The 282120-nt window shown below is 55.5% G+C and overlaps 3 protein-coding genes across 6 annotated transcripts; 1 reads left to right on the top strand and 2 right to left on the bottom strand.

Annotated features, from left to right (window-relative positions):
• PHF21B (PHD finger protein 21B) lies at positions 10712 to 100333 on the top strand. 2 transcript variants are annotated; one of them, XM_018048892.1, is made up of 13 exons: positions 10712 to 11228; positions 12116 to 12181; positions 78863 to 78955; positions 80080 to 80430; positions 81620 to 81760; positions 86500 to 86551; positions 88797 to 88873; positions 91178 to 91232; positions 92355 to 92377; positions 93385 to 93543; positions 95017 to 95092; positions 95449 to 95552; positions 98275 to 100333. In XM_018048892.1, the coding sequence occupies exons 1-13, from the start codon at positions 11175 to 11177 to the stop codon at positions 98491 to 98493; spliced, it is 1470 nt and encodes a 489-aa protein (XP_017904381.1). In that variant the 5' UTR covers positions 10712 to 11174; the 3' UTR covers positions 98494 to 100333. The 2 variants fall into 2 exon arrangements, with proteins under 2 accessions (XP_017904381.1, XP_017904382.1); XM_018048893.1 differs by lacking the exon at positions 10712 to 11228 and adding an exon at positions 11754 to 11953.
• Positions 113213 to 166988, bottom strand: ARHGAP8 (Rho GTPase activating protein 8). Of its 2 annotated transcripts, XM_018048888.1 has the most exons (13): positions 166924 to 166988; positions 150837 to 150956; positions 149429 to 149584; positions 145263 to 145350; positions 139695 to 139826; positions 135569 to 135655; positions 130717 to 130815; positions 129319 to 129429; positions 121173 to 121246; positions 118363 to 118440; positions 117594 to 117722; positions 114246 to 114349; positions 113213 to 113611 (listed from the first exon to the last, which is right to left on the bottom strand). In XM_018048888.1, the coding sequence occupies exons 2-13, from the start codon at positions 150937 to 150939 to the stop codon at positions 113288 to 113290; spliced, it is 1485 nt and encodes a 494-aa protein (XP_017904377.1). In that variant the 5' UTR covers positions 150940 to 150956; positions 166924 to 166988; the 3' UTR covers positions 113213 to 113287. The 2 variants fall into 2 exon arrangements, with proteins under 2 accessions (XP_017904377.1, XP_017904378.1); XM_018048889.1 differs by lacking the exon at positions 139695 to 139826.
• Positions 178373 to 231843, bottom strand: PRR5 (proline rich 5). 2 transcript variants are annotated; one of them, XM_018048891.1, is made up of 9 exons: positions 231805 to 231843; positions 204545 to 204667; positions 195551 to 195631; positions 192126 to 192174; positions 190614 to 190671; positions 185921 to 186012; positions 185452 to 185592; positions 180828 to 180963; positions 178373 to 179314 (listed from the first exon to the last, which is right to left on the bottom strand). In XM_018048891.1, exons 2-9 carry the CDS (start codon positions 204655 to 204657, stop codon positions 178836 to 178838), a joined length of 1149 nt encoding a protein of 382 aa, XP_017904380.1. In that variant the 5' UTR covers positions 204658 to 204667; positions 231805 to 231843; the 3' UTR covers positions 178373 to 178835. The 2 variants fall into 2 exon arrangements, with proteins under 2 accessions (XP_017904380.1, XP_017904379.1); XM_018048890.1 differs by lacking the exon at positions 231805 to 231843 and having other exon boundaries at positions 204545 to 204815.

Raw genomic sequence — 282120 nt, 5'->3', positions numbered from 1 at the left:
TCAGTAAAGACTTTAAAAATGGTCCACAGCAAAAAAAAATTCTTCTTAAAAAAAAAAACATGAAAAAAAACAAAAAAACCAACCTCAGCCAGCTGCCCTTCCTGCTCAGGAAAGATAGGCAAGGGACCCCAGAGGGTCATCGTGGGGCCTCATCATCAGCCTCCAAGAGCCAGTGTCCGGGCAGACTTGGGGCAGCACTTCAGGGGCCATGGAGATGCATTGAGTTCTTCTCCACGTGTTCAGACCTGCAGCTGCTGCTCCAGGTCCCCCCCGGGTGCCCCCTTGCCTGCAGTCCCTCCCAGACCTGCTCCTTGGCCCATCAGCCCGGTTTGTCTCAGTCGCTGTTCGCCCGGGCTCACAGGTTGGATGCGCAAGAGTCTTGGGGAACCCTTTCTCTCCTAGCAGTCCGGCCTGGTGGCCTCCGCCCTAACCCCCACCCCATCCTCAGCCCACCTGCCGCCCCCCTCAGGCAGGGCCGGGACCGGCCCGTCCTCCTGGGGCAGCATCCTCGCCAGGGGCCCTGGCCCGCCTCTCCCCACATCTGGAGTCTGCAGACACCGACGACGTCGCCGCACGCGTGTCCACGGCTCCCCGTCGCTTGCCGGCCGCCCCAGCTGCTTGGGAAGCGCTTGGACTTTGCCTCTGCTCCTTGTGCATCTCTGATCCTCTCTGGATGGAGATGCCGCCCTGCTCTGTCCCTCCAGTGCACCCGGGGCTTCTGCGACCGCCTGGGAGGCCCCTGTCTCTGGACCTGTGGGCTCGCCCTGCTCTCTCACCATTGGGAGCCCCGGGGCCCTTCACGGTAACCTGTTCCTTAAGTCACCTTGTTTGAGATTCCTTCTCACGCCCCACAGGCACTTCCGGGGATCATCCCCAGGGGATCACCCCCCAGGGATCACCTCCTGGCTCAACTCCTTCATGGGAATCCTAGTTCAGGGTCAGCTTCTGGCTCAAACCCAAGCTAAGCTACCGCCTCTCCCCTCTCCCGGTGCACCCGTGTCCACACCTACCTGTGCACTCCTGCCTCCGCTCCAGGGCTCACTGGGGACCTTGCCCTGCAAGGCCCTGTCCCCAGAGTTACAACTGGAAAGTAACAGAGCTCAGACTCAAGGATCTCAATCCTCATTGACATCTACCAACTGGGTGACTTGTAAGTGATCCAGCTGCTTTGAGCCTCAGCTTCCCCACCATGTATTCCCCATGCTTTTGAGCTGTGGTGTTGGAGAAGACTCCTGAGAGTCCCTTGGACTGCAAGGAGATCCAACCAGTCCATCTTAAAGGAGATCAGTCCTGAATATTCATTGGAAGGACTGATGCTGCAGCTGAAACTCCAATACTTTGGCCACCTCTTGCAAAGAACTGACTCATTGGAAAAGACCCTGATGCTGGGAAAGATTGAAGGCGGGAGAAGAAGGGGACGATAGAGGATGAGATGGTTGGATGGCATCATCGACTCGATGCACATGAGTTTGGGTACACTCCAGGAGTTGCTGATGGACAGGGAGGCCTGGCGTGCTGCAGTCCATGGGGTAGCAAGAGTCAGACATGACCGAGTGACTGAACTGAACTGAACTTCACTGCTCTTCCCCATGTATAGTGGAGGTGATAGCAATCTCCCCACCCCCACCCCAGGGTCTTGTGGGGGCCAATGAGATGACAGAGTGTGAAGCCAGCAGTGGGGAGGGGGGCTCCCTCCTCGGTGCTCCCACCCTGGGTATGCCTCTTCCAGCGTCTCTTCCGGAACCTCCTGTGGGGTGGCGGGCTGGCGGTGTCGTTCCTCCCGCGCGACCTCCATCACGTGGAGCAGGGCCCAGCCCTTTCTCACTCTGTTCCCCAGTAATCACCCCTCACTCCCCTGGGTGCACTTCGGCTTGTGCACAGAAAGAGCAACCAGACTCGGGGTCAGACAAGTGAAAAATAACTTCCACTCTTGCTCTGCAGAAAGGTTCCAGGCTCAGAATCACTGCTGGCTTGGAAGTCTGGAAATAAACCATCACCAGGGACTTCCCCGGTGGTCCAGTGGTTAAGAATCCACCTGCCAGTCAGGGCACATGGGGCAACTAAGCCACAAGTACTGAGCCCCCGCTCTAGAGCCTGGGCTCCGCAACAAGACAAGGCGCTGCGATAGAAATGCTTGCATTGCAGCTAGAGAGTGTGCCCTGCTCTTTGCAACTGGGGAAAGACTGCGCGCAACCGTTAACAAATAATTTTCAAAAGCTGTCACCAAATGAGAGAGGAAACCAGAGAACAAATTCCACTCTTGGGTTTGTTGGGTCTCCCGGGTGCAAAGGTGAGAGAGACCACGGGCTTGCCCGCTTCCTGCCCACCCCCCACACTGTGTGTTCCCTTCCTCCTTATAAACGGCATCCTTCATGCGCGAGCAGTCTCCAACAGGAACCACAGCTGACTTAGAGCCTCTGAAGATGTGGGTGTCAAAGCACTAATTAGGCTGGACGCCAATGATAGAGGCTCTGGGACAGACGCACTCTCAGCTGGGGCTGAGACTCGACTCCTGCTGAGAGTGGAATTTGCCTTCGGGGCACCCACAGTGAGGCTTGGGCCATCGGGGACACACCCCGGGGGTGGGGGACTCTGTCCTTCCCCAGCCACTTTCTGATTTGATGCCACCTCAACCATTTTTACCAAGTAAAGTGTGACGTGAAAGTCATTCAGTCGTGTTCGACTTTGCGACCCCATGGACTGTAGCTCGCCAGGCTCCTCTGTCCATGGGATTCTCCAGGCAAGAGTAATGGAGTAAGTTGCCACTTCTTCCGCCAGGGGATCTTCCCAACCCAGAGATCAAACTCAGGTCTCCTGCATTGCAGGCAGATTCTTTACCATCTGAGCCAACAGAGAAGCCCCCCAAACTCCCAGAGGTGAAACCAGGAGCCTGCGGGTACCTGCCAGGCCTTGAAACTGGTTTCTTAGATGGCCAGTTATCACCTCTCCACTCTATCCTTCCCAGAGAACCTCATGCTGGGAGGTGGTGCAGAGATGCTCCACTGGGGACATGGAGACCGGGGCCACACCTCCCAGACTACTGCAGGCTTGCAGGTTCCCACTGCTCAGTGCCCTCTCCTCCCGTTGAGGGTCCTGAAAGTCTTCCTTCAGGGGTTCCTTATCTTGAGTTACTGAGAACTGGCATCTTGGGATCCAGCAGGCCGGATTCAAATACAGGGCTCCCAACACACAAGAGAGGTTACTGGGTGACTTCACATCATTGCACCTCAGTTTTCCCATCTGTAAATGGGGCATCACGTCCTGATTTCCCTGGGCTACTGTGAAAAGACAATCAAATAATGCAGCTAACACACCAAGTCAGGGCAGGCACTTGAGAGCCCTCTGCAAGCACTAAGTCTAGTCTCCTCTGCCACCCAGCCACCACCTTCCTGGTTCCAATACTCTACCGCAGCCCACTGGACATTCCTTTGAGTGAAACAGAGGTATTCGCTGGGGCTGAGACAGAGGAACCAACGTGAGCTCTGTGGCGGAACCTAGGACCTGTAGTCAGCAATGCTGCTTTGAAAACAAAGTTCTGCCAGTAGGGTAGATCTTGTGTCACGTGTCCTCACCATAAAAGCAAAAAGTAAATGAAAATACGCTTTTAATAAGGAGACAGGCGAGGGACTTCCCTGGTGGTCCAGTGGCTAAGACTCCATGCTCCCAGTGTTTGACCCCTGGTCAGGGGCTTCCCTTGTGGGGAAGCTCAGCTGGTAAAGAACCTGCCTGCAATGCAGGAGACCTGGTTCGATCCCTGGGTTGGGAAGATCCCCTGGAGAAGGGAAAGGCTACCCACTCTAGTATTCTGGCCTGGAGAATTCCATGGAGTGTATAGTCCATGGGGTCACAAAGAGTCAGACACGACTGAGCGACTTTCACTTTTCACTTTCAGGAAACTAGATCCCGCATGCTGGAACCAAGACTCATCGTAGCCAAATAAATGAAAGTGAAAGTAAAATTCAATCAGTCGTGTCCGACTCTTTGCGACCCCATGGGCTGTAGCCCACTAGGCTCCTCTGTCTGTGGGATTTCCCAGGCAAGAGTACTGGAGCGGGTTGCCATTTCCTCCTCCAGAGGATCTTCCCAACACAGGGATGGAACCTGGGTCTCCTGCATTGCGGGTGGATTCTTTACCATTTGAACCACCAGGGAAGCCCATCCTTCCTCTTCAGCCAACTTATCAATAAGTGTGTAGATTAGAAATGCGATGTGGGTCAGCAAAATTTCTGCAGGCAAAGCTTTGAGACTTCTTAGAATAACCATATTTGAAACAAAAATGTCAAACTGCAGTCAATCAATGTCTGGCTGATATCTGAGAGGGGAACCCAGGAGGACAGAGCTCCGGGCTAGCTCCCCTGACCTTGAGCGAGGGTTTCCTTTGAGAGTTGGTGCAAGAAGGACCCTTACAGGTCAGAAGATAATCACTCAAGGATCCCTAGAGACTTTGTGCAAGTCAGAGCCTTCAAGGTATCATCCTGGCCTCAGTGCCTAGGGGTCTCTGATGAGTATCTTCAGTCAGTTCAGTTGCTTGGTCGTGTCTGACTTTTTGCAACCCCATGGACTGCAGCACACCAGGCCCCCCGTCCATCATCAACTCCTGGAGCTTGCCAAACTCATGTCCATCGAGTTGGTTATGCCATCCAACCATCTCATCCTCTGTCGTCCTCTTCTCCTCCTGCCTTCAGTCTTTCCCAGCATCAGAGTCTTTTCCAATGAGTCAGTTCTTTGCATCAGCTGGCCAAAGTATTGGAGCTTCAGTTTCAGCATCAGTCCTTCCAGTGAATACTCAGGACTGATTTCCTTTAGGACTGACTGGTTTGATGTCCTTCCAGTCCAATCTAGATTGTCATTGGATTGATGTCTACCTTCACAAAATCAAAGCAGCACTATGTGGAAAAGTTTGAAACAGGATTTGAGAATAGTATGGGGGTTCAAATAGTTCTTCACTTTTTGAAAAATCTGATGCCAAGCAATAAGACTTTTCAAGTCTGAGTTGAAAATTTACAAGTACTGCCTTTCTGAGGTATTGAAAGAGATTAGAGAAAAAGATTTCTCTTTGATATAATTTTTCTCATTTTCACTGTGTGGAAAAAAAAGAACGTATTTCCCATAAATAGGAACTCTGCTCAGTGTCTCAAGAAACGTGTATTCCGGTGACAACTGTGAGGCCCTTTTGGAGATAAAGTCTAAAATTTACTCATACTTTTAGATTATACAACAAATAAAAGCTACCTTACTTTAATTACTGTTTTCTACACATGATAATATGGACATGTTTAGGAAGCCTTTTTTTAATAAGCCTATGGTGTTGTCTTGATTTCTGCAAAGCGTGATTGCCTTTTCTGTTCTCCTGTGTTCAGTGTATGACTTCTATTTTCCTTACCATGGGTTGCATTTTTCATTTTCCAGATTGGATCTTTTCCTGGAAATGTTTTCATGTTTTAACAAATTGTTTCAAACTGAAAAAAACAAAACAAAACAAAAGCCAGAAGAGGTGGGAGCTGCAGGGTCACCTGGGGTCCCCAGAGTTGGACCACATGGTGATGGAGACACTGCAGCTTGTCCTGTGGTCAGCATGGGATAGAGGAGGCTGTGCTGAAGGCCACCCCTCACTTTATTTTATTTTTTTGTTTTTTTTTAAAAATTTATTTGTTTTAGTTGGAGGCTAATTACTTTACAATATTGTAGTGGTTTTTGCCATATATTGATATGAATCAGCCACGGGTGTACATGTCTCCCCCATACTGGACCCCCCTCCCACCTCCCTCCCATCACATCCCTCTGGGTCATCCCAGTGCACCAGCCCTGAGCACCCTGTCTCATGCATCGAACCTGGACTGGCAATCTGTTTCATATATGATAATATACATGTTTCAATGCCATTCTCTCAGATCTTTCCACCCTCCCCTTCTCCCACAGAGTCTAAAAGTCTGTTCTATACATCTGTGTCTCTTTTGCTGTCTCACACACAGGGTTATCGTTACCATCTTTCTAAATTCCATATATATGCATTAGTATACTGTATTGGTGTTTTTCTTTCTGGCTTACTTCAGTCTGTATAATAGGCTCCAGTTTCATCCACCTCATTAGAATGGATTCAAATGTATTCTTTTTAATGGCTGAGTAATATTCCATTGTGTATATGTACCACAGCTTTCTTCTCCATTCGTCTGCTGATGGACATCTAAGCTGTTTCCATGTCCTGGCTATTATAAACAGTGCTGCGATGAACATTGGGGTACACGTGTCTCTTTCATTTCTGGTTTCCTAGGTGTGTGTGCCCAACAGTGGGATTGCTGGGTCATATGGCAGTTCTATTTCCAGTTTTTTAAGGAATCTCCACACCGTTCTCCATAGTGGCTATACTAGTTTGCATTCCCACCAACAGCGTAAGAGGGTTCCCTTTTCTCCACACCCTCTCCAGCATTTATTGTTTGTAGATTTTTGTATAGTAGCCATTCTGACTGGCATGAGATGGTACCTCATTGCGGTTTTGATTTGCATTTCTCTGATAATGAGTGATGATGAGCATCTTTTCATGTGTTTGTTAGCTATCTGTATGTCTTCTTTGGACAAATGTCTGTTTAGTTCTTTGGCCCATTTTTTGGTTGGGTCATTTATTTTTCTGGAATTGAGCTGCAGGAGTTGCTTGTATATTTTTGAGATTAATGATTTGGCAGTTGCCTCATTTGCTATTCTTTTCTCCCATTCTGAAGGCTGTCTTTTCACCTTGCTTATAGTTTCCTTCGTTGTGCAAAAGCTTTTAAGTTTAATTAGGTCCCATTTGTTTATTTTTGCTTTTATTTCCATTACTCTGGGAGGTGGGTCATAGAGGATCCTGCTGTGATTTATGTCGGAGAGTGTTTTGCCTATGTTTTCGTCTAGGAGTTTTATAGTTTCTGGTCTTACATTTAGACCTTTAATCCATTTTGAGTCTATTTTTGTGTGTGGTGTTAGGAAGTGTTCTAGTTTCATTCTTTTACAAGTAGTTGACCAGTTTTCCCAGCACCATTTGTTAAAGAGATTGTCCTTTCTCCATCGTATATTCTTGCCTCCTTTGTCAAAGATACGGTGTCCATAGGTGCGTGGATTTATCTCTGGGCTTTCTATTTTGTTCCATTGATCTATATTTCTGTTTTTGTGCCAGTACCATACTATCTTGATGAATGTAGCTTTGTAGGCAGGTTGATTCCTTCAGGTCCATTTTTCTTTCTCAAGATTGCTTTGGCTATTCGAGGTTTCTTGTATTTCCATACAAATTGTGAAATTACTTGTTCTAGCTCTGCTTGATAGGGATTGCATTGAGTCTATAGATTGCTTTGGGTAGTATACTCATTTTCTTTATATTGATTCTTCCAATCCATGAACATGGTATATTTCTCCATCTATTAGTGTCCTCTTTGAGTTCTTTCATCAGTGTTTTCTAGTTTTCTATATATAGGTCTTTTTTTTTCTTTCAGTAGATATATTCCTAAGTATTTTATTCTTTTTGTTGCAATGGTGAATGGAATTGTTGCCTTAATTTCTGTTTTCTCACTTTAAGACCAGTTAAGGGGTGGGGACTGTGATTGGGGCTCTCCAGTGAGCAAGCAGCCAACATCCAGGGCCAGGAGAAACTGAGTGGGTCTGGGGGTAAGCTGTGGTTACGAAGGCTAGGAGATGTTGAGAAACTTGCGCAAGATTGGAGCCTCTTAGAGTAGACCCAGGCTCAAACCCAGATATCCAAGCTCCTGTTCAGGTGCCCAGTACACTTGACCACAGTGCAAGTGAAGAGACATCTGGATGCCGGGTTGAACTACAAACACTGCTCACATCTGTGGTCATGGTTAATAGCCCACCTTTCCAAAAATGAAATGTATCTCCCTTTTGGAGAGGGAAATGGCAACCCACTCCAGTATTCTTGCCTGGAGAATCCCATGGACAGAGGAGCCTGGCAGGCTATAGTCCATGGGGTCGCAACAGTCAGACACGACTGAGCAACTAAGCACATCTCCCTTTTAGCATTCATTCATTCACTCATCGCCTTACTCACTTATTCATCAGGGAAGCATCTACTTGGCTCTAGCCCCTACTTTCTGTTCCTCTCTTCAATATCCATATATAGTTAGTCCCTTACACATAAATGAGTTATGTTCCAAGAGCACGTCTGTAAGTTCAATTTGTTAGTAAGTTGAACAAAGTTAGCCTAGGTACCCAACTAACACAATCGGCTACATAGTACTGTACTGTAATAGGTTGATAATACTTATCAAACAAATAATACATTAAAAAAAACAGAAAAAATAAAGACAGCATTTTTAATCTTTCAGTACAGTACCTTGAAAAGTACAGTGGTACAGTACAACAGCTGGCACACAGGGGCTAGCATTGAACAGTCAAGAAGAGTAAGATGGTGGAGCTGAACGATTTTCAGCAATAGGAGACAGAGACTTGTGTGCCTTCTCAGTTGTGTCCAAGTGTTTGAGAGCCCATGGACTGTTGCCCGCCAGGCTCTTCTGTCCATGGGATTTCCCAGGCAAGAACACTGGAATGGGTTGCCATTTCCTCCTCCAGGGAATCTTCCCGACCCAGGGATCGAACCCAAGTCTCTTGTGTCTCACATTAGCAGGTGGATTCTTTACCACTGAGCCACCTGGGAAAGGAGACAGAGGGCAAGCTGCAATTTTGCTCATTCTGATGTTGATGGAACGCATGTTCACCTCTTTGAAAGTTCATACCATGAAGGTTCTTAAGTAGGGGCTCATTGTACTGTGTTCTGCCCACACGCCAGGCTCAGGTTCAGCTCAGGCCACAGGAGGGAAGCCATGACCTCGGTTATGGGGCAGAAGTCCCCCTTGTACATAAGTTCTTCATGGTGAGAGGGAGGAGTAAAGAACTGATGTGTAGAAGTTAGAAGTTCCCAGAAAAGGCAGCATTTGAAGTCGATCTTGGAGAACCAAGAGGACTTTAAAAGGCGGGTTCTGAGAGAAAGGGCATTCTGATGGGGCGCGTAACATGGGCCCAGGGAGGATGGGCTCATGTGCTGGTCACTTCAGGATAAAGTGCGTATGCAGCAGCGGCCAAGGATTCTTGCCAAGTTTCTCTCCCTCCACGTAACCAATTCCCTTTCTCTCAGAGAGCACCCAGCCCCTGGCATTTGTTGCTGGCTCAGGACCTGGGTAACTCTGAAAACAACAGAGGGGCATGTACAGGATCATCACGGCAACTTGGATTAAACAATGTACACTTGTAAACAGGACCAGCATCTCCCGGAGTCTGTGCAGGTTATGGACAACTTGAACATCCTTTCTGTTGATTCAATTACATACATGCCCAACGAACTTATTATGAAATTTTACTAAAATCCAGTGACATTTACAGATTATAGTAGGAATCCTGTCACTCTGGCTCTTGGAACACAGGTGCCTGGGCAGTCCACTTTACCTGGCTGCCCAGGTAAAGCGCCAGGTAGAGGGGACCCCATCCAAGCTGGGCTGAACCTGGAATGGAAGGAGCCAGAGCCAGCCTTTTTGGATTGCATTTGGTGAGCCCTGCTCGACCAAACCCATGATGGTACTTAGGACAGGCCATAGTTTCGTGAGCCTTCAGCAAAGCTCACAAAGTAATCACAGCGATTCCTCACTTAAGGGCCTCCTAAAGGCTAGTACTGGGGTCGGGGAGAAGAAGCCCCCACACTTTCGAGGCCCAACAAACACAGAAGTCACCGCCAAATGCCCTGAATAGGAGGCCAGAAGGACCCTAGGGTCCTGAGTTGAAAAAAAATTCCAACAACTTCTGCTGACAATAGAAGCAAGGGAGCGGCATGTTGACATACGCTGAAAGGGCCATTTGTTGCCTCCGTTCGCTGGGGTATTTTGTGTGCTGCAGAGGAATATGAACCTACAGTAATTTATCAGTGTAAACGTTTAACAGTTTAGTTTGAGTAATATGGTTGCACCATTTCTCCCCAGCTTCTCTCAAACATAGTAGGATGCTACCAACACGGCACAAAGCTTTCCAACGTTAATTGATGAAGATGGTAACTCCACGATGCTATGTCCACTCATAGACGTCAACCACCTGGCTGCGGGGCTGGGAGTTCTAAAATGCGATCTCCGCAGCTGTGGTTATAATTGTTTCATGTCACATTGACCGGGCACGTCTACGATTTTTAACACCAGTCTTTAAAAATTTCAATGACATCTCTTGAGAGTTCAATTGTGAGTGTAAAAAAAAAAAAAAATCATTAAAGGTACAGTCAAGAGATCAATTTTCAGACTGTTTAAACAACACGGTAGCCATCAGGCAGTGGAGGAATCTGGAGACATGACTAAGTTAATCTCCTGAGTGGCCGCGCTTAGTGTACCGGGGGCAGGAAGAGAACTTAAATGAAGTACGAGAAGACGGGCAAAGAGGTATGAGGCGAGAGCCAGAGGAGACCAGGAATGGGAAAGTGGGCCATCTCCCGTCCCATTGGAAAGTGTCCCTAACCTCGGGCTGACGTGGTCCCGTTTCCCGCGGGTTTGGCTGGAGGTGGGGGCGGAGAAGAAGAGCGGCCGGGAGCGCCACCCGGAGCACCACCAGGAGCCACTTTTGTTCGGCGATCCCGGCGCCGGGTCGCGGCGGGGCGGCAGTGCGCAAGCGCGGGCGGGGCGGGGTAGGGGCGGCTGGGGGCGGGGCGAGGCCCGGGGGCGGGGCCGAGCAGGGGCGGGCTCGCGGTCGGGCTCCGCCTCCCGCCGCCCCGGCCCGCTGCATCCGGGCACTGCCCGAATTAGCATCGTGCCGAGGCACAACTTTGCCGAGGCCCCAGCGAGATCCAGGCGCGCGCCGGAGGAAATATAGTCCCTGCCGCCCCGCAGCTCGCGCAGGGGCTGCGCGGGGGCTCCCGGCGCCGGGGCCGGGAGTCGGGGGGGCCATGCGCCTGGCTGCGCCCGCAGCCCCGGAACTCGGCGCAACTTGCCGGGCTGCCTAAGGAGTTGAGGGGGCGCGCGGCCGCCTTTCTCTCCCCCCTCCGCTCTCCAGACGCCCCCCTCCCTTTTCGGCCGTGGGGGAGGGGGCTCGTGTCCACCCCCCGCGCTCCCCCTCACCATCCAGGGAGACCCGATCTGCCCGCGTCCGTCCCGACCCCGCGGAGCCGCGCAACTCCCCGGGAGCCGGGGCCAAAGTGAGCGCAAAGTGCTGCCCAAGTTGCCGAGATGGAGCTGCAGAGCCGGCCCGAGGCGCTCGCCGTGGAACTCGCGCGCCACCAGGTAGGCGGTCGGGGGCTGCTGGACTCGGGGTCCGGGGGTCCGGGGTCCGGGGTCCGGAGCCCGGCGTCCTTTTCGTCGCAGGGCGCGCAGAGCTGGAGAAGCCCCCTCCTTTAAGCCTGCTGCCCCAGGGATGGGGGGAGTGTGTACATGAACGGACTCCCTTTGGGGCTTCCTCTTTGCGCCGCCCCCCTCCGTTTCGTGCAGTCCTGCACAGTTTGAGGGATCGGGAGCACGTGGGACCCGAACCCAGTGTCTTCTCTTTCTCGGGCAGGATCTGCAGGACGAGGGTCCCGGGAGAGGGCCCCCTGCGTGCGCTTGCCGGGTATGTGTGTGTGTGAATGTGAGTGGGTACGCCCACCCCCTCCGCCCCCACCCCCCCGGTGCAATCCTGCACAGTTTGCAAAAGTAGTTTTGGCGATTGTTGTCTGGGCGAGCAGCGGTTCGGCGGCCGGAGCCCGGGCGGTGTTGCGGCGTGCGCGCGCGCGCGCGTGTGTGTGTATGTGTTGGGGAGATTAGGACGCGACTTGAATATTTATGAGCTTTGCTCGACACGGACTCGCCGTGTTTACTTGGCTCTTTGTTCCTCCCCCCTACCCCCGTCACACACTCACACTCCCTCGCACACGCACCCCGGCCTGCAAACTTGCACGGCTCGGGGCGCGCCGCCGGGTGGCCGCGGCCCCCGCCCCGCCCCGCGAGCTGCCCCGATGAGGCGGCAGCCACAGGTAAGCGGCCCCGCGCGGCACTGCCCGGCCACCTCGCGTGCGGGACGCGGCCGGGAGAACTCGGGCGGGGTGGGGGTGGCGGCCCCGCGGGGCCCCGGGCGCACTGGACGCCCCCCCACCCCGGGGCGGCCGGCCTGAGCCCGCGCCTCCGTGTTTCCGCAGAACGGCGACCTCAAGAAACAGCTGCACGAGCGGCAGCCGCGGATCGCCGCGCTCAGCGACAAACAAGTAAGCGAGCCAGAGCCTGTCCCCCGTCCAGGGTGGCGGGGTGGGGGGACTAGGAGGGGGTCACCGGGCACTTGGGTAGCACCCTAAAAAGTGCTGGCCTGGCGCCGCGCGCTCAGACTCCCAAAGGAGTCTCTGCGGTCTTCAAAGTTACCCGCCCATCCCCTGCTTCTGGGAAGAAGGGGCCAGGGTCTTGGAGGCCGAGGCGAGGGGCAGCGCGGCTCCTGCCGTGGCCGAAGGAGAGAAGCTGCCCTTAAAAGGCGGCGAGCAGCCCGGCGTCCATTTTGAGTTGGTGGACATGTTTTTGGAATGTGGACATTTCTCCCTCTCGGTGTCCCCCCCCCCAACCGCCCCCGTCCCCGGCCTCCCCCGGGCGTCAGGGGGCGGAGAGAGGGGGCGGTCATTCGGGCCTGGACACCAAACTCCTTGGAAGTGGATTTGGGCGGGGGGGTGGTTTACGGCGCAAATGTTAAAGAAATCGTTCTTCCTCCGGGCTCCCCCCTCCCCTCCCACTTCTCCGGCATCACTTTTATTCTCGGAACCTGACGCCAGCCAGCTCCCGGGGAACAAAAGAAAGGCGCCCCCGGGACCCCTCGGTTCTGCCCAACTTTGGGTCTTCGGGCCTCGGGTGTCCACTGGGGCCCGCGAGGAGCTGCTCGCCGTAGGGGTGGGGAGGGCGGGGGGCCCGGCCACCGACCCCTCCCGGCCCCCTCGGTGAGGAAAAGTTGTCCATTGTGACTTAGTTGCGCGGAGCTCAGCGCTAGAGGGGTTTCAGCACCGCGAACAGAGGCCGCCGCCGCCGGAGCGCGGCCAGCCGCGCGCCCCGCCCCCTCTCCCTCCCCGCCCCCGCCCCTCCCCCTCGGCGCCCCTCCCCCTCGGCGCCCCTCCCCCCACGCCCCCTCCCCACACTGGCACCCCCGCCCCTTTCCCAAGCCGAGAACTTTGAGCGGCGCAGCCAATGGCGCTCTCGGGGCTCCGAGGCTGGCGGGGGCGGGGGCGCCGGCTCCGTCCTCGCGGCCCCCTCCTCCCCTCCCTCCGCCCGCCCCGCTGGCCCGCTCCCCCCGCCCCGCCCCGCCTCGCCTCGCCGAGCCCCCCCTCCTGCCCCCCGGGCCTTCGATCGCGCTTCCTTCGGAATGCCGGCCGCCGGCGTCAGCTTCAAACTTGGACCGCCCCCGCCCCCGCCCCCCGATCTGGTCCCCTTCTCGCTCCCTCAACTCCGGGTCGGGGGCGGGCTAGATCCGAAGTACCCCCCTGCTCCCCGGAGGGATGGTCGGTGTAGGGGCGAGACGTGGACGTGGCTGGCGGGGGTTGGCGGCGACCCCGGCGAGGGAGAACTCGGAGGCCGGGTGTGCGTTTCGAATCTTTTTAAAGTTGCAAAGTGGTGGAAGGGGGGGCGTGCACAAGAGAAGGAGGGGGCCGGGGGCTGCGGAAAGAAAGACGGCTGCGGCCGCGGGTCGGCTCCTGGTCGGGGGCGTCGGGCTGGACGCGCTGGTGGGGACGAACGCGTTAACCCCTTTCCCGCGGTGCCGCGGCCCCCCTCCCCGGCCGCGCGCCCCCGCCCGGGAGTGGAAGCTTCCATTCCCGTCGGAGAAGGGGGGGCGCCCGGCGCGCGGCTCCGGCGAAGTCGGGGAGTTCGCGCTGGGGGGGGGGGCGGGGGAGGGGACCCAGGCCCGGCATTACCATTTTGATTGCTTTGATGCCATTTTTGGAGGGGGAGGGGTTGGGAGACCCTTCTGCGCTGAGCACAAAGATGTTTAATCACTGTGTGAAATCAAATCACATACTTAAAAATAAAAAATCCATCACCAAATCTGGTACCTTGTGATAGATGCGGGTTCCTAAGCTCCTTTTTTTCCCCCCACTGGGTAAGACGGCAAGTTGTTGACTCTTCTGCTCCGAGGAGAAGGTTTAAAAGAGAAAATTCCTCTAAGCCGGCAGCTCTCCTCGCAACAATGTCTCTTTATGTGTGTTTCTACAATACGTGGCAGTAGTTTCACTATTTGGAGTGGCTTTTCGGAGCTTAGGTTTGCTCCTTTCTGTATTGTAGCAACTATTTCCAGGCTGTTTAAATTTTTATGGTGATAGTAAATGAGTAGCTATTTATTATCTGTCATGCCTGAATTTAGATGAGGCCGGGGAGAGAAACATTTGAAAATCGTGTTTGAAGGTTGCGGGTGCCGCTGGTGGGGGCGGGGGGTGCGGGGAGGAGCCGTCCTACTCCGGTCTGCCTTTGCCTTTAAATCTGAACTCGGGGAAGGATGCTGCTGAACGGAATGTACCTCCATCTTTTTTGTGTGTGTGAGTGTGTGTTTAAAAAAAGGAAGAAAGAGAACAAGGAAAACTTTTGTTCCCTGACCTTTTAAAAATATTTCTGTCTGAGATGACTAAAAATAACGTCTGGGAAGCGGCCAGCGTTTGTCCTGGCCATAGGAACTTGTGTTTGTCACTATGAGCGGGTTGTTTTTCCTTTTTCCTTTGTGGCATTTTATATAGCAGGGGCTCATAAAAGAGGGAGGGAGGGAGCTGGGGCCGTGGTGTAGCATGCTAATAAAGCTGCCTCGGCTCTCCCGAGCTCCGCGGTGGAATCTTTCAGAGGTCACCTATGAAATGAGTTAGTAGACTTAACATTTACTCACCTCTGTCTCCTTGGGAGAGTTTGGTGGAGATTGGCAGCTTGGCTGGGGAAAGGGTCAGAGGAATGAGCCCTTGGAGGTGATTAAGTGCTGCACCGGGGGTCTCTCGAAGAGGGGTGATGGGCTCTGCTTGGTTATCCCAGCACCTGCCCAAGGAGCTGGAATGGACGATCAGAGCTGAAAAAGCCAGTAGTGTTTCAGAGTTTGCTTTCAACTCAACAGAAAAGTAAGGGTAGTGTTGCTTGAGAGGTTTGCTTGGGGGAAAAACTCACACCATCTTCCCCTCCGGAGATGTGTTTCTGTCCTGCTGCGGCTTGGGTGATGGCATATAAAGGTTAAGTTTCAATTAAAAGTGCACTGGTGAAAGTGATGAACTGGATAGTAAAATGGACGGATGACCTCATTATCCACATTTGTTAGAAATACAATAGCATTGAGTAATATCTTTTGGTGCCTAGCCATCAATTTCCCATGTGTGCCCTTGGCACTGGAATTTTTTTCAGTTACTTTTGGAAGCACGGTCGAGGGCTTGGAGACGTTTTTCCCCAGGACTTCCTAGGAGTAGACAGGTTGTTCCTTGGTCAGAAGTAGAGAGATACAAATTGTGTGTGAGTGTCCAGCGTTTCTTCCACCATTGCTGGACTAGAGGATAAATCGGAAACCAGCATCTGTAGGACCTTGCTGTTTGAAAACAGAGTTCACTTTAAAAAAAACAAAAAAGAGGAAGCTGTAGGAGTTGGTCAGTAGCCCTTGGTGGCCAGGCTAATTGAAAACAGAGTTCATGTTTTTTCTTTTTTTTAAAAAAAGCGGGAGCTGTGGGTAGTTGGTCAGCAGCCCTCGGTGGCCAGGCTGCGTTCCGGGGGTGGCCCCCCCCACCACTGGGCTGTGACCCCCATGGAGGAAGGACCTCTTGTCTTTAACAAGATATGATGTGTGAAGACTCCATTAGTTGCTCCAGTGGTTTTACGCCATGAATTTGCAGCACATGCAGAGAAGCAGTAACATTTTTATCTAAATTGTCAAGCAACAAGCACTTCCGCGTAAATAACAGGCCCATCATAAATACCGCAGGGTTTTTTTTTTTTTCCTTCTTTGGAGTTCTCAGCACAACACAAACGCCATGTGAAGCAGGCATCTTCACCCCAGTTCAGCTTCAGCTTGGAGGGAGAGGATCTCCGGTATGAACTGCAGGGCATGCTGGTCAGGCAGAGACCCTACTCCCCCCCTTCCCCCCCCCCCCACTGCACTGCCCAGTGAACTTGGGGCCTTGCATGCTGCCCGATGCATCGATTTGATGAACTCTGGATTCCGAGGGGCTGTCCTCAAGTGCAGCAATAAAAATATGTCTTCTTGAAAGGTATTATGTATGTGGCATTCGCTTAGGCGCTGAATCACGTCTTCACTGTGATTCACTAGCTCTGGTGGACACCCGAGGGGTCCCGCAGTGGAGGCGTTCACCGAACAGAACTGCAGGGTGGGTCTATTCTGAAGGCTTCCCAGTTGCTTTCAACCCTTCCATTAAAGGATGTTCCATTCTCCAGGCTCTGACCCCGAGTCTGTGCTAATCCAGGAGGCTAAATGTCAGTCTTCCTCACCTAGAGTTCAAGATGTCATTCTTCAAACAGCACCTTTACATGGGAAGAAGAAAACATATTCTCTCCATCTTTTATAGTCTGGAAACGAGCACAGGGTTGGGACAGAAGGGGCTCAGTCCTGGCTTTCCCCAAGTGCCCCCTACTTGACCGTGACCCCTTACTCCCCCCCAACCCCTGCCACAGCCAAGGGGACCCACACTTCTCTAGGACCCACACTTTTATCCAAGCCGCGTTTTCCCGGAGTCTCTCTTCCCCTCCATCTGTCCACCCCTCTGGTCCCTCCCCCATTATCTCTTAGCTGGAAGATTGCGGTAGCCTTCTCACTGCAACCACTTAAAAAACATTATTGAAATAGAATTCAGATATTGCATACTTAACCCATTTAAAGTGTACAGTCAGGTATTTTTTATACCTTCACAGATATTTGCAGCTGATCACCACCATCAGTTTTAGAATATTTTCAGAATATTGTTGTTCAGTCTCTCAGTTATGTTAGATTCTTTTCGACCACATGGGCTGCAGCACACCAGGCTCCTCTGTCCTTGACTGTCTCCCAGAGTTTGCTCAAATTCATGTCCATTGAGTTGGTGTTGCTATCTAACCATCTCATCCTCTGCCTCCCCCTTCTCCTTTTGCCTTCTGTCTTACACAGCATTAGGGTCTTTTCCAGTGAGTCAGCTCTTCGTATCAGGTGGCCAGAGTATTACTTCAGAGTATTACCCAGCCGTTGTTGTTCGGTTGCCAAGTCGTGTCTGATTCTCTGCGACCCCACGGACCGCAGCACACCAGGCTCCCCTGTCCATCCCTATCACCTGGAGCTTGCTCAAACTCATGTCCATTGAGTCAGTGGTACCATCCAACCATTTCATCCTCTGTTGCTACTTTCTCCTCCTGCCCTCAATCTTTTGCAGCATCATGGTCTTTTCCAGTGAATTGGCTCTTTGCATCAGGTGGCCAAAGTATTGGAGCTTTAGCCTCAGCATCAATCCTTCCAGTGAATTTTCAGGGTTGATTTCCTTTAGGTTTGACTGGTTTGATCTCTTTGCTCTCCAAGGGAGTCTTTTCCAGCACCGCAGTTCAAAAGCAGTGATTGTTTGGCACTCAGCCTTCTTCATAGTCCAACTCTCACATCCATACATGACTAGCTTTGACTAGACGGACCTTTGCTGGTAAAGTGATGTCTCTAAGAGCAAAATAATGCCTCTTGCAGCAACGCAGATGGACCTAGAGATCGTCATAGTGAAAAACCAGTAGAAAGACAAACGTGATATTGCTTGTATGTGGAATCTAAAAAATTGATGCAAATGAACTTCTTTTCAGAACAGAAATAGAGTCTCAGATGTAGAAAACAAACACGGTTACTAGAGAGGGAAGTGTATGTATAAAATGGATAGCTAATCAGGCCTGCTGTATAGCGCAGGGACCGCTACTCAGTGCTCTGTAGTGACCTGTGTGGGGAAAGAATCTAAAAAAAAGTGGAGGTATATATATATAAAACTGATGCCCGGGTGGCTCAGTTGGTAAAGAATCCGCCTGCCAATGCAGGAGACGCGAGTTCCATCCCTGTGTTGGGAAGATCCCCTGGAGAAGGAAATGGCAGCTCACTCCAGTATTCTAGCCTGGGAAATCCCATGGACAGAGGAGCCTGGCGGGCTACAGTCCACGGGTCACAAGAACTGGAGACAGCTTAGTGACGGCTAAACCACAAAAGCAGCATAACTGATTCACTTCACTGTACAGCAGAGGCTGGCAGAACATTGTAGATCGACCAACAAAAATCAAGAAAAAATGTTTAGAACGTTTTCATCCTCTCAGTGAGAAAGCCTTCGGGTCTCGCCCCTTGCATCCCCGCGCCAGGCCGCAGGCGTCCCCTCGTTCGCTTCCTGTCTGCAGGCCTGCTTTCCGTCGCTGCAGAGTCGCCTGTTCTGCACCCGCGCGCGAGTGGAGTCATACTGTGTGGTTTTGTCTGCTGGGCTGCTTTCACTGAGCAGAATGTTTCAAGGTCCACCCAAGTTGTAGTGTGTCGGACTTGGTTCCTTCTTAAGTCTGAATGACCTTCCGTCGTACGGGAGATCTCGTCCTGTGCCCGTTCACCAGCTGATGGGTGCTTGGGTGGTTTCCACCCCCAGGCTCTTGGGAACAGTGTACAATGGTTCCTTGTGCCTCTCTGGTTCATCTTCAGTTAGCGTCAGCATCTTGGAACTGGATCGAGATCACAGTGCTCCTTGAGGAAGCCCTTCTGGTGGTTTCCCGCTGCTCTGTGGGGGGCTGGCCCTGCGCCCCTGCTCGACCTCTGCACTGGGACCCTCACCTGCCCCCCACCCCCCCACAGTGCTGCTCCTGGGCTGCTCCACAGCAGGGGCCTCGGGTACCATGAGCATCTTCCGCTCTGGAGACCACTGGCCATTACCATCTTCATCTCTTCATGGAAGTCCACTGTCCCTGCTAGACCGGAAGCTCCCTGAGGGGCGGGGGCTGCGCTCTCCACCCTCTTCCCCAGGTTCCGAGAGCAGTGCCTTGTGGTGCTGGATGTGTGTTGGTGGAACGGGCAAATGACTAAGAAGATGGGTGTGTGGGTTGGCGGGGACCAGCAACCAGCCCCAGAGGAGTCCCAGGAGTTGTCCTCTGTAGGCGTGCAGGAAACAGGTTTTTAAAATCCTGCATTTGGAATGAGCAGCATAGAGGTGAGACCAGCAGCTCCTCTGGTCTCGGAAACCTCACAAGAGAGTGAGGTATAGATGACCATGTGTCAAGGGAATTCCAGAAAATCCTGTGAAAACCATGCTGTGCAGGCCCCTGGAGATGAGAGACAGTTTCCTGGGGGAGAAGGGGCTTCCAGGAAGCCTGGGGTCATGTTCGGGAGGAGCTGGTGTCCCAGCTAAGAGCTAATGGCCCAAGGAAACCTGCAGGTGTGGGCGAGTTTCCAGCAGTTGAAGCATGGAAGAGAGAGAGAGACAGGGAGACAGCAGAGAGGGCAAGGCTGGGGCTGGAGCCAGGAAGACACTGAATGCCGAGCAAAGGGCCTGGGTTGTGTGCCAGGTCTGGGAGACGACCTGGGGCTTTAGGGCAGCTTAAGAGGAGGGGGAGCGAGAAGGTGTGTTAGTCGCTGGGTTGTGTCCGACTCCTTGCGACCCTATGGACTATAGCCCGCTGGGCTCCTTGGTCCATGGGATTCTTCAGGCAAGAATACTGGAGTGTGTTGCCGATCACTTCTCCAGGGGATCTTCCTGATCGAACACAGGTCTCCTGCATTGTGGGCAGATACTTTTAACCTATATGCAGAGTACATCATGAGAAACGCTGGACTGGAAGAAACACAAGCTGGAATCAAGATTGCCGGGAGAAATATCAATAACCTCAGATATGCAGATGACACCACCCTTATGGCAGAAAGTGAAGAGGAACTAAAAAGCCTCTTGATGAAAGAGGAGAGTGAAAAGTTGGCTTAAAGCTCAACATTCAGAAAACGAAGATTGTGGCATCTGGTCCCATCACTTCATGGGAAATAGATGGGGAAACAGTGCAAATAGTGGCAGACTTTATATTTTTGGGCTCCAGAATCACTGCAGATGGTGACTGCAGCTATGAAATTAAAAGACGCTTACTCCTTGGAAGAAAAGTTATGACCAACCTAGATAGCATATTCGAAAGCAGAGACATTACTTTACCGACTAAAGTCCGTCTAGTCAAGGCTATGGTTTTTCCAGTAGTCATGTATGGATGTGCGAGTTGGACTGTGAAGAAGGCTGAGCGCTGAAGAATTGATGCTTTTGAACTGTGGTGTTGGAGAAGACTCTTGAGAGTTCCTTGGACTTGAAGGAGATCCAACTAGTCCATTCTGAAGGAGATCAACCCTGGGATTTCTTTGGAAGGAATGATGCTAAAGCTGAAGCTCCAGTACTTTGGCCACCTCCTGCGAAGAGTTGACTCGTTGGAAAAGACTGATGCTGGGAGGGATTGGGGGCAGGAGGAGAAGGGGACGACAGAGGATGAGACGGCTGGATGGCATCACTGAGTCGATGGACGTGAGTCTGAGTGAACTCTGGGAGTTGGTGATGGACAGGGAGGCCTGGTGTGCTGCGACTCATGGGGGTCTCAAAGAGTCGGACACGACTGAGCGACTGAACTGAACTGAACTTTACCATCTGGGCCACGAGGGAAGTCGGGAGGAGGGTGAAGGAGGGCTGAGTTCACTCCCTGTGTGGCCTGGCCGGCTGAACGCGCGCCCTAGTGTCTGTCACCTGTGTGGGAGGTTCTTGCAGGGACAGTGACACCCATGTGTGATGTGGAGAGGAGGCTGACAGGCTTGAGGGCAGGGGGCAGTGTGCGGACCCTTCTCCTCCTGCCTTCCACAGAGCTCCTTACAGCTGAGAAATGAGTGGGGGATGTTTCTAGAAGGTGACTTGGGGCAACTCTGCTCAGTTGGTTTAAGGAAGAAAAGTGCGTATGTGTGTACATAACACATGGTTGCACTTTTATTACTGATCTTATTTAGACTATTTATAAATTGTATAATAAGGAAAAGTATAGTTGACCCTTGAACAAGGGGGGTCAGCATATAGTCGGTCCTCCATATAAGATAGGGACTCAGTATCCTCGGGTTCAACCAGCCATCCACGTAGGACTGCAGTATTTACTACTGAAAAGGATATGTGTGCAAGTGGACCCAAGCCGTTCACACCCACAGTGTTCAGGGGCCATATTGATCTGCGCCAGTAAATATGCATGCTGTCTATGCAGTCTATATAAAATCAGTTGATCATTTGTCCAGGATTATATTACGAACATGATAGGAAGGATTTGTGGAGAAACTAATCTACCTTTCTCCCGCTACAGTAGACTCTTACTGAGGAAGGCAGCAGTTAACATCCTTCCTATCATCTCTGTAACATTAGGAGCTCAGGGAGAATTCTGTTTTTCACAAAGTTTTTAGTGTAAAAGCAACACCTGCTTGTTGGGGGGAAACTTCACAGAGCAGGTGTGAGGCTCGTAGACCATGACCCCTCTTCTGCCCGCTCCGGGCATATGGACCAGAGCAGCACTGGCTCCGGGGTGTTCGTAGGCTGCAGCCTGTGTAACACGGAGAAACATGCTTCGTGGGCACGCTCCTGAGCATACTACCGCTACGCTTGCTTGTTACCCTTGACATCGTGTGCTGGGCACCTCTTGGAAACAGCTCGGTTTAATTCCACAAGCATTTCACGAGTCCCTGCCTGGTGAGGGTGTGGGGGTGATGTTGTTAGTAACAGTGACATCTCATGGTATGAGGCTTCACCCTTCCAAAGTGGTTTCCCTGGGTCTCTGCTCACACCAAGTCTCACAGGTAGTTGGGAGACAGGTGTAACCCCCGTGACCTGTCCTGGGAGCTCTCTGCACTGGAGAGGCTTCACAGCAGGCTCAGCCGGTGGCGATGTGCTGTGATGAGGTGCCCGGGGTCGCCCTGAGAAGGTGACATCTGCGTCTGCGAGAAGCAAGAGTCTGATCGCACACCCAGCACCCGGCTGTGTCCAGCACCCGTGTTCTCCAGCGAGCCTTTCCGACACCACTTTGATACACATGTTGTGATTTGTCAGGGTCATCTCATGACTTGGCTCAGGCTGGGTGGGTGGGTCTTCCCTGTGGCACAGGTCAGAGAAGGGCAGCTCCCCAGGGTCAGATGGCTCGGGGCCCCGAGAGGGTGCCCTCTGTTTCAGCCCCTGCCCCGCCTCTAGTTGGCCCCCTGCCTCTGGAGTAGAGCACGGCGTGGCCGGAAGAGCAGAGGGCTGGAGGTGACACCATGGTTCCTCTCCCAGCCCCCTGCCTCTGGCGGAGTAGCTTCCAGCAAGTCCTTGTGTGTCCTCCATAAAGCGGGTGTAGTGGTTAAAACTGCCTCCCTGGGTTGTTGAAATGAATCCGGATCATAGGTGAGCAAGTGGATGTAAACGAACAAGCAGAGCGAAGGAGTTGATCGGAAGAGAATTGTGTTGGCTGCGGTGACGCTAGTGGTAAAGAACCCACCTGCTGATGCAGGGAGGCGTGAGAGACGTGGGTGCCATCTCTGGGTCTGGAAGATCCCCTGGAGAAGGAAATGACAACCCGCTCCAGTATTCTTGCCAGGAGACCTGGGTTTGATCTCCAGGTTGGGAAGATTCCCTGGAGAAGGGCATGGCAACCCACTCCAGTAGTCTTTCGTGGAGAATCACACGGACAGAGAAGCCTGTGGGGCTACAGTCCAAGGGGTTGCAGAGAGTCGGACACAACTGAAATGACTTAGGATGCGTTGGCGGCCTTGGTGCCCCTGGGACACGCCTGCCACACCCTACCCTGTGTCTGTGGGGCTGGAACCTTCGCTCTGTTGCTGGTCGCCCTTTGGAGCCGTGCTGCTTGTCACTCCTGGTAGAGGTGGACGATGGCGGTGCCATCTCTCCCAATCCAAGGAGCCGACTTTGTTTTGTGAGCCTCTTAAAACACCTGCTGTCGGAACGGTACCATTGATTTCAATTAACTTGGAATTTTTTTCACTGCGATGACTCTGATAATAACTTTGGTAATCCCACGATGCCTCATTAGAGCTGCTGGCTACGATGAGCAGCTCTGTGGTTTAGCAAGTTTTTTTCTCCAGCGCCTTTGTCTTTCCAGGACCGAATCGCGGGCTCACTGCAGGTTTTCACCCCATTTGTGTGAGTGATGCTGAACGTGGCCGCCACCTGGTCCGCCTTTTGAAACCCATCACGAGCCGTGCTCATGGTGGGGGCCCTTCCGTGGGGGCAGCGTCTCAGGTCACAGATGAGGAGCTTGAGGGTTGTGTTGGCTTGCGCTCTGAGACCCTTGCCCCAGACACAGAAGGACTTTGGGGAAACAGACAGCTTTCTGGGGAGGGGGGGCAGCTACTGTTCACCTCCCCCACCCTGTTTGGAATTTATAGCTTTGAAGGAAATAGGACCCTGGATTTGGTTTTCCTTGCAGCCTCTGAGTTTCTTTAGATCTTAGTTCCCTAACCAGGGATTGAACCTGTGCCCCCTGCATTGGAAGCGCAGGGTCTTAAGCACTGGACTGCCAGGGAAGTCCTCACAAGGCTTTCAGCTTTTGTCTCCAAGAGGCGTGTAAGAAACGGGTTGAGCGCAGGCTCTACAGTGGGGTGGGCTGGAGTTGTAAACCCAACTCTGTGCTTCCAGGGCTGTAAAATGAAATAACCAACAGCACAGCGTGGGAGGCAGCCACGTGCTGGTGTGTGGGGAGCGCTCCGGAAACCCAGACGCGGCACCTGCCAGGATTGAATGAGACGAGATGTGAAGCTCTGGCCACGGCGAGTCTTCAACAACTGGGACCTGGGCATCACAGGTCGCAGCTTTCCCATCCAATGCTGACCCTGGGCAAGACCCTGCCAGTGGTCTCCATGGACCAACTGGGTCCCTATTCGCCCCGCCCTTTGAAGGGGGGCCTGCCTTTTTGTTTGGGAGGTGGCGGAAGCCCAGAGAGGTTGAGTGGCCTGTCGAGGTCACACAGCTGGCAAGTGGAGGAGCCGCGGGCCAGCTCGGGGTCACTGTGGCCTCTCAGTCTTAGCCCCTATGCTGGACAGCCCTTCTGGCTCTGCATACGAAGAGTTCGAAGTCATGCCATGCCTGGGCGCAGGTCCTGGTAAAAGAAAACGGAGTTAGGACGTCAGAGGGAACAGCCCGCGAGTTCTCAGCCGTTGGTGATGATGAGTGGGAGCTTCACACTGCGGTGGAAAGTCATGGAACATTGGAGGGGCTGGGCATCTGGATGGGGAGCCTGGGGCAGGCTGGCTGCAGAGAGGGGTCTCCGCAGTGGAGAAGCTGAGTCCACGGTGGGAGGTTTGGACTTGACCCCTAGCGAGTGCACCTGCAGCCTCTCCCTCTTAGCCTGCTGTGGCCTGAGCCCCTCCCTGCTTGGCCGCTTCAGTTTTTCTTCTTAATATTATTGCTGTTGTTTTGTAAGGGGGAGGCATCTTCTCGTTTTGAAATGGCCTCTGTTCTCGAAGGGAACGGACGTGTTTCCTTGAGTTAGGTTCCCCGGCCCCCTCTGCCCCTGCCTCTTTGGGTTCATTACTTATTGTTTCCCGAGTGTTGCAGTTTCCTGAGTGTGGTGAGAAATTGCTGATACAGCTTCCTTCCCGTGATGACCTCTGAGTGCCACCAGCGGGCGTCCCTGAAGTCTCAGATGGGCTGCGTTTTTAGCGGGCGTCCCTGAAGTCTCAGATGGGCTGCGTTTTGCTTTTAGTTTTTTTTTTTTTTTTTGCTTGGCACCTGTGTTGGTCTTGTTAAAGCACAGCATAAAGAAGTACGTCCATGGGGGATATTTTTCTTTTTTTTGTTCAGGGTTGAGTGGTCGTCAGCCCCCAGTAGCCTAGGAGGAGTCGATTGTCTGGGTCCTTGGTTTAAAATGGGGGCGATGCTGCTTCCCGGGCAAGGCTGTCCTGAGGGTCTTGAGGGCACGTGTGTTGCGTGCTGGGTGCGATTCCCGCCTTTAGTGGGACAGCTGTTAGAGGGAGATGTTATCAACAGGATATTAACAGTCATATGAGAAGCAGGAATCTGGTGGTGTCCCCGAGACGCTACTGCCTGGGTAAGCAGCCGGGCACCTGTGGCTTTTTGTTGGCATAGAAGCCCCGAGTTGCGCCTTGTCTCCATGGACAAAAGCTGGGATTTGTGTGTGTCCGCAGCTGGGACTGGGACCGAAACTTGAAATTTGGCAGAGACTGAGGGCATGAGTCCCCCAGACGTGGTCTGACGGCATAAAGCGTAGGGTAGGCGAGACCAGGAGGACTTCGCAGAGTGCCTCCCCAAGCCCCCTTCTCCCAGCTGAAACTTGGGCCCCGAGTCAGGGGGGTGATGGCACTCAGGCACCCCCCATCGTCCTGACTGCAGCGCAGCCCCATGGGAAGTCCACTGTTTTTGTTTAAGCCTTGAATTCTGTTCGCTGCTGTTTCAGAGGCGGCTTGCCCACACGGGCGGCTGCTGGGTGAAACGTTCCGGGGTCCCACACGTGATGTCCTTGTGCCAACAGCTGGGCTGAGGGGAGCTCGACGCAGTGGTGTTCAGGCGGCGGTGTTCAAAAGGTGATCAGACTTCCAGAGCAGTTGCTCCGCAGGACACGGTGCATTCCGGAACTGTTTGTTTTATGGGACGTATTCTATCAGATTGACCTTTGATCTGTAGGTGGAGGTAAATTGCAGAAAGGTCCATGCCTGCACGTGACTCTGCTCTTGGAAGTAAAGAAGCATTCTCAGACAGGAAAGCGTCTGTCGGGATTTGCCAAGTCACCCTCCAACATAGAAAAGCCGATAAAAGACAGTAATTCGGAGAGGGGGACGTGTAGCTCAGTCTTCAGGGGAAATGATGGCTGCCTTTCGAGCTCTTGGGTGGAGGCCTCAGAAAGTTTCTTGAGATGGCAGATGTGGGGTGTCTCTTGGGGCCTCCCTGGGGGCCGCATACCTGCAGGCTGTCCGTGGGGGATGCCATCATCAACTTGGGGGGAAGCTTTTTGCTCCAGGAAAGAAAACAAGGCGGGGGTTGGGGGGTGGGGGGTGGGGGGGCTGGGGAGAGGAAGGGAGGGCGCTGCGTTTCCCTTTGATGTCACTCAGGCGGAAAGCCAATCTGCGCATGTAAATGAACTTGAAAATGCAATTAAAAATATATACATATTAGAGACTGTGATCCAGAATTTAATGTGAGATGCAGGTTACCCAGTGACAAGCCGCCTTCCCTGCAATCAGTGGTACCAACTCTCCTCTGTGATGAATGCGTCTCGGAGTGATAAATGCACCCAGATGAACGCAGGATTATTCCTTAAGCTAGTTTGACAGCCCTCACCGAGCCTTATCTGCTTATATCACCCAACCTCCTTCTCCCAGCTGTCGCTGTGAAGGGGACATGGGCTCAGGAAGGTCCTTCCCTGGGCTTGTCCTGGATGGACAAGAGATCGGGCAGAACAGTCGCCCGTGTTGCTGTGGACAGAAGTCAGGGGGGGCCCTGGACATTGTTACAGCTGCAGGCGCTGGGTGGTGGACACGTTGCGGGGAGCCCCTGCCTGGGGCTGAGAGTAGGAGCTGGACCTGGGGGCCAGGCAGGTGTGGCGTCTGGGGCTGGAAGGGGACAGGGAGGCAGGGCCCTGTGTCTTGGGCTCTTGGGTGTTTTCTCCCGGGGCGTGCCCACTGGCACGTGCAGAAGAGAACGCTCAGATGGTAAGGGCGGCAGCCTCCGCTGAGGGCTGAATGGTGACAATTTGGCACATGCCATGGGGCACCCACTCAGTGCTGGGCGCTGGGGACACGGCGGTGGAGAGAGCCGTGCTCACAGTCCTAGAAGGGAGACAGATAACAGGCAGGAAGCGTCACAGATGAGTCCCAGGGTCGGGGGAAGGTGATGGGTGCTCCAGCAGAGGGGGTGGGGGGAGGGAGGGGGGTCGAGAGGGCCCTCAGGCGTGGCTCAAGGCCTACAGAAGAAGCTGGAGGATGGACCCTCATGATTCTCTGCAAGAAGAGTGTCCTGGGCAGAGGGAACAGCCTCTGCAAAGGCCTTGAGACGGGTTGTGCCGGGCGTTTCTAGTCAAGGCCAGTGTGGCCAGGCGAATCAGTGACAGCTAAGCAAGGAGGTCCCAGAGTAGATGGAACAGGGCGGGGACCGACCTCTCCAGACAGCTTGTCCCTGCCTTTAAACCACCAACTGGTTGCCATGAAGAACAAAAAATGGTTCTTTCTTTCTTTCTTTTTAAAAATATTTGTTTTGTTTGGTTGCCCCAGGTCTTAGTTGCAACCTGTGGAATCTAGTTCCCTGACTAGGAATTGAACCTATGCTCCTTGTACTGGGATCGTGGAGTCTTAGCCACTGGACCACCGTAGAAGTCCCAAAGCTGCCCTTTCAAGGGGCAGAATGTAGAGTAGAACCTGGAAGGTACGTTTAGAAGGCGGATTTCAGCTCCCAGGCTGGAGAATTCTCTTCCTGAGGGCTCTGCCTGGGGATTGTTTGTTCTGAGACCTTCGACCACCCGTCCGGCACCTCACGGTAAAGTGAGGGGCGGGCACCAGCAGCGGCTGGATGGGAGGCTGGGCTGGTGCTGAGGTTCTGTGTTTCAGAGATGCCCAGGCTCATCTGGAGTCCGGTCCTGGCCCAGTTACCACCTGAGATGCCCTGACTCTTGCGGGAGCGAAGACCCCGACCCTGCGGGCGGGCTAGTGAGCGCCCTGGGCCCAGGGACAGCCAGGCCTGGCAGCACCCGTGTCATGGGGCATGGGCCCCAGGCAGCCTGCTTTTTAAATTTTTTTTTTTCAAGAGAGGCAGCTGCTGCTGCTAAGTTGCTTCAGTCATGTGCCACTCTGTGCGACCCCATGGACAGCAGCCCCCCAGGCTTCCCTTTCCACGGGATTCTCCAGGCAAGAATACTGAAGTGGGTTGCCATTTCCTTCTCCCCAAGAGAGGCAGAAACCCATGCTAAGAAGAAATCTGCAGTTTAGATGTGGGCGGAACATTCAGGCTTTTTCTAAATGGGCTGGCCCGAAGGACACTCCCACAGGCTGGACCACCTCTTCTGATTGCCCTTCTGCGGCCCCTCCCCAGGCCCTGGACACCTGGCTCCTCCCTCATCGTCCAGGCCCAGCCGAAGCAGGCACTTGTCCTAACCTCCCAACGGGATCTGGTGTCCATCCGCCAGCTCCATCAGGCTGGGGCATGACCTGGTCATTTCCTGTGTGATGCTGACGTTCAGCGCTCCAGGGTGAATCGGAGTCCTATGGTGAGTCCTGAGGTCCAGCGAGCCCGCCACCCTGGAGCCCCCCCACCCTGAGCCGCCTGTTCCCCGTAACACCCCCACCTTGGAACCCCCAGCGCTGTTAGAACAAAACAGTTGATAGTGGGGCTGGAGGGCCGTTGAGGTTCCTTAAGAGCCTTCATTTCTCATTTAGATAAAAAGGGGCCCTCAGATCTATTTCTGTAAATAAAAACAGTCCCACCCCCCTGCCCCTGCCCCCTCTCCCTGGCTTCCCAAGCCCTGGCCGAAGCCGGTGGCTTGTTGAAGTTAGTTTATTAATGAGTCTGCTGAGTGGGCCTGAATGGAGGCCGCGCTCTCATATTGCGGATCTAATTATAAACACGAGGGACGGTACCAAATAAGCAGCATTTAAAGGGAGAAGAGTCTGGCAGCTCGGTTTAAAGTGTCCTTTAATGAACTTCTTTGGCACTTGTATCTTAGCAACACATTTTATTACATCCTGGTGCAGCTGGACTCGGGCACAGTAATTTATCCACCCCCAGCTCTCCCCCACCCCCCACTCTGACTTTCTTTGGCGACTGGAGGGAGGAATGTGCTGACCCGATTTTCCAAGGCTGTGTTCGCATCTCTTCTGCTTTGTTTAGTTGATGGAAAAGGCAAACGGGGTGCCCGGTGCGCACACACGATGCTGGCCGGCAGGAGGGGGACGGTAGCTCCGGCCTGGAAGGTGGGCAGCTGCCCAGCTTGACTGGGTGCTACAGGCTGCCCTGGCGATGGGCTGAAGCTCTCCCTGGTGCTCCCTGGGTTTGGGTATTTTTATCTGGACTTCTTTCCTGTAATGATACTAATTTGGCTACTGCGGAACTGGGGACATTTACAGATCTTTCCTTGTAATCAGCAGGCCTGTAAGTGGAGATGGGAGGTGTTCTAGACGCGTGTGGCAGGGGCCGGCAAGGAGCAGAAGCAGGGCCAGGGTAGGGACCTTCTCCTGAGCCCAGGGACCTTGGCTGGCTACTTCCCTTCTCGAATCTTAACTCTCAGTGTCTGCTGGGTGAGGCTCCTGCAGCCGCTGTAACAGAGCGCCCTATGGCAGGCGGGTCAAATGCACTCCCTCACGATGTGGAGGCCAGAAGTCTGAAATCAAGGCACCAGCACGCTGTGCTCTCTCCAGAGTCCAGGGGAGGGCCCTTACCTGCCCCTTTTGGCTCCTGGGGGCTCCAGGGGTTCCTGGGCTTGCGACGGCATCCTCTGGTCTCTGCCTCTGTCTCCACATGGCCAAGCTCTCTTTGAGTCTGTGTCCTCCCTTCTTACAAGGGGGCTTCCCTGGTGGCTCAGCTGGTAAAGAATCCGCCTGCAATGTGGGAGACCTGGGTTCAATCCCTGGGTTGGGAAGATCCCCTGGAGAAGGGAAAGGCTACCCACTCTAGTATTCTGGCCTGGAGAATTCCATGGACTCAAAGTCCATGGGGTCTCAAAGAGTCAGACACGACTGAGCGACTCACTTTCTTGCAAGGACCCCACTCATTACATTTTGGGTCCCTCCATCCAGTATGACCTCAACTAATTATATGTGCAAAGACCTGATTCCCAAAGGTCACACTCTGAGGTTCTGGATGGACACTAACCCACTGCGTCTGCCAGTGGGAGCTAGTCACGCCTTCCTCAGATTACGGGTGGGGGTCCCACTGCCCATTTCCCTCCCCTCCCGCTGCCCCCCTCCCACCAGCTCGCAGAGTCTGGCTCAGGCCCTGGCTCGTTAGCATCGCTCTGCACCCATCACCACCATCCTCCTGAGCCTCTGCTCTGACTCGGCAGGCAGGGCAGCACTGTCCTGACCTGTCGCTCTAGGTGGCTCTGTCCAAACTCTTACAGAATCCTCCCGTGGAGTGGGTGCTTCCTTCCTAAGACCACAGAGAGCGTGGGGCTAGAGGGAGTTACATGGAGCTGAATTTTGGCTTAACCTCTAAGTAAAGTCACTCAGTCGTGTCCGACTCTTTGTGACCCCGTGGACTGCAGCCCACCAGGCTCCTCAGTCCATGGGATTCTCCAGGCAAGAATACTGGAGTGGGTTGCCATTTCCTTCTCCAGGGGATCTTCCTGACCCAGGGATCGAACCCGGGTCTCCCGCATTGGAGGCAGACGCTTTAACCTCTGAGCCACCAGGGAAGCGCACTTTTTAAGGATCAGGAGAGAGTGTGTGGAGAGAGCCCACTGCCCCAGGAGGTGACAAGCTCCCGTTGGGAGTGAGGGATGCTGGGGTGTTTGCATGTGGGGGGTTTCACCAGGCCAAGTGAGGTCCCCTCTGCCCAGGAGTCAGCCTCTCCGACTCGGCCCAGCAGTCTATCCTATGACCTGACCATGGCTCCCTCTTTTAGGTTGCTCACTGACACGTTTACGAAGGGCATTTTGGAAGGCAGGCCCCGAACTAGGTAAAGCTCAGGGTTCTGGCAGCCCCTTCCCACCCACCCCCTGGCCAGCTCAGAAAAACCCATGGGGCTGCCGTCCCATGTCCCCAGATGAGTCCTCCTGTGGTGGGCAAGCACAGAGGCCAGCAGAGCCAAGAGGCAGGCTGCAAGTCCTGCCTCTTGGAGGCAGGCGGGACCTGCAGCCTGCAGTCCATGGGGCCCAGCTGAGATGCGGGGAGGTGATGGAGGAGGGGGAGGTGATGGAGGTGGAGGAGGTCAGGGAGGTCGTGGAGGTGGGGGACATGGGGGAGTCGATAGAGGTGATGGAGGTGGGAGAAGTCACGGTGGAGGGGAGGTGGAGAAGGTGATGGAGGTAGAGGAGGTCAGGGAGGCTGTGGAGGTCGTGGAGGTGGGGGAGGTGATGAGCGGCACACGGAGCTGCCAGCCGGAACACGGACCCTGGATGGCTGTCTCCTCCTCTGGGGAAGTTCATTCATTTTCACTTCACCTCCGCGTTGCACAGAGGGGAAAAGCACCAGCATTCCCGACTGAATCGTGCCCCGGCTGCGGTGAAGCCCGGCTGCCTTGCCCTGGACAGTGGCCGAGGTCCCCTGTGACGGCCTGGCCTGGACGTAGGCGGGGAGCCTCTGTTGGCTTCACCATTGACTGCTGGAGCTTCCATTCGGGGGCACACAGAGCTCATCTTAGATGAACAGTTAGAGGACTTTTGCTTGTTCTGTTCTTAACAGCATAGATTTGTTAAGTAACACTGAATTTTCTATTGTGGTAAAGTACGTATTACATAAAATTTACCATCTCAGTCATTTTTAAGTGGGCGAGTCAGTGGCGCTCAGTATGTTCCCTATGTTGTACAGCCATCACCCTCTTCTCCAGAACTGAAACTCTGTCCCTACTAAACAGACACTAACTCCTAGTTTCCCTCCCCCAGCCCCTGCCGACCACCGCTCTACTTTCTGTCTCTGAAACTGATGGCCCTTGGCCCCTCATCTGAGTGGGCTCACCCAGTGCTTGTCCCCTTGTACCTGACTCCCCGCACTGAGCAGTGTCCTTGCGGCTCGTCCGTGTGGCAGCCTGTGCTGGGCTCCATTCCTCTCCGTGGCTGGATAACATTCCGACCTGTGACTACGCCGCCTCTCGCTTATCCATTCACCCTCTGATCAGCAGTGCAGTCATTTCCACTCGTATGAATAAAGCTGCTGTGAACGTGGGGTGACAGGTGTCTGTTCGGGTCTTTGTTGTCACTTATTTTGAACGCACATCCGGAAGTGGGGTTGCTGGGTTGCACGCTTGTTTTACACCCTAGACAGGCCTGTGGCAGAGAGAAGCCTGCGGGGTTTCCCAGGTCGTCCCCGAGTGGAGACAGTCTAGGGTTAGCCCCCTCCGTCAGACTGACATCTCGTGACCCTGGGATCCCCAATTTTGACACCATCACCTTCCAGGGAACTTGCGTCCCTGCTGGCTTCCCGGCTCCTGCCGGATCTCTGCCCTGTGGGCGTGGGCGTGAGTGGACGTGGGTGTGGGTCACGTGCATGCAGCAGAAGCAGCCACCAAGCCTGTTGCTGCTTCACAGACAGCTTGACAAAGGGGCGGGCGCAGCTGCAAGCGCTCCCGTAGAGTTCTGTGTTGACATTAAAAACACGGACACTAACAGTGTAACCTGCTCGTGGTAGTTTGTCCAGACCTTGTAGTGTCGTAGTGTGTGATTTATTTTCCGTTTTGTCTCTTATGGTGATCAGTCAATGCAGGTGTGGCACCGATTCCCCGGAGTCCTTTCACTCTTTAACAGCTCATGTTACATAGCAGCATGTTTGCGTATCTGGCATTGCCACGTACGTTAACCCACTGGAAGGTCACGTTTCATGGGTGAAAAAGCCATGTCCGTGGGCCCCACGGATGAGAACCCAGAGACAGGAGGTCCCGTGGGCTTGGGAGGCCGCTTCTTGGAGCCACTGTCACCCACCGCCCCCCACCATGTCCGAGTCTTCCTCATCCCCCGACCCGAAGGGTTCAGGGATGTCTGTTGAGAGGCTCCCCCAGTCCGCCAATCAAGCAGCTCTGTGAGCAGCCCCCGTTCTTTGCTGATCTGGGTTGGCCCTGGGCTGGACCAACCCAGGCTCCTCCCGAGGTGCAAGGAAGAGTAGTGATCCGTGGACTCTTCTCGGTGAGACTTCTTCTTCTGGCATTGGATTAATATTTCTTAAACTTTTGTTGTTTGGGCTCTCACAGAGGACAAAATGACATAAAGAGTAGTGGACAAAAATGTGCAGTTGGCTGTGACTATTTTGAAGATTTCGGAGGACGTCTGCCACTGTTGTGTGTGTGTGTGTGTGTGTGTGTGTGTGTGCGTGTGTGCGTGTGTGCGTGTGTGAAGATGACTGCAGTTCTGTTTTCTACAGTAACTCTGACCCTGAACATTTCTTTGTGGTTTCAGCTCTCAGATCCCTTCTCTGACTCTTGGTCATCCTATGATCTTGAGCAAGTCACTGACGATCCTTCAGCTTCCTTTTTACTCCCCTGAGAAGTGGAGGTGATCCCAGCACTTGCTTGTAGAACTTGAAGGATGAGGCAGAGTGAAGGGTGGCGGGTGCTTAGCGCAGAGCTTGCTGCATGGTGGGGGCTCCCGAGAGGCGAGTTCTCCCCCTGTGTCTTGAGGCCAGACCATTATCCTCCACTGTGAAGCTTCCAAGACACCCATCTCTGTGGGTGCCCCTGGCCTCAGCTCTCGTCCCCACCCCCAGCTCCCTACCATCATCTCACCCGTTTCACCTGCTACATATTCCCCTCACTTTTCTCCACCTCTGCGCCTCTGGTTCACTTGTCAGCAGCCTCCTAACTGCCGCTAGGGTCTGCCTTCCATACTATCACTAAGATTGTCTTTTTAAAGCAGAGCCCTTACATGACGTTTCTGTGCTTAAAAACCATCTCCCGGTCCCCACCGCCCACAGCAAGAGCTTCACGTCTGCCTTAGCCTCTTGCCCCAGTGAGTTGAGTCAGAGGAGCCGCTGTGCAGAAGCTGGGGCCAGGCCTGGAGCCCTACCCTACAGTCTGCCCTCTGGCCTCAACTCCAGGACCACTGGCAGGTGGGAGACACCCTGGGCACCAGGGAACACGGTCTGTAAGTCAGTGCCTTAAGGAAGAAGATTCAGAAAATCTTTGTAGTCAGTAGACCGGACCTTTCATGTTCTGGGTTCAGATCGCTTCTTCAGCCTCATCTCTTCACACAAGGCTGTTGACTATTTCCCAGACATACTAAATGCCTGTGGGTCGCTGGTCTTAGCCTAGGGCGTTGCTCCTGCCTGGACTAACCCTTTTCTTTTGAACAAGACACTGCTCATCCCCCAAAGCCCAGGTCAGATCCTTACCCTCTGGAAAGACACCTCTGGCTTCATTTAGGTTGGAGGTAATGATGGTCACAGTGGTGGTGGTGGTGGCGATGATGATGATGGGGAAAAAAGGGGTGACAAGTATAGAGATGGTGGCGAGGACGGAGCTGAAGGTGATGGTGATGAGGACGGAGATGAAGGTGATGGTGGCAAGGACGGAGATGAAGGTGATGGTGATGAAGGTGATGGTGGCGAGGACGGAGATGAAGGTGATGGTGATGAGGACGGAGATGAAGGTGATGGTGGCGAGGACGGAGATGAAGGTGATGGTGATGAAGGTGATGGTGGCGAGGACGGAGATGAAGGTGATGGTGATGAAGGTGATGGTGGCGAGGACGGAGATGAAGGTGATGGTGATGAGGACGGAGATGAAGGTGATGGTGATGAAGGTGATGGTGGCGAGGACGGAGATGAAGGTGATGGTGATGAAGGTGATGGTGGCGAGGACGGAGATGAAGGTGATGGTGACGAGGACGGAGATGAAGGTGATGGTGATGAAGGTGATGGTGGCGAGGACGGAGATGAAGGTGATGGTGATGAAGGTGATGGTGGCGAGGACGGAGATGAAGGTGATGGTGGCGAGGACGGAGATGAAGGTGATGGTGATGAGGACGGAGATGAAGGTGATGGTGATGAGGACGGAGCTGAAGGTGATGGTGATGAGGATGGTGATGAAGGTGATGGTGGCGAGGACGGAGATGAAGGTGATGGTGATGAAGGTGATGGTGATGAGGACGGTGATGAAGGTGATGGTGATGAGGACGGTGATGAAGGTGATGGTGGCGAGGACGGTGATGAAGGTGATGGTGGCGAGGACGGAGATGAAGGTGATGGTGGCGAGGACGGAGCTGAAGGTGATGGTGGCGAGGACGGAGCTGAAGGGAGCTGAAGGTGATGGTGGCGAGGACGGTGATGAAGGTGATGGTGATGAGGACGGTGATGAAGGTGATGGTGATGAGGACGGAGGTGAAGTTGATGGTGGCGAGGACGGAGATGAAGGTGATGGTGATGAAGGTGATGGTGGCGAGGACGGTGATGAAGGTGATGGTGGCGAGGACGGAGATGAAGGTGATGGTGGCGAGGACGGTGATGAAGGTGATGGTGATGAAGGTGATGGTGGCGAGGACGGAGATGAAGGTGAGGATGGTGATGAAGTGAGGATCGTGATGAAGGTGATGTCAAGATGGTGATGGTGGTGAGGATGGTGGTGCTGATGGTGATAAAGTGGTGGTGAGGATGCTGATGTGATGATGCTAGTGATGGTAAAGGTTGTGGTTGTGGTGGTAATAATGGTAACAATGATGACATCAGTGATGATCATGGTTTTCACCATCGGCCACTTCCTGTGGCAGGTCTGAGTGTCTCCAGTGTCACTTGCCATCACAGCACGTCTCTGTGAGGACGCGCCATGCCCACTACACCCTGGAGGAGCAGAGACGTGGCCCAGGGGCCGGTGCCGCTCGGTCGAGTCTGTGTCTCCACACAGGCTCGTGGCAGTGACGTTTGAATTGCTAGATAGCGGGTGTGCCTTAGAAACTGTGAATGGGATGGACATGCTCTTGGTGCTATTCCCTAAAGACAAGAAGTCAAGATGCTTGTGTAAAGAAGCAAAAAGCTGTCAAAGTCGTGAAGTTCCTGAAGTTGGTACCCAAACGGCAGAGCGCCTTGTGTCCCAGCTGGGAACCCATCCAGAGTCGATAACAAGATGGCGCAAAATGCTGCTGACACTACTTTTAAGCGCTGTGAGGCTTAGACACCACATTTCAGTACAAGTATGTCTTTCCAGGCAGTTATTTTTGTGACATCTGATGTCACTCCGTAGGTCTGAGCATCCTGGGTCAGCTCGTGGAAGCTGTCTGCTCCTCTTATGTTCTGTTGGCCTCCAGCAGCTACCACTGATGTTCGGGAAGGAAATCACAGGTGCCGGAAATGGTACGTGATTTTTCTTGAAATTTAAAACTTTAAATGAAAAACGACAAGATTAAGTCATCCTGCCACCTTAAAAATGTACGTGATAAACTGTGGAGCGAGTTTTGATACAGATAAGCGTATGTGTGAAGTGCTTCCACGGGTGTAATGGCCACGTAACATGCATTTTTTCAAAACCCTCGGGTGGCCCTTTCCTCTCCACTAATAATTTCAGACTTTGCAAAGACTCGGGCCCTGCTTCCACCTTCAATCAGGGTCCTCAGAGGCTGCCCCTTGACCGTCTGCATCTGCATCTCCCAGGAGCTCGTCTGCCAGCAGAAACCTGGCGTCACCCCGCACTTGTGGAACCAGGGCCCAGGGCACACTCCCCGCAAGATTCTGGGGCCCCTGGAGTTCGAGGACCAGGGCTCTGGGTGAGGGTCACCCTTTCCCTGGCCACCTGTCCAAGCGGAAAGGTATGGACGGCATGCTTCTTCAGCCTTATTGAATCTTTTCTTCTTTGTGGTGGTGGTGATGCTGGTGATGATGGTGGTGGAGATGATGGTGATGATGGTGGTGGTGGTGATGGTGACGACAGTGATTTTGTGATGCTGGAGGTGATGGTTGTCAGCCCTTGCCAACCTCAGGGAAAGATTAAGAATATTGGAGCCTGGAGGGAGAGACTTGGCCCCAATTACTCATCTCACACACTTGGATAAGACACGGAAACTTCTTGAACCTCATTTTCCTTGCCTGCAAAGTGGAAGCAAGCAAACACCTTTACTAGCTGTAAGGCCTCTGCAAATATCAGCGGTTTTATTATTTAAACTCAGAAGACGACACTGGATTCTCATCTTGTGACTTCTCTATGTCCAGGTGGCAGGAGGGCTAACGGTGAATAGTCTGGTGTCAGGCTGTTTTCACCTATTTTTGCTGTAGTTAGACATTTCTGTTCATCTGCATTGATCCTTTCAGGATGAATTTTAACGCATATTTCTTTTAAAACTTAAAAAAAAAAATATCCCAGAAAGGGCAGAAGATAATCTCAGAGTCCTCATCACCGGCCCTGTGGCCCGGGTCCCTGGTCCCCAGACCTGGCTCTTCCAGGCTTGCCACTGGCGTCCAGGGTCGCTGAGCTCCCCAGGCTGAGTGGCCCAGGTGGCTGCACCTGCCCGAGAATCACCAGCCGAGGCCACGGAGTAGAAGGAGCCTGGTTCTCTTTTCCCGTTAATGGGTTTCCTCCCACTTGGCCGCATCCGAATTGGGTTCTGTTTTGTCCCCCAGAACCTCATCTCCTGCTTCCCCTGGCTTTGATCTTGTCGTTGCTGTTGTGATGTCTTCCGTTGGCGGCTCCTCCTTCACCCCAGGTGCCTCCCTCCTGCCACCGAGCCTGCTGCTCCTGTAGTACATACTCACCCCTAATGAGCTGCTTAAAAAAATCAGCATTGATTTCTAGATAAAAATCACAATTAATTTTAAATGCCCTCCGTAAACCTTGTTACAAATAATTGCCAGAAACACACAAAGTCTGAAATTAATTAAAATCGACAGCCTCATTGGATGCAGGATGTGCTTCTCATGTTTTCAGTTATGTGTCTGAGCCCGTATGTGGATATTGCTCGGGCCGAAGCTGTGGCTCGGAGATTCCAGGTGGGAAGAGGAAGGGGGTTGCTGGAGGACGCTGTGCAGGAGCGGGGAGAACGTGGGTTGGAGCTGCCCTGACCTGCCTGGCAGCCCTGCCTCCTCTTTCGGTTGTTGGATGACCTTCTGAGCCTCGGGCCCCTCATGTGTGAAATGGGTTTAGTAACAGTGTGCCTCAGTAACCTCAGCTATGCAGATGACACCACCCTGATGGCAGAAAGCAAAGAGAAACTAAAGAACCTCTTGATGAAAGCGAAAGAGGAGAGTAAAAAAACTGGCTTAAAACTCAACATTCAGAAAACTGGGATCATGGCATCTAGTCCCGTCACTTCATGGCAAATAGATGGGGAAACAGTGGAAACAGTGACAGACTTTATTTTGGGGGGGCTCTAAAATTACTGTAGATGGTGACTGCAGCCATGAAATTAAAAGACGCTTGCTCTTTGGAAGAAAAGTTATGACCAACCTAGACAGCATATTAAAAAGCAGAGACATTACTTTGCCAGCAAAGGTCCATCTAGTCAAGGCTATGGTTTTTCCAGTAGTCATGTATGGATGTGAGAGTTGGACTATAGAGAAAGCTGAGTACCGAAGAATTGATGCTTTTGAACTGTGGTGTTGGAGAAGACTCTTGAGAGTCCCTTGGACTGCAAGGAGATCCAACCAGTCCATCCTAAAGGAGATCAGTCCTGAATATTCATTGGAAGGACTGATGCTGCAGTTGAAACTCCAATACTTTGGCCACCTGATGTGAAGAGCTGACTCATTGGAAAAAACCCTGATGCTGGGAAAGACTGAGGGCAGGAGGAGAAGGGGACAACAGAGGATGAGATGGTTGGATGGCATCACTGACTCAATAGACATAAGTTTGAGTAAACTCTGGGAGTTGGTGATGGACAGGGAGGCCTGGCGTGCTGCGGTTCATGGGGTCGCAGAGAGCTGGACATGACTGAGCGACTGGACTGAACTGAACTGAACAGTGTGCATATGTGTGCACTCAGTCAGATCTGACTCTTTGTGACCCTATGGACTGTAGCCCACCAGGCTCCCCTGTCCATGGAGTTTTCCAGGCAAAAATACTGGAGTGGTTGCCCTTTCCTTCTTCAGGGGATCTTCCTGACCCAGGGATCGAACCCACCTCTTTTGTGTCTCCTTCATTAGCAGGTGGGTTCTCTACCGGCAGAGCCACCGGGAAAGCCCTTTATTAGCAACAGCCACCTCCCGGAATCGCTGGTCATGATGGTGCGGATATGCTGGCTTGGAGTCGGCACTCAGGGTTTGTTACTCCCTCCGTCTTCCCCCTCGCTCTCCCTTCTGCAAACCGACCTTGCCAGAGTTGCTTCATTCATTCCCTGCCTCCCTCGCTGCTGCCACCAGATAAACAGAAGCAGACCGGAAGCAGAGAGGGCAGGGACACCAGGCAGTTGCTGTCATCTGGGCAAAAGCGCTGGCCTGGGGGTGGGGAGGTGTCTTGGTCCAGGCCTGCAGACCCGGATGAGGGTCTCCTCCACCTCCCCGCTCCCCCGCCCCTGTGTGTGAGGCCGGCAGGGCAATCAGGGTCAGTGTTTGCCAAGGTGAAGGGGGCTGGCAGAGCTTGCGATCGCCTGCCCTCCTGGAGCAAGCCCCTCTCTGAGCACTGGGGCAGTGTGAAGGGCGAGGAAATTCTTCTGCACGATTGCTATAGTAACTGGGCGCATTTATAAGTTGCATTCACGGTCAACTTTTTGTCAGTTTCCATTCCAGAATTCTCAGACTGAGTCCGGCGTGGCCTTGAGTGGAGCGCTCTGTGGCCTTCACATTTCCTCGTGGCTGCCCATGCGGCTCTTGTTTAGGCTCCTCCCCGGCCCGCTTGCTGGAGGGGCACAGGCCCAGGACTGACTCTTAGGTCGTGCTTTTCACTGGCCACAGGTGGCTCAGCGGGTGCTTAGCATCTGAGCCTCGGTTGCCTCTAGGAGAGTGGCACCTGTCTCCTCATGAGGCCGTGCGTTGGGTGCTTGGGAGTGTTTCCTGAGATGTGAGACGCTGGGAAAGCAGCCCCGCAGCACAGAGCCCCTGCCCTTGACAAACTTGTGGGCGGGCCTGGTGGCAGATCAGAGCACCCCAACTTGGTGAGTGGAAGTAGGGGGGCTTAGCCATCTGAGGGGGTCCTGCGAAGGAGCCAGCAGTCCAGCCAGGGATGGCAGGAGACTGCATCCCTGCGAGGGAGGAGGTGAATGGGAACAGACCTTGCCACTCCAGCGTGAGTTTCTCTCCTCCCGCTCTCCCCGTCTACTTTCCGCCTTCTCTTCCAAGTCCCCAGGCATGCCTTCCCCTGTCTCCCTCTCTCTTTGGAAGCTCTGGACAGTAAAGGCTGGCTCCACTTCCGATTCCTTCTGTGCCTTTGGTCTCAGAGATAAATAAATGACCCCCCCCCCACCCGCCATGTCTCTGCAGAGAGTGGCGACAGAGAGGAGAGAACAAAGCTTGGGAGTTATTTATTTCTTGCTTTGCAGAAATGTTTATTGGCAAGCAGCGCGGCAAGGTGGAATGGTTTGATTTGATTAGCAAGTCTAAATGTATTAGCAGTGAGACAGAAACGATATTACAATTAGTGGTAATTAGCTGTGCTGATGACTCTGGGTGGCAGTGTCAGGTGGCAGATGTTGCTTCCTGGTCCCAGGTTAGACAGAGAGGGCACTTTTACCCTTGTGAAGAGACTCAGCTCCAGGGTGAAGGTGGGGCGGGGGCGAGTGGTGCCTGAGACCTCAGCCCTATTGTCAGCAAGTCTTGAGTAATAGCTAATTAATTGGATCACAGAGAGGTGTGTGTGTGGGTCCTCCTGGTACTGTGTAAAGTGACTTTGTGATGTTGGGGGACAGTGGGCTTGACTTGCGGGGAGCCCGAGCGCCTCCCAGCCGGCCCTGAGTCGGCACCGCTAATGACAGCAGCAGTGGCTGGCTTTGTACACCTGCATCCCTCTACAGGTCCTTGATTTAGCACAGCCCCTCCCAGCCCTGTTCACTGAGGTTTTCTTGTGGCCTCGCTCCCCACGCCCAGCGCCTAGCCAGGGCTGCAGCAAGGACCCCGGGGGTACTTTGCTAATGAGTGGTGCATGCTGATAGTGCCTTACGGTGTTGGCATAGACTCAGGAGACACTCAGAACTCTGTGACCACGCGTTTGCAAGTTAGTTGACTTGAGCGTATGTTGTCAGTGACTTTGAACAAGGTTGGAGGATGGAATGGAAACGACTGACACTCTCCGTCCTCCAGGAATTTCCAGACTTCAGTGGGGACGCCAGACAAGCATCCATCCTGCAGACGTAGCCAAGGGCGCTGTGGTGAACGATGAGAATGTTTCAGAACTGGAGGGAGGTGGTGGCTGCCCAGCTCTGTGAATGGACTAAATGCCCCTGAACTGTTCACTTTAAAATGGTTATTTTTATGTCCTATCAATTTCACCTCAATTTTTTAAAAAAGCAAAGTGCTAAGAAAGAGTTTGGAAACCCAGACACTGTAAACTGGGTACATCTCAGAGAATTCAGTGGAATAAGTTATTCTGTAGTGAGACAAAGTTTCTGAAAACTCAAGAGCTGGTAAATGGAGATGATCCTGGATGCTGAGTCTGCCTCTGAGGCTGGAAAGAGCCAGAAGGGTGAGGAGGGGAGAGGCGTGTCTGTGATGCCTGGGGCGAGGTGAAGACCCAGGCTCAGGGGTGCAGCAGCCCTTGGGGGACGGTGAAGAGAGGTGAGACCACACTTCCTGTCTGCCTCTGGCTGCTCTCCAGGGACTGCAGGGCAGGGCAGTGTGTGCCATCTGTATGTCCAGGGGGAGGCTGCCCTGATGCCCCCAGGCTACCCAGGCATGATGGAGACCACGGCAGCCTCTTGAGTGGGGCCCCCTCTCCCTTGCATCACAGGTGGACTTGGCCTCAGCAGCAGCACCTACCCAGAGAGGCAGCCCCCAGTCCGCAGCTCCTCCCTGTCCCCCGTGGCTCCCAGGCCGTCAGTGATAACAGTGAACTAAGGAATGCGCGTGCTCAGTTGTGTCAGACTGTTTGCAACCCCATGGACTGTAGCGGGCTCCGCCAGGCTCCTCTGTCCATGGGATTCTCCAGGCAAGAATACATTTGTACTTGAGGTCGCATTTGTACTAGAGTCCAGAAAGGAAGTTGCAGAAAAATGCTTTGGTATGAGCCCATTTATAGAAAGTTCAAAACGTCCAAAACAATATAGGTATGTTTAAATAAATGTATTTGTTCAACTCAAAAGTCAGGGAAGGATAAATATGGAAGTTACTCAGATGTGAGAGGAAGTAGGGAAGGCAGGCAGGAGTATTTCAAAACCGGCGTTCCTTTTCTTAAGCTGGGATGTTGTACACAGATGATACTGTTATTCTTTAAATGCCGCACATTTAATTATTTCTAATATCTCTTCAGTGCTTAATAAAAACACACACGTGTTCAAAACGTGTACTGCCGTATGGGGCTTCCTACCTCAAACCCACTGTGAGATTGTGAACTTATGCAAACAAGGGTCAGGGCTGTCCTTGGCCATAAAACCTTGGGGAACAGGGCAGCTCTTGGTTACTAGAGGAAAAACATTGTGTAACTTTGGAGATAAGACAGAATGGTCAAAAGTGTACGAAGCCAGCTGTGGGGCACCTGCCCTGTGGGGGTACAGAAGTCATCAATTTGCTTATTTTCCTGAAGTAGCATCAAGTCCACAATTTAGACGTTTAACCAACAGGAATTCTGGAAATGAAGCAAAACTGATTAGCGCCCCCTCCTGGGCAAGGTGAGAAGGAACCTTTGCAAGCCCGGTAGGAGGGCGGCCGTGACTGCGCTGGTTCAGCACCGCGGACAGCGCTCGCGCAGCCGCTTTGGGTGGGGCCCCTTTGCCGGAGGAGGACGGCTGGAGCCTAGAGTCCGGGGTTGGAATCCTGCCTCTTGGAATTCTTAGCTGTGTGGGCTCGGGCATATTCTCAGGGCCCTGGAGCCTCAGTTCCCTCCTGCCTTCCTGGTAGGGGGCTGTGAGCAGGGAGGCTACTGCCGTGGTCCCCAGCATGTGCTCTGGGGGTGGGCAAGGGGGCTGGGGTGGGCAGGTCAGAGTGGGAGAGGCCAGATTCGTTCTGCTTGTGGGTTTCATGTCACATGGGGGAGCGGGTGCCATGAGTGGTGACTGGTGTCATCAAGCCTGTCACAGACTTCCTAGGTTGCTGGCACAGCGAGCTGGGCAAACAGGAACCCCACTATGGCCCATCCATCACCTGCACTTCCTGCTCAGGACCGGCTTCAGGGTGGCCAGAGGGGGGCAAAGCCAAGCAGGTGGCAGCATCGCTTCAGACTTGTCCCAGGTGTGGGGTAGGTACGGGGAGCAGAGGTGTCTCCGCCAGGAGCTCAGACCCTTGACCCTCAGACTCTGGAGAGGGTGGCTTGATGCGCGTGGCAATGGTGGCAGCGGCTTCTGAAAAACTCTATTTTTCCTTAGTGATGCGAGGAAGCAAGCTCTCTGTCCCCTATGTGGCTGGGAGGGGGCCTGAGGACAGAGGTGGGCATGGGGAGCCGTCCGTGCAGGAGAGGATTCTCTCCGTTTTAAATTCTGGGGCGTTCGGGACTCCCTGGCAGTCCAGCGGTTAAAACTCTGCGGTTCCACTGCAGGGGGTGCGGGTTCGATCCCTGGTCGGGGGATCCTGCATGCTGTGTGGTGTGGTCAGAAAGTTAAAATAAATTCTGGGGCACTTGCTTCTAGTCCCAGGCACACCCATTTGTTGACATGTTTCTTTTCTATTTGTTTAGCGTTTGGGTACTGGGAGTGTTATGTGATCTAAACTCTCGATAACAAGGAGCACATACCATTAATTGAAACAAGATGGGTTGGCAGCTACATCTCCATATCCACCCTGGCCTTATTAAGTCTCAGTCACATTCACACTGGGCAGCTCTGTTTCGCACTGTGAGCCCAGCGTGGGTGGAAGGATTCCCGCTGTTTGAAGAACTAGCTTTCTTTCTCCTTGATTTCTAGCCTGACATAACATACACTGGAGTCAGAGCTGGGGAGGTGGTGACAAGGGCTGGAAGCGACCAGCTCTGGGGACAGTGCATTTGTCTGGCGACAAAACTCAACCTGAGTCCAGGGCTGTGGGGGCCCGTCCTGCATGGCACCAGCGCATCTGGGTGTGCAGGTTGTGTCTGTGGGTCACATCAGGGCATGTTCATGAGACCCCGTGTCCTTACACACATCCGTGTTTACACCATTATACACCAACACTATGGAGCCAAGGATGGAGCTGATGTTTCATGCCTGTCTGTTCTCACACCTGGTGTGACCCCAACCCAATGCTTATGGTGCTTCTGGGCAAGAAGGGGTCAACTTAGGCCAGGGCTCCAGGAACACAACTCTTCCTGCCAAGCCGTAGCCTTGGACGGTCCATCAGTATCCAAAACATACGCACCTGGTCTTGTTTCTGCTCATTCTGCCTGTGTTGTCCTTTCCTTTCTCCTCCAACATTCCTGCTAACCCTTTAAAAGCTGGCTTTGGCACCTCCTCCGAGAAGGCTTCCCTGACTTCACCATGCTGGGCTAGGTCTTTGCCAGCTGGTTGCCTGGCTCTGGGAGCAGGGCCACACACCCTCCTCCCATGACACTCCGTCCCTCTCAAGATGCCTTGCCAAAGCTGGGAACGCAGTAGGTGCTCTACATATGTTGTGTCTCAGGATAGTTACTTCTTCCCTCCCCTCACCAGGCGTGAGAGGATTTTTCTTCAGGTTTGCTGTGAGAACCTGATGGGATTCCTGGAGGTAGAATCCCCAAATATGGGGCCTCCTTTTTTAGACTGGCCCCTAGGAGTTTTTCACTCTGAAGTTCTTCTCCACTGAGACTCCAGCAGTTTGTTGAAGTTACCATTTAAGCGTTCCTGCCAGTGACCAATTGCCCAGCTTCTGCTCCTGGTAAGCCATGAGTCTCTGGAGCTACCTGTATGTCTGTCCAGGCAGCCTCCTGCCTCCATCCCTTGCCCCCCATCCTTTGACTTGTCAGGGCCCAGCCTCTCCTGGGGCCCCAGTTGTCTGGCAGCAAAGACATCATCACTGCTGAGTAAGGAGCTTCCTGTCTGTCAGAGCAAACAAACACCCACACAACTCTGGTGTGCGCTGATGGAGAGGGAAAGGGCTGGGATCATGTTAGTCCCAGGGGGTCAGCTCCACCAGGGCCAGGCACCAAGGAAGTGCTCCTTCAGTGTTTGTTGAGTGACCGACTGAAGGCTGGCGCAGGCCAGCTCTGTACCGACTCGCTTGAGCAGTCCTGAGCTGAGCCATGTGGAGGGCCTCAAACCAGGTGGGCCTAGGAGCCCCCACCCATTTCCTGCCTCCACTCGGAAAGTCAGCTCAGCCAGGGCTAGGGTCCGGGGCTTCTTTGGCTTTTCAAGTTTCCTCCCAGCCCCCTGCCCTTAGCAAAATGATGAAATGCAGAATAGACCAAAATATGCCTGCATCCAGAACTCATTATACGTTTCCCCAAAGTTTGAAAAAAAAAGAGAGAGGGGGGAAAAAAAGAGTTCTTAATCACCTTTTCATATTTTCGTTAACAGCATCAAAGCGATTAGGTCTGGAAAAAGCAATCTGAATCATAATCATCTTGGAAGAAGTTGATGAAGAATGCCGAAGCATTTGAATTTCAAAGCCCAGCCTTTCTCTCTCGTTAATCTTTTCTGCTCTGAGGGCTCCCCTAAGACCCCACTGCCTGCCCCAGTCCTTCAGGGAGTGGGAGAACGTGAACGACATGGCATCGGGCTCCCAAGCGGTCGCTGCCACAGGGTGGGGGCCCCTTTGCGAGCTCACTGGACCCTCCCCCTCACCCCCCACCCCACCCTCACCTGGCAATGGCTTAGCATCGCAGATTCTGTGTGTCAGCAGCTGTGGGGCGCCTGTCCAGGGCCCAGGTGGGGCGCAAGGCGTGTAGGATGGAGCACCTCTTAGGGTGCCCTCGGTCCAGCCAGGGAGACAGACCCAGCCCCTGTGTGGGAAGGGTCAGTGCAGACGCAAGGGACAGTGCCCCAGGGAACAGACTGTCGACTGGGCGTATGGTGGCAGCGGGACGGGTTTCTTGAGACAGAGACCCAGGCAGGCCTGTGTTCTCCAGCAGCGGGGGAGCAGACTCCCCAAAGACACTGAGCATCCTGGAGGTGATTAGGGCTGTATTGGGTCCTGGAGGCCCCCAGGGGTTCCGGGGGGCAGTGGTGGACACACAGTGGACACGCCGCTCAGGGTGGTTCACCCCTTCTTTCCATCCTCCTGACTCCGGAGGGTCTGCCTTGGGCGTAGGGTACCTCAGGCACACTGCCTCCAGCGCCGCCCCCAGGCTGGCCAGCCCTCACTGGCCCCTGCAAGAGGCTGAAATCCTGAAACCAGCCGCAGTGTGGGGAGGGGGGCCATTTCCCAGGGACTTGAGAGGCACCCACAGTGAATGGGGCTTGGGGCACGGAGTGGGGCTGCTGAATGAGGGAACACAGTGAATGAAGGTCTCCCAGGGTGTGTTAGGAGTCCCTTCCATCCTGACTCGCCCCCGGGCAAGGCGGGGAACTCTGGAGGCAGAGCGCAGAGGTCGGGCACCGTCCCCAGAGCTGCTCTGAGAGTGGGTGTATCAGAGCGTCCGGAGGAGCCTTGACCACACAGGTGCCCAGCCCACGTCTACCTGTTGAGTCCACAGCTGCAGGTCGGGCAGCTGAGTCCGGCGGGGCAATTGCTGCTGTTGAGCGTGGCAGCGGTGCAGAGGTCGCTTGTCTGTGCAGTGAGAGGTGGCCTGCAGGTGCCATGCTGAGTTGACCCGAGGGGCCAGCGTTGGTGGGTCATTGGGTCATTGGTGGTTCTGCCCCGGGCGGCGGGGCGGCGGGTGGGGGGGGGGCTTCCCTGCACACCTGGCCCTGCTCAGCCCCACCCTCACCTGTCTCAGATGCTGACTCTGGAGTTGTACCAGCATCTTCCCAGTAGCCTTGCTGAGTGGACTGGGGACTGCTGGAGTCCATTCTGAGAAAATAGAGTGCAGGAAAGGAGTCCAGGGGCTCGAACATGGGGTGGGTCAGGATTTGCCAATTGTTTTGCCATTGAGTGAAGTTGCTCTTTGTGACCCCGTGGACTGTGTAGCCTACCCGGCTTCTCCGTCCATGGGATTCTTCGGGCAAGAGTACTGGAGTGGGTTGCCATTTCCTTCTCCAGGGGATCTTCCCAACCCAGGGACTGAACTCGGGTCTCCCGCACTGGAGGCAGACGCTTTAACCTCTGAGCCACCAGGGAAGCCCCTTTTTGCCGTTCAGTTCAGTTCAGTTCAGTTCAGTTGCTCAGTCGTGTCTGACTCTTTGTGACCCCATGAATCATATCACGCCAGGCCTCCCTGTCCATCACCAACTCCCGGAGTTCACTCAGACTCACGTCGAGTCAGTGATGCCATCCAGCCATCTCATCCTCTGTCGTCCCTTCTCCTCCTGCCCCCAATCCCTCTCAGCATCAGAGTCTTTTCCAATGAGTCATCTCTTCACATGAGGTGGCCAAAGTACTGGAGTTTCAGCTTTAGCATCATTCCTTCCAAAGAACGCCCAGTGCTGATCTCTTTAGAATGGACTGGTTGGATCTCCCTGCAGTCCAAGGGACTCTCAAGAGTCTTCTCCAACACCACAGTTCAAAAGCATCAATTCTTCGGCGCTCAGCCTTCTTTACAGTCCAACTCTCACATCCATACATGACCACTGGAAAAACCATAGCCTTGACTAGACGGACCTTAGTCGGCAAAGTAATGTCTCTGCTTTTGAATATGCTTTCTAGGTTGGTCATAACTTTCCTTCCAAGGAGTAAGCATCTTTTAATTTCATGGCTGCAGTCACCATCTGCAGTGATTTTGGAACCCCCCAAAATAAAGTCTGCCACTATTTCCACTGTTTCCCCATCTATTTCCCATGAAGTGATGGGACCAGATTGCCATTAGGACCCTTTTAATCTTCCCTCTTAGAGGTGAGCGTGCTGAGTGGTGAGGCAGGCGTGCCCTCCTAGCTTTCTGCTGTGCTGGCTGGGTGCCCTCGGGCTGGCCGCACAGTGTCTCTGGGCTCCTGAGTATCAGACACTGGTCTCTAGGCTTCTGCTCACTTCCTGTGATTCCTTGAGATGCTTGTGCTGCCAGGGTATGTGAGGGCCACAGAGTCGTGACCCCAGTGGTTTCCAGAGCTCACGGAGACACGAGGCAGGGTTCAGGTCTCAGCTCTGCCGTTGAGCAGCGGGATGTCCTTGGGCCAGCTGGTCAGCCTCTCTGTGCCCCTCCCTTGTCTGTGACTCGGCCTCTGCAGCGCTGGTCCGCAGCCGTTTTGGCCCCAGGGGCTGGTTTCGTGGAAGACAGCTTTCCCACGGACCGGGTATGGGGGAGCGTTGGTGTGGGGGTGATTCAAGTGCATTACACTTACTGTGCACTTTATTTCCGTTATTATTACAGCAGCTCTGCCTCAGATCATCAGATGTTAGACCCCAGATGTCGGGGACCCCTGCTCTGTGGGACTGTGGCAAGGAACAAAGGAGGCGGTGGAGATTTAGCCCATACAGGTGCACAAGGCAAGCAAACACTAGAGTTGATTATCGTCAAGCTCCTCCTGGCTTCCCGGCCGCCACACGCTGACCTCTTGTCAGCCTCAAGCAGCTCCGTTTGCTCCTGGTGAGCAGAGGTCCGGAGGTTGAAGCCTGGACCCTCTGACTCCATGGCTCATGTACCGTGTCCGGCCTATGACGGAACAGGCGCTGTGGGCAGTGGGGGATCCAAGGGGGCAGGAACCCCTCAGTTGTTAGCTGGTGCCACTGCCTGCCGGGGGTCCTTGGTGCTGGAGACACCCGGTGTCTAGAGGTCTCCTGCTACCTGATGGGAGCCGGGCCAGAGCACACAACCATCACGTGGAGCCCGTGTAGCTCGGACCCTTGTCCGTCGCCTCCACGAAGCCGGGGGTGACTGGGACCACAGCAAGTTTCCTCGACCTTCAGAACATCCAGCGATGGGTACCTGGCAGCTGAGCATCGTGCAGTCCCAGAAACAGTGTCATGATGGGGGTGTGTCCAGGGGATGCAGGAGCCGATTCAGAGCATCCCGGGGCTACTGCTGGGGCAGTTTGAGTAACAAAATACAGTTTTGGGATCATAAACCTCAGTGTAAAATAAATGTCAGTCCGTGCTAATGTTAATAAGTGACTAAATAAGGGAATGAAGGAGAGGGGCTTGCCTGGAGCTCCAGTGGTTAAGAATCCCCCTGCCAATGCAGGGGACGCAGGTTTGATCCCCATCTGGGAAGATCCCAGGTGGCGTGGGGCAACTAAGCCCGTGAGCCACAGCTTCTGGGCCCACTCTCTAGAGCCTGTGCCCACCCCGAAGACCCAATGCAGCCAAATAAAGAAAGATCAAAACAGTGAGCGAGAAAAGACAACTCTGCCCCAGGCAGAGGAACGCCAAGTAAATTACCTCAATACTCTGCCCTAGAGGAGGTGGGCCCCCCCACCCCTTAACAGTGTGAGCTCTGGGTGTCGTGACCCTTCCTGATTCTGCAGCGCTGGACGCTGGACAATCACGCCTCAGCCAGGTGAGTGAGGCCAGCGTCACAGAGCTGGGTCAGGTTGACGGCATGTGCCTGATGGGAGGGGATGCGAAGGGCACCTCATCTCTGTTCGTCCCCCAAATACCTGGGACCCCAATCTAAAGAGGTGAGAGAGAGCAGACAAACCCCAGACAAAGAGCCTCCTACGAAACACCTGCCCGGTTGTCCTCAAAGGCCGTGTGAAGTTATTTCTGGAATCGCCCAGCCCGGCCCCGTGCGGCTTGGCTCCATTGAAGACGGCGCTGCCATCCTGATGGACAGGTGAACGGGCCTGTTTAAGCGAGGCCCTTGGAAATTAGATTTCCAGCTGGGGCTCCCGCTCCTGTGGGAGGAAGTGATGTGTGCGGGGTGGGGGGCAGTTGGGGGTGGGGTGGGGGTGCATCCTTTCCCAGTCACTTTGTCTCCAGCACACGGATAGGAAACAGATCAGAGAGATGAAGGCGCTTGTCCAGGCTCACACAGCAGAAGGCAGTGAGTGCAGATGACAAGCTGTGCTGTGAGAACCATCCAGAGAGGTGGCTGCAAACTCAGCGATCAGTGCGGGTCCAAAAGGCCCAGCAGGGGGTCTCTCCCTGGGGGCCGCAGGTAACTCAGGCCCAAACCCGGAGATGCTGGCGGCTTTTATCCCCCCTTACTACTGCTAAGTCGCTTCTGTCCTGTCCGACCCTGTGCAACCCCATAGACGGCAGCCGACCAGGCTCCCCTGTCCCTGGGATTCTCTAGGCAAGAACGCTGGAGTGGGTTGCCATTTCCTTCTCCAGCGCATGAAAGTGAAAAGTCAAAGTGAAGTACCTCAGTCGTATCTGACTCTCAGCAACCCCATGGACTGCAGCCCACCCCCTCCGTCCATGGGATTTTCCAGGCAAGAGTACTGGAGTGGGGCGCCTTTGCCTTCTCCGTTATCCCCCCCCAACTCCCACACAAATGAATAAATCAAGAAGACACATTTCTTATCTAAAGCCACATTAGAACTTTGCCTGCAGGCAAGAACTGTCCCCCAAAGATCTCACCCTGGGAGGTATCTCCCTTTAAAATGTAGTTATTAATCATCAAGGCTGACATTAGCATAAAGGGTTCATTTAAATGTGGGCACAGGGAACGGGGCTCTTCTGTGGAGTGGGGCAGGGGCCGTTGTCTTCCTGCTGGAGAAGCGAGTATGGGAGGGACCCCCAGGGGTCAGGCCTGAGCCCCGGTGAGAAGGGCCGGGGTGGTGGGGAGGGTGGGCAGTTCATGGGGCCTGCAGGCGGGCCACACAGGGTCCTCGCCTTCTCTCGGGGAGGGAGCACTCTGTTAGAAGCGGGGCTTGACTGTGGAGCATGTCTCAGGGGGCGGTTGGGGGAGTGGTCTATGTTTTAAGGAAAATAACAGTAAACACCATGTAGGGAGGACAAGGGGCCGGGACCTCCGTCAGGAATCGTAGAATACGGCAGCAGTCTGGCCAGACGTCTCCTCGTTGACTTCCTGGTGCTAAAGAGAAGCCGGGGCCTCCGGGTTCTGACACACAGCTGGACACGGCGGGGCTCGAGGTGGGAGCCAGTGCCCTTTCAGGGAAGAACTGTGGTGCCCTCAGTCTGCCAGGCCTTTCTCCATCACCAGGGATCCAGAGAGTTGAGCTGAGGGCAGGTCACCCTTACAATCACAGAGTTAATCTCTAAAAATGCCTTGTGGGGCTGGTCCTCTGTCTCCTACTCCATGTGGAGAGAGAAGCCCCGAGCAGAGGGCTTGGGGGGCCCTCTTTGACCTTTGGGGGTGTTTACCCCGTACATGTTTCTGGGGCCTGGGCCTGGAGGGACATTAGTCAGAAACCCTCCTCTGTGCCTGCCCCCCACCCTGCCCCCTGCGATGGTCCTGATGTCAGGGAAGGGCCTTGGGCACTGAAATTAAAGTGAAGTCTGTGCTTCGTGAGCAGGTGGTGACTGAACTCTGCCTGGCTGCTTAGGAAGCACCTTGGTATCACTCTTTCCTTGAGCTGCCCTTTTGACCTGGGAGGACGGCGGCCGTGGTGGTGATGACTATGATTGCCGGGAAAGGCTTAGAGAAACCCCCATCAAGCCACCTCGGGGCCACCAGACCAGCTCTCTGCAGGCGCTTTCGTACCAGTTACTTTCCTGCTGGATGCAAACAAATCCGTCGGTGCTGGAACAGCGAGTCGCTGTATCCAGAGCGCCCTGCGTGGCCGTGTTCCCTTGTGACCTCCACCGTCTGCTCATCAGCAGCTGCCTCACTCCCTGGGCCACGTCCCGGCTGACATGACCCTTCCCTTCTCATCCTCAGATGAAGCAGGGGCTGGCAGAGGGTCCCCGAGGAGGGGGCGCTTGGCTTCGAGCAAAACCTCGATTCTGTGATGAGGTGAGGCCTGGAGTGAGCAACTTGCAACTAGAGAACTCAGTTTCCTCATCTTCAGGACATCTAAGTGCAGGAGAGGGGGGCCTCGTAAACTTGGGAGAAAGAAGCCCGTTTTGGTTGGAGCAGGAGACAGAAGCTTCCAGAAGGGGAAAAAAAAAAAAGGAACTGGCACCTGGTTGTACAGAGAAGGGTTTTCGAATTCGGTCAGGGAATTTAGGAAAAGGTAGCAAGAAGATCATAGAAAACCAAGGCAGTGAAAACTCAAGGCAGGGAAAAAGCAGTTGTGAGAGGGAGCGTTGACTTGATCATCAGTTCAGTTCAGTTCAGTCGCTCAGTCGTGTCCGACTCTTTGCGACCCCATGAATCGCAGCACGCCAGTCCTCCCTGTCCATCACCAACTCCCGGAGATCACTCAGACTCACGTCCATCGATACCATCCAGCCATCTCATCCTCTGTCGTCCCCTTCTCCTCCTGCCCCTAATCCCTCCCAGCATCAGAGTCTTTTCCACTGAGTCAAGTCTTCACATGAGGTGGCCAAAGTACTGGAGTTGCAGCTTCAGCTTTAGCATCATTCCCTCCAAAGAACACCCAGGGCTGATCTCCTTCAGATGGACTGGTTGGATCTCCTTGCAGTCCAAAGGACTCTCCGGGGACACGCGCTATTTAAATGCAAATACATCCTTATTTGGGGGACTTCCCAGGCGGCTCAGTGGTAGAGAATCCTCTTGCCAACGCAGGAGATGGGAAGGAAAAATGGCAACCCACTCCAGTACTCTTGTCTGGAAAGTCCCGTGGACAGAGGAGCTTGAGAGGCCACAGCTGATGGGGTGGCAAAGAGTTGGACATCACTTAGTGACCAGACCACAACAGAAGTTTATTTAGACACCCCTGGAGGCGGCATGGAGGCGGCATGGAGGAGCAGGAGCAAAGCGCCTGGGGCCTTGCACACCAGCCCGTCCCGGACTCCCACCACTCCCTGCGTGAACCTGCTTTTGGTTCATAAGGCTTTTCGTGCAAGTAATCAAGGGAAGGGCTTCCCAGGTGGCTCAGTAGTAAAGAATCCACCTGCCCGTGCAGAAGCCACGGGGGACTCGGGTTTGATCGCTGGGTTGGGAAGATCCTCTGGGGGAGGAAATGACAACCCACTCCAGTACTCTTGGCAGGATAATGCCATGGACAGAAGAGCCTGGTGGGCTACAGTCCGTGGGGTCACACGAGAGGTCAGACGCGACTGAAGCAACTGAGCATGCACGCGCGCAATCAGGGGGAGAAACTTTTTAAAGAGAGTTACTTCCCTGGTGGCTCAGACAGTAAAGTGCCTGCTGCAATGTGGGAGACCCGGGTTCGATCCCTCAGTCAGGAAGATCTCCTGGAGAAGACAATGGCAACCCACTCCAGTACTCTTGCCTGGAAAATCCCATGGATGGAGGAGCCTGGTAGGCCACAGTCCATGGGGTCGCAGAGAGTCGGACACGACTGAGCGACTTCCCTTTCACTTTAACCCTTGTAAAGAACTCAGTCCTGTGCTTGACCCACGAAAGCGCTGATGGGGGCTTGCTTGTGCTCGCAGCCCGGGGACCTGGGGTGTGGTCCCTCTGCGGAATGGCAGAGGTGGGCCTGGAGGTGACTGTAGGTCCAGGGAAGCGGCCTGGGTGGTGGGCAGGGCGGGAGGAAGCCCAGGGAGGCAGGGGGCAGGAAGGATGTAGGGAGGGTGCCGGGCGGCGGGGCAGCACCTCCAGGCATGGCTCCCACCTGGGGAAGCAGAGTGTGGGGTGATGAAGTGACGCTCCAAGCACCTGGGGTGCTGCCCTCAGGAGAGCACTTCCTGCCGTGCTCCCTGCTCAGGGGAGACCAGGCCAGGGGATGGGGGCGGGGGCTGAGATGATCAGGAGGGACCACCCACCCCTTAATTCTTGCCAAAAAAGGGCCCAGTGGATTCGGAAATGGGAAGCCCTGTCCTGGGAGGGTCCAGCAGTGGCCCTGTCTGGAGGGTCCTCCGGGGCTCCACACCCTGGGCGGCAGCCTCACTGAGAGAGCCTGGCAATTCCAAGTCCCGTAATGCGTGATAAATCCCAATATTTCTGCCATTAAACAATAGCGTTGCGAGGGCTGAATTGCCACCTGCAATGAGTAAATTAAATATTGACGATTTCATTGACTGTTAGATTTAATTTGGAGCCATCTTGCTGGGGCCGTAATGGGGCTGGAGATGACTTTGTATTGAATCCCAGCTGTCATCCCGTTAGGAGTTGAGTGATGAGGAAAAGATGCCCTCGCGATGCTGACACGTCCCGACTCTGGCCCTGGGTCAGGCCTCCGCCCCATCAATCTGGTGCCCAGGCTGGTTGGGGCAGCTCTCTGTCTTTCCTGCTCGGCTCCTCTCCAGGCAGACTTGCGAAGCCTGGTCCTCCTCCTCCCAGGAGACTGCATCTCAGTGTTCCCCCGAGAAGAGCCTGGATCTTCTGCCCTCGGAGCCAGCCTGTTGGGACATTGCTTCGGAACATACACGGAGCCTGTGCCCCCGTTTCCCATATCGCACTTCGTGGTCACAACCGCCCAGTGGTCACAGGTCGTGATTACCCAGATCTGAAGCTCGGACAGGTTTTGGACCTTCCCGTGGTCACACAGCCGAGGAGGAGTGAGCAGGACTCTGTGCCAGGCCGTCCAAGCCCAGAGCCACCCCTGCTCCTGAGCAGGGACCATGCCACCACCCTGTGCCCATGCAGGCCTGACCCCAGCTGGATTGCCCGTCTATTCAGGGGCTGCTCTGAGCTTAGTGTGACTGTGGTTGCCGGGCTGGAAGCCCCACCCCGGCTGCTTGCCCACCTCCCCTGTGACCTTGCTGTCCCCCGTGCCACTCACACCTCCTTGCCCTGGGCTTCCTCTGCCTATCCCTGGAGGGTAGCCCCCACACCTTCTGTCAAGATGGGCCCCTTCCTCAAAGCCCGACTGAAGTGCCCGATCCGGTGCCCCCCCTCCAGGAGGCTGGCTCTGCCACCGCCCGTTTGGTGGGGGTGGAAGGCCCCCTCCCCAGGGCACACGCGTGAATGGATCTGGTGTCAGAAGACCCAGGTCTGTTCAGGTCGGCTGCATTTTGCTGGATGGCCTCGGGCAGGTCACATCACCTCTCTGTGTCTATTTGAAAAGATGTTGATACTGTATAGTATATATGAAAGATACCGACCGAGTGGACCTTAAAAGTGGAAATGGGAGCAGAGGCTCCATGTATGTCCCGAAGCAACGTCCCAACAGGCTGGCCCCGAGGGCCGGAGATCCAGGCTCCTCTCGGGGAAACACTGAGGTGCCGTCTCCCGGGAGGAGGACCAGGCTTCGCAAGTCTGCCTGGAGAGGAGCCGAGTAGGAAAGACGGGAATGACTTTTGAGATACAAGAAAAGAAACTCTGACTGTGTAGTGGTAGATGTTCACTAGGCATTTTGGTGACCCCTCCACAATATAGACAAACATCAAGTCATTCTGTGTACACCTGAAAATAATGTAACGTTACATGTCAGTTATATTTCGGTAGCAAATAATTACCCAGCTCACAACGTCCTGAGCACGTGCCCCGCGTTGGAGTCGGTCCCGGCTGCTTCGTGAACCTTCTCTTTTCCTGACTGGAGCCCTCAAGAGTAGATGCTGGGGGAGATGAGGTCCAGAGAGTATGTGCCCCCTCCGAGCCTCCCAGGTATCAAAGGACAGAGCTGGGATTCAGACCTGGGCCCATGGGATGCTTAGCCCGGGCCCTGAGCCCCCCTCACCTCTTGGTCCCGGCCGCCCTTGTTGTGTGAAAAGACCACCACCCTCCTCTGCTCTGGAGCCGCCTCTGCTTCCAGCTTCATCAGCTGTGCTGGTGTTTGCCTTCAAAACGCGCCCCTCGTGTCCCTCCTTGACACCCAGTGCCCTGGGTTCCGAGTCAGCTGGCCTATGTGTAATTGCACCTGCGCTATAGGGGAGCTGTCCCTCTGGGTGCCCTTTCTGGGGCCCTTGGTCCAGTCAAGGCCCTTCCTCCTTCATGCGGTGGACAGTGGGCTCTAGTGACATGAGCTTTAGCTCCGTGCGACCTCCGAGTGTCCTCTGGGGACACCGGCAGGCCTAGGAAGAAACACAGCGTCCACACGTGTATATACACGCTTGGATACGGACACGGCCTTCGTCATCGCCTAGCTGGGGGCTCGACAGTCTTTCTGGAAAGGGCCAGACGGTGTGTCTTCTGAGCTTTGTGGCTCATAGAGTGTCTGCTGTAGCCACCCAGTGCTGCAGCTGTCGGGCAGCTGTGGACGGTGCAGAGGAAACGGACGCGGCCGTGTTCCAGTGCGACTTCGCTCCTGGACACTGACGTGTGACTGTCACGTGATTTCCACATGACACAAAATGTTATCCTCTATTTGATCTCCTCTCCTGGCAGGCTGTACCGAAATAGGGCAATAGGCTTGATTTGGCCAGTGAGCCGTAGAAGCCCGCTGGCTTTCTGAGGAGCTGGACCCTCTTGTTAAAGACGGAAGGAGCAGATCAGACTGAGGGTCTCTCGCTCTCCTGGGTGTGGTCCACAGGTGAACTGCGGGAGGGTTTGAACCTGACCAGCAATAAACTCAATGGAAAGGCATTGCTGTTGGTGCAGGGATGGTTTTGTGGGTCGTGGTTTTGCTGCTCAGGTCATGTGGAGACCTGAATGGCCCCAGAGAGGTCAGACAGGTGCCCGCAGGGACTCAGGTGTGACCCCAGAGAGGCCAGATGGGTGCTCGCAGGGACTCAGGTGTGACCGGATGAAAGCTGGTACCCAGCACAGAGATACAGCCCAAGTGGCTCAGGTTGGCTGGGTTGGTGCCAGAGACCTAGGCCCCAGAGACTCTGCTGGGGAGGGGGCATCTTCGTTCCCTGACACAGTATAACCGGAATCTTCCCAGGATGGGAGGAAAGAATTCAGCAAGAATCCAGTGTGTGGGGGGCTCAGAGCTAAAGATGAGTCGCTGGAACGCTCAGGCTCTGGAGAGGCTCAGGGAGTCAGTGGGGATCTCAAGATGAAGGTGTTCTGGCCCAGGGAAGGGGGGCTGATCGTGGCTGCGGATTCTTCCAGGGGCCGGAAAGTGCTGAATGAGCGCTGCCCTCTGTGTGTCTTCCAAGGGAATTTGAAAAGAGAGAAAGAAACTGTAGCCGTTCGGTGCGTTCAGAGAAGACCTTGACCCACTGCTTTAGCCTTGTCGGTTGTGCAGCAACTTGCACACCCCCTGCAAAAGCGTGGACCCTCCAGGGCTGAGCAAGCTGCGGCTCACGCCCACTGGGGTGGGGTCTTGAGCTGGGGGAGGCTCCTTCTAAAGATGGACTGAAGCTGGAGCACCCAGCCTGACTCCTGAGAGGAGGGCCAGTCCCCGGGAGGAGGCAGGGGGTGGCTCTGGTGGGAACCCCAGCTGATGGGGGAGGGGCACCCTTAGAGCCTTAGTTCCAAAACAGATACGATAAAGTCAGAGCTCAGAGGCGGTGTGACCCCTGGGACCAAACCTGCACACCTGGGAGCTGCGGGTCTCGGGTGTGGGGTGGGGCTCCCCTGGGGAGGCTCCATCGTAGCAGGAAGGCTCCCGTGCCACTCCCCCGCCCCCTCCAGCATGCACCGGAAGAGAACACATTGAGAGACCATGGCTGGGTTAGAAGATCCAGGGCTGAGACTGTGTTGTGAGCAGAGACTAATTAATAAATTGGAGCAGGAGAAATAAAGGGAGCATGGGAAAGCGAGACGTGATCGCAGCATGAGAGCCCAGTGGCGCCCGTGACTGGCCCGGTCTGCAGAACTTGGGGGTGACGGGATGAGCCCGTGGAGCTTCCAAGGTGGAGCCCGCTGCACTTTATAGTTTTCAGGGTCAAACTGGAAACGTCAAATGTCAAACTGGTTGAGCTTCTACTTAAAAAAAACTGGGAAACCACACCCAGACCAGCAAGTGCCTTCTGTTCGGTGTGGGGGAACAGTCTCTCCCTAGTGGGGATCCTCACGGTCCCTACGGAGGGCGAGGTGGGGCCTGTCTCCTCTGCTTCCAGAGATCAGAACCAGGCCTGGAAGGTGGGCTCCTGACACCCACCCCACCCACCCCCCAGCCTCCCTGAGCTGCTACAGAAGAAACCCCAGGATCTCCAGAATAGGGGGGCAGGGTCCAGGTCAGTGGGCTGGTCAGCTTTCCCAAGGACTGACCAAGGGGGCCCTGAGAGGTGCAGGGTCCCCAAGACCAAGCCCACCACCTCCTGGATTGAATAAATGGGTGACGTAGGCCGAGGGGAAGGATGGAGTGAAGGGGCAGAAGACGTCTGTGCCTCCAGAGGGGGCTACAGCATCTCCCCCCAAGCTTGCTGCTGGGACCCAGAGAGTCCTGGTCCCACCTGGACCGTCAGCCTCAGTGGAGGCCCTGGGTTCTGGTGCATCCTCCCGTGCCTGCCCACAGCTGCCTGCCACGGTCCAGTAAGCGAGAACTGGTTACCCACCCCCATCCTGCCATCGGTATTTGGGGGGAGCCTTGTCGGGTGGCAGGAGACAAGAGGTTGCCCGGAACCCCCATCACTGGCGGTGCCCCGGCTCCCGCCCTCCCAGGGGTTTGGCCTGAGCCGAGGTGAAGGAGCCTTGAGTACAGCAAAGATCGGGGGCCTGGGTCACGGGCAGGGGACAAACCCAAGCTGCCGGCTGCTGTCCTGGGACCCAGCCCATGTTCACTCACAGAGCAGGGGGTTCGTGGAAAGCAGAAGCTTTGTGAGCTCTGCGTTCCCTCTAGGGAGTGGAAAGGGTGCAGGTTTAGGCGTGTGTCTGCGTGATTTAGGTGAGTGTCTGTGTGATTTAGGCATGTGTCAGCATGGGACGCGCCAGATACGTTGTCTGGCTGGAATGAAGTTGCCCTGTGTCACGAGGTGGTGGGGTAAGAAGCCAGGTCAGACCCCTGTCTCTCTCACCCTCTGGCTCCTGCAAAAACAAGGTTGCCCGTTCTTCTCGGGGAAGCATGGAGCCCACGGGCCTCCAAAGATGCGGGAAAAATATGAAAGAATTTGCTTGTGAACTAGAGCTTGATAAAAGCCCTCCTCCCAGCCCCCTTTCCACGCACGGAGGGCGTGTGCACTTATGTCTATTCACGTGTTGTCACCAGGAATTTACAGGAATTAAGGCAGGAGGAGGGAGCAGGCCAGTAGTAAGCAGCTTCTGGACACACAGACAGCCCTTGATACAGAAATCTGTCATCCCGTGAGGTGAGCGTCTTGCTTCAGCTTACGGCAGAGGAAAACTGAGGCTCAGGGAGGTGGAAAGGGAGTGAGCGAGGGTCCTGCTCTGCCTGCCCCCGAGCCTGACGCACTCTTCCCCACACGCTTCTTTCCGGATCCACGGCCTTATTTCTGGCTTCAGAAGGCGTCATCCCCGAGTCACTGCTCTCAGGAGCCCTGCCCCGAGGACGCTCTCCCGATGTGGACATCCCCTGGCAGGCCGTGTCGCTACGCCCACGTCCCCGATGGGGAGCCAGGTGTGCCAGCCGAACCTGGTGCCGGGTCGGCTTGCTGGGTAGCAGGCTGGATGTGGAGCAGGCAGGGGCCGGGGTTGGCTGGGCCTCCTGGGTGGCGGTGAGTACGTCTTCCAGCTCTGCTGGTGCCTGTTGCGGGTCCCCAGGTTGTCCCCAAGCTGAGGCAAGAACACAAACGTTACTGATGGCCAGGCACATGTCAAGGCCTCCTGGTGGCCGTCACTAAGCCACAGCCACTCCCAGAATCCAAAGAGCCTTTTAAGTGACTGGGGAGGAGGAGGAACAGCTTCAAGCAGATTTCAGAGGCAAACACACGGGCTGGAGTCACAGCCCTCTCCCCGCCCCCCGCCACAGTAGGGGTGCCCCTGACGCCACCAAGGCCTGGAAGTGAGATGCGCGTGGAAATGAAGCCCATCTCTTCCCTGAACTTCCCTTGCCGAGATGTGGTTTCTGAGCACATTCGCTGGGCTTTTGCAGTCCAGTGGTGCAAGCGGTAGGTGGAAGCTTCCTGGGTACACAGCCCTTCACAGGCCGCAGAACATCCTCACCAACCCCATCTCCATGTGGTTCCTGCCAGTGGGTGGTGGTGTCGCTCATTCACAGATGGGGAAACTGGGGCTCGAAGGGTCTGAGCCTGTTACCTACCGAAGGTGAAATACTGGGGTTCAGAGGGTGGACGGGGAGCCTGGCACACCCCCCTCCTGTGGTGAGCCTTCAAGTTGGACCTCAAGCGTTGGCCCGTGGAGACATGAGCTGCGTGTTCTCTGGGCCCCACGCTCCTCACAGGAGTCGGAGCTCAGGCCCTGTGGCCAGGCACTGGCTCGGCCCCCGCCGCCTTCCCCTCCCAGCCTGGACAAGTGCCCCAGCCCAGTTTCCTGTGTGGTGCGTGGGGAGGAGTCTGTGAGACGGGGCTGTTGGCGTGAGACTAGCCGTGCCTGTCGTGGGCCCGAGTGTCCCCGTGGACGCTGTTGGGCCCGCTGTCCCTGTGGCTGTTCTGTGGTGCTGGGCCGAGGGCACCCGTGGGGGCGGCCCGCTGCCCCTTCTGGCTGGTGCTGGCTCTGTGCGATCAGGTCCCGTGGCCAGGTTTCAGGTGAGTGTCGGCCTCTTTCTGGAGTCCAGCTGGGAAAGGGGCGTGAACCCTCAGGCGGTGCCAGCACACATGTGGCCCTTCTGTCTCCGTCAGGCCCCGTCCCCAAAGCCCCTCCTCCTGGCCAAGCCTTTGCTCATCTGTGCTCTCTTCTTCAGGCTCAGGGGCACCTCCTCTAGAAGGTCACCTGCCCCCTCTGCATCACCGCCCCTCCACGAACAGGGCCGACGGTCTGTCCCCACTGAACTGTGAGCTCCCCAAGACAGGCCTCACAGATTCACGCCTGGAACAAAATGCTGAGTGGTGGAAGGGAGGAATGGATACAGCAGTGAGTGCAGCTCCAAAGGCTGGGTGGGCCTCCTCCCCGCCCCTGATACGGCCCCCAGCGCCCTGAACTTGGCCTGCCACCACCGAATGGACCAAAGACCCGCCTTCAGCCCCCGGGTCTGACACGTTAGGTGGGCAGTGCAGGTCTTTGATTGGGAGAAGGGTTCTGAGAGTCTAGGTTAGAAGGCACACTCCCACCCAACCGTTAGCCTGGATGGTGGACTTGGCTGCGTGTCACCATTTTACACTCTCACCTACCACAAGGTCAAAAAAACCAGGCCGTTCTCCGCTTCCGTGGGATCTGTAATTCTCAGGACCTTCTAGCCCCACTGCCTGGGTCTGCCGTTGTTCTGAGCAGTTATGAAAAGTAGGGCTGCAGGAGAGGGTGAGCCCGCAGGAGCAGGGCCTGAGTCACAAGGGGGCAGGCTGGCCTGGCTCACACGGGCGGACGGCCCCTGCCGGCTGAGGTCATTGCCCCTCCTGGCCCTTACTGTGAGCCCAGCGCTGTGCAGCTTGTGGGAAGGCCTGGGGCTGGGCACACGGGGAGGGGTCAGGAGGCAACCCCGCAGCCGGGACCTGGTGATCCACACCCTCCCCTGCTCCCCACCGAGGTCTCAGGGATTTCCCTCGCGTGAGTCACAGGCTCAAAGCTCACTGACCTTGGGCAGGTCACTCAGCCCTTCAGTCCTCCTGCCTGAAAGGGAATAGCAGCTGTGAGCTCTGTCCAGGGTGCTGAAGGAGTCAATTGAAGTCAGGCCTGTGTGGCACACAGCAAGGGCTCGATAATGCTGGAGTCATCATTCTCTAATCCCTCTGCTCATCCAACACATATTTGCTGAGCTTTTAAAAACTGGAGTGAGCTGGAGTGTTTAGAAGTTGACATGTGAAAGTGAAAAGTGTTAACAGCTCGGTCGTGTCCAACGCTTTGCGACCCCAGGGACTGTAGTCCCCCCAGGCTCCTCTGTCCATGGGATTTCCCAGGCAAGAATACTGGAGTGGGTTGCTGTTCCCTTCTCCAGGGAGGTCTTCCTGGTCCAAGGATTGAACCTGCTTCTCCTGCAGTGCAGACAGGTTCTTTACCCTCTGAGCCACCAGGGAAGGCATCTAATGCTGGAAATTAAATTCCATGAATGGCAGTAAGCCGGCCAGCCACCACTTCATAGCTCAGGTGGACACCTTCCACCCTCCCTCACCATGACACCCCTCTGTGCCTGTGGCCCTCGGGTGGCCCACGAGTCATCCTCCCTGGAGGATGCGGCCCCTGGTTTGCCCCACCCCACCCTCGGCCTGGCTGATGTGAGTGGGTGGAGGCCCATGACCCCTGAGGGCAGGGAGCCCCATGTGTCTGCGGCTGCCCCTGCCCAGCCAAGGCCTCCTCGGAAGGTGTCCAGGTGCTCGGAGGCCTCACATAGAAGTCTGTCTGTTCCACCCTGGTCTCCCTTCCGACATTTTCCTTCCTCAAGTGCGGCTTGTTGCTTGTTTTTATTCTCAGCACTCCAGGGGACTCCAGGGCGCCCGCCATCTGCACTGGGGACAGGTGTGGCCGCACTCAGAGGGGCTTCTGGCCGAGGGTGGGGGCTCGTGGCTGAAATCTGCCCTCCTTCTCCCTGCCGAGTGAGGGCCAATGAGATGGGCTCCCTGTGAGCCGTGCCTCCCTGGCAAGCCCGGGGCAGGAGTGGAGTGAGAGGCCCCCATGCCTGTGCAGCTTGAACAGAAAAGCCCCCCTACCCTGAGGGCCCTGCCCGCATCCCAGCCTGGTCTGCGCCATCCTCGGCAGCCTGACTGACCCGGACAGCGTCTCAGCCTCCTGCTCCAGCCCCCAGGGGTTGTCCTGCTCCTCCTCTGGTCTCCCTCATAAGTTGAGACCCCAAATCTGAAATTAAAATATCTCTCTCTCCTGTGGGCCCTGCTGCTCAGCGAGGCCTCATTGTCGTGGCTCACTAACCCAGGGATGCAGTCTGGACCATGCGGGCTGGGAAGTCACTCGCAGCAGGCAGGTATCAGCAGTGGTAACGCTGGTAGTTAGAACTGCACTGGGGACTCGGGCATCCCTGGTGGCTCAGACGGTAAAGAATCAAGGGTCTGCCTGCAATGAGGGAGACCTGGGTTTGATCCCTGGGTTGAGAAGATCCCCTGGAGGAGGGCATGGCAACCCACTCCGGTATTCTTGCTAGAGAATCCCCAGGGATCGGCGGCGACTGGGGGCTTCTCTCAGCTGTAGTGCACCGGCCTCTCACTGCAGCGGCTTCTCTTGTTGCGGAGCAGAGGCTCTAGGTACGCGGACTCGGTAGTTTTTGCACGGGCTTGGTTGCTCTGAGGCATGTGAGACCTTCCCGGGCCAGGGATCGAACACGTGTGCCCTGCACTGGCAGGCGGGCTCTTCACCGCCGGGTCACCGGGGAAGCCCCACTTTTAAGGTAGCTTTCCCCACCAGTGACCTCTGGGCTTTTCACGACTCGTGTCACGCCCTGATGAAACCACCGCCCCCCTCGTCCCGGTCTTCGTGCCTTGTCGCTCATATCCAGGGCCTCCCTGGAGCCCCCTGCGCTTCCTGCCTGGCCTCCCTGCCTCGGCTAGTGCAGCTTCCAGGCCCTCTCGAATCTCCAGGCTGTCTGCCCGTCGCTTACCACCGTTGACAGGTGCAGCTCTGTGCGTTTGCTGTGGGCACCGTGGCGCCGGGTCCAGGAGCCTGACTGAGGTTAGCAAATGTCCTCTGTCCCTCGTAGCCCGCAGCAGGCCACCCCTTCCCTGAAGTTCCAGGTGCTTTTCAGAGATGTGAGGACAGAAGGCTATAACAGGACAGCAACAAACCCTGTCCAGGTGGTGAGGCCTGTGCACGCTTTATTTCCATAGATGACCCTGTCCAGTCCGGACTTTGCTCAGCGCTACCCAGAGAGCGTACCGATTTCTCTCCCGACTCAGTCCTTCCCCCCAACCCCCAGCCCCCTGAAGCTGGGACACGCTCTTCAGGCCTTAACTGACCTAGATAGGACTGCGAATTCCTGTCCCAAAGCAGAACGCTGACTGTGAAGCTGCCGAAAGGTGGCAGGGGGATGGGTGTGGACCCAGGTTCCCCCCTCTGGGGGGTGGGTCTGGGCTCCTGCAGGTGCCCTTCCAGAGGCGCCCCTTTCCCTTCCTTCCCATAAGGGCTGGCGCTGCAGCCCTTGCCATTTTTTTAATATATAACTTTTTGCTTTGAGATATAATTTACATGCATTGACATTCACTGGTCTTCATTGTACTGTTTGATGAGTTTTGACAGTTTACACACGCAGGTAACTCACTTACACTGGGATGGAGCAGACCACCGCCCCTGGGGGCGTCGTGGAGCCTGGCCACAATGAATCAGGGTGTGCACGACACACGGAAGGTCCTGAAACGTCTGCTCAGCCGTCCCCATGGCGGTGGGGGAAGGAGCCATTCAGGAAAGTGCGTTGTGTCTGGGCGCATGTCTGTCTGCGCAGAGGTAGCCCTGGCCCCTCGTGCTGCCTGCTGGGCTGCAGGGTCATTGGCACTCCCAGGATGCCCTCTGGGCTGGGCTCTGTTAGGCAGCATCTCGAGGGAGCTTGGCAACAGGGCCTCTGGCCCCGGTGAAGCTCCCTGAGAGGCGTCTCCTCCCACCCTGTGCCTGTGGCCACAGGACAAACCTGCCCTGGGCAGACGGTCTTCCTGAGGACATGGAGGCTGGTTCTGCTGGGAGCCAGCCAGTGTCCGTTTGCGTGGCTCCACCATGGCTGGCCTCGCCTGCGTCCTCTCGTCTGTGCTCTGCGCGAATCACAGCCAGGCCAGGACGCTTCCCAGAGGCGAGCTCTCAGACCATCCTGCCCCGCAGCATAAGATGGATCTGGCACCCAGCAACCTCATGGGGAAGACTGAGCATCGCTGGGTTTCTCTCCTGTGGAATGAGCGGGTCTGCAAAGCACCTGTCACACAGGGTGCCCTGCGGCCAAGCCTCCCATGGCCTCCTCCACGCTCCCTGCCCTGGGCCTGGGTCATCTCAGCGTCAAGTTCAGAAGATACCTTCTAGGGACCTGCCTGACCATCTCCCCCTGCCCCGGGTGCTAGTGGCCCTGTCCTGGAAGTGGGGAAACTGAGTCTGGAGATGAAGGCTCTGGTCTAGAGTCTGGGTTGTTTCTCTGGCACGTGGGCGGGAGGGGGGCCGCCTGGTGCTGGGCCCCTCTCTTCTGGAGCTGAGTGTGGTTCCCCCGCACAGGACCACGTGCAGAAGAGGGATCCCTGGGACTCACCACGGCCACTGGCTCCCAGGTCCCAGGGCACTGCCAGGTGTTGCAGTCCCCTCTGCCCTGCTCCGGATGGGTTCTAAGCGCCTCCTGTGCCTGGGGGACGTGGGCCCCAGCAGGGCCCCACTCGCCGCGCCGAGCCCCGGGGACCCGGTGCGCCTCTCTGTGTCCTTCCCCTTCCCGTGGCCGCGTCTCATCCTGCGGGACAGGGCCGCCCTGGGGTCCCCTCCTGCTGGCGCCTCCCCAGCTGCTCCCTGGGGCAGGCCACTTGGCTTCCTGCCACTTTCCTTGTCCACACTGGGGTCCTGAGCTCAGCTCCCAGAAGCATGGAAGCCGCCTAGACACGATGGCGCTTTGTCGGTGACGGTAAGTACTCCACCCCCGGCCCTTCTGTGCTGGCGGGACCTGCGTCTCCACTGTCTGAGCAGCCTCAGATCCCAATTCACATCCTCACATCCTGGCCTGGCACTTGCTTGGAGCCTGACCCCAAAGATGGGGACAGCCACTTTGCCTTGCTCGCTTCTGTCCACACAGGGCCTGGCACAGAGCGGCTCTCGATAGATGGTGCTGCGCCCAGTTACTGCCCACAGGTCAGAAAGGAAGATGCCTGCTAAGTCGCTTCAGTCGTGTCCGACTCTTGGCGACCCCATGGACTGTAGCCCGCCAAGCTCCTCTGTCCATGGTATTCTCCAGGCAAGACTACTGCAGTGGGCTGCCATTTCCTTCTCCAGGGAATCTTCCCCACCCGGGGATCGAACCCGGGCCTCTTAATGTCTCCTGCATTGGCAGGTGGGCTCTTTACCACTAGGACTACCTGGTCAGAATGGTTCAGTCCAGTTCAGTTCAGTCCAGTTGCTCAGTCGTGTCCGACTCTTTGCAATGCCATGAATCACAGCACGCCAGGCCTCCCTGTCCATCACCAACTCCTGGAGTTCACTCAAACTCATGTCCATCGAGTCTGTGATGCCATCCAGCCATCTCATCCTCTGTCGTCCCCTTCTCCTCCTGCTCCCGATCCCTCCCAGCATCAGGGTCTTTTCCAATGAGTCAACTCTTCGCATGAGGTGGCCAAAGTGTTGGAGTTTCAGCTTCAGCATCAGTCCTTCCAATGAACACCCAGGACTGATCTCCTTTAGGATGGACTGGTTGGATCTCCTTGCAGTCCAAGGGACTCTCAAGAGTCTTCTCCAACACCACAGTTCAAAAGCATCAATTCTTCGGCGCTCAGCTTTCCTCACAGTCCAACTCTCACATCCATACATGACCACAGGGAAAACCATAGCCTTGACTAGACGGACCTTTGCTGGCAAAGTAATGTCTCTGCTTTTGAATATGCTATCTAGGTTGAGCAGAACTTTTCTTCCAAGGAGTAAGCGTCTTTTAATTTCATGGCTGCAGTCACCATCTGCAGTGATTTTGGAGCCCCCCAAAATAAAGTCTGCCACTGTTTCCACTATTTCCCCATCTGTTTCCCATGAAGTGATGAGACCAGATGCCATGATCTTCGTTTTCTGAATGTTGAGCTTTAAGCCAACTTTTTCATTCTCCTCTTTCACTTTCATCAAGAGGCTCTTTAGTTCTTCACTTTCTGCCATAAGGGTGGTGTCATCTGCATATCTGAGGTTATTGATATTTCTCCTGGCAATCTTGATTCCAGCTTGTGCTTCCTCCAGCCCAGCGTTTCTCATGATGTACTCTGCATAGAAGTTAAATAAGCAGGGTGACAATATACAGCCTTGACGTGAAAGGTAGTGGGGGGTTAATCCTGTTTTCCTATTGGCTGCAAGGTCGGGAAATCAAGCCGGGAGCCCATTGCCAAGAGCAGGAAACTGCTCCCCCAGGCAGACCGTCTTTGAGGCGCTCTTGGGAGCCTCTGGGGTCACTTTCTGTGTCTCCGCCTGGGTGTTGGTGACTTGAGTGTGGACATCTGTTGAAATCGTCAAGCCACACACTCAGGCCTCGTGCTCACTATCAGTCGACCGTTTCTCTGTCTTACTGGGGTGGGGCCTCTTTGGAGCGCCAGGCGCCTCTGGGGGCCCGGGGCCCGTCCCGCCCCACCACCGCCCATGAGAGGCTCACCGCAGGGGACCTCTCTCCCCATAGGGAGTGTGTCCTGGCCGCCAGCGGGCTCCCTGGGGTGCCGTGCAGACACGCTCCCCTTAAATTAGATTCCAGGGCGTCGGAGGTGGCAGGCTAATGAGGCCAGAGCCAGTGGGTGCGGGCACCCGCCAATCACACGTGGAAATTAGATTTCCTAAATGACCGTGTATTTCCCAGAGGCCTGGGGTCGGCGGCGGGAGGCAGTTAGGACATGCCTGTGGATGGCGTCTTCCGGTCACTGAGGTCGGGGTTGAAGGTGCACGGAGGTTGGGGGCGGCCTCTGGACCTGGGGGGCTGGGGAGCAGCTCTGGGGCCTCCTGTTAGGGGGACAGACACTACTGCACCCCAAGTCCAGGGGTAGCCAGGGAGCGTGAGGCGAGGGGGCCGGGGAAGGCAGGAGCCCAGCACGCTGCCCACTTCTCACCCAGGCCCCGGAGGCGGCCCCTTTGCGCTGGGAGGGAAGTGACCCCTGTGCCTGCCTCCTGCAGTGCTGGACACGGGCCCACGTCCTTCCCTACAGGATTTGCTCCATCATTCCAGGGGTGGTCAGGGGAAGGAGAGCTGGTGCAGGGTCTTCCCAGGGTGCCGGCGAGGCCGCAGCCGGAGCCCCTGGGTCCTCTGCACTGACGCCGCCTCACCCATCCGTCCTCGGGGCCGAAGGGCTGGCCTCCTCCCTAAGGCACCTCATTAGAAGAGGCGGCCCCTTCATTGGGGATGGTGGTGGCGGGGGGGAACTTCCAGTCAGGGGGCGGCCATCCAGGACCGCCTCCTCCCCGTGACTCTGGACGTGTCCACAGGCAGAGCTGGGCAGCACGGGGGTGCCTCCTCCTCAGGGTGCGGGTACCCAGAGCGCCTGAGTAGGGGAACAGGGGCCCTGACTGGCTCCAGCCTCCCCCACGTTTGGTTCTCAGACACAGCGCTGGTTTCCCAGTTGAGATGATGGGAGGTGGCCATTCTCGCTGGCCTTGTGGACACCCCCCAACCCCGGATCCCGTGTGGTTTCAGATGCTGCCGTCAGCGGGGACACGGCCGGCGTACCCCCGCCCCCGCACACCCACCGCACACCTGCGGTTGCCAGGGACTCGGGGCTGTTCTTTTCCTGCACTCTGAAGATCACAGCCCCCGATACTTAGTCCACAATGCCATTTAGTGTGTGTATTTCCTACTAAATAGCATAAAATTACACCCTTTCAAGTTAATTAAACCACTTTGCCACGCTGGGGGCTACTGAAAGGATGTTTTAAATGTCAGCGCGGAGTAGCCGCGTGTGTTCTCCGGGGCTCTCTGGTTAAGGATGGCCTCGCCTGTAAAGACCTCTGTGTTGGTTAAGTGGCCCTGGGCAGCCCGCCTCGGCCAGCCCCGTGCGGTCGGGGTCACCAGGACCCAGCCTGGCGAGAGCATCTGGGCCAGCAGCTGATCTCCCCGGAAGCACGCAGTCAACAGCTCTGCCTCGAGTTGGGCGTTTGCAGAGCCTCCTAACAGGGCTTTAGAAAATGACTCCCCTCGTGGGGCATGAGGACGCAGGTTTTAGAAGAGGTTTCTTGTTTTAAAGAACCAGTGTTCTGGTCTCCTGAGAGACCCCAGGGTGTAGCCTCCTCTCCCCCAGGAGCTGCAGTGCCCTGGGGATCAGCCCTTGAAGCCCAGGAAGGAGCAGGATGCTCAGGGCAGGGGAGCCAGTGGGTACCTGTGGGCAACAGCCTTGCAACTTTGGCCAGCCCCAGGAAGGGAGATCACCCCGGCCTCTGCGGCACATGGGCCACTTGGACACCCTGCCCCTCCAGGAGGAAGCTGGCACGTCCCAAGAGGCGAAAATCCACCCCCAGAGGGCTCCCCGCCTGACCCACAGTGGGCACTTCAGGTTCTGCCTGCACACAGCAGCTCCACTTGGCCGGCTACACCAGCCAAGAGCCCTCCCAGGCTCCCGGTCGGTCTCAGGGAACAGCCAGGCTCTGGGTGGGGATCCAAGGCCCTGTTTGCTCGTGGACATGTATGCGGTGGTTCACGCACTCGGGCGGCCGGGAGGTTTCCCGTCTTCTGAACATTCCCGTCCATCTGTCCCCTGCAGACCAACTGTCGGCTCTTCCTAGTCTTGCCCATTGAAGGCGCTGAATGGTGCCCATGCATGTGAGCCCAGTGGCCCCAGGCACGCCCAGACGGGGACGTGCTGATCCTCACTCCATCAGGAGCCCCCGCGGCCCTCCCGCCAGCCCTGTCCCCCTGCAATCCTTCCCTCCTCCTCCCTGTCACCACACCTGGTCCCCGATGTGCGTGAGTGAGCTGGAGGACCCACAGCATGAGTCACACTGGCGGCTCAGGACCAGATGCCTCCCAGTGTCTGACCCTCTGGTCCTGGGAACAGGGGAGGCGGTTCTTGATGCCCCAGCTTCGAGGGTGAGGATGGGTGCTTGACATGACCTAGGCCAGCAGGGGAGTGGAATTCGAGTGCAGGTTGGCTGCCTACCCCCACCCCACCCCCAGTAACCGGGGCTCCGGGTATGCATTGGGTCCCAGCTGTAGACACGGGACGCGGGCTGGGAGGAGACCGCAGAGGCGGGGGTGCCTTTCCCTGGGTTTTCACAGGCACCCCCAAAGGCCCCTTGATGGTCCTGTGTGGGTGAGCTCGGGGTTAGGGGAGGTGGGCCACGGGCTTGGGGGGCCGATTGGGGCTGGCAGAGTTCGCCTCAGCACAGGGAAGGACGTCTCCGGCATTCCTGAGCATGATGGAGGCGGCAGTCGGATTTCATCTGCGAATAACAAGCTGGTTTTGCACGACCGTAAAAGTGGTGCTTAGGTTACGTTAATGTTTATTGGCACTTACGGATGTTGGAGCTCCATTGTTATGGAACTGTCACAGCGGTTCCATAAAGATGTGAGGAAAATTGCAAGTTGGGAAGCCTCTTGGCTGCTGCAGAGCGGGCAGTTGGCCACCTTCTCTGGGGAGCCCTTCATGCTTCTCGGGGGCCTGGGGCTGCTGCACCCCTTTCAGATGGGAGCTTCATGGGGTGCAGAAAGCAGGGGCCCCCACTCTGGTCAGCTCAGCACACACCTTCCTGGCTGGGAAGAGGGGCTGGGGAAGTGGATTCTCCCTTCCACGCAGTTCTCAAAGCCGCCGCAGAGCTGATGGTGAGCGTCCGGGGAGCGTCTGGGGCCACAGCTGCCCTGCCCCGACCCCAGGGACCCCACGAGCCTCCCAGACAAGGCTTGTCGAGGTCACGGGGACTGTGCCCAGACACAGGGGGCTTCTTCCTCTTGCCGGGAGCCTGGCTGTCAGGTGGCTCCTCTTCTGTGTCCACGGCGCTGGCCGGAGCCCAGCCACCCGGGTCAGATGGAGGGGACGGACGGACGGACGTGTGCTATCAACAGGGTAGCCTCCTTCCTCGGGGACCACCACTGCAGTGCTGGGGTCTGAGCTCCGTAAGGTTGAGCCCTCCCCGCCCAGCCTGGAGACGCTCCAGCACCTGCCGGTCAGGCCATGGGCACCTGGCTCCCAGGCCGTGCTCCCTGGCCCCTCCTACATCCTGAATTCCGAGTCCCAAACCCTCCCCTCTGGCTGAGGGTCTCAGCTCAGGACTCAGCTCGCATCACAAGGGTGTGGGTGGGCATCTGAGCAGGGTGATGCGAGGGAGGGGCGGCAGCCCCCAGGATGAAGCCAGCAGACGGGTCTATGGGGACGTTTAGGGGCTCAGGACATGGTGGCCCCAGAAACCCACCCACCCCGGCCAGACGTCTGGCTTCGCACGTTGCGGCCAAGGGCTCAGGCCGTGGCGAGAGCCGGGTCCCGCCGTAGGCTGGCCGTGTAACACCAGCCCCCATCTCATGCCTCGGTGTGGGGGTGGGGGAGGCCCAGCGGAATGTTCTGGCACCTAGGAGGGGAACTGGCAACACCTGCACGGCTCCCTATAGCCAAAGTGAGCTTCTGCTTCTCTTTCCTGGTGAGTGGCGAGGACACAGAAGCCCCGGCCCAGCGCCTGCCCGAGTCAAGCTTGGACAAAAATGCTGCTGCTTGGACCCGGCGACAAGCCGCTCCTAGGCACAAGACCGTATCCCCAGCCGCTCAGCATGCACACCTCTCACGGGCGCCGATTTGGGGCTGAGCTTCTGGAAGTTTAGGTGGGGGGTTACTGAAGGTGGCCAGCCGGGCAGCTGCTTTCCTTCACCTGGAGTGCGGGCTTTCCCGGAGGGACCGGGAGCCGCATCCTGGGGTGATCCTGGGGACACAGAGGACCTCCTCTTAACTCCTCAGCGAAGGGCAAATGCTCTGGGTCAGCAGTGGGGCCACGGCGCCCTGTCCAGTCCTGGGGCCTCGGTGGATAGAGATGCGCTGTGGGCTGCCCCGGCGTGACAGCGGTGGCGTGAGCCACCTAAGGAGCCGCGTCCACCTTGTTCTTAACAAGAAACGTGCCGTGTGGGTGTCATGTCGTTAAGAGGGCTCCCTGTCAGTGTTTCTAGAGTTCCATCCGTGTATCTGTGTGGATGTCAACATGGTCTTCATACAGACCCAGAGAAACCCAGCTGTCCTGAGTGTCCCAGGCGGCAGCCCAGGGTGGGGCGCTCTGGAGACCAGGGGCACTGAGCTGTGGTCGCCTGACCAGTCCGTTCCCTCCCCAGGACCTGGGGGCCAGTTTCTGTGGCTTCATCACCACGCCCGTGGTGGTACTGCCCCTGCACGGAGGAGCCCTGGGACCCACGTGTGTGTTAGTCGCTCAGTCGTGTCCGACTCTTTGCAGTCCTGTGAGCTGCCGCCCTCCAGGCTCCTCCGTCCATGGGATTCTCCAGGCAAGGGTACACTGGAGTGGGTGGCCATTCCTTCTCCAGGGGATCTTCCTGACCCTGAGATCGAACCCGGGTCTCCCGCATTCCAGGCAGGTTCTTTACTGCCTGAGCCACCGCGGAAGCCTGGGACCCACTCTGAACACCGACAGCTATCACTCCCAAGTCCTCAGAAGCCTGATGAGAGGGAAGGCCATGCTCCCATTTCTATGATGGGGAAACTGAGTCCCAGGTCACCAGGGCAGCCCTTGGGGGTGGGGGACTGGAGTGCAGGCTGCACCCTCTCCGCAGGAGTCCTTTAGAAGGGACCTGGCCTAGCTGGACACTCGTGTCCAGGACCTGGCAGCGTCCTGCGGGAGCGGGCCTTTTTCAGCCTTCCTTGGCTCCTCCCATCCCCACCCGAGCATCTCCTTGGCTGGGTGATCGCTTGAGGCCTGAGTCATCCACTGCTTGGCCAATCATCGTAGCCTCCTGATGGCCTTGCTTCCCGGGTCTGCAGGCGCTCGGGTCTGAGTGGGGTCGGAGGGCAAGGAGCCGGCGTGGCTCCCTGTGTGCCCTGCACCCTGGCGTGGCCCGTTCGGGGCAGGGCAGGGCCCGGCCTTACTGCAGAGGCGCAATCCTTCTCTCCTTGTGGCACCACCTGCTCCGGGCCAGCAAAACCCAGAAGAGACGCGAGCTTTCAGCTGAGAGTCACATGGCCTTGGGGGAGAACGCCTTCAGCCTCTGGGCCCGCGTGGCTCCGTTGGGAAACCGAGGGGACGCTGCGCGGTGCCCAGGTTCAGACACGTGCTTCACATCGTCCAGTTCTCTCAAGGGAGAGCGGAGCTCCCTTTGCAAGCCCCCTGAGCACCGACTTGGAAAGGGTCTCTCCTCCGGGTTCAGACTTTTTAAGATAGAAAAGCTCCATGGACCCTGATCCCGCAGCCTCTGAGTGGCGGCCTGTGGTCCTTTGTGCCCAGGGGCTGGTTCCTGACGTGCAGGTGGGGGGTCAGAGGGCAGGAGTGTCTCTCTGGTGACCATGGGGAAGGTCGGTCACTTCCTTCACAAGGTTGGAGCTTGTGGGGTCACTGAGCTCCGCCCCCTCCAGGTGTGGACAGGACCCCAGGGCCCCCCAGGAAGCAGAAGGGTCGAGTGTCCGGCAGAAGGCAGTGCAAGACCACACGTGTACTCACACAGCCATCTGCCCCACATAGCACTCCCAGGAGCCGTTGCCATGGCAACCCCTCTCTGGTGCTGTCACGTGAGAAGGCCCCTCTGTGAGGCCGGCCCTGCCGGTCCCGAGTGGGAACAAGAGGAGTTTCGAAAAATAGCTTCTGATGTCCTGAGTGCAACCGGAGGCAGGGTTGGGTCATCTCTGGGGCACCTGTCTGAGGGTTGGTGGTTTGGGTTTGGGGGCTCAGGCTGGGGAAAAGCGTGTGGAAGCCCTGGAGTCTGTAGGAACCTCCCACACACCCACCCACCATCCTCTGGCCTCCCAAACTCACACTCCAGGGAAGCCCTCTGTGCGGCAGGCATTGAATTGGAAACCTGTGAACGTTTCCAGTTCTGGGGTGGACGCTCACTGCAGGCCTCGGGAGAGGCCATGCGTGGCGTGCTCGACCCAGGGCTAAGCTGGATCTACCCGGTGCCTTCCCGCTCGCTGTGACACGCCGACAGCTGTCCTGGGAGAGGGTGTGTGGGGTTGTCTTTGGTTGGCAGTTGTGGAAACTGAGGCACAGAGGGGCTTCGGAGCCCCCACAGTGCTCAGGGTTGGAGGTTGAGTTCAGGGGCAAGATCAGCCCTGAGTTGAGTCCTGTGAGTGGAGAAAGTTCTGGAAAAGGGCGTCCGGGTGGGGTCTTAGAGGTGCACGCTCCTCTCTGCCTCAGCTCCACCCCGTGCACTCTGTCCCCCCACGCGGCTCGCGATGACCCCCACCCTGCTCTTGCCCTCCTGCCGCCAGGAAAGAGGACTGAGTGCCCCGACCTGCTGCGCATGCCCTCCGGTCCTGCTGCTTCCTGTCCCGCTGGCTGGGACTGCCAGTCTCCTGATCCATCTGGTCAGAGTCTGGGTGAGAGCTTCCCATCCTGCCCAGCACCCCAGTTTCCAGGCCGTGCAGGGTGCTGGGGGTTCAGTGTGAGCTCCGGATGCAGACTGTCCCCAGACACTCCGGGGTCTGTCCCCTGACGCGGAGGAAGAGCCGTTGAAATGAACACAGCGGGACGCGCGGGACACAAGGCTCTGGTCTCCTTTTCTGCATCCTCACACTTCCTCACGTTCCTGTACTTCCCTCTCGTCATTGTGGGGAGACGAACACATGTGCCCCACGTGCGAGATGGAGAGACCGATGCTGGAGAGCAGAGCGGACTTCCGCAGGTCGGCCCAACCAGAGGGGCCTCTGCAGGACTGGCTGCTGGACAGGCTGACCCCAAGGCCGTCCCTGCTGGAGTGCCAGGCTGCACCTCCCTCCCACGCTCGGTGTCCCGCTTCCAGGCGCCAGCCCGGCCAGGTGTGACCCACTCCCTCTACGTGGCGCTCACAGAGCCAACGTGCACCAGGCTCTGTACGGATCCTGGGTGCCCACTCCCGTTAGCCCGCTGCCACAGAGACGCTCCCCGTCGTGGACAAGAAGACAGCGCAGAGAGCTGGGGGCCACAAGCACCTGGTACCAGAACCCGAGCCCAGCCCGTCCGTGCCCAGGCACCGTCAGACACACCTGTCTGCTGGGCGCCTCCCACCCACCTCGGCCGGGACTGAGCCTGGCCAAGGTTTCCCAGGCTGCCCCGGGGATGCCACCGATGCAGGAAAACACATGAAGTTATCTTTGACTTTTATGGCCCCTTTTTCCCTATTAAAATGCTTAAAGCTGTAACTGTCGTCATAAGGAGCTCATTTATCTTGACCAGAGTGCGGTCATAAACTATCCGGGGCTGGTGGAATAGCCCCTGAGATGATTGTTTCTGCTGCTATCGATAAATTCCAACACGGAGCAGAAAGGTCAGCCCCTGCCAGATAAACTGTCTCTTCAGCCTGTTAATTAAAGGTTTATAAGGACGTGGAAGAACGTGCTCTGGGCTAAGCCTTGGAGCGAAGGGGAACAGATACCTGGCGATGGGGGGATGGACAGGGGAGGAAGGGGTCTCTGGTGTTCCTGGAGGAAACCCGCAGTTCCCGGAAACCTGCTCAGCAGCCTGTTTGATAAACTCCTTCCCAAAGGCTAGGACTTCGGGCTTTGAGTTAGGGAGTCAAAGCCTCCCTCCCTACCTCTCCTGCTCCCCTGGCACCCAGGACACCCTGCAGAGTGCTCCCTGAAGAGTCAGCGGGCACCCCGAGTCCCAGGCAGTGGCATAAACGTGGAGTCAGCGAGTGGATGACCTTTATTCTGTGATCGTCCCACAGGTGTTCACTGTTTCCCCCGTGGCAGCTCAGGTTTCTTTTTTGCTCACCGAGTATTCGAGAGTGAGGTCAAAGTAAAGTTCCCCCTGTCTCCTTCATCCTCTGACTCACCCCAGCCTCGGGGGCTCTGCCCTTCCAGCCGCCTCTGCCCATGCCTCCCCATCGTGGTCCCCTCCCCCAAGTCCCCTCCCTGGTTGTGAATTTCTCAGTGCGTGGACAGAAGTCACAAGTGTGTCTCAGGTCAGGAGAGAGGGCTGAGCATCGACCTACAATGAAGGCGTAGATGGACGGTGGCGCGTGTGAGACACATGGACACAGAGTAAAAGAGGAACTCAGAGAGGAATTAATATAGAAACACAGGACGCATGTGCCCAAGTGGACGCCAGAGAATCAAATAGCTGGTGCAGTAACACACTCAGAATCGGATGCACGGCAACCCTCACGCCTTTCCGTGCAGATATACATGGACTGGAAAAACACACAGATGGCGTGCAGCACTCGCCTGGATGGCCTGTTCGGGGATCTTAGCCAGAAAGGAGTCCCCAGGGAAGGCAGCTTCATGCCTGTTCTCTGGCTTCTGTGGGCGTTGGGCGTGGATTTGCCTTTGTGGTCCTGAGGCCCTGGGGTCTTTGTGCAGGAACTCCTGCTTCCAGGGGGCAGCACGGCCCCACCCGTGGATGGAGCCGAGTGCCCATGTGGGCCTTTTACGGCAGAACCTGCTGGAGGGACAGGCTGGTTTCTTCTCAGCCCACAGTCCCCAGGTTGGCAGAATCACCTGGGAGTTTATTTAATCAAATGGTGCTCCCTTTGTGCCTGCCGCTCACCTGTGCAGCTCTGGGCTGGGGCCCAGGGGTTGACAGCAGACAGACTCCACAGGTGATGCTGGATGCAATGGCGGGTCCAGGGGCTGAGGGCACCGCCTTCTATGTGCATCCCTCTGCGAGAGGCGGGCAGAATCTTTAAGATACGGGCATTGGACAGGTCTTGCTACACCGTGCTGGAGAGGGAAAAATGGCACGGTGGATTGAGACGCTCCCTCATAGAGTGACCGTGTTTGCTTGGATGCTCTCTGCATTGCGTATAAAGCTCTATTCCAGCAAATGTCCACGGTGAATTTCCAGTTAAATGTGGATAATTTGGCTCCATGCAGAGAGGCAGGCAGCTGGCTGGAAGGACATGAACCTCAGAGCTTGTCCACTTGGGGCAGGTGGGAAATTCCAGAGGAGGGAGGGACCACCCCATCGTGACCAGGAGAAGCAGCTCTGTGGGTTGTGGGGCCTCTGTCGTCTCATCTGGGGAAGGATGATACTCCTTCCAGGGACAGAGAGCTTTAAGGGGGGAAATTGGGAGGGATTTTATTTTTAGCAGCTATATTGTATATATTAGAATAATATATATTAGAATAATATATACACTAAAGTGTTATATTTAAAAAGTGCAAGGTGTTTGGCATAGGCATCCATCTGTGAAACCACCACTAGAATCAAGATGTTTGACATAGACGTCCATCTGTGAGACCATCACTAGAATCAAGATAGAAAACACACCCTTGACCCTCAAAAGTTTCCCTAGGCCCATGTAGTCCCTTCCGTTCATCCCCTATCTTGATACAGTCTCTAATCCCTTTAGATGAGTTTGCATTTCCTGGAATCTCATGTAAATGACATCATACAATAATATGTGCTCCCTTTTTTGACTGGCTCCTTTCGTTCAGCAAAACCACTTTGAGACGCATCCATGCTGTGCATATCAGTTGCTCAGTCCTCATTCCTTTCTCATTGCTGAGTAGTATTCCTTTGGGTGGATATGCCACAGTTTGCTCATCTGTGGACCTGTTGTGGACCTGTTGATGAACATCTGGGCTGTTTCCAGTAGAGCTGCTGGGAATACTCCTGAACAAGCCTCTGTATGGACATGTGCTTTCATTTCACTTGAGTAATGTCTAGAGGCAGCATGTTTTAGTTGGGACTGCTGCAAGAAAAGCACCATCAACTTGGGGGCTTAAACAGCACACACGTATTTCTCAGAGTTCTGGAGGCTGCAAAGTCCAAGATCAAGGTGCTGGTTGATCTGGTTTGCAGTGCAAACCCTCTTCCTGATTTGCAGATGGATGTTACCTTTGTCCATTTCAGCTGCGAGAACAAACTGCCACAGACTGGGTGGTTATTGTACATAGAAACTTACTGGGACTTCCTTGGCAGTCCGGTGGTTAAGACTCTGCCCTTCCAGTGTGGGAGGCTTGTGTTCCATCCCTGGTCAGGGAAGTAAGATCCCACATGCTACACAGTGCAGCCAAAACTGAAAAAAAAAAAAAAAAAAAAGTGTTTCTTTGAATGAGTATTAAACTTCACCAAGTGTCTTTGAGACATCCAGCGGAGATGATATTAAAAAAAAAAAAAAAAGGAAACGCTTAGTGCTCACAGTTCCAGACGTTGGTAGTTGGAGAGCAGAGTGCCAACTTGGCCAGGTGAGGGCTTTTTCCGGCTGCAGACTTCTTGCCTGGAGGAAGGGGCTAGAGTTGCTGCAGCCTCTTTTATAGGCAGGAATCTCATTCATTTCATCAGGATTCCACCCTCCTGGCTGAAGCACCTCCCAAAGGCCTTGCCTTCTAATACCATCACTTCAAGCATTAGAATTCGAACAAATGAATTTTAAGGGGACGCTAATATTCAAAAGTCTTCCCTGGTGTCTCAGACGGTAAAGAATCCACCTGCAATTCAGGAGACAAAGATTCGATCCCTGGGTTGAGAGGATCCCTGGAGAAGGGAATGGCTACCCACTCCCATATTCTTGCCTGGAGAATCCCATGAACAGAGGAGCCTGCCAGGCTTCAGTCCATGGGGTCACAAATAGTCAGATACGACTGAGTGACTAACACTTTCACTTTCAACATTCAAACCACGGCAGACTCCTTGCTCCTCACGTGGCAGAGACGGGAAGGAAACCCTCTCAAATCTCTCCTTACGAGGGCACTAATTCTGGAGTGCTTATCTAGACCATCTCTAATTCCTGATACTGAGGGGAGGGAAAGGGAACGAAGCCTTTTAAAATGTTCTTATTTCAATTGTTATTTACAATTAGTTTTATGTTGTGACATCTGATTCAAGACTAGGTTTAGAAAAGAAGCTAGACCTCTTGCTGTGTCTGTCTGAAGGGCTTCCCAGTGGCTCAGAGGTAAAGAATCCGCCTGCCAATGCAGGAGATGCAGGGGGTGTGGGTTTGATCCCCGAGCTGGAAAGATCCCCTGGAGGAGGTGATCACGACCCTCTCCAGCATTTTTGCCTGGAGAATCCCATGGACAGAGGAGCCTGGAGGGCTGCAGTCCACGAGGTCTCATGACTCAGACATGACTAAGTGAGCACGCACAATCCCATCAAGAGGCCTCCACCTTCATGACCTGGTCACTCTCAAAGGCTGCATCCGTGAAAGCATCACACTGAGGATTACTGTTTTGACACGCACGTTCCGGGGGACACTGACATTCAGTCCATAGCAATACACATATATTTAACTTTTTACAAAACTGTCAAACTGTTCCTTATACCAGTTTATGCTCCCAAGAGTGGCGGTCGGACTGCGTCCCGTCCTCACCAGCCCTGGGCTCGGCCAGCTCTTCTTATCGTCACCCTCTGAATGGGTGTGTAGTGGTATCTTACTATCGTTTAATTTGCATTTCTCTAATAACTCATGATATTTAGTATCTTTTCAGTAGCTTATTTGCCATCAGCGTATCTTCTTTAGTGAACTGTTCAGTTCGAATCAATTTTTAATTGGGTTGTTTTCTGATTAGTGCCTCTTGGCAGTTCTTTTATATATTCTGGGTACAAGTCTTTTTATAAGATAGGTGATTGGCAAAGTGTTTTCTTCCCTTTGGCCGTGACTCATTTTTCATTCTCTTAAAAACTGTCTTTCCAACTTCAGTTGTTTCTGAAGTTCAGTTGATTAATTTCTTCTTATGTGGAGTGTATCTTTGGTGTTGTATCCAAGACTCTGTGCCTGAACCACAGCCCCCAGATTTCCCCCCGTGTCGCGTCCCCGCGCCCCGTCCCATCTGAGTGCTGCCCTCCGTTGTCTTCCAGGCTTTGGGAACCATCACTGCAGTGCCTGTCACTGGTCCTCAGGTCAGCTCCTTGCAGAGGTTGGCCGGGCAAGGAGCAGCAGTGCTACCTCAGGTAAGCAGCCTGCGGCGGGCCCTGGGGTGTCTGTCTGTCCACAGCCCCTCAGCACTGAGGTTTTAGGTGCAACCACAAGGGAGTCCCTTTCCTCTCTTGCCTCCTCTGCCCACCTTCCAGAGGAGATGTTTGGACTAGACCCCATTTTTCACACACTGAAGAACTGAGAAATCAGTTCAGTGGGTCATGACCAGGATTTTTTTTTTTAATGGAATAAACTGTGCTTGACTAGACTAGAGCAGATGCATCGGAAACACTTTTGTGGGCAGAGTTTGTTTCCGGACTGGATCATGATGTAATGAAGACTTTCGAGTATGGGCCACGGTTGAGAAAAGCGTGAGAAACTCCGGACGAGCAGGTGCCTTTGGGAGACGCTGGGCCAGGTGCCCCCGGCTCAGTCTGGGGCCCCTGAGGCTGGGCTCAGCACTCTGGACCAGTCGACTGACCTCTAACCTTCCTGGGCGGAGTCTCCTCTTCTGCAGAGGGGGTGTTGCCAGTGCCTCCCTGGCCTTGAGGGCTGAATCGGGACACACGAGCCTTTGTAGCTGGGCCAGGTCTGGAGCAGAAGCCTGCCGGTGGGGTCTCAGCTTAGTGGGGTACCTGCTGCTGAGCTGCCGGCTGCCCAGGTGATGCCGGCTCCTGCCTGTCCTGGGACTGCAGGCTGCACAGATGCCCTCAGCTCGAACCCAGTGAGGGGCAGGGGCCCAGGGCCCTCTTGTCCTCGTGGCAGCCCCTCTGAATGCCCATCTGTGCTGAATTCACCAGGATGCTGTCCCCAGCAGGCTCAGATTCCAGGAGGGGGACAAACGAGGAATCAAGACGCTGTGAATCCAGAGTGACTGGCCTGAGTTAGAAGGATTCCCGCGGTGCTGTGGGAATAGCACCTCATAGCCTGCCTGAGGATCAGGGAGGGCTTCCTGGAGGAGGTGGTACCGGAAGCAGGTCCCCAGTCTCTACACCGCCATCCCCTCTCCTCTAACACGGGGGTCTCTGAGCCAGGTCACGTCCCTGCCCCTGCTCTGGAGTCTTCCCCAAGTCCTGGCTCTGCTCAGGACTGCTCTTCGGCCGGGCCTGTCAGCAACCCCCTGTGTGTCTGATCATGTCCCCGACCCTCCCTTCCCCAGGTTAGGCCAAAGACTCTGATCCCAGACAGCCTCCCCGTCACCCCGGGCCGGGACCGGCCACCCAAGCAGCCCCCAACATTCCAGAAGGCCACTGTGGTCAGTATCAAGAACCCCAGCCCCGCGCTCCCCACCGCCAACAACACCGTGAGCCATGTGCCAGCGCCCGGCAGCCAGCCGCGGGCCCTGCCTGAGCCCGCCGCCGTCAGCTCTCCTCTGAGCGGCGCCGGGGTGGCCTACGCCATCATCTCCACCGCCCCCAGCAATGCCGCCGCCCTGGCCCCCAGCACCGCCGTGTCCGTGGTCAGCGACAGCGTCAAAGTCCAGCCCCTCCTCATCAGCGCCGACAACAAGGTGAGGGAGGGCAGGCTCCCCGCGGGCCAGGTGGAGGGCGGCTGGGCAGCGTGAGCGACCGGCTGGCGGAACGATCGAGTGGCCGAGTGAATGGAGGGAGAGCAGAGGAGTGAATGGACAGCGAGGCTGGACGAGTCGGTGAGGGAACGATGGGGTGGGGCTATAAGTGAGTGGGTGAGCCGGTGGGAGGATAAATGGTGTATGAAAGAGGAGTCAAACGAGTGAACCGGTGTGGGAAGAAGGTGGGGTGCAAAGGGAGTGAGTACGTGAGTGGAAGACTATGTGGCCAGGGACTTGCCAGGTGGTCAGGGGTTGAGACTCCTTGACTCCACCGCAGGGGACACAGGTTCGATCCCTGGTCAGAATCTAAGATCCCGTATGCCTTGCGGTGTGCACCCCCTCCCCCCAAAAGGAAAAAAAAGACCGTGTGGCTGAATAAATCAATACTCGTGGGAAAAGAACAATGCCTCGACGGATGAAGTATTTCATTCGTTGGAATAATTAACTAGCTAATAAAATGTGTGGCCGAGTGGGTGGCTGGAAGAGTCCCTGCTGATGGAGGGAGGGAGTCGAGGACTTTATAGGCCCCGGTTGCCTCCTCTGTGATTCCCCCCTCCTCATTCCTCTACGATCGTGCAATTCCAGGCCCTGTGCCTGAAGGGGGTGGACACACCTGGCCCCCAGTTCTGCAGCCCTGCCCGTGGGGGCCCCTCCAGCTCCCCCTCACCCCTTCACCCCGTAGTCCCTGCCTGTGGGGCCCCTCCAGCCCCCCTCACCCCTCCACCCCATAGTCCCTGCCTGTGGGGTCCCTCCAGTCCCCCCTCACCCCTCCACCTGTAATCTGCCTGTGGGGCCCCTCCAGCTCCCCTCTCCCCATCCACCCCATAGTCCCTGCCTGCGGGGCCCCTCCAGCCTCCCCCTCACCCTCCACCCTGTATCCCTGCCTGTGGGGCCCCTCCAGCCTCCCCCTCCCCCTCCCCCCTGTAGTCCCTGCCCGCGGGGCCCCTCCAGCCCCTCTCACCCCTCCACCCTGTAGTCCCTGCCCACGCCCCTCCAGCCTCCCCCTCACCCCTCCACCCTATAGTCCCTGCCTGCGGGGCCCCTCCAGCCTCCCACTCACCCCTCCACCCCGTAGTCCCTGCCCGCGGGGCCCCTCCAGCGGCCCCTCACCCTCCACCCCATCTTCTAGGTCATCATCATTCAGTCTCAAGTGCAGCCGCAGCCCGAGAACACCGCAGAGTCGCAGGCGCCCACGGAGGAGCCGTCTCGGGGGGCTCAGGCCAGCAGCAAGAGGAAGGAAGAGCAGCCCTCGAGCCAGGAGAACCCCGAGGTGGGTGGCGGTGGTGCAGGGGCCGCTGTAGGACGTGCCCCGCAGGGGCTGGGGTGGAGACTGGCCCCGGGAGCCGAGGTCCCGCTGTTGCGTGCCCCAGACTTCCTGGCTGAGGGGCCGTGTGGGGCAGTGCTAAGCTCCGACCCTGGACCAGTCTGCCTGGCTTGGCCTCCCAGTCCGGATGGGGCCCCACAGGCCTCCCAGTCCTGATGCCGGGTGAGGGGAGGGCATCACGTCCATTTCCTCATCTGTGAGATGGGAGGGGTGAGTCTGCCTTCCCGGCAGCGTTGTTGGGAGGATCTCACGGTCTGTGTCCACTGGGGTCCCGGAAGTGCGCCTGGGCGCTGCTGGCTGTTGCCCCGCACTCCCGAGCCCGGCTGTCCCCCCATCCCGTCCCCCTGTCCTCAGGACCCCCTGTCCAGGGGACAGTCCTCCTCTTGGCAGCACATGACCCTGAGGCCGTCCTGCTCCTCCCTCCACCCCACTGTTCACTGAACGACTGAAGGCAGCCCAGGAGGACCCTGCAGGCCCTAAAAGTCAGCTGTTTATTGAACTTTTAGTCACCGCAGGTGGTGTCCTTGTGTTCCTGCTGGCATCCTCAGCTGTCCTGGGCCAAAATCACCCCCTCTGGGCCTTTTTCCCTGTGACTGCCCCTACCTGGCCCCCGTTCCTCTCTCTGCTGACTGTTTTGTCTTACAAGATCACCTTCAGAAACCATCTCCTCCAGGCAGCCTTCCCTGACCACCTACCACCAGCAGACCCCCCTGGGCTCCTCCAGCTCCCGTTGGTTCTGTTTATCAGAGCGCGGTCATCTGAAGAAGTCATTCATCCATTCGTCCAGTCGCTTATTTGTCAATCACAGCTCAGCCTTTGCTGCAGGCCAGGCCCTGGGCTGAGGATGGGGACGGTGAGACAGGGCAGACGTAGTTAGTCCGAGCACGAGGACGCTCACTCCTACCGCCAGACACAGGCACGGCCATTCGGACTTGAATCTGGGTTAGAATAAATGGCAGGTGTCGTCAGAGGATTACAAATTCTGAGCTGTGGGAGATCCAGGAAGGAGAGCTTCCCAGGTGGTGCTGGTGGTAAACAACCCGCTTGCCAGTGCAGGAGAAATCAAGAACGGCGGGTGTGATCCCTGGGTCAGGAAGATCTCCTGGAGGAGGGCACGGCAACCCACTCCAGCATTCTTGCGTGGAGAATCCCGTGGACAGAGGAGCCTTTGCGGGCTACAGTCTGTGGGATCGCAAAGAGTCAGGCACGACCGAAGCAACTTAACACACAGGGAGAGGGAGGAGACCTTGGAGGGGAGGGGTGTGATCACGGGGATGGGAACGGAGAGGGTTTCAGGAGAAGGACGAGTGGCATGTCAGCTGGAGGACACTGCCCAGGCAGTCACGCGGACATGGGGAGAGGACCCAGCACACCCGGAAGATTGGCCGGTCTCTGGACCTCGGGTAGCACGTGTGGGTGAGAATTTCTAGATGTTGTTCGTCAGTCACTCAGTCGTGTCCGACTCTTTGCGACCCTGTGGACTGCAGCACACCAGGCTTCCCTGTCCTTACTCGTCCAGAGTCAATGATGCTACAGAGAACTTCTCAACATGGGGTTAAAGATGGACAGTGGAGGCTGATTCTGGAAGACCCGGATGCAGGTGGCCAAGGGGGAACTTCATTCCTTGAGTAGTAGGGAGCCATGGAACGTCTTTGAGCAGGAGAGTGACTTGGCTATTGTCCTCTGACACATCCAGAAAGCCTGCTGGGAGTTGGTAGAGTGGACTACTCACCAAGGTTGAGATGCGGCCAGTCTTCTCTCTGGCTTCAGGCCCAATCTTGTCCCGAGAGAGACAGCCCATTCTATTTGGTGGTAATGAATGAGCACCCACTGTGTGCGAGGTGGGGCTGAGGGGCCAGCTCACAGGTCAAGCTCCCATGAGCACCCTTCTGTCCTCCGATGGGGTTCTCTGCACCCTTAATATTCAGGAAGGATTTCTGGGTGGCTTCTCTTTGTTCTTTCAAAGTGTATCTTAGTCAATTATTGTGCGTTTATACAATTAGTATAATTACATCTAACTACATAATTAGCGTAAATACATGTAATGATTTAAATAGAACGTGCAGTCACAACACGTCCTGGTGTAAAAATCCTTATTAAAGTTGCTTTTAGAAGAAGGCTGGGAGCTGTCGTGTTGCATAGACGCAGGCTTCCCAGTGGCCTTTGAACCTGTTTGTGAAGAACCTAAGTCAAGAGCGCTTTAAGCCAGAGCAGCAGCTGCCCCAGAAATGCCCTCAAATGCACCAGTCGCGGACTCGGGGGCCAGGGGTGGGTGTGGATTGGGGCTAAAGAGACACTGACCGGGGCTGGTAAGGCTCAGGTGTGTGGTGGTTTCCAGTGGCCGTTGAGGTACCAGTGTCTGTACACCCACATACACACTTTCTTTGGAGCCCACGGCCAGGGAAACGAATAGCACAGAAAAGGCCAGGCTCTGACTGAAGAAGCCAGGGACTCTGGGACAGGATGGAGTCCGCCACGCCTGGGGCAGGAGCCAGGCTGCCTGCGAGATGAGCTGGGCTCGGGCACATGACGGGACAGCACCCACACAACGCATCGAAGGGACCCGGGGCAGTAACACCCCGCTTCCCTGCCGAGCGACCCTCCATCACTAACTACGCTTCCTCCCCTGCTCGCCCGCATCCTCCCAACTGCTCTGCAAAGCGGATGGGGCAGAAATGACAGCGTTCACTATACAGACGAGAAGATGGGCTCAGAGAGGTCGGCGTGTCTGCGGTCACCAGGCTGTGCGCTCAGCGGGGACAGACCCTGGACGCCTGGCTCCTGCCCCAGGCTCGGCAGATTCCATCCTGTCCCAGAGTCCCTGCCTTCTTCAGGACAGAGCCTGGCCTTTTCTGTGCTATTCGTTTCCCTGGCCTCGGGCAGCATCTGACCAAGCTGGTCAGACTCTCTAGTCTGTGCCCCACGGAACGGCAGCTGGAGTAGGAGTCCTGGCCCCATTCCAGCCTGGCCCCAGCCCCAGCCCCAGCCCTAGACATAGCCCCAGCCCTGGCCACAACTCAGCCCTGGCCCTGGCCAAACCCCAGTCACAGCCACAGTCCCGGCCCTAGACACAGTCCCAGCCGGACCACAGTCCCGGCCACACCCCCAGCCCCAGCCCTGGCCACAACTCAACCCCGGCCCTGGCCAAACCCCAGTCACACCCCCAGCCCCAGCCAAGGCCACACCCCAGCTCACACTCCCAGCCTAGGCCACACCCCCAACCACAGCCTAGGCCACACCCCCAGCCCCAGCCCAGGCCATACCCCAGCTCACACCCCCAGCCCCAGCCAAGGCCACACCCCAGCTCACACCCCCAGCCTAGGCCACACCCCCAGCCCCAGCCCAGGCCACACCCCCAGCTCACACCCCCAGCCCCAGCCCAGGCCATACCCCAGCTCACACCCCCAGCCCCAGCCAAGGCCACACCCCAGCTCACACCCCCAGCCTAGGCCACACCCCCAACCACAGCCTAGTCCACACCCCCAGCCCCAGCCCAGGCCATACCCCAGCTCACACCCCAGCCTAGGCCACACCCCCAGCTCACACCCCCAGCCCCAGCCCAGGCCATACCCCAGCTCACACCCCAGCCTAGGCCACACCCCCAGCCTTAGCCCAGGCCACACCCCCAGCTCCCACCCCCAGCCTAGGCCACACCCACAGCCCCAGCCCAGGCCATACCCCAGCTCACACCCCCAGCCCCAGCCCAGGCCATACCGCAGCTCACACCCCAGCCTAGGCCACACCCCCAGCCCTAGCCCAGGCCACACCCCCAGCTCCCACCCCCAGCCTAGGCCACACCCATAGCCCCAGCCCAGGCCATACCCCAGCTCACACCCCCAGCCTAGGCCACACCCCCAGCCCTAGCCCAGGCCACACCCCCAGCCCCAGCCCAGGCCACACCCCAGCTCACACCCCCAGCCTAGGCCACACCCCCAGCCCTAGCCCAGGCCACACCCCCAGCCCCAGCCCAGGCCATACCCCAGCTCACACCCCAGCCTAGGCCACACCCCCAGCTCTAGCCCAGGCCACACCCCCAGCCACAGCTGGGCCACCTGTCTGGCAAGACCCATGCACACAGATGCTCCTTCCCTCTCTGCCACCCTGCTGCCACAGCCCTTGTCCCTGCCTCCCCTCTGCCCAGGCTCCCAGCCCCTAGATGTTTCCTCTCTGCAGCTAGAAGGATCTTCCTACAATTCACCAGAAATAACCAAGTCACCACCCTTTGTTTTTAAAAATGTTTTCCAGCTTTATCGAGATGTAGTTGGCATATAACCTTGCGTAAGTTTAAGATTCACAATATAATGATTTGAGATATGTATATATTTCAACAGGAGCACCACAGGAATTGCAGTTAGCATATCCATGGTTATCCATTTTTGTGTTATCCATTGTCACCTCCATGGTTGTTTATTTTTGTGTGATGAACACCTACTTTTCAAATCTACTCTCAGCAGCCTTCACATTTACAGTATGGTACCACTGGCTCTAGCCACAATGCTGTACGTTATTTATCGCACAACTGGAAATTTGTAGTTTGTCATTACCGTCACAGCCCAGAGGAGCTAAGGAGACAGGATGACTCATGTCCTGTGGGATCCTGGAACAGCGAAAGAGCATTAGATAAAAACTAAGGAAACCCCCAAATAGAAAAGCTGGGTTAACCCTTCTCTGTTGCCTTCCCTCAGAAAATCGCCTTCATGGTGGCACTGGGCCTGGTGACGACGGAGCACTTGGAAGGTGAGGACCCCTGCAGTGGAGCTGGGCCTGGCTGCCGGGTGGGTGGGTCAGGTGGCTGACTGGGCATCAGACAGAAACAGTGGGTCTCAGATTCCCGGTCAGATGTGACCCACCTTCCACGAGGTCGGTGCTGAGTGCCTGGTTGTCATCACTGAGACCAAGGAGCCCACCCGCTCTCCCGGCTTGACTCTGCACAGAAACCTCTGTGTGTCAATGGAGGGGCTTTGTGGGTTCTCTGCCCCACAGTTGGAGGCAGCACCGTGAAGTGATAAGATCGGGGTGCCCAGCTCTGCCATGACTGACGGCTCAAGCTTGGGCAAGTCACCCAGCTCCTCTGGGCCTTAGTTTCTCCATCTGTAAAATGGGATAATAGCCAACTCTTCCTCCTGGGGTTGTTGGCTAGAACCAAGAGGAACAGCAGCCACCTCCCCTTCTGTCAAGTTGGCCTGTGGACTCATGTCCGCCCCAGACCGGTCGGTGGAAATCAGCACACTGAACAGACAGATCATTGTGGCACTATAGGTGCCGTTTGACTTCACCGATGAGAGCAATTGCTGATGAGCTCTGTGCGTCGTCACAGAATCTCAGGGCCTAGAAAGCATAGAACCAACCATCTCGCGGCACATGTGGGGAAGCAGAGGCCAGAGACATTGATTCGCTTGCTCAAGGTCACGCAACTAACCACTATCAGGCCCGGGATGGCATCCATGTCTCCTGACTCATGACCCAGAGTGTTTTTCCACGATTCCAACCTCACTGCTAAAGACATTTTATAAAGTGAGAATACCCCTGCGCTCAGAGAGACCTGGATTCAGGAAGGAATTGAATACCCCGGCGCCCGAGGCACGGACCAGCTCTCACCTCAGGTGAAGGTTGTCTCCGGGACAGCACATGAAGCCGGGGGCGGGAAGGGCCTTGGCCAGACCACCCATGCACGGCCGAGTCAAGCGTGCCCTGGAGGTGGGTCCAGGCCTTTCCACGTCCACCTCCCCTTGCGTTCCCTGGGTCTGACTTGCTCTCTGGAAGCAGCTGGGGTGTAGGTGGTGGGAAGGGACGGGGCGTGGTCCGGCCACTCAGATACCCTGCTACATGGACCTGACCCCGGTGGGGATGTCCCATGCAAGGACCCCTCCTCTCATGGCCCCCCTGCCTTCTTGGAAGGAGTTCTGTTCATGTCTGAATCCTCCTGCTTGAACCTGAGTGTAGGGAATCCGGCTGTGCATGGCGGCCTTTGAGAGACATTTCTGCTCTGTCTTTGGAGCTGTGGAGGCAGCCTGGGGTGGTGGAACTGGCCCGAACAGTCGTGTCAGAAGTCCCGTGTTCAAGTCCTGACCGTGCTGCTTAGAGCTGGGCGACCTCGGGCCAACTCCTTCCCCACTCGGAACCTCACTCTCTTCATCTACAACTTGAGGAAAGCCGCTTCCTCGGACTTTGTAGGGTTGTCATGGCAACTGAGCTAAAAGCACTCTGCAAATCCATTTGTGATTGTTATAATTTGTGTGAACAGTCCTCATTTTACAAACTCTGCTCCCTCCTGCCCATGATACCCCAAATATTTTTTTATTTGTGTTTATTTGCATCCTAACTTCTTCTGCAGAGGGTCTGAGGTACCTTATGGGAAACACACAAATCATATTGGGACAGTATCGAAGGAGAAGTCAGATCCGAGAAACAGAGACTAGGATATATTGTCAAAACAGCTACAGACAGAGAGGCAGGGCCCACCTGGCAGCCAAAGCAAAACGGGGAAAAAATGGGAGGGAAAACCCAGTTCTCGAACTGCAGGAGGCTCGCCACGCCAGGCCCTGTAGGGAGGGCGGTGTTTGTTGTTGTGAGGGTAGGCTGGCTGAGCAGAGCAGGCACCTGCCTTCCCAGGAGCCCTCAGCCTCACTCTGAAGCTCAGTCTGGCCACAGTCTGACCATCAGGCACCAGCTGTCCTAAGGTCCCAAAAGAGGCATCCCCAGGCTGGAAGATGGCACATGGGGCCGTGCTGAGAGTGGGTGCCTGGACTCTGGATATCCCCCACCCTCTGCCCAGTCGGTCCTTCACCATGAGGCCAGCAGCTCTGTCCTGCCTCAGAGTGAACGATTCCAGGGCCCCCAGCCCACTCAGGGCCACTCTGGGGCCCAGATGCTGGGCAGAGGGGCTGCAGGGCAGGAGGCAGTGCCCAGGGTTGGTAGAGTTAGCGTCCAGGGTTCCCAGGGCAGGAAGACTCCCGTAACCACTGTATCTGGGCCTTTTCAGAGATCCAGAGCAAACGCCAGGAGCGAAAGCGGAGAAGCACAGCCAACCCCGCCTACAGCGGCCTCCTGGAGACAGAGGTGAGGGGCCCGCCAGCCGCACACGGGGCGAGGGGTGGGGGAGGCTCTGCGGGGCTGGCCTCCTCACCTGCCCCTCCTGATTAGAGCTTAGGGCATGACAGTGAACAGCCCTGACCTCCTGGGTTCAGAATCTTGTGAGAGACAGAGGCAGAGGACCACCGTGTCAGTGGGTTCTCAGGCGGGCTGCCCCGGGGCTGGGGCTGGGGCTGGATGCAGGTCACAGCCAGCTGCCTGATTCTTCGTCCCACTGATCCGGCATGAGGTCTGGTCGCAGGCAGTGCTGGGCTCTGGTCCTCCTGGACCCCTTGGGCCCAACTGGAGCCCGGTGGGCTCAGCCCTAGCTCCTGACTCAAGAGAGGCCACAGAGAGGAGAGCCTGGGAGGGGCTGGGCCAAGCGAGGCTGGGGAGAGGGTTGGCTGGAGGACGAGAGGGAGAGACCGTGACTTCACTGAGTTCCCTCTGGGTGGAGACATGAGGCCAACAAGGAGAGACCCGGCCTGGGATGCCCACCTTCCCCTCCGCCTAACCCCCTGAGCCCCAGTTCCGTCACATAGTGGCACCCCAGCTCTAAGACTGCTTCTTACGATGGGCAGCGTGCACTCCCCTCAGATAGCTGAAACTGGTCAAATAGGATGTGACGGTTAACTCCAAAGGAGGGAATGCCCCCTTCATCCAAATCCCATGCAACACACGCACCATCCCCCCACCGCCCCCCCTGAGGTTGGCTGCAGCCCCCTAGGAGGTGATGAGAGTCACCAAACGCCAGTCAGTGATGCCCTTTAAGGATGCAGCTCAGGGAGCACCCAGCCCCTCTCAGCATCACATTCCCAGGGAGGAACTGAATGCAGAATGGGATTGCCTTGCCCGTGCACATCAGAGTCCAGAATTCTCGGCTAGAACCCAGATGTCATCTCCCAGAAGCCAGGTCTGCCGGGGCTGCAGATGCTCTGGGCTTTCCTGTGAAAAATGCCCTGGAATCTTGCCCTGAAAGGGAAGCCGTTTCATGAGGGCTCTGGAGTCGGGTGGCCCTCCTGAAGTGGAGCCAAGTCTGCAGAGCCCCAGGCTCTGGCACGTCGCGGAGGCCAGCGAGGCCCTGAGGGGCCCAGAGGAGGACAGGAAGATGCTGCGCTTGCTTTCCCCCGGGGAATTCTTGAGTCGGGGCCAGTTGTCCCACATCTGCGGCTCACCAGCTGGACCTCACCGGGAGGGGACGCCCGTGGGTGCCCTGTGGGGAGAGCGCCCTCTGTCCCTGTCACATGCTCCCAGCCCACCTGCCTGCCCTCACTGGTACCCTCCCGACTCCTGCTCAGAGCACACGCATGTTCACACCCGCTCACTTCCTCCCTGACTTTCTGAGCACTGGGCCCCGTTTGTGAGAGGGGCTGAGCTGTTCCTCCAGCTCCAGCCACGGAAACGACATGTCCTCTGTACAGGACGGGCTCTGTTGGTTTTGCTTGCGATGGATGTGGCCCCTGCTCTGGGGGCCAGGCCATACCCTCGTCTCCGATGTCTGTGGCCTTGACCAGAAATGACCTGATTAGCGAATCAGGAGCTGATGCAAAGCCCTGTGACCTTGAGCCCTGACAACATGTAGTTCCGTGGGTCTCTCTCAACCCTGAACATGGCCCAAACACGTTGAGGGAGACGGGTTTACAACCCGTCATTCAAGTCTATAGCCGTTGTCTTGCCACAGCCAAAGCCACCTTGAACCACCAGGGTCTGAACCCATGTGGCCTGTAGTTGCTAAAGCCCAGGACTAAAGTCACCTTCTGGAATGTACTGGAAACTTCTTCATTTACACATGATGAGCCAAGGGTCACTGTTTGTTGTTAGGTTCCTGAACCTCATGCTAAGAAGTGGGGTTTGGGGAGTCAGTCCCTAATACGCCTCGTTTCCCGCCTGAGCCCAGAAGCTGCTGAGAAAGAAGACTTAGGAGGCAGACAGATGGACAGCCAGATGCCTGCTTTGTTACTGATTTGCCCCACCTGGACACCTCTAGCCATCCTTCCTGAAAGAAGCAGGCGTGCCCACAGGAGCCGCGATGGGGCTGAGCCATTGTGGCTGTCGGGCAGAGCCTTTGCTGGCTTTTGCCTGTCAGGCAGAGCCTTTGCTGGCTTTTGCTCTGGCTGACCTGCCTCTCCCTCCCCCATGCCCACATCTGTCCCCATTTCTGCCCCTGGTCTCAGGTGTCCAGCTGGAGTCCAGAGCCCAAGGTGGGGACCCCGTCCCGGGTGAGTCCTGGGCTGGGTCTGTGTCAACCAAGGACAGCCCCCTGTGATTCGGTTTGATTTTCTGTCTCTGCAGAGGAAGCGACTGGCATCCAACTATCTCAACACACCCCTGTTCCTCACAGCAAGAGGTAAGCGCTTCTCCTGCAGGGCTGCTGTGGGGCTGGGCTCGGCCATACCTTGCTCCCCTGGCTGCCGCCCGGCTACCCAGCCTGCCCCGTCTGCGGCCGCGGCCGGACAGCTGCTCTCGTGGGCAGCGTGTCACGGCTTCCTGGGCCCTCTGCGCCCCGCTGCCCTCACCCTCACCTGTCACGTGACCTCCCTGAGCCTCGGGTTACTGGTCTGTATAAAACCGGCCCGTGACAGTGCCAGCCTCTCAGAGCTGGGCCAGGGACAACAGGGTGAACGTGCCAGCTCTGTGTAACTGTTGAGTGCAGTGCACACACACGAGCTGTTCTTCCCACTAGACTATATAATTTCCAAAAAATAGAAGGAAAACTATTTTTGTGATCATTAAATTATGTGGTTTGGCCATCCCTCACTGGAATGGAAGTGGGTTATGGTTGAAAATGAGTTGACAGTGAGCCACTTTGAGGGATCCCTGGAACAATGTTTTCTCCACTGGACAGCTCGCTGCTGCCACGTTCCTCAGGGAGCTTAGGGGCCACGATGAACCTCTTTTTTGATGGGTTCTGGCCATGACCAGGGCAGAGATGTTTACTTCCATGATACCCTGGGTGAAGACCCAGGAGTTGGTGGGGCCTGAGATACTACCAGCATGCCCCTGGTGAGGATCCAGGAGTCACTAGGGCCTGTGATACTCCCAGAATGCCCTGAGGACCCAGGAATCACTAGGGCCTGAGATACTCCCAGCATGCCCCTGGTGAGGACCCAGGAGTCACTGGGGCCTGAGATACTCCCCGCATGCCCCTGGTGAGGATTCAGGAGTCACTAGGGCCTGTGATACTCCCAGCATGCCCTGAGGACCCAGAAGTCACTGGAGCCTGAGATACTCCCACCATGACCCAGGTGAGGACCCAGGAGTCACTGGGGCTTGAGATAGTCCCAGCATACCCCTGGTGAGGACCCAAGAGTCACTGGGACCTGAGATACTCCCAGCATGCCCCGGGTGAGGACCCAGGAGTCACTGGGACCTGAGACACTCCCTTCCACCCTGGGCCTTGTGGACTCTAGTCCTGATCAGTGCTCCCCTTGGCCACTAACGTGTTCTCCGCCCTTCTTCCCTGTGCTAGCCAATGAGGACCCCTGCTGGAAGGTATGTGTCCCTTGGTCTTCACACCTGGGTGGGTGGGACATGCTTTCCACAGATTCCAGGTAGGGCCACTCCTGGCAAGGGGCCGGGGCCCCTTGGCCTGCTGCTGTGAGATGGAGCAGAGGGCCTTGGGCTCCACGCTCAGTGCTGAGGGCTTTGTACAGCACCAGTCCACTTTCCAGCCTGTCCCACAGAGTTGGGCAAAACCACAGGGCTCAGCCCACAGTTCAAGCAGGAGCCCTCCGGACACAGGGACCCCTGGAGCCGTGACAGCCTGCGTAGAAGCAGCTGATGCTGAGTGCCAGGGCGTTGTCTGGCCTCACAGTGTGACCTTGGGCAGAGTTGGCCCTCTCTGGGCCTCATTCCCCACCTCATTAGGGACTGGACTCGGGTCTCAGGGTCCCACCCCACACACCTACATTTCCATGACCTTGTGAAACCCCACCCAGCATGCAAACACTACATCCCTGCTTCCCAGGATGCTTGTTGGTCACAGCCTTACTTGTGGGCATGTCTTCAGGGTTTATTCAGTACTTTTCTTTACTCAGTTTCAGACCTAATTCTAAGTTTCCAGTCCCTTCATGCCACAGTCAAGCCACTAAAAAGCAACGTGTGATGATATTTCCATTAGACCGTGTTGTTTGTAGCCCTAACCGTGTGGTGTCACAAGTCCATGCTGGCAGGGGGAGCGTTTGTCCACAGCCACCCTGTGCCTGGCCAGCTGGGGCATGGGGACAGGAGGTGCCTTGAGCCTGAGTCCTGCTGCGTGGAGCCCACAGGCCTGGGGGGGCCTTGGCTTTGAGGCAGGAGACCAGGAGGCTCCTCTTCCTGGTTTGCAGGCCCGCGCTCACTTCATTATCCCCCGTCCTCGGGGCTTAGTCCTGTCTCCCAGAGCTGCTGAAAACCTTGGCGGAAGAGCTGGGTCCCAGGCAGGTTGAGGTGGCAGCTGCCTGCCCCCCGCCCCTGCTCCCTGCCCCCTGACCTGTCTCCCACTGTCCTGTCTCTTCCAGAATGAGATCACCCATGATGAGCTCTGTGCTGCCTGCAAGCGAGGGGCCAACCTGCAGCCGTGCGGCACGTGCCCAGGGGCCTACCACCTCAGCTGCCTGGACCCGCCCCTCAAAACAGCACCCAAGGGCATGTGGGTGTGCCCCAAATGCCAGCAGAAGGTATGGGAGGCCGTGTCTGCGTGTGGGCGACCCAGCCCTCACCTTCACCATCTCCCTGAACTGCAGGGCTCTCACTCACCGGGCACAACATCTGAGGCTTCTCAAACCGTCCCTGCTTCCTGGGTCATCCCCACCGTGGAGACGGGGAGGGCCAGGCTGGGGCGGGGCGAGAGGCAGAGGGGCTGGGTAGGGAGCTAGGCTTTGCAACCTCAGCACAACTGACCTTTGGAACAGGATAATCTGTTGGGGGTTGCTGTCCTGTGCCCTGTAGGGTGTTCAGTGATGTCCCTGGCCTCCACCCAGTAGATGCCAATCACAGCCCCCATCGTGGCCATGTCAGACACCGCCAGTTGAGGACCATGGGTGTGGAGCGAGCAGAGGTGTCCCTCTGCAGCTGATTTAGCGATTCCAGCTTAGTGTACTAATAACACAAACCACAAAAAATAGCACCAGTTAACACATTAGAAAGTCGCTCATTTGTGTCCGACTCTTTGCGACCCCATGGACGATACAGTCTGTGGAATTCTCCAAGTCAGGATACTGGAGTGGGTAGCTTTTCCCTCCTCCAGGGGATCTTCCCAACCCAGGGATCAAACGCAGGTCTCCCGCATCGCAGACGGATTCTTCACCAGCTGAGCCACAAGGGAAACCCAGTTCTCACTGATAGCAACATGCAGATGAAAAACCATCAAATTAGCAAAAATGATAACATTCCCTTCTGGCAATGATGTGGTGAAATGAGCACTCTTAGACGTTACCTTAAAAATGTGTACACCTTTTAAACCTGGTGTCTTGCTTTGAGTAGTAGAACCTACGGAATAGTTCAATACAGGTAAAGTTCTGTGCAGAAGGAAGTCCCTCAGCTTCTCTTTATAAAAGGCAAGAAAACAGGAACACCTGGCTTCCCCACAAAGAGTTGGTGAAATAGATTCCGGCACTTTACTCAGTGAGAGATGATGGGGTCACTGAAAATGATTTTTTTTTAAAAGGAATTTGGAATTCTTTGGGACTTGTTCACTATGTGGGATTACGTTTTTAAAAAATAAAAATTAAAAAAAAGAAAACAGGTTTTGTAGCTGCTGTTTAGTTTGACCATCAGCCATCTGACTGAGAAAAACAGGGTGCAGAACAGAAAACCTGGGTGAAAATACTTGCAAGTGTTAATATTGTGTGTGGCTGGGTGGTGGGATGTTTCAGTGCTATTCTATAGAATGTGGTACTTTTAAATCATTGGGGAATCCTCTTCATTTCGGTGAGGAAGACTCTTTACTGCTGTGGGGAATCCTCTTTATTTTAGAAAACATTGAGTTCCCATCATACTGGGTTTTGTGGGGACCTGAGGAGAGGGGGCGTGGCAGCCCAGAGAGCTCGTGCCCGTGCCCCTGTCTCCCTGTCCTCCCACCCCAGGTTCCTCAGCCGGAGCATGGCAGGCCCTGGGCTGCCCGCTGGCTCAGTCCCCCATCTGCCCTCCAGGCCTTAAAGAAAGACGGAGGTGTGCCCTGGACCGGGATGCTGGCCATCGTGCACTCCTACGTCACCCACAAGACAGGTGAGACATCGGGGCAACTGGGAAGAGGCAGCGACACCCTTCTGTTCAACCCCGCCCTCGGACTGCTGGACTCACTTTGGGCCCAGCAGAGGCTGTTCTGATCCAAAGCTCTGAAAAGAGGGAGCCTGGGACTAATCCTGAGTGCAGGGCAGCTACTGCAGAGGTGGAATTTCAGCCCCTGAGCATCTGGCAAGAGCCTCTGGCTCCTGCAGGAGAATGTGGCCAGAGTGACCCCTAGGGATGGACCTAGGATTCTTCTTGCCCCTCCTGCTCAGCCACGGCCCAGCTCCGGCCTACCTGCCATTCCCAGTGGGGCCTGGGACCCAGGCCCTCTCCTAGTCCTTCCTCTTTCCTAGTCAAAGAAGAGGAGAAGCAGAAGCTGCTGCAGCGGGGCAGTGAGCTGCAGAGCGAGCACCAGCAACTGGAGGAGCGAGACCGGCGCCTGGCCTCGGCGGTGAAGGTGTGCGGGGCGGGCGGGGTCTGCCCGGGGCCACAGGATGTCGCAGATCAAAGTGTTACTGTCTGGTCACTGACGCCCCAGAAGGGGACGGACTCAGCAGCGTCGTTCAGGGACTCAGCAGGTGGGGAGGGCAGCTCTGTGGCTAAGTAGCACATAGTTATCAAGCCGTCGGACATCTGGCTCTGCTCCTTCTCAGCTCTGTGACCTCAGCAAGGCCCTAGCTCTGAACCTCAGTTTCTTCTTGTATAAAGGGAACATGATGGTTTCTTCTCTGTAGAGTGGTGGTAAATGGTGGTGGTGATGCTGGTGATGATGGTGATGGTGGTGATGGTGGTGATGATGGTGATGATGGTGGTGATGGTGGTGGTGATGGTGATGATGGTGGTGATGGTGGTGGTGATGGTGATGGTGGTGATGGTGGTGGTGATGGTGATGGTGGTGATGATGGTGGTGATGGTGATGGTGGTGATGATGGTGGTGATGGTGATGGTGGTGGTGATGGTGGTGGTGATGGTGATGGTGGTGATGGTGGTGATGATGGTGATGGTGGTGGTGGTGGTGATGGTGGTGATGGTGATGGTGGTGGTGATGGTGGTGATGGTGGTGATGATGGTGATGGTGGTGATGATGGTGGTGGTGGTGGTGGTGGTGATGGTGGTGATGGTGATGAATTTGGTGGTGATGCTGGTGGTGATGGTAATGGTGGTGGTGATGGTGGTGGTGATGGTGGTGATGTGATGGTGGTGGTGGTGGTGGTGGTGGTGATGGTGGTGATGCTGGTGGTGGTGGTGGTGATGGTGATGGTGGTGGTGTTGGTGATGGTGATGGTGGTGATGCTGGTGATGGTGGTGGTGATGGTGATGGTGGTGATGGTGGTGATGGTGATGAATTTGGTGGTGATGCTGGTGGTGATGCTGGTGGTGATGGTAGTGGTGGTGTTGATGGTGGTGATGGTGGTGATGGTGATGTTGATGGTGGTGTTGGTGGTGGTGGTGGTGATGGTGATGGTGGTGATGGTGGTGGTGATGCTGGTGGTGGTGGTGGTGATGGTGATGGTGGTGATGGTGGTGGTGATGGTGGTGATGGTGATGAATTTGGTGGTGATGCTGGTGGTGATGGTAGTGGTGGTGTTGGTGTTGGTGGTGATGGTGATGTTGATGGTGGTGTTGGTGATGGTGGTGGTGGTGGTGATGGTGATGGTGGTGATGCTGGTGGTGGTGGTGGTGATGGTGATGGTGGTGATGGTGGTGATGATGGTGGTGGTGATGGTGGTGGTGATGGTGGTGATGGTGATGAATTTGGTGGTGATGCTGGTGGTGATGGTAATGGTGGTGGTGATGGTGGTGGTGATGGTGGTGATGTGATGGTGGTGGTGGTGGTGGTGGTGGTGATGGTGGTGATGCTGGTGGTGGTGGTGGTGATGGTGATGGTGGTGGTGTTGGTGATGGTGATGGTGGTGATGCTGGTGATGGTGGTGGTGATGGTGATGGTGGTGATGGTGGTGATGGTGATGAATTTGGTGGTGATGCTGGTGGTGATGCTGGTGGTGATGGTAGTGGTGGTGTTGATGGTGGTGATGGTGATGTTGATGGTGGTGTTGGTGGTGGTGGTGGTGATGGTGATGGTGGTGATGGTGGTGGTGATGCTGGTGGTGGTGGTGGTGATGGTGATGGTGGTGATGGTGGTGGTGATGGTGGTGATGGTGATGAATTTGGTGGTGATGCTGGTGGTGATGGTAGTGGTGGTGTTGGTGGTGGTGGTGATGGTGATGTTGATGGTGGTGTTGGTGATGGTGGTGGTGGTGGTGATGGTGATGGTGGTGATGCTGGTGGTGGTGGTGGTGATGGTGATGGTGGTGATGGTGGTGATGATGGTGGTGGTGATGGTGGTGGTGATGGTGGTGATGGTGATGAATTTGGTGGTGATGCTGGTGGTGATGGTAGTGGTGGTGGTTGTGGTGGTGGTGGTGGTGATGGTAGTGGTGGTGGTTATGGTGGTGGTGGTGGTGATGGTGGTGATGATGGTGGTGATGGTGGTGGTGATGGTGGTGATGGTGGTGGTGATGGTGGTGATGGTGATGAATTTGGTAGTGATGATGGTGACAGCAGTGTCAGGACCTGGTAAAAACTTCTTAAATGTCGTATTTCATTTAATCCTCTCAATAACTCTATGAAGAGGCCCTGTGATTATTCCTATCTTGGAGTTTTGGACATAGTCTCAGGAAGTTGAAGTTATTTGCCCAAGCAGCAAATGATTCAAATTCTAACTTGAGGCATCAGTCCTTAACCACTTTACTGTGATGCCATGAAACCTAAAAGGCTAGAAAAAGCCATGAACACAGCAGGCAAGAGAAAGAGCAGAGAACCGGCCAGCAAGCTCAAGGTCTTTCTGAGGGGCTGCAGTTGAGCCAGAGCAGACTCTGAGCTTCCTCCAGCAGGAGTGGGGAACGGTGTGGTCAGCTGGGAGCCCCCAACCACAAGGGAGCACACTCCCACATCGCTGCACACATACCAGTTCCAGCCTTGAATCTTAAACCAACTTCTCCTGTGGATCTGACTGCCATTGTGTTCCGTTTTTTGCTTCTGGCTGGTGTGTGATGCCCTCTTCCTGGTTTCTTTCAGCCTCTGTGAGGGAAGGGAGGGACTTTAGGAGAAGGGGCTGCCCTGGGTGGCATGCATTGCTAAATGCTGAGACCTTTCTCTCTGACGCCTTCCCTGAACAGAAATGCCTGGAGCTCAAGACGAGCCTGCTGGCCCGGCAGAGGGGCACCCAGTCGTCCTTGGACCGCCTGCGGGCCCTCCTTAGACTGATTCAGGGTGATCAGAGGCTCCAGGTCACCATGACGACCACCAGCCCCGCCCCACTGCTGGCGGGGCCCTGGACCAAGCCCTCAGCAGCAGCCATGCACTCTGCCCTCCAGCACCCCCAGGGGCACAACTGACCCCCGAGGGACCGGTCTTCACAGCCGCGGAAAGTCACTAGGACCCTGCTCGCGAGACCTGCGGGTTCTGTCAGCCTTAATTCATACACACTATGAATTTCAGACAAACCAGACAGAGACAGGAAAGAAGGGAGGAGGAGCTGAATGAGACTCCCGGACCCAGGACTCTGGGGATGGAGTCCTGCCCGCTTCCGGTCAGACAGGACGCCCGGAATCCAGCTGGGGGCGCACAGTCAGCTCCCCGCTGCTGGGGGGCTTGTCCAGGCCTCGGGTTTCTGGGCACAGCTGTCTCCTCGGCCTCGAGTCAGCCCCGCGCCCAACAGAAGGGCCGAGGCACCCCACGTGCTTGCAGGAGGGGCGCCGGGGACACGACGTAGCTGAGTAGTAGAGCTAGTTGGAGCGAGAGGTGGTAGACTCTAGGTAGACTCCGCCGCCCGTCCGCCCTCACGGGCCGCCCGGCGCGCGCCAGGCCTTCCAGACGCCCCCACGTCAGTGTTACTAGCGTTCAGAATTGCAGCTGTTTAACTTGAAGGACGCCCCCGAGGGGTCAGACGCTGCTGTCAGCGGGCCTCTGTCTGGCCCCTGATCTCGGGGGGTACCCTCACCACGCGCCTCCTCCCCGCCTCTGCTGACTTTTTGGATTCCTCTTGCCCTCGGTGTCTTTTTCTCACGGAGTTTCTGGGCGAGGTGGAGCTGCAGCCATGCTGGGGAGGCGTTTGGCAGGCTTTCCATCTGGGGTTGAATCGTTCAACCCAACGACCGAAGCCTTTTCTTTTCTCCTTTTGAAGAGCCGATAAAGTATTCCATTCCTCTTTTCTTGCCAGTACAGACACTATGCCAAAAAATAACTTTACATTTTTGTATGGCGTTTTTATTGTGAGATGATTTAATGTGAAGGGGACTTGGTGACTTTGTTTCCCGCTCACCGGGGTCTCCGCTGCCAGGGATGAACAGGAGCCCCCTCGGGCGGAGGGGGAGGCTGCCAAACTGGAGGGACCCAGAGCGGCTTTTAAGAAGTGGGGGGAGGGGGGAGGGAGAGACCAGTGGCCTCGGGAGACTGGAGGGTCCCTCTTCTTGCAGTCTTCCCAAAAGTGGAGGGAGGGCGCCCGCCATCGTCAAAGGGCTCCTGCGTCTGGGGTGGGCTGTGCAGGCTTGTCAAGCCTTGCGGCTTCTCCAGTCCCCGAGGGACTTAGAACTTAGCACAATAGGATGAACATCTGGGAGCCACGGGGCTCCCACCCCCAGCATATCACACGGTGCCGATCGCAGTGCACACGTGTGCGTGCGCACACGTGGCCCCAGACACGCACACATGCACGCATGATGCCAGCTGCACAGCCAGGGGGCTGGCCGGCGCCCCACACGGCCTGCTCACGGCCCCTCCTATCATTCCCATGATTCCGGGAAAACTGTGCTGTACGATACAGATCTATTTTAATACACTTAACACTGGGTTGAACAAGATTTTTATATTCTTTTATTGATGAACAAAGTGAACTGTGAGACACACGTCTTATATATTGGTTACTCTAGATGCCGATTATACATTACCACGTGGCTTGAGATGTAAATGTCTTCAGGTTCCTTTTTTTTTTTTTTTTTTCAGTTGGTTGGCTTTCTTCTCTGATGGATTGAATTATGATTTTGAGAAAATTGTTAGTGGGAGGATGTGAAAGGTGGGACCCGGGAGGGGTAGCTGCCCGTGTGTCTGGAGACTTAGTTTGCTTTGGACCAGGGAGGACCGTCCGATGGCTAGTGAGGATAGAGGAACCGTGTTTGTCTTGAATATCCCGATGTAGTTTCCTTCTGTACGATGCATTAAACTCGATGGATGGTTTCAGAGCCCTGTGGTTTGTTTCCTTGCCTTCAACAGAGAGGCCTCGGGGAGCACGGGGTTGGGGGGCAGGGAGGTGGGGATTGGAGGGGGTAAAGGTCAGGGTCCTGCCCTCAGCCCACCTCAAGGGAAGGAGGGAAGAGAGAACCCTGGGCAGGGCTACCACACACAGATCCCCCAACCCCTGGCCCTTTTAGGGCCAGGATTGACAATCGAAAGTAACAGAAGCCCAGAGCAGGCTCTGTGCGGAGCCAGGGGCCACGTGCACACTGTTCCCCCCCTACTCCCCCCCCTCCTCTCAGGATCCACAGGACTGCTGTCTCTGCCTCCTGGGCAGCATGGCCCCAGGGTCCCACAACTGCCCTGGGTCTTAGTCACACTGGGAAGCCAGACCGCCTGCATCCTTGCTCCAGATGTGATGTAGAGGCCTCTGGTTGGTCCAGCTGGGTAAGGAGCCCATCGACGGACAGTCAGCTGTGGCCAGAGAATGGAGTCCCCAGCGGGGTCTGCTGCAGCCAGAGGCTTCTGCTCCCCGCCCCCACCCGCTCCCCTGCCCGGGCCCAGACCGGTCAGACGGCTTTGGCTCTGCTTTGGGGCAATCTCTGAACACTGCGCGTGGGTCCGTGTGTGCGGCCCCAACTCCTCCTGTGTTCTCACGGGCCTCGCCTCACCTCCTGGCTTTCCGTGTATCTGTGCTGGTATCTCCCCAGCCTTTGTCTCCAGCCCAGACCTCTGCCGTGGACTCCCGCTGCCCACGGCCAGCCCCAGCGGGCATCTCGGAAGGCCTGGTCTCCGCTGTCCAGGCCGTCTGCCAGGACAGCTGACGTCTCAGAGGCCAGCCCCTCCGTCCCGGGGAGCTCAGCCTCCTAGTAACGGGGGCTGGCCCTCCACTGCGGTCAGTGGCCACCTGTCAGGTGCGCTTCCCGAATTGCAGCAGGATGTGCTGATTAACACCTCGCCCCCCACGCCGCCGCCTCGTTCTCACCTTCCGCAGCCTGGACCACCGCCAGCACCGCCTCTGCAGTCACCTCCTCCGTCCCGCGTGGCCGGCGCGACAGCGCCTCCGTTAGACCCCGGCTTTCCCTCCTCGCTCAGCAAAAGCTCAGGTCCTCAAGGCTGCAGGTCCCGCCTCCTCCAGCCCCTTCGGCGTCCCCTCCCACTCCGCTCCACTTCCACGGCTCTGTTCTGGCCACGTGGCCTCTGTACACCGCCTGGAACCCACAGGGCCTGCTCCTGCCTCAGGGCCTTTGCACATGCGGTGTGCTCACCCGTGTGCCCCTTCCCCCCGCCGTCTCCCTGAGTAGCTCCCCCACTTGGGGACTTGACCACAGTCCCCTCTCAGGACAGCCATCCCCAGGTTCCCTGACCAAGACCCAGCATTTCCTCCCCTTCCTGGGTCTGACTTGGGACGTTCCTGACCTGCCGTGAGTCACCTTCCTGTGGTTTTGTCCGTTTCTCGGAGGCAGGGAGCTCGGAGGCTGGATGTCCGAGATGAAGGTGTCAGCGAAAGGGCTGGTTCCTCCTGAGGCTGCGGGACAGACTGCTTCCGGCCGCCGTAGACGCATCACCCGTCCCCTGCTCCACCTGACACTTCTCCCTGTGGGTGTCTGTCCACATCATCCTTATTCATCAGGACAAGTTGTACAGGATGAGGCTCTACCCCAGTGGTCACACATAAACTGTGTCATCCTACTTCTGAATCAGGTCACGTTCACAGATACTGGAGGGCTAGGGACTTCAGCGTCTTTTGTGGGGGACACAACCCATAACAGACACCTTCCACGGGTCCTCTGAGATCTGCTTCTCGGAGGTTTCTCCCCGCAGGACCAGCCAGGGCTGCCCCCCTGGCTTTGTCTACCCCCTCACAGCCCACGTAGTGGCGTCCTGCCCAAGACCCCATTCCCCGACGCCCGACTGTGTGCCTGCCCCACCTGGCTCCTTCCTGGGACCTGCTCTGACATGCCAGCCCCTCCCAGGGGACTTGAAGTGCCAGGACCTAAAGGGGGACACACCCAGGTCTCATGGCCAGCAGGTGGCTTTATCCCAGTCCGTGGTTCTCTGACACTCTGCCTCTCTGGACGCTGAACACTGGTCATCCACTGGGGCCCGAGTGGATGGCTGAAAGCTGCCCCAGCCTAGTTGCAGGCACCTGCACTCCGGACCTGGCTAGCTGGCCAGTCGGGGGCTGCAGATGGCGACCTGGCCCCCAGGTGACTTCACCGAGCGTGAGGGGACAGATGAAGGGGCACAGGCTGGCCAAGTGCTTCTGACCACACGCTGCCCCTCCCTGCACTTTCAGCCCAGACTGCGGGTCCCATGGTGGTGGGCAGCGATCCTTAAACTAGACTCTGCTGTGCCCCCACCCATCTCCCAGATGCCCGGGGCTCCCCGAGAACAGCCCCTGCAGGGTCTGTGATGCTGCTCGGGAGTTCCTGGTCCCCACCTCGATGTCCTGCCCTCCCCTGTGCAGCAGCTCAGGGTGTGGCTGGGGGGCTCCCCAGGTACACCCCAGGGAGAAGTCTGAGGCAGAGGTGGCTGCAATCTAACACTGTGAGACCACCCTGCTGGGCCACCCCAGCCTCAGCCTGTCCTGCTTCAGGCGGCTGCTGCTCACCCTACCCCCACCCCCTGCCTCTGGTGCCCCCGGGAGGACCCCACACCAGGCCGCAGAGAGAGCTGGGTGCTGGCCGCGGCTTCTGCTACCCTCACTGGCTACCTCTTGCTTGGCGAGGCCCCAGCACCCACTCCAAGAATCCCTGGTTTCCAGACAGAACGGAAGGACTCCCATCTACCCACAGGCAGCTCTGATCGGGTCCCTGTTGTCATCGGGTGGCAGAGACCCACTGGTTCCAGTAGCATCGGGCAGGTCCCTGCGGGATTGGGCAGCCTGGCGGGGGAAGGCTGGCCCCAGGAGGGTGTGTGTAAACGTGCTTCCACCCCCAGCTTCCCCAACAACACGGGGTTAAGTCAGAAGGAGGAGGGGTCCCTGCCACCTCCACTGCGGGGGCTCGAGGTGGAGGCATTGCCCAGAAATCGGGGGGCAGGGGCAGCCCGGGGTGGGCCACCTCTGGAAGCATGGCACTGGTGTCAGAGCAGGCTCACATCAGCCCCAGAGAATCACTGTGTGCGTCACTTCCAAATTCATGGTCACTGACTTCACGTTTACTTCTTGACCTCGCTATGTGGCACGCAGGATCCTGGTTCCCCAACCAGGGATAGAACTTGCACCTTCTGCAGAGGAAGCACAGAGTTCTAAACACTGGACCGCCAGGGAAGTTCCTCAAATAAAAAAATAATTAAAGTTCCTGTATTATCACCTCCATTATCCTCTTAAACATCACCAATGGGCTTCTTTTTCTTTTCTGTTTGTAAAAAATAGTTTTAAATACTGTATTTCACTCTTACAGAATTTCCCTGTTTTTAAAGATTTTTATTTTTGTTTTTCAGTGTGATTTCCTCTCTTTTCATTTACTTTAAGCATATTTTCCTTTATGAACTTGAAGGTGTGTATAATAGCTGCTTTAACATCCTTGACTGCTATTTCAACACCTGCATTATTTTAAGGTTGGTCTCCATTAATTGTTTTTTGAGGTGGCGCTAGTGGTAAAGAATCCTCCTGCCAATGCAGGAGACATAAGATACGTGGGTTTGATCCCTGGGTTGGGAAGATCCCCTGGAAGAGGGCATGGCAACCCACTCAGGTATTCTTGCCTGGAGAATCCCATGGACAGAGGAGACTGGCAGGCTACAGTCCATGGGGTCACAAAGAATCAGACACAACTGAAGTGTCTTACCGTGCACACATCGTTTATTTTAGACTAGATTGCATTTTCTGTTTCATTGTATGATGAATAATTTTTAATTACATCTTGGATGTTGTGGATATTATGTTGTAAAGACTCTGGGTTCTGTTATAGTCCTTTGAAGAGTGCTGGTTTTTGCTTGCTTTAGCAGGCATTGAACTGGGCCCTAACTGCAAACTCAGTTGGTGGCTCAAACCCCAGTTCAGTTCTTTTATCATTAGCTGGTGTCTATCCTACATTTGTGACTCAGCGATCAGGTAGAACTTTAAACAGGGTTTAAATGGTCAAAATACAAACTCTCCCTGTCTGGCTCTCTCCTGTCCAGAATTCCCTACCCACCTTCTAGTGACTGTCCCAGATGCTAACCTCTGCTCTTTGGGCCAAACAGACTGCTGTTTCCTATCGTCGATGTAGCCATTCTAACGGAATTGCCGACTTTGGCCCAGATCAGATTAAACGCCACGTAAAGGACGCTCGTCTCGGACCGTCCCTTTCCAAGCGTGTCCCTCCCTCCAGCCCATCCTCACTCGTTCCCCAGGGCCTGCACATTGTCGATCTTCTCTCTGCTTACCCGTGTCCTTTTGTATTTTGTCTAGAGTTTACAGATGTTGTTGTGGAAAAGTCAAGTCCCAAGAGAGTTATTCAGCCATACTGGAAGCAGAGCACTTATTTATACTGAGTCCTTAGAAAAGCTTGTATGTATGTGTGTGCCCGGTGGCTCGGTCGTGTCTAGCCCTCTGTGGCTCCATGGACTGTAGCCCGCCAGGTTCCTCTGTCCATGGAGATTTTCCAGGCAAGGATGATGGAGTGGGTCCCCATGTCGTCTTCCTGGGGATCTGCCTGACCCAAGAATCGAACCCTCGTCTCTTGTGTCTCCTGCTTCGGCAGGTGGATTATTTACCACTGAGCCACCTGGGAAGCCCCTTAGAAGAACTTAGACTGAAGTAAAAGTTAAAGACCACCTTCCTACTCAGTTTTTTAAAAACTCCTTTGGGACTTGTCTGGTGGTCTGGTGGTTAAGAATCCGCCTGCCAACGCAGGGTACACCGGTTCGATCCCTGCTCTGGGAAGATCCCACATGCGCTGCAGCTATCGAAGCCCACACGCATTAGAGCCTGCGCTCGAAAACAAGAGAAGCCGCTGCAGTGAGACGCCTGTGCTCCTCAACCAGAGGCTAGCAGCCCCCACTCACCGCGGCTAGAGAGAGCCTGAGCCCAGCAACGGAGACCCAGTGCAGTCAGAAATTAAATGAAATTTGAAAACGCCTTCTGTATATTGTTCAGACGTGTAATAGTTTCAGTTCATAAACTATATACGACTGGGGCGTTTTAAAGCTTTACACAAGCGATAGCACCCTGTACTTATCATCCTGCGACTTCTCCTCTCCGCATAATACTCAGAGATTCAGTCACATGGAAACGTACAGATCCAACTTACACTTTACCTGCAGGACACTGTTCATTCTCATGGAAGTAACTTCCCTTCATCTGCCTTTTCTTCTAGTGATGGACCCACTCAGGTCGCCTCTGATTGTCTGCTCTGGCGATAACCCTGCAGTAATGCTCCGTACCTCCCTTTGTGGTTTATTTCTCTTGACTCACAGTTGCTGGATCAGCTTTAACTTCACCAGCTTGCTAAATTGTGATTGTACCAATTTACATCTCTACCAGCAGCGTAGGAAAGTGCCAGTTCCTCAAAATATTAACAATGCTTCTCCCCGGGTGGTAAAGTTTTAAATGATGCTCACTGCCTTTGTTTGCACTTTCTGTCAGTGAATTTCTTTTCCCCCTGAGCAATTATTTTTCTGATAACAAAACAGGAAAGCTTTTTGTTATCAAACCAACAGCAGGGCTTGCCCTGCCTCTTCCACCCCGTCTATATCTGGGGAGGACCCCACTTCGGGGCCCAAATCACTCAAGCCTGGGAGCTGCCAGGACCGTCCCCTGTCTCCCACCTCTCTCCTGCACCTGCCTGAGTCCTGTTCATACTGCGGTAGCTCTAAAAAGACATATCTGGGAACTTCCCTGGCGGTCCAGTGGCTAATACCTTGAGCTCCCAACCCCAGGGGTCCCAGTTCAATCCCTGGTCAGGGACTTAGATCCCACAAGCCATAACTACAAGTTCCCATGCTACAACTAAAGCTCCCACTTGCTACAACTAAGACCCAGCACAGACAAATAAACAAAAATGGAAAAATAAAAATAAGTAAATAAATGTTTTAAGGTATTGGAAGAAAAAATATAAATGAAAAATAATTTTAGAAATAAAAAAAGCATATTTTGTGTTTTTATTTGCTTTTCTCCCCAGCTCTTCTACAAGCCCTATGAAGGCAAGAAGTGTACCACCACCGCCCTACCGCCCAACCTCTATAATTGTGAGACTGTTACTCCTGGCACAAAACAGATGCTGCAAAGCACACAGAGTGGAGACTGTTCTTCCCATTATGCAACCGAGAAACAGCTCCAAGAACTTACCCCAGCCACACTCCTACATGGAGGACAGAAACCCAAGTCGAGCCTCCTCACTTTGGACTCCCCTTGCTGGGCAACATGACTCACCTAGGGTCACAGGTCTGTGAGTCTGAGATGTACCAGAATCGGGGAACCCAGTGCCTGCTCCCCCTGTGACGGCAGTCTGGGCTGATGGCAGCCTCCCATTGCTGGGCTCTTTGGAATGGACCAGCCACTTGCTCTGCCTACAGATGCTTCTACTCTGGGCAGGATTCATTAATTCCTGGTAGATGTCAGCTACAAGTCCTGGGCAGCCTGCCTAATCTCTGGAGTTACTTGAAATCTCTGTCATTTTTGCAAAAGTGAATGTTTGGGCAATTTATTTCACACGTCCTTGTCAATAGAGACACTCTGGGGCCCTCGTTCCGGCATCACGTCTCATTGTTTCAGGCTGATACGTGCCGCATGGGTCTCCAACACATTATCACCATAATTGTTTTCTCTTGCCGTGGAAATGGTGCTTTGATACAAGGGAAGGGTGACAGGACCACGCGGTGCTGGCGCTGGGATTCCGCAATTATCGCTTGTGAAAGGGAGGCTGCTATCAAAGCAGCCACAGGAGAGCGTCTCGGGGCCACCTCTCGGAGTCAGAAAATTTGAAACATATATTTCACAAATGCGCTCTGCACTGTAAACCTTTCTGCATAATGCATGAGATTTGATTTAATGTCGTTGTTAATTCTGGTGTTCACAGTGGTGTGCTCTTAAGGGAGCCATCATTTTTTTTATTTCAGACTTTTTTCTCTTTTCCTGGCAGCACAACTCTGAGGCTGTTTTCATGTTGTTCTGAAGTGTTTGAGAACAAGACGCCTTCTTGGGGGCGAGAGGTGCAGATGCCAGCTGTGCTTCCAGAGGCCGGTGGGGGCGGGGGGCGGCGGTGGGTTTGCCTTGGGCTCTGAACTGAACCCTTTGGGATCCGGGGAGCCCACTCAGGCTGGTCCGAGCCCCACCCCCACCCCCTCGTGCCTGACTGTGGTTGGCTGGATCTGGAAGGTTGTGTTTTTAAAAAAAGAAAAAAAGGATATACGAGAAAAGAAACAGAGCTTTGTAGGGGAATAGAAAAGAAACAATAACACTTTTCAAGTTGTCTAAGAGCACCTTTCTGGCTGTGCTTGGCTGTGAGAGGGAAAGCTGGAAGGAACAGCAAAGATGGGTAAGGAAGGATGGAGGGAAAGAAAAAAAGAAAGTGAAAGTCACTCAGTGATGTCCGACTCTTTGCGACCCCATGGACTGTATGTAGCCCACCAGGCTCCTCTGTCCATGGGACTCTCCAGGGGAGAGTACTGGAGTGGGTTGCCATTTCCTGCTCCAGGGGGTCTGCCCAACCCAGGGATCGAACTCGAGTCTCCCGCATTGCAGGCAGACGCTTTTCTGTCTGAGCCACGAGGGAGTGGGGGGCCAGACCAGAACCAGGAGTGGGGATGTGGAGAGACGGGTGAGAAACAGGGGCTAGGAAGAGACGGGCTATGCTGCTCAGATCAGCGGGCCCTGGGGTGCTCCTGGAGCCCAGGACACGGGGCCGGAACCTGGGGCCATGAGGGCACAGGCTGCGGCCACCCAGCTCGGGGAGGCTGGCATGGAGCGAGCACGGGCTGCAGCCTCTGGAGTCTACCCCGAGTGGAAGGCCGCCGGGCTCGGAAGGCCTGAACTTCCGCTGCTTTTGTGAACATTCGCCATCTACTTAGGGTGACTGCAGCTGCTGGAGAGGTGTGCCCAGGGCTGGGTGTGGGCTGGGGAGGTCACCTGGGTGACCAAGACCTGTTTTAAGACCAAAGATGTAGATGATTCTGTCCGGCCAGGAAGTGTCCAAAATACAGTTTGGCAGCAGACAAACCTTTTTTTCCTCCAGTTTTATTAAGAACTAATTGATATACATCATGAAGCTTTTTCCTTTCTTTTTTAAATTTCATTTTTAATTAGAGGATAACTGTGTGTGTAAATGTCACTTAGTCGTGTCTGACCCTTTGCAACCCCAAGCACTGTATGGTCCACGGAATTCTCCAGGCCAGAATACTGGAGTGGGTAGCCTCTCCCTTCCTCAGGGGAACTTCCCAGCCCAGGGATCAAACCCAGGTCTCCCGCATTGCCGGTGGATTCTTTTACCAAATGAGTCACAAGGGAAGCCTTTGAGGATAATTACTTCACAATATTGTGATGATTTCCGCCATACATCAGCAGGAATCGGCCACAGGTATACATATGTCCCCTCCCTCTTGAACCCTCCTCCCACCCACTGGGTAAGTTTAAGGCATGTAGCCTGTGGGTCTGATGTACGTGTATCGTGCAATGACTATTATAATAGGTTCAGTTGACATTCATCATCTCATATAGACACAATAAAAAGAAAACAATTTCTCCGTGTAATGAGAACGCTTAGTATCTAGTCATCAAATCGTTAGTTATATTCCTAACATTATCTATCTTATGGCTGAGGATTTGTAACTTTTGATCACTGTCTTCCAATTCCTCCTTCCCCACCTCCTGTCTCTGGTAACCACAAATCTGATCTCTTTTTCTATGACACTGGTGGTTTTTGTTTGGTTTTTGTTCTACATGTTAAATGGGATCATAGGACTTCTTCCTTCCTCTGCCTGACTTACTTCACTTAGCACAGCATCCTCAGCGTCCATCCACGTCGTCAAAAGTGGTAGGCTTTCCTAGTTTCTACAGCTAAATAATCCTCCACTGTGCACATGGTCACAGCTTCCGGGTCCTTTCATCCACCAAGGAGCACGCAGGTGGTTTCCAAGCCTTGGCTATTGCCAGCACTGGGCAGACAAACCCTGATGTCCACATGGGATCGTTCAAATGTGTTCAGACAGGAAGCCGGGCCAGGAGGTTGGATCTGATCAGACCTGCGGTGGAGCTGATTCAGTCTCAGGTCTCGTGGTTTCTGAGCCGGTGTCCTGGCAGCTGGAGGGGAGTGTGGAGTGTGAACACTCCCCTCCACTGTAAGGTGGGGAGACTGAGGCCCGGACCCCTCTCTTTGGCCCCCTCAGCACAGGGCTGCACAGATCCGAGTCCCTGCTCTGCCACACGCAAGCTGTGTGACTTAGAGTAAGTTCCTCTATCTCTCTGGTCCTCCAGGTCCTGGTCTGTAGATGAGAAACGAGATGATCGGAGCAGCCCCACCTGCCAGGTTGGGGAGGGACTTCACCAGGGAGGACTAATCCCCCCGGCCTCTCTCCCCGCCCCCTCGCCCCTCCCGTGGGAAGAGGAGGGAATATTATGACCATGGAAATCGGACGTCTGGAGCCAACTGCCTGCAGAACACATGGCCTCTGGCCCGTGTCCTTCCCAGGCTCAGCGATCAGGCGGTGTTTGTCGAAATCAGGGTGACTAGTTAGCGAGCGCCCTTGGCCACAGACAGAGCGCAGGCAGGCAGGGCCCTGGCCAGCTCGAAGCAGACACTTTGACCCCCAGAGAGGCTCCTGAGTCCGCCTTTTCCTCAATGTTCTCAGTCTGGGCAGGGAGAGGGCTGTTACTTAAAGCCGCTCAAGCCCCAACCATGAACGCCCACCTGGCTGGGCTCCACCAGGAGGCAGAGGCAGGTGGGAGGTGTTTCTGCAGCAGCCCCCACACTGCAGGGACCAGTAAGGATGGCAAAGTCTCCTCCCGGCATGTGGCCCGCGTGGCCGAGTGTCATCCTCAGAGCCCCACGGGAGGGACCCGGCGCAGCCCCTGACCATGTCCGTGTGGTGGCCATCCCAGCGCAGGTCAGAAAAGAACTTCCAGACATGGAGCATTGCAGAACGGAGTGAGTTCATTAAGAACAAAGAGTAGAGACAATGTGGGCACTGCGAGCACGGCAGGCCGAGCTCTTGACCCGTCAGGGAGAGCTGACGGGATGCTGTCTGAATCGCGGGCCAGCTCCAGGGAGAGCCGACACTTTCGTGAGTTGTTGTTCAGTCGCTCAGTCGTGTCTGACTCTTTGTGATCCATGGACTATAGCACGCCAGGCTTCCCTGCTCTTCACTATCTCGCTGAGTTTGCTCAAACTCATGTCCATCGAGTTGGTGATGCTACCCAACCATCTCATCCTCTGTCGTCCCCTTCTCCTCCTGCCCTCAGTCTTTCCCAGCATCAGGGTCTTTTCCAATGAGTCGGCTCCTCATATCAGGTGGCCAAAGTGTTGGAGTTTCAGCTTCAGCATCAGTCCTTCCAGTGAATATTTAGGACTGATTTCCTTTAGGATGGACTGGTTGGATCTCCTTGCATCCAAGGGACTCTCAAGAGTCTTCTCCAACACCGCAGTTCAAAAGCATCAATTCTTCAGTGCTCAACTTTCTTTATAGTCCAACTCTCACATCCATACATGACTACTGGAAAAACCATAGCTCTGACTAGATGGACGTTTGTTGGCAAAGTGATGTCTCTGCTTTTTAATACACTGTCTAGGTTTGTCACAGCTTTTGTGGGTTAGTAGCCAATTTATAGCCTCAAGACAAAGAAAATTCCTGCTGGAAGGGTGCTATTAGGTGATTGGTTAGGGGCTATAGGGTGAGCACAGGTGGGCATTTTTGCCTAACTTGGGGTCAGAAAACCAGCTGGTGATGATCAGGGGGCTCTTGGCAGCAGTTACAAAGGGGCTCAGTCTGTTCTAGAGGTGACCTTGGTTCTGGGCTCTGTGTCTGTGGTCTTGGTGCAAGGCCTCACACCTGTGACCTTGGACTGGGACTCCACAGCCCACCCTGCTGGGGCTGGGCCTACCTCTCCCAAGGAGGACATGCTGTGTCAGTGGGAGGGTCTCTTCTCCAGCACCTGCCACCAGCTCCCCCTCCTCCGCCCCAGAAGCCACAGGAGGACCAATGTCCTCCTCACCTGAATGGCCGGGACTTGGGGACGCTGTGCTCTGGCCTGGACACGACATGGAACCTGCGTCAGAGAAACGAGAGGATGCTCCCCTGCTCTCAGTCTGCTTGATCCTTGAAACGAGGTGTCACCCACTCATTGCTGGGCGCTGGGAGACGGCTCAGTGGGCACACGTCCCCTCCCTTACAGAGACGAGGACAGGCTGGGAGACGGCTCAGTGGGCACACGTCCCCTCTATTACAGAGACGAGGACAGGCAGGCAGGCAGGCGACCGCAGCCGCGGGTGAGTGGAGTGAATGCAGAGGTGAGAAGAGGCAGGAGGTGAGCACGGCGCCCACACCCTCCGCATTCAGGAAGTAGCCCCAGGTGTCCGTGGGATTTCCCAGGTAAGAATACTAGAGCGGGTTGCCGTGCCCTCCTCCAGGGGCTCTTCCCGACCCAGGGACTGAACTCACATCTCTGGTGTCACCTGCACTGTCAGGAAGGCTCGTCACCACTAGCTCCACCTGGGAAGATAAGGTGAAAGTGTTAGCTGCTCACTTGTGTCCAAGTCTTTGCGATCCCATGAACAGTAGCCCGCCGGGCTCCTCTGCCCATGGGATTCTCCAGGCAAGAATACTGGGGTGGGTTTCCATTCCCTTCTCCAGGGGGTCTCCCCCACCCAGGGATGGAACGCAGCTCTCCTGCTTTGTGCAGATTCTTTACCGTCTGAGCCACCAGGGAAGCCTTCCTCACAGAGTAGTTAAAAGTTAAATGAGGTCACGAGTGCGGGGCGGGCCCGACAGGTCGTGTGTCCTTACGGGAAGAGACACCAGAGAGCTGGCCCTTCTGGCTCCTGAGGACAGAGAGGAGGTGGCCGTCTGCACGTCAGGGGGAGCGCCCTCACCAGAAGTAAAGCCTGCTGGCACGCTGACCCTGGGTTTCTGGCCTCCACAACGGCAAGAAAAGAAGGGCCTGTTGTTGAAACCCTGGCCAGCGGGTATGTTGTAGGGGTCTGCCCACACTGACCCACTGGGCACCAGCTCTCCTTTGTTGGGAGCCCACCGGTGCCTGCCGCGGACACAGCGCCCGTCCAGGGTGAGACCGTGGCTTGGCCAATCAGGGACACTGGGGGCTCTTTGCTGGGAACGTGGAGCCGTGACTTTTCAGGGCTCCTCACTGTATGGGGCGCTGGGAACACAGGACCGGCCCGTAACGCCCAGGGCAGGACACGTCCTGCAGCCCTCGGGCAGCCGACGGCCCCGTTTCTCCCCCTCCTCTTATCCGCACCCTTTGCCCTTCCGCTGCGACCCTGGCCTTGGCCCGGAGGCCAGCTCTGGCCGACAGGGTGTGAGCGTTAGTGACGCCACCCAAGCTTGGAAGCCGCCGTGCTAGTGCTCTTGCTTGGGCTCGGCTCGTGTCCAGGGAATGCGTGCCCATTCATGAAACGGAAACGCAGCGCCTGCGGGAGGGTGGAGCCTCCCCAGACACCCTGGTGCCTGACACCTGCCAAGCAGGTCCTGAAGCGGCCAGAGCTGCCCGCTGACCCACCGACTCGCAGGCAGTGACCAGAGGCCGCTGCTCTAAGGCCCGGGGTCTACACGGTTTGTCATGTGGCATCACGGCAGCAGGAGATGCCTGGTACCAGGCCCAGCCCCCACATTCCCATTTTCAGGGGGCCCGGCCGAGTCCTGATCCTAACAGATCCATCATCTCGCCTGCAACTACCCAACAAGAGGGGCTGACGAATCAGAACCACAGAATTTTCACTGGAGGGAGGGTCGGTTCCCTAGAAGATCGTTTAATGGCAAGTTTACAAAACACAGATGCAGAGACCACCACTGACATTTCCAGCCCTAGAGGGGTCTCCAGGCCGTGGTCAGGGGACGCGGAGGGAGCGGGGGTCTGGCGAGGCTGGAGGCGGGTCTGTCTCCTGCAGCGCCCCCAGCGGGGACAGAGCCTCCGGCGCGGGGACTGCCCTGCTCGCCCGCCTGGGCCCCGCGCTCCTCTCGGCCGCTGAAGACCTTATCGTAGTACTCAATCAGCAGCTCGGTGAACAGGTTCAGAGGCACGAGGGCACTCAGGGAGGAGGCCCCCTGGGACGGCCAGATCAGATTCAGCCCGAAGACGCAGGCCAGGTTGGAGCTGTTCATTTTGTTCGAGATGCTCTCCCGGGACACCTGGGGTGAGAACACGGTGGAGACAGAAGAGGTGTGACTCTGCGCCCGGAGGAGGGCTGGAGTCGCCCGTCTGTAAAACAGAAGGGATGGGCCTTGACGCCCCAGAGGCCCACTGGCTCTGGCCTCTTAATCTCCTTCCAGAATGTCCGCAGTATCCCCGCCACATCCCATCCCAGCCTCCTCCTCCACTCCCAGGACTCAGGGGGTGGGGCCCTGGCACCGTGGGTACAGAGTGGGGCCCTGGCCTGCAGGTGCTCTTGGAGGGTTAACGAGAGAGTGTAGGGAATTTGCCTCCCCAAAGGGGCTGCCCCCTCATCTCGGCCAACACTTAGAGCAACTCCAGGGTGGGGAGAGGAGACATTTCTACTGTCTTAGGGCCCTCGGTGTGTGGCTCATGGTGCAGCAGGCCCAGGACACTTCCTGCTCAGGCCTCACACCGGCTGCAGACTCTAAGCATCCTTGGTCTGGGCACACAACCCCCTACCCCGTCCGCACCCCACCCCGTGACCTGCTGGGCAGAGGTGTGGCCCGGTCAGGCCTTGTAGGAGGCCCTTCGGGCCCAGACTGGGCTCCAGGGTCGAGGGAGGTGAGAACCCAGGCCTGGTCTGCCTGGGCACTGGCTTGACCCCCTCACCTCGTGCAGGAAGCCCATGAGGTAGCTGAGGACGGCGTAGTTGTGTTCTGGAAGGTTCTGCAGGATTTGGCGGCAGCAGGTCACCCGCAGGCTGCTCTCCACACCTGCCACGGCCCAAGGATCCTTCCTGAGCATCCCCTTCCTGCATCCCATCCCTCCGAGGACGGGCAGGGGGGTGGGGAGGTGGGGACAGGCTGCCCCACGCCTGGGCCTTGGGTCCCACTTCCCAAGGAAGCTCTGCTCCGAGCTCTGCCCACTTCTTCACCTCGGGCACCGCGACTGCTCCCCGCCATGACCCCTGGGAGCCAGATCACCTTATGGATGGGATGGTCGGTACAAACTATAGGCCGAGGGCCAGGAAAGCTTTATTGGCGCAGACCCACATCCGTTCATTTGTCCATGGCTGCTTTTGCATGGTGGCTGAGTCTGGCACACACAGCCTAAAATAGTTACTATCTGACTCTACAGAAGCACACGGACCCTGCTCTGGACTAACTCAACCTGTTTCCCGTCCACAGCTCAGGGCCCCACACCCAGCAGGGTCTGGAAGCAGCCAAGCAACCAAGCGCCCCCAGTGGCCCCCCACCACATACCCCACTGAGCTCCATAAACTGCGAGTGCAGACATGCTACTCAACACACATTCGCCCAGCTCCTGCTGCTGACACACACGTGCACACACAGACACACCTTGAGCTCCCAGCACCCTAAACCTCCTCCCACTAAGCCTTGGGCATGGTGACTGTGGACTAACACAGCCTCTGCTGAAAGACGGAGTTCCCTGCTGTGAACGTTCTTGTTGGTTTTTCAACAGAAGTCATTCTTCCATGAACTCAAGTGGTTGCCGGGTAATTTGAGCAGACTAGGAATTCCCTTGCAGTTATTATTTCCAAGGAACCAACAAGTCTCATTGCCCTGGATCTCTGCTTTCCAGACTCGACATCTTTCTAAGAGCTGTGGTCCCAGAACAGATATGGAGCATCGTCCACCCCTGGGTTTTACTATGGTTCCTGGAAGAAAGAAGGAAGTGAGCAGGAAGGAGCAGCTCACTGTCACAAAGCCACCATGAACCAAGCGCTTACCGTGTGCCAGGAATCATGCCAAGCAGTGTATGACCTTTCATTCTCAAAGCAACCCCGATTTTATGCAGACGAGGAAAGTGAGCTCAGAGAGGTTCAGTGACCTGCCCAAGGTCACACAGTTAATGTGTGCTGAAGCCCAGACTAGAGTCCCATTCTGTTCAGCTATGAGCTGGTGCTCTAAACCTTGCTATAGCTTGGCGACTATCCCTATGGCAGTTGGCTTTTTTTCCTGGACACCACAGGCCACCTGGGCAGCCCATTTCCTCCAGAGCATTCTCTGCAAGGACTTCTTGCCTCACTCCAAGAAGACACACACCCCACCTGGGCAGGGTTGCCGATACAATAGAGGATATCCAGTTCAATGTGAATTGAAGATAAACAGCAAATTCTTTTTTAGTGCAGGTATATCCTGTTCAATATTTGGAACATATTTATTCTAAAGAGTTTAGTATACTTACTTACACATAGATACATGCTTACACTAAGAGTTCATTATTTACCTGAAATTCATATTTGACTGGACGCCCTGTGTTTTTTAAAAGCTGAATCTGGCAACCCTATGCCTGAGTCACAGTTCAGTCAGGCTGAGTTGTTGAATGACAGCCAACAGGGTCCACAGCCTTCAGAATAACTAAGCTGATAGAAAGACAGGCAGCTATTAAAAAGAATGAGTAGAGGTGCAAATGAAGAGGAAAGAAGTAGCTCATAATTGCAAACTTTCCACAGGAACTGCTCTAAGATGGGGCCAGGCAGCTCTGTCTATCACCAGGTTTTGGCTGGAATGAGAAGTACTTTCTCGGGCAGGATTTTGTTTGGGTTGGAGTCACCGTCCTAGGGGTACAGCCTCGAGCCTCTAACTCTCATTGTTAGAAACGATCAGAGTGCCTGTTCAAATCTCTTCGTGTGTGGGGGGGGGGGGCGGGGCAGGGAGGAAGTTGGGGCTCGGCTGTGTCTATGGCTTGACACCTACCAGGAGCTGAATCCAGTTTGGGGAGAACACTGGGGGCAGAGGTCATCCCATTGAAAGCATTGAAAGCAACAATGTTTGATTACGCTGCTTTCCCAGCATCCTCCAGCATCTCTGACACGCCCTCGTTGTTGTTTACTTGCTAAGTTGCGTCTGAGTCTATACGACCCCATGGACTGTAGCCCGCCAGGCTCCTCTGTCCATAAGATTCTCCAGGCAAAAATACTGGGGTGGGTTGCCAATTCCTTCTCCAGGGGGAAGATCCTCCTAGCCTAGGGAATGAACCACGTCTCCCGCATTTGCAGGTGGATTCTTTACTACTGAGCCACTTAGGAAGCCCTGACGTGCCCTCACTGGCTGTTAGGAGTGATCAGCGCCACGGCCCTCGGTGCACCTGGTCCATTCCAGAACGCCGGCATCACCACGCCCGAGAGCTGCCGCTCACATCACGTCTCCCCAGCATTCTCCACCGATCTGGGGAGACTCTCTCCTCAAACTCTAGTCAGGCTTTGTTGAGTTCTTTTATTAACAAAGCCTCTGGTTTCAGGCTTCTTTTTGTCTCTGCACTGTCCAGCTTTACAAAGAGCCGTAAGTTAGTGTAACGGGAACCTTGATCACCCTTGCCATCTGATGGGTCCTCATCCCCCCATCCCCCACCCTCTAGGGGATGTTGGGCCGCCTGGTCTGCTGCTGGCAAGGGTCCTGTTGGATCAGTGCAGTCAGAATCCGGCCCCCGCCTACGCCCACGCCTGTTTCCTTCGAGTAACCTTCCATCCACAGACCGCCCGCCCGCCAGCTCCTCGGCTGTAAAGCTTCTCCTGCTTGCAGTATTTGGGGTTGAGCCCAGTCTGCCTCCCCGCTGCAGCGGTCCCTACGCCTCTCACGGTGCCCCCCTGCCCCACGACGGGTGCCTCACTGTGCTCTCTCAAGGGCCATGCACAGCAGGCGGGGGTGGCTACCCTCCTTTCTAGACGAGGAAGTTGAGGTGCTAGAAGTAGAGACTCTGGGGAACAGTGCAGGGGGGTGCACTCTGACCGGGGCGATGCACCCCAGATCTAGAGATGCCCTCCGAGACCGCGCCTCTGGGCCCAGGGGCATCTGATAACCCCTGACCCCGTGTCCCCCAGCCATGGACAGGGCTGGCCTGGCCGAGGCTGGCGGGGGTCCGGGAGGGACAGCCCCTCTCCTGGCCCGCAGCGCCGGAGGGAAACAGCAGGAGGCCGAGCAGCCCCGCCCCCACCCACCTGGCCTTCGGCTGGCACCCTGGGCACCCCTGGCCAGCACCCCGGCGCGTACATACTGGTGATCTCGAGGATCTGCTCATAGGCCTCGAAGGTCAGCAGCGGCTGGGGCAGCTCCCGCAGGAAGGTCTTCAGGATCACGGCTGGGAGGTGGATGTCCCCGTAGTCATCGAAGTTCACGGGCTTCCCTGGACACACAAGGGCGAGCGTCTGAGTTCTGACGCTGGGCTGGGGACTCCAGCTGCAGAGCAGGCTCGGGCCTGAAATGGCTTGAAACCTCCTGAGGGGAGGAGCCCGACGCCAGGACACAGCACTGTCCCGCCCTGCCGATGGTGTCACCTGCCCTCCCCTGCCTCTCACAGCGCCCGGTGGAGGCTGGGGACACTGGGCTTTTAATGAATTAATTTGGCACCACCGGGTCTTCGTTGCAGCATGCGGGATCTTTGATCTTTGTTGCGGCACGTGGGATCTCGCTCCCTGACCAGGGATTGAACCCAGGCCCCCATATGAGGAATGCGGAGTCTTTGCCACTGGACCACCATGGAAATTTCAGGGGTACACTACTGATTCTCTGCCATATGACCCAGTCCCGCCTGGACAAGAGCATCCTGAGGTCAGGCCTGGCTTCCACTGCCCCCAGGCTTGAGAGGGGAGGCTTGGGGTCTGGGCACAGACTCACCAGGGCAGCTATCCCCCCAGTCTGGGCTATTCTGGGGTCGGGGGTGGGGGGAGCTCCGCTGGCTCGAGTGTGGGCTCTGTGGCCTCAGAGGCCCCTGTGAGGCTGGCCAGGCAGGAGACTGACAGGGAGGGTCTTGGGGAGCCACTCACCTTGGTTGTAGAGCCGCTGGATCTCGCGGACTGTCTGGACACTGGCTGATCTCCGGAACAGGCCCTCGGTGTGGAGTCCTGTGGGGAGAGTCTCCAGGCATCTCACAGGGCCCAGCATCTGAGGTTTCTGGAACGTTCCGTGACTCCCCCTTCCCACGCATCCCCCCACCGTGGCTGGCAGGGAACACTCTCCAGCCTGGCTCGTCTTCTCCCCGCTAGCCCCACACCCACCTTTGTTTATTCCTCTTAAATCAAACCTTTTCTGTATTCCCCAGTCCCACCTGATTCCCCACCTCTGTGGACCCCAGAAAGGGAGAGTGGAAGAGGCTGACGCTTCAGGCAGACAGCTGGGGTCTGCCCAACAACGCTGCCTTGGGCCAGCTATGTGACCTCAGAGAAAGCACTCAGCCTCTCTGAGCCTCACATGCCTTGTCTGCCAAGTAAGCCAGGAGAGCCTGCCTCCAAGGGCTGTGGGAAGGATGAACGGGGGTAACACACGGCCCCAGCGCAGCCCCCAGGACGCCCCCAAACATGCTGCTCCCCTTTCTCCCCAGTGTCTAGAGCCGACCTGGCCTATATGGCGGCCACTAGCTGCCCATGGTGGTTTACATTTGTGCAATTAAAATTAAATCCAGTAAAAAATCAAGTTACCCAGGCTCGGCACACGAGCCACACACGCAGTGCTCCGTTGGACGACGGCCACATATGGCCAGTGGCTCCCGTCCTGGACAGTGCAGACAAAGAGCATGCCCACGCTCACCAGGACAACACCGGGCCCCAGACCCCCATGCTCGCCACTCGCCCCTCCAGCCTCTCTCCATGCTGAAGTTGGGTGAGCTATTTGACACCTACATCCAAACCTCATCGGCTCTGGCACAGAGGTCTTCCTGTCTCCATCAGTGATGGGAGAGCTGCCTGCGAACCCATACCACAGACCTACGGGTCTGCCTACTGCTGCCCAGCTCTCCTGCCCAGCGCCCCCTGCCCGCCCCTCTAAGCACTCTGTCCAGCCCCCACCGGCTCCACGCTCCTCCTACCTTCACCCTCTGCACCCGCTGTTCCCCTTGCCTAGGGGCCCCTCCTCTCTTTCTTGCTGAGTGACTGTAATAGGCAGAATTCTGACATGGCCCCCAGGCTCCTGGGCCCTGGGGTCCCACGTACTCATTCAAACACTAATCTAGATGCTGGAGTGGAGGGGCTCTGCAGAGGGAATTCAGGTCCAACGTAGCTGAGCTGAAGGTATGGAAATTATCTAGGGTGGGTCTGGCCTAATCAGGTGAGCCTCATAAGAGGGACCCAGGTTCCTCCTGGCAACACAGACTCAAAGCGTGTGGGGCAAGGATTTGAGGTGTGGGGGTTTCTCCAGGGGGAGGTCACACAGCAAAGAAAGCAGGCTGCCTCTAGGAACAGAAAGAGACCCCTGGCTGACAGCCAGCAAAGACGCAGGCAACTTGGATCTACAACCGCAAGAACTGAACTTGACTGATGCACTGGATGAGCATGGACGTGGAGTCTTGCCCAGAGCCTCCAGAAAAGAGCACAGCCTGGCCGGCACCTTGAGTTGAGCCCAGTGAGACCCTGAGCAGAAAACCCACCCCCTGTGGCCAGACTTCTGACCTCAGACATTATAATACACTTTAAGCTCCTAAATTTGTGGCTATTTGTTACGCAGCTGCCCGCGTGTCAGAGCTCAGGTTCCCCTGACCTCTAGGACCGGCTCACCCCTATCGTGTCAGTCTGTAGCTGTCATAGCTACAGCCCCTGGAAGGGACACAGGCTGTGTGTTGCGGTCACCATGACAACCCGAGAGCCTAGACCAGGGCTGACTGCAGTCGAGTGTTCAACGAATACACGTTTAATCCACATATTCTTCATCAAACGCAGAGGGAGTTCCTACTATGGGCTGTTTGTTTTGTTAAGTTTTTTTTTTAAATAAGGGAATTAATTTTTTTTAAAAAGGAAAACTCCCTTCCACAGTTTCTATGAAACTTTTCTATCCACAAGTTTTTTTGTCCATTCCTGAAACACATAACGGAAAGGGCAGTATTGCTAATGACAGAGCAGAAGAAACGTCGAAGGAGACAGAGCGCCAAGTGGCCAACCACAGGCCCTGCAGCCCGAGAGCCGCGGCCTCAGAGAGCTTTGGGCGCCTTGAGCGGGCAGTTCCTGGGGCGTGCTGGGAGCCACCCCAGGGACCCCACTCCCCTCTGATGCACGGACCCCCACAGCTGCTGCATCTGAGTCTGCTGGGGACCACCCCGCGCTGGCAGCCCTTTCTCTCGAGAATGGTCTTCCTCCCGTTAGGGTAAAAGACACCTCCGTGCACCTTTCCTGTGGATCTGAGCTCTAGCCTCCGGAGTCTAGGAGGAGCCACAAGACTCACCCCCAAGTCACTGAGCACACCCACCCCGCTGGCAATGTGTCTACAAACCAAGCGTGTCTCTCGTGATAAAGGACCAGAGGTGTGTGAAACACCACGCATATCACCTCACTTAGGCTCCACGGCAACCCCGTGCACCAGGCGCTGTTATCACCCCACCGGACAGATGAGGAAACAGAGGCCCAGAGAAGGAAGGTGACTCGCCTGAGGCCACACAGCTAGCACGCAGTGGAGCCAGGGTTCAAACCAGAGAGGCCAGGAGGCTGGAGCCACTGTGCCCGGGCCTGCCCATCCCGGTCACCCCCCCGGGCCCAGGTTCCAGCTCCTCCCATCCTCTGGCCTGTGCGGCGCTCAGGATCCCAGAGAGGCCTCCAGGAGACGAGTCCCTGGCACCCCTCACCTCCCCTGGCTGGAGCCAGCTCTTACTCACCTTTCTCTCTCAGGTATGTCACTGTGTATCTCAGCACCGGGGGGATGAGTTCACCTTGATTTTTGTCTTTTAAGCTGAGGGGAGAGAAAGGAGGGCAACAGTTTTCACCTGGGTGTGGTAGGTGATCGTGATAAGCACAGGGTCCTCACCACACCTATGAGAAAACATGGGCCCGAGGTGCCGTACAGGGAGAGAAAGAGGCAGCCTGGGCCTCAAGGAGGCAAGTGGTCTGGTGGCCAAGAGAGGCAGAAATAATAAAAATGACTGCATTATCTGAGCGCTCCCCCAGAAGGGTGCACATGTTACGGAGGAGACCTGCGGTTGGCGAGGGCTCCACATGGGGCAACTTCTCTCTGGGTTTTGAGGGACGAGTAGGAGCTTGCCGAGGACAAAAGAGGAAAGGGCGTTCCAGGCAGAAGGAAACACACAGAAGAAGGCCCAGAGGTGTGAGAAGATCTGGCCGTGAAAGCAGAACCAGGAGACCGAATCAATCAATAGAGACGCTGTGTGAAAACCAAGTATGTTGCCTCGGACAGGCTGTTAACAGTCTCTCAAGTAGTAATTTGATACAGAGATTCAGGAAACTTTAAATGCTTTAAAGACAGGGAAACTTTAAAACACAGGTACAATCATACAAATGGCCCTTCCAGCCCCATCTCCCCACACCCCCGCTCAAGTGGCAGTCAGACATTTGAAGCCAGAGCCGCCTACACCGACCCATTCTACAGACCCCTGGGCTCCCTCTAAACATGTTTGTTTCTCTCTTTCCTCAGCTGCTGGATTTTCTTGCCCAAAAGGCAGCATATTTGAGAGACTGGGCTACATTGGGCCAGGCTCCTCTGTCCATGGGTTCTCCAGGCAAGAAGACTGCAGTGGGTTGCCATTTCCTCCTCCAGGGGATCTTCCCAACCCAGGGATCAAACCCAGCCTCCTGCACTGCAGGCGGTTTCTTTACTGTCTGAGCCACCAGGAAGCCCCAGCTAGACTGAGGGGCCAGGGCTCTGAAGTCAGACACTGCTGGCTGGGATCCTGCCCTGACACTTTTTAACTGAGCAGAATATGTTTTGCTGTTCCTAGGATGCCTGTTCTTTAAATTTCAGTGGGGTTAGTTGACTGATGTGCTGCTCAAGCTTGCTGTGGGCTTGTTCCATCACCTATACAGAGCAGGGTACTGGGGTCTCCTACCAGGATGGTGTATCTGCTTCTTTGGTGCCCCCAGATTTTGTTGCATGTATTTTAAAGTGAATAAACCTTTAAGATTAACTTCTTTATTATTACAAAACATTCCTTGTTACCCCACAGAAATCAGAATATACCACAAAACGGTTGTTGTTTGAAGCTAGGTTCTGGGGGAACTTATGACGCAGCCACAGATTAGGGGAAAACATGGTCACAAGCGGACAGAGCCGGGACTCAGACCCACGAGTCTGAGCCTAGAGCCCTCGCTCTGAAATATTATCTACTCAGTTTCCATTGTACTTTTGTTGGCCCCAATCAGATGGGAGATGGACACTGGGAAAGTCCAGGTGACCAGCTCGAGGTCCCAAAGCCAAGAGATGGCAGAGCTGGAGGCAAGGCAGCCACGACCCAGACCCATGCTCCTTCAGTAGCAATTCACTGGGGAGATATGATATCCGTCCTGCTTTCCATTTCCCTCTGAGATTTACAGAGGACCGAAACATGAACACATGGGCTTTCCAGGTGGTGCTGGTGGTAAGGAATCCATCTGCCAGTGTAGGAGACACAACAGACGTGGGTTCAATCCCGGGCCGGGAAGATCCCCTGGAGGAGGAAATGGCACCCTACTCCAGTATTCTTGCCTGGAGAATTCCATGGGCAGAGGAGCCTCGTGGGCTACAGTCCATGCGGCCGCGAAGAGCTGGACACGACTGGGTGACAGAGCACACGCACGGGCACAAGGAGGACCGCGTCACCAGCAGCGACAGGCCTCTGCAGGCCCTGATCGCCGCAGAAAGCTGGGTTTACTGCTGATTTCACTTCTACTGAAGCTTGTCCCACCAGGACTCCAAACGATAGTCCAGTTGGCAAACGGGCCCGGGGGATGGTCTCTGCTTTCATGAGGTCATGCTACCGTAGGAATGCAAGCTGGACACTCCCCACCCCTTCCCTGACTTGATTCCCTGTGTGTCCCCTCTGAGTGGGAGGACGAGGCTTGGGGCCCAAGTAGCGTCCAGGAGGTGTCCCCGCTGCACCCCGGGGAGGAGTGGGTGGATGGGTCCTTTTCTCCCAGGACATTCCAAAGCTGCAGGCGCTCTTCCTCCTCCATTTACTTTGGGAACCACACAGATCTACACAAGTCCTAGGAAATGGGTGACCCGCAGCCTGTCTCTGAGCCTCCCCAGCCTCCCCACATGAGAAAGAGACTTGCGGCCACCTCCCTCCAGGGAGGGCTGCAAGTCATAAACAGTGAACAACGGGAAAAGCTGTAAGCTGTAAGTCAAAGACACTGATAATTAAAATCACTGCAATGCTGAGAGCTGGGTGGCATCCCAGGCCAGACACAGAGGGCCCATTTCACGGATGGAGACCTGGATCCAGTGTGCTTATGAATAGACACGGAATCCTCAACAAAATATCAGCCACACAAATTCAGCAACATATGAAAAGATTATACACCATGAACACATGTGATCTGTCCTCAGACTACAAGGTTTGTTCAACACATGCAAATCAATCAGTGTAACATCACATTAACGGAATAAAGGGCAGAAGTCATGCGATCCTCTCAACAGAGCAAAAAAAAAGGTCTGACAAAATCTAACACCCTTTCATGAAAGGAAAAAAAAAACCCAACATTCAACAGAGTAGCCACAGAAGGGATTTTCCTCAACCTGATTGAGGGAATCTATGAAAAACTAGCTTCCTACTTAATGATAAAGAGACTGAAAGCTCCCCTCTAAGATCAGGAACAAAACAGGGGTGACCGTGCTCGTCACTTCTATTCAACACTGTACTGGAGGCATAGCCAGTGCAATAAGGCAAGACAGGGAAATAAAAGGCACCCAAGTTGGAAAAGGATAAGTATAACTATCTCTATTTGCAGATGGTGTGATCTTAGACGTGGAAAATACTAAGAAAAAAATTCACCAAAAGAATCTATTAGAATAAATGAGTTCAACTAGATTGCAGGAGATAGAATCAGCATACAAAAATCAGTTGTATTTCTATACACTAGCAATGAACAATTAAAAATGAAATTAAGAAGCAATTTGATTTGCAATAGCATCACGAAGAATAAAAACTAAATAAATTTAATAAAAAAGTACAGAACTGCTGCATGGAAAACTATAAAACATTTTTGAAAGAAATTTAAAGATTCAAATAAATGGTAAGACATCCTTGCTTCTGAATTGGAAAGAACCTGCCTGTCAATGCAGGGGACATAAGAGACTCCGGTTGGATCCTTGGGTTGGGAAGATCCCCTGGAGGAGGGCGTGGCAACTTGCTCCAGTATTCTTACCTGGAGAATCCCATGGACAGAGGAGCCTGGTGGGCTACAGTCCATGCGGTCACATAAAATTGGACACGACTGTAGCAACTTAGCATGTAGCACATTATTAAAATGGCAATAGCCCCCAAATTGGCCTACTGACACAGCACAGTCCCTATTGAAATTCCAATTGCTTTTTTTTGCAGAAATTGACAAGCCGATTCTAAAATTAGTAAAGAAATTCAAGGGACTCAGAAGAGCTGAAATAATCTTGAAAAAGAAAAGCAAAACTGGAAGAATCACACTTCCCAATTGCAAAACTTACTATAAATCTACAATAAAGATCATGTAACACCAGCTTACAAATCAATGGAATAGAATCGAGTCCAGAAATATACCCTCATCTGTTCAGTTCAGTTCAGTCGTTCAGTCGTGTCCAACTCTTTGCAACCCCATGAATCGCAGCACACCAAGCCTCCCTGTCCATCACCAACTCCCGGAGTTCACCCAAACTCAGGTCCATTGAGTCGGTGATGCCATCCAGCCATCTCATCCTTGGTCGTCCCCTTTTCCTCCTGCCCCCAATCCCTCCCAGCATCAGAGTCTTTTCCAATGAGTCAACTCTTTGCATGAGGTGGCCAAAGTACTGGAGTTTCAGCTTCAGCATCAGTCCTTCCAAAGAACACCCAGGGCTGATCTCCTTCAGAATGGACTGGTTGCATCTCCTTGCAGTCCAAGGGACTCTCAAGAGTCTTCTCCAACACCACAGTTCAAAAGCATCAATTCTTCGGCGCTCAGCTTTCTTCACAGTCCAACTCTCACGTCCATACATGACTACTGGAAAAACCATAACCTTGACTAGGCGGACCTTTGCTGGCAAAGTAATGTCTCTGCTTTTCAATATGCAGTCTAGGTTGGTCATAACTTTCATGCTCAATTAGTTCCTTACAAGGGTGTCAAGGCAATTCCATGGGGGCAAGAATAGTCTTCTCAACAGATGCTTCTTGCCTGTGTGGAGTATCAGGGAAGGCTTTCTGGAGGAGGGGATCAGAAGAGGGAATAAGAGCAGGCGATGAACTGGGCAGCAGAAAGTGCTCACATTGCCTGCATCCTATTAGGGCCCCATGGCCCCAGAGGGTACAGAGAGCAGGGTTTCACCTATGGTTAGAGGGGAAGAGGCGAGGGTGAGAAGTTACATCACAAGCTTGCCTTCCCAGAGCTGGAAAAGGCTAGAGCTGGGATGCGACCTGCCTCCCTCCCCCGTGGCCCCAGAGGCCCCTCCCCTTTTCCATCGCTTCACAACGGCCCAGTTCAGGGCTGTTTCCATTGTCCCTCTTCAGGCATGGCAGGCAGGCAAAGACTTCTTGAATCTCTGACTTCCCCTTAATATATTAACTTAATTAGCTCATGCTAAGGTGATAGCGTTCTGTTGTGTGTTTTTGAACGTAACTCAGTGAATTAACACTTGTGAATAGGATCTGCTTATGAATTTTAATGACTTTCATTCATTCACAGTCCAAACAAATTACATATTTGGTGCTTTATTTAATATGTTTATTGCCATTTTATTACAGTCATTTGCAATGAAACAGCATAAAATATTAATTTAAAGAGGCAATCGCATGGATTAGCTCTCAAAGTGGCACGTGCAGAATGGTTTTCAGAGGTTGCCCAACGATAGTCACCATTCCCTAAAGATGTAACGAACTGACAGGAAGAGCAACAACTGGTTCTGGAGCGGGGCTGGACCACAGCCTTTACACCAGGTATCCCCCGCATCTGCTGGCAGCTCCAGGCTGAAATGCTGCATCAGCACCTTCCAAAAGGCACCTGCTCGAAACACAAGGCCAAGGTGCCCTGGTGAACTTCATAGGCTGAGCGGTACCCAAATCACAAAGACCTCACACACACACACACACACACACACACATTGTACTCAAGCAGATGGCTTCAGAAGTCCACAAGTTGGGTGAGTTTTGCTTTTTGTTTTTCATTTTTAAAGCTTTGTTAGATGATAAGGAGACTTCCCTGGTAGCTCAGACAGTATAAAGAATCCGCGTGCAATGCAGGAGACCTGGGTTCAATCCCTGGGTCAGGAAGACCCCCTGAAGGAGGGCATGTACGGCTCAGTTGTGTGTGACTGTTTGTGATCTGATGGACCGTAGCCCGCCAGGCTCCTCCATCCGTGGAATTTTCCAGGCAAGAACACCGGAGTGGGTTGCCATTTCCATCTTCAGGGATCTTCCCAACCCAAGGATCGAACCCCGGTCTCCTGCATTGCAGGCAGACACTTTATCCTCTGAGCCACAGGGGAAGCCCAGATGATAAGGAGACTTCCCTGGTAGCTTAGACGGTATAAAGAATCCGCCTGCAATGCAGGAGACCGGGGTTCAATCCTGGGGTCAGGAAGATCCCCTGATGAAGGGCACGGCAACGCACTCCAGTATTCCTGCCTGGAGAATCCCATGGACAGAGGAGCCTGGCGGGCTGCAGTCTGTGGGGTCGCAGAGAGTCGGACACGACTGAGCGATTGAGACTTAGACACTTGCACTTTTCAAGGAGTGATTCTGAACAACAAGACGGGCAACCCAGAAGGTGCTCCTGCTCCCCAGGCTAAGGCGCTGACGATGCCAAAGCCAGCAGCCCCGCACGCCCACCCTGGACCCCGGGTATCAGCTCACACCCAGCCAGGACTGGGGCAGCAAACTCAGGGCCAGGCTGAAAGCACAGAGCCCATGGCAGAAGCCTCGGTAAAGCAGTCACTATGCCCTGCTCTGAGAGCCAAGTTCTCACCAGCGCTCCCCCAGAGCGGCCGGAGTCACAGCAGGCGTGTTCCAGGTCTTGCCTTCCTGAGGGCAGTTAGGGGGTGGTGGGGGCCACACCAGCACATCTTTACAATGTTTAAAAGCGGAAAAGGAAGTGCTGTTCGCTGAACTTTGCTCCAGATGTATTTATGGAGGTCATATATGAACATACGGTATATTCACTTTTGTTGTCTAGTTGCTGAGTCGTGTCCAACACTTCGCGACCCACGGACTGCAGCACACCAGGCTTCCCTGTCCTTCACCGTCTCCCGAATTGGCTCAGACTCACGTGCATCGAGTCGGTGACGCCACCTAACCGTCTCATTCTCTGCCGCCCTCTTCTCCTTTTGCCTTCAACCTTTCCCGGTCACTAAGTGCTCACAAACACCCGAGTCGAGGGAGCGCTGCTGGGTGTGTGTCTGACTGAGGGGGCGCTGACACCCCGCCACCCGGGGCCACCCTGTCCACCGGGCAGCGAGCGGCCACCTGAGCTGAAAGCAGTTCCAGGCAAATGAGACGATAAATCCGGTGCCTCACCTGCCCTGCTCAACCGCCAGTGGACAATACGGACCATGGCTGCCACTGTAGAAAGTTCTGGAAAACAACAGTCCCTTTCAGCTGCTGGGTCACACCCAAGGCGCCACTTCCGCCTCCTTACCCGGCCTGGGCCCTGCCCAGAGCCTCCTCAGCTCCTGACCTTTCAGTGTCTTAACATCCAGCACGGCTCTTAAAGATCATGGGATCTTTATACACAGACCGATCACACGGCATGTTTCTAACAAAAAACAACTAACAAATGAAACCAGGCAGATTGCTCCCTGGATCCACCACCCTCCAGGCCCTGGTTTTCCTACACATCATGCGGCTCAGACCCAACTGCCCCACGGGGCTCGTACGGTTTAAACAGCCCCTTCGTCTTCCATCATGTCAGCTGCCTCACACCTGGCCAGGTGCCGGAGACAGAGGCTAGGAGGAGAACAAAGAGCTTGCCTCTGAGCAGAGCAAAGAGCCTGAGGGGCTCCTCCCGGCGCCTGCTCAGATCGGGGCTGCAACGGAGGGAGGCCTTACATGCAGTCTAGAGCATCAGGGAGGGTTTCCTGCAAGAGGTACCACTATGATGAGTCTTAGAATGGACGAAGCTGGCCTGGATGGGGGCCTAGAATCCTTTTCAAGGAGTAAAGATTGACGGTCGCATCATGCAGAAACTCGCTGATTTTAGAAATAAGGAAACAAGCTGAGAGGGGCGTGAGCTCAAGGTTCACATGGCCAACAAGGGTGAGACAGGCAGGACGGGAAGGATACACCGCGGGAGCAACAGTCCTTACAGCCGGGTGGCTGAGCCCCACGGGGGTTCACTCCCCACTCGGGCAGCCCCACGCCCTGGGCGTCAGTGGGAGGGGCTCTGTGCTCACCCAAGAACGCGGGCCAGCCAGATGCCGTCTCCACCCCGCCTCCGTCACCACAAGAGACCAGCTACGAACCAGCCACTAAGGTTCCCTCTAGGACGTGACCTGCCCCGCGGCCGCTCCTGTCTGCTTGGCCAGAGCAAAGCACGTGGCCAAGCCTCACGTGGAAAGTGATGGGAGGCGTCTGGGCCACGGTCTGGGGATACAGAACCAGAATTGCCCACTGAGCAGTGATGAGGAAAACTGAGGCAAGGACCCCACCACCCCCACCCCCAGCTCCCCCCTGGCCCATGGCTGGGTACTCTGCACACAAGCACACAGACACACACAGTGGTGGGCACTCTGGCCTGGTGACAAGCTCACAGGTCAGTTTCCCCAAAGGCTTGAGCTCGGCTGCAGAGGCTGAGGACTGGGGAGAACCCCACCACCACTGGCACATGGACGCATCCCAGGCAACAAGGCAGACCCTGTCCCCGCTCACTTACTATTGCAGACTGACGCCGAATTGCTGGGTGGGCAGAGGGGGCCGCGGTGGGGGCGTCTTGGTTGGAGGGGGCAGCCTGCCGGCGTGCAGGTTCCGAAGTTCCTCGTCGTATCTGTGGCCACAACAGAAGCTCAGCTGTCAGCTGGCAGGGGCGCAGCCTCAGGCCCCAAGGCACTGTCGGGTCACACGTCCCACAAGCATCTTCATCCCTTTTAAGACTCATCATAGTGGTACCTCCTCCAGGAAGCCTTCCCTGATGCTCTAGGGAGCATCTCGGGTCACACGCCCCTCAAGCATCTGCAGGATGGGACCCTGGGCGTCCCATCCTTCCAGGCCCATATCTCAGTCTTGCACACTCACACACAGACACATGCACTCTCACAAGCCCCTGTAGCCATGGGCATTCACACAACAGCCAGCAAGAGAAATCCAACCTCTGGCAAACAGCCATCCTCCCCTGCCAACCCCTAGCCAACACTTTACCCACATGTCTAACCGAGAGCTTCCCTCTGCTGGAAAGGGACTCTTCCCTGGGCTCTCGATCTAGACAATGGTCCCTTCAAAACTCACTTCAGGAGTCAGCTCCTCCGGAAGCCTCCTCTGATATTCCCTCCTCACAAGTCTCCTCCCCAGCTTGGTTCAGCACCTCTTTTGGGGACTCATGGCCCCATTACCTGAGAGTGTCCTGAGGGTGGACACACTATCTACGGAGCTCTATATCCCCAGCGCCTGCCACGGGACTTGAGGCCCAGAGGGAGGGAGCTACCTCCACTCCCCCTGCAGGGCTTCCTCAAAGGAGCTCCCCCAGAGAGTGGGATGCAAAGGGCAGAAGGGCGTGGGGCAGGGCTCAGAGACTGGGCTCCATCTGAGCTGACAGAGGGGCCCGGGGCTGACCACGCACCTTACTGGGCTCCCTCCCGCAACCAGAGCCCCTGTCGGAGGAGGGGACCGCTGCCTAGGAAACAAAGCAGCAGACCCATCAGCTAGGCTTCCAGCCAGAAGCGCCGGGCCGGCGGTTCTGAGGACACCTGCTCCAGGCCTGGGAGTGTTTCACACCACACACGCGTCATCCACACACCCCAAAAGTCCCCCTCATCCTCCACTCCAAAGCGAAACTGGCCGACACCACGGCAGCAAACAGCAGTTACCAGCGCGGCTTATTTGTTTAATCAGTTTTGGAGCGGTGGGTGAGAGAAACATCTCATCTGCATGTGTACAGTCATCCCCGCCTCGCCTCTCTGAGTCAGCAGTCAGCATCTTTTACCGCGCGCATCCTTGTGGAGGCAGCGGATTCAGGAACCGGATCTGGCCGAGCACACGAATGGAAATGGAAATGAAGCTTTCAACGTGAGGGGAGGCTGGGGCAGGCGGATGTGGAGGGCATAGCGGTCTCACTCACCGCAGAACCTCCCGGGGGATGCTCAGCTGGTCGTATTTGAGGTGTTCACGGAGCTCGCTCAGATAGTTGAAATAGGTGACTTTTTTCCCAAACTTGTGACTAAAAAAGAAAAAAGACAGAAGAAAATTAAAAAAAAAAAGATTAGGAGGCAGGAAAGAGGCTGGGGGGCCTGCAAGAGCGGGGTGGCGCCGGGAGCCCTGGAGCAAACAGCGCTGGAGTGTTTCATGTTGAAGAAGCATAAACGCTGACACCACCTAAACGCAGAGCAGAGCCGGAGCAGCGCACATCCGGCAGATGCTCTGCTTTCATCAGACCTCAGATGCACCCGGCCCGCCGGAGGGCCTCAGCAGCATAAAGACCAGCATCTGCCTCCAGGGTGAGCGGCCGGGAACCTGCAGGCCACACGCAGAGGGGGTCCCGGCGCCTGGCTTCTGGGGTCGGCGGTGGTTTCGGCTTCGAACATCCCACCGGGCTTCTCTCTATGAAGCGGGAGTCACATCCCCGCGACTGTGGGACCAAAGTGGGAGTCATATCCCCGCGACTGTGGAACCAAGCAAGACACCCTCTGATTTCCGTTCAGGACGGTCACTCTTGGGGCGCACGATAGCCTGAGCATGATGACGCAGACAAGCCCTGACCGGAGCCACTCGCCTCCCCTCGAAGTGGGGCTCCCTGCTGCAAGAGTGGGGATGTCTACATGAGCCAGCCCACTGTCTGATGCCTGGTGGACGTTGCGGCCTGGGACCATTACTAATAACAAGACTCAGGACTTCCCTGGGCGGTTCAGGGTTAAGACGTTGAGCTTCCACTGCAGGGGGCCCGGGTTCGATCCCCAGGTCAGGAACTAAGATCCCACACGCCTCGTGGCTTGGGGGGAAAAAAAAAAGTTTTAAAATTTTAAAAAATATATATTGGACTTCTCTGGTGGCTCAGTGGTAAAGAATCCACTTGCTGATGCGGGAGACACGGGTTCAGTCCCTAATCTGGGAGGAACCCACATGCCTTAGAGCGACTAGGCCCGGCGCCACAACTATTGAGTCTGAGCCCTAAAGCCCGGGAGCTGCAACTACTACTGAAGCCCACGCACCCTACAGCCTGCGCAGCAAAAGGAGCCGCAGCAACGAGAAGCCCAGCACCGCAACAGAGAGCAGCTCCCCTGGCCACAGCTAGAGAGCCGGAGCAGGAGGGAGGCCCAGAGCCGCCGAAAACACATAGCCGACTGAGAAAAGCGAGCCTGTTTCCCCAGCCGCGAAGTGAGGAGAAGCACAGGGGGCTGGGCTGGGAGAGAAGGTCACTGCTGGGCCCAGCCGACCCCCTGTGCGACCACCCGCCTGCTCCGCTGTTTACAGCCTCACTGCCGTGGCACCGACGCCCGCTCGGCTGGCCGGATCCCACGTGCACGAGTCGATGAGCCTGGACACGCCGCGCGCACGGCAAAACCCTCCCACAACCAGCGAACAAGGTGACCATCGCCCCGGAGGTGCGCCCCTTGGCTGCGTGTGCGCGTGCGCGTGCGCGTGCTCGCCCCGAGGTGTGCCCTCTCCAGGACTTCTCCAGTAGATGACACCACGCCATCAGCCCAGAATATCACCTCCGATAACCCAGGCAGCTGTCTTATCCCAGACCCACTGGAGCCCGGAGCCCACAGGAGGCTGAGCCGCGGGCACCGGGCGCCCCCTAGTGGAGGAGGAGGAGGCCGACCAGGTGCCAGGCCCTTAGCCGTACCCACGGACAGGGCCTCTCGGGAATGGCCTGCAGGACAAAGGTGTTGGCCTCACAGCTGCAGGGAGCCCCCCTCGTGCCAACTCCAGCCCACCCAGGAGCCCCCTCGGCTTTCTCCCAGTGTTTCTGCCTGTCCCCCTCCGGCCGCCAGGTACTGGTTGGACACCAGGCTCCACCGACGCAGGCAGGACTCCTTCCTGCCTCTCATTCCCAGGAAAGGGCCTCTCGGGGGCCCATCCAGGGGACCCCAAAGCAGGGGTGCAGTGGAATTGCCAGGCCCTGCCTCCAGAGGGTCTGAGTCAGGCAGTGCGTGGGCCCTGGAGAGCCACTGGGCTTGTCCACTTCGTCCATCGGCAGCTGAGGACTCCAGGGCTCAGATGGCTCCCCAGCCCTGACCCCTGCAGTCCGCTCAAGACACCCGCTTACGTCCATGCCTGAGGCAGGACCGGGACAGAACCACACAGGCTTGAGCTAGAATCCCAGCCAAGCCCTGACATGCTGTGTGACCTTAGACAAACTCTATAACCTCTCTGAGCACCAAACTCCTCCTCTTTGGAATAGAAGAGAGACAGCTGACTTCATAGGATTGTTTCGAGGTGCCTGGCACATAAGGTACATAACATATTACAATTAAGTAATCAAAAAAGGATAATAGAAAGTTTTTTAAATCGCACTAGCAGCTAACAGTTGGTACTGACTAGTGCCAGCAGGCCCTGCTCTAAACACTCCACACGTATTACATCGCTGATTCGTTACGGCAACAGGGTGACTTAAGGGGCATCGTCAGCCTCAAGGGAAACCGAGGCAGAGACAGGTGGCGTCTACTGCCCAGGGTGACGATGGTCAAGGGGAAGCCCGGGAGGCCTGGCTCGTACCCACATCACCTAGGCTGCTCCACTGCAACACAGCAAGAGCAGGTGGGCTTTTTCCAAGAACTTTAGAGGCTTCTGGAACTCTGAGAGCTTTTCTAAGGTGAAGGACAGCACCAGGAAGCAGGGCATCTGACCGGTCTTCTTGGGCAGGAGGGTAACTAGGACTGGTTTCTTCACTTTGAAGCACCTACAGCACCAGTCGGCTGGCGGGAAACTTCAGTGAAATGAAAGGAGCTCTCTGGCCACAAAAATCGCTCCCTTGCTTTTTAAATGGGTGCTGCCTTGAGTCCACTGTTTCAGGAATTGTCCCAAGCAGAGCTGTAGGTCCGAAAATGCGTGACCCTCTCTCGGGGTTTCCCTGGTGGCTCAGACGGTAAAGAATCTGCCTGCAACGGAGGAGGCCCATGTTCGATCCCTGAGTCAGGAAGATCCTCTGGAGAAGGGAATGGCAACCCACTCCAGTATTCTTGCCAAGAGAATTCCATGGGCAGAGGAGCCTGCCTGAGGGGGCAACATTCCATGGGGGATCACAAAGAGTTGGACACAACTCAGCAATTAACACTACTCCTCTCCGGGCCAGGCTCTCTGGGGTGAGGTTGGCAGCCAATGGGAAGGAAGGGCTCAGACCCATGGTAGGGCAGCCCCCAGACCTCAACTGCACCACCTCCTAAGAAGCTTCAGTTCCAAAGGAGATCAGACTCAAACCTTTCACGGCTTCTCGATCTGGTCTGAGGGGTGGCACAGTTTATTACCAGGAAGAGGATCTCAGAGCTCCCCAGAAGCCCCTCCTCCAGGTGGTGATTCTGCACAGCCTGGAAAACACACAGCTGCTCGCCTGGGAGGGCCCAGGACTCTGGATGCTGAGGGTGAGGGTTGTGGTGGGGCAGGCACAGGGTTCCCCTCAGAGCGGCCTCTCACCACCAGTCGTGCTGGGAAGTCCTCATTCAAGTCCCAGAGCTGACCTGGAAAGTGGAGGGGGCCTCAGACAGCGACCTGGGGTCACAGAAGGGTTTGTGCACACAGGTGAGCACTTGTGCACGTGTATTCACTCGCCAAGTGAGAAGCGAGCGGGCTGGAGGGACCCTGAGAGGTGCCACAGTACAAATGCTGTGAGAGCGACTCACTGCGAGGCCAGGCGGCCGCTGTGTAACAAACAATCACAGAACTAAGGGCTTAAAACGACATTAGCTTATCCTGCAGGTCTGGGGTTCAGAAGTCCAACACAGGTCTCACCCGAGGGTCCCAATCTCCCTCATCCCACCCAGGGCCCCTTGCACTGGGAGCCCCTCCGTCCGGCAGGCATGGGGCTGGGGCTGGGGCTGCTGCATGAAAGCCATGTCTAGGGGCCTCCGCCCCGTCCACCCCGTCATGTGGCCCTGTGTGCCTGCAGTCCACATGGGGGCAAAGCAGAGGGGCCGTGTGGTCCTGGCAGAGCCCCTCCACCCTCGCCACCCCTGGCCTCTGCTTCCCAGCATGGAGGCAGAAATCATCCCACAGGGAGAGCCCGGATGCGGAGGAGGAGGGCTGAAGTCACCGCTCTTTTGTTGAAGAGTCAGGCCTTTGGCTGGACGTGCCAGGCCAGGAAGGGCTCACCAGGAACGGGCTGCCCAAACCCGCTGGTCCCAAACAGAGGATGACCCCTGACCGGCTCCTGGGAGGTGACCTCCACGCCCTTGGGAGGTCCCGCTGATGACAGCATCTTTGCACCGGGGCCAACGACGTGATTTACAGCGAGGTCTTGCACCATACCGGGTCTGTCTAAGTGGACACCGAGCTCAGGTGAGCTTCTGGGGTGAGTGACACTTATCTTGAGCGGCACTCCGAGGCCAGGGGACCGAGCTGACCTGCACAAACCCTCCCTGCCCTGAAGAAGGCAGCAGGGAGCTGGGCTTGGGCTGCCGGCACGCCTCTGCCTTTTCCAGATCCTATCCACATCCTTCTCCTGTAAAGACTGGAACCATGAGTATGGCAGCTTTCCCGAGTTCTGGGAGTCCTCGTGGGGAGTCCTTGACCTGAGGCGGTCTCAGGACGCTGACACGGGTGTGTATACACAATGTGGGTGCTCAGGAAAAGGGGGCTATAAAACGCTGGAGCTGACCTCACTGGGGGCGCGAGCTGAGGCTCCTGTTCATGACTGTCAGCCCTGTGATCCGACAGAGCCGGGGGGAGGGCAGGTACCCCAGAGCAGGACTGCCTGGATTTCCAGACGGGCCGGGCTGTCTGACCCCAGCAAGGCCCTCGTGGAGAATGGCTCATACCTGACAAGGGGCTTCAGGATGGTCCACAGGATTTTGATGAAGTTGGTGGGGTGTACGACATACAGGGCCTTCAGGTTCTTCTTGTACCTGAGGAGGGAGACGGAGGGGGTCTCAGAGCATGCACACGGAGACACCCTGGGCTGGAAAGAGCTGCAGCGTGGTGGCCTCGATGGCGAGCCTCAGAGCCCCCCGTTCCTGTTCTTTTCTTTTTTATATTTTATTTATCTACTTATTCAGCTGTCTTGGGTCTTTGCGGCAGAGTGCAGGCTTGGTTGCTCCATGGCACATGGGATCTTAGTTCCCCAACCAGGAATCAAACCCAAGACCTTCAGCTTGGAAGGCAGACTCTTAAACCCTGGACCACCAGGATAGTCCTGACCTTCCGTTTCTGGACAGTCAATTTAAGGACATAGAAGGAGAGGATGAGGTCCCCAGGCTCATCACTGGTAGTGTGCCCACAGCACTTTACAGTTTGCAAGATCAGAGCCCCCACTTAGAGGCGCTCACACTGGGGCTGGGGGTGGGGACACACTGGCAACTTGGCAGCAACCCCTGCTCTGCAGGGAACTGACCTGGGCGAAGGTGGAGCCGTGACCCCCCCAATCCATACCATACGACAGCTCTAGGCACCCCCTTCAACGAGATGTTTCTTAGCCGACTTCCCTTCCTCTTTCGTGATTAATTCAGTCCAAAGCCATCGGGCCGAGCCAAGAAGGCTGGCGTCCACCCAGGGCTGGAGAGAGGGGGTGGGCCCGCTGGGGTCTGTGACGCCAGCAAGGGGCTGGCAGCCTGGTGGGGAGGGGGTGTCCCAGAGGGAGAAGGGCATCCATACTCGGGTCAGCCAGGGACACCCTCAAGCCAGCTCTTCGCCCTTCAAAGAGCCGACTGCCAGAATTTCAGCCATTCAGGGAGTCAGCTGTGGAAAACAGCCGTTATTCAACAGTATCAACTCACAATGAAGTAAATCATATTAAACACAAAGGTCATGAACGGTCCAACCTCACTGACTCCTGATCACCCCATGACTTGTACTATTTGCTGCGCCCCTGGGCTCCTTCGCCTGTTACATCCCAGGGTGGGAGAACCCACAAGAAGGGATGGCCATCATTTCTTCCCAGTTCCGTGCCCAGCGGGGCCACGTGGGCCACTTGGAACTGGCCACAGTTGCAGGACCGACAGCACAGGAATCTGCAAACATTTCCCATCAGTCTCCCCAAGCCCCTGTGAGCTGATTAGTAAGGCAGACACAGCAGGGGGGGTGGACAGGAAGTCCAGCACGAGGTGTCTGGGACCAGGCAGGCAGAGGACGGTGGGGGCTGAGAAGGGACCCGACATTTGCAGCCGACTGTGGGAGCAAGAAGGGGGCAGCCACGGCGGCCTGGTGCGGGCATCAGCCCAGGGGACACTGGCAGGGCCTCTGTGGGGGTGAGGCAGCCGCATGGTAACAGCGCCTCAGCGAGTGAGAGGTGGCCACGCGATCAGTCAGAGGCAGGCCAAGTAACAGCGGTGGATTCCCAGGTGGCTCAGTGGCAAAGAATCTTCCTGCCAATGCATAAGACACAAGAGACGTGGGTTCAATCCCTGGGTCGGGAAGATCCCCTGGAGGAGGAAATGGCAACGCACTCCAGTATTCTTTCCGGGAAATCCCATGGACAGAGGACCCTGGCGGGCTATAGTCCATGGGGTCACAAAGAGTCAGACCCCACTGAGCGCCTGAGCATGCACAAAGGCAGTGGGAACCAGGCTCTTACTGTTGGAGAAGAGATGTCACGAATGCAGAAAGGGAGAAAGCCAGAATGAGCCCTGGTGGGGAAGGACGGGAACTAGCATAGATGTCGGTGTGAACACACAGGTACCAGGAGCAACAGGCAAGTGCAAGCACGAAGACCCGCGTCGACGTGTGCCTGTACGTGTGTCTACATATATGTACACACACACCGCAACAGTCCGCTGACTCGCCTGCGAGCCGTAACAGCCCCGCAGCAACTAGCACGCTGCTTCCAGGCCCGGGTTCCCAGGAGCGTCCTCCCTTAAGAGGAACCAGGGGCCAGAGAAACGGCGGATTCCTGGGCTGGGCGTGCGTGCGTGTGTGCTAAGCTGCTGTTAGTTGTGTCCGACTCTTTGCGACCCCATGGACTGTAGCCCGCCAGGCTCCTCTGTCCACGGGATTCTCCAGGCAAGAACACTGGAGTGGGTTGCCACGCCCTCCTCCAGGAAATCTCCCCGACCCAGAGATCAAACCTGCATCTCTGACATCCCCTGCAGTGGCAAGCGGGTTCTTTACCGCTAGTGCCACCTGGGATGTGCCCGGAGCATCTCATTGTCCTAGAAAGTAAAGGAAGCGCTCGGAGGGAAAGGGACGTGTCTGTGGGACATAGGAGCCAGGCTGAAGCTCACCTGGCCAAATTTCAACAATTTGAGCATTAGGATAAATATTTTCATGGATTATAAACTATTGAATAAAATGGGAGATCCCAAGCCCGTACGAATACAAATAAACTGAAAAAGGAAGCTCTTCGGCATAGTAAAATGCCACCTAAGAGCCCCAATCACCATTTGTCATCCATCTTAATAATAATAAACCAAGAAATGGCAAGGGAGGCAAAAGCTAGCACATGAAACTGATATTTATACAGTCTCAGAGTATCTCCCGAAGGAATATTAATTACCAGGAAAAAAAACAAACAAACAGTCTTGCGATTCGAAAGGAGGAAGTTGCAGTGACTTTCAGGTGGCCCAAGGACCCAGAACACAGCTGTCACTGTAAGGCCGGACCCCGGGGGCCATGATGGGCCGCCCCTCCTCTCCCTCCCGCAGGCGGGGGAAGTCCCTAACGGAAGGCGCCTCCCAGATCCCGGGGACCAATGACAGCACACTTCACCAGCTAAAGCCGCCCCACCCCAGCCACGTAGAAGGACCTGTCAGCCCTCGACGCCTCGGCCTGGCGACCTATCCAAACCCCCGTCCATCTAGCCTGACCATCCCTCGCAACGAACGTATAAAAACCACCCCCCACATGGTCCAGGCGCGGACTTCCTCGACCTGCCTCATTCGGGTCTGGGAACCCCGCCCAGGAGCGCTCCGCCATTAAAAAGCCTGTTAGGCACTCCTGGTCGCCTTTACCTAACAGTTACAAAGTCCATCCCTATAGGAAGGTGGATTCTCCATGGCAGGAGCGCCGGCGCTCCTAGAAGGGGGTCAGGTACATTCCTGGGTGGATGGTTCTTGCTTAAAGGAGAAACCTGGCAGAACAGTTTGGAAGATGAGAAGTCAAAAGCAGAGGGAACAGAAAAAGACGCAGGAAACCCACTGTACCTTTGTAGTGGTGTTGGTAATGGTGGACGGAAAAGTCTTTGCTGTATAAATTGCATCCAATTCGACTTGGAGCTCTGCTTACATACCTCCACCGACAGGGAACTCACTGCCTATAGCAGGCACTCGACTATCAGGTGGCTTTGAGGCCTAGGATGTCCCTCCTTTTGGCTTCCATCAAGCCAAGATCTACAATCTTACTCTTGCCCCCAGTCCACCTTTGAGAGAAGTGGGAGAAACAGAAGAAGTTCGCTACCTTCCATTTGAAAATGTATCTGTTCTAGCTCAAGACAGGCATACACACATATCCTTCCACTGTCAGCCTGAGCTTCTGGAAAAGATCGCTTTGAACATGTCATTTGCTTCTTCTCAAGAATCATGGGGCTTCCCAGGTGGCGCTAGTCATAAAGACCCTACCTGCCAATGCAGGAGATGCGAGAGACATGGGTTTGACCCCTGGCTTAGGAAGATCCCCTGGAGGAGGAAAATGGCTACCCGCTCGTGTTCCTGCCTGGGAAATTCCATGGGCCGAAGAGTCTGGCCAGCTCCAGGCCATGGGGTCACAAAGAGTCGGACACGGCTAAGCAGGCACGCACCAACAGTCTTGCGTGGCTGCGCACCCAGCCCTAAATGACAGTGCTGGACAGAGGCCCATGGCCCTGAGGGGTGCTCACCCTAATGCCCCACCTGGCCCTTGGGGTCCCGCCCTCGCCTACTGCACAGCCGGGACCCCTCCTGTCACCCGAGCTTCCCCCTCACTCAGCTGGGAACCTGAGGTTCCCCTTCACCCCACCCAAGGCTGGAGGGCACCCACCTCCTGTCAAACTCCTTGTAGGCGCTCTGGAGCCAGCGCAGGGACGGCTTGTTCTGGCTGTTCAGCCCATAGTGGAAGTAGACGATGGTGTAGTCGCTCTCCACGTACTGGTCCAGAGTGTACTTCAAATACCTGGGCACAGAGCGCAGGACGCGGTTACGAGCATCTCACGTTGATCGAAACCAAATATGCCTTCCCCGTAACGGAGCTGTGGTCACCCAGCGGGTGCCAACACCAGGCCACGGGGGACGCTTCCAGGTCAACGCTGAGAATCCACCTGCAGGCGGCCTGGTCCTCATTCCTTCCTCTTTCTTGTCTGGCTGTGCTGTGCAGCTTGCGGGATCTTGTGTGACGTATGGGAGCTTAGTTCCCTAACCAGGGATCGAACACAAGCCCGCTGCATTGGGAGCACAGAGTTTTAACCACTGGACTGCCTGGGAAGTCCCCTTTTCTCATTTCTTAGATGATAACTGAGGCTTAGAGATATTAACTAACTTACCTAACTTCTCCCTCCCTCCACAGCCAGGAAGTGGATATGATGGCTTGAAAGTGGCCCCCAGAAGCTGTCCAGGGTCAAATCCCTGGACAAAACCCACGAACGTGGCCTTACTTGGAAAAGGCTCTTAGTAGACGTGATTAAGGAAAGGCTCTTCAGAGCAGTTAATCCTGGATTATCCAGTTCAGTTCACTTCAGTTCAGTCGCTCAGTCATGTCCGACTCTTTGCGAACCTATGGACTTCAGCACGCCAGGCCTCCCTGTCCGTCACCAACTCCAGGAGCTTGCTCAAAGTCATGTCCATTGAGTCGGTGATGCCATCCAACCATCTCATCCTCTGCTGCCTCCCTCTCCTCCTGCCCTCAGTCTTTCCCAGCATCAGGGTCTTTTCCAATGAGTCTGCTCTTCGCATCAGGTGGCCAAAGTACTGGAGTTTCAGCTTCAACATCAGTCCTTCCAATGTACATTCAGGACTGATTTCCTTTAGGATGGACTGGTTGGAGCTCCTTGCAGTCCAAGGGACTCTCAAGAGTCTTCTCTAACACCACAGTATAAAAGCATCAATTTTTTTGGTGCTCAGCTTTCTTTATAGTCCAACTCTCACATCCATACATGACCACAGGAAAAACCATAGCCTTAACAAGTCAGACCTTTGTTGGCAAAGTAATGTCTCTGCTTTTTAATATGCTGTCTAGGTTGGTCATAACTTTCCCTCCAAGGAGTAAGCGTCTTTAAATTTCATGGCTGCAGTCACCATCTGCAGTGATTTTGGAGCCCCTCAAAATAAAGTCTGACACTGCTTCCACTGTTTCCCCATCTATTTGCCATGAAGTGATGGGACCAGATGCCATGATCTTACCTTTCTAAATGTTGAGCTTTAAGTCAACTTTTTCACTCTCCTCTTTCACTTTGCACTGATCACTGAGGAAGGCTTTCTTATCTCTCGTTGCTATTCTTTGGAACTCTGCATTCAAATGGGTATGTCTTTCCCAAGAAGCTCTTTAGTACTTCTTCACTTTCTGCCATAAGGGTGGTGTCATCTGCATATCTGAGGTTATTGATATTTCTCCCAACAATCTTGATTCCAGCTTGTACTTCAGCCAGCCCGGCATTTCTCATGATGTACTCTGCATATTAGTTAAATAAACAGGGTGCCTTGATGTACTCCTTCTATTTGGAACCAGTCTGTTGTTCCATGTCCAGTTCTAACTGTTGTTTCCTGATCTCCGTACAGGTTTCTCAAGAGGCAGGTCAGGTGGTCTGGTATTCCCATCTCTTTCAGAATTTTCCAGTTTATTGTGTTCCACACAGTCAAAGCAAGAATCCCTTAGAAGAAATTGAGTAGCCATCATGGTCAACAAAAGAGTCTGAAATGCAGTACTTGGATGCAGTCTCAAAAACGACAGAATGATCGGTTTGTCTCCAAGACAAACCATTCAATATCACGCTAATCCAAGTCTATGCCCCAACCAGTAATGCTGAAGAAGCTGAAGTTGAATGGTTATGAAGACCTACAAGACTTTCTAGAATGAACACCCAGAAAAGATGTCCTTTTCATTATAGGGGACTGGAATGCAAAAGGAGGAAGTCAAGAAACACCTGGAGCAACAGCAAATGTGGCCTTAGAATGCGGAATGAAGCAGGGCAAAGGCTAATAGAGTTTTGCCAAGAGAACGCACTGGTCATAGCAAACACCCTCTTCCAACAACACAAGAGAAGACTCTACACATGGACATCACCAGATGGTCAACACCGAAATCAGATTGATTATATTCTTTGCAGCCAAAATGGAGAAGCTCTATACAGTCAGCAAAAAAAAAAAAAAAAAGACCAGAAGCTGACTGTGGCTCAGGTCATGAACTCTTTATTGCCAAATTCAGACTTAAACTGAAGAAAGTGGGGAAAACCACTAGACCATTCAGGTATGATCTAAATCAAATCCCTAATGATTATCCAGTGGAAGTGAGAAATAGATTTAAGGGACTAGGTGTGATAGACAGAGTTCCTGGTGAATTATGGACAGAGGTTCGTGACATTGTACAAGAGACAGGGAGCAAGACCATCCCCAAGGAAAAGAAATGCAAAAAAGCAAAATGGCTGTTTGAGGAGGCCTTACAAATAGCTGTGGAAAGAAGAGAAGCGAACAGCAAAGGAGAAAAGGAAAGATATAAGCATCTGAATGCAGAGTTCTAAAGAATAGCAAGGAGAGATAGGAAAGCCTTCCTCAGTGATCAGTGCAAAGAAATAGAGGTAAACAATAGAATGGGAAAGACTAGAGATCTCTTCAAGAAAATTAGAGATACCAAGGGAACATTTCATGCAAAGATGGGCTCCATAAAGGACAGAAATGGTATGGACCTAACAGAAGCAGAAGATATTAAGAAGAGGTGGCAAGAATACACGGAAGAACTGTACAAAAAAGATCTTCACCACCCGGATAATCACAATGGTGTGATCACTCACCTAGAGCCAGACATCCTGGAATGTGAAGTCAAGTGGGCCTTAGAAAGCATCACTACGAACAAAGCTAGTGGAGGTGATGGAATTCCAGTTGAGCTGTTTCAAATCCTGAGAGATGATGCTGTGCAAGTGCTGCACTCAATATGCCAGCAAATTTGGAAAACTCAGCAGTGGCCACAGGACTGGAAAAAGTCAGTTTTCATTCCAATCCCGAAGAAAAGAATGCCAAAGAACGCTCAAACTACCGCACAACTGCACTCATCTCACACGCTAGTCAAGTAATGCTCAAAATTCTCCAAGCCAGGCTTCAACAATACGTGAATTGTGAACTTCCAGATGTTCAAGCTGGTTTTTGAAAAGGCAGAGGAACCAGAGATCAAATTGCCAAGATCCACTGGATCATGGAAAAAGCAAGAGAGTTCCAGGAAAACATTTCTTTCTGCTTTATTGACTATGCCAAAGCCTTTGACTGTGTGGAATATCTGGGGTCGGGGCGGGGACACTAAATGCAGCCTCTCACATCCTGGTAAGAAGGCTTGAAAGAGGAAAGTCACAGAGCGGAGTTGGCCTCATGAAGACAGAGGCAGAGCAGAGAGCAATGCGGCCACCAGGCCAGGAGGGTGTGAAATCGCCGACAGCCACCCCACCAGAAGCTGCAAGAGGCAAGAAATGCTCCTCTGCTGGAGGCGAAGCTTCCTCTGGGGGGACTGTGGCCCCACTGACATGACTCCGGGCCCCCCACGACTGGGGGAGAATCAATGTGCTGCTTTACACCACTCAAGAGTTTGGTGATTCGGTGATTTGTTGCAATGTTGCCACAGGAAACTGACACCGAGGATGGACTGGGATTCAAACCCGGGACTAACTCAGCCCCTCCACTTCAGACGCCTTGCTGTCCGGCTGTCTGTCTAGAAGCAAGCGATTCCTCCTTTTCAGATCTGCTCCTAACGTGCTTTCTCTTGGGCTTCCCAGGTGGTGCTAGAGGTAAAGAATCCGCTTGCCAGTGCAAGAGACGTGGGTTCGATCCCCTGGGTCGGGAAGGTCCCTTGGAGGAGGAAGTGGCCACCCACTCCAGTGTTCCTGCCTGAAGAATCCCATGGACAGAGGAGCCTGACGCGCTACAGTCCTTGGGGCCAAAGAGTTGGACACCACTGAGCGTGCACTCGCACGTCTTCGTTTTCCTGGAAAGTAGACCCGCTTCTGTCATGTGCCCACACTCCACGGGACCAACTACAAATCCCGTGGTCAGTCTCGGGCTGCAGCGCGTGCTCCTTTCTGGCCACGTGCACGTGACCTGCCTGAGAGGCCCTTGTCCAGCCACCTGCGCTTGAGCTGCAGCTGGAGCTCTCCTGACCCCGTCAGCAATCTGGCTGCCGACATACAGCTGGTTCGGCCAGGTTCTTGCACCTCAGGTGGGCTGAGCCATTCGTCATCTAGAAAGCGCAGCTCGTGATTAATCCGGCCCGGCGCTCCAGGAATGCAGGCACGGCTTCTCTGAGTTGGTGGTGGGGCCGCAGCCGCCTTCCCTGGGAGCCTGGCAAACACAGCCCGCCAGAGCCCAGGGGCTGTTCTATCTTCAGCAGCTGGTGGAGGATCCAGCAAACTAGTCAGATGCCTGGCATCCCGGGAATTCTCACAAAGCAAGCAGCGCGAAGGCTTCCGGACGCCTTCTACAATCCAACTGTGCCTTCGTTCACTTGGGAGTGTGGGGCTCTAGGCCACAGTCGTGGCATCGAGCTGTGGCTGGGCTTTTGTAGTCGAGAGAAAAGCGGTGGGTCTAGAAGCAGTGACAGCGGAGCTCAGGCCCCCGAGCCGTCCCAGCAGCGGGTGAGTCTGCCCTGGGCCAGCCTTCACTCCTCCGTCCCTCACAAGGGGACACAGACATTCCCAGGGACACCCAGCACTGGGCTGGGGCTTGACCAAGTGAGTGAAGAGCCACTGGCACGTGGTTGGAGAGCAGAATCCAACGGCTGAGCAGGAAATGCCCGGGACATGGTGTCCAGGTAAGTCACACGGGCCCAGGAGAAAACCTGGGCAGGGACAGTCCAGCAGGACCCGCTGGGTGGGACGGCACTTCACTTGATTTCAAGCAGCCTTGGTGGCCTCGGCACACTGCTTTCTCCTCCCCGGGCCGAGCCTCTCACCAGACCCAAGGCCGCCTACTCATCGGGGCGACGCCGGGCGGGAGCTTTGCAATGGGGACCGCGCCAGCTCTCCTGATGCTCTCAGGGTCCGGCCAGGGAGGGGGCCCTGGGGTCAGCTCGGCCACACAGAGCAAATGGACAGCCCCCAGGGACAGGGCGGAGGATGAGGCCACTGCGGGTCAGGGGCAGTGGGGAGGGCTGCCTCCTGAGCAGATGCAGAGGGTGGCCTGCGTGGCTTGGAGGGGCGCAGGCATTGGTCCTGCAGTGGGACTGTCACCTGGCACTGATGACACCCCCTCGGGGACCCGAGCGTCCATCAGTGTCTGTTAACCTTTGACCCTGAACATCCTGTCTGTGCTGAGAGTGGAGAGGCACCTGCCAGGGAGAGGGACACACATGGGTGGGGGGTGCCTATGGAGGAAGGATGGTGGGGCGGGGGGGCATGGAGGGGGCACACGACATACTTACTCCAGCAGCCGCCTGTGGTTGAGCTCGTGGGAGGGGGGCATCCGGCAGCAGCAGAACGTGATGACGCGTCTTCCAAAGCGGTCCTCCCCTGCGGGGCAGACGGGTGTGAGCCCCGGTCCCGGCCTGACACCGGAGGAGGCCGTCTCCCCCCACGCCCTCCGGCCATCACCAAAGACGGCCTCTGTCCAGCCCACCCGAGCCAAGAGGTGCAGGCAGCCGGGGTGAGCACCTGCCAGATGGGTGCTGCTACCTGAGGCTCTGGGTGCCTCGGCCAAGGTCGCCGTCACCACCCCCTGCACCCCAGAGCCCACTGCTGAGCGCAGGGCTCAGATGAGGTCCCACAGTCACTTCCTGACTGGTTACAGGAAGGCTGTGCATGTGCGCTCAGCCGTGTCCGACCCTGTGGACTGTAGCCCGCCTGGCTCCTCTGTCCACCGGATCCTCCAGGCAAGAGTACGGGGGGTGGGTGCCATTTCCTCCTCCAGAGGATCTTCCCAACTCGGGGATCGAACCCACATCTCCTGCACAGACAGGTGGATTCTTTACCACTGAGCCGCCGGGAAGCCCGACAGGAAGAGTATCAGGAAACAGAAAGGCGCCCTTGCAGAAGTGCTTGTGACTCTGAACTCGCTGTAACTCACCGTAAACAAGCATTTACATCTGTTGTCAGATGCTTACTTAGAATAAGAAGAAACGACAGCAGAGCACCTTCATTCCTCCACCCACCCCACCCCAGCTCTGAAAGGCAAGGCGTCAAGCTCTCACGCCCGGCCAGGACGGCTGCTTGTTACTTAAGGCACATCCGCTTCTCCCGGGAGCCGCGAGCCACTCCGACCTTCAGAATGCGAGAGTCATTTTGGTTTCCAAAGACAGCAGCCTTTTCACAGGTTCCTTGAGAATTCTGGTCATGGTTTCTGTTTGTTTAGAAGGCGCTTGTTAAAAGGACTGCCGGGGGCCCAGGCATTTATCTGCTTCCCTTGCCAGCTGGGCATTTCCGTCTGGGCACAAAACCTTCGATGGCTGTGCCTGGAGGCACAAAGTGTTTATCCTGAACGATGTTTCTAGCATTGAGGCGGCCAGGCTCCACGGCTCACCTGAGCCTGTGCCCGCCTGCGAGAGGGAAGGAAAGGGGCGACTTTGCTTCTGAAGATGTGAGCTGTTTTGTGCGGCGACTGGAGGATTTAATAGGGAATTAAATGCCCCTGGCGCTGAAAGAGAAGGTCGACCTCCACACTGAGATGTCAGCAGAGGAACCAGACCAAGTGGAGAGCCTTGGGGATGTGCTGAGTGGTTGGTCAATGGAAGGCCAGGCCAACACACACTCATTGTGGGCTCACCGTGCACCCAGCTCTGGAGAGAAAAGGCCAGACATGGTCCTCACTGACCCACGGTCCACGGTCGAGGGGAAAGGACAGTGATAGGGTACTGGGGGTCTTGGCTCAGCTCTGCAATCCGCTCTCTGAAAACCTTCAAGGGCTCCAGCAGCCACGTCCACCTCCGCAGGGACTTCCCAGATGGGGGGGTGCTATCCTCCACAGGCTGGCCCTCACTTCAGCCACCAGCTATGCGTCAAGGGTCTCCAGGCCTCCCTATTTTTGTCCAGCTGCCTATAGATTCCGAGGTTCCCACTACCCGCCTCACAACTGATCACTCATTGGCTCACAGAACTCTGGAAAGCACTAGACATCCAATCACCTTTATTATAAAGGATACAAGTCAGAACCAGGCAAGAGGGGAGACGCACCGGGGAGTCAGGCAGCCCTGGGCCAGCCTCTCTGCAACGTGGGGATAAGAGACCTGACTTTGGGGGGAACAGGAAGGCCTGCACTCGTAGGTGGAATAAAGCCTTGTCGAGCTGGCACACAGCAGGCGCTCCATAAAGGTGGCCCATTAGTCACCAGACGCCGGAAGGATGGTGGGTGCGTGCACGTGTGCTGTTTTATCGGTGGTGAGAAAAACCGAGGTCCAGAGACGCCAGGTGAGCGTCAGAGCTGGGCTCCTGCTCACGGCTGGCTGGCTTCCGGGGCAGCGCCCCCAGGCCAGCCTCCTCTGCTCCCAATGTTCCCAACAAGGAGGCCGTCACAGCCCCAAAGCCCCCGCAGCCCTTAGGAACCCCCGGGACCCCGAGGCTCCTGCCCACTGAGCAGTTATGGGGCATTTGCGTTAACCATCCCCGTCAGGATGAGTCACTGCCCTCCTGCTCTCCAGTGACACAGGCCAGTGTATGGAAAACGGGCTTCGAAATTGTCATATGGGAGGAAATGAAAACTATCAATAAAATGCAAACTCTACAAGGCACCGGTTTAATTCACGACCCCATCTTTTCCCCTCGCTGGTTCACAACACAACATCACTCATGGTCTCCAAGACAGAGAAGCCCCGTTTCTGCAAAAAGAAATGAGTCCCGTGCCGTGACCCGTGACATGCCCGCCACCATCCATCACCAGCTCCGAGAGAGAAGGACGGTTAAAATGCCCCATAAAGGCACAGCGACCTCCCCAGGACCAACGAGGGAGCATGTCTGGGTTTTGAGGTTGCTAACCTTTTACTGCGGGAGTGAAAGGGGATTTGCAGACTCATTTTGTCTGTGTCCTGCAGGAAAAGCCCAGCCAGGGTCTGAAGGGTTGTGAGGAGTGCTCCAGCCGTGCGGATGCAGACTGAACGCCAGCAGGACCAGGTCTGGCGTCTGCCTCTATCTCTTCTCTGCCGCTCACCTCTGACCCTCCGGTGGAACCTCCGCTCTGCCCACCCTGCTTTCCAACTTCTAATCTCACCCCTGAGCTCACAGCCCCAGACCCAGACTGCAGTTTCAGAAAGTGACCACTCCGTAGTCATTTTTTATTTCTTATTTTTGGCTTGCGGGATTTGTCAGTTCCCTGACCAGGGACGGAACCTGGGCCCTCGGCTGTGAGAGCATGGAATCCTAGCCACGGAACTGCCAGGGAATTTCCTAAGATATTTCTGTATGCATGTATGTAGTCTTGGCCGTGCTGTGCAGCACATACGATCTTATGGGAGGATCCCGACCAGGGATCCAACCTGTGCCCCTGCATTGGAAGTGCAGTTTTGCCCACTGGGTCACCAGGGAAGTCCCTCCCTAAAATATTTAAATCAGTGCTATCTTGAGACTTGAAAAGTCTTCAAAGCTCCCATTTGGCCAAATACATGGTTCTTTAAGAAATAATGAGAGATCATTGAACAATTACTTTTGACAAGACGCTCTGGTTCTGGGCATGGTCCTGACATTCAGCAGGTGGGGGAGGCAGCCCCTGGGAGAGGAATTAGGAGGCAGCTTCGTTGGGGGATGTCTGGTATACCTGATGTGGGCCCCCTGGTGGGTGGCAGGCCTGAACTGTCACATGCCCCCTGCTGGAGGAGCAGGAGAAGCGTCCATGTCCTGAGCTGTGTCCCCCGGGTCCTCTGGCCGCAGAGGAGAGTGGACCTGAGATGGGGCGAGGGGACACAGCTGGACGCCAAGGTGAGGCCTGGGAGGAGGGGGCAGAGGGCTGGTCCTCAGGGAGGGAACCCCGAGGTCTGCTCTCCCTGGGCGCCCCAACTGGAAAAGCCACGGGATCACCCAGACTCAGACCAGGACTTAACAGCAGGTACAGGCTGGTCTCGGCTTGCAGAGGGCAGGTCATGGGACTTCTCAGCATCCCTCACTGCGTGAGACCCGGTTCCTACGAGAAATGTCCTCGGATGCGTATCTCCATACAGCCTATCGGCTGTGTCTCTGGGGACCCTGACCAACACGCTGCCTGTGTGAGACGTGCATATGAGTGGCATGGCCCTGATTCCTCAGGGAAAATAAACGTGACGCAGGAGACTCCCTTCTGGCCAGCTGCTGGGCGTGGGGCCGCTCGCTCCTGCGTTTGGCAGAGGCTTGCTGCGTTTGCTGAGCGGCAGCACAATCGTATCGTCGGTTGGTAAAGCAGTCCGCTTCATTCCGGCCTGTGCTCTCTACAGACGCTGCCTGGTGGCTACTCAGAGCACTTGGATGATGAGCTCTCAGCTGCGCCATGTGTTTTCGCAAAACACTGGTGGGTCCCTTCTGCTGCGGTTTCCACGCTGTGAGCACAGCCCTGCCAAGCCCGCCACACACCGCAGCCCTCAGGAAGGCCGGCGCAGCAGCGCTCCCGGGGACCAACCACCCCGCAGGGACTCACCTGCCACCTGCAGGATGCCGTGTCGGGCCACGTCATAGAAGGGGTGGTTCAGGCTCAGCTCGGGGTCCGGGCCAGCCGGGGGCGCCACAGAGGGTGCAGCTGAGGGCCTTCTCGCAGCACCCAGGGCAGCGGCCTCCTCCTCATCTCTCTGCAGCTCTGTGGCAGACGGCAGGGTCAGGGGAGGGTCACTGCATTCCTCAGGAAGGAGGACAGCGAGGGAGCTGCCTGAGGCCTTTTAACAGGACACACACCTCGCCTTGCTGTGCACCCACTACGCGCCCACTCTCTGCACCCACTACATGCCTACCTCTGCTGTGCACCCACTAAGCGCCCACTGGGTGTGTACCCACTACACGCCCATCTCTGCTGTACACCCGCTACCTGCCCGCTCGCTGTGCACCCACTAAGTGCCCATCTCTGCTGTGCACCCACTATGCACCTGCTCAGTGCACACCCCACGGAAAGAGTAAAATGGGTAAAACAAACCCGGGGGCTGGATGCTGCCCCTCCGCACTGACAGCAGGGGTAACTGAGGCTCAGAGGAGAGAATGGCCCTGGGGTCACAAGGTGTGGCCTGAACCCAACTTCCCAGTTCCGAATTCTGGCTTGGGCCCTTGCTGAGACATGCTGACACGGGTGGGCGGCAGGAGGCCGTGGCTGGGGTGAAGGGCAGTAGCTGGGGTCCCTGTACTACAAGGCAGAAAGAAAGGGCTGCCTGCCGAAATTTAGTTTTAGCACAGAAGGTTCCTTCATACAAAACAAATCCAGGTTCCTTCAGAAATGTTTTCAGTTGGAAAAGGAGTGGGAACTTCACATTTCGGGTGAGGGTTAGACTTCAGTTTCCAGATACGCTGGATGAATAGTGTGACCACGAAATTTAAGTCTACCCAGAAATCCATGGTGGGACCTTGTTTGGAAACAGTGTCTTTAGAGACGAAGTGAATTAAGGTGAGGTCACATTGGATCAGGGTGGACCTCAAATCCAATGCCATGTCCTTACAAGAAGGGGAAAAGGGCTCCCCTGGTGGCGCAGCAGTTAAGAACCCTCCTGCCAGTGCAGAGGACACAGGTCCATCCCTGCTCCAGGAAGGTCCCCCGTGCCTCCAGGCTATTAAGCCCGCGCCCCACAGCTGCTGAGCCCCTGCACCGCACCTACCGAGGCCCACGTGCCTAAGCCTGTGCCCCACATGAGAGCAGCCACCCCAACGAGCGGCCCACACACCCTAACGAGGAGTGGCCCCTGCTTGCCGCAAGCAGAGAAAGCCTGGGAGCAGCAGTGAAGACCCAGCACAGCCGAAACTCAAAATAAATAGATCTTTTAAAAAAAAGAAGAGGAAAGGACACAGAGCCCCGGAGAGAAAACCGCCAATCTCCTCCCGGGATGGGGCTGGAAGAGAGCACACTGTACCTATTTCGGCCAGCTCCTCCAGGTCCAGCCCAGACATGCTCTGCTGGGGCGTAGGGCGGCCCGGAGGCACCGTCCGGACGCCGCCTCCCGAGGATCCAGGCATGGGGTCCTTCCGACAGCCTGAGGGAGAAGCACATTGAATCGGCGAACGTTTACCGTGAGGAATGAAGGGGCGCCCTTCACGGGGCCTGCTTGCTCTCCAATTTCCCTCCTTGACAAAGAAAAAGCAGCCACCTCCGATTCGCCTGGACCTCACGTCACTTTCGTGTTTGGCTTCCAACCTGCCCAGCACACCCCCGACCCGTGGGAAACTTGCCCCTCGAGGAACCACGTGAGGTCCTGGGAGCTGGACCCCTGGAGGGTGGCATCCACCCCATGTTTGGGCTCCTATATCTGACCTCATCCTCTGCAGGCCCTGCCCACTGATGAGGGCATGTGGACGGGGCACCCCCTGCCCAACAGCCCCCTGTCCCGGGAGAGCAGGGCAGAGGGCAGTGGAGCGGGGAAGGGATGTGGAGAGAGAACAGTGCCTCCAGGGCCAACACACTTTGAGGACAGCATCTTTGCTTCTTCACCACCGTCTCACAGATTCACACACACACTCCTGTACGCGCTTTACGGAGAGGGCAACTGAGGTTGGCAAAGATCACTTAGAGTGGCGCATGGCTGCACAGCAGGTAATCACCGCCAGCTGAGAGTTTGCCACCTGGTTATTCTGGGCCCTGGAGGCTGACGCGAAACCTGTGCAGAGCTTTACATTACTATCCAAACGGCGGAATATTGTGGTACATAAAAAGCAATGAAGTGTGGACACCTGGCACGACATGGATGACCCTTGAAAATACTGTGCTAAGTGAAAGGAGGGCATGGCACCCACTCCAGAGTGCTCGCCTGGAGAGTCCCCATGGACAGAGGAGCCTGGCCAGTGACGGTCCGTAGGCTCACACAGAGTCGGACACGGCTGAAGCAACTTAGCACGCACGAAGGAAGCCAGACCACAAAAGATGACGAGTCCACAGAATGAGTCCGTTCTAGAAAAGTCTGGAGCAGGCAGGCCCACAGAGACAGAGGGTAGCCACTGGGTACTAGGAAGTTGGGGGGGTGGGCAGAGATTAGGGAGGTGACAGCAGAGCAGAGCGGACCCTTTCTGAGGTGAAGAAAATGCCCTAAAATTGACTATGGCGATGGCTGCCCGTGTCTGCAATCACACTAAAAACCGCAGAGCTATAAACTGGTAAATTACATATTGTGTGAATTATATCTTAGTAAAGGTGTTTTTTAAAATGAACAGTGCCAGGTGAAAATGGCACATACAGCTTGGTCTAGCTTTTGAATAGTGAAAAGAGACACAGGACATTGCTTTTATTTATTTATTTATATTTTGTCCTAACCGCTGGACTGCCAGGGAAGTCTTCAGAATATTGTTTTTAAAATGCTGGCTTCTATGAGTTCTAGAATTAGGATTTATAAATCCATTTATTTTTCCATGTTTGTCCCTTTTTCATTTTTGCAAAAGCCTGTATTACACTTAATATAAGGTTAAGTCATATAAACTAAATTAATAAAGTTTTGTGAATACAAAAACACTTTAAACCTTGACGTCTTTAAAAAAACACAACGCACTTAGTAGCTAAGTGCCATTTTCCATCTTATTTTACAGATGGGAGAACTGAGGCAGAGATCAGGGAGCCAGCCCCTGAAGGGCAGTGCTGTGGGACTCCAGGACAATGGCCACAGATACAAAGAGCAGAGGGTCAGGGTGGGGGGCAAGGAGGGAGAGGCCAGCCCCACCTCCAGGGGGACCCCTCAGAGCCAGCTCAGTGAGGCTGCACCTGCCCACTTTGGGGGAGAAGTCAGAGTCCGTGCTGGTCTGCCACAGCTGCCAATGTTCAAACACTGAAATCTAATCTAAAACGAAAAAAAAAATCTGTATGCCCCAAACTCCACAGTTCCACACACCCAGCAGAATGTGTACATCCGTGTGACAAAGGACGTGGGCTGGAGTGAGCTGAAGCACTAAAACAGCCCCAAACTGGAAATGACCCGTGTCCACAGACGGTGAAGGGAGCTGTTGGTGTGGACGGTGCGTCTCAGGTGTGAGGACGGTATCGGGTTATGTAGGAGAACGTCTTTATGCTCACATGCTGAGACAGTCAGCAGAGGAGGCAGGAGGGCTGTACCACCTTCTAGGAGTTCAGCTAAGAGAGAGAGAAAGACAGAAAAAGCCCATAACGGATGGCACCAATTTCCAAATCAAGGGGAAAAGCAGGTGTTTTCTTATGTTTCTGCACTCGGAACAATTTTCTTAAAAACAGCTGGAGATGGAAGGAGGGCAGGAGGGGGAAGCCCTTGCCTGGCTCCAACACCCTGTTTATCAAAGAACAAAGCTGAGGCCCGTGAGGTGCAGTCAGTGGCTCAAGGTCACACAGCGTCATCCTCAGGGCGCCTCCCAGGACTCCTGACTCAGAGTTTCTCTCTCCTGACACCAGTGAGCCTGGGGTTTTGGCGTTTCCCCTCTGAGAGCTCTGCACGATCTGGGGGCCACATCACCAGGGCCTGTTTCCTGGCGTCCAGTTTCAACCAGCCTCCTCCCTGCCCCCTGCCGCTGTGAACCCTGCCAGCTGCTCCCCTGGGGGCGGGGGGGGGGCACTCTGCCGTCCCAGATGGCTGTGTGGCTTTGCCAAGGGTTGTGCCCTATCTGGGCTGAGGTGTTGCAAGAGCCTGGCTGGCTGCGGGTGGAAGACCCTGGGCAGGGCACAGGGGGAGAGCCCACGAGAGGGGGAGGGGTGGGAAAGAGGGGCAGAGAGCCCAGGAGCAGGGGGGTGAGGGTTCATGGGTCACTGGCCTTCTACAAGTCCCGCCCCCCGACACGTCCTGGCTCCTCTGTGCCTGCAGTTCCGGGGGACAGGGGGGCCTCACTGTGATGCCCCTTTTAACACCAGCAGTCCAGATGCTAGATCAGCCCCACCAACAGCCCACACTTAAACCAGTGATTGGGCCTGCCTCCACCTCTGCTTGCAGACCCCCGCTGCACCCCTGCCCAGGGCCTGCCTTGCCTGCCTTCTTCAGATGCCACAGCTCCGGAGGTGGGGTGGGCTGGGGTGCAGTGTGCACACAGGATGGGGTTTTCTCCTGGCATCATGCAGGGCACGGAGTACCAGGCAGGGGAAGCCTCGCCTGGGCCCCCCGCCCACCCTCTCCATGTCAGGAACACAGGGCTGCCTTCCAAATCCTGCGTTCCCCAAGCTGTGGGGGGAGGGGGCTGGGAGGGCAGCAGGAGTGAGCCCACGCCTAAGCCTCTGTACCCAGGCCGGGCAGGGGCCCCCCGCCCCGCCAGCTGCAGTGAAAGTGAGAAAAGAAGCTCAATCGTCTACACCCACAGCTCTGGACCCGCCAGGGCGGTCGGTCTGCTGGGAGCCCTAGCGGGGTGAACCTGGTCACCAGAGAGCCTGGCTGCCTGGCACAGGGGCCTGGGGGGCTGCAGCCCGTCCTGTGGGGGACTCGGGGCCACCCCCTCATTCCACCGACAGCTCATGACAAGCGGGAGGGGCTCCCGAGGTTTGAAGATGGGAGGGGGGCACTCTGTCGGCAGCCCACACTGAGCGCCCGAGCTCCCAGCCCTGCGTGTCCGCCTTGGCAGGCCAGCCTGTTACAAACAGCTTGAGAGCAACCAGCTGAGGGCACCGGGGGGAAGCCGGGCACAGGGGTGCCTGATTGGAAACACAGGGGCTGCTTCCTGGGGGCCTGCCCACCAGGGGAGGAAAACACATCCAGAATATTCTTGTTTCAAAGCCTCGCGGGAGGCAGACACCAGGGTGAGCCACCAAGGGGCCCCAGGCCTCCCCCTCGGCCGCCCAAGCGGTGGGGTGGGGGAGCTCTGGCCAACCCAGGAGCACAGCCTGAAGCCCCCGACCCTCCGAGGCAAAGAAGGCTTTGTTTTAACTCCAGACTCTGCCGCAACACCCAGAGTGCTTGTCACTCCTGTTTTTTCCTTTGCAAGCTCAAAACTTTCACCTGGCTGCCCATCTCAAACAGCACAGGCAGCGTTATCTGTTTTGAAGTTTGTGCACCAGGGCCTGAGCGTGTCACACACAATCCGTGCTTTGTTGTGGTGACGGAGGGCTGGGGGGAGGGTAACTGCCAGACTGAGCGGGCCCCACAGGCCCATAGTTGAGGGAAATAGAAGGCTTACCTGCCATCGTGGGCTGCTCCCCGGGCTTGGATCAGGGCCCGGAGGCCCACCTTGGCCCCCTGCTGCATGTGCTCAGGGGGACCCCACCCGCTGTGGGACAGATACACGGCCAGGGCAGGGGAAGGAAGACCCTCCCCCAACCCCGCCCCATGCTGCCCAGGCGATCCTCAGGGAGGCCAGCGTCCGGCTCCCATCAGGCCCCGCAAAGCTGCTCTCCAGGCCCAGGAGCCCCATGTGGCTCTGATGGGTCAGGAAGGCCCTTGGAGCTGAGGGTTCTGCACCAGCCTTATGATGGTTGGTTTTATACGTTAACTTGGCTGGGCTACGGTGCCCAGCTGTTTGGTCAAACACCAGCCTAGATGTTGCTGTGAAGGTGCTTGTGGATACGATTAACATTGACAATCAGAATCGGAAAAGGAGTACGTCAAGCCTGTACACTGTCACCCTGCTTATTTAACTTCTACGTAGAGCATGTCATGCGAAATGCCGGGCTGGATGAATCACAAGCTGGAATCAAGACTGCTGGGAGAAACACTGACCACCTCAGATATGCAGATGAGACCAGTAATGGCAGAAAGTGAGGAGAAACTAAACAGCCTCCTGATGGAGGGAAGAGGAGAGTGAAAAAGCTGGCTTGAGACTCAACACTCAAAAACTAGGATCACAGCATCCAGTCCCATCACTTCATGGCAAATAGATGGGGAGAAAGTGGGAACAGTGACAGATTTTATTTTCTTAGGCTGTAAAATCATTATGCATGGTGACTGCAGCCACGAAATTACAAGATGTTTGCTCCTTGGAATAAAAGCTGTGACAAACCTAGACAGCTTAATAAAAAGCAGAGACATCACTTTGCTGACAAAAGTCCGTCTGGTCAAAGCAATAGTTTTTCCAGTAGTCATGTACGGATGTGAGAGTTGGACCGTAGAGAAGGCTGAGGGCTGAAGAATTGATGCTTCTGAACTGTGGTGTTGGAGAAAACTTGAGAGTCCCTTGGACTGCAAGGAGATTAAACCAATCCATCCTAAAGGAAATCAGTCCTGAAAATTCATTGGAAGGACTGATGCTGAAACTGAAGCTCCAATACTTTGGCCACCTGATGCGAAGAGCTGACTCATTGGAAAAGCCCCTGATGCTGGGAAAGACTGAAGGTAGGAGAAGAAGGGGATGACAGAGGACGAGATGGCTGGATGGCATCACTGACTCAACAGACATGAGTTTAAACAAACTCTGAGAGATACTGAAGGACAGGGGAACCTAGTGTGCTGCAGTTCAAAGGGTCAGAAAGAATTGGACATCACTTGGTGACTGAACAACAAACCTCACAGATGGACCCTTTCTCCTCGGTGGCAGGCGTCAGAACACCAGCTCCATCACCCCCGGCCGCCCTCACCCTCCACCTGGGTCCACACATGTCTCATCTCCTCCCTGGGCCTCTCACTGCCAGGCCCTTTCCCTCTGAGCCAGGAATCACAGCCCCAGGTTGGGGGACATGGGTGCCAAGGTGCTGCCAGCATCACAAGGCTGTGCCAGCTGGAGCTGCAGACCAGGGGCACCAGCACGCAAAAGAGGCTTCTGACCACCTGACGGCTCTAATTATAATTCATAGCAAAGTGGTTTGTTGCTATAAAAATATATTTGCACATTACACAAATAGACCCTCGCAGCAATTACCCTAATGCTGTAGTCACAAATTATCACCTACTTAGCTCGGGCAAATCAGCACCAGACCTAATTTGAGTGGCGCAGGCAATGTGTGGGGTGCACAGAGGCAGAGCCTACCCCCATATTTGCACAGCCCCATCCCCCGCGCAGGACGGGGCCGCTGATGAGAGGCTCTGTGCGGAGGGCTGGGTGGGCTCGAGGCCATCCAGCGCTGACCCCGTATCGACACGGAGGGCACCCAGGGAGAAAGGGGCTGGCAGGGTCCCATCAGGGCAGGGGTGCAAGTCCAGGCATGAGGGCTGAGAAGGGGGCCATCACTAAGCTGGGACCCTAAGGTCTTGCGGTACACTCCATCAAGAGCAATTTTCACTCTTTGGTCTCAGCGATGTCACAGATTTACAGACACAGATCCCCACTACCGACGCTTCATCACAAACACCACCCGGACGCTGGCGAGAAGGCAGCTGTAGACTGTTCTCACAAGCAGCAGGGCCAGAAGCTGCTGGAACCGGGCATGACAGCTGGATGAAACACCCAAAGGTGGCAACAGTAAGGTCCAAACGAGCTCCGACCTGCTGCACGACGCTGTCAGAGGCCTGCCTGCAAGTGCCGAGGTGCTGGGCTGAAAAGACAAGCTGGGGTCGGGTGGGGGTCTGCTGAGCACTGCTGGGGCCGCCCACCCCCTCCCGTGGTTCTTGTAGACACCAACCTCAAGACTGGGGGCCACTCCCCTCCCCAGCATCCCTGTGGCCCTGCCCTTGGAGCCCAGGTGCTTGCTCAGGTGTGCACCTCTCATCTGCACGGCCCTCAGGAGCACATCTCATACCTCTGCACTCCAGCCCCGCTGTCTCTGCTCCAGCCTCACAGGCCTCAGGCCTGGGCCTCAAACAGACCAGGCTGTTCTTGCGTCAGGGCCTTGGCACTTGCTGTCCCCTCTCCCTGCAACACACGGTGACCGCAGGGAGTGAGCGATCCATATGGTTCCTGTTATGACCATTGGCTCAAGTCCAAGTCAGTAATTCAGGCTGAATTCAAATCTGCATCCTCACTGGTCCCCTTGGAGGTGGGATCCACAGGGAGAAACCTCCCCTCCACCTTCAGATCCTTCTGCATAGGAAGATCTGGCTACAGTTTAGCCAGGTCAAATAAAGACTTTCCCTTTGGAAGAGAAGCTATGACAAACGTAGACAGCATATTAAAAAGCAGAGACATCACTTTGCTGACAAAGGTCCATATAGTCAAATCTATGGTTTTTCCAGTAGTCAGGCACAGATGTGAGAGTCGGACCAAAAAGAAGGATGAGTGTGGAAGAACTGATGCTTTCAAATTGTGGTGCTGGAGAAGACTGCTGACAGCCCCTTGGACAACAAGATCAAACCAGTCAATACTAAAGGAAATCAACCCTGAATATTCACTGAAGCTGAGGCTCCAATACTTTGGCCACCTGATGCGAAGAGCCGACTCATTAGAACAGACCCTGATGTTAGGAAATTTTGAGGGCAGGAGAAGAAGGGGAAGACAGAGGATGAGATGGTTGGATGGCATCACCGACTTAATGGACATGAGTTTGAACAAACTCTGGGAGACGGCGAATTACAGGGAAGCCTGGAGTGCTGCAGTCCACGGGGTCGCAAAGAATTGGACACAACTGAGCAACTGAATGACAACAATGAAGCCAGAGAGAAAAGCACCCCAAGTCCCGGGGGATGATCAGCCCACCCGTACTTTCCAGATCCAGGGACCTTGTTCTGCCCTCTCTATGTCTGGTCCAGAGACCCCTCTGTACCCTGAAGTGTTGACCCCCAGCCCCTGCGCTGGCACTGTGAGCAAGCAGAATGGAGGAAGTCAGGGGGATGGGTTCCAGCCCGGGTCATTCCTCCTCAGTGAGGCCAGTCTGCCCCCTCAGACCCTACTTCCCTATCTGTGAAATGGGCACAAACCCTGCCCTCCACCAGTGCCACAGTGAGGATCATATAAAGCCCAGATGAGCCATCACTCTGAAAGGTTGGGCACTCCAGAGGCAGGTGTAAAGTAATGGTCAGCAGGGCTGTGCAAGCCAGGCAGTGATCAGAAGACAAGATTAATCTTATTCAGATCCTGATTAAAAAAGAACTTATGTACGGTCCAACTCTCACATCCATACTGGAAAAGCCATAGCTTTGACTCTGGACCTTTGACTATGAATATGGTCCATGACTACGGACCTTCCAGCAAAGTAATGTCTCTGCTTTTTAATATGCTGTCGAGGTTGGTCATTCTAGGAATCAGCGAACTAAAGTGGACTGGAATGGGTGAATTTAACTCAGATGACCATTATATCTACTGCTGTGGGCAGGAATTCCTCAGAAGAAATGGAGTAGCCATCATGGTCAACAAAAGAGTCCGAAATGCAGTACTTGGATGCAATCTCAAAAACAACAGAATGATCTCTGTTCATTTCCAAGGCAAACCATTTGAATGTAATATTGATATTACAGTAATCCAAGTCTATGCCCCAACGAGTAAAGCTGAAGAAGCTGAAGTTGAACGGTTCTGTGAAGACCTACAAGACCTTTTAGAACGAACACCTAAAAAAAGATGTCCTTTTCATTATAGGGGACTGGAATGCAAAAGTAGGAAGTCAAGAAACACCTGGAGTAACAGGCAAATTTGGCCTTGGAATGTGGAATGAAGCAGGGAAAAGACTAATAGAGTTTTGCCAAGAAAATGCACTGGTCATAGCAAACACTCTCTTCCAACAACACAAGAGAAGATTCTACACATGGACATCACCAGATGGTCAACACCGAAATCAGATTGATTATATTCTCTGCAGCCATAGATGGAGAAGCTCTATACAGTCAACAAAAACAAAACCAGGAGCTGACTGTGGCTCAGATCATGAACTCTTTATTACCAAATTCAGACTTAAAATGAAGAAAGTAGGGAAAACCGCTAGACCATTCAGGTATGACCTCAATCAAATCCCTTATGATTATACAGTGGAAGTGAGAAATAGATTTAAGGGCCTAGATCTGATAGATAGAGTGCCTGATGAACTATGGAATGAGGTTCGGGACATTGTACAGGAGACAGGGATCAAGACCATCCCCATGGGAAAGAAATGCAAAAAAGCAAAATGGCTGTCTGGGGAGGGCTTACAAATAGCTGTGAAAAGAAGAGAAGCGAAAAGCAAAGGAGAAAAGGAAAGATATAAGCATCTGAATGCAGAGTTCCAAAGAATAGCAAGAAGAGATGAGAAAGCCTTCTTCAGTGATCAATGTGGAGAAATAGAGGAAAACAACAGAATGGGAAAGACTAGAGATCTCTTCAAGAAAATTAGAGACATCAAGGGAACATTTCATGCAAAGATGGGCTCCATAAAGGACAGAAATGGTATGGACCTAACAGAAGCAGAAGATATTAAGAAGAGGTGGCAAGAATACACAGAAGAACTGTACAAAAAGATCTTCACGACCCAGATAATCACCATGGTGTGATCACTCACCTAGAGCCAGACATCCTGGAACGTGAAGTCAAGTGGGCCTTAGAAAGCATCACTACAAACAAAGCTAGTGGAGGTGATGGAATTCCAGTTGAGCTGTTTCAAATCCTGAGAGATGATGCTGTGAAAGTGCTGCACTCAATATGGGAAATTGGGAAATTGGGAAATTTCACTGCAGCAAATTGGGAAAACTCAGCAGTGGCCACAGGACTGGAAAAAGTCAGTTTTCATTCCAATCCCAAAGAAAGGCAATGCCAAAGAATGCTCAAACTACCGCACAATTGCACTCATCTCACATGCTAGTGAAGTAATGGTCAAAATTCTCCAAGCAAGGCTTCAGCAATATGTGAACCGTGAACTCCCTGATGTTCAAGCTGGTTTTAGAAAAGGCAGAGGAACCAGAGATTAAATTGCCAACATCTGCTGGATCATGGAAAAAGCAAGAGAGTTCCAGAAAAATATCTATTTCTGCTTTATTGACTATGCGAAAGCCTTTGACTGTGTGGATCACAATAAACTGTGGAAAATTCTTCAAGAGATGGGAATACCAGACCACCTGACCTGCCTCTTGAGAAATCTGTATGCAGGTCAGGAAGCAACACTTAGAACTGGACATGGAACAACAGACTGGTTCCAAATAGGAAAAGGAGTACATCAAGGCTATATATTGTCACCCTGCTTATTTAACTTCTATGCAGAGTACATCATGAGAAATGCTGGACTGGAAGAAACACAAGCTGGAATCAAGATTGCCAGGAGAAATATCAATAACCTCAGATATGCAGATAACACCACCCTTATGGCAGAAAGTGAAGAGGAGCTAAAAAGCCTCTTGATGAAAGTGAAAGTGGAGAGTGAAAAAGTTAGCTTAAAGCTCAACATTCAGAAAACAAAGATCATGGCATCTGATCTCATCATTTCATGGGAAATAGACGGGGAAACAGTGGAAACAGTGTCAGACTTTATTTTTTGGGGCTCCAAAATCACTGCAGATGGTGATTGCAGCCATGAAATTAAAAGATGCTTACTCCTTAGAAGAAAAGTTATGACCAACCTAGATAGTATATTCAAAAGCAGAGACATTACTTTGCCGACTAAGGTCCATCTAGTCAAGGCTATGGTTTTTCCTGTGGTCATGTATGGATGTGAGAGTTGGACTGTGAAGAAGGCTGAGCGCCGAAGAACTGATGCTTTTGAACCGTGGTGTTGGAGAAGACTCTTGAGAGTCCCTTGGACTGCAAGGAGATCCAACCAGTCCATTCTGAAGGAGATCAGTCCTGGGTGTTCTTTGGAAGGACTGATTCTGAAGCTGAAACTCCAGTACTTTGGCCACCTCATGCGAAGAGTTGACTCATTGGAAAAGACTCTGATGCTGGGAGGGATTGGTGGCAGGAGGAGAAGGGGACGACAAAGGATGAGATGGCTGGATGGCATCACTGACTCGACGGGCGTGAGTCTGAGTGAACTCTGGGAGTTGGTGATGGACAGGGAGGCCTGGCATGCTGCAATTCATGGGGTCGCAAAGAGTCGGACATGACTGAGCAATTGAACTGAACTGAACTGAACTGATGGTGGTCATAGCTTTTCTTCCAAGGACCAAGCATCTTTTAATTTCATGGCTGCAGTCACCATCTGCAGTGATTTTGGAGCCCCAAAAGTAAAGTCTCTCACCGTTTCCATTGTTTCACCATCTATTTCCCATGAAGTGATGGGACCAGATGCAATGATCTTAGTTTTCCGAATGTTGAGTTTTAAGCCAGCTTTTTCCCTCTCCTCTTCACTTTCATTAAGAGGTTCTTCAGTTCCTCTTTGCTTTCTGCCATAAGGGTGGTGTCATCTGCGTAGCTGAGGTTATTGATATTTCTCCCGGCAATCTTGATTCCGGTCTGTGCTTCATCCAGCCCGGCATTTCACATGATGTACTCTGCATATAAGTTAAATAAACAGGGTGACAATATACAGCCTTGATGTACTCCTTTCCCAATTTGGAACTAGTCCATTGTTCCACGTCTGGTTCTAACTGTTGCTTCTTGACCTGCATACAAATTTCTCAAGAAGCAGGTCAGGTGGTCTGGTATCCATATCTCTTGAAGAATTTTTCACAGTTTGTTGTCATCTACACAGTCAAAGGCTTTGGTGTAAAGATGTTTTTCCCTCTTCCCTTTTCAATGATCCAGCAGATGTTGCCAATTTGATCTCTGGTTCTTTTGCCTTTTCTAAATCCAGTTTGAACATTTGGAAGTTCTCAGTTCATGTACTGTTGAAGCCTTACTTGGAGAAATTTGAGCATTACTTTGCTAGCGTGTGAGATGAGTGCAATTGTGTGGTGATTGAGCATTCTTTGGCATTATCTTTCTTGGGGATTAGAATGAAAACTGACCTTTTCCAGTCCTGTGGCCACTGCTGAGTTTTCCAGACTTGCTGGCATATTGAGTGCAGCACTTGCACAGCATCATCTTTCAGGATTTGAAATAGCTCCACTGGAATTCCATCACCTCCACTAGCTTTGTTCGTAGTGATGCTTCCTAAGGCCCACTTGACTTCGCATTACAAGATGTCTGCCTCTAGGTGGGTGATCACACCATCATGGTTATCTGGGTCATGAAGATCTTTGTTGTACAGTTCTTCTGTGTATTCTTACCTCTTAATATCTTCTGCTTCTGTTAGGTCCGTACCATTTCTGTCCTTTATTGAGCCCATCTTTGCATGAAATGTTCCCTTGGTAATTTTTGAAAAGATCTCTAATCTTTCCCATTCTATTGTTTTCCTCTATTTCTTTGCATTGATCACTGAGGAAGGCTTTCTTATCTCTCCTTGCTATTCCATGAAAGTGAAAGTGAGAGTCACTCAGACTCGTCCGACTCTTTGCGACTCCATGGACTATACAGTCCATGGAATCCTCCAGGCCAGAATACTGGAGTGGGTAGTCTTTCCCTTCTCCAGGGGATCTTCCCAAGCCAGGGATTGCACATAGGTCTCCCGCATTGCAGGTGGATTCTTTATCAGCTGAGCCACAAGGGAAGCCCCAAAATACTGGAGTGGGTAGCCTATGCCTTCTCCAGCAGATCTTCCCAACCCAGGATTCGAACCGGGGTCTCCTACATTACAGGCAGCTTCTTTACCAACTGAACTATCAGGGAACATCACAAATGCTTAAGTAATCCATCAGCCCTCCCACCTACAATGCAAGCTGTTACACAGCTCCCTGACCTGGGAGCTCTGACAAGGGTGGGAGCAGAGCCCCTTCCAGAGGCCAGGGCCTGCAGAGGCGCCTAGAACTTGACCCCAGGGGGTCATGGCCCCAGGGGGAGGTGCTTTCTGCAAGCCCCACACATGCCCCGCAGGTTCAAATCTTCGGCCCTCTGGCTTCAACCACCCGCAGCTTTTCTGTGGATGATAAATGCCCTGACCCAGTCCCCAGGAGGCTTCCTTTGTTTGTTTTCATTTTACAACCAGGTAGGGGGAGAGAGTGGGCAGGTTCCCAGAAGGTTCTGGACTCCTGACCTGCCAAACCAGTTCCTTCTATGGAACAGCCACTGGCTCCAGCCATCCAACTTCTTGTGCCCTGCTCTGACCAGGGTCACTGCAGAAAGAAGGGCTGGGGAACAGGTTCCAGCCAAGCTTGGCCCCCACAGTCTTCCCTGGGTGTGGGTGGAGACTAAGAGGGGTAAAGCTGCCTCACCCTGTTTTCGCACTCCATACAAATTACCTTTGTTTCTTCCTCCCAGAAACTCCCTGAGTGACAGCACTGCCCGTATTTTATGGGGAAACCAGGGTGCGGGGTGACTAGCTCCTGGCAAGCAACTCTCGGTCACTTGGCCAGGGTGAGGGCTCAGGGAAGCAGGCACCAGCGGCAACTGTTGACCAGAGCGCAGCCCGCCTGCTCTGAGGCTCAGGACACCCTGCCCGCCTGGGAGGGGTGGAAATGGACCTGACACAGCCGGGTCTCCTGCCTGGTAGGGACCCAGGAAACTGGAGAGAGGCCAGATCCAGCTGCCAGCACCCCTGGGAGCCTTCAGGACAATGGCTGGGGCGGTGCCCTCCCCTGGGCATCTCCGAGGGCACCCCCGCGCAGAGGGAAACCCGCCGATGTGCCCTGGGTGGCCAGGGAAGCCCCTGGATACACCTTCACATCTTCCTTGAGCATCAGTTTCAGTCAAAGGATTGAAGGAAAAGTTAATTTACTGAAAGGAAACTGAAAGCATTTCTTTTATCCCCAAGCTACTCTCACACAGACTTGAAGAGAAGTCACTGAAGGCTTGGAATGTCGTCCCCCAGGAGGCAGACCTCAGAGCCCTGGGACTGCCCCTCCCTCTCCCTTCCCACCCCCTTGCCGCTGGGGAGGGCGTGGACTCTGCTGTCACCGCAGGGTAGGTCTGGCTCTCCACTTTCTGGCTGGCCATGTGACCTCAGAAAGTCATCTAAACCTCCCTGCCTCAGTTTCCTCATCTGTAAAAGGGGACAGTAACAGCCCCTGCCTCGTGAGGCATGTGTGAGTGAAGAATAAGGCAATTAAGTGTGCAGTTAGGGGACTTTCCTGGTGGTCCAGGGGTTAAGAATCTGCCTTGTAGTTCAGGGGACGTGGATTCAATCCCTGGTTGAGAACCTAAGATCCTGCAAGTTGTGAAGCAACTAAGTCCGCGCACCACACCTGCAGAGTCCGTGCACTGCAACGAGATCCTTCCTGTGGGCCGAAAGTAAGACCCGAGGCAGCCAAAAAAAAAAAAAAAGGCATGCAGGTAGGGCCTGAGAGCCGCAGCAAAGGTGAGTGTGACCTTCTGGGGGAAGGATGGTCAAGGGTGTCACTTTAAAGGTCAAAAGGCTGAGTCCCCAGGAGGGAAAGTGACCTGCTCAAAACCTAGGTCCCTGACTCCGCCTGGGGCTCCTTGTCCCCATCCTGTGCCTCGGCGTCCCCACTGGTGAAAGAGGGTGAGATCAAGAGGCCGGTGTGCCCGCCAGGCACCTCCAGGGTGGCGGAGCTCTCGCTGTCCTCTCTGTAACCATCCCTGAAAGCCTCTCTGAAAGCCACCATCCATGGTGTGCCCAGGACAGCCTCACATGGCACTGGCTTGTCAGGGAGATGCCAAGATCCATGGGATGTTTAGTCAAGTGTCCAGACCTCAAAACGTCTCATTACGGCGCTCACTGGTGGAGTGGCTAAAGCTGTGGCATGGAACACCACCCAGCCATAAAAAGGATGAAATAATGCCATCTGCAACATCGCATGGACCAGGAGGGCATTCTGCTTTGTGAAGTACGTCAGAACAAAAGACAAATACTTTGTTTTCACTTACTTGTGGAATCTAAGTAGCAAATACAACAAATGAACAAGCATCTCTTGGAGGTTGCATTTCAGTGACTCAGTGATATCATCCAAGTGCATTCCTACCGCCTGCACCTGACCACCTGTCGGGTACTGCCCAGGTATGTCTACCCCCACCTATGACTTATCCCCAGACAACCACAGCCCCCCAGCTTCTGTGTGCGCACTCTTTCCTGCCTACCTCTCACCCATTTCCCAACTTAATGGTCACCTCCTCCAGGAAGCCCTCCGAGACCTCCCACAAACCTCTGGCTTCCCTATGTCACACAGAGGCTTGACTCTGAGTCCCCCTTGGGCAGGGACTGCAGAGGCGGCCTTCCACAAGGACTAGACAGGTTCAGGCCTGTGCACTGTATCCATCTTCACCCCTCGGCCCCTGCTCAGCCGCTGGCTTGAGAAATGGCTTAAAGTCACCAAGTTAAAGCAGAAACTCACAAACAAGAGCCTAAAACCGCCGACACAGACCGACCGAAAGTTACCTGGTGGTCTTAGATTTTGAGTTCTCACCAAGACAAATCGCATTTCACGGACAAGCAGCACCGTGCTCTTTGGAATCCACACAGCCCTCTGTCACAACCCTCAAGTCTGTGAGCTCCAGGCAGTCAAAGCCAGGTCCCACCCCGCCCAAGACTCAGGAATTCCTCCCCGCCCACCCTGCTTCCTTCTCCCCGGGAGCTCTCCACACAACTGGCCTGGCCTGGGGAACCCCTAAGCCAGCGCTGTGGACAGTGGCCCTGGGCCAGGGTTTGCGAAAAGGGAAGGTAACCCGGGGCTCTCTCCGAAACTGGCAGTTTGGGAGGCTGATTTAACTTCCGGGCATATTAAGTCGTGTTGTTGCGGGGGGCGGGTTGGGGGGGGGGTCCATCCCCTGTGACCAGCGGGCAGTAACCTCCAGCTGGAGCCCCTGAGTCTGAAGAGACTCAGCACATGCCCTGCCTCAGTTTTCTCATCTGTGAAGCAGGTCGATGCCTCCCAAGTTCGGGATGAGGGAGCTGCTGTGCGGGCTATCCGGGACCCCGAATGAGGGGAGGGAAAACAGGGAGGTCGGCGAAAGTTTGGGCTGAGATGGCCCAACCAGAACAAACCCAAACAAGCAACCAGAACAACCCCAAACAAGAAAAGGCGGGAGAAGCGACGGGGCTGGGAGGGAGGAGGGGGACGGGGTGTAGGGAGGGGGCTGGGAGGAGAGGCGGGGTCCGGAGGGGAGAAGGGCGGGAGCGAGGATGCGCGCGCGTGGAAAACGGGAGGTGGGGTGTGCGGGAGTGGGCGAGGGGCCGGGCCGGGTTGGGGCGATCGCGACTCTCCGGGTACCGCGCCCCGCCTCGGCGTGCCCGCCCGAGCAATGGGCCGGGCCTCAGAGCCCGCGCCGCCTGCCCGCCCAGGCCCAGGCGGGCTCCCTCCCGCGGACACCCCGCCGCCTTACCTGACGCAGCCCCACGGGCTCCTCACCTGGGCTCCGCGAGGCCCGGCGACTCACCTGGCCCCGCCCCGGACGTGGCTCCCGCGAGGCCGCGCCCCTCGCGCCGCCCCTCCGGCGCCGTCTCCCTGGAGCTCAGGACTGGAGTGACCCTGGGTCACCGCGAGCTACCATTTCTGCGCATGGGCAGAGCGTCTGCCCCAGCCCTTTGCCGTCGTTCGGGCGCTCAGGCGCGTCCGACTCTTTGCGACCCCGTGGACTGCAAGCTCGCCAGGCTTCCCTGTCTATCACCAACTCCCGGAGTTTGCTCAAACCCATTTCCATTGTGTAGATGACGCCATGATCCCCTTAAAGTGAAAGTGAAGTCGCTCAGTCGCGTCCGACTCTTTGCGACCTCATGGACTGTAGCCTACCAGGCTCCTCTGTCCATGGGATTTTCCAGGCAAGAGTACTGGAGTGGGTTGCCATTTCTTCTTCAGGGGATCTTCCTGACCCAGGGATGGAACCTAGGTCTCCCGCATCGCAGGCAGACGCTTTGCCGTCTGAGCCACCAGGGAAACCCTCAGTTCAGTTCAGTTCAGTCGCTCAGTCGTGTCCGACTCTTTGCGACCCCGTGGACTGCAAGCTCGCCAGGCCTCCCGGTCCATCACCAACTCCCGGAGTTCACTCAAACTCATGTCCATCGAGTCGGTGATGCCATCCAGCCACCTCATCCTCTGTTGTCCCCTTCTCCTCCTGCCCCCAATCCCTCCCAGCATCAGAGTCTTTTCCAATGAGTCAGCTCTTCGCATGAGGTGGCCAAAGTACTGGAGTTTCAGTTTCAGCATCAGTCCTTCCAAAGAACACCCAGGACTGATCTTTAGAATGGACTGGTTGGATCTCCTTGCAATCCAAGGGACTCTCAAGAGTCTTCTCCAACACCACAGTTCAAAAGCATCAGTTCTTCGGCGCTCAGCTTTCTTCACAGTCCAACTCTCACATCCATACATGACTACTGGAAAAATCATAGCCTTGACTAGACGGACCTTTGTTGGCAAAGTAATGTCTCTGCTTTTGAATATGCTTTCTAGGTTGGTCATAACTTTCCGTCCAAGGAGTAACTGTCTTTTAATTTCATGGCTGCAGTCACCATCTGCAGTGATTTTGGAGCCCCCAAAAATAAAGTCTGACACTGTTTCCACTGTTTCCCCGTCTATTTCCCATGAAGTGATGGGACCGGATGCCATGATCTTTGTTTTCTGAATGTTGAGTTTTAAGCCAGCTTTTTCACTCTCCTCTTTCACTTTCATCAAGAGGCTTTTTAGTTCCTCTTCACTTTCTGCCATAAGGGTGATGTCATCTGCATATCTGAGGTGATTGATATTTCTCCCGGAAATCTTGATTCCAGCTTGTGCTTCCTCCAGCCCAGAATTTCTCATGATGTACTCTGCATATAAGTTAAATAAGCAGGGTGACAATATACAGCCTTGATATACTCCTTTTCCTATTAGGAACCAATCTGTTGTTCCATGTCCAGTTCTAAGTGTAGCTTCCTGACCTGCATATAGGTTTCTCAAGAGGCAGGTCAGGTGGTCTGGTATTCCCATCTCTTGAAGAATTTTCCACAGTTTATTGTGATCCACACAGTCAAAGGCTTTCGCATAGTCAATAAAGCAGAAATAGATGTTTTTCTGGAACTCTCTTGCTTTTTCCATGATCCAGCAGATGTTGGCAATTTGATCTCTGGTTCTTCTGCCTTTTCTAAAACCAGCTTGAACATCTGGAAGTTCATGGTTCACATATTCCTGAAGCCTTGCTTGGAGAATTTTGAGCATTACTTCACTAGCGTGTGAGATGAGTGCAATTGTGTGGTAGTTTGAGCATTCTTTGGCATTGCCTTTCTTTGGGATTAGAATGAAAACTGACCTTTTCCGGTCCTGTGGCCACTGTTGAGTTTTCCAAATTTGCTGGCGTATTGAGCGCAGCACTTTCACAGCATCATCTCTCAGGATTTGAAATAGCTCCACTGGAATTCCATCACCTCCACTAGCTTTGTTCGTAGTGATGCTTTCTAAGGCACACTTGACTTCACATTCCGGGATGTCTGGCTCTAGGTACCTACTGACCCCCTTAGGCAGGGCATCATACACTCAGGAAAGGCCCCTTAGCCCTGAAGGTGCCGTTGAAGAATCCGGGGCCCCAGGCAAGGGGAGGACTGGTCTTCCGATAGGATCGCATTAGAATCCAGAGGGCTTCCCTGGTGGCTCAGACAGTCAAGAAAATGCCTGGAATGCCGCGGAGTTCCGATCCCTGGGTGGGAAAGATCCCTGTAGAAGGGTGTGACAACTCCAGTATACTTGTCTGGAGAATTCTGTGGATAGAGGAGTGTGATGGGCTCCAGCCCACGGGGTCGCAAAGAGTCGGGCACGACTGAGCCCCTAACGCTTTTGACTCTCACCCAGAGAGCGGTTCAGGAGCGGGATTCTACAGGTGGGTCTTCCTATCGGGCCGGGGTCTGTCGCCCACCTTTCTGGCTGCAGCTCTGTCTGCGCTGCCCCCCAGTCTCCCTGGTTTCTGAAGGCCAGTGCCCCCACAGGGCTGAGTGTGCATTTCTTTTCATCTCTACCCGCTCCCCAGCCTCCTGCTTTGAAAACCGCCCATCACCCACTAAATGGTGATCACCAACTAACTCTCCTGAATGCAGACTTCTGTCTCTGGACGCCCACTTCACGTCTGCACGTGCAGAACTTCGAAGGCAGCTCAAGCTCCACACGCCTGGGTGAGCTCAAGCTCTTCTCCTGGGTGTCCCACCTCCTTCTCCACCAGCCCCTTCCAAACCGAGGGCGCGTCCTTGGCTCCCCTTGTTCCCTCACCCTCCACGTGTAGGCCTAGGTTGAGCCCCGATAGCTCTTCCTTGAAGATGCGTCACAACGCCAACACTTCTCTCCACCCACGCTGGTCCCAGTGGCCCAGGCCGCCAGCGTCTCTCATGTGGCCCAGGGCAGCGGCCTCCTGACCCATGTCTTGGTTCTGTCCTCGCCCCCTTCCCTCTGTATCAACACAGCAGCTCGGGGCGGGGCGGGGTGGGGTGGGGGAGTGGGGGGGTGCAGGGGGTGGGGGATGGGGGGTGGGAGTGGTCCTTCCTGAGAAGCTATCCCGCCCCCTCTTCCCCCTCCTCCTCTCAGGAGAGGGGTCAGGCACAGTCCCAGGCTGCCATACACGGAAGGTGGTGTGGCTGCTGGCAGCTCTGGGGTTGCGTGTGGGGGCTCTGTGGTCCCCAGTGGCCAGTGTACAGCCGGCAAGATAATCGGGTGTATTGACCCTCCCCATTTCTAGGGGGTGGGGGGATCTGACTGCAGAGGCCACACTGTGGTATCACCCTCTGCCACAGACTGGTGCAGGGTCCAATCACGCGGGCCTTCTCCAGGGTACAGTGAGCAGTTCAGGACACTCCAGTTGGTGGGATGAACTGGACTTTGCCTGGAAATTTGAGGAAGAAACAATTCCTGCTCTATCTTTTCCTCTCCCCAACCCTAGATGAAGAAGCATGGTGCTCCTGGGATAGCAAGCAGCCATCCTGGGACCGCAAAGAATCTAGGCTTGGGATAAAGCAGAGATGGCAGGGAACTGGGTTCCCGGTGACCCTGTAGAGCCCCTGGATCAAACCTGGCTGAGGCCCACACTTCCTTGGGCACCAGTAGATTTTCTTATTGTTCAAACTAGTTTGGACTTTCTATTTCTTATGACCAAAAGTATCCTCTGATAAAACATTGTTATGCTTTTTAACCAAATTGCAGAGTTTCTCTCCTTATAGCGCTAGCAGAAGAAAACCCAGGGAAGACCTGGGTGGCTAAGCCTGAGATGCGCAACCATTCCAAGGATAGGAAGGGGGTTAGACAGACCAGAACTTTACCCTCCCCAAGGTCAGGACAGCTTAGGGACTTCCCTGGGGGCCCAGTGGCCAAGAAGCTCCTAATGCAGGGGGCCCAGGTTCCATCCCTGATCAGGGAACTAGATCCCACATGCCACAGCTAAGAGTTTGCATGCCACAGCTAAAAGACCCTGCGTGGGGCAATGCCCCACGTGCTGCAGTCAAGAACCAGCACAGACAAATCAATAGAAATAAATATAAATCAAAAGACAGCTTCACGCCAGTTGTGCTAACGGTAAGCATGAAATAAGTGAATACGGTTTAATATTAATGGGAACCAGTGCTTGGCTCTAAACCTCAGCTGTCACCTTTCCGAGGCAGGCCAGCACTACGAGGCTGTTTGCTGACTGCAGTATCTCCAAGTGTCCAGTCTTGCGTCCAGCACATGGTAGTCACCGTTCTCAATATGAATGAATGAATGACAACAGTTTCTATTGTCCCCCAAGCAGCTGCCTTTTTCTGTGCAAAGAATCTGTGACCATCCTGGCATGTGGGCTTGTTCACCTCACACATCCCGAAAAGTGAAAGTGTTAAGTCGCTGGGTCCTGTCTAACTCTGTGCGATCCAATGGACTGTAGCCCGCCAGGCTCCTCTGTCCGTGGGGATTCTCCAGGCAAGAATACTGGAGTGGGTAGCCTATCCCTTCTCCAGGGGATCTTCCTGACCCAGGAATTGAACTGGGGTCTCTTGCTTTGCAGGTGGAATCTTTGCCATCTGTCACCAGGGAAACACTTGTATGTTATTATTGGTACCTTCCTTGCTCTCAAAGGACTTTGAGGTGAGAAGATGGAGGGGTCCATGGTGCTGCCTGACCTCTAAGTCACATGCACATATGAGCCCCTGGATGGACTGGGAAGGGGGCCTTATTTCTAGGTCAAAACTCTTCTTCCTTCTCAAAACATGACAAGGAAATGGAGGAGATGCCCCATGACTTACATGTTTGATGGGTTTCAGCTAGTGTTTATGCTGCCTTCTGTTTTCCTTTTGTGGAATATAAGCATCTTTTATTATCAAGGTAAGATCAGTCTCATGAAACTGGGACAATTTTCTGGTTCAAAAAGTGACTTTGGACAGAAGTAAGAGAAAACACCCCTCTCCCCTTCCCAGCTGGTCTGACTAGCAATGTAATTTCATGGTATTAAGATTGTGTCGGGGGGAATGCTGCCCTCCTCGCTTCTGTGTTTTGTGAAAATCTCATACAAATTCCACAACCACAGCTTGGTGATATTAAAACATATACAATAAAGCAGTCAGAATGATTCTGGGAAAAGAATGCAGGTGTGTCCCGCCATTCATAATAAAAGGCAAAAGAAGTAGAAAGAAACTGTGAGACCCACAGTGCCTCCCTTTTTGGTTCTTTCTGTTTTCTCCCCAAGCACGTCTAATCAGTCATCCACCAGTTAGTCATTCCCTTTTGTAGCTGTAACAATGGCTCCTTGCATTTCAAATGCTTTGCGATAAAAAAGAATGAATAATAATGCAAAATGAAGGAATTACATCTGACTGGTATTATTCCCAGCTTTATTAAATTTGCTCCGTACAAATGTTTATGAAGTCGGAGAGTTGCTTTTCCCCTGAGCCGCAAATTCCACATTAATAAGTGCTGGGGGATGGGAGCCTGAAAGGAATGAGGAAAGAAAGACCCCTCGTCAGTGGTCTTGGGCTTCTCGTTTGTTTTTTTCCCAACTTTAACTCTCCCTGCTAGCTGCTTGAGCCAAGATGTGGTCTGCTTTGAATGCTACTAAAACCATGAAACCAAAATTTCCCCACTAAGTGTGGGCTTAGGCGTGATATCCAAGTTGAGCCAAAAGGCGTCTAGGAGTTCGTGTTCCAACCCTCCCCTTTATGGGCAGAGACCAGTGAGGTGAAGGGCTTTATGTGCTACCGCGCAGCCCAGCCAGGAACCCAAGTGAGGTTTCCGGACCGTCTGCCGTCCTGACATGTGCCCCGTCCAAATTTTAAGCAAATGCGTTTGGTTGTTAGCATTGACTGCACACAGCACACGCCCCTTGATGTCTGCTGCCACTGTTTGGACCTAATTCTCGAAACCCTTTTGGTTTACACCTGAGCAGTTCTCATTCCTGATGCCTTTTGGGCACCAGGGTGGAAGGCTGGTTGTGTCCTCTGACACCCCGAACGTTTCAAATGCCTTTGCTGTGTGCAGACTCCCCACCGTATTAGTCTCTCCACCCGAGGTGGCCAGACCTAGGGCTTTACCCAGAGTCCTTTTCAACCAGGACCCTGACACGGACTAGACTCCACTGTTGTGACCTGCACCATGAGAAAGAAGGCGGCCCTGCAATGTTTTATGGGAAAGGGAAGCCTCCGATGTCCAGCCAGGGCAGGGGGCAGGGAGGAGGGGCCCTGCAGTGGGTAAGGGTTAAGTACCTGGGACATGATTGCTATTGGTGCTGGTGACAGTTGTGGGTTTGGCCCAGGATAACTGGTACATTGTTATGTGGTGAGAGCACTTCCACATAGTGGGAGTGATTTCGGGGGGAGGTGGTGGGGGGAGCTTCAGCCTGCAGCCACTTGAAGCAGGATTTTGGCTTCTGGCCAGAGACTGGAGTCAGGCCGCAGCAGTGAGAACACTGAATCTCAGCCACTAGACCGGTGGCCAGGCCCTGCCCGTATGGCTTTGCATAAAATGGGTTTCCACAAAGAAATGGAGAATAGTGAAACAAGCGAAGCTTTTATTAGAAGAGTGCGTGTGGATAGACACACGGTGGGCTCAGAGAGAGAGCAGCGCCCTCGGGGTAGCTGGAAGCAGCTCCTTTGCTGGCTCCATTTATTCACGTACCCCAGTATCCTCCCCTGTCTGCACACACATCTCTTAGCCAAGACAGATTCTAGCGAAAAAGCCTATGAGTAGGTTGACAGCACTCCCTTTTGACCTCCAAGAAGCCTTCCTGCGCATGTATGGTTGGGAATGTCTCCTTGACCTTGAGAATGAGAAATACGTGGTGTCTCATCTGGGCAGGGCTCAGCTCCTCCTCTTCATCTTGGAGTGTCTATCCACAGGGGACAAACTCCAGCTGTTCAGCCTAGGGCCCATCTATCTCCTGCCTCAGGAGCATATCTGAATGGTAGAAGCATCTCTGTGGAAGGAGCACCTCTGAGCAGTAGGAGCATCTCTCAGTGGTAGGAGCATCTCTCAGTGGTAGGAGCATCTCTCAGTGGTAGGAGCATCTCACTGTGGCAGAAGCATCTCTCTGTGGCAGAAGCATCTCTGTGCAGTAGGAGCATCTCTGAGTGGTAGGAGCATCTCTGAGTGGTAGGAGCATCTCTGTGCAGTGGAAGCATCTCTTTGTGGTAGGAGCATCTTTGTGCGGTAGGAGCATCTCTGTGCGGTGGAAGCATCTCTAAGTGGTAGCAGCATCTCTGTGCGGTGGAAGCATCTCTGAGTGGTAGGATTATCTCTCAGTGGTAGGAGCGTCTCTCAGTGGTAGGAGCATCTCTGTGCAGTAGGAGCATCTCACTGTGGCAGAAGCATCTCTCTGTGGCAGAAGCATCTCTGTGTAGTAGGAGCATCTCTGAGCGGTAGGAGCATCTCTGTGTGGTGGAAGCATCTCTGAGTGGTAGGAGCATCTCTAAGTGGTAGGAGCATCTCTGAGTGGTAGGAGCATCTCTGTGCAGTGGAAGCATCTCTTTGTGGTAGGAGCATCTTTGTGCGGTAGGAGCATCTCTGTGCGGTGGAAGCATCTCTAAGTGGTAGCAGCATCTCTGCGGTGGAAGCATCTCTGAGTGGTAGGATTATCTCTCAGTGGTAGGAGCGTCTCTCAGTGGTAGGAGCATCTCTGTGCAGTAGGAGCATCTCTGAGTGGTAGGAGCATCTCTGTGTGGTGAAAGCATCTCTGAGTGGTAGGAGCATCTGAGTGGTAGGAGCATCTCTGAGTGGTAGGAGCATCTCTGTGCAGTGGAAGCATCTCTGAGTGGTAGGTTCATCTCTCAGTGGTAGGAGCATCTCCCTGTGGTAGGAGCATCTCTTGTGCCTTAGCAGCCTCCCTGTGCAATGGGAGTATCTCTATGGGGTGTGAGCATCCCTGTGCAGTGGCCACAGTAGTGGCAGCTTTCCCACCAGGCCTGTCATATGCGATGGTTTGAGGCACTGTTCCTGGAAAGAAAGCGTCTAGCTTGGTCCTCCCCACCTCCTGACAACTACATGCCTGCACTCGGTCGTTTAGTCAAGTCCAACTCATTGCAACCCCATGGACTGTAGCCCGCCAGGCTCCTCTGTCCATGGGATTCTCCCTGTAAGAATACTGGAGGGGTTGCCATTTCCTACTCCAAGGGATCTTCCCAACCCAGGGATGGAACCCGTGTCTCTTGCGTCTCCTGCATTGGCAGGCGGGTTCTTTATCACTGTCCTGCATGGGAAGCCCCGACAACTCCAGGAACTCCCAACATCCTATGACAAACTCCTTCTCTGTGTAATATGCCAGAGTCTGCTTCCACGGCTTGCAAATAAGAGCCCTGCCTGGCTCTGCACCCTCCTATTTCAGACTACCCTGTCCCCCCTCCCCTGCCCAACACAGGCTGACATAAATTCCTATGGTGAAAAGAGTAATGTCAGCATGAGAAATTTTTTTGTGACGATGTTGATGATACCTTACCTTTTTATAGCTTTTTACAGCTGTTAAAGCAATTCTGAGCACTGTGCAAACACATTCGTCAATGAGAAGGAGTCTTGGGGCTGAAACCATCAGTTCATTCACCCATTATCACCTTCAGGTCAAAACCCATTAAGTGCTCGCTGGGCTGCACACTCTGTCAACCGCACAGAGCTTCTTCGTGAAGGACGCTTCGTAACTCGGGGTTCATCATCTTACAGCCCCTGCTCTATGTGCGTCCACAGTGCACAGACGAGCAGAAAAACACCGCCAGTCACGGGATATTACATCTGGGAAGACCCTCACTACAGATCGGGAATCTGAGGGTGGGTGACTCGGCCCAATATGACATAGCAAGGTCATGACCAATTCAGGATCAGAACCCTGGGTCCTGGCTCTGCCCACGAGGGGGTATGCAACACATGTAAATATATAAAATGCCATCACCCAGTATCAGCCTTCTCCACATCCACAGACCACCCTCCTCTGGAGTGTTTGGGAAAGAGGAGTGTATCAGTCAGTCACACCAGGTATGCTGCAGTAACAAACATCCCCGGTCTCAGGGGCTTACACCAACCTGGGTCTACTTCTCATGCACGCTGCCCATCCGCAGCCCCCTGAGAACCGGCCTACTCTAGCAGCCCCATCTGGATACTGCTGATCTCCACGCAGAGAAAAGGAGAGCTCTGGAGGATCTCTGCCTGGCAAGGAAAAGATCCAGTGCCAAAGGGCCCCTTTGCTCAGAACTGGCTGGCCAGAGCTGGTCACAGCACACCACCTAGCCCCAAGGGGACTGGGAAGTGTGGGCCTTCTGTGCGCTTGGAACCTGAGAGCAGCTGGTATTGGATGTAGCTCACAGCACACGGGCCCCCAGGATCTGGCTGAAACGCAGATCCAGCACCAGCTGGTGTGGGCCGGTCTGAGACTCTGCATCTCAGAGCAAAGGGGAGCGTGGTCAGGAGGGTCCCCTAGAAAACCTACAACCAACCAACCAACAAAACACAAAAACAATGAGCCGGTCTCTCGAACCCCAGCCCTGGAGATGCAGACAGATGATCCACTGAAAAAGGGTCCATGCTAATCAACCTTCAGTAAACGATGGAACCAACATGGGCCGGACACTGAGCTGTGGCCGAGGGCTCAGTGGGAACAGGGTAGGGGGCCTTCCTGCTGTGCGGGGCTGCCTTCTTGTGGGGAGACAAGTTAATAATGAACCCATTTTGGCAGGAGGATCTCCTAAGAACTCATGAAGCAAAACCTTCGTGCCTCTCTCGGGCTCCAGGCAGCTATATTAATAGTTTTTCCAGTCTCTCTCCACTCTGCTCTTAAAGACAACCACATGTAAGCTTCTGATCCCACAGTTCCTGTTTTCAGGTCTGAATTTCAGACTGACCGGTGTTGTGAATTGGTGGGGAAACGGGTGGCAGGGGAGGGGTGGGAGAGCAGACCACGGCTCGGGGGTGGGAGGCGGGCAGACACAGGGCTACAGGCCTGCCTTGGCCACAGCTAGTCTGGAGCCTGGCCTGAGCTCCATGAAGGCCAAAGTGAGACATGGTCCGTGGTGAGACCTTGGGTGCAGGGTTTGGTTCTTGGAGGGGACACCTGGGTTTCACCTTGGACCAAGGCCCACATGTCTGTGATAGTTCTGTGGATCTAGAGGCACCAGAAATACCTGGTCTTTGAATCTGAGTTCCCTGGTCCCGAGTTTTCATTCATAATTTACCAATTCATAGCAAGACACTTTGATGCACAGCACCTTGAACTTTTTCTGAATAAGGTTGGGTATAAAACATGGACACGCTCATGGCAGCCTGCCCCTTAATGGGGGGCTTGGGGACAGCCCAGGCTGGAGGCCCTGCCTGAGTGCCCCAGAGCTGCTGTGGGACCTGGGTTCAGCACCTACACCCCCTGGGCTTCTGTTTCCCTACTGCCGTGGATGCGCGTCAGGTGTCTGGGGGTGCCCTTCCTCCCAAGGTGGAGCAACCTGTCAAAGAGCTCAGAGGCTCCTGCAGACAAAGGTCACGCCTGATCATGGGGCCATGTGCCAGCCGGTGTCAGAGTCCCCAGGGATCAGATGGGCCTGGGGTGCTAAGATCTCCAGCGCTGGGGAGGTGAGGGCAGAACAGGGCCTAATGGGCCCTCCCCGCCAAGGGCAGAGTGCAGGCAGCCAGCTCCCCACCTCGACCACCGCCCTCTGCCTGGTCCTTCAGTCTAGAGGGGACCCGTCCCATGATGCACTTGCCCCATCCCAAGCAGGTCCCAGGCCCGGCCCGGGGTTCCGTACAGGAGCTGGGAGCCAAGCGGGCTGCTTCAGCAATCTCAGCCTCACCAGCCAAGCTGAGTGGCTACATCCTTCTTGGTTCTCGGACCAGGAACAGGCTCCTGGCCCCATCTCCCAAGCCTGCTCTCTTGGCCACTTCTCCCAGGGACCTTCTCGGTGCTGGAGCGGTCACGAGGCCCCGTGTGGTCAGAACACCCCTAGATCAGACCGCGAAGCTGAGCCCCTGCACGGCCGCCCCCTGGGAACCCCACCCTGGGCTGGAGCAGGGGCTCCTGGCTTGTCTTCCACCAGGAGACACCGCACCCGACAGCTCCACGTGCAGACCCCCAGAGGCTGATGCTTGCCACCAGGCATCCACGTGGCAGTACCCATCACACCGGCTCACCCGCCCTGGGTCCATCCTGTTGTCTGCCCATACGTCACCCAGCCCTCACGTCCAGCGAAAAACTGACTCCACAGGAGGGGAGCCCTTGGAATGGGTCACGGTCTCCCCCTACCCCTGGCCAGAAGGCCCCCATCCGGCGGCTCAGAGCTGACCTGGGAGCCCGTCCCCTCCAAGAACAGGAAGGGGAGGCCCTGTTGAGCCGGTGAGTGGCCTGGGGCTGAAGACCCTGCAGAGATGTCCGCGGGGTCTGGTGTCACAGACACAGCTCCGGAACCAGGTAGACAGGTTTTATTCCACCCAATCCCTGCCCACAGCCGCCCTGGGCAGAGCAAGGGCAGGCTGCTTGGAGGGTCTGGGGCAGAGTGGAGTACAGGTGGTCTCGCTGTGGCCCCAGGCAAGTGACAGAGGGAAGGTGGGTCGGCCATCCACCCTGGGGTCGCTCCAGGGGCCTGGCCAAGCTGAGGGGTTCACAGTCTCCGTGGTGTGGATGCTGGAGGGCTGGGGTGCAGGCCATGCCCAGACGCACACAAGGCTGCCAGGCACCTGCTGGGCCCCCAACGCCCCAGAACAAAGGTGCTGGGGGTGGGTGGGGGAATCTGGCAACAGTCTTTCTGACAAAGACAGGAATGCCAAAGTGGCCGAGGTCGACAGGGGTCCGGACGGGAGAGTAGAAAACGCTCGCGCTCACGCATCGCACACACACGCGGATTCGGTAGAATCGCGAGGCTGGAGTCACACGACGCTCTGCCGGCCCCCCGCCCCCTCAAACTCGGACGCGCCTGAGCCTCCGCCCCGGCCAAAGTCAATGAAGATCCCCTCCGAATCCGAGTCGACCGACTCCAGGATCTGGTCGACCAGGTTCTCGGGGCTGGAAGAGGCCGGGGAGCCGCGGGCCGCGTCCGGGCCAGGCTTGGGGGGCTGGTTCGGCGGGTACAGTCTGTTGGGGCAGGGTCCCGACGGGGGCGACGACGGGGAGGTGCCAAAAGCACCAGCGGGCCCCGGGCCGGGCGTGTCGGCGAAGCCCTGGGGCTCGGGGCAGGACGTCATCTCGGAGACCGAGTGCCGCCGGATGCCCGCGCCGCCCGCCGCCGCGCCCTCGGCCTCGTGCTCCGCCACGGGGTTCAGCAGCGGCGTGTTGTAGCTCTTGGAGCGCACCACCGGGTTCTTGGCCAGGACGTCCCCTGAGCGGGAGCGCCGCAGGTAGTGCTTCTCTGCGGAGAGACAGGCGGAGAGGGCGTCAGCAGGCATGGCCGGCCAGGCGCGGAGCAAGCCCGGTTCCTGCAGCCACGACGCGCCCGGCTCTGCACCGAGCGGCCGCTCCAGGGAAGGGAGTCCGGGCCCCGCCCCCACGGATCCTGCGGCCATCCCTGGGGCGGGGGTCCCTCCTCCTCTCCGCGGCCCGCCCCCTCAGCCTGGACGGGGCGGGGCTCGACGGAATCGCCCGTTCGCACACGCGCACCTGGTGCCCGGGCCTCCTCGTTCCGACCCGCGGGAAGTCACCAGGCCCAAGCTCTTGCTACACGCCAGCACCTACCTAGGTGGACAGAGTCCCTACCCTCAGAGCTGCGGTCCTACTGTGTGTGTGTGTGTGGAGGGGGGAGACTAGAAACCCCTTTTGGGGGCCACAGCTCAGGCAGTGGCAAACGCTGAAATGGGGCAGAGCATGAGGGCAGGGCTGGGGTTTATTCTTAACCCCGGGGACAGGACGGCCAGGGGGGCGGGGCGCAGGCTCCCCAGCTCAGGACCTGCGGTTCCACGCAGCGACCACCAGGTGGCACGGATGAGCGTGGCCAGCGGCCCAGGGGCCATTCCTGGACCACGGGAAACAGGCTCCCTCTTGACCTGGCAGGGGTCTCGGGGTCCAGGGCCGCACGAGCCGGGGCGGCTCAAAGCTTTCCTCCAGCTGCTGGGGCCCACCTGAGCGGAGGCATGCCACTGGGCAGGTTTCAGACCTGCAGGTGGATGGGCCCTCCGGACATACAATGTACAGCTGGCCCCCGGGGTCCTCTTCACGTACCTCGTCCCAGGCCCAGGTCCTCCCTGCCCTTGAGCCTCCCGCCTGGCCTTCCCTGAGCGCCTCACCCATGGCGTGGGTCACTTCATGTCACCTGGCAGGGGTCACCTTGAGCACTCATCTGGGGATGATTTACTCACTTGTCTGCCTCCCCTGGTGGCAAGAACCCTTGACAGTGGGGTGTGGTCCCCCCTGAACCCCAGGACCAACAGCAGAAGCTGGCACCCAGCAGGTGCTCAGCTGACACTGCTGACTAAACCAAGGGGGCCAGCAGCCCCAGGACGCCCAGGCACGCCCACCCCATAATCCCTCCACACACCCCAGGAGCCCCCAAATAAGCCTGAATTTCTTGGGCTTTGGGTCATTGCACGTGCTAGGTCCTAGCAAAACCCCGACCCCAGGACTGAGCATGGACATGACTTCTGTGGCGGATGCAGGGGTCTCTGGGGGGCTCTCAGAGGAGCCACAAGCAACACCACTAATGCTGTCTGCCCACCAGGGCAGCCCTTAAAGGAGGGACCCCCAGGTGACCCACCCTGTATGCCCAGTGATCCGCACGCCACATGGCCGGTGGGTACTCGGGGCAGACCTGCTGCGTCTGCACCTCTGGTTCAGTGTGGCCTTTCACTGGAGGCTGGGGTTCCCAGGCAGGGGTGTGGATGGGGCCAGGGGCCACCCCGCCCTCCACCCCAGGCCCAGGCGACCCCTACCCAGGATGCAGGAGTGTGTGAAGGCCCCCTCGCCAGAGTAGAGGCCGTAGGTGCCCAGGTAGGGCGACACCACCTTCTGGATCAGCGTCTCCAGGCGCAGGTAGTCCTTCGTCACGCCCCGGGACTCGTGCACCCCCTGCGAGAGGGAGAGGGCAGGAAGGTCACTGGTCAGCCTATCCCCTGCCTCCCAGCCCAGCCGGGTGCAGCTCAGAGGCCACCACAAATGGCCCGACCCACCCCCTCTCTTCGGTCTTGGCCCCCATGGCAGGGGCCACCGCACCCTCCCTTTCCAGGCGTCTCTCCGGTTGGAACCTCTGAGCTTCTTCCTGCTTCAACGCTCTCGTGGAGGCCCGCTGCCCACAGCAGCCAGCTTGGCTGGGAGGCTGCGATGTCCATGGAGAAGGCTCTGAGGCCAAATCAGGCCAGGTACCCTGAACCCCCACCCGGACAGCTGTGAGCTGGCTTCCCAGAGGCTCTGGGCAGTCACTGGGGCCAAGCTCATCGCCGGGGCCCCCTACCTCACCCACTTGTCCCACGGAGCACTGCAGGCAGGCAAGGCTGCCCCCAGGGGCGGGGCCTAGGTCCAGGGCAGCATCTGAGCTGGGCGGTCAAGCCCCTCCCATCTGTTAGCACCATCCATCCCCCTCCCACACTGCCAGGTCCTGTCCAGCTCCTCCCAACACTTCCCCTCACCCGGAGCTTTGAAGGGCTTTCCACCTGCTCCCATTTCATTGGAACCAAGGCCTAAGGAACGAGGCTGCCCACGGGACAGCCTTGGTCTTGCCCACCCAGCTGTGAGCCCCGGCAGAGGGCTGGGCACATAGTAGGATTTAGTGAGCGCTGCTGAATGAAGAATGTTTCCGAATGAATGGATCATTCTCAAAGGACTGCCAGCAGTTAAGAAACAAGACACACCCAAGTTAATGTTAAATGATAGTTCAGAACAGGAACAGAATACAGCTCTATGCTGCCTATGAGAAAGCCACTTAAAGGGCAGAAACACACGCAGAGGAGAAGTGAGGGAATGCAAGAGATTAAGTGTGTTAACAGATCACAGCTCACCCACCACGGCAGGAAAAGCCATGTCAATTTCAGACTGGACCGACTTCAGACCAAAGAAATTTGGCAGGAGTAAGGAAGATCATTAGCTATCAATAAAGAGGTTGATTCTCCAAGTTGATACAACAGTCTCTAATGTGCACACACCTAACAGAACAGGAAACTACGGAGGCCAAAAGTGATGGGGCTGCAAGGAGAAACAGAGAAATCCATTCCCACAGCTAGCGGCTCCAGCACTGGTCTCGGAAATACATCCAGCAGAGAAAACCAGGAAGGACTCAGACGGACTCAACAACACCATCAATCAACCGATACAATCGACATCTATGGACAACTTCGTCCAACAGCAGAATCCACATTTTTCTCAAGCTCACATGGGACTAAAACAGACCATATTCTGGGCCATAAAACACAGCTCGACACATTTGTAAGGACAGAAATCAATGTCTACTCTCAGACCACAAAAGAACTAAACCAGAAACAGAATAACCGATCATCTCCAAATACACGGAGCTTAAACAACTCACTTCTGACTAACACATGGGTCAAAGAAGAAATCTCAAGACCTATTTTTAAATATTTTGAGTTAAATGAAAATCTAACATTCAAATTTATGGGCTGCATCAAAAGCAGTGCTTAGAGGGAAATTTAAAAGTACTGAATGGACACATTAGAAAATTTAAAAAGTCTAAAATTGACTGTCTAAGCTTCCACCTTAGGAAACTAGAAGCAGAAGCACAAGCTCAATCCAAGGTGAGCAGGAAAAAAGAAACAGAGCAGAAGTCAGTGAAATGGAAAACAAAAGTGGGTAGAGAAAACCAACCAAACCAAAAGCTTTGAAAAGATAAAAAAATCCACAAGCCTCTAGCCAAGCTACTGAAGAACAAAAGAAAAGATAAACATGACTAATATCAGAAATGAAAGAGGGGAGGACTTCCCGGGTGGGTCTGGTGGTTAAGACTCTGTGCTCTCAAGGCAGAAGGCATGGGTTCAGTCCTTGGTTGGGGAACTAAGGTTCTGCATGCCAAAACCCAACCCAAAGCAAACGAACAGAAACCCCCACAAATAAACAGACAAAACAAAGAAATGAAAGAAGGAACATCTTATTACAGACCCCAGAGTGACGTGCGCTCAGTCCTGTCCGACTCTCTGCGACCCCATGGACAGAGGAGCCTGGCAGGCTACAGTCCCGACTCAGCGGTGGAACCTGCATTGGCAGGAGGATTCTTCACCACGGGGCCACCTGGGAAGCCCTATGGATGCCCCCAGAAGTCATCCAGATGAACATGGAGGAACTGTCCCCGCCCCCAACCACAGCACCGTGAGTGAGGATGTTACTGCTGAGCTGTGCTGGCTGGTGCACAAACCGTATGTCCCTTCATTCCCAGGACTTGTTTATGAAGCCTGGTCTCTGCTCCCCACTGCACAGTGAGGAAACGGGGCCCCGGGGCTGGGTTATTTGGGTGAGCTCAGATGCAGGGCTTCTTCCCCGGTGGCTCAGACAGTAAAGAATCTGCTGCCATGTGGGAGACCTGGGTTCAATCCCTGGGTTGGGAAGATCCCCTGGAGAAGGGCATGGCAACTCACTCCAGTATTCTTGCCTGGAGAATCCCCATGGACAGAGGAGCCTGGCGGGCTACAGTCTGTGGGGCTGCAAAGAGTCGGACATGACTGCTATTCAGCTTCCAGGACCCCATGAAAAGGAACTGTGACTCCACAGGTGGAACTCAGCAGGCTGGGGAACTCAGTGCGCTTGGAGAACACAGCAGGCCCTCAACACACGCTGACCGGGTCCAGCTGGGGCTTGAAAACTGGGGTCAAGTTCACCGCGGGGCTGGGACAAGGCCATGCAAAGTGGAGGCCAAGGCAAGGGCATAAGGGCCGAGGCTGGTGTGCGGATGGCAGCCAGGCGGGGCAGGACGATGCTGGGGGAAAACGGGCCCAAGCCCAGAAGCTGCACAAGGCACAGGGACCACCAGGGGTCAGCACTGCCCTGGCTTGGCCCCCACCCAGGAGCTGCTCTGGGATCAAAGTGGAGTCGCTCAGACGTGTCCGACTCTACCACTCCGTGGACTATAGCCCACCAGGCTCCTCCATCCATGGGATTCTCCAGGCAAGAAAACTGGAGTGGGTTGCCATTTCCTTCTCCAGGGGATCTTCCCGACCCAGGGATTGAACCCGGGTCTCCCGCACTGCAGGCAGGCAGACCTCTTTACTGTCAGAACCACCAGGGAAGCCCTCCTGGGATCAAAAAGAAAAAAGAGTAAAAGTTAGTCCCACAGTCACGTCTGACTCTTTGAGATCGCATGGACTACCACCAGCCTGGCTCCTTTGTCCATGGGATTTTCCAGGCAAGAATACTGGAGTGGGTTGCTACTTCCTTCTCCAGGGGATCTTCCCAACCCAGGGATGGAACCTGGGTCTCCTGCATTGCAAGCAGATTCTTTACCAACTGAGCCACCAGGGAAGCCTGGGATCAAGGTGACACCTTATTCCTCAGTTAGAAATCCCAGTGTTGTCACTTCCTGCCCCCAAGAGCAAGCACCATGGAGGACTTGGCACCGGTTTCTTCCCATCATCCTTGAACTTGCCCCCAGGGAGGTGGTCCCACTCCATCACACAGATGAGGAGGTAGGCTGAGATGCAGCCTCCCTCCAGCTGCTCCCTGCCCCTCCCTGACCCAGGGCAACCCAGCCAGTTCAGTTCAGTCGCTCAGTCGGGTCCAACTCTGCGACCCCACGGACTGCAGTATGCCAGGCCTTCCTGTCCATCACCAACTCCCGGAGCTTGCTCAAACTCATGTCCATCCAGTCAGTGATGCCATCCAACCATCTCATCCTCTGTTGTCCCCTTGGATCAACAGCCCTGTCCATCAACAGAAACCCAGCCAGGTCGGACCTAAATCCCTCCGAAATGCCCACTGCAGGCCTGGCACCCTGCTTCACTGCCAGGACAACCAGTTCCCACCGAGAGTAGCCTCTGGACCCTTCAGCCCTCAAGGTTCATCAGCCCCTTCCTTGCTCTGCAATCTTCAACCAGCTGCCCTGGGTCTCCCCCCTGACCAACCTCACAGACCCTAATTTAGGAGGACTCGCGCATGCACGTCTGGGTTCAGGACAGTGAACTGGGTTTGGAGCCTGTCTGCTTCAGGCAAGCAAGGACTCTTCTTTTCCCTGTGAGCCTGTGAGGTGGGGTGGTTGATGATGCTCCCCCCGAGCTGTGACAGCAAGGTAAGCTGGCTCACTGTAGGGTGCCGTGCTCATGACGGGGGTGTGGTGGTTTGCAGAAAGGTCCAACAGGAAGGTCTGGAATTGCTGTAGGGAGTGGGAAGCGGTGGTCGCCAGCCCCACCGCTGGATGGGGGCATGTTGGGGCCCAGCCCCGGGGACACTCTGTCCACACACCCCGGCTTCCGGCAGGGTCCCAGGCCAGCCTCCTCCTCTGTTCCGGCAGCTTCCTCTCCCTCCCAGGTTCTTCCCGAGGGTCCCTGCTTGGTGGGTCTCACATGGACAAGAACCAGGCTCTGTCCCCAGGGAGCCTGCCCCGGTGCCTGGGGCCCCACCCACCTGCAGCACCAGCAGCATTTGCACGATGGCGGGGGGCACACGGGCGTGGGCCCGGGCCAGCGCGTCCTCCAGCTTCACGCCCAGGGTGATGGTGTTCCGAAAGTGCAGCAGGGCCAGCTGGCGCACCGACGGCTCCTTGCCCTGCAGACACGAGGCCACCTCTGTCACCGAGAGCCCCCAAGACACCGGGACGGACCCGCTGACCCCCAGGCCCCCGGCCACCCTGCCCTCCTCCCCAGACGACCATTGTTCCGAGGAGAGAGGGCCCCACGCAGCTTCCTTGGGAGAGGGAGGGGTGACCGTCACACACAGAGACCCTCCTGTGTGGGGTACTGAGCATTGCTCAGGTCTTCCTGGGGTCCTGGGGAGGGGGCTGCCTTCCGTCCCTCTCGGCAGGGGGCAGCACGTGCAGGCGCAGACGGCCCACGGAGAGCGGAGGCGCGCCCACCCCCGGGTCCGGGCCGCTCACCTGCACCGGGTAGAAGACCGCCTGCAGGGTGGGCAGCACGTCGCTGAAAAAGAAGTCCCAGGTCTCCGCGAGCGAGTCCAGCAGCTTCTGTCCTGTGGGCACAGGGACCGTCACCAGCACCCCAGGGGCACCGGCGGATACTTTCTGTCTTCCCAAGTCACGCATCCCCTCCTCGCACCCGGGGAGGGCGCGGTCCCCGAAGCTGACGCGGGGCTCTGGAGGTACTCCCCCGACCGGTTAGGTCGATAGACCGGGACCCCTTGCTTCTCCTCCTGGTGCCTCAGTTTCCCCACAAAAACAATGGGGCTTGTGTGTGGGGTGCTGCCCTGTGGCCCAGGGCATGGGGCTCCGTGCCCCCTCTGCAGGGGGCGTGGGTTTTATCCCTGGTTGGGGAACTAAAATCTGCAAACTGTGCGGTGCGGGGGCGGGGGTGGGGGGCGGGCGCGCGCCCCTGTTAATACTCCTCTCCCGGAGCTGACGGAAGGAAACTGGACAAAGCAGGGCCTGGGGCGGAGAGGGTATGGGTGTGTGTGTTCCTGTTTGCACCACACACAAGCCCCCGGGTGCTCCACTCACACCTCGTCTCATCCACTGCCCCCCGCCACCCTGTCTGTCTGTCTCCCCCAACAGACACTCGCAGGGCACCTACACTGTGCCAGGCCTGGCACCAGGGACCCAGCTAAGCCTGAACTGCCCGAGTCCCACCACGCTGACAGATAGCAGCAATCGGGACTGGGAGCGGTGGGGGGCAGGGAGTGACCCCACCAGGCAGATGAAGAGCTGGGCTTCGGAGAGGGTCTCTTCCTTCAGGGCCCTTGTCCCAACCACCTGGGGCTGCCTAGGGTGGGCCCTGGGGAGCCAGGATGACGGCCTTCAACAGCTGAAACCCGTCCCAGGCAGGAGGGAGTCAGGCAGGGAGGGCTTCCTGGAGGAGGTGCTAGCCGAGGGTTTGCCTGGTGAGCTGACACCCTCGGCACAGAAACCGCGGAGGCAGACACATGGGAAGCAGACATCTGGACAACAGGAAGGAGCGACGCCAGCCACAGGGTGGACAGACCCTCAGGGGAGGGACATTTTGAGGTACTCCTGCGCTGGCTCTGGGCATCCCCAGGAAACGCCAAGTGCATTCACCCTGCCTGGAACAAGCGGAGAGCCAGGGTGAAGGCTGCCGGCGTGTGTCGCTGAGGCCTCTGCTGCTGGCCGGGACCCCCAGCGGGAAGCCAGACCAGCTGTCGGCTGGGGACACAACGGGCGTGGTGGGTCAGTGTCCCTGGGAGCCGAGTGGCCAGGGCTGCAGACTGCAGGTTGGCCAGCCTCCCAGACCACACCACCCACACCCAGCTCCTGGAGGTTTCCCTGGGAACCAGGTTGGTGAAGGGCCCTTCCTTTTCAGTTCCCTTTCATTGCATTCTGGGGGTACCCCCCCACCTGTAAAGTCCCCTGGTCTGTGGAGGTGTCAGGCTCGGAGAGGGCAGCCTGGCAGGGGGAGGGTGACCGTGGGGAGGAGGGGGTCTCTGCATATGACCCGTCTGCCTGGTGGCCAGCTCCCGGTCTTCCCCGGGGGCTCCACGGCGGGCTGCATGGAACCCAGGACGGTGGGTGCCCACCCCCTGAGGAGCCTGGCCTGCACACAAAGGTCCCTTGAGGTCCCTGCCGTCGCAGGCGAGAAGAAAGGCGGCTCAGTTCCCGGGCGGCCGTGGGGCGGCTCTGGGCGCGCGCCAGGCCTGCGTCTGGCGGAAATGCAGGGGAAAAGGAGACCTTGTAAAACTGAGCACGGGCCCGGGCAGAGCAGCACGCAGACCAGGGGTCAGGAGGCTCGGCCCCGTCTCTTGGCTGGGCGCTCTGCCGCCCGGGGACTGGGGGCGGGGGGGCGCTGGGGTTGTCAGCGGTGAGGCAGGCACGTGGCGTTAAAGCCTGGCCCCGGGAAGCCCCCATCAGCCCAAGCCTCAGTATGGTCCTTTGTGAAATGGGCATGATCCGCGTGTCCACGCTCAGTAGGCTGAGCGCTGCCACGTAGCAGGCACTCGCTGTTAGCCTGACGCTGACCGGTGGACCTCTGTGGTTCGCAACCAACCCAGCAGGACCTGGACTGCCCAGGGGTTGGACAGCCCTTGAGCCGGTTCTGGGATGGGGGTCTGGTCAGCCTGTTTACCTTCCTTTGGTTTGATCATGCAGGCCTCGGAGACAGAGATGTGCCGGGCTGACCTCTGCTCAGGTCTCAGTCCGAGGCAGCCCGGGGACAGCAGTGACCCCAGGGCAGCTGGAAAGGCCACCGCAGGGGCTCAGAGGTGAGCGTGTGAGGGTCACTGCAGCGGAGGTGGGTGGCCTGACCTCTAACCGGCCGGGATTCCTGCAGGACAAGGCCGAGTCCAAGGCCTGGAGCCTACGCAAGACCCTTGGGTCCCCCTGAGACCCTGAGTGTCTGCCTGCTGAGAAATGACCCCAGCTGTAGCTGAGTCCTTGGAACTGTCACCTTGAATGTGTTCCCTGGAGGGAGGCTGCCATTTCAAGGCCCCTTGGAGCTTCCCACATTTCCAGGAATCAGTCTGCTCAGGAGCAACGTTCAAGGCCTCACTGGAGGCTGGAGTGGGCAGGTGGCAAGATCCTGGGGCTGCCCCGTGTGGGGCCACCTGCCTCCCAGCAGAGGCATGGGCTGAGGACATGGCTGGCCACAGGGAGCAGTCTTTGGGACTTAAACTGGGGTAGAAGGCAGTGGGGTGGGGTGGGCTCCCAAGGCTGCCTCTCAGGGTGTGGCTGGACCCTGTCCCCACCGCATGGGCTGAAGGAGGCCACATGTCCTCCTGAAAAGAGCATGTTTCAAGGCCTGACTCCATGCAGCCCTCGCTGACTGCCAGGTGGAGCCAACCCTCCCTTCCCCAGGGCCTCCCTTCCTCCTGACACCGATCACACTGGACTGTCGCTGTCTGCTCCATGTCTGTGTGCCCAGCTGGGCTGTTAGCCCCTGCCAGGCAGGGCCCAGGTCCACCTCCAGCTCCCCAGAGGCCCCCTCCTGGGGCCTGACCTGTAGTGAGTGCACTGATGGAGCCCACCTGACCCCCAGCACCAAGGTGGGGACAGAGGGAAATGACGTGTCTGTGGCTAGCTGGGGATTGGAGGCCAGGCCCTCTGGCCCCCAGCCTGGAGCTCCGTGCCGGTCCCCGAGGCCAGGGGAGGTTAGATGGGGCTAGTGCTCCCTGCTGGGTGGCCTGGTGGCCACAGCCACCATGGGCAAGACTCCACCAAGCTGCACAAAGCGCCTCTTCTCCAAAGGGCCCAGCTCCCTTGGGCCGGAGCTGGTGGGAGGGCAGGCATTGCTGGAATGTGCCGAGTCAGGAGAGGGGTGTGGGAGGGCCCCTCCGCCAGGAAATCCTCCTGCCGGCTCAGGTGCCACCTCCTCCAGGAAGCCCGCCCAGATCCCCAGTGGCCTGTGCCTCCTGTCCCCACATCTGTGGTTCTCACGGCCCTTCTCAGGCTCCTGCCTTGGCCGCTTCCACCCAACAGAAGCAGAGCTGGTGCAGAAGGGACAGAGGACACAGCTCTGAGTTAATGCTGAGTGTCCCAGGCCTCAGTCTCCTTCTCCCAGGGTCAGTGAGGATGTGAGGGGGAACCTGGAGCAGCAGAGAGAGGAGTGCAGATTCAGGCACCAGGCTGCTAGGGAGGGGCCATGTAGCCCGGGCGAGTGACTCAGCCCCCCTGTGCCTCAGTGTCCCCAGCGTTCAGTGGCTACAACGATGGAACCTTCTGCATGGGTCTGTCAGGCGAGTTGGGCGATGGAAGCTGCTGGGATGAGTTCAGCACAGGGGGGCGTGTGTGGGGCTTGGCTCTGGCACAGAGGGGCCTGGCCCGCATGGGGCGGGGCACACAGCTGGCCCGCAACAGCACGTAATCAGCTTGAGCTGGGTTCTCTGCATAACTCGATTCATCTCTATGCCAAGTCACCCCTACCAGGAGGCGAACACCCTGCATTTATCACCCTCCAGCCCACAAACATGGGGAACCCAATGTTTCTGGGATCTGGCCTGTCCTTCCAGAGCTCTGGGCCTGGTCAGGAGCCCCCCTCTCCTCACTGAGGGCCGCCATGGGTGGAGAGGCCAGCTGTGACTCCTGGCCTAGTCCCTAGAAGGGCAAAGGGGATATGCTCTGGACCCAGATGCCCTGGGTTCCAATCCCACCTCCACCTCTTACACACACCATGGTTCTGGATGAATTGAGGGCCACCATTGCCCTGTCCCCAGCTATGAAATGGGTACAATGACCCAGAGGCCTCACGGGGCCCCAAACCTCGGCCGGGAGCCCAGGTCAGCTGCTCCTCTGGATGGGGACTCCCCACTCTGCCATGTCCCAGGTCTAGACCACTCCCCATCTGGTCCTCAAAGATCCTGATGGGGGTTCTCCCAGGCTGCTGGGACGGGGTCCCTGGGGGCCAGAGAGCCTCGTGGGCAGTGAGGTGAAGCAGAGGCCTTCTCTCCGACATCCCTCGGCCCTCCAGGGCCCCATCAAGGTCCCTTCCCAAGATCAGATCTTGGCCCCGCTGCCCTCGAGGCATCACTCCTGCCGCTCTGAGCCCCCTCGCCTGGGAGGGCCACCCCACCTCCCCAGAGCCCTAGGTGGAGCCCAGGTGAAGCCAGGGTGCCCAGGCGCCACGCCCTCAAGCAGCCAGCAACTGCTCCTGGCCCCGAGTCACCACACTCACCCTCGTAGAAGCGGATCTTGTCTCGCAGGATCACCATGCCTTTCGTCAGCAGCTGGTTCTGCAAGGCACACGTGGAGATGCCATCACCGCCCCGGGGTGGGGCGGCCCAGGGCCCCCAACACTTCCCAGCAGGCAGCCGAGGCCCCGAGGGGGAGGGGCCCACTGATGACCCACAGCCCGCCTGCCCCAGAGCTGGGATCTCAGCTCCCCTAGTGGACACGGGCGACTGACCCAACCAGGTTGTTCTGAGACAGAAGTGGGTAAGGAACCCCCAACCTGCCCCCCAGAGACAGGCCAGGCCGGGGTCTCCCGCTCCAGGCTGAGCGGGTGGGCAGGTAGCTGCCCCTGAACCCCATGTGGAAGGAGGGTCTTTCAGGCAAGAGGGGCTCCGTGACCGAAGGATGGAGTGAGCGTGGCCATGGTCCACCTGAGGCTCAAACGGCAGACCCCGGGACTACTCCTCGAGCAACACCAGGTGGCCTTCGCAACAGCTGGAGCGGCCAGAGGGCGGGAACAGTCCGGGGGTCGAGGACCCGGGAGCAGCCCCGGCCCACAAGGGCACGTCACTCAGCTGCAGAAAGGGACGGGGCTCTGACAGGCAAGACGTGGAGGAGCCTCGAAAACGCCGTCCTCGGTGAGAGAGGCCAGGCTAAAAGGCCACGGCTACGCAGTCCCACCGATGTGAAATGTCCACACAGGCGGATCCAGACAGAAAACAGATCAGTGGTGGCCTGGGGCTGCAGGAAGAGGGGAAGGGGGTCGAGGACAGGGTCTCCCTTCGGGGTGACGGAAAAGCCCTGGGATCGGACAGTGGGGACAGCTGTCTGTGCCCCCGAGAAGAGCTGTGAGTATGCTGAACACCACCTCACTGCGCACTGTTCAGAGGACAGGCCATGCAATGTATCAGTTCACACCTCAATAAAGCTGTTAAGTGGAAAACCAACCCTACACCCACAGGATGGGGAGGAGCCCCAGGCCGGTTCTCACCTCCCCTCTCCCGGGGGGGGGGGGGGTTGGGGAGCCTGCATGAGGACACCCCTGCATGCACCACCTCGGCCTTCCTGCCTGTGCGACCTCGGGGGCCCCGGGGCCCAGTGTGTTCATTCTGTTTGCAGGCCTGTGGCTTCTGCAGCACCTGGGAAAGGGTGACCTCGGTGCCACGCTAACACTGTCACCACACGGCTCAGGGCGACACGGCCCAGGGCTTGTAGATGAAGAACACTGGGACTCTGGAAACCAACCCTGATCTTCCAGGAAGAGGCGGGCAACCAGTCACAAAAGTGACCTCGAGCCCCGTGCCAGGCAGGGTTCTGAGTCCTCACCTGCCTCTGATCGCGTAAGCGGCCCAACAACCCAAGCTGGCTGGCTGGGGAAACTGAGTCACACCCAGGTAGACACCTCGAGCCCAGCGCGCCACGCGCCCACCAGGAGCAGGCACCCTCTTCCTACCCCGTCTTTTCCGGCCGACTCAGGAAGCAACCCCGGGCCGGACGGGGAGCAGAGCACACCCACCTGTAGGTACTCCGTGAAGAAGGACCCCAGCTCCGTCTTCAGCAGCTGCCTGTGGGGGTTGGGGGGAAGGAGTCAGAGAACCCACGGTGCTGGTGAGGGTGGGGGTGGGGTGGGGGCCGCCTGCAGCGGGAGACCAACCCCCTCGGCCCAGAAACCGGAGGATGTGGCCAGATGCTTCTCCAAGATAGACGAGTGGCCAGTAATGCGGGGGAAGACGTTATCAGTCAGGTCAGGGGAAGGCTGACCACTGCCAGTCACCGTTGGAACCAAACCCAGACCCCGATACCCACCCCGGCACTGTTAGAATCAAGGCCCCAGGCTGTAACACCTGCCGGGGAGAAGCTGGGGAAACCGACCCCTCACACTCGGTGAGGAGGAACACAAGACGGCGCGGCCACTGCGGACAAGGGCTGGGCAGCTCCTCAAAAGGTTCAGTGTAGACCTGAGGTTCGGTGTGGACCCCCGAACCCCACCCTTAGGTGCAGACCCTGGAGCAGCGGGAACAGAGATCCACGCGAGGTCTCCTACACGGATGCTCCCAACAGCCGAAAGGTGCATACCACCCAATCGTCTGTCAGCACAGGACTGGGGAAACAAAAGGGCGTGTTTTCATACAATGGGGTATTATCCAGGCATAAAAAGAAGTGAGGCGCTGATACCTGCTCCAGCCCAGTCAAGCCCCGGGCGTGGAGGAGCACCGGACTGAGGGCAAGAAGCAGACGCCAAGGCCATGCGCATTATCCTATGACTCCATTTATAGGGAACATCTGGGCAAACCCATGCAGATGAGGTGGGCTGAACCTCCCAGCAGCCGGCGGCGGTGGTGGGGGGTGATAGGGAGTGACTGTTAAGGGGTCTGGGTGGGGAGGGAGGGGTGGGGGGTGATGAAAACGTCCTGGAATTAGATAGTGGTGATAGTGGTACAAGCTGTTCAGTTCAGTTCAGTCGCTCAGTCGTGTCCGACTCTGCGACCCCATGAATCGCAGTCTACCAGGCCTCCCTGTCCATCACCATCTCCCTGAGTTCACTCAGACTCACGCCCATCGAGTCTGTGATGCCATCCAGCCATCTCATCCTCGGTCGTCCCCTTCTCCTCCTGCCCCCAATCCCTCCCAGCATCACAGTCTTTTCCAATGAGTCAACTCTTCGCATGAGGTGGCCAAAGTACTGGAGCTTCAGCTTTAGCATCATTCCTTCCAAAGAAATCCCAGGGTTGATCTCCTTCAGAATGGACTGGTTGGATCTCCTTGCAGTCCAAAGCACTCTCAAGAGTCTTCTCCAACACCACAGTTCAAAAGCATCAGTTCTTCGGCGCTCAGCCTTCTTCACAGTCCAACTCTCACATCCATACATGACCACAGGAAAAACCATAGCCTTGACTAGATGGACCTTAGTTGGCAAAGTAATGTCTCTGCTTTTGAATATACTATCTAGGTTGGTCATAACTTTTCTTCCAAGGAGTAAGCGTCTTTTAATTTCATGGCTGCAATCACCATCTGCAGTGATTTTGGAGCCCAAAACACTAAAGTCTGCCACTGTTTCCACTGTTTCCCCATCTATTTCCCATGAAGTGATGGGACCGGATGCCATGATCTTCGTTTTCTGAATGTTGAGCTTTAAGCCAACTTTTTTGCTCTCCTCTTTCACTTTCATCAAGAGGCTTTTTAGTTCCTCTTCACTTTCTGCCATAAGGGTGGTGTCATCTGCATATCTGAGGTTATTGATATTTCTGCCGGCAATCTTGATTCCAGCTTGTGTTTCTTCCAGTCCAGCGTTTCTCATGATGTACTCTGCATAGAAGTTAAATAAGCAGGGTGACAATATACAGCCTTGACGTACTCCTTTTCCTATTTGGAACCAGTCTGTTGTTCCATGTCCAGTTCTAACCATTGCTTCCTGAGCTGCATAGAGGTTTCTCAAGAGGCAGGTTAGGCGGTCTGGTATTCCCATCTCTTTCAGAATTTTCCACAGTTGATTGTGATCCACACAGTCAAAGGCTTTCGCATAGTCAATAAAGCAGAAATAGATGTTTTTCTGGAACTCTCTTGCTTTTTCCATGATCCAGCGGATGTTGGCAATTTAATCTCTGGTTCCTCTGCCTTTTCTAAAACCAGCTTGAACATCAGGGAGTTCACGGTTCACATATTGCTGAAGCCTGGCTTGGAGAATTTTGAGCATTACTTCACTAGCGTGTGAGATGAGTGCAATTGTGCAGTAATTTGAGCATTCTTTGGCATTGCCTTTCTTTGGGATTGGAATGAAAACTGACCTTTTCCAGTCCTGTGGCCACTGCTGAGTTTTCCAAATTTGCTGGCATATTGAGTGCAGCACTTTCACAGCATCATCTTTCAGGATTTGAAACAGCTCAACTGGAATTCCATCACCTCCACTAGCTTTGTTTGTAGTGATGCTTTCCAAGGCCCACCTGACTTCACTAAAAACCACTCATCTGTACATTGCAAAAGGATAAATTGTATCTTAAAAAAAAACAAACATATATGGGCTTCCCTGGTACCTCAGACAGTAAATAATCTGCCTGCAATCAAGGAGACCCAGGTTTGATCCCTGGGTCAGGAAGATCCCCTGGAGAAGGAAATGGCCACCCACTCCAGTATTCTTGTCTGGGAAATCCCATGGACAAAGGAGCCTGGTGGGCTATAGCCAATGGGGTGCAGAGTCAGACACGACTGAGCGACTCACACTTTGACGGGCCATCTTAGGCCTTCGGGGGGGGGGGGTGACCTTGTCCCAGGCCCTCGTTTACTCCTGCCCTGAGCTGACGAAGAGGTTTGCTGCCTGTTTACCCCAGGGTGCAGGGACAGGGTGGCACCGGCCGGGGCATGAGGGAGAAAGAGCACGGAGGTGGGAAATGCCTCCTTGCACAAGGTAGTAGCTGTGAGACCCTGGGCAAGTCTCTCGACCTCTGAGCTTCAGCCTCCTCCGCTACAACGTAGGACTAATGCCTCGGCCTTCCCAGATGCCCTCGACGCTGGTCTGTCCCAGCTCCCGCAGCCGAGCTCAGTTCTCAGCCTTTGGCAGGAAATAAGGGGCGTTCAACTGGGCTGTAATGGCCTTTCTGGGAACAAAACTCCCGTCATTAGGCAGGTGGGTCCTTCCTCTCGTACCAGAATAAATATCCTTCGCGATGCTCAACGGCAGCTGGGAATGTGGGCGTCATCTTGAGCCACTGCCCAAGTCCCTCCCCGTTTCCCCTGCAAAGCGGTCCTGGACCAGAGAGTGGGGTGCGAAGGCCATGGGACACAGCTGGGGTCAAGGGTCACAGAGCGGTCACCGCCCACCTCAGCTCTAAGGGTGGAACCTGGGGCTAGAGGACAGGGGGGCCTGCCTGGGGTGCCCCCTTCCTAGCACGGCCCTCCTACCGCTCCCAGACCCGGGCCCGCTTGACGGGACAGACGGCCACTCACCGGACACCTTCGTTCAGGCTGAAAAGCTCCTGGTCCGGCAGCCCCTTGCGCTGGAAGACGGCGATCACCCCGTTGTGGATGCTGAAGGGGAGGTTGGAGGGGGAGAAGAAAGGGTTGCTGACCAGAGGTCCTGAGCCCCAGCCTGCCTTCCCTCTCCCTTGGCGCCCCGCCTGCTCGGCTCGAAGCTGGGCAACGGCCTCTTGCAGAGAAGGCAGGCCTGGAGCACACAGATCGGCTGCCCCACGGGACCCCATCGGCCCCAGAGCCTCAGATCCCATCTCGAGCTCCAGCCCTGTCACGTCACCGAGCTCCCAGGTACCTTCCACACACTCTGCCTCCCTTCCCGTATCCCTGAACCCTCTGCGCCCAGGCCAGAAACTAGGGAACACCCTCTGATGGCCTCCTGCACCCCCAAAGATAACCACCTTGTGCTTCCAGGTGCCTTTGAGCTGGCCCCTGACCGCCTGAACTGGGAATCTGCGTTGTCTGCACCTGGCCCCACTGGGGAAGCTGCCCTCACCGCAGGGCCTTTGCATACGTCCTTCCTTCAGGTCCCAGGTGGTCTGTGTCTACCTTCCATCAGTGTGCAGCTACGTGTTTATAGGTGACTTGTTTCATCGACTGGTTCCCACCACTATCTATAAACCTCAGAGCACAAGGCCTTGTGCCATTAGTGGCTGCGTGCTCTGGCCTGGCTCAAAAGTGAGCCTGGTAAATGCTGTTCGGTCTTTAAGTCGTGGCCAACTCTTTGTGACCCCATGGACTGCAGTGTGCCAGGCTCTTCTGTCCTTTACCATCTCCAGAAATTTGCTCAGATTCAAGTCCACTGAGCTGGTGATGCCATCCAGCCACCTCATCCTCTGCTGCCCCCTTCTCCTTTGGCCTTTAATCTTTCCCAGCATCAGGGTCTTTTCCATGAGTTGGCTAGTGACATTCATCCTGACTCTCCCTGGCCCTACACATCCAGCTGGCCCTTAAGCCCTGCCCATCTCTACCCCTGAGATCTCCGCTGCACTGTATCTTTCCTTCACACTCACCTGACCTCTGACTGCACAGCCGGCCTCCTCACTGCACCCGCCTCCACCCAGGGCCCTGCAGATACAGCCTAAAGCCTGAATGTGGCATCCAAGGCTTGTCTGGGATGGTTCCTCCCAACCAGGCAGAGTTCCGGTGCCATACCTTAGGGTCTTTGTATTCATTTCTCCTATGGGGGTGGGTGGTCCTTATGCTATCTACTAAAGTGAAAGTGAAAGTAAATGTGAAGTCGCTCAGTCATGTCCAACTCTTTGTGACCCGGTGGACTGTAGCCCGCCAGGCTCCTCTGTCCATGGGATTAGGCAAGTAACTATTCACGCTGGAGCTTTGGCTCAGGGGCCACCGCCTCCAAGAAGCCCTCCTGACATCCTCTCTTTCCCTCATGTCCTGCAGACTCACGTCCTGGCACTTTGCCGTTTACTTCCATGTTAGCTCCTGCCACCGGCCATAAGCTCCCAAGAGTGAGAATCAGGGCTGGTGGCTCCACCGCCCTCCACTTAGGACCCGGTTGCTGCTGTAAGGCTCAGCACCATAGACTGCTTCCTGGTGTTTAGGGACAGCTGGACACCTGTTGCTGTGCACACCATGGAGGAGGCGGCGGCTACCAAGCTCCCAGAGCCCTTGTCTGCTCTCCCCAGCCCCACCATTCCTAGTAACGTGGACTGGCCACCCACTTTGCAGATGAGGAAACTGAGGTTCAGAGCGGCCAGGTTCCAGGAGGCCACTGAGTGCCCCCAACAGCTGTCCCTACTTTCTGTGGAGCCAGCAGTGGGCAGGGCTTCCAGCTCGCACCCTAGAAGGGGCAGGGCAGGGGCAGGGCCCCCACGCCCCGGGTGGGTGAAGGCAGCTCTGAGCAGTGCAGGGACACGCCTGGGGACCAGGCCAGGTGCCTCGTCCCCTGACCTGAGGCCCGACCACCCAGGGGCGGGCTGCTGGAGTGCTGCTTATTCACGTGGCCAGGGCCACACGCTCTCCCACTTGTTTCCTGCCTGAGAAATAGGGGTCACAAGCGTGACTGCCCCCAGGACCGGGGGGATGAAAGCCTGGCCAGGCCCGAGCCTCAGTGTGGTCCCGGCTGGGATCGCGCTCGCCTCCAGCAGGAGGCCTGTGTGGACCCGGCCTACAGCTCTAACACAGGCAGGCTGTTCCCCATTTACAGGCTAAAAAAAGTAAGAGTCTGTTGGGAAGTCAAACGGCGGCAGGAAGCCGGACAGCAGCTGCCACCCTGAAATCTGAACAGCCGGGGACTTGCGCCTGGTGGGGTTGTAGGGGGTCAGCCCCTCCCAATCCTGCCAGAGGCGGGAGCCCAGGGCGCTGGCACGTGGGGCCCTGTGGGGCCTGGCCACTTCGGAGGCTCAGAGGGGCCTAGCTGAGTCCTCCCTGGGGCCCAGGCCTCCGTCAGGCTGAGGGGACGGCCTGGGGGAAGGCCTCGTCAGCCTCCCGGGCCTGGTCCTGCTGTTCTCAGCAGCCTCTTCAAATCCTTCCTCCTGCCTCCAGTGAACGTTCTGGAGGAACCCCAGCCCGCTCTGGTCCGCCACCCAGAGGCCACCCTAACCACATGGCTTTGGATGGGAAGACCGGCTTTTGGGGGAAGCCTTCCAGAGGCCCTTGGGGGTCCAGCACCCACTGGATCACCTGCACCGCCCCCTATCCCGCCTCAGGCCTTCATCCTTGCTATCCCCTCTCCTGCAGGCTCACCATGAAGTCAGGACCCTCTCCCCTCCCACCTGTGTGGGGAGTGTATTTGACCCTATCTTCTTCTGCAAGAGGAGAGGTCTGTCTGGATCACTGCCTGCTTCTCGCAGCCCAGGCCTCACACGGCTCTATGTGTATGTGAGCAGCGCCCTGCCCAGCCCTGGGGTCCCCCTTGAGTTCCCCAGCCATCCTGGCCTCCTGCTCTGTGGACCCTGATGCTGCCCCACCCACCTCTAGCCCCAAGGCTGGTCTCAGTTTGCATCCCAGCCCTGGGTTCCCCGGCTGCACACCTCTGCCAAGATTGGACCGCTCGTGCCTCAGTTTCCCCATCCATACAATGGGACTCATATAATCACAGCCGCTGTAGGAGACACTGGGAAACAGACAGCACCCTGTGGGGTTACATGTGTCACACACACAGCATCAGAGTTGACTGCGGGGGTGGGGGGGGGGCAGGGGTGCTCCTAGAAGCATCCCCCACGGCTCTACCATCTGCCTCGGGGTTTTCTCCATCTCCTTCTAGCCATGGATGAGGTGGGGATTACGATAGCCCAAGCTGCAGAAGGAAGGTGAGGCTCAGAGAAGCCAGGGCACACCCAGCGTCATACAACTTGACGCTTGGTGGGGCCAGAAAGGAGCCCGGGGCCCACCGTCCTCCCACCCCACGTGGCTGCTCCAAATGGGGGTGGCGGCCAGGCAAGGTCCTGCCGCTTCCCATTTCTCTGCAGCTGACGTTCCACGCAGTTTCTAAAGTTTTGAGTTGGGTCAAGAATAAAGCCTTGCTGGGATAGAGAGGAGACCAGGGCAGGGGTGGGGTGGCGGAGAGAGGACGGGAGTGGAGAGGCAAGGCCCTTGTGGGACTTCTCCCCTCAAACAGAAGTGAAACCCCAGCCCGTGGCCTCCCCGAGCAAGGCAGGCAGGCCCAGCTGGGACACGGGCAGTGGCCCAGTGGAAACCGCAGGCGGCCAGGGGCCCGAGTGGAGGCTGACCCAACACCTCCTCTTGCTGGGAGGCCCTCTCCAGACCTCCCGCCCATCTAGGGAGACAGGACGGCAGGAACCAGTCTCAGCACCTGTCATCCGAGCACAGGGCAAGGAGAGAAGCCCAGGACCCCTGAGTGAGGCTCCACGGCCCCCACGATGGGGCCCAGACCTGCTGCCCTCAGGGCTGGCCGGGGTCCCCGTGCTCAGGCGGGGGGAGGCAGGGCTGACTGTGGGGCTCCGGGGGCACCTGCCTTGGCTGCCCTGGCGTGGGGCTGCCAGCAGGTGGGAGCCCAGCAGGGCAGGACCCTGGCCGCACCTCTCCCTGTCACTCATCTGTCCGTGTAGGAAACCCTGGCAGAAAGTGAGCAGGCGACAAAGCCCTGGCAGGTCACACAACACGTCTCCAGGGGTTCCTGGGAAGGCTGGGGCCACGGGCGAGGTCTGGAGGTGGAGGCCTGCTCTGCTCCGGACCTGCCTCTGGAGCCTCAGGAAACAAGCGAGGAGTACAGGCCTCCGCCAGGTGTGCCCCTCACCCTCTTAACTGCCTGGTGCCCCAGACTGAGCAGGTAGGGGCGGCGGGGATGCCAAGCACAGGCTCCCACTGGCCTCCCCCTCCGGCTCCCAAACACCCGTCACCCTGGAGGCTTCAGCCAGCCTCCTTCGGCCACCCAGAGACCCCCATGAAGTGGTGGCAGGAGCTCTGAACTTAGAACTGGACAGGTCTCCTCACCTCCGAGCCTCAGTGTCCTCATCTGCAAGGTGGGGACAGGAGTCCCACCTTGCAGGCTGCTGCAGGGAAGGAAGGCAGCCTTTTCCATGCCCAGGGTTGGGACAGGGCCCAATACCGGTTGGGGGTGGGCACCCCCATCGGAGGGATGCGGCATTCAGGGCCCAGGAGGAGAGCTGGGCGCAGGACACTCTCCGCCCCCCGCCTCGCCCCTCCAGGACCAGGGATGGGCGGACGAGCAGGGCGGGCTGCAGCCTCTGGGCTCCCACTGCCAACCCCCGCCCGGCCTGGCCCCAGTGGACACGAGCCCTGGGCCGTGGCTTCAAGTCAGACCAGGGTTCAGACCCAGCATTAGCAGGGGCTCTTGGTCAAGTCCCTCTCCTTCTCTGGCCTCGGTTTCTCTGAAGGCCGCCACTGCAGCCTTGGAGACAGGCTGCAGGAATGAGAGGGCCCCGGCCCTGCATTGCATGGGCACCCACAGCTGGAAGGCAGGCAGGCGACTGGCTCAGGCATTCGGGTGACGAGTAGGGCTCCCTGATAGTCTATACCTGTGGCCCCAATGCAGGACTCAGGCCAGGGTTTGGGGGGCTCTGCCTGTCCCCCAGCTGGCCCCTCAGCTCAGGGACATGACCTTTGTGCAGCTCGACGCCCTGCACACACAGAAGGGTCCAGACTGAGCGAGGTGCTACCTGGGGCCAGCACAAGGACAGACAGGGACAGAGCATGCCACCTCCCAGCCCCTGGGGAGGGGACGAGGGGCTGTGGGTGGGGTGACAGGTGAGGCACCTAGCCCTCTGCAGGGCCAGCCCTGGGACGGGCCCAGGCACAAGCCCACCCTGGAAAGCAGCCGCAGGGGCTTAGGAAACAGCTTTCGACGGTTCTGCTCTAGTTTCTGGTTCATGAGTGCGGCCCGGTGGGCCAGCCCTGCACCCAGAGCTCCCCTGCGCACCCACGGGAGAAGGGAGGGCAGTCCCCTGCCGCGCGTGGCCAGTGTTCACACTCCCCCATGGTTGTGTCCTTCCTAGCACTGACTACCACCTGCTCAGGCCTCGTGGGTTTACCTGCGGCCCTGTTTACCTCCTGACCCCCTTCCTCGACTCCCGACTCCATGCCTGGGGCTGGGACAGTGCCAGTGGGTGAATGAGTGGACAAAGGAAGGAATGGCCAGTTGGCGCGTGGGTGCCCCCATCACGGGCACATGCTCCGTGTTTTGTCCCATATCCAGATGAGGGAACAGAGGCCCAGGGAGGTCAGAGGACTGGGCCAGGTCACTGCAGCGGGTCTCTGAGAAATTCATGTCCTCCCAACGCCCTAGATCTTATTTGTAAACAGAGTCTTTGCAGACGTAATTAGTTAAGGACTCTGAGACAAAACCAGTCCGGATTTAGGCTGGGCGCTACATCCAACGACTGGTGTCTGAATAAGAGGAAAGAGAGGAAGAACAAGACACAGGTGGAGATAGACACAGAGAATGGAGCGGCGTGGTCAGAGGCCAAGGAGCCACGGGGAACTGTAAAAGGCAGGAAGGACACTCCCTCCCCTGCAGCCTCCAGAGGGAGCGAGGCCCCGCGGACACCTGATTTTGGACTCCTGCGCTCCAGACTGGGAGAGAAGGAGTTTGTTGTTTTGAGCCACCAGTTCAGCTCAGTTCAGGTCAGTCGCTCAGTCGTGTCCGACTCTTTGCGACCCCATGAATTGCAGCACGCCAGGCCTCCCTGTGCATCACTAACTCCCGGAGTCCACTCGAACTCATGTCCATTGAGTTGGTGATGACATCCAGCCATCTCATCCTCTGTCGCCCCCTTCTCCAGCCGCCCTCAATCCCTCCCAACATCAGGGTCTTTTCCAACGAGTCAACTCTTCGCACGAGGTGGCCAAAGTATTGGAGTTTCAGCTTTAGCATCAGTCCTTCCAATGAACACCCAGGACTGATCTCCTTTAGGATGGACTGGTTGGACCTCCTCGCAGTCCAAGGGACTCTCAAGAGTCTCCTCCAACACCACAGTTCAAAAGCATCAATTCTTCGGCGCTCAGCTTTCTTTATAGTCCAACTGTCATCTCACATCCATATGTGACCACTGGAAAAACCACAGCCTTGACTAGAGGGACCAAGTTTGTGCCAATTTTTTTTAGTTGCCCTGGGAAACTAACATGGCCACACAGAGAAAGGGGGTTCACTTTGGACTCAAAATGAGACATCCACAGCTCAGCAAGGCAGGTCCCGCACTGCCCTGCGCCCCGAGGCTGTTGTCCTGGGGAAAACTGCAAGGAGTCGGTGTGGACCAGCAGGCAGGCTGCAGCTAGAAGAGGCCCCGGCCCCCTGGTGATACCCGTGGAGCACCGGTGGGGAAGACCCTGTCCCTCCCTGACTCAGGGCTCTCTCTGCTAGGGGGAGGACAGCAGGCGCTGTGCTGTGCGGCATCAGTGCGGGCAGGCCTCCTGGTCCTCTTGTTCTTCCCCTCTAAATGGGGGTAATCGTATCTCCCTCCGTGGGTTATGCTGGCAGCAGGCAAAGTGAGCCAGGGGCCCCTTGCAGGGGCTCAGCTGCAGGAGTGTGGCCGGGCAGGTCCAGCTGCAACGGGTCCAAGGCCAGGTGGTTAGGAGCCTTGGGGGAGCCGGCTGCCGGCCGGGCCACACCCTACAGTCCGCCAGGGATGGGGCACAGAATGGCTCTGAGGTCCTAAAGTTCCTTTAGGTTAAGAAAAAAAACAGTGGGGGGGGGGCCCATGTGGCCTCTCCCTACAGGCACCCCCCTGGGCTCTGGAAGACTCAGAGCCGATCCTAGGGTGCCCCCACCTCTGCCTGGAGACCCCCGAGTAGCGGTGAGCACTGCAGGAGAAAGCTGCTGTTGGTGAAAGCTCAGGAACCAGTAGACTTCTAGCACGCATGTGCGCTCAGCTGCTCCAGTCGTGTTGGACTCTCCGTGACCCTGCGGACGGGAGCCAGGCTCCTCTGTCCATGGGCTTCTCCAGGCAAGAATGCTGGAGTGGGTAGCCATTCCCTTCTCCAGGGGATCTTCCTGGCTGAGGGACTGACCCCGCGTCTCTTAGGTCTCCTGCACTGCCAGGCGGGTTCTTTATTAGCAGTGCCACCTGGGAAACCATGAGAGGCCCCCCCCAAAACCTATCCCTACAAGGCCCACCCTGACATGTCCCCAGAGTGAATTTGAGCTTGAGTCGTGAGTTACCAAACACCTATTACGTGCTAGACACATGCTGAGGGCTTGAGTATAGATCTTCACCTTTAATCCCTACAACAGCCTAGGAGGTGGGCATTTTAAGGACAAGGAAACTGAGGACCAGGGAGCCTCAGTGACTCTCTCAAGCAGGGAAGAGGCAGAGTTGGAATGTGAATTAGTTCTGTCTGTCTCCTCCGGCTGGATCAGGTCAGAGAGTCGAGGAGGGGGACTGCTTCTCTCTCAATGCTGCGCGTGGAGGAACTGCCTCTTAAGGCTGCACGCGGGCACTGGGCCCAGGAGATGCCCCAAGGGGAGTCCTTCCCTCCCTATCCCCACACCAGTCCTGTAAGAAGGAACGCTGACCCATGGGGAAACTGAGGCCGACTGGTCCCTAACTCTCAAGCCGCTCGCAACCTGGTAGAGGACAGAGGCGGAGGGCGCAGAGGCTGGTCTCAGGCTGGCAGCCCCGTGCTTCCCGTCGCGCTCAGGAATAGGTGAGTGTCCACGCTGACAGTTGGTTTCCTGGTGGCCCAGACCACAGACGGTGGAGCATCTGGCAGGGCGTGTGCAGTGGTGGGGGCGGCTCACATCCACAGCCCCCCTGGACAGCCTGCGCCCCTCTCTTCTTCTCCCCTCCCACTTTCCTTTCGGTGGAAATTATCTGTTTTTGAAAAGGGCTCCTGAGCAAACACGGTGGGAAACCCCACTAAACAAATCGTCTCTTTTTCCGGATTCCCTCAGCCTCGCTCTTCAAACAAAGCTGGTGGGGTGGGGGTGGGACTTCCCACGGCCCCTGCTTGTCTGGGAAGGGCTCGCTGGGGGAGGGTCGTCTCAGGAATGCCAGGCAGCTGCTGCTGCTGCACCCCTGCTAACAGCTGGGAGGGCAGGGGCCCTCCCCCCGCGCTCAAGGGAAAGCCGGCCGCCCCCACTCCCGACCAAAGGGACCTAAACGCAGAAACAGGAAGCAGAGCAACCCATCGACTGCGCCCGCGAAGCTCATCTGCGAAATGGGATAAATACTTCCTGCTCTATTTACCTCCCAGGTTGCCATGAGCAGGGGCGTGGGGGGCGAAGACGTGGGAAGACCCTCCGAAGAAGGCAGGCTTGCGGGATTCGGGCCCACCCCGCCACCCACCAGCTGCGGGGTGGGGTAGGGGTGTCCCTGGGACCAGCCCTGGGCCCGCGGTCTCGTCCCTCCGTTCTAGAAACACGTTGCACTAAACTTCCCTCCCCGCCCGCATAACTCCGGCGGAGCGAGTTCTCCGCACCCTGGGAGGCGCAGAGCTGCCCTCCGGGCACAGTCCTTCGCTCCAGGCGCCCCCGCCGCCCCCCGGCTCTGGGATCCGCGGAGGCCGGCCGGGAGGGCGCGGCCTTACCTGTTCCAGGTGGCGTTGGCGCAGGCCCGGCGCTGCTGCGTGCCCCGCTCGTCCGCGGCGGCGGCGGCGGCCGGCTCTCTCTTGCCCAGGTCACTGAGGCTGGGCGAACTCATGAACTTCAACCTGCGGAGAGTCCTCATGGTGACCTCCCTTGGCGGCGGGCTCCGCGCCCACGCGCGCTCCGCGCCGCGCCCTGCGCCACGCCGCGCCGCGGGCCCCAGCCGGCGCTGCGCCCTCTACGAGGAAACTTGGGCGAAAGCAGGAAGCCGGGCGGCCCTCCCGGGGCCCGCCCCGGCCCCGCGCCTCCGCCCCGGGCCCCACGCCGGCCGCCGCGCCGGGTTAATCATTGCTCCGAACGGCCGCGGCGCGCAGCGCCGGGAGCTCGGCTGATACCGCGCGGACCCGGCGCAAAAGGGGCCCGGGGGCGGGGCCGGACTGAGGGGGCGGGGTGCAGGGCCGGGGCGGGGAGTGGGCGTGGCCTCTGAAGAGGGCGTGCACAGAGGCGGGGCCTCGGGCTGGGGCGGGGCATCCAGAGAGGGCGTGTGCAGAGGCGGGGCCACGAGCTGGGGGCGGGGCCGGCTCCTCCACGGCAGCCTTAGCGGTAAAAGGCTTTAGCGCCTGAGTCCGCCCTCCTGGAGTCGCGCTCTGGGTTCCCTCTGTTCTTCCAAGGGCCACAAGTGCCCACCAGAAACCAACACGCACGACTGCACAATCCGACCCCAATCGCCCACCCCGCGATAGGCCCTGCGGCCACACCCCGACGGTGCTCTGCTCCGTGCCCGGCCCAGGACCCCTGATGCGGTTGGTGTACCAAGTGCCCCCTACCTCTCCATCCCTCCCCATTAAAGGCTGCGCCCAGACAGATTTATCAAGACCCCGCCATGTGGACACAGGCTTCTCCCTGGTTCTCATGAAGGTTAACTAGGTCGGGGTCTTCAGCCTATTTTCCAGTTGAGAAAACCAAGGCTCAGAAGGTGAAAGAACCTGCCCAACGCTATACAATGAACAAACAGCAAAGCTGGACCTAACTCAGGCCTCCTGAGCCCATGGCAAAACATTCCTCCAGCTTCTGGGATGCCCATGGGGCTCCCTGGCCCTTGCCCTCTCCATCAGACAGGGCAAGACAGTGTCGCTCCCCTCCTGCGTTCCCACGGCCTTTCCCAAAGCAAGGCCTTTATCACCAGAGGCCTGGCCTCACGTCTTCCGGTAAATGTGTCCCGTGTGTATCACTGGGGGAGAGGAGGAGCAGAGCCTAGAGTCTCAGCATGCGAAGGAAGGGTGCTCAGACCCCCTTTCCCTAACGCTGTACAGAAGATGGAACTGAGCCCCAGGGGCTTCCCAGGCCCCCATCCAGGCTCTCTGTATGAGATACCTGCCCCCCTCCCCCCGTCAATGACAGAGCCAAAGCACCGGCCGCCACCCCTCCCCCACCCCGCTGGTCTTGGTAATTCAGCCGGACACAGTGTAGGTCCACATTACTGTCCCCACTCAGAGGCTGGAATCTGCACCTCAGTGTGGAGGAGGTGGTGATGGTGGAGGAGAGGTCTGGCTCAACCCCCTACCCCCTCAAGGCTGGGGCTCTTTCTGCTGAATGCCCCAGGTGGGATGATTTGCCAAGCGCAGGCTGAGCAACCAATGAGCGTCTTTTGTGGCTCCAGGAGCAAGGAGAGCCTCATATGAGGTGTATGGACTGGGGAGGAGACACTGTCCAGGGAAAAGCAACCGACGTTTCGCAAGCACGTACTGCACGCCAGGCATTACCCTCACCCTCGGGAGGCAGAGTCCTGCCCAGCAAGCCCCCTGACTCTGAGCTCAGAATCAAGGGGTCAGAGACCTCTGACTCCCCCAGAGGACATCACCCCCAAAGCTGAGACCTGCATGACCCAGCGTGAATGACAGGCCAGGAGGGACCTGGTGGTTTCCACGCCCTTGTAGAAACAACTGTGGACCCTGTCTGCTCCTTCCACCTCCACAGCCCAGGACAACAGACACCCCAACTGGTCTGCCTGGGGCCACCCAGGCCACAGGACAAGCCCATCCTCCAGGTGGTGACCAGGGTGATCCTCGGCATACCATGCGCCCTCCTGCGCTTGGAGCTCCTGCTGGTTCCCACTGCCCTGGGGATCAAGTCCAGAGCCTGGAATCCTTGGAGGACCGTCCCACCTCTCCTCGCCCCTCCTTCTGACTGCCTTCACCTTGGTTAGGCTCAGGGTTCCCTCTGGTCATCTGATGGCTTCTCCATGCGATGCCTTAAGCCAGGGGGTCCATGACTGTGATATAGTTCACCACTGCATTCTTGAGCTCAGTACACAATAGGTATGCGCGAAATATTTGGTTAAATGGATGGATAAATATCTGTCTCACAGGTGGGAAGGGATTCAATGCACTGTGAATATTGCCACACTGAGGCTTTCCTGGTGGCTCAGTGGTAAGGAATGTGTCTGCCAACGTAGATCCCTGGTTTGGGAAGATTCCACATGCCTCGGAGCAACTAAGCCCCTGCTTAGAACCGGGGAACTGCGACTACTGAGCCCACGGGCCACAACTACTGAAGCCTGCACGCTCCACAGCGTGGCTCTGCAACAAGAGAAGCCACGGCAACGAGAAGGCTGTGTGTGCAACGGGAGAAGAGGCTCTGCTGGCAGCAGCTGGAGAAGGGCCCTTGCAGCAGAGGAGACCCAGCAGAGTCAATAAATGAATAAAATTATATATAGAAAAAGAGTTGCCGCCCTGGACAGAGGCAGAACTGCTGTCACTGCCCCTGGTGTCAATGCAGCAGACAGCCACCAGGGCCCGTTCACATCCCGGTGGACAGGGTGAAGGGCGGGCTCCCGAGCTGCAGGCAGGCTCTCGGGGGAGGGCGCTGGCTTCGTGTGCTCGGTGCACTCAGGTGGGAAGAACTCAGCCATTGGCAGGGCCTGGCTGGCACGAGGGGCCAGCTCAGTGCAGAGGGAGGCTGGACTGTTCTGGATGTGGGTGGTAAGAGCAGTCCAAGGAGCGGGGCAGGAGCGGGGCTAGAAGAGGAGGGGCTGGGAGAAGTGGCCAGCCAGAAATGCCGGAGGTGGGGCTGGCTGGCTCAAGGATTTAAAAGCCATGCCCCATCGGTGCTAAATGCTTTAACTGCACCCTCTAAGCCCAGCAGCAGACCTCTGTACGATCCGTCTGCAACCAACGGCCCAGTGCTGGGGGTGTAGTGGAGACCCAGGGGTCTTCTGTGTTTGGGCTGATGACAGGCAGGGAGGGGTTCGGGGTGGGTGGGGGCTGGACAGGCAGGGGAGCAGGCAGCCCCCAGGGCCAGAATCTGAGGCAGAGGCTGGGAGGAGACAAACCATCCCAGCCCCTAAAGCAGAGGGCAATGGGGAGGCCAAAGACCAAGTCCGGCCCCTAAACGTGTTCCGCACAGCTCGCGGTGCAGGGGAGAAAAACAAAACACCCAAACTGCCCACAGCCAGGGTTTCACAACGGAGCACTGACCCAGAAGCCCTGATTTCTGGCTTCCTGGGAAATGTCAGATGATGGGCCTCCCGGGCCTGAGGCCCCACATGACCACTCTGACTGGGATGCTGCCCCCGCAGGCAGGCAGGAGGTCTCCCGGTGCCCACTGGGCCCTCCACTCACTCATGGAGGCTTCTGCGCCAGGTAAGGGGTTGGGGACTGAGCAACCGTACGGCGGGGTGGGGCTGGGTTGGCCCCGTGTGTGCCTGGGACGCAGGGAAGGGAATGCCCTCTGTTCAAGGGAATGGGAGACAGGGGTACCCATTCATGCACCCCTGAGGCTGCCAGAGTAACCTTGCTGCAAAAGCTGTGCCAGGCCTGATGGCATCAATCACATCCTCTCCTCCTTCAGGAGCGAAACTTCATCCCAGCCCCTCCCCCACCAGCGGGAGGTCAGTACCTGGTGCAGGACCCTGGTCACTAAGGGGGACCCACAGGGCTTTTCTTTCTGTTGGGGGAGGGAGCCCTGGGCAGAACGGGGGTCCACTGGACCTGCCGTCAAGTCTGGTGACCTCTCGGATCTTGGTCTGCCCATCAGTAAGATGGATGGGGTTGAGGGTCATGGGACTGAGATCCCATAAAACCCTTCTCCTGCAAGGAGATCAAACCAGTCAGTCCTAAAGGAAATCAACCCTGACTATTCATTAGGGCTGATACTGAAGCTACAATACCTTGATCACCTGATGTGAAGAGCCAACTCATTGAAAAAGAACCTAAGGCTAGGAAGGATTGGGGGCAGGAGGAGAAGGGGACAACAGAGGATGAGATGGCTGGATGGCATCAGCAACCCAATGGGCATGGGTCTGAGCCACCTCCATGAGATGGTAAAGGGCAGGGAAGCCTGGCGTGCTGCAGTCCACGGGATGGCCAAGAGCTGGACACGACTTAGTGACTGAACAATGACAAAGCCCTTCAGGGGCCACATGCTCCCTGTAGCTGTGGCAGGAGATGGCGACCAGGTGTCTTTGATCCTTGAGGTGACTGTGCTGAGGGGCTGGTCCGGAGGTTTTGTCTTCATGGTCAAGGTGCGAGGACTGGCAATGACCTTTAGGATGGGCTAAAGGCACTGGGACTTGGCATCAGAAAGTCCTTCGGGGCTGGGAACCCCGGCCAGGATCTTTGAGGGTGACGCCTGGGGTTGCTCGGAAGTATCTCAGGGACTCTGCAAACCCCTGGGCATGGCTCAGTCATGTGCCCACTTCACAGATGGACAGCCTGACACCTGGGAGCAGGATGCCAGGAAGTCCGTGCGGCCTTGGAACCCAGGCCTCCAGGCTTCTAGGCCACCAGGGGTAGGACAGGAGTGGAGAAGAGGCAGCTAGCTGCCAGCTCCGTGGACCTCTTGCTGGCGCTGACCTCAGCCGGCTGTACCCTGCCCGCTTGGAGGGGCACTTCCGCCCCCTGGTGGCAAAGGCTGGTGCTCCCCACAGCAGGCTGGGACTATCCCTCCAGTTCGCTGAGGAATCCCACCAGCCAGCGGCTCTGCACTCTGGGGGCCTGGACACCCGGGAGGGGCCTCACCCAGGCACTGAGAGCCCTGAGGGGAGTGCCTGGCCCGTGTCTCCTTTCTCTGAGATGGGCAAGACCCCCGTGCTGAGGGGAGGTGGGACGAGACCATTCACATGGTTGTGCGATACACGCCAAAGGGTGGCTTACTGTTGGCTGACAGTTGCAGAAAGAGACTGGAGTCAGGCCTGAGCCCCCACCACCCACGGTGACACCAGCATCACCTGGCAATTAGACTGGTCATCTCCGAAGGCTTTGCAATGCGGTGGTTCTCAGTGACTGTCCTAAGGCTGGACAACCAGTCCTCAGGCTGGATGGGCACCAGGCCATCAGAAGCAGTATGTACTGTATAGTTCATGAGTGGGGGGACTTTCAGAGGCGCCCCTGTGCCCAGCCTGGGGTGGGGGCACCACCACCAGAGGTGGGTGGGTCCTGCCCTCGAGGTTGTTGTTCAGTCACTGAGTCATGTCCCACTCTTTGCGACTCCACGGACTGCAGCATGCCAGGCTCCCCTTCACTATCTCCTGGCGTTTGCTCAAATTCGTGTTCACTGAATCGGCGATGCGATCCAACCATCTCACCCTGTGCCGCCTGCTTCTCCTTCTGCCTTCAGTCTTCAGACTTGGGGAGCTTTTCTCTCTGGCCTCATCGTTGTTGCTGTTCAGTAGCTCAGTTGTGTCCAGTTCTTTGCGGCCCCATGGACTGCAGCACTCCAGGCTTTCCTGTAATTCACCACCTCCCAGAACTTCCTCAGACTCATGTCCATTGAGCTGATGCCATCCAACCATTTCATCCTCTGTCGCCCCCTTCTCCTCCTGCCTTCAATCTTTCCCAGCATCAGAGTCTTTCCCAATGAGTGGGCTCTTCACATCAGGTGGCCGAAGTACTGGAGCTTCCGCTTCAGTCCTTCCAATGAATATTCAGGGTTGATTTCCTTTAGGATGGACTGGTTGGATCTCCTTGCAGTCCAAGATACTCCAGGGAAAAGTGTCCCTTCTGGTGGTTTCAGAGTCAGTACCAACTATTATTACCCCTGTTTCAGAGATGGAGACAGTGAAGGTGAGTGGGGGTGAGCTGCCTGCTTAAGCTGTCAGCTAAGAAGAATGGGGGCAGGGATGCTGTACTGCTGGGGAGACAAAGCCCACCTCCCCAGTGCTTTAATAAATGCTGGACACATTTATTGAGCACCTACTGCATGCCTGGCATTAGGTGTTGGAAACACAGCAGGGGACAAAAAAGCCAGGGTCTCTGCCGTCAGGGGGCGCTCACCATCCCATCCGAGCTCTGCCATCTGACATCTCCCGACGTGTTCACAGTCCCCTCAAGCCTTCTCCCTACCAGCAGAGCTCCCACCCCCACCCCGCTGCCACCAGGACCCACCTGGGTCCCCCTTCCCCAGACTAGCGGCCTCTCTACTCTGCTCTCAGAACCCTCCCCTCCTCCTTCTGGATCTGGATCCCAGGCCTGGGGTGGGGTGGGGGTGGGCATTCTGACCAGGAGACGTCCCTGTTCTTAGATCCCAAAAACGGCATCCCCTAGAGACTCTGGCAAGCCTCAGTTTCCATCTTCAACAATTGGTTCTCAAGGTCTCTCCCGGGAGAGTGCTGTGCAACCCTTGTCGTTATTCAGTCGCTCAGTCATGTCGAACTCTTTGCGACCCCAAGGACTGCAGCGCCAGGCTTTCCTGGCCTTCAGTATCTCTCGGAGTTTGCTCAAACTCCTGTCTGTTGAGTCGGTGATGCCATCCAACCATCTCATCCTCTGCCGCCCCCTACTCCTTTTGCCCTCCATCTTTCCCAGCATCAGGGCCTTTTCCAATGAGTGGGCTCTTCGCGTCAGGTGGGCAAAGTATTGGAGCTTTCGTTTTTTTGTGGAACCCTGATTCTGGTCTATAGGTAGGTCCCTGTGGTAAAGCAGGAGAGATTCCAGGCTTCCTGATCCTCCAGACTGGCTCTGCTCCCCACTCAGCCGCCTCCCCTGCAAGCCCCTATGCCCCCAAGTCTCGGGCTGTCCCTGGGAGGGTTGAATGAGCCTCCAGAACTATAAGAAAGTTGATTTCAGTCTGTGGCAACTGATGAAGGCAGCCCCGAGATACCAGGGCATCACCTTCTCCAGACAGAGCCTGCACCCCGCCCACCCAGACCCCGGCTTTGACCTCTGTGTCCAGGAAACCTCACAGCCAAATGTGGCAAGGTCGGGCCCAACGCCCAGCAAAGCGGAGACGCATTCGTCCCCTACTCCCGGCTTCTCTAACAGAGGCACTCAGACTCTAGGAGACCGGAGGTGACAGGTAACTTCTGGCCAAAGCATCGTGGCCCCCAAACGCCCACAGAGCGGGGGGCTGCTCTGCCTTTCCCAACCCAGATAAATGCAGCTCCAAGCCGCATCCCCACTGTGCAGCCAGGTGGACCGGGGCCACGCTGGGCAGAGCTGGGTGGACTGGGCTTGATGTCCAGTTTTCTCTCCTCCCCAGGCACTTTCCTGGCCAGCAGCCTCTTCTTAGAAGAATCCTTGGAAAGAGCAAGGACTGCACGGGCAACCAGAGTTCAGACTGACGATGGGAAGCCCAGGAGAGGAGCCTGCGATTGTGGACCAGGGTTGGGGGGGACGGGGGCTCCGGAAGGGTCTTTTCACTTACTTCTTCCAAGAATGACTGGTTCCAGGGGTGGTGAAGGTCAGTGGCAGGGGGAGAGCCTGCGTCCTTGACTTTGTAAATAAAGCTCACAGAGCCCAGTGAGGAGGCAATGACGGTGGGTCAGCTGGACTCTGCTGAATCTAAGGCCTCGCTCCCAGGGGAGGGGGCATCCGCCCCAGCCACCATCCTCCTGCTTCTGCAAGGATGTGACTCCGTCCACCAGGTGATACATTTAATGCAGAAGAAGCTGCTGCTGAGATTCGCTGTGAGGTGTGAAGGGGAGCCCCCCACCCTTCCAGCAACAGGGACCCCTTACCGAGGGCTGGCCCCAGCCGGGCTGGCCCACGGTCCCCAGCTGGGGACCTGATTCTCTGCCAGCAGGGTGGTCTGATTCCCCCACCACAGTGGACATGGGGGCCCCAGGTCCTGATGTCACCTGGCCGGTCACAGGCCAGGATGGACACTGGGGTCCCTGTTCCAGTCTTGGCTTCCTTCATAGTGGGGTGTGGACTGAACCCTGGCCTGCTCCTGGGAGAGGCTAGGACCCTCCCCACGCAAAGCCTGGGCAGGTAGCGCCCCTCCCCCACTGACCCCCAGCCCCTGCTGTCCCCCAGCCCCTGCTGGACTGGGGAACCTGCCCACCTCCGGGCCCTGAAGGCCCGAGGACTCGAGACTTCACCACCTCCCCTTCCCCTGACCTGGCCTCCTGGCCTCTCAGTCTACAGGACTCCACCCCGCCGCTGGCCGATCAAGCCACTCTGCTACCCACACATGACCTGCCCATTGGCTCTGAGGCTTCCGCGGAGGCCCCAGCCTGCGGGATGAGCTGCAAATTTCCAGCGAGGTGGCCAAGACTCCTGCAGACCACGGCCACTGCTCCTTGGTCTCCGCTGCAACTCCTACGAAGCCCCTCCAGGCCCCCTCCTGGAGCGCCCCCAGCCCCACCCCCGCTAGGAGACAAGGCGACCACTGTTCCCCAGTCTTTCTGCCCGCTTCCTACCTCCGGGCCTCTACCCAGCCTCTGCCCTCGGTCTGGATGCCCCTGTCCCTCCCCTCCAACTCATCTCTTGTACAGTGATTATATTAATAGCAAAAGGCAGGAGAGAGCCGTGATTTGGGGTGTGGACTCTGGAGCCAGCCAGCCTGGGCTGGATGGTGGCTTTACCCGTTAACAGCTGACTGTCTTGAGCCGATCACCTCTCCTCTGTTCAACTGTGCCTCCGTTTCCTCATCTGTAAGACGAGAGTCAGAAGAACACCTTCCCCCCAAGGATCCCAAGACTGTAAATGCATTCAGCGATGTCAGAGGCTCAGGGTGGGCCTGGCACACAGTAGGTGGTCATCAACCTTAGCAGTCATCACCAGCTGGCCTCTTGCTCTCCATGCCCATTCCTCTAGCGTCCCCTGGATCCCGAGTCCCCAGGATCTTTCTCCCCTCAACCCAGCTCAGCCAACAATCCTCAGGCTGCCCCCCTCTCTCCTTGTGAGGATCTCGGGACTGGGCCTGCCTCCTCCATCAGATGCCCCCCGCAGCTGAGGCTCCTCCAGGCAGAGGTGAAAAGCAAATGCCCAGTGGACGCTGATGAAGACTTCCCTCTTGACCTAGCTTTAATCAGTCTCCTTGGAGCTCTCTGCTGGATGAGGACTGACCTTGGGCTCCACTCTCTGTCCTTGCAGAATCCACTTTGAGCAAGAATTCTGAGTCAGTTTAGTGAAAACCCCCCACCCCTGCTATCTGAGCTCCCCGTGTCTCACCACTTGGCTGGCCTTCAGCTAGAATTCGGTGGAGTGGGTCAACGAGAGTCCCCCTTCCCTGCATGTCTCCTCTTCCAGCTTTCCCATCCACTGACCCTCACCCTGCTCCTTGGCTACAAACCCCCACTTTCCTGTTCACGCTATACTGCGCTCAGTTGCTCAGTCATACCCAAGTCTCTGCGACCCCATGGACTGCAGCCCACTAGGCTCTTCTGTCCATGGGATTCCCCAGGCAAGAACACTGGAGTGGGTTGCCATTTCCTCGTCCAGGGGATCTTCCCGACCCAAGGGTCAAGCCCATGACTCCTGCTTGGCAGGTAGGTTCTTGACCACTGAGCTCCCTGTGAAGACTCGCTGGAGTGGGAGTCAGGTCCAGTCACTTCCCCCACCACTGCAAGACTCCATCTGAGGTTCAGATATGCCAAGAACTTGGAAACTCAGATGTTGTCAGGGCTCATTTAGCCACAAAACCTGATCTGACCAGAAGCGAGGCTATTTAGAGTCTCCGTCTACCTGACGTGGTGGAGATCTTGTGCAAAAACATCCCCAGGCTGCTGCCCTGACGCCTTCCCCAGGGCAGCAACCGACTGCGTCATCAGTCAAAACTAACAGGAATTCCGCCGTGACGTCTGGCCCTGAGGATGTTGGCCAGATGAGGGCTGGAGGATTTGCACAGATGCAAGATGAGTCAGAACTGAAGGACTTGCTTTCGGAGATTAGCCTCATTTTTCCACCTGGTTGTTAAGTTAAAAATTATAACCTTACAGAAAATTAGAAGGATGGTACAAAGGGATTTTCCTGGTGGTCCAGTGCGGCCACTGCAGGGAACATAGGTTTGATCTCTTGAGGAACTAAGATCCCACAAGCTGTGAGACGGGGCAAAAAAAACGATAAAAGATGGTATGAAGAACACCTTAGTCTTTTAAGATAGCAAACCGTATGTCGTTAAGCCCTCTTTTAGGAAGCAGTCTTTAAAAATATGAATTTTAAATACATAAAATAAGATCACCTCTTTATTTTACAAAAGGAATCACTTGAATTGTGATTTGAAAGTGTGTAGTTGACTTCACTTTCACTCTTCACATTCATGCACTGGAGAAGGAAATGGCAACCCACTCCAGTGTTCTTGCCTGGAGAATCCCAGGGACAGGGGAGCCTGGCGGGCTGCTGTCTGTGGGGTCGCACAGAGTCGGACACGACTGAAGCGACTTAGCAGCAGCAGCAGCAGCAGCAAGATGAGTCAGAGCTGGCAGGTATGTGGCTGAGCCAGATTCCACCAGAATCCAAAGATGGCCTGCAACTTAGGAGAATTAGAGACAGGTATATATAGGCTCTGAAAGTGCCTGGGAAGAAGCAGTGATACATGGAAGATATGGCAACTATTTTGCATTCCCCACTTAAAAGTCAATTTAGGGAACTACACAACCTGAAAACTCTTCCCTACATATCCCCTAGTATTGTTGCATAAAAAATTATACATGTCTAAATGCAGAACTGAGCTTGTAAAAAAGTGAGGATAATCACCACAGGCCAGAATGATAATAACATTAGTATTATCACTAAGATATTCCTTATCAGTATATTTATACCATATCTGATATTAATTTACATAATTAATCTAATAATTATTATATAATTAAAATAATAGCATCACTGACTCAATGGACATGAGTTTGAGCAAACAGCAGGAGATACTGAAGGACAGGGGAGCCTGGAGTGCCTCAGTCCTTGGATCGCAAAGAGTCAGACATGACATAGCGCCTGAACAACAACAATATTAATTTTACTGAAGGCCAGCATAATGCTTGCAATATACAATAATTCGATACAGAGTGATCTCAAGTATCTTAACAGAAACCTCATTTAACATGGAGCCAGGAGGCCAGAAGGGGGAGCCCTCACATCCTAGCACTCCCGGTCAGCCGCAGACCCAACAGTAAGAGGCATACCTTTGCATCTCCAGCAGGAAGGTTACTACTACCCAGCTGGAGGAAGGAGGAATTTCTCCTTGCCTGGCAACAGCCCAGCCAATGAGAGACTGGGACAATTCAGCCAATGAAAAACCACTACACTTGGAACTCCCCGTTTCCTTCAGTGGACTCTTTTGTTTACAACAGCCCCTCCAAACTCCCCTTCTCTCTTACAAAAGAATGGTACCCTGGACTTGCCTGTGGTTTGCCATAGGTTGCACATCCTGAATTGCAATTCTTTGCTATTCCCGAATGCACCTATTTTTGCAAAACAACAGGTGTTCTTCTGTTTTCTGTCAACACCATCTAGCGCTTGCAGCAACTCCAGCTCTCTGCTATCCCCATTTCACAGCTGAAGAAACGGAGCACATCTCATGCTGGTGGAGCTGGGATTCAAGCCCAGGCAGTCCAGCTCCAGAGTCTGCATTCTTAACTATTATACTCCGAGAGTTGTACTCTAATTAGCATAACAATTAAACCACAGGAAAAGACTGTCAACTAAAAACCCAGATGCTAAATGAAGGTGTGGCAGCCGTGTGGGGTAGGGAGAGGGGGGCTTCCCTGGTGGCTCAGATGGTAAGGAACCTGCCTGCAATGCAGGAGACCCGGATTGGATACCTGGGTCGGGAAGATCCCCTGGAGAAGGGCATGGCAACCCACTCCAGTATTCTTGCCTAGAGAATCCACATGGACAGAGGAGCCTCTGGAGGCAGGCTCCAGTCCATGGGGTCGCAAAGAGTCAGACATGACTGAGTGACTAACACTTTCACACGCTGAGACAGAGAGGTGAAAACCAGCAGCTGGGAGATACGACACCAGCAAGCAGGACGATGGAGGGCGCAACTGAGTCCTTCCCAGAAAGCCAGAGGTCTGGGGGTGGGGGGGCGGCACCCCTAATAAACGGGCAGCTGGGAGAAAGATCTGCCTGGTGACAGAGAGGACAAGAAAACTTGTCTCTGGCCACATGAACTTGAGGTAGGAAAAAGCCTGTACATCTCCTGAGAATCTGTAGTCAAGGGTCTGCCTTCAGACTGGGGTGGGTTAGGCGGGAGGAGAGAGCCTAAACTGATTGGCATAGCAGTGGCTCCACGCTGTGCCAGCCCTAGGCTTCTAGGCAGAGCAACCACAAAGCTGCTCTGGAGGGGCAGGTGCACAAGCCAGGCCTCTGGGGTTTCCACGGATAAAGCCTGGATGGAAGTAACCTCATGGCCCAAATTATACAACACACAGGGAAACAGGCCACCACGAGGCAAGGAAAGCAAACACAAATGTCGGGGTGAAATTCCTAGAACTTCAGCCAAGAAACTATTGGAAAGAGGCTGTAACATGAATTTAATGTAATCAAAGACAAAAGAAAGAGTGAGTAAGACACGATGTCATAAAATCCGGGGCTGTTGCTGAAGCTCCCAAACTTTGCCACCTGATTCAAAGAGCTGACTCACTGGAAAAGACCCTGATGCTGGGAAAGATTGACGGCCAAAGGAGAAGGGGGCGGCAGAGGAAGAGACGGTTAGAGGGCATCACCAGCTCAACGGACGTGAATCGAGCAAACTCCAGGAGACAGTGGAGGACAAAGGAGCCTGGCGTGCTGGAGTCCATGGGGTGGCAAAGAGTTCGACACAACCCAGCAACTGAACAACAACAGCAACCCACTTACTGGACACCTCCCCAGGTGTAAAATGGAATGGAGACGCCTACGCCGCCTCAGCGCTGATTTCCCCGTCCTGCCCTGCGTCCCGCAGTCACTGTAAGAGCGCCCACCAGCTCAAGGGCCTGGCGTGTCTAGGAGGGTATTAGATACCAAGGCCCACTTCTGTCTGGGTCATGCTGAAAACATCTGAGTCTGTACGGAAGAGACAGTTTCATGGTAAATTTGAGCTTTCTGTTGCTCCATGCCTAACAAAAGCCCAGTTGCGAGAAATAATATTCATGATCTTGGTCCAGAAGATGCATTCCCCTCCATCACCCCAGATCAGAGCTTGTCAAGACAGGGTCCTGGAGCTTTCCAGGATCTGTGAAGCCTGCATCACTCCTGAATGTGAGTGTGCTTTTACTGGAAGGGTGTGGGGACACAGGTGTGGTATTCATGGGCTTCTCTGAAAGGGCTGAGATCCCCTCTTAAGGCAAAGCCGACGAGTGAGCATGGCCCATCGTATGGAGCATCTCTGTTACCCAAAGATTTGGAATGGAGGCGGGAAAACAGCTGTTCTTTTGGCCAGGCTGTGCGGCATGTGGGAGCTTAGTCCCCTGACCAGGGATTGAACCCGCACCCGCCACAGTGGAAGTGCAAGAGTCTTAACCACTGGGCCACCAGGGACATCCCGGAAAAAGGACAGGGAAGCCTGGCGTGCTGCAGTCATGGAGTGGCAGAGAATCAGACCCGACTTAGCAACTGACCAGCACCACCGCATGGCTCAATGGCAGACTTGAGGCGAGATCCTCATATTGAAGATAACACAGGACACTGCAGTCATCTCAAGGTCATGGACCTCACTGAGTCCTCCTTGCAGACCAGCTGGGGGGTCCCTCTCCGTCTCCCCTGCAGTTAGGAGAGCCTGAGTGTCCAGCTCCAGACCCTCGGGCCTTGGATACAGCCAGTCAACAGGAGGACTGAGATGCTGCTCACAACATCACACTGGGAGCCCTTACAAGGGTTTCTAGGAGGATTGTCCCTTGGGTTTCATTGCCAGGAAAGGCTCTGTTTTCATCTTAAGGGCATTATAAATCTAGTGAGTGATCTTCTTTCCCTCTTTGCTTTGGTTGCCAGGAAGCTCACAGTTAAAGGCTCACAGTCCCTGCTCATATAGGAACTTCCTTGGTGGTCCAGTGGTTAGGACTCAGTGCTTCCATTGAAGGAGGCCCAGATTTGACCCCTGGTCAGGAACTTAAGATCCTACAAGCCATTGGGCATGGCCAAAAAAAAAAAAAATCAGTCCATACCTCACATGTGATCTCTTGGTATGTGTTTGTTTTTTAATCCAGGAACATCTTGATAATGATGATAGCCATAACACAACAACAGGTATTATGAGCATTTTCTAACAGCCAGGCACAGCCCGGAGGGATGGACATGTACAGTCCTGCCATCCCAATGCCCTCTCATGCAGGTTCTGCAGCTCCTGCTTCACGGACAGGGCTGTGAAGCTGCAGGAGGGGTGCTGGCGGTCCCTGTGATACCCGAGGGGTGAGATCAGGGCAGTGGGGCCTCAGACAGGGCATCTTCCCTGTGGCCCGCACAGCAGGGTGGCAGCCACCATCAGACTCTGCTTCCTGGGGAGGGACTAGGGGTGGGGGTGGACGGGGTGGAGGGGAGCAAGGGACTCGGACAGTTCCACTCCCAGAGGTGTCTGGAGGGAAGGGACACTTGTTCCAGGCCCCTGGGGTCCCTGAGCCTTCCGCCCTCCTTTATACTCCCCTCCCGCGTCTGCAGTTCCTATACGTTCTGGTTGATGAACTTGGTTTAAGTTTGGCAACTGACACAAGCAGCTCAGAAAGGGCATTTAACAAAACCCACCTGGCCCTCCTTGCCTGCGAGAAAAGCCGGTCAGTACTGTAAACACGGGAGGAAGTAAGAGAAGGGGATTCCGATAAAGGATGCTGCGTGGCCTGGCTCCAATGCTGCCTCCCAGGCCCTCTGCACACACCCTGTCTCCCAGGAAGCCAGGCCCAAAGGTCCCCGGAGTTTATGTAGCCCATCTGTCCATTTTACAGACAGAAGGACCGAGGCCTCGAGAAAGGGCATGCAGGGTCACTCCCAGAGCAAGGACATCCTGACGTGGTGAAAAGGCTCGAACACTGAGGTCCTGCTGGGACCTACACCCTCCCTCCTGGGGCACCCCACTCAGGTCAAATTCACCCTCATTTTTCCAAGGAGGAAACTGTGGCCCCAGAGGAACAGACCTGCCCAGCTGCATGGCAGGCAAGTGGAAGTGCTGAGACTGAGCCCAGCTCAGACCTGGAGGCCACACACCTCACACTGTCACTCTGGAGGGACCCCCCCACCCCTCTGTCAAGTCATTAGTACTAGTGAGCACCAACGCAGGCCAGAGCCTGTCCCCAGAGGCTGCCACGTTCCCCCTTCCCTGGAGAGTCACAGGAGGCCAGTAACAGAGGAGGCAACGGGTGGAAGGTTCTGGGACCCCTGAGGACCCTGACGGCCTTGGGGAGCTCTGACGAGCCACCAAGAGGCAGTGACATTTTAAACAGGCCTGGAGGCACGACCTCGCCCAGCAGGGCCAGGCGGGGGTGCAGACTGGGTGGCAGGAATTGGGCTGAGCGCGGTGTCGATGAGAACACTGGCTGAGCCATTGGCAGGCAAGGGCCCTGTGCTCAGAGGGGCTCTGGGCTCTGGAGGGGACAGCACATGGCCCCATGGGCAGAGCAAAGGCAGGAGGTGGCCTTCTGGGGTGGGGGTGTTGTGTGTGGGCTACGGCTGGTGCTCAGATGGGCAGGGTCTCTCTCCAGGCCGAGGCGGAGGGGCATCACAGGGGAGGGAGCGCAACATACAGGGCAGAGGACGGAGATGCAGCCTGGGGAGGCGGGAACCAGAGCTCCAGGGGCTGGGAGGGCCGCGGGCACCACGGCGCCGCCTTGGGGTGCAAGAGGGGGTTGGGAGGGGAAGGTTTCAGGAAGGACCCCGGGGTGAGTCTTGAGTTGCCCAGGTATTCTATAGGGTGACCACCCTGCTCATGCCCCGAATCTGGACTATCCAATAACGGCCTGAGCTCGGGATTCCCGCCCCGAGTTCCTACGTTGCTTTCCCAGCGGGGGCACTTAGAGTTGAGCCTGAGAAAAGTCAGTGTCCCCCCGCCCCGAGCCACAGGGGTGCCCTCCAGCCGCCCTCTGTCCTGCTCACCTGTGACTGGGGACGGGGGCTGCCCCCCGCATTTCTGGATCTGTAAGTAATGAATCTTGTGACTTGGCTGTCTCAGCGTGAATGTATCGAAACCGCGGCGTCAGGGGTCCCAGGCCTCAGCTGGATGACTTGCCAGCTGCACTGGGATCAGGGAAGGGCCTCCCCATGGGTCCACAGGTTGCCCAAGTGACCGGGCCTAGGCAGGGGGGCATAGCCCAAGGGGGCCGGGCCAGAGTGGGCGGAGGGACACGGTGCCCTGGCATCTATGCCCCCTGGCAGCCTCCCACTGGGCGTGGGAGGGCAGCCCTGCCCAGCACCCGGCCTGACCCCCGAGCAGCTCCTCACTCAGGTCTTGGCAGTTTCTGTTTTTGAGTCACGGAGGCCCGGGCTCTTTCTCTGTGGTTCCTTGTGTGAGTGGCAGAGGGGGTGGGGACCAAGGTGAGAAGTCTGCCTGGGAGGGAGACTGCCGCCTCCACTGCACACCACCTGGCACCTCTTGCACTGGCTGGGCCCTCGGGATTTCCCCAGACTCGGGGGCGGGGGCAGGAGGGGGCTCTCCTGGGCTCTGCCGCAGGGATGAGACAACAAGGAAGCAGCCAGTCACAAGCGCCCAGCCCCTCCCAGGGAGGCTGTCCCCTGAGGGGTTGTCTGAAGGCAGGGGAAGGGAGCCGAGAGCCTCCCTACAGCCTCCCGAACAAATGATAGCAGAAGTCAACGTCCTGGTGGAGGGTGCAGTCCTCAGAGGCCAGGTCCAGTTCATGTCCACATGCTTGCCCCTCTCTGTCTGGGATAACTTTCCCGAGGCCTGGTCTGGTGGGCCAACTCCTATGCATCCTGCAAAACCCTGCTCAGAATGACCTCCCCCACCAACATCTTCTCCACAAGCCCTGCCCCACCACACACAAGTGTGTTTGAAAGGCAGTACTGTCCAGGCCACCTGCTGCAGTGGCACATTCCCCAGAGGCTCAGAGAGTGAGATCCCTCACTGATTAAGGACACGCTCCTGTCTCCTTCCTTAGCTGGTTCCTGCAGTTCCAATCTGGCTAGCAGTTCAGTACTCTCCACATAGCAGGCCTGTCTGCACAACATTCCCGGGTTGAGGGGCAGCTTGGCAGCTCTCTTCACTGAGGACACGGAGGCTGCAAGGGCCACACAACTTGTCAAAGGCCGTCTGCACTTTCCTCCTTTCCGCCCAGTAAGCACTTCTTGAGAATCTAATGTACACATACCAGCCCCTGAGCCAAGCATGCGATCTGAACCTGACCTCGGCCAAACCTGGTACCCTGTGGTGGCCTCAGTGTCTGCTTGGCCTCGTAACTGCTCTGGGAGGGAGCTAGGCTGTGGGGGAGGGAGGGAAGTTGTTCTCACTCTTCCAGCAGGGACGGAGGCCCACACTGGGCACACGGCCAGGCCCCTGAGGGGGCGGGCAGCCTACACTGGCTCCTCTGCCTGCCTTGTTCACCCCACTGACACCCGCAGGGAGCAGGGGACCATCACCCTCTCCTGGTGGAAGCAATGGAAGGAAAAAGGTGGGCCCTGGCTGGGGCCTGGGCGGGCCTCTCTTTCGCCCCTTCTCCCCTCTTGCCCACCCATGGGTGCCTACAGCACCTGCCAGAGCCTCCTGTGTCAGCAAACATGCAGGGAGGAAACTCATCTGAGCTCAGCGACAACCCCCACACCCACCCTGCCCTGCACCAAGGCCTGCAGCCGACAGACCAAGGTGATGGCCGGTGACCTTGACCGTCAGTATGGAGGCCTTTCCTCCGTATTGGCTGGTTCTTCTCTGCACCTTCAGGCAGCTCAGAGGGCATCTTACTTGCATGGGCCCTGCCCCCACTGTGGGCCCCCGTGTTCCCACTTGCCTCAGCTTGCTGGACCCAGAGCATTCAGAGGCGGCTCCCTCTTTGACCCGCCTGCCTTGTTTCTGCCCCCGGGGCGCACTGCCCATACTCCCCTGGGCCCACATCTGGGGTGGTCCAAGCTGACGTCCTTTGGGCTGCTTGAAGCTCGTTCCCATTGGTCTTAGGACATCAAACTCATGTCCCATTTCTGTGGGTTCTCTTGAGAGCCCTGTCTCCAAGGTGCCTCCCATGCTTACATCTGTCCCCCTAACTCGCCATCCTGGGTGATGCTCCAACCACAGGAAACAGAAATCCTGGACCTAGTGAATGTCAAGGGCTGGACTTAACAATTAGCTCTACGAAGGGCGCTCACTTGGTCCAAGACACCACGTTCTAATCCCCACCCTACAGATGACAAACCGGAAGCCCAGTGACGAGCAAGGGCTGCAGGAGAGAGGCCAGCCGTTCCGAGCTGGGCTCTGGGGACAAACAGACCTAGATCTGAAGCTTGGTCACTTATTGCGCTTGGCCTCACTTTCCCCATTCTGTAAAGTGGGGCCACAGCCCGGCCAGCCCCCTAGGGTCCCTGTAGAGGTAAGGGTCATGGGGGCTCCTTAGCACACCATGCCTCCCCTCGGGGCGGGGGGCTGGCGGGTGGACCCCCAGGGGAGGCAGCCAACTGTGACTCTAGCAGGGGCACACACCCTCCCCTGCCCCTATCACTCAGGATCTGGTCCAGCCCCTTGCCGCGTCTCTCACCATCCTCAGCTCACCCTCGTCCAGGTCCAGCCAAACAGCCCTCCCAGCCCCAGTGCACCTGCCTCCCTAGCAACTGCCCTGCACCACCACCCCCAGCAAGGTTCCAACTTCACAAGGCTCTTTAAGCTCCTGCTGGAAGATGCCCTCCTCCTCCAGGAAGCCCTTCTGACTGCCCTGCGTCCACTCCAGGCACAGCCAGGAGCCTCCTCTGGGCTTCCCTTTGTGACAGCTCCATCACACCCTGGGTCTGAGTCCCGGCAGCCTCCCCGATCAGGCTGCGTCAGGTCAGTCTGTTGATGAAGGACTAATTCTCCATCAGACTGAGTGTCCCAGCAGCAGGGCCTCTGTCGCCCCGCAGGGTTCATCACAAAGCTTTCAACATACACGTAAAGTCACTGAAAGAACCTGAGAAAACCAGAAAAAACACGAAATAGTTGGAAGAGGAAACAAACTACCAGAGAAAGTTACTGCCCTCATCTCAGTGCATTTCCTCCTGGTCCTTTTTTTTTTTTTGCTGGGCTGTAAGTGCTGGATACCACCGTGAGCAGCCCATAAACGCAAGCCTGCCTGCTTCTCTTCCATGAATAAAAGCTGGGCTTGCAGAATGGACCTGAGGCCTGACGGAGGGACTGAGTCTCTCGGGGTCATGCAGCTCCAACAGGAGGGGCCCAGCCCTCCTGACCCCCAGGGCTCTGCACACCCTGCCCCACAAGTCTCAGTCCCGAAGTCCTTATCACCTGCTGTGTAGTAGAACATCCATCATCTGTGAAGACCAGGAAGATGGGGGTCCCCACAGAAACACAGCAAGTTCACACGCGGAGCACATGTTACAGGTTTGCTACCGTCTCTCATGACACATTCCTAAAGCTCCAATCCAGCTGTGATGTCGATCACTCGCTCACTTGTTCTTCAGACGCTCCTGGGGTATGCCAGCCCTAAGCTGAGCCCTGGGACCCAGAGATGAATCAAGCAGAATTCTGCCCTTGGAGCCCCAGGCTGGCGGGAAGGAGACTGGGGAACAGGTCCAGCGCTAGATCAAAGACAGGAGCAAAGATTCCAGAGCACAGGGGCAGAGGAGGGGCGTCTACCCACTCTGCCTGGAGTGGTCGCAGGGCAGTCAGAAGGGCTTCCTGGAGGAGGAGGGCATCTTCCAGCAGGAGCTTAAAGAGCCAAGAAGAGCCCCCAGTGAAGAAGTGAGGAAAAGAATCCCAGACAGAAGAAGGGCAGGAGACAGTCTAGAGGGAAAGGTGGACAGCAAATGAGAATACGAGATGACCTCTGGGCAGTGACCCCAGAGGAGCGACCCCAGGAGATGGCCCCAGCCACCCACGGGGCTCCCTCGCACAGCTGCAGGCAGCGAGTGTGGCTCCTGGGGCCAGGATTCTTCAGAACCAGGCTTGGAAGAATCTTCCACCTTCAACCATCGGATCTGCAAGGGCCTGGGGCACTGGCTATGGGTTATTTCCTGGGAGAACCAGCTGCAAGGCCTTCCGGGATCTCTCTGGAGACCAGACCTGTCCCAAAGGCCAATGGATGCTGTCAGGCCGACGTGAAGATGTGATGGAGCACAAGGACACGGGTGCGATCCTCGTTTGAGAAAGCAGGGTGTCCCCTACCCCCTTCACAAATGGGAGAAGGAGGCTCAGAGAGGTGGAGCAACCCGCCAGAGGTCACACAGCACGCAAGCAAGCAGTACGTGGGCCCAGGCCCAGAATCCAACTCTCTCTGGCTCTGGGGGGCAGGGCCCACCACAGCCCCAGTGTCCCCCACCGGTCTCCAGGCCTGGCCACCACACCCAGAATGTATTTTATGAATGAGCGAACAAAAGAATCCGCAAGCCCCATCCTTCTGCCCACAGCAAGCAGGAGCCGTCTGCTACTGTTTTTGTTGGTGCTGTTACCCTGCAAATGAAAAGCACAAACCCGAAGTCACAGCTCGGTGTAACCTAGGGGTGAGCAGAACATCCAGGCCCTGGCGCGGGGCTGGATGGGAGTCGGGCACCTCGGGGGAGAGATTGGACAGCCAAGGGCCAAATATGTGCTCGCCGCCCTCTGCCTGAGGCCTGCCCCGTCGCATCCCTGCTCTGTGCCTCGGGGTCTCCGTCACTAAACGGGGGTGCCAGGGACCTACCTTGCCAGGGGCAGTGAGGACTGAGGAGCTGGGGTCCTGTAGGGGCGGGTGCAGGGGGACCCCGTCCGGTTGGCCGCCTCTGCCCGTGACCCTGGCTGCCAAATGAGCTCTGAAACTCTCAGCCCTAACCTCGCTGGATGCCCGGGGCGCTGTGGGCAGCCGAATGGCTTACGTATTATGAGGCCTGCATGTGGCCAAAGGGCAGAGGGGCTGAGGAGGGCACAGGCAGCCGGCTCACCGGGCTCCCCTGTGACTCAGCGGAACTCGACAAGGCGGCAGGCCCGGGGTGAGCCGCCTCCAGCGGTACCCTGTGCAGGGAAGCCCAGCCGCCAGCATCTCTGATAAATATTTTATCACTGCTCACAGAGCAGGCCCCAGGAAGGTGCCTGCAGCCTCTGATCCCGCAGAGCACCCGTTCCTGCCTGGACAGAAGGACGTGGCTGGGTGAGGAGTGCAGGTGGGGTCAGGAGCCCAGATGGCTAGCTCATTCCCGCCCTGGCGTCATGTCAGGTCAGCTCAGCTCAGCAGATGCACTCCCCCAACCCGAGCCTTACTCACACTCTGCCCCCCACTGTGCTGGGTGCTGGGCTCCGCCCCACCCTAGAGAGCTCCAAGGGTCCTCTGCAGCACCCCCAGAACACCAGCACTCTACCCCTCGGCCTGGTCAGACGGCCCATGCTGCCGGCCGAGTGCCACTGCCGCCTCCTCCAGGAAGTATTCCTGGCTCTCTTCTTCCCACAGTGTGGCCTTGGGCAGGGCCATCACCCTCTCTGAGCCATGTCTAAAATGGGGCTGATGATCGCCACTCATGGACCAGGTAAGACTATGTAAGCGAAACATCTCCCAGCTCTTCGCCCACATGGAGACTCATTTTTTTGAAGGGGCCTGAATGTCAGGAATGAAATCAATAGATACAAAGGAGTATGTCTAGGAGTGGGAGGCCAGAAAGTACGGAGCCCTCCTGCTTGCAGGGCTCCACAATTTAACTGGGGAGATAGGACCTAAATAATAATAATAATAACAGCAGCAGGAATAACAGCTACCATATTTCAAGACCCTGCCACTACCAAGTAACTGACATCACAGCCCTTCATTTACTCCTCCCAGGGGCCCTGTGACGGGAGGTTCTTACCCCTATTTCATAGCAGAGCAGGAACCTGAGACTCAGAGAGGGGCAGGACTCTGCCCAAGGTCACACAGCTCTGAGGGTGTGACCTCAGGGTCAAAATCTGCTCTTCACATTACTGTCCATGTGGATACCACCAAAAGGGGATGGTCCAAGTCAGATGACGGATATCACGCAGCCAGTAAATCGCCACTCTTGAGAACTAGTGGACTTTTGAAGGAAGGCGGGGGAAAACGCTCATAGGATTACAGTTAGTGAAAAAGAACAGGATCGGGGCTACGTGTGGTGTGATGACGTCATGGGAACATAGTTCTACATCAAGACGCGTTTATTTAAACCAGACTGGAAACGATATACAAAATGATGATGTGCAGGGGACAGAGTTTACAGGTGAAACTGGGGCCTATTTTCCAGACTTTGTACAACACGGCTATGTGGGTTTTATAATTTAAATTTTCCTTAGAAATAGGGCTGGTCCACTGCAAGGATTTATTAGGCACCTTGTGTCTGCCCTGTGCTGAGAGTTTGCTCCTCACTCAGCCTCATATTGGGTCTGTGGGAGGGATGATCATCAGACCATCTTCTTTTCTCACCATTGTGAGAAAAGAAGAACCTGGGAACACCCTTCCACCTCTCCACGGTTGGGCCTGCCAGCAAACCCAGCATGGCCAAAGTCAAGCTCAGGTTCTTCTCCCATGTGGAGTCTCCTGTAGCAGGGACCGTCACCACCACCCACTCAAGTCCTAGACTGACAATCAACAGGAGCTCATGAAGTAGTGAGCTCCCCGTCACAGGGAAAAATCAAGCAAGGGGCTTCATAAATCTCTACCAAGAAGTGGCCTCAGTAGCTGGTTTTCAGTCCATCTTAATCAGACCTAAAGCCTTACCACCTGTGTGACCTTGGACAAGATCCTGCCCTCCCCATCTGATACAATGACCTCAGGAAGCCCCAGAAGGTTAAATGAGGGCAAATACAGAAGATGCTTTCCAGATACCTGTCAAGGGCTATACTGACTATTACTATTTCCCAGCATTACCTATCCACCAGGGGAAGCTAGGTAGTGCAGATATAAAAATTCCCATTCCACAGATTTGAAAACTGAGGCACAGAGAAGAAGCCACTGCGGACTCAAACGGGTGTAAGTGGCTCTAGGCAAACTGATTTTGCTGGAGAGACTGGCGACACAAAGAAGGCCTTTAACCGGTCTAGCCGACAGCACAGAAAGCAAAACTTCAAGAACCTGCTAGAAATTAGCAGGACTCCCGCTGCGGCTGGCGAGCCCATGTTGGCAGCTCCTGACGGTGAGGTGTCTTGGTGACACTCCCTCACCTTAAGGCACATAGCATCGTGGAAAGCAGCAAGCATACCTCAAGCCAGAGACCCAGGGGTTTGAGCCCCAGCGCTGCCTCTTGCTGCCAGGGTCTCCGGGCAGCTCTTGGCCTCTCTGAGCCTTAGTCTGCCCATCTGTTAACTGGGCATGGCCACGATTGCCTTCTGGGTTGGCTGGGATGGTGGGTGGGATGGTGCCTGGGGAAGACTTCGCACAGGGCCTGGCACACAGTTAAGTGCTCAGGGAATGGCCAACCCCTCCTTTGGAGGTGAGTCCATGCTTTGGAGTCAGAATCCCGGAGGGCAATACCTGTCATTGCAACAAACCACACAGATTTTCTTGATAACCTTTTCAGAAGGGACTTGGCCCCAGCCCCTTCCCACTTGCCTCTGGGTTTGGTCGGCGGTAACTCAGTAGCAAATGTGTCCTCGGTCCCCTCTGCTCTCCCCAGAGGGTAGAGATGGGGGCTGGCATCACTCGAGGGCTTCCCCACACTGGGTACTGAGGGGCCCTGCACACGTTTCAGCCCCCATCGTCATCACGTGACCCCAGATGTGGGCTCCAATGCCAACATTTACACCGATCCTGATAGGAGGTCCAGGCCGGGCCAGCCTGACTACAAGCCACTGTCACTGCAGGCCCATGTCACTGTGCAGTCAACCACGCTGGGACAGGGCACCCGGTCCTTCTGGGGCCCTCCCCTGGAGCCACGTCGTCCTCACGAGCACCCTGGGTGGCAGGCGCTGCCATCAGCTCCACTTCACAGATGAAGAAACTGAGGCACCCAGAGACGTCTGGTGACTCGCCGACGTCACACAGCTGGTGAGAGGAGACACTGAGGTTTGAACCCAAGCAGCCTGTCTCCAGAACCCAGGTCTTCACCTAAGCTGAGTGTTCCAATCCACGCTACGCAAATGAGAGCACTGAAGCTCAGAGAGGTTAGGCAACTTTCCTGCAGCCACACAGCTATAAACTGTGCCAGGTGGACCTGGCCTTCAGGTCTCCAGCCTTTGCAGCCCTCCATCGGCCCCTGCTGGACCCTCCTCCAGGGCACCCAGGACCTTGCGTCTGGGGTCAGAGCCAAGTCTTATGGGCAGTGCCATCCAGGCTACTCCCCTGAGACATCAGGATTCCTGAGTCACTAGAACTCTGCTCACACCGACTTCAAAGCCCCCGCCCCCCCCCCAGGTGCTCCCCCCACTGAAGTTCGACTTTGAGACATAAAAGAGGGATGTGGTTAAAAGAAAAAAAAAAGGTTATACTGTCACCAGGAAGTCACCTCCTTGTCCCACTAACCCAGGTTGTTATCACAGCCCACAGTCCTAATTCACATCTCCCGACTCCAACGCTGGTTCTCCTCCGTGTCCGTATCCCTCAGGGCCACCCTGGGCCTTGGGGTGAGGCTTGCCCTAGGACGTCTTGACCCCGATTTTCACCCGGAGGACCACTGACAGCCCATCTGAGCCAACAGATCCCCAACCAGCTTGTGTCTGCGGCCTCCCCCTTTCTGGGTGGGTCTCTCTGCCTCCCTGGGGACCATAGCTACCCAACAGGCCTGGAGAAGGCTCTGGGGAATGAAGGCATGAGTGAATGACTTTTTCTGTCTCTCTGGGCATCTCGAGAGCTCTACTCCCCTCACAGATGTCCCAAAGATGATTTTGTTCACATCCACGAATGCCCACCACTGGGGGCACCAGGCTAGGGCCCAGGGCTTTCTCCTTCCTCTTCCACCCAGGCTCGTCCTGGGTTTCTGCTCTCCTGACTCTGCCAGGGGTTGCCCGGAAGATAAACGTGCCGTCTCCCAGTGCCTGCCTTGAGCAAGAGAGCTGGCACAGGCACCCAGCCGGATGCCATTAAGTGCCGCCCGACGCCGTCCAGGCAATTCCGCGTGGCCATCCTCAGGCCCTTTTAGCCGCCCGTTAGAAACCAAAACCCCATTAGCTAACAAACGTTTCTGCACAGATCACTTTCCCTGCTGATGAGAAATTACGTCCATGTGACTGTTCCCATCGCCAGACAGGGAGAACAGATGAGACACAAGGAGTCCCAGCCACTTGCATGATGGGTGCCCACCCCCCAGCCCCACAGCTGAGGTGTACTTTTGCTGTGCCAGGGCGTGGTGCCCCTTTGGATCCCGACCACCCCCTAGGAGTTGGTAATGCTGTGGTTCCCAGTTTCCAGACAAGGAACCTGAGGCCCACAGAAGCTGAGTGACTTGCCCAGGGCCACACAGCCAGCCAGTGGGGGTCCTGGGATGCTGATCCAGGCCTGCTTGGGTTCATAGCATCTGCCTCACCTTCGTTAAAACAATGCCTCAGAACCCCAGCCCATTCGGCAGTAAAGCTGCTGAGGAGGCCGGAACCTCCTCTGATCGATTGGACTTGGGCTCAAAGAGGGCAAGTGGCTTGCCCCAGCAAGGCCATGCCCCTAGGATGGGCTCCTCTTGGGTCCGCCCCACCGCATGCCAGGCAGAGGGAGCCATGTGACCTCGTCTGATCACCCAATGCCACCACCCAGCGGCGCTCACACCTGACGGTGCATCAGAAGGGGGCTGAAGCTGTAAAATGCAGATGCCTGGTGCCCCATCAGAGGTCAAGACAGGAGCCCAGGGGTCAGCATTATATTAAGCACTGTCGTTAGACAGGACGGTCTAGAGTTGCCAGCCTCTCCTCCCAGAGCTCCAGGAAGAGTCGGGTTGGGCCTTGCAGCAAATCTGAGTGGCCACAGGGAGCTCCCCTCTCCCTCCAGATGCAGTCCAGGGACTGGCCTCTGGGATCCCGGGGTGCAGCTCCGGTCTCGCCAGGAGCATACCTAATCACCTGGACCCGATGGCCATCCCACGGGGTCCTCATGACAGCTGCCTGCAGCTCTGACCGCCGCCCCAAGCCACGGAGGGGGAAATGGAGGTCGCCCTCAGGAAGTGGCCTGGCCGAGCAGGGCTGGACCACACCCTAGGACCCGGGGACCAGGGACCCTCCCCCGCCCCAGCAAGTTCTCCCCTACCTCAGCTCCATTGGGAAAAAAAAATCTTAGAAAGCGGTCAGGCGCTGCTCATGCCAACCGGGTCCAGGGCATGATCTGATTTTGCCCGAGGGCAAAGGGTCCAGGGTCAGATCTGATTCCGACTGGGCAGGTCTGCCTCAAGTGCCACCTCTCAAAAGATGGGAGGGGGCTCCCCAGGTGGAGGGCACAAGGCTCTACATGCTCCTGCTGGAGGCAGGAGGCCCTCTGCCCTCAGACGTGCCTGCTGCCCCCAGCCCACCCCCACAGCTCTGCAGGCCAGCTCCCTGCAGGAAGGTGGCGGCAGGCCCCGGCCAGAGGCCAAGGGGTGGGGCCCCCGCGCTGAGCCAGGACAGGGCTCAGAAACGAGGTGTCTCCCTCCCTCGACCATCTTTGTTTGCTCTATTAAGGGGGGGCAGTGGAAAGAGAGGGGAGAGCTGAGAGGGGGAGGGGGCAGTGGCGGGATGGAGTGGGTAGGGCGATCAGGAAAGAGACAGCTGGACGAGCTGCTGGACGGACATGCAGAGACCCACCTACAGAGACAGAGAAACTCAGAGACAGAGAAGCCGGCGGAGTGGGGCGAGGTGGGGGCGGGGGGGCGCGTCCAGAGAGAGACTGCGAGAGACGAGCTCCGAGGTCCCGGGAGACCGGGGTGGGAGAGGCTGGATCCCCAGCCAAGGGGACAGCCCGACCCCCACCCCACCCCGTGTCCCCGCACCCGACGCGACACGCGCGCGCGCGCGCGCACACGCCACTCCGGCGGCGCCGCCCGGGCCCCCCAACCCTCCGAGGGGCGCGCGCGCCTCCCCCGACCCTCTCCCGAGGCGGGGGCCTCCCGGACCCGTCGCCGCCGCTCACCTTGGTCCCCGCGCCGCCTCCGCCGCTGCTGCCGCCGCGCAGAGCCGGAGCCCGGGGCCGGGGGAGGGGGCCGCGGTGGCCCCGCCCCGCTCCGCCCCCAGGGCCCGCGCAGGGCGCCCGACGCGGCTGCGGCCACCCGACCGCCGGGGCCGCCGGAGGGCGGCGGGAGGCGGCTGCCTGGGCCGCGGGCACGCCCACCCACTGCGGTGGCCGGGGGGCCGGGGCCCGCCGGAGCTGGCAGCCGCGAGCCGGGGGTGCCCTCCCCGGATCCCCCCCATCCGGGTGCACTGCGCAGGCTGTGGGCGGCGCCCGCCGGGGAAGGGGGCGTCCCCGGCCACCCGGGCGGTCCCATCGGATCTCCAGCCAGTGATCCATCTCTCCTCGGCGCTCACCCACGCCCACTGAGGGCCCCCTCCCCAAGTCGCAGCCTGTGCGGGGCACTGGGAGCTGAGAGGAAAGATCAGACGCTCAGATTCAATCCCTGCCCTGGGGCTTGGGGTTTTGCGGGGGGTGGAGTGGGGCCGTGGGGTGGGGCAGAGAGGGGAGGGATGGGACAGACAAACTCTTCCAGCATCTAAATATCCCAAGGCTTCCAGTCGTCAAAGAGTGGGCCACTGCTTCATGGGCATCAGCCCGGAACGTAATAGAAACTGGAAATTCTCGGCCTCACCCAGACCTACAGAAACTGGAAAGGGAGCCTAGGAACCTGGGATTTAGCAAGCCCTCCTGGTGATTTCCCAGCTCCCAGGACGTTTGAAAAGTTCCCCTGCGGTGGAAATAGCCAACACCCCAATACCCCACACCCAGCCCTCTGCACCCAGCGCCCAGGTCCACACTCCAGAGTGTCTAGAAAGGATTCTTTTCACCTTCACTTAAAGACACTACCCTTGTCTCCTTTCTGACACTGTGTTGGGGGGTGGGAGGGACTCCTGGACCAGAATTCTCTGGCAGGGTTAGAGTAACAGGCAGTGCTGGTTGGAAGCCGAGTCACTGAGCGCTGCCAGGGCCAGGCGGCCTGGCTGGGGTGGGCTGGCAGAGATGGGTACCGGTTTTTGTATGTTTTAACCTGTAGTGATTGTTGTGAAGTTTTGAAATGCAGTTAAGCAAATATTTATGTCCATGTTCAGGACTAAAACATCTTTCCCATCATTTTGCTGGTTGCAGCTAAGCCACCCAACTCCCAGAAGTAGTGGCATAATGGGGCCAATCGAACGGCAGTCATTCCTGGTGACCAAGTCCGGGAGAGGGAGTGTGCTGAAGGGGTGCTCCAGGGCCCTGGGATGAGCACCTCTGCCTGGGCAGCAGGCCCTGGCATCCCTGAAGGAGGAGGGGGTATCAGGATGGAGGGGCCGGCTGAGCAAACACATGGAATGTGCCCTGGGAGTTTCTAGCATGTTTTCTGGACTATCTAACATTGCCCCACCCTTCTCTTCTCTTCTCTTGCTTCCTTTTACTTCTTAGTACTTGCACTTGGCATTACATTCTGCAGTGGGTTATTTCTTTATTATATAGTTTGATTGTTGTTGTTTAGGCACTAAGTTGTGTTTGACTGTTTTGCAACCCCATGGGCTGTAGCCCACCAGGCTCCTCTGTCCATGGGATTTCTCAGGCAAGAATACTGGAGTGGGTTGCCATTTCCTTCTCCAGGGGATCTTCCTGACCCAGGGATCAAACCCTCCTGCCTTGGCAGGTGGCTTCTTTACCACTGAGGCACAAGGAAGCCCATAGTTTGATGGTAGAATGTAAATTCCCTAAGGTGGGGCTTTGTCTCTTTTCTTCCTCCAAAGGGTTCCTGGTGCTTAGCGCAGTGTTTGGCACTTGGAAGGTGCCAGATAGATGTTTGTTGAAAGAATGAGTGGATGAATGACCCCACAATGAGCAGTGCCAGTCATTCCTCACTTGGGGCCTCCCTTGTCCCCCCTAGATCCAGACTCTGTGCCAGTCCGGTGGACTGCATCCCCTACTGATGCCTGTTTGGGTTTGGCCAGTGGAGACAACAGCTGGAGATCAGAGGGGGAGGGAGAGAGGATGGGGCCTCTCTTCCTATTGCCACGTGCTGCGCATGGGCACCATCTGCTCACCTCCATGACTACAACTCTGGCCGGGAAGCCCTCTGTGACTAGCTCCCACCAGCTTCCGCTGGAAACATTATTTCCTCTGCTATTGATAGTTCTTCCAGCCCCAAGGATGGCGGCAGCTTCCTGCCATCACTGGTCTCTGGGCGCTCCTGATCCTGTCACACCGCGGTAAGTAGTCCCTTTAGTCACGTGACTTATTTGGACCACCTGGGGCAAATTCTGTCTTCAACTGGGACCAGAACTAGAACAGACAGACATTATCTTTGCCACTTTACAGAAGTGGAGACTGCGGAGCAGAGAGGTTATAAAACATGCCCAGCCAGAGATCCTAATAGATGCCTGGCCAAAGAAGATATTCAAATGGCAAACAAGCATATGAAAAGTACCTTGCATCCAATATTATTAGGGAAATGCAATACCACTATGCGATACCATTATATACCTATTAGAATGGCCAAAATCCAGAACACTGACATCACCCAATGCTGGCAAAAACGTGAAGCAACAGGAGTTCTCACTGACTGCAGATGGGAACGCAGACTGGTGCAGCTACTCTGGAAGACCGTTCATTGGTTTCTTACAAAATGAAACATACTCTTCCCACACAACCCCCACTCCCTCTTGGCTCAGACGGTAAAGCGTCTGCCTACAATGCGGGAGACCCGGGTTTGATCCCTGGGTTGGGCAGATCCCCTGGAGAAGGAAATGGCTACCCACTCCAGTACTCTTGCCTGGAGAGTCCCATGGACAGAGGAGCCTGGTAGGCTACAGTCCATGGGGTTACAAAGAGTCGGACACGACTGGGCAACTTCACTTTCACTTACCATACAATCCAGCAATCACTCTCCTTCCTTGGTATTTACCCAGAGGAGCTGAAACTTAAGTTTGTGCAAAACGTGCATACGAATATTTATAGCAGCTGTAGTCATTTTGCCAAAACTTGGAAGCAACCAAGGTGTCCTTCAGTGAGTGGATAAACTGTGGTATAGCCATACAATAGAATGTTATTCAGTGCTAAAAGGAAAAGAACTATTAATATTAAGCCATTAAGAGTCAGGAAACATAAATGCATATTACTAAGTGAAAGAAGCCAGTTTGAAAAGGCTACATCCTGTGTGAGTCCAACTTGATGACTTTTTGGAAAAGGCAGAACTATGGAGACAGTATGATCAAAGGTCACCAAGGGTTAGGGGGAGGAGGGATGAACAGATGGAGCACGGAGGATTTTTCTGGCAGTGAAACTTCTCTATGATGTTGTCATAGTGGATACGTGTCCTTATAGGTTGGTCCAAACCCAAAGAATGTCCGTCCCTAAGGCCAACTGTCAACTTCGTGTGATAAGGAGGTATCAGTGTCAGTTCACAAATCGTAACAAATGTACCACCCTGGCCTCCGATGTTGACACTGGGGGAGGCTCTGCAATGTGGGGGCAGAGAGTACACCGGAAATCTCTGTACCTAAATTTTGCTGTAAACCTAAAACTACTCCAAAACAATAAAGCCTTTAAAAGATATCCTGGACCACACGCAGTAAGTGACGAGAGAGCCAGTCGTCCCAACCCAGGACCCCCTGGTTTAAAGTCTGTATCTGGCTTTGGGGGATTTTGAGCTCTCCTTTGAGGGGCGCAGGACTGGAGGGTAAGTGTGAAGGGGTCCCAGGTTATCCAGAAGCAGTCGACCCCCAGAGCCCCATCCGCGTCCTTCAGCTGCTGGGTGAGAACTGAGCGTGTCCCTGGGCCTGGCAGGAAACCCCAGCCTGCACATGTGTCTCCTCTGAGCTAATCTGCAGGTCACATGAGGCCGTGGGAAGCCGCAGGCGGCTCAGGTGAGGCCCCAGCCCTGCGGTGGCCGCCGACTTTCCGTTTCCTTCCCCGCCCTCCGAAGGAGGTCAGCCCTGCCGAGTGCCGGGTCGGCCCTAGTGTGGAAGGACACAGACTCTGCAGAGCCTCAGGCTCCTGTCTGTGCAGTGGGGGAGGGTCGCACTTGTCAATTTGTTCTTTCACCTATTCACTGGCTGATTGAGTCACTGAACATCATTTAGTAAGCTTTTGCTCACCGCCTGGCGTGGAAGAGGCATGCTTAGCAGATCTAAAGCCCTGAGACTTCTTTGGTGGTCTATTGGCTAAGACTCCATGCTCCCAATGTCAGGGGCCTGGGGTTCGAGCCCTGGTTGGGGAGCTAGCTCCCACGTGTTGCGACGAAGATCAAAAATCCCGCGTGCGGCAACTAAGACCCAGCACGGTCAAGTAAATAAATAAATATAAATACCAAAAACAACCAAAGCCCTGTGGAAAGCTTAGCTGTCTGATGGGTGAGTCTTGCTATCTCCAACACTGCCCCTGTGGATCTGGGACCCCTTCTGGAGTCTCCAATACATCCCACTTGGCCAAGAGGGGGTTTGGTGTTTTGTGGGATGTGGAAACAGCCCAAGGACTCCGAGGGCTCTCTGAGCCTCTTCTGCATGGGGCAGACCCGGGAGACACCTATCCAGTGATGGCAGACAGGGAGATGGAGGCCAGCAACGTGCAGTGACCTGCCCTGCATCGCACTATGTGCCGGGCTTGTAACGGCCCCCATAGAGGTCCCCGTCCCAATCCCCAATCCCTGTGCAGGTATCGCCTTTCATGGCCAAAGGAACTTTGAAGATGTGATTCAGGAGCTTCAACTGGGGAGATGATTCTGGTTACCCAGTGGGCCTGATACCCTCCTAAGGATCCTATGAGGAGCAGGCAGGAGGGAGAAAGGGTGCTATGGCAACAGGCACAGAGAGATTGGAAGATGCTCCCCTATGGCTTTGAAGACAGAGGAAGGGGCCACCAGTCATGGGATGCAGGAGGCCTCTTAAAGGTAGAAAAAGTACAAGATGAATTCTTCCCTAGACTCTACAGAAGGCATGTGGCCCCGCTGACTTCTGGCCTCCAGAACTGTAACAGAATAAACTTGTATTTTAAGCCTGTGGCCGCCTGTAGCCACGGGAAACTAGCCTAGGCAGTGAGACCAGGACTAGAAGCCAGGTTTCCTGAAGCTGAGTTTGGCTTTACGATAGCCTGGATCCCTGTCCTACGGGCTTCTGTCCAGGGACTCCTGGACAGGAGATTGGCTCAGTGCTTTAGGATTAATCTTCCTCTCATGAGGTGCTTGCAATGGTACAAGAATATTATACACATAAGACTGTAGCCTGCCTGGCTCCTCTGTCCATGGGATTCTCCAGGCAAGAATACTGGAGTGGGTTGCCATTCCTTTCTCCCAACCAGGGGATCTTCCCAACCCAGGGCCCGAACCTGGGTCTCCTGCATTACAGGTGGATTCTTTACCATCTCAGCCACCAGCGAAGCCCATTATACACATAAATACTATGGAAGAAACGAAACGCCGTGAATGTCCCCAGTTTTGAAGCCTCTGGTGCATTCAGGACTTTTCCTGAATGTTCAGGGGGGCCGTGCTCCATGCAACTCTCCTCTTTTTCTGGGGACCCCTCCCTCTCCAGAACAAACAGCCTGCCCTCCCGCAGAACACGCACTTGCACAGAACACCGACACCAGACAAAGCTCATCAAAAGCAGCTTGGTGATCACTGAACACGATGACGGTATGAACATCGGCCAGGCCACAAAATGATCAAACCTCTCCCTTCCCGGCTGCAGGAGTGACTCCTGGAGCCAGGCTCCCCTCCCTGTGGAGAAGGTTTGCCAAGACTCCTGATCATAGCACCATCCGCCCTTCCTGAGAAGGTCCAGTCTGGGACGCAGACCCACCAATCACCCAGCACACGCCCAGCGCCCGGAAGTCCTTTCTTTCAGGCGCCCACGGCTCCCAGGCACGTCCTCTCTCTAGGCGACAAGCGAGCCACTCACCCTGTTTTCCCACCGGGGTGCTCCTGGCCATCTTGAGGGGGGCTTTGGTAGTGGGGACTCTCTCCCTGGATCACCACGAGACAGCCCCCTTCTTCGACCCTCAGACTGAGAGAGACAGGGCAGGACAAGTTGTGAGACGTAGGAGCCGAGCTGAGGCTGTGATGACGGGGCCAGGCTGGCTGGGGGTGGTGACCCGGCCTGGGCAGTGGGTAGACTTGCCAGGTGGCCAGGGGGGTGGGGGGCTCTGGCAGAGAGCTGCAGCCTCCGGCTCTGCACCCGCTGGTTCCAGCTCCAGCCCTGGAGGAGTGATCTGCTCCCAGCCCTGGCCCCAGCTGAAAGCCGGGCCTCTCTCTGCCTGGCTTCAGTCTCTCTGAAGACTTGGCCCGGCTTGCTGGCCACGGTCACAGAGGCCGAGTGTGGTTCAAGTCAAGGAGTGTTTTCCACATGCCTCGTCCGTGTTAGGTTCTGAGTTTGGGCCCAGATGCAGGGGGTAACCCTGAGGACCTCTGAGGTGGGGGCAGGCGAACCAGACCTGGACATCAATTCTGCCAGCTGGTGCCTGAGGATTGTAATACTGTTGATGCTGTTCAGTCACTAAGTCGTGTCTGACTCTTTGTGACCCCGTGGACCGCAGCACGCCAGGCTCCCCGGTCTTTCACCATCTGACTCATGTTATTGAGTCCGTGATGCCATCCAACCATCTTATCCTTTGCCGCCTGCTTCTCCTTTTGCTCTCAATCTTTCTCAGCATCAGGGTCTTTTCCAATGAGTTAACTGTAATAATGGAAGTCCAGAAAGGGCTCTGGGAACTGGACGTAGGGTACCACCTCCTTCTGGGAGTTCAGTGAGAGCTTCCCAGCCCTGCCTTCCCACCCCTAGGGCAGAATCAGGCTTGGGACTCTGGGACCAACACACATCCCACAGGCTGGAACATCACACAGGCCTTGGCGCCTGCCTTTGAGGGTCTTGGGCTCAGTCCAGGCACTGAGGGCTCCTGAGAAGGTGGGCTCAGAGCACCCAGTCTGCCAGCCTTGTGGGCCAGACCCCTCCCCGTGGGAACAGCTCTGACCCACGAGTGCTGTCCCTCCCCCACGCGGATGGGGAGTGAGAAGGAAAACTTGGGGATGAAAGGGTCTGTGCTGAGGCCTTTCACAAGCAGCCAGCCCCCCATCTGCACCTCTCCCCCCAGCGCACACTCTAAGAAGCTGGCAGCTGGCCCCCCTCCCGCAGGCCAAGCACCCAGGGCCAGCAAGCAGCCTTAGTGCAGCCCCGCGGTCCTGCCAAGGATGTGTCTTCAATTGCTGCTTTCTGATTTGCCAGAGAGAATAAGTCTGGCTTCTGCAGGAAACCCAGACCCAATTTGAATTTGCCTTGAAAAAGCTCTGCAGAAACAACGTCTGTGGCCCTTTCCTCCCAGTTCAGCCTTCCTGGGACCGTGCCCCACCCCCCCCCCCCCGCCGCCGCCCAGTGCAAGAAAGAGCACAGGCCTCAGTTTGGGGGGTGTTGGGAGATGATGCAGGGTTTCAGGCGGATGGTCGTGTTGCTGGCACACAGACGGGCTGGGACCTCTAGGACAATGCGGAGTGAAAGTGGTGACAGTAGATACCTTGTCTCTTTCCTGGCCTTTCGGGAGAAGCCTCAGTCTCCCCACTCCCCCTGTGATGTTAGCTGGAAGTTTTCTTGCAGTTTCTTTATTCGGTAGGTGAAGTTCCCTCCTATTACTATACTGCCAAGAATCAAAAAAATTCTTTTCAATCATGAAGGAGTTTGAGCACATGCTTTTGTGCATCAATTGAAATCATCCAATATTAAAATATTTTTTACTGTTAATGATATGAATCATTGATTTTGACTGTTAAACCAACCTTGCATTTCTGGAAAAGAGCCTGCTTTGTCACAATTTATTATCATTTGTATATCTTGTTGGATTGATTTGCTAAAATTGCGTTGAGGATTTTGCATGTGTGTTCACGAGCGACCCTGGTCTGTAATGTTTTTTCCTCCTTTTTCGATTGTGCCATCGGGCATGTGGGATCTCAGTTCCCTGACCAGGGATTGCATTGGGAGCGTAAGTCTTAACCACTGGATCGCCCGGGAAGCCCCTGTCTTTTTCTTATAAGGGCCTTGCCAAGTTCTGTTATCGTGATAATTCTAACTTGTTAAAATAAGGTGTTTGTTTTTTCTTTAAGTATGAACGGGTGCAAGGGCTTCCCAGGAGGCTTAGTGGTCAAGGGCACACCTGTCTTTAGCTGCAGGAGATGCAGGTTCAATCCCTGGGTCGGGAAGGTCCCCTGGAGAAGGAAATGGCAACCCACTCCAGTATTTCTGCCTGGGAAAGCTCACGGACAGAGAAGCCTGGCTGGCTACAGTCCGTGAGGTTGCAAAGAGTTGGACACGACTTAGTGACTACATAACAACAAGAAGCGAGTGCGAAACCAGGAACAGGTCCGCAGACCGGTCTCGCGGCGTTACAGCGAGAGCGAAACCAGATGACGCACAGGGACGCCCTGCCCCGCGGCGGAGCTCAGCCAAGGTTTAGAATGAATGAACACATAGTGCCTGAATTGAGGGAGGAAGCCAGGCAGAGATACTTTTCTTACAGTTGAGCTAACAGGACCAGGGAGACCTGGGTAGGTGACGCACAAAGGGTCAGCGCATGAGAAACCTAGGGCTTTGAGGCCGTGGACCTTTATCCCGTGTCCACTGTCTCAGGGCCCATGAGATGGCAGAGACTTGGGGAGTGGGCAGTGCTGAAGAGGAACGATCCTGACACTTGTGAAATGTTGAACCAGCAGGGAAGATTTTATCCAAGACCACTGCAACAGGGAAGAGAGACTAGGCTGAACTCTGAATGCAACAGATGGCTGGGGACTTACAACCGAGGAGGGGGTAAGGGGGTGAGTGGATGGAAGCTCACTAAGAGACATCAAGGGTAGGGTGTTCCTGCTACAGCTGGGCTAGGCAGGCCCAGGACAGGGCCCAGAGGCGAGGCCTGTTGGGGAAAGTGGCTCAAAGCAGCCTGTCTCAAGGAGGCAGTCTTTGCAGGAGTCCTGTCTCCGCTGCCCGAGGAGCACCTCGTGCCCGAGGCCAGGGGTGGTGACCCTGAAGAGCCACCCTGAGCCCGAGGCCAGGGGCGGCAGCTGGGAGGAGCCACCCACGCCCGAGGCCAGGGCCGGCGGCCGAAAGGAGCATCCTGAGGAGCGGTGGCTGAGCAGGCACAGGAGGACCTAGAGGAGCTATCCCACGTTGAAGGTCAGGAACGGCGGCGGTAAGGAGATACCCCTCGTCCAAGGTAAGGAGCAGTGGCTGTGCTTTGCTGGAGCAGCCGTGAAGAGATACTCCATGCCCAAGGTAAGAGAAATCCAAGTAAGATGGTAGGTGTTGCAAGAGGGCATCAGAGGGCAGACACACTGAAACCATACTCACAGAAAACTAGTCAACTAATCACACTAGGACCACAGCCTTGCCTAACTCAGTGAAACCAAGCCATGCCTGCAGGGCAACCCAAGACGGGCGGGTCATGGTGGAGAGGTCTGACAGAGGGAGGTCTACTGGAGAAGGGAATGGCAAGCCACTTCAGTATTCTTGCCTTGAGAACCCCATGAACAGTATGAAAAGGCAAAATGATAGGATACTGAAAGAGGAACTCCCCAGGTCATTAGGTGCCCAATATGCTACTGGAGATCAGTGGAGAAATAACTCCAGAAAGAATGAAGAGATGGAGCCAAAGCAAAAACAATACCCAGCTGTGGAGGTGACTGGTGATAGAAGCAAGGTCCAACGCTGTAAAGAGCAACATTGCATAGGAACCTGGAATGTCAGGTCCATGAATCAAGGCAAATTGGAAGTGGTCAAACAAGAGATGGCAAGGGTGAACGTCGACATTCTAGGAATCAGCGAACTAAAATGGACTGGAATGGGTGAATTTAACTCAGATGACCATTATATCTACTACTGTGGGCAGGAATCCCTCAGAAGAAATGGAGTAGCCATCATGGTCAACAAAAGAGTCCGAAATGCAGTACTTGGATGCAGTCTCAAAAATGACAGAATGATCTCTGTTCGTATCCAAGGCAAACCATTCAATATTACAGTTATCCAAGTCTATGCCCCAACCAGTAAAGCTGAAGAAGCTGAAGTTGAACGGTTCTATGAAGACCTACAAGAACTTTTAGAACAAACACCCAAAAAAAATGTCCTTTTCATTATAGGGGACTGGAATGCAAAAGTAGGAAGTCAAGAAACACCTGGAGTAACAGGCAAATTTGGCCTCGGAATGTGGAATGAAGCAGGGCAAAGGCTAATAGAGTTTTGCCAAGAGAATGCACCGGTCATAGCAAACACCCTCTTCCAACAACACAAGAGAAGACTCTACACATGGACATCACCAGATGGTCAACACCGAAATCAGATTGATTATATTCTCTGCAGCCAAAGATGGAAAAGCTCTATACAGTCAACAAAAACAAGACCAGGAGCTGACTGTGGCTCAGATCAGGAACTCCTTATTACCAAATTCAGACTTAAATTGAAGAAAGTAGGGAAAACTGCTAGACCATTCAGGTATGACCTAAATCAAATCCCTTATGATTATACAGTGGAAGTGAGAAATAGATTTAAGGGCCTAGATCTGATAGATAGAGTGCCTGATGAACTATGGAATGAGGTTCGGAACATTGTACAGGAGACAGGGATCAAGACCATCCCCATGGAAAAGAAATGCAAAAAAGGAAAATGGCTGTCTGGAGAGGCCTTAAAAATAGCTGTGAAAAGAAGAGAGGTGAAAAGCAAAGGAGAAAAGGAAAGATATAAGCATCTGAATGCAGAGTTCCAAAGAATAGCAAGAAGAGATAAGAAAGCCTTCTTCAGCGATCAATGCAAAGAAATAGAGGAAAACAACAGAATGGGAAAGACTAGAGATCTCTTCAAGAAAATTAGAGATACCAAGGGAACTTTTCATGCAAAAATGGGCTCAATAAAGGACAGAAATGGTCTGGACCTAACAGAAGCAGAAGATATTAAGAAGAGGTGGCAAGAATACATGGAAGAACTGTACAAAAAAGATCTTCACGACCCAGATAATCATGATGATGTGATCACTAATCTAGAGCCAGACATCTTGGAAAGTGAAGTCAAGTGGGCCTTAGAAAGCATCACTACAAACAAAGCTAGTGGAGGCGATGGAATTCCAGTTGAGCTGTTTCAAATTCTGAGAGATGATGCTGTGAAAGTGCTGCACTCAATATGCCAGCAAATTTGGAAAACTCAGCAGTGGCCACAGGACTGGAAAAGAGTTTTAATTCCAATTCCAAAGAAAGGCAATGCCAAAGAATGCTCAAACTACCACACAATTGCACTCATCTCACATGCTAGTAAAGTAATGCTCAAAATTCTCCAAGCCAGGCTTCAGGAATACGTGAATTGTGAACTCCCTGATGTTCAAGCTGGTTTTAGAAAAGGCAGAGGAACCAGAGATCAAATTGCCAACATCCGCTGGATCATGGAAAAAGCAAGAGAGTTCCAGAAAAACATCTATTTCTGCTTTATTGACTATGCCAAAGCCTTTGACTGTGTGGATCACAATAAACTGTGGAAAATTCCTGAAGAGATGGGAATACCAGACCACCTAACCTGCCTCTTGAGAAATCTGTATGCAGGTCAGGAAGCAACAGTTAGAACTGGACATGGAACAACAGACTGGTTCCAAATAGGAAAAGGAGTACGTCAAGGCTGTATATTGTCACCCTGCTTATTTAACTTCTATGCAGAGTACATCATGAGAAACGCTGGACTGGAAGAAACACAAGCTGGAATCAAGATTTCCGGGAGAAATATCAATAACCTCAGATATGCAGATGACACCACCCTTATGGCAGAAAGTGAAGAGGAGCTAAAAAGCCTCTTGATGAAAGTGAAAGAGGAGAGTGAAAAAGTTGGCTTAAAACTCAACATTCAGAAAACAAAGATCATGGCATCTGGTCCCATCACTTCATGGGAAATAGATGAGGAAACAGTGGAAACAGTGGCAGACTTTATTGTTTTGGGCTCCAAAAATCACTGCAGATGGTGATTGCAGCCATGAAATTAAAAGACGCTTACTCCTTGGAAGAAAAGTGATGACCAACCTAGATAGTATATTCAAAAGCAGAAACATTACTTTGCCGACTAAGGTCCGTCTAATCAAGGCTATAGTTTTTCCTGTGGTCATGTATGGATGTGAGAGTTAGACTGTGAAGAAGGCTGAGCGCCGAAGAATTGATGCTTTTGAACTGTGGTGTTGGAGAAGACTCTTGAGAGTCCCTTGGACTGCAAGGAGATCCAACCAGTCCTTTCTGAAGGGAATCAACCGTGGGATTTCTTTGGAAGGAATGATGCTAAAGCTGAAACTCCAGTACTTTGGCCACCTCATGCGAAGAGTTGACTCATTGGAGAAGACTCTGATGCTGGGAGGGATTGAGGGCAGGAGGAGAAGGGGATGACAGAGGATGAGATGGCTGGATGGCATCACAGACTCGATGGGCGTGAGTCTGAGTGAACTCAGGGAGATGGTGATGGACAGGGAGGCCTGGCGTGCTGCCATTCACGGGGTCGCAAAGAGTCGGACACGACTGAACTGAACTGAACTGTCTCTGCTGCAGAGATAAACAGGGATAGTGGGAAGCCTGGGCTGGGTGCCTGAGGAGGAGCCCAGAGCGACGTCCGGAGGTGCCCTGTAGGCGCAGGCTCCTGGGGCTGGAGCCTAAGGGGCTTTTCTGAGATGCCCACAGTGGATGCAGAGGCGCTTGTTCTTTTTCAAGGTGGGTAACAATTCCTTTAGGCAGACCCAGCTGGCAGCACTTCTAAAGCTTTATTCACCTTATTTTCAGTTATTGTATCTAACGTAATTATATTTTAACCCCACTCCAGTAGTCTTGCCTGGAAAGTCCCATGGACGGAGAAGCCTGGTAGACTGCGGTCCGTGGGGTCGCTAGGAGTCGGACACGACTGAGCAACTTCATTTTCACTTTTCCTTTCATGCACTGGAGAAGGAAATGGCAACCCACTCCAGTGTTCTTGCCTGGAGAATCCCAGGGACGGGGGAGCCTGGTGGGCTGCCGTCAATGGGGTCGCACAGAGTCGGACACGCCTGAAGCGACTCAGCAGCAGCAGCAGAGGTGTGTGTGTTCCTTTTCTAATTCAAATAGCATAGTCTTCTTATTTAGCACTTGAAGGACCTTATGGGGTGTTAGGTGGGCAGCGATTCCCTCCAGGAAACTTCCTTTTCTACCTCTGTTTTCATCTGGCTCCACTGTCCTCCTGGCCCAGCTCCAGGCAATGGACACATGTTCTCCTGGAGAAGCGAAGGGTGAACCCAGAAGCGTTACTTGGCATCTGTTCCTGGGCTGCTGGAGGCCTTGCACGTTCCCCGTGCCCGGTCTGTCTGCTGGTACGTGTCCTTCAGCTCCTGGCAGCCCCCTCTCACACTTGCCTGCTTATCTGCTGAGAAAGCTCAGGCAGTGTGGTCCTGTCCAGAAGGAGTTGGAGACTCGAGGGCATTGTTTGTCCTCTTCCAGTCCTCCTGGGGGTGGCCTGGGGCAAGTCACTCGCCTCTTAAGGCGGGGGTCCCCCTAGTGTGGGATGGGAAGGGCCTGGGAGGATTGGGGGAACCCAAGACCCAGGACAGAGATGCCCACTGAACCACCCAGACTCAGCCTGCAGGGGGCTGCATGTTGGGGACCCCCATGTCCTCCCGTGTGCTCAGCAGCTGGAGAGGTGGACTCAGATGGGAAGGTCCTCATAGATACCAGCAGAAGCCATTCAGGAGAATTCTGAGAGGGGAATGCAGGGACTTCCCTGATGGTCCACTGGCTGAGACTTTGAGCTCCCAAAGTAGGGGACAAGGTTCGATCGCAGGTCAGGGAACTAGATCCCACATGCCGCAACTAAGACTCAGCACAGCCAAATAAATAAATGAAATGCATTTTAAAAAAAGACGGGGTGGAGGGAAAATTCCCTGGCAGTCCAGGGGTTAGGACACCATGCTTCCTCTGCAGGGGGCATAAGTTGCATCTCTGGTCAGGGAACTAAGATACTGCATGCCTCGTGGTGTGGCCAGAATAATAGTTAAATACAAGAGGGGAGTGCAGCTTGAGTTCTGGGCCCCCGACTATTTGTATGGGCAGGGAGAGGAGCTGGCCCCTCCGAGCCAGTCCTGGGAGTCAGGCTTGGAGTCTCAGGAATCTGAGTTAGTGCTGCTGTGGTGGGGTCGTGGGAGTAGCTTCAGGGGTCCGAGGCTGCAAGAATGGTGGGGGGTGTGGTTCTGCTTACCGAGGCCCTCACCCTGGGCCGCCTGTGCCAGGACTGGGCCCCGGGGAGGGCTCTGCTGTGGCCTCCCATCCTGGGACAGGAGCCTTGTCTGCCTCTTAGTCACCCCCCGAAACCCCCAGATGGAGTGAAGCCCTGGATGTGAGGTTGGGCCTTGAGTGCCAACAGCAGGCTCGTCCACCTCAGAGGGCCTCTGGGGGCGTGTGGGGACCCCGGGAGCTCAGGATGCCCTCCGAGGACCTGCCAGGGGGCTGAGAGGTGTACCCTAGAGAAGAGAATAGCATGGGGTGGGCCAAACGAGGAAGCAGGGTCAGCTCAGCGGAGAACTGCGGTCCTCGTAGTCTGCGGCGCCAATACCGGGGACGTGATCAGAAGTGTAGACTCTCAGGGACCACTGAATCTGGCTTTCTGAATCCAAAGAGTCCAGTGGGGCCACTGGCTGGGAGGTAACAGGTCCTGCCTCCAGGCACACTTGGAGTCTGCTATCCCTGGGCTGAAGGGTAAGCTGATGATTCTTACACAGATGTTAAATGAACATGTACCTGTGACTGTATTTGTTTCATCAGTTTGTGAGGGGATCAGTTGTTCAGTTGCTAAATCCTGATACCAAGTTGGACACTGAGTCGTGCCCGACTGTTTGTGACCCCTTGGACCGCAGCCCTCCCTTGGATGCCAGACTTCACTGTCTTCCTCTGTCTCCCGGAGTTTGCTCAGATTCATGTCCACGGAGTCAGTGATGTTATCTAACCATCAGTAAGATGTTACAAAATCAGTTCAGAGGAACAGCCAAGAGCAGACATGTGTAAGCAATCCGGAAGGCAGAATTAAATTTGCTAATAGATGCAAAGCTGGCTGCTTCCCTAGGGTAGGGGATCCAGTGTCCCTCCACCTCGTGAAATTCATTTGCATCTTTATGGATAAGAATCTTTGTTTTACTGTCGATTTTCTACGACTTACAGAGTTGTGGACTTGCTCGAAGGCCAGGAAAGATGCAGACACTTATGGGTCCACTGACGTGCCAGAATACGCTGCGTTATCTCTCGAAAGGGCGTCTAGTGGCTCCCCCTCCCTTCCTTCCTTCCCTGACCCTTCACCCACCCCACTCACCCCCAGTTTGCCTGCACGCCTACTTTCTGGCTGTAGATCTGCCCCTCTGAGCCTCTGGCTCCTTGTGTGTAAAATGGGCAGACATCCCCTTGTCCTGGGGATTAACCCAGATTCCGGGAGAGCCTTTGGCGCAGGGCATCTGGCCCCTGGAGGGGGCCCCAAGCCTGTGGGATGAGCGGGTGGGCGGGCTGAGTGGAGGCAGTGGTCCCTGGGGCCGGCACAACCTCACACACACACACACACACACACACACACACTCACATACTGTGCTGCACCTGCCAGTCTGCGGAGGAAGAGGGGTGAGGTCCCTGCCTCCCCACCGACGAGGTGGCCACCTGTCAGCAGGACGTTTTGGGTAACACTTTGGCCCGATAGTGCTCGAGACTACACTGGGGAGCTGGAGAGAAGAGGTGCGGATGGGAGGGGCGGGTGTTACAGATGCGGCTGAGTTTTCCATGGTCAGAGGGAGAAAGGGGGAGGAGGTGGCGGAACGATGCTGTTAATAGGGCACTTTTGTCCCCAGGGCAGAGGCGTGAGCCCTGCCCAACTCACCCGGGGCCCCAGCAACGTCCACGCCTCCTGTCTTCTGCTCTGAACTCTCTTTGATCAGCGGAAACCGGGGACGAACTCGGGAGGCTGTGCTCAGGGCTAGAGTTCAGCGAACTGACTAACGTTGCTTCTGACTCACTCTTGGCCTTGGGCGAGCTTCTGCCCTTCTCTGAGCTGCCAGTTAAGCGGGCTGGGCCCAGACAGTCCAGCTTTAAAAATGTTGAAATCCACAGAAGCTTTTCTTGAAACAGTCTTTGGTAGAAATCCTGTATGTAGCAATGATACGATAAAAGCTTAAAAAAATTTTTTTTATCAGGTGGCGAAAATTTTCCTTTATGAAGATGGGAAAAATGCTGTGGTGAACCAGTTGGGGCAGAGATGAGACACCCGCCCTGCCTGCCCCCCATCCCAAGTGCAAGAAAAGATGGGTGGGTCTTAAGTTCTGATGAACAAAAGCACCATGGGACTTAGACATGACCTTCTTTGGGCTCCCTGTGGTTCTGCGTGTATTGTGAACAAGACACCACTGTCCTTGGTTCCTGGCCGTCTCTTCAAGGCTTTTGGGTAGTAATGTATTAGTTCCCCTGGTTCCTGTAATAAATGAGCACAAACCAGGTGGATTAAAAACAACAAAAATTTATTCTCTCACAGTTCTGGAAGCCTAAAGCCCGAAATCAAGGTGTCAAGAGGGCCATACTTGTTCCAAAAGTTTTAGGAAAGAATCCTCCAGTTCTCTTCCAGCTTCTGGTGATGGCTGGCCACCTTGGCTTGTGGCAGAAGGCCGCCAGTCCCTGCCTCCGTCTTCCCTCTGGGTGCCCATGTCCAGGCTTCCTTCTTTTTACTAGGACACCAGTCATGGTGGGTTAAGGACGCATCCCTGGGGGCTCAGACTGTAAAGACTCCGCCTGCCAATGCAGGAGGCCTGGGTTCGATCCCAGTGTCAGGAAGATCCCCTGGAGAAGGGAGTGGCAACCCACTCCAGTGTTCTTGCCTGGAGAATCCCATGGACAGAGAAACCTGGCGGGCTACAGTCCATGGGGTCGCCAAGAGTAGGACACGACTGAGCAACTGACACTTTCACTTTACCAGTCGAGGAGGATCTCATCATAACTTGATTAAGTCTGCAAAGACTATATTTCCAAATAAGACCATTACCATGTTCGCAGGTTCCCAGTGGAAGTGAATTTTGGAATGATGCCATGTGAAACAGCGTAAGCGAACAGTCTGGAAATACAGAGCCCCTTTGTCCTTCCAGAGTAAAGCCAGGCATACCTACTGCCCCCTCCAATCCCCAGGAAAGACTCAGCTTCCCTGAGGCTGAGGCTCCTCTCCTAGAATACCACCACGGAGCACGCAGGTGCCCTCTGGCCCTCTGCGGGGCTCGGAGCTTGGGGAACTGGCCCACGACGATGCCGACACTTGGCTCCTGCTGCTGCTGTGAGCTGTAGACCATCCTTTGTTTGTGCTCCAGGCATTTTGTGTCTTTGCCAGCATCCGTGGAACCCTGGCAGCTCCCACTCATGAGCTTGCAGGTAGGGCACATCTCCGACCGTCCCAGGTCCTGACGGGGTGGCACCTCTGGCTGAGTGAATGACTCCACGTAACACAGAGGAGGGGAGTGTGCAAATGCTGTGGTGAGAATCAAGGAGGACAGCAGAGGATGCCCGGGTGCAGATCTGCCCAGGAGGGCCCGCGGGACCGGATGCCCAAGGAGGAACCCCGGTAGCTGAGCAGCGGGCAATGCAGAGGCCCTGCTGGGAGCCCCCCAAGTCTCAGGCAAGCTCTCACTCTCACTGCTGCCTGTGCGGGTAGGTGGGGTGGGGTGGGGACAAGGAGGGGAGGTGGGCCATGTGAGAAGGCACTGCAATTGTACTTCCAGGTGGGTGTGGGTATGGGGTGAACCCCCAAAGTCTGGAGGGCCCAGGAAGAGCTGGCCTTTGCTTACATGTGACCTGGCTTTAAGGAGCTGTTTTGCTACAAGGTGGGCCCAATAACTGTCCCCTCCCTCCACTTTGGGACCTCCAGAGCTCCGTGATTTGGACCCAATGGCTTCTGTCTGATCCCGATGTTTTGGGTTTTGAGCAAAAGACATCTCCTGGGGGCAGGAATGATGGCTGCTGTGGCACCAGCCCTTGCCCCAAGCCTCCCACTCACTTCCTTACTAACCCAATATAGTTGTTGAGCCTGTCCCAGACCAGTTCAGTTCATCTCAGTCGCTCAGTCATGTCCGACTCTTTATGACCCCATGAACTGCAGCACCCCAGGCCTCCCTGTCCATCACCAACTCCCAGAGTTCACCCAAACCCATGTCCATCGAGTTGGTGATGCCATCCAACCATCTCATCCTCTGTCGTCCCCTTCTCCTCCTGCCCTCAATCTTTCCCAGCATTGGGGTCTTTTCAAATGAGTCAGCTCTTTGCGTCAGGTGGCCAAAGTATTGGAGTTTCAGCTTCAGCATCAGTTCTTCCAATGAACACCCAGGACTGATCTCCTTTAGGAGGGACTGGTTGGATCTCCTTGCAGTCCAAGGGACTCTCAAGAGTCTTCTCCAACACCACAGTTCAAAAGCATCAATTCTTCGGCGCTCAGCCTTCTTCACAGTCCAACTCTCACATCCATACATGACCACAGGAAAAATCATAGCCTTGGCTAGACGGACCTTTGCTGGCAAAGTCATGTCTCTGCTTTTTAATATGCTGTCTAGGTTGGTCATAACTTTCCTTCCAAGGAGTAAGTGTCTTTTAATTTCATGGCTGCAATCACCATCTGCAGTGATTTTGGAACCCAGAAAAATAAAGTCAGCCACTGTTCCACTGTTTCCCCATCTATTTCCCATGAAGTGATGGGACCAGATGCCATGATATTAGTTTTCCAAATGTTGAGCTTTAAGCCAACTTTCTCACTCTCCCCTTTCACTTTCATCAAGAGGCTCTTTAGTTCTTCTTCACTTTCTGCCATAAGGGTGGTGTCATCTGCATATCTGAGGTTATTGATATTTCTCCTGGAAATCTTGATTCCAGCTGGTGCTTCCTCCAGCCCAGCATTTCTCATGATGTACTCTGCATAGAAGTTAAATAAGCAGGGTGACAATATACAGCCTTGACGTACTCCTTTTCCTATTTGGAACCAGTCTGTTGTTCCATGTCCAGTTCTAACTGTTGCTTCCTGACCTGCATACAGATTTCTCAAGAGGCAGGTCAGGTGGTCTGGTATTCCCATTTCTTTCAGAATTTTCCACAGTTGATTGTGATCCACACAGTCAAAGGCTTTGGCATAGCCAATAAAGCAGAAATAGATATTTTTCTGGAACTCTCTTGCTTTTTCGATGATCCAGTGGATGTTGGCAATTTGATCTCTGGTTCCTCTGCCTTTTCTAAAACCAACTTGAACATCTGGAAGTTATTGGGTGTGAAACAATTAGACATTTAATTCAGAAGATGAAAAACCAATGCCAGGAGGGGCATGGCTAAGTGCAAAGAGCCAGGGCCTCACAGTGGAAGCTGTGGGTTCTAATTCTGCCTCGGTTTCCTCATCTTTGAAATGGGAATGAAATGAGTACCTGGCTCACATCCAGGTCAGCAAGATATAGATGGTGGCCCCTCAGGGGCCTTCCACTCATAGGATGGTGGTGAGGAGGACATCAGTTAATCAAGGCAAAGCAGCTTGTGCTCAAGCCTCCCATCCCTTGCGACCCTCAAGACCTGAAGGTCAATCCCCTTCACCCCATCCCCCTGCCCCAGGCAGCAGGGCACATGGGGACAAGCAGACAGTGTCTAGCTCCCAGAGGAGACATGGGAGAAGGTGAGCCCATCATCGGGAAGGGGGTGTCTATGCCCAGGGCCTCTGCCAAGCCCTGCTCCCCGAGGGCCCAGGACCACATCCCCGGGCGCTGGGAGGGGGTAGGGATGGATGACGGAGCCAGGAGACCCCGGCTGTGGGCTTCTCAGGGTTGAGATGACAGCACCTGGATCTGGGGGGCTGACCTGAGGTCTCTGGGATGCTGTGTCTGGGCTTTCTCTGAGCCAGCGCTTGAACCTGGCCCCTCGGCAGTGAAAGAGCAGAGTTTGAACCACTGGACTGCCAGGGAAGTCGTTTTCTTTAAAAGCTGGCCTTGGTATTTCTGGGGGGGGAGGGCTCATCAATTTGCGTCCTGCGCCCCATCTCTGCTTAGAAATCTTCCTCTCGTCCTCCAGGACTGGCCACTTCGGGGAGGTGCCCGCAGCCTCTGGTTCCACCAGCTGTCACCTCGTCATGGCCACTGGGTTGAAGCAGGTCAAGAAGGGGGCAGAGACTGACCAGCGTGGCCTGTCAGGCCCCTGGAGCAGGGTCCACCCTGGCTTCCGTGGTGGGTGGGCTGCGGAGGTGACCGCACCCCCAGCCCTGCCAGCTTCCCACAGCTGCTTCCTTCCCGGGCTGCCTACAGGAACCCCGCCCTCCCGGGTGCCCCCAGGACAGGTGTGGACGCGCTCCTCTGGCTGACCCTGCCCCAGGGGCTCAGGGCCTTTGTGGAGCGCCCTGAGGGAAGCCTGGAAGCAGAAACATCCCGCCTCCCTGTCCCCAGCTCATAGAGTTCTCACCGTGCGACTCTCCCAGCGCAGTTTGTAATCTACAGTAAGTGCTCAGGAAACAGATTTTCTGAATGTGATGACCTGGTCCGGGGCCCATCTCTCTTCCAGAGCCTGATGGTCGCCTGGCGAGAGGTCACTTTGTCTGACATTTTTCTACATCCCCAGCCCCAGGCCAGCCCCAGTGCTGAGGACATGAGGCTAACAGGGCCAGCGGGTGAGCAGATGAGTGGCTGGGGCCTCTCTGAGATGGGCCCCCAGCTCTGCTGGGGGCTGGGGGAGCTCTCGGCCTCCTGGATCTGGCTGCGGGGTTCCGGCCCTGGCCTCCTTCCATCTGGAAGCAGAGCTGGGTATCCCCCAGTGGGGGGCCCTGGGCCTCCGAAGTGGGGAGAGGTTCTGAGACCCATAGATCCTGACAAACCCCATCTGTCCTCAGCCTCCAAGCCGCGTGGCTGCCGGAAGGGACATGTGATTTAAAAAAGGTTTCTCTTGTTAAGTGGAAACTTCTGCCCGGCACAGAGAAATAAATGATGTTAATGAAGTCCAGGAGCCCAGTGCGTTTGATCTGCTGCTGTTCTGGGAGGAGGCAGGAGGGGCTTTAGACCAGGGAACAGCGCATCCCCCCAAAGGCGGGCCTGCAGGGCGCCAGGCTGTGAGAGGCAATGATGCGGTGGCCAGTCAGGGCCGTGTCCTCCGTGGTCCTCCCAGTGCCCTCATTTATGGTTTAGGAAGCCAGAGCTGTAGATCTGGCTCTATGGACTTCTTAGAACGGGCAGCACCCACCCGCAGGCCCCTAGGCACCCCCTGACCCTGACCCCACAGGCCAGGAGGAGATGGTGCCCAGGGTGCCGGTGTCGTGGGCAGAGAAACACACGCTCATCCTCCTGGGCTGTCCGAGGAATGGCTCTCAGGCCGGGGGGCCTCCTTCCTGTTTCGAGTCAACAGCATCACAGGCGATAACACGCGCGTGTATGAGGGATGCTGACAGGGGAAGTGTGGCGCTTCTGGGGGAGTGTTCTTGTTGTTTAGTCGCTAGGTCGGGTCCGACGCCTTGCGACCCCATGGACTGCAGCACGCCAGGCTTTCCTGTCCACCACCATCCCCTGGAGCTCGCCCAAGCTCAGGCCCACTGAATCAGGGATGCTACCCATCCATGTCAGCCTCTACTGCCCCCTCCTCCTTCTGCCTTCAATCTTTCCCAGCATCAGGGTCTCTTCCAAAGAGTCAGCTCTTCGCATCAGGTGACCCAAGTACTGGAGCTTCAGCTTCCGCATCAGTCCTTCCCAGGAGTATTCAGGAGAGAATGCAAACGGCTACAGTCTTGTTGGAGGCCTGTTTTGTTGTCTGTTTCAGGGAGTGAGCTGACTCAATAATTCCACTTCTGGAAACCCATGCTAAGGAAATATTCTGAAACTTAGGAAAAGCTTCACCCTGTTCATCAGAGGAGAAGACAGGCGCCATGTCAAAGCCCAGCAAAATGAATCATGAGGTGACTACACATCCCTTCTCTGGAATATGACGCATCCACTAGAATCTGGTTTGCAGTGTTTAAAGACACGGAAAAGTGCTTATGCGATCATAGTAAATTAAAACCCACTCAGATTCAAAATATTGTATGGGACGTCACTGAGGGTGCGCAAGCAATGCAGAGATGGAGAAAAGACCTCAGCGCAGCACGTCCTGTTGCTCTCCGTGGTGGGCTTTGGGTCCTGACAATGTGGGAAGTTTCTGTTCTTGCTAGTTTTCCAGCTTAGCATGTTCCCATCGTCTGGTAAGTAATGTGCATTATTTTTGGACTTCCTTAGTGGAGCAGGCAATGGCAATCCACTCCAGTACTCTTGCCTGGAAAATCCCATGGACGGGGGAGCCTGGTAGGCTGCAGTCCGTGGGGTCGCGAAGAGTCAGACATGACTGAGCGATTTCACTTTCACTTTTCACTTTCATGCATTGGAGAAGGCAATGGGAACCCACGCCAGTGTTCTTGCCTGGAGAATCCCAGGAATGGGGGAGCCTGGTGGGCTGCCGTCCATGGGGTCGCCCAGAGCCGGACACGACTGAAGCGACTTAGCAGTAGCAGCAGCAGTAGTCCAGTGGTTAAGAATCTGTACTTTCCCTGCAGGGGGTGCTAGTTTGGTTCTTGGTCAGGGAACTAAGATTCCGCGTGCCCTGCGTTGCGTGCATGAGTCTGCATGCTTTGTGACCAAAAAAAAAAAAAAAAAAAAAAAGAAAGAGAGAGAGAGAGAGAGAGCGCGAAATGGGTATTACTTTGATTGTGGGAGACCACATACGTGCAGTTACTCAGCGGACTAGGGGCAGTGACACCACTGATTAAAGAAGCACCTGTTTTGCGTCCTATCCAAAGTAACTGTGAAGCAGGCTGTCTACTGTGGTCTCTTGACAAAGCGCTGCACTCCAGATGGAGAGCCTCCTTCACAGCGAAACATCTGAGAATTATCTCCCCGTCGCTCACATGCTCAGTATCTGCTGCTGTCTCTGGCACTCCAAGACTCTGCTTCCTATTCTTCTCCCTACATCTCCCACCCCTTGGTCCAAGCCCCTTCTGGGCTCCCCTCGCTGGGTCTGCTCAGCTCAAATCAAGCCAACCTCTCCAGCTTCTGTCTCTGTCGGCCCATTTCACAGATTCTGCTGCTGAAGGAAGCTCGGAGATCTGGGTGGAGGAGATGAGCAGTTTGCAAACAATTGTAATAGCTGTGTGTATTTTGCCCTGACACCGTGGTCACAAGGAATCATTAAAAAAAAAAACAAAATTAAGATAACACTCTGATCCCTTCAAAGCCAGCCTTTACAGCAGGTATCTTCTGGGGCCCTCGTCTCAGGTCCGATGCTCAGACCTACCAGGGTTTGCCCCTGCTTTGATCTCAGTCCTTTCTTTTCTCACTCTTCCAGGTTTCCAGCACGTGTTATTCTTTCTGCCCTCTCTCCCCACCTCGCCCCAGCTCCCCTTAGCTAGATGCGTCCATTTTTCCTTCTGGGTTTCAGATGAAAAAACACCTCCTGTAGGAAGCCCTCCCCATCCCTCCCCATGGAGGCATCAGCTGAGGCATCGTCCTCATGGAGGCATCAGCTGCATTTCCCTCCAGGCCTCTTGGTGAGAAGGAAGTGACTTTCGTGTAACTAAGCCCCTCAGCCATGGGCTTACTCCCCAGGCCGCCAGGGGATCCAAGCCCAGGGGACGTTTGGTTGCTGTTTGGCCCTTCCGTGTGGGGCAAGGTGCCAGGCGCATGGTAGGCATTCAGGAAACATCTTCAGGAGGGGCCCTGGGAACACTCTGAAAATAAGCTTGCAACCACTGACGGATGGATGAGGAGGCGCCCGACAGTGGTGATTCAAGCAGGGTGCCTTTTGAGGGGTCCTTGGTTCTTATAGATGAGTGAGTGGCAGTCCTGGTTAAGGGATCCCAGCTCCAGAGGGAGCCACTCAGCTTGCAGGACCTCAGTTTGCCTTTCTGTGAAATGGGCACGATGACCCCTTCCTCCGTACATCTTCCTCCCATGTGTCTCCTTTATGCTCACACCACCGACACACTCTTACTGCTCCTGACTGTGCGTGGGTGTGTGTGGCGGGCTTTCCCCACACCAGGCAATTCTGTGACACCTACTGGGCATCATAGTTTGACTCGATTCTGACACTATGTGGAGATGGCATTAGACCCCACAGGTCAAGGGCTCAGCCCCATGAGACTGCTCCTCACCTTCAGAGGCTGATTACCAGTAGGCAGTCCCCAGGGTACAGCCCACAGCATGTGTCTGACTTGGCTGCAAATCTACCAATCAGAGGCTGCTGTGACCTCCTCCCCCTTGGATTTCACTGTCTGCTAGAACAGCTCCCAGAGCTCAGGGGAACACAGTGACCAGGTCATGAACGGGTATGGTAGAGGATACAGATGGACAGGCAGGTGAAGAGATATGCAGGGCGGGGTCTGTGAGCTTCTGTCCCCTTGGAGTTGGGGTGCATCACACCTTTGGTACCTGGATGTGTTTGCCCACCTGGAAGCTCCTCAGACTCCCCGCTGTTGAAATTTTCTGGGGGCTTCTGCAAGTGAGTGTTAGCAAGGATGAACTCCACTGGCCGCACCATGCAGCCTGAGGGATCTTAGTTCCCCGAACTGGGATCCAACCTTTACCGGGGCCTGAGTCTTAACCACTGGGCTGCCAGCGGAGCCCCTGCCGTACTGTCTTGATACCCACAGCTTTGCTGTAAGCTTGGAAACCAGGAAATGGGGATCTTCTGATTTTGCTCTTCTTTTTCTCAATTTTTTGGCTTTTCAGGGTCCCTTGCTTTTTCATATGAGTTTTGGGATCAATTTCTGCAAAACAGACAGTTAGGGCCTGGAGAAGGTGGAGATCGTTTATCTGGCGGGCAGTGGAAACCCACAGGGGAATTCTGAGCTAGTGAGTGCCAAGGGACAGCTTGGGTTTTGGGAAGACTGACCTCAGCGTGGGGAGGAGGGATTTGAGGGGATGGGTTAGATCCAAGAAGATGCAGGCAGAGCCGACAGGGAGTGGGGTGGGCTGAGGAGGGGAAGGGGGTTGCCTCTCCAGCAGAGCCAGCCCTACCCCTGGCTTCCTGGCCTCCTGCTCTTCTCAGCACGGGCTCTTGGTGGGCGAGGGGCATGGGGAGGGGACTGGGCTGGGCGCTGGGACCCCTGGATTCAACTCTGCCCCTGTCTCTGCCCCACCATGGCCTGTCATGAACAATTTCCCAGGCCCCACCCTCCCCCATCTTTAAACAGTCACCAGTAGAACTGGAATGGCCTTGGGGACCCGTGAAGGCCCACACTCCATCCTGCAGATGGAAAGACTGAGGCCTCACGCGGTTCATGCCCACGACTTCTGCTCCTTGCAGCTTTGGCTCTCGCTGGCTGGCCACTGAGCCCTTTCCCTGGGCCTCGAGAACAAACTATTTGCGAGCACACGGCTCATCAGACGGAGAGCTAAGGCACTAGTACCATGCCAGACGCTTGCCCGGGAAGATAAAATTGCCAAGCACCTTATTGTTCCAGGAACTTCCTGAAAACCCATTTATCTGAACTCTGGGCAAATTCCTCATCCTGAAGTGGCTGCTGGCTCCCCGGGAAATGCTCAGAAAGCTGCCCCCCTTGCTGCGTCTGCCTGTCTAGGGTGGCAGGTACGGGAGCCGCACCCAGCCAGTCTCTACTCGAGCCTAGACCCCAACCTCGAGAAGACCTGCCTTGACCTCCCCTTTCCAAGACGCTCCTGAGACTCCGTCTGGGGTGTTCCTGCTCACGATGCAGACATTGCTGCATGGATAGGTCATTGGGTGGCCCCGAGTATGGGATGGGGACCCTCACACACTCTTGGACCCCAGAAAGAGCTGGATGGCATCACCGACTCAATGGACATGAGTTTGAGCGAACTCCGGGAGTTGGTGATGGACAGGGAGGCCTGGCGTGCTGTGGTTCATGGGGTCGCACAGAGTCAGAGCACCTGAACAGAACTGAACTGTGTCTTCTTTATGGCACGTCTCAGTCTGACTTTTAAAATACTTTAAATTAGTAGATTTAAAATAAAATAAAATAAACAATTTTATTTTTAATTTATTTTATATTTTTTGGAGGCCGGGCCATGTGACTTGTGGGACTTCAGCTTCCTGAGCGAGGATTGACCCCAGCCTTCTCTGTGAGAGTGTGGAGTCCTAACTGTTGATCACCTGGGAATCCCCAGATTTTATGTCTTAGAGCAGTTTTGGGTTCGCAGCAAAACTGAGTGGGAAGAGATTTCCTGTACACTCGCTGCCCCACACGTGCACAGCCTCCCCCATTACCAACACCCCACCAGGTGGGGCGTTTGCTGGTCAGTGAGCCTGCACTGACGTGTCACCATCACCTGGAGCCCACAGTTGACGCCAGGCTTCACGCTTGGTGTGGGACGTCCTACGGATTTGGACGAATGTCTAATGACACGTGGCACTTCCCTGGTGGCTCAGCGGTAAAGAATCCACCTGCCATGCCTGAGCCACAGGAGACACTGGTCGGGAAGATCCCCTGGAGGAGGGCACGGCAACCCGCTCCAACATTCTTGCCTGGGAAATCCCGTGGAGAGGAGCCTGGTGAGATAGCCCATAGTGTTGCAAAGAGTCGGACACGACTGGAGCGACTTAGCAGACACATATAATGACGTGAACCCACCATTGCGCCGCTATACTGGGTGTCGTCACTGTCCTGAAAATCCTCTGTGCTCCCCCATGCTTCCCTGGAAACCGCTGGTCTTTACTGACTCCGTGGTTTGGCCTTCCCCAGAATGTCATAGGGTTGGCATCACAAAGTACGAAGCCTTTTCAGGCTGGCTTCTTTCACTTGGTACGATGCATAAGGCTCCTCCATGTCTTTTCATGGTTTGACAGCTCATTTCTTTTTGTTACTGAGCCATCACCCGTTGTCTGGACGCACCACAGTCTATTTACCCATCTGCCAGCTGAGGGATGCCCCGGGTGCCTCCAGTCGGTCTGCCTTTCAGTACAGATCGTCAGGCAGCAGCCTTTCCTCCTCCAGGAGGCTCTGGAAAAGAGACGGGTCTGTCTCTGTAGCCCTGGGCCTCCTTCAGCCCGTGTCCATGGAGGTGACAAGGGAGTGGACCCAGAGTCAGCCTTCCTATGTGGACCCTAAAAGCTCTCAGCAGGATGGGGAGCCCAGAGCAGAGCTCACAGGAAGGGATGTCTCAGGGTGGCTGGGACAAGGCGGGTAAAGGAGGTGACCACTCGCGTACCTCCACTGGGCAAGTGCCAACAGGACCCCTCTCCCAGGGAAGCTGGTGGCTCTGCCTTGGGCGCCTGGCCTGCAGGGTTGGGGTGTAGCAGAGGCGGGGATCACAGAGGCTCGCTGAAGCTGGGTGGAGGTGATGGCGCAGGGGGAGAAGACCGCCCCAGCAGAGGGACAGCCCATGCGAAGGCCTGGGGAGGGACCCAGCACAGCTCAGACGGTCTGCAGCAGGGGGCCCGGGTGGGGTGGAGCGGGAGCACCCACGGGCTTTGGAGCCCAGAGAAGGGTTTAGGCTCTACCCCAGGACAGGGGAAGGGATCACAGGGTGTTTAAGCTGGGAGCACAGATTCTTATCTGTGGTTTAAAATTCAGGTTGGAGTTGGAGACGCCCTGACCTTGAGAGGGGCTCTGGGAGGCAAGAGGAGGCAGACAGGAGAGGGGTTCAGGGGCGGCTCCCACAGTTATGGGGGCTCAGCGCCTTCTCCAGGGTGGATCCGTGGATTATAGACGCTGGTCTCTGGTGCTCCCTGGCACCCCGCCAGCACCTGTGCCTTGAAGGGGGTGTTGGCTTGGGTGTCACTGGGGACAGAGGATGCCGTGGCCCTGCTCGCCCCCAGCAGGCTGCACTGCCAACTACGGTGCGTAGCCAGACAGAGCTTGCCTTTGACACTGAGCCTCACTCAAGCACAGGCTTCCTAGGTGCTTCAGTGGTAAGGAATCCACCTGCCAACGCAGGAGGCGTGAGTTTGATCCCTGGGTCGGGAAGATCCCCCTGGAGAAAGAAATGGCAACCCACTCCAGTATTCTTGCCTGGGAAATCCATGTACAGAGGAGCCAGGTGGGCTATAGCCCACAAGATTGCAAAGAGTTGGACACGACTAAGCAACTGAGCACACACACACTCACTCAGTCAAGCACTCTGTAAATACTAGCTTCTTTAATCCTCGAGGTCAGCCTAAGAGGTAGGACCCTCCACTTGTCTTACAGGTGTGGGCATGGAGGCGAAGGCAGGTGGATGGAAGGTGGCCAGGCTGGGATTTGAATCTGGGTCTGCCTGGGAAATCCCACGGACAGAGGAGCCTGGTGGGCTACAGTCCATGGGGTCGCAAAAGAGTCAAGACACGCTTCAGCGATTAAACAACAACCGAGGGCAAAAAGCCTGTAAAGCATTGTTTCCCTGCCTTCCTGACCCTCCTTGCCACCTTTTTTTCCCCCATCTGTACGTTGAACAGGTGGGACTAGAGGTCCATTTTCACTTCTAAGCACCCCGGACACCTGCAGGCGTCCCTGAGGGCAGAGTTGGGGTCTCTGCCCACGGTGACTTCTGTTTGTCCACACAGGAGGGCTCCCTGTAGGAAGGGGGCATGGGAGCCATGTTTGAAGCCTTGGAACGAGGCTGAGGATCGTCTGCTTGGAGGAACCTGCTGGGGACGCTGAGGTCCAAGCAAACTGTCCTCTGAGCAGCCTCCATGGGAGGCTTAGGGCTTGGCTTTTGGACGCCCACCTTGGGGGGGTGGGGTGGTCCCAGGGGCCTCAGCCACTCGCCAGGGGCACAGCCATGCTCCTTTCCCCTTGGTCCCTTGTCTACGGGAGAGCACACAGAGCGGTGGGCGTGGAGAGTGGCTGCGGGAGGGGGCGCTCGCCCCCTGCCTTGGCGGCCCTCCCCACCTGGTGTCCCGAGTCCACCTCATGGCTGGGCCCCATGTGCCGCCCCCCTCCCCTCCCCATCCCCGCCCCGGTGGTGCTGTCTTTCCTCCGTCGGCCGGGAGGTGGCAGCAGAGACCCACAGATCCCATCTTGAGTCGCCCTGTGGCCTGATGACCTAGAAGCTGACCGCCCATCCCCGGGGGGCTTCTCAGGACCTGGGCCTCGTGGTGGTGGTGGGAGGGGGGCAATCCAGGACAGGTATGGAGGATGAAATCCCAGGTTTTGGCCTTTTGGGGGCAGAGCTGGGCACCCACGCGCACCCTCTGAGCAATGCCCAGGGTGAGTGAGCTTAGAGGAGGCGTCCTGCCAGCTCAGAGGTCCAGAAAGGCGCCCCAGGAGCTTGGATTCGGCCCCATGGGTGGGAGGCTCCCGTGGGAGCAGCCACCCCTGTAGGGGAGCACGGGAGGCCCGGGGCGGCCCCAGCTTGGCTGGCAGCCTCGTGTGGAGGGCTGCCCCCAGCAGCCCAAGGGCTCCAAAGAGCGGGTCCTACATTCAGGGTGTGGGCTTCTCAGGGGGCGCCGGTGGTAAAGAATCCACCTGTGCGTGCAGGAGACTCTAGTTCTATCCCTGGGTCGGGAAGAGCCCCTGGAGAAGGGGATGGCAGCCCACTCCAGTATTCTCGCCTGGAGAATCCCATGGACGAGGAGCCTGGTGGGCTGCAGTCCACGGGGTCGCAAAGAGTCGGACACAACTGAGCAACCAAACCACCTGCACACTCAGGTCCAGGAAGTCACGTGTGAATGCCCGGTCTGACGTGAACGTGAGGGCCTCTCGTGCAGACATGGCTACATTTACAGACGGTGGCAGCAGAGCATGGAGCAGCCCAGCCCTTCTGAGCGTGGGGACCTGCGAGAATGCCCAGGCCGCCCACCCAGAAGCCAGCCTGCTCGCACGCCTGCCGCAGAAGCTGCAGAGCCCCCGCCCCTCAAGCCCTCAGCCGCTGCCCTCTGAATGCTCCCAGCGCCCCCTGGTGGGTGGGGGCACGGGGAAAGACCATTTTACAGATGAGGGAGCAGGTCCAGGGAACCCCCGACCCGACTCCTGCCTTCAGGGGCCTGTTTCTGTGGAGCCGGGAGGACTCCATGGATAAGGCCAGGAGAGCTCCGGCGCTCAGTCTTCAGACACGGACGAGGAGGTACGGTGATGTCACTGTTTGTCACGGTGCTCGTCCCATGGCAGGGAACGGGGGTGCCCAGGGTCCCGCGGACACAGTTACTGGGGTCCTCGATTCTGGCCAAGCCAGGGCGTGTGAAGGATGCTGCAGCCAGCAGGGGGCGCTGCTGCCCCGTTGGCGCATTGGGAGCTTTGGACCCAGAGTTCTGGCGATAGCCCTGGGCAGGCAGTGGGGGCGGGAGGGGTGTCCCTGAGAGCCCCCGCCTCCCCCTGGGCCCCCACCCTCCCTAGGCCTCAAAGTGTCCTTGGAGGCGTCCAGTCTGACTCATCTGTGGTTTCCACGGGCTCCGTCTTCTGGGTGAGACCACAGGATGAACTGGGGTGTTGCTGGTGAGTGTCAGCCCTGGTGGTGGCTGAGCGTGTGGGGGTCAGGCAGTGGGGGTGTTTGCTCAGGAGCAGCGTCGGGCCCCCCATGTCCCACTCCTGGCCAGGCTGGGCACCCCTCCTGCCCACCCTCACCCACCTGGACAGTAAGGAGATCCAACCTGTCCATCCTAAAGGAGATCAGTCCTGATATTCACTGGAAGGACTGATGCTGAAGCTGAAGCTCCAATACTCTGGCCACCTGAAGGGCTGACTCATTGGAAAAGGCTCTGATGCTGGGAAAGACTGAGGGGAGGAGGAGAAGGGGGCGACAGAGGATGAGATGGTTGGAAGGCATCAGTGACTCAGTGGACATGCGTTTGAGCAAGCTCCATGAGATAGTGAAGGATAGGGAAGCTTGGAGTGCTGCAGTCCACGGGGTGGCAAAGAGTCAGACATGACTTAGCGACTGAAAAATGACAAGATAATCCAACACGCAAGCATTTTCCACATAAGTTCACGGTCACAGGTTCCGGGCTTTAGGATGTGGACACCCTACCTGCTTCCCCAACCAGACCTCAACCCACTGCAGTCCCCAGACCAGTTGGGTTGGAGGACCCCGGCCAAACCCGGGCTACATCCTCCTGGGTCCCACCTGGCCAGAGGCGTGGGGGCCTCTGTCCATCACCCCATCAGCACTGGCAACTGCCAAGCCCAGCCTGCTCTCTGGAGCCTCTCCCCACTCTGAGGGTATGAGTGGGCTCTGGGGCCCTTCCCCAGCCCACGCCTGGAGCAGCGCTGGCAGCACAAGGCCTGCCTAGGGAACCCATAGACAGACTAGTCCTGTTCTCCCCTTGGCTGGTCCTGATTCAAAGGGAAGAGAAAGTAATCCAAGTAATCAGGGCGGGCTTCCTGTAAGAAGCTCCATTTTGGTTGAAATTAGGAAGATGAAAGGGATTAAGAAATGGAAGTAAAGTGGGAAGAGAAGAGGAAAGGAACACGGGAGAGGCAGGGGTGTGGACGGAGGGCACTCCCCTCCTCACGTCGGGGTTGTGGTGTGCTGATCACAGGTCTCCCTGCCCAGAGCCTGTGAACCCCGCTCAGGCACAGGGGCTCAGCTCTCGGGAGCTCAGTGACCGGGCTGGGTCCCGAGTGGGAGTCATGTCGCCCCAGGCACCCCAGCGGTGCTGAGTGGGCATGCGGGGTAAGCTGTGCAGTGCGTGGCCTCTTGTTAAAGCCATGCCCACCTCTCCCTTCCTGCAGCAGGCAGGGAGGGCTGCCCGGGAGGGAACACCAAAATGAGATGATGGTGAACCTTACCTTCCTTCGGATACTTTTCTTCAGTGTTAAGGTTCTTGTTTTTTTTACAATGTTATTTTTATTATTCCATAAATCAATACAATTATTCCCAGTTTTGAAAACAACCAAAGCTTTGTGTGAGATGGCTCCACTTCTGATTCTTGAAGACCCAGGAGGGTCTCTGCATGTCCCCTGCTGCCCCGGTCTACCTGGCTTGTCCCCACCAGGTGCGTTTTCTGAGATGAGGGGGCTGCTGGACACAAGCCTGTCCCCAGAGCGGGAGGAGAGACAGCAGGTGCCCAGGACAACACAGCTTGGTTGCCAGGTAACGGTGGTCACCATAGCAACACTGTCTCCTTGGAGGGAGCAGAAGCCTCAGCACCCCCACCTGCAGAAGAGGGGAGGGGAAGGCAGCAGCGGGGGCTCTTCCCTGACCACCTGGCCAGCCGTCTCCTGAGGCTTTGCTTTGCCTCTTGCTTTGCCAGGCTCTTCCTCTCTCTGGGCGGGGGCTTTGGAATGAGCTGCAGCCTGCACGGCAGCGAGAAACCCGTGTGGCCCAGGGGCTGGGCCAGGGGATCGACCCCCTCTTTCCTCCACCACCTCCCTTGTGCCCCTGCCCTGAGCCCCGGTTTCCCCATCTGCCAGTGGTGACAGCTACCTTCCTTCCTCGTTCACAGCGTCTGCCCCGTCCAGGCCTGCCCTTGGCTGGGTACCCCTCTGGTCTGGCATGGTGCTAGGCATACAGAGATGGCGGGGTGAGTTGTGAGAGTGTTGTGGAAGCTCTCAGGGCCAGGAGGCAGGAGAGCTGGGTGGCCTCAGACAGTCCCTTGGCTCCTTTGGGCCTCAGTTTCCCCGTGGGATGGGTACAGGTTTCCTTGCCTGCTTCCTTAAGACAGCGAAGAGATGGTCTGTGACCCTGGGCAGGGGGCAGGGGGTGTAGGGAACATGGCTTACTTCCCAGGAACTGAGGACCAGCTTCTCTCCCTCCCCCCTGTTCTGTGGGGCTCCCTCCTCCCCTGTATTCAGCTTCCCCTCCCCCAGCTTTGTTTCTGAGGGGTTAATTCCATGACTTTCCATCCGTGTGTCCCCTAGACTGTGTCTCAGGACCAGGTGGCTGCACTCTGACAGCTTGCCCACTCCCTGCCCGCCGTGCTGTTTGTCCTTGGCCTCTCTGTGCCTCTGCCTCCTGGTGTCAGATGGGGATGGTCAGAGCTCACTCCTGGAGGACAGCGTGCAGGAGAGGGGCGCCCGGCCTAGCCAGCACTGGGCACGCTGGAGACAAGCCGAGCAGCTCTGTTTGGGGTCGGCCCCCATCACCCTTCGGGGCTTCCCTGGTGGCTCAGAGGTAAAGAATCCGCCTGCAGTGCAGGAGCCGCAGGAGACAGGGGTTCGATCCCTGGGTCGGGAACCTCCCCTGGAGGAGGGCATGGCAGCCCACTCCAGCATTCCTGCCTGGAGAATCCCATGGACAGAGGAGTCTGGCGTCTACAGTCCACAGGATCACAGTCAGATACCACTGAAGCAACTTAGCAGGCGCACAGACACCCTTCTTCCCTCACAGGCTCCCTTTCCTCATCTGCAGCCCAAGGGAAACCAGCCTCCTGCTCACAAGATCACGGGGTGGCAGGACCAGCTGACCCCGGTGCTGGCACGTGGGGACCCCTCAGGGGAGCCAGTGTCCTCCGCGGGCTTCAGCACCCTGGCCACTGTCTGGCCCCCAGAACCCTGCCCACTTGGTTGACTCTCCGTCCTCTACCCGTTGGCTCCGGCTCATCCAGGGTTCCTGCATGTCAACGGCGTGATGGGTCTGGGGGGTTTGGCTGCCCCCAGCCCTGGCACCCCACTCCAGTACTCTTGCCTGGAAAATCCCACGGACAGAGGAGCCTGGTAGGTTGCGGTCCATGGGGTCGCGAAGAGTCGGACACGACTGAGCGACTTCCCTTTCACTTTTCACTTTCATGCATTGGAGAGGGCAATGGGAACCCACTCCAGTGTTCTTGCCTGGAGAATCCCAGGGACCGGGGAGCCTGGTGGGCTGCCGTCCATGGGGTCGCACAGAGTCGGACACGACTGAAGCGACTTAGCAGCAGCAGCAGCCCCTCTTGGGTGGCTGATCCTGGTGGCTCTTCCCAGGGTCCAGCTCCCTCTAGTGGATGGGCATGTGGGAAGCGGCCAGGTGTCCCCCAGCCCCCATCAGTTGCCATGGAAACCTCCTAGCAACCACTCAAACAAGCCCCACCCCCCCAGCACAGTGCCCCTGTCATGGGGCCAGCCAGGGTCGCTTGGGCAGCCGAGGGTCCCAGGCTGAGGGTGGAAACCCCTGGGGCCACCTGGCCGGTCCTCTGTTCACTCCGTTTAAAATAATAGCGCTGCCCTGCGCTGTCCTGCCTGATGCTCTTCCCCGCCGCAGCGCTGCTGTGGGAACCTCTGTCTCGGCAGGATGTGCCCACTTGACCCCTGCCTGACCCCTGCATGGGGGGGTCAAGCCTGCTTCCTGCCGTTTGGCGTTTATTGGGTGTCATGAGGCTTGTGGGTGAGGACCTGGGTCGTGAGAAGCAGATTCCCTCCCAGGACCCACACTTCCTCCGCATGACCGGGTCCTGACCCCTACCCCGTCCCCATCCCCCATCCTGGCTCCATCTCCGCGGACCTTTCAGTTTAGTGTCACGAGGAGGTGGCACCTGTGTACACACACACAGAACACACCCCCCCACACACAGAGCCCACAGAAACACAACCTCACACAGACACCTAGCGACACGCACACACAGAGGACACGTGGACACACGCAAACTTATACACACACACACTACAGATTTACACAGACACACATTCTCACGGTCCCCTCTCCCTGCCAGGAATCCCACTGAATTCCAAAATTTAAAGGGACTCGTGGGCGGGCTGCCTGAAGGGCATCAACCCATTGGAGTCCCCAGTCCTCGAGAACCATTGAGAAAGACCCTCCCTTGCCCCCTTCTCCATGTCCTCACCTCACTCCCCCATGGGAGCCCCCTAGCTGGTCCTGGCTGGTCCCTCTGTGCCCAGGGACTCAAGCCCCATGCTTGCTTTCTGCCTCCGGGCCTGCACCCTCAGTGGGCGGGCATCTGGCCTGCCCTCCTCCCTGTGGGCCCGAGGGAGCAGACAGCCAGGGGCTGGGGCTGAGGGGCTGAGAGGAGCTGTGAGAGGCCCTGGACGCTGGGTCAGGGGCCAGACCAGGAAGCTCTGCCTTAGTGGGAGCTGTCTCTGAGCCTCCGTGGGGACCTTGGGGCAAGGGGCCAGCGCGGCAACCTGAGGGGCTGGCCCCAGGCGGGCTGCAAGGACAGGGCTCCCTTCACTGTCCTTTAAAGGGCAGGATCCCAGCATCGTAAAGTCAGTTGTCGGCTGTGTACAGCTGCCGACCCCTCCTCACGGCTGCTCCCATGAGCCTGGGGTGACTGTGTGTGTGTGTGTGTGCGTGTGTGTGTGCACGCATGCACTCACACATGCCTTGTCTATGCATCTGGGCTGTGGGCACGTGTGAGTGTGTGAAGGCGTCTGTGTCTCAGTGTGGTGTGTGCATGTGGGCACACACGTGCATACCTGGTGTGCGTGTGTGCATGAGCGTGCATGCGTGTGGAGCGTCGTGGCAGGGTCAGAGGTGGGAGGAGATGCAGAGGTCTGAGGCCTGTGAGAACAGGAAGTGACCGTGTGGACCAGGGCTCCGGGGAAACACCGCCTTCTTGACCTCAACTGAGCCTTGGTGGTTCCCGTCCTGGTTTTTATCTCCTCTAGGGGAGTGTGTGGAGGGTGGAATACTCTGGAACCAGAGGTCAGAGCCTCCCCTGCTCACTCTTTTCTTCTCCCATTTTTTGGCCTGGGGAGAGGGTAGGTGAGGTGAAGGCCTGGGGGTGGTCTGAGTGTGCCCTTGTGGCTGATGGTTTCGGGAAGTGGGGTCCGTGCGCCCTTGGCATGGTGTGCTCACCTGCTCCTGCACTTAGGGACAGGCCAGGCTCCCTGCATGGTGTTTGGCGACCTTGGGGAAACCCTTCCATCCACGTCCAGCCCAACTCCCACTGTTCCTTCAGCCTTGAACTTACTGTTCTCCGCTCCTGGACTGCTTCCCTTCAGTGAACACACTGGCCAGCTTGTGAGGGGCTGTGGGGGTGAGCTCAGAGCCCTGGGGGACACGGGCTTGTGCCTGCAGTGGGAGGCTGGAGGTCTGAGGGCCTCCAAGTCTTCAGGAGAGAGTGGCCCCCTGCCCTGCACAGCGCGGACCTCAGAGGGCTGGCCACTCACCACAGCTGCCACCTAGGATGGCGTCTCAGGGGCTCTCCCCAGGCTGGCCTCGGGGACGCAGGTTCAGACAGGCCCTCAGACATGTGCCCGAGATGCTCCAGGCCGCGTGACATCACCCCAGGGGCCCCATCACTTCTCCCGTTATCTTCGTCTCCCGCTCCCGGGAAGTCCCAGGAATGTGCCGAGATGCTCCGCTGGGTCTTCACTCCGGGCCGTTAGAGAGGAGGGCTTTAGGCAGGAAAGTGGCGTCGATGGGCTCCCTTGGGCAGCGGACCCCAGAGCCTCCACTCCTGGCGGCGACGTCCCCACGTGGCCCTCATCCCCTGATGCTGTCGTTAGCGCCACGGGCTCGGTGCGGGGCCGTGGGCGCTGCTATTACCACCGCGGCGATGCCTCTCATCACGGTTCTGAGTCTCAAAATGACTGTTTCTCGAGTCCCCGTTGCATTTATCCGTGCCACTTTCATTATTATTTTTCTTTGGCGTTCACCTCAAGGCTGCGTGCTGGCTTCCCAGAGAGAGGAGAGAGCTCAGCTGGGGCGCTATGCCCCCAGGGGACCCTAGGCAGTGTCTGGAGACATTCTGGGCCTCCGAGTTGGATAGGGGGGCTCCGGGCACTATCATGTAGGGGCTGGGGAAGTGGCTGGACGTCCTGTGATGCATAGGGCAGCCCTCAACTGGGAGCCATCTGGAGCAGAGTGGAGATGGGGTATTGGCTTACTGTGTCGTCCTGGGGTAGCTTGCTGCCCACTGGGATCGCGGAGCCTAGGGAGCTAGGCTCCCCAGTCCTTTCTGGAGAGTGAGGACTGGGAGGTCATGGTTATACCTTGGCCAAACATCTGGGTTGCTGCTCAGCTTTGCTGCTTTCTGCTGTGCTGTGATGTTTCATTCCATGTCAATGTGCCTGAGTCCTGGGAGTCCCAGTGGCTGATAGACTTTGTTTCTGGGTGTGTCCAGAGGAGGTTAAAATTTGAAGCAGTGGGCTGAGTAGAGGTGGCAGCCTCGGCAGAGTGGCTGGATACAAGGCAGAGAAAGGGCAGATCCTCTCTGCTGGACACCCACCTTCTGCCCTTGGACATGGCGCCCCTGGTTCTCAGCCCCGGGGCCTGGGCCTCCAGCGTGCAGACGCTGGGCCCTCCCAGTCTGCATGAGCACATGGGCCAGTTCCTCACAATATGTACTAGGTCACTCAGTCGTGTCTGACTCTTTGCGACCGCATGGACTGTAGCCCGCCAGGCTCCTCTGTCCATGGGATTCTCCAGGGAAGAATCCTGGAGTGGGTTGCCATTTCCTCCTCCAGGGGTCTTCCCGACCCAGGGGTCTCTTACATCTCCTGCATTGGCAGGCGGGTTCTTCACCGCTAGTGCCACCTTGGAGGCCTAAATCAGCCATACATATCCACGTGTATGAGTTAAATCACAATGTTTGTTATTCTCTTTCTGACTTCTCTTTGTATGACCATCTCTAGGTTCATCCACATCTCTGCAAATGGCACAATATCATTCCTTTTTTATGTCTGAGTAATATTCTATTGCATATTCAAGAAGCAATGGTTAGAAACAGACATGAAACAACAGACTGTTTCAAAATTTGGGAAAGGTAGACGTTAAGGCTGTATATTTTCACATACTTATTTAACTTGTATGCAGAGTACATCATGTGAAATGCTGCGCTGGATGAAGCACAAGCTGGAATCAAGATTGCTGGAAGAAATATCAACATCCTCAGATATGCAGATGACACCCACCCTCATGGCAGAAAGTGAAGAGGAACTTAAGAGCCTCTTGTGAGGGTGAAAGAGAAGAGTAAAGGCTGGATTAAGACTCATCATTCAAAAAATGATGATCATGGCCTCTGGTCCCATCACTTCACAGTAAGTAGATGGAGAAAAAGTGGAAACAGTGACAGATTTTATTTTCTTGGGGTCCAAAATCACTGCAGATAGCAACTATAGCCACAAAATTAAAGGACTCTTGCTCCTTGGAAGGAAAGCTATGACAAACCTAGCCAGCATGTTAAAAAGCAGAGACATCACTTTGCCGACAAAGGTCTATATCGTCAAAGCTATGGTTTTTCCAATGGTCATGTATGGATGTGAGAGTTGGACCATTAAGTTCAGTTCAGTTCATTTGCTCAGTCATGTCTGACTCTTTGTAACCCCATGAACCGTAGCACACCAGACCTCCCTGTCCATCATCAACTCCTGGAGTTACCCAAACCCATCTTCATTGAGTTGGTGATGCCATCCAACCATCTCATCCTCTGTCATCCCCTTCTCCTCCTGCCCTCAATCTTTCCCAGCATCAGGGTCTTTTCAAATGAGTCAGGTCTTCGCATCAGGTGGCCAAAGTATTGGAGTTTCAGCTTCAATATCAGTCCTACCAATGAACACCCAGGACTAATATGCTTTAGGATGGACTGGTTGGACCTCCTTGCAGTCCAAGGGACTCTCAAGAGTCTTCTCCAACACCACAGTTCAAAAGCATCAATTCTTCGGCTCTCAGCTTTCTTTATAGTCCAACTCTCACATTCAAACGTGACCACTGGAAAAACCATAGCCTTGACTAGACGGACCTTTGCTGGCAAAGTAATGTCTCTGCTTTTTAATATGCTGTCTAGGTTGGTCATAACTTTTCTTCCAAAGAGCAAGCGTCTTTTAATTTCATGGCTGCAGTTACCATCTGCAGTGATTTTGGAGCCCAAAAATATAAAGTCAGCCACTGTTTCCACTGTTTCCCCATCTATTTCCCATGAAGTGATGGGACCAGATGCCATGATCTTCGTTTTCTGAATGTTGAGCTTTAAGCCAACTTTTTCACTCTCCTCTTTCACTTTGGTCAAGAGGCGCAGAAGTGCAGAACTGCAACAGATGGTGCAGAAGCGCTGCCAAGAGGAGCTACCCCACGTCCAAGGTAAGAGAAAACCAAGTAAGATGGTAGGCACTGAGAGAGGGCATCAGAGGGCAGGCAGACTGAAACCACAATCACAGACAACTAGCCAATCTGATCACAGGGACCACAGCCTTATCTAACTCAATGAAACTAAGCCATGCCCTGTGGAACCACTCAAGACGAACAGGTCATGGTGGAGAGGTCTGACAGAATGTGGTCCACTGGAGAAGGGAATGGCAAACCACTTCAGTAGTCTTGCCTTGAGAGCCCCATGAACAGCATGAAAAGGCAGAAAGATAGGACACTGAAAGATGAACCCCCCAGGTCTGTAGGTGCCCAATATGCTACTGGAGATCAGTGGAGAAATGACTCCAGAAAGAATGAAGGGATGAAGCCAAAGCAAAAACAACACCCAGTTGTGGATGTGACTGTCGATAGAAGCAAGGTCCAATGCTGTAAAGAGCAACATTGCATAGGAACCTGGAATGTTAGGTCCATGAATCAAGGCAAATTGGAAGTGGTCAAACAGGAGATGGCAAGAGTGAACATTGACATTCTAGGAATCAGTGAACTAAGATGGACTGGAATGGGTGAATTTAACTCAGATGACCATTATATCTACTACTGTCAGCAGGAATCCCTTAGAAGAAATGGAGTAGCCATCATGGTCAACCAAAGAGTCCAAAATGCAGTACTTGGATGCAGTCTCAAAAACAACAGAATGATCTCTGTTCGTTTCCAAAGCAAACCATTCAATATCATGGTAATCCAAGCCTAGGCCGTGACCAGTAACTCTGAAGAAGTTGAAGTTGAACAGTTCTATGAAGACCTACAAGACCTTCTAGAACTAGTACCCCAAAAGATGTCCTTTTCATTATAGGGGACTGGAATGCAAAAATAGGAAGTCAAGAAACACCCGGAGTAACAGGCAAATTTGGCCTTGAAGTACAGAATGAAGCAGGGCAAAGGCTAATAGAGTTCTGCCAAGAGAACGCACTGGTCATAGCAAACACCCTCTTCCAACAACACAAGAGAAGACTCTACACATGGACATCACCAGACGGTCAACACCGAAATCAGATTGATTATATTCTTTGCAGCCAAAGATGGAGAAACTCTATACAGTCAGCAAAAACAAGACCAGGAGCTGACTGTGGCTCAGATCATGAACTCCTTATTGCAAAAATCAGACTTTGAAGAAAGTCAGAAAATCAGAAATTGAAGAAAGTGGAGAAAACCACTACACCATTCAGGTATGACCTAAATCAAATCCCTTATGACCATAAAGAAGGCTGAGCATCAAAGAATTGATGCTTTTGAACTGTAGGGGTGGGAGAAGACTCTTGAGAGTCCCTTGGACTGCAAGGAGATCCAACCAGTCCATCCTAAAAGATATCAGTCCCGAATGACTGATGCGGAAGCTGAAACTCCAATACTTTGACCAGTTGTTGGGAAGAGCCCATTGGAAAAGACCCTGATGCTGGGAAAGATTGAAGGCAGAGGAGAAGGGGCTGATAGAGCATGGGGTGGTTGGATGGCATCACCGACTGGATACACGTGAGTCTGAGTAAACTCCAGGAGATGGTGATGGACAAGGAAGCCTGGGGTGCTGCAGTCCATGGGGTCGCAAAGAGTCGGACACGACTTGGCGGCAGAACAGCCCCAACGCCATTCCATTGTATCTGTGTGCCACGTCTTTGGCTATTCCTCTGTGGCTGGACATCGAGGTTACTTCCATGTCCTACTGTAAATAAGCTAGTGTAAGTAGTGCTGCTGAGATCTCCTTCATTTAAATTTATTTTCCCTTATTCATCTTTTAAATTTCATTAAAGCGCAAACTGCCCAAATGTCTCCCCCCCCGTTGGTGCCTTTCCTGCCTGGGTGAGCTGCTACAGCTTCTTCCACTGTGGAAAGCTTTGTTTATTCCCACTTTATACAACTAGGGTCGTGCAGCAGAGTCCTTTCTGTGTGATTTCTTTTGTTCATCTCTATGTTCAAAAGATCTGCCCTTTTCCTTTAACCTAGTGATTCTTTTTTCCCTTTTGCGGTGGTAATCTATGGTGTGAATATACCATAATTGTTTATCCATCTCCCATGGATGCACATTGGGCTTGTTTTCAGTTTTTGGCTCTTTTGAAAAAAAGAGGCTATGAATATTCTTATGTATACCTTTTGCTGGGCATATGATCCCATTACTATGAGGGCTTATATTTAGGAAGGGAATTGCCAGGTCATAGAGTAGAATTTTATTTAGCTTTAGAAGATACCCCAAACCTTTTTGTAAAGTAGTCATTTGGCATCTTTAAAAATCAGACTTTATTTTTATAGAGCCATTTTTGATTTACAGTAAAATTAAGAAGGTAGCACAGAGAGTTCCCACAATCCTGGCATCCAATTTCCTCTACAATTAGCGGCTTACATCAGCATGGTGCATTTGTTCCAGTTAATGAACCAGCATTGATAACGGTCTCATTAACTAAGGCCATTCTTTACTTCAGTTTTCTTTGTTTTTCCCTCGTGTCTTTTTTCTCTTCCAGAACTTCATCCAGGACACGACGTCGCGTGCAGCCATCATGCCTCCTCAGGCTCCTCTGGGCTGTGGCAGCTTTTGTTTTGGCCCTTTTTAAAAACGTTACTTTAAAAATTGAGGTAAGTGTAGACTCACATGTAAGGAACAATACAGAGAGATCCGTCTACGTTATGCTCTGTTTCCCCCAATGTTAATGTTTTGCAAGAGCGAGACACCAAAATGAGGATGTTGGCATTGACCTTCTCCATTGCTTTTTTTTTTTTTTTCTGTGCTGGGTCTTTGTTGCAGTGTGTAGGCTTTCACTGATTGTGGAGCAAGGGCTTAGTTACTCTGAGGCATGTGGGATCTTAGTTCCTGGACCAAGGATCGAACCTGAGTTCCCAGCATTTCAAGGGATTTTCAACCACTGGACCACCAGGGAAGTCCCCTTGCACTGATCTTATCTGGGTGTCCCGATTTTACTCACACTCATTTGTGTGTATGTAAGTTCTGTACAATCGAATCATCTGTGTGGGTGCCCACCCCACTGCCACAGCCAAGACACCCATAAACATTCTTAGCATCACCAGGGTATTCCAGGTTCACCCTTTCATAGACACAGCCCCCTCCCCCAGTCCCTGATCCCTGAACTCACTGCCTTGCCATCCAAATCCAAAATTATGTCATTTCAGCATGTTTAAATGGAGCCACACAGCATGCAATCTTTTGGGATTGCTTTTTTTTTTTTTTCACTCAGCAGAATTTTCTGGAGATCCTTCCTGGCCATTTCCTGTACCACTATTTCCTTCCTCCCTACTGCTGACTAGAATTCCCTGGGGCGGATGAACCTGTTTGTTTGATCCTTCATCTATGGAAGAACATCTGGGCTGATTCCTGTTTTTTTGGTCACTACAAATAAAGCTGCTATGAACATTTATGTACAGGTTTTTGTGCAAATTTAACTTTGCATTTCTCAGAGATAAATGCCCAGGAATGCAAATGCTGAGTTATACAGAAGTTGCATTTTAGGTTTTGCCCAACTGTGTTCCAGAGCAGTGGTACTACAACATTTGCACCAGTACCACCTGAGGGGGCCGGTTTCTTCACATCCTCGCCAGCATTTGGAGTTGTCAGTATTTTTAATTTTAGCCATTCTGATAGGTGTACGTGAGAGGTGCAGTCCTGAGTTACCTAACTTCTCTGGGTCTAATTTCCTCATCATAAGCTAACTGACAGGGCTATTGTGAGTCCTAAACATGTAAATACAGGTCAAGAACTTAGAACAACGTCTGGTATGTTGTCAGTGCTCAAAATACTTTTGTTATTGTTATTAAATCGGTCTATATGAAATTGCTGACATAATGACTGTTTTTGGCCTATAAAATGGCAATTTTATATAATTCACCTACTATTATTTTAGGCAGATTTTCAGATTAGAACTGTCTGGCAGAGCAGAAGAAAGCGCACTCATCTTCTGTGAGAACTCCAAAATTACAACTCACGCTGCCGAACAACTGTTGACAGGAGAATGTTGGATTCCAGAAAAAAAATATACTTCATGTCCAGGGGCAAAGGCGAAGCTCCAGCAAGATGGTAGGAGGGGCAAAATTGCCTTTAGAATCAAACCCCATACCCTCCAGAGACGCTCGGAGGGTAAACAAAACCTTGTTCACACCAGGAGACTCCACAGAGACTGAGTCAGACCTGCCTTTGAGTGTCTCCTGGGGAGGTGCGGGTCAGCAGTGGGCTGCCACAGGGGCAGGGGCTCTGGGTGCGGCAGACCTGGGTGTGGTATAAGCCCTCTTGGAGGAGGTTACCGTTAACCCCACCATAGAGCCACCAGAACTTACACAGCCCTGGGCAACAGACTCTTGGAGGACACAAGCAGAACCTGGTGCACCAGGACCCAGGAGGAAGGAGCAGTGACCCCAAGAGACTGACCCAGACTTGCCTGTGAGGGTCCAGGCGTCTCTGGCGGAGGCGTGGGTCGGCGGTGGTCTGCTGCAGGGTCGGGGGCACTGAGTGCTTGGGACCTTTTGAAGGGGGTCGCCATTATCTTCATTACCTCCACCATAGTTTGGCCTCAGGTCAAACAACAGGGAAGGAACACAGCCCCGCCCATCAACAGAAAATTGGATGGAAGATTAACTGAGCATGGCCCTGCCCATCAGAACAAGACCCAGTTTACCCCTCAGTCAGTCTCTCCCATCAGGAAGCTTCCATAAGCCTCTTATCCTTCTCCATCAGAGGACAGACAGACTGAAAACCATAATCACAGAAAACTAGCCAGTCTGATCACATGGACCACAGCTTTGTCTAACTCAATGAAACTATGAGCCATTCCGTTTAGGGCCACCCAAGACGGACGGGTCATGATGGAGAGGTCTGACAGAATGTGGTCCACTGGAGAAGGGGATGGCAAACCACTTCAGTAGTCTTGCCTTGAGAGCCCCATGAACAGTATGAAAAGGCAAAAAGATAGGACACTGAAAGATGAACTCCCCAGGTTGGTAGGTGCCCAATATGCTACTGGAGATCAGTGGAGAAATGACTCCAGAAAGAATGAAGGGATGAAGCCAAAGCAAAAACAACACCCAGTTGTGAATGGGACTGGTGATAGAAGCAGGGTTTGATACTGGAAAGAGCAATATTGCATAGGAACCTGGAATGTTAGGTCCATGAATCAAGGCAAATTGGAAGTAGTCAAACAAGAGGTGGCAAGAGTGAACGTCAACATTCTAGGAATCAGCAAAGTAAAATGGACTAGAATGGGTGGATTTAACTCAGATGACCATTATATCTACTACTGCAGGCAGGAATCCCTTAGAAGAAATGGAGTAGCCATCATGGTCAAAAAAAGAGTCCGAAATGCAGTATTTGGATGCAATCTCAAAAATGACAGAATGATCTCTGTTCGTAACCAAGGCAAACCATTCAATATCACAGTAATCCAAGTCTATGCCCCAACCAGTAATGCTGAAGAAGCTGAAGTTGAACGTTTCTATGAAGACCTACAAGACCTTCTAGAATTAACACCCCAAAAAGATGTCCTCTTCATTATAGGGGACTGGAATGCAAAAGTAGGAAGTCAAGAGATACCTGGGGTAACAGCAAATTTGGCCTTGGAGTACAGAAAGAAGCAGGGCAAAGACTAATAGAGTTTTACCAATAGAACGCACTGTTCATAGCAAACACCCTCTTCCAACAACACAAGAGAAGACTACACATGGACATCACCATGTGGTCAATACTGAAATCTGATTGATTATATTATATTCTTTGCAGCCAAAGATGGAGAAGCTCTATACAGTCAGCAAAAGCAAGACCAGGAGCGACTATGGCTCAGATCGTGAACTCCTTATTACCAAATTCAGACTTAAATTGAAGAAAGTAGTGAAAACCGCTAGACTGTTCAGGTATGAACTCAATCAAATCCCTTATGATTATACAGTGGAAGTGAGAAATATAGTCAAGGGATTAGATCTGATAAACAGAATGCCTGATAAACAATGGATGGAGGTTTGTAGGTTCGTGACATTGTACAGGAGGCAGGGATCAAGACCATCCCCAAGGAAAAGAAATGCAAAAAGGCAAAATGGTTGTCTGAGGAGGCTTTACAAATAGCTGAGAAAAGAAGAGATGCTAAAGACAAAGGAGAAAAGATATACCCATCTGAATGCAGAGTTCCAAAGAATAGCAATAGCGATAAGAAAGCCTTCCTCAGCAATCAATGCAAAGAAATAGAGGAAAACAATAGAATGGGAAAGAAAGGACAGAAATGGTATGGACCTAACAGAAGCAGAAGATATTAAGAAGAGGCGGCAAGAATACACACAAGAACTGTACAAAAAAGATCATCACGACCCGGATAATCACAATGGTGTGATCACTCACCTAGAGCCAGACATCCCTGAATGAAGTCAAGTGGGCCTTAGAAAGCATCACTACGAACAAAGCTAAGGGAGGTGATGGAATTCCAGTAGAGCTATTTCAAATCTGAAAGATGATGCTGTGGAAGTGCTGCACTCAATATGCCAGCAAATTTGGAAAACTCAGCAGTGGCCACAGGACTGGAAAAAGTCAGTTTTCATTCCAATCCCAAAGAAAGGCAATGCCAGAGAATACTCAAACTACCGCGCAATTGCACTCATCTCACATGCTAGTAAAGTAATGCTCAAAATTCTCCAAGCCAGGCTTCAGCAATACGTGAACCGTGAACTCCCTGATGTTCAAGCTGGTTTTAGAAAAGGCAGAGGAACCAGAGATCAACTTGCCAAGATCGGCTGGATCATGGAAAAAGCAAGAGAGTTCCAGAAAAACATCTATTTCTGCTTTATTGGCTATGCCAAAGCCTTTGACTGTGTGGATCACAATAAACTGTGGAAAATTCTTCAAGAGATGGGAATACCAGACCACCTGACCTGCCTCTTGAGAAACCTATACAGGTCAGGAAGCAACAGTTAGAACTGGACATGGAACAACAGACTGGTTCCAAATAGGAAAAGGAGTACATCAAGGCTGTATATTGTCACCCTGCTTATTTAACTTATATGCAGAGTACATTATGAGAAACACTGGGCTGAAAGAAGCACAAGCTGGAATCAAGATTTCCGGGAGAAATATCAATAACCTCAGATATGCAGATGACACCACCCTTATGGCAGAAAGTGAAGAGGAACTAAAAAGCCTCTTGATGAAAGTGAAAGAGGAGAGTGAAAAAGTTGGCTTAAAGCTCAATATTCAGAAAACGAAGATCATGGCATCTGGTCCCATCACTTCATGGGAAATAGATGGGGAAACAGTGGGAACAGTGGCAGACTTTATTTTGTGGGGCTCCAAAATCACTGCAGATGGTGACTACAGCCAAGAAACTAAAAGACGCTTACTCCTTGGAAGAAAAATTATGACCAACCTAGAAAGCATATTCAAAAGCAGAGACATTACTTTGCCGACTAAGGTCTGTCTAGTCAAGGCTATGGTTTTTCCTGTGGTCATGTATGGATTTGAGAGTTAGACTGTGAAGAAGGCTGAGCGCCGAAGAATTGATGCTTTTGAACTGTGGTGTTGGAGAAGACTCTTGAGAGTCCCTTGGACTGCAAGGAGATCCAACCAGTCCATTCTGAAGGAGATCAACCGTGGGATTTCTTTGGAAGGAATGATGCTTAAGCTGAAACTCCAGTACTTTGGCCACTTCATGCGAAGTGTTGACTCATTGGAAAAGACTTTGATGCTGGGAGGGATTGGGGCAGGAGGAGAAGGGGACGACCGAGGATAAGATGGCTGGATGGCATCACTGACTCGATGGACGTGAGTCTGAGTGAACTCCGGGAGATGGTGATGGACAGGGAGGCCTGGCGTGCTGCGATTCATGGGGTCGCAAAGAGTTGGACACGACTGAGTGACTGAACTGAACTGAACTGAGAGATCTCTTCAAGAAAATTAGAGATACCAAAGGGATATTTCATGCAAAAATGGGCACAATAAAGGACAGAAATGGTATGGACCTAACAGAAGCAAAAGATATTCAGAAGAGGTGGCAAGAATATACAGGAGAACTATACAAAAAAGATCTTCATGATCCAGATAACCGCGATGGTGTGATTGCTCACCTAGAGCCAGATGTCCTGGAATGCAAAGTCAAGTGGGCCTAGAAAGCATCACTACAAACAAAGCTAGTGGAGGTGATGGAATTCCAGTTGAGGTATTTCAAATCCTAAAAGATGGTGCTGTAAAAGTGATGCCCTCAATATGCCAGCAAATTTGGAAAACTCAGGTCTGACCACAGGCCTGGAAAAGGTCAGTTTTCATTCCAATCCCAAAGAAAGGCAATGCCGAAGAATGCTCAAACTACTGCACAATTGCATTCATCTTACATGCTAGCAAAGAAATGCTCAAAGTCCTCCAAGCCAGGCTTCAACAGTAGTGAACTGAGAACTTCCAGATGTTCAAGGTGAATTTAGAAAAGGCAGGGGAACCAGAGATCAAATTGCTAACATCCGTTGGACCATTGAAAAAGCAAGAGAGTTCCAGAAAAACATCTATTTCTGCTTTATTGACTATGCCAAAACCTTTCACTGTGTGGATCACAATAAACTGTGGAAAATTCTGAAAGAGATGGGAATATCAGACCACCTGACCTGCCTCCTGAGAAATCTATATGCAGGTCAAGAAGCAACAGTTAGAACTGGACATGAAACAACAGACTGGTTCGAAATTGGGAAAAGAGTGAGTTAAGGCTATATATTGTCACCCTGCTTATTTAACTTATATGCAGAGTACATCATGAGAAACGCTGGGCTGGATGAAGCACAAGCTGGAATCAAGATTGCCAGGAGAAACATCAATAACCTCAGATATGCAGATGACACCACCCTTATGGCAGAAAGTGAAGAACTAAAGAGCCTCTTGATGAAAGTGAAAGAGGAGAGTGAAAAGGTTGGCTTAAAAGTCAACATTCAGTAAACTAAGATCATGGCATCCAGTCCCATCACTTCATGGCAAATAGATGGGGGAACAGGGGAAACAGTGACAGATTTTATTTTGGGAGGCTTCAAAATCACCGCAGATGGTGACTGCAGCTTTGAAATTAAAAGACTCTTGCTCCTTGGAAAAAAGCTATGACCAACCTAGACAGCGTATTAAAAAGCAGAGACATTACTCTGCCAACAAAGGTCCATCTAGTCAAAGCTATGGCTTTTCCAGTAGTCATGTATGGATGTAAGAGTTGGACTATAAAGCTGAGCGCCGAAGAATTGATGCTTTTGAACTGTGGTGTTGGAGGAGACTCTTGAGAGTCCCTTGGACTGCAAGGAGATCAAATCAGTCCATCCTAAAGGAAATCAGTTCTGAGTATTCATTGGAAGGGCTGATGCTTAAGTTGAAGCTCCAGTACGTTGGTCACCTGATGCGAAGAGTTGACTCATTGGGAAAGATCCTGATGCTAGGAAAGATTGTAGGCAGAAGGAGAAGGAGACGACAGAGGATGAGATGGTTGGATGATATCACCCAATCAATGGACATGAGTTTGAGCAAGCTCCGGGAGTTGGTGATAGACAGGGAAGCCTGGGGTGATGTAGTCCGTGGGGTCGCAAAGAGTCGGACATTACTGAGCGAGTGAACTGAAGCTGATTCTCTTTAGATTTATTTTCATCTTTTTATCTGCGCTGAGTCTTCGTTGGGGTGAACTGGCTTCTCATTGCAATGGTTTCTCTCGTTGCGGAGCACAGGCCCTAGGCACATGGACTCAGTATTGTGGCTCATGGCCTTTAGCTGCTTCACGACATGTGGGATTTTCCTTAATCAGGGATCGAGCAGCTCAGAAGAGAGGCGGGTGAGCATCTCACAGGGTACCTCCTCGCCTTTTGCGTGGAAGCACCGAGGATGTGGGCCCAGCCACCTGTCTGACACTTGGGGGTACAGAGAACACCTCCTCCCCCCACCCCCATGCTGCCTACTGCTGCTGCTAAGTCACTTCAGTCGTGTCCGACTCTGTGCGACCCCATAGATGGCAGCCTACCAGGCTCCCCTGTCCCTGGGATTCTCCAGGCAAGAACACTGGAGTGGGTTGCCATTTCCTTCTCCAATGCATGAAAGTGAAAAGTGAGAGTGAAGTTGCTCAGTCGTGTCCGACTCTTCGCGACCCCATGGACTGCAGCCCACCAGGCTCCTCTGGTGGGCTATTTTCCCATGGATTTTCCAGGCAAGAGTACTGGAGTGGAGAAACATTGCCTTCTGCCTAAGGCCTCCCCTAATGGCCCTCAAGGAACCAGGACCTGAGCCTTGGCTTTTGGAAGCCTTTTAGGAGAAGGGATTCATTTCCTCTGGTTGTCATGCAAATCGCCAGGCTTGGCGGATTACTGTACATGCCTACAGGCATATTACCCCTGCCCGGCAGGGACAGGCAGGTAGTCTGGGGCTTGAAGCAGCAGGCAGCCTGGGGCTGATCTGGGAGCCTGGCACGCGGTGGAAGAGGCTCTTGCTTTGCCCGGGGCCAGCTCTGCCTCTGAGATGGAGCAAAGCACAGGTTTGTGCTCTGGGCTGTGCCAGGCGTGAGGTGCCAATGCCTGTGGGAGCTCTGGGAGGATGGGCACGGGTGGGTGCCCCTGGTGGTGCACTGAGGTGGGACGTAAAGGTGTAGAGGGCAGGGTGGAGGGCAGAGGGTGGTGACTGAGGTGTGCAGGCTACCTGGGGCCTCGTTGGGAACTTCCTGCTCTAGGGTGAGTGCAGCTCAGACGGGTGTGAGAAATGAGGCAGGCTTACCTGGGTCCCACAGGGGGTCCCTCCAGGATGGGGGAAGGCTGGGGATCCCAACATTACAGACCCGGGGGCCCCAAGAGGCCACGAGAGCTAGCCTCTTGGATTCAGGAGGGCGAGTGAGGGTTTTCTTTTTAAGATTTTTTTTTTTTTGATGTGGATCATTTTTGAAAGTCTTTATTGTATTTGTTCTGGTGTCGCTTCTGTCTTACCTCTTGGTTTTTTGGCCTTAGAGGCACGTGGGAGCTTAGCTCCCTGACCGGGGATCGAACCCTCACGCCCTGCGCTGGAAGGTGAAGTCTTAACCACTGGATGGTCGGGGAAGGCTCAGAGTGAGGGTTCGAAGGCTCACTTTGCAGATAGAGCACCTGAGACCAGGGGTGGAGTGGGTGGCAGCTGGCTTCGGTCCCAGAGCCGCTGGGTGTGAGAACCCGGGTTTCAAGCCAGGGTGGCCTCCTGGCTCCACCAGAGCCAAGATCCTGGCTGGCCCAGGACAGCACGCCTTCCTGCTCAGGGCTTCCCAGGCCCCAGTTTATCCTGGGGAGGTGTGTGTGTGTGTGTGTGTGTGTGTGTGTGTGTGTACGCGCGCGCCCGCGCGCGCGTTGTGGGGGAGGGACGCTCCCTTGGCTTGAGGGCCATGGGATAAATTAATTGCATCCTGTTTCGTAGTTTCCTGCGCTGGGGTCCTTGCATGTGAACTATCTGAGCCACGG

Source organism: Capra hircus, chromosome 5 (assembly GCF_001704415.2).
Source record: "Capra hircus breed San Clemente chromosome 5, ASM170441v1, whole genome shotgun sequence".
Lineage (NCBI taxonomy): Eukaryota > Metazoa > Chordata > Mammalia > Artiodactyla > Bovidae > Capra > Capra hircus.
The sequence above is the reverse complement of the archived record's forward strand: the minus strand, read 5'-3'. Positions and strand labels throughout refer to the sequence as shown.

Coding starts and splice junctions, on each gene's coding strand:
- PRR5 (XM_018048890.1), bottom strand. CDS start 204,684: ATGAGGACTCTCCGCAGGTTGAAGTTCATGAGTTCGCCCAGCCTCAGT. Junction 195,632..204,544: donor GCCAACGCCACCTGGAACAG/GTAAGGCCGCGC, acceptor CCTCCCCTTCAG/CATCCACAACGGGGTGATCG. Junction 180,964..185,451: donor AAATGCTGCTGGTGCTGCAG/GTGGGTGGGGCC, acceptor TCCCTCTCGCAG/GGGGTGCACGAGTCCCGGGG.
- ARHGAP8 (XM_018048888.1), bottom strand. CDS start 150,939: ATGCCTGGATCCTCGGGAGGCGGCGTCCGGACGGTGCCTCCGGGCCGC. Junction 118,441..121,172: donor GACATACCTGAGAGAGAAAG/GTGAGTAAGAGC, acceptor CTCTCCCCACAG/GACTCCACACCGAGGGCCTG. Junction 117,723..118,362: donor CCAGCGGCTCTACAACCAAG/GTGAGTGGCTCC, acceptor TTGTGTGTCCAG/GGAAGCCCGTGAACTTCGAT.
- PHF21B (XM_018048892.1), top strand. CDS start 11,175: ATGGAGCTGCAGAGCCGGCCCGAGGCGCTCGCCGTGGAACTCGCGCGC. Junction 88,874..91,177: donor GCGGCCTCCTGGAGACAGAG/GTGAGGGGCCCG, acceptor CTGTCTCTGCAG/AGGAAGCGACTGGCATCCAA. Junction 93,544..95,016: donor GCCCCAAATGCCAGCAGAAG/GTATGGGAGGCC, acceptor TCTGCCCTCCAG/GCCTTAAAGAAAGACGGAGG.